The 288,358-nt window shown below is 42.8% G+C and overlaps 2 protein-coding genes across 3 annotated transcripts; one reads left to right on the top strand and one right to left on the bottom strand.

Annotated features, from left to right (window-relative positions):
- The first annotated feature begins 58,705 nt into the window (after positions 1-58,705).
- On the top strand, positions 58,706-223,440 carry rgs11 (regulator of G protein signaling 11). Of its 2 annotated transcripts, XM_080206663.1 has the most exons (19): positions 58,706-58,765; positions 59,283-59,379; positions 92,106-92,156; positions 113,158-113,264; positions 121,951-122,002; positions 128,719-128,777; positions 132,559-132,635; positions 141,888-141,969; positions 165,387-165,455; positions 182,427-182,450; positions 184,681-184,742; positions 189,694-189,807; positions 193,306-193,421; positions 195,307-195,394; positions 203,790-203,928; positions 209,231-209,313; positions 210,154-210,259; positions 211,850-212,013; positions 221,577-223,440. In XM_080206663.1, the coding sequence occupies exons 1-19, from the start codon at positions 58,706-58,708 to the stop codon at positions 221,704-221,706; spliced, it is 1,680 nt and encodes a 559-aa protein (XP_080062789.1). In that variant the 3' UTR covers positions 221,707-223,440. The 2 variants fall into 2 exon arrangements, with proteins under 2 accessions (XP_080062789.1, XP_080062790.1); XM_080206664.1 differs by lacking the exons at positions 209,231-209,313; positions 211,850-212,013; positions 221,577-223,440 and having other exon boundaries at positions 210,154-210,274.
- A 27,397-nt stretch (positions 223,441-250,837) lies between these two features.
- pgap6 (post-glycosylphosphatidylinositol attachment to proteins 6) lies at positions 250,838-287,521 on the bottom strand. Its single transcript, XM_080206662.1, has 13 exons — positions 287,300-287,521; positions 274,115-274,292; positions 273,582-273,789; positions 272,568-272,701; positions 272,213-272,481; positions 269,755-270,077; positions 267,637-267,733; positions 265,719-265,842; positions 261,628-261,770; positions 260,027-260,205; positions 258,158-258,304; positions 256,710-256,826; positions 250,838-254,903 (listed from the first exon to the last, which is right to left on the bottom strand). The coding sequence occupies exons 1-13, from the start codon at positions 287,364-287,366 to the stop codon at positions 254,607-254,609; spliced, it is 2,283 nt and encodes a 760-aa protein (XP_080062788.1). The 5' UTR covers positions 287,367-287,521; the 3' UTR covers positions 250,838-254,606.
- Positions 287,522-288,358: the final 837 nt, after the last annotated feature.

Below are 288,358 nucleotides of genomic sequence, written 5' to 3'. Positions count from 1 at the left end.
TTTTAATATAGAGGTATTAATTTTGGAACCTCAATTTACTCCCATAATCAACACCGACCCAATCAGTGTGGCAAAAACATTTTAAAAGGATGTTCAAATAAATGCAGAAACATTTGTAGTCAAGGAAGGTAAAAAGATGAACAGAGGAAACAGTGAAACTGCAGACTGAGGGGCAAAGTTCCTCCAGACAATTTCACCACCAAACCTTGATGTTACTCTTGGTGGGTGACAGCTGGAATATCCTTAGCTCCATTTTCCGGTTAATGGGGAAACTCAGCACACGCACGCTTTTTCTGTAACGGTTAGTCCTGCTTGAAAACAGCAACAATTGCCAATTTATCAAAGACATCTCGGCCTTTTGGCTAAGGTGAAGCGTTAGATCAAGTCCAGGAGGAGGTGCAATGCCTCACCCTATCAGCTTGGATCTGGTTTGATTGCACTCAAGGTGGGATGCAATGTCTTGTCTTCTCGGTTTGTCCCTCATGTGGGGAGCATGATTGGACTTCATTTGAATTGGCTATTTTGGTTAGAAATGAAGTACAGAAAGGTACCAATAAATAAAAATTACCTTAAAACTCCAGGCAAGTTGCTCCCTTCACTTCCCTCCCTGCCCATCTCTTCAAGCACAGCAGTGAGCCGAGCAGAGGACAGCCTCAGTTCACTCTCCCACTCTGCTCCACTGACTGACAGCTGAGGAATGCAACTTGAAGGAGATGATTACATGCCAGGCTTGGTTTTTTTCAAAGGTTCGCTTTGCAATGGTAATAGATTGTAAATTGGATCAGGTTTGATGCACGGCACCATCCACAATATTCGAGTGTTTTTCCTGAGGTAATTTATTTGCCCCAGTGCCAGTCTAAAACTGTGGGTTCAATTCCCAATCTTGAGACAGGGCGGGTACAATGCTAAGAGACTGCTGCACTGTTTTCCAGATAAGAGATGAAACCAAGACCCCTTCTCTGGTGGCGATTGTATAAGAACAAATGACATTGCTTGGGAAAGGAATGGGAGAAGGAGACCTTCTCCTGTCCTGGGAAATATTGATACATTGTCTAACATCACTAAAACAAAAAAAAGGCCGATATTTTACAACCTGACTTGGCTGAAGCTTGTAAAATCCCATCAGAGGCCAATGGAGAATTCTGTTCTGTGCTTCTTTTATCTGTGAGGCGGTAAAATTCCACCCATACTCTTGGATTTATTTCGCTGTTAGAATGACAGCAAGGCTCTCAACACTCACCATTCTTACGGAGAAAATCAGACAGAAACTTTGACCATCCTTAATCTGCACAAGTAAACAGAAAAAACAGAAAATTGTTTTTGGAGTTACCCTTCACCTTGTCACAGACAGGAGGGGAATGAATTAAAACTGCCCTGATTTCCCTGGTCTCTACCTGTCCATACACAAAAAGATGTTCTTATTCCAATTTGCCCTTTTTTGAAATGGTGGCATATTTTCCCCAACCCTTAAATTTGGAAATGTTCTAATCCTCTGTTAGTAATTTGCACAGCAAATTCAAAGTAAGATGAAAATTAAAAGATTATTCTATTTTTACATGCACACCACGTTGATGGGATTCTCTGATCAAGGATGTTATTAAACGAAAAAGAGTGCAGAACAGATTTACTAGGATGCTATCATCATAATTTTTTTTGCTTTTTTTTGCTATCTCTTTCTCTTAATCTCATCTTTCTTCCCCACCTTATTTTGCTTTCTGTATAATTTTATATTGAATTAATAGATATAACTAACAGGCTGAGATTTTCTTCTCCTGCTTTCATTGGGTGAGTTCGGCGATGGGAATAGAAAATCTCACAAGATGTTCAAACCATGTTTCACACCAATGTAAAATCATAATGGAATTGTTCCCACCACCCACCAGTGACGTAACAGAATTCCCAATATTCAATGGTGAAAACATCATTTCCATATACCAACATCTCATTCTCAGGCTTCTAAGCCTGAGTCATTCCTCTTCCCACACTCCCATAAGAAAGTCCATTCACATCGGCGTGATGGCAGACTCACGTTAACCATGTCTGGTCTCCCAAGGTGCGAACCTAATGGGCAGACTCCCTGAAGAGCTCCGCTGAATTCATTGCTCAGGGGGAGAGGGCCAGGCCCAAATATGGCCCTCTGGTGTCACCTGGACACTGTGACCTGGCACCATCCAGACACTGTGACCTGGCGCTGCCCAGACACTGCAACCTGGCACCACCCAGACACTGTCATCTGGCACCCCCCAGACACAGTCCTGTGGTGCCACCTGGACACTGCCACCTGGCACTATCACTTTTCCCAGTTTCTTTCAGCCTTTGCCGACATATGGGAAAATTCCTCCCACAGTTTAGGGTCTGCAAGTCTCAGTAAGGATTCCACTATCTGATTGGTTAGAGAGACATACTGTTATTTGCTCTGTGGACAGTGGAACCAGGTCCCAACTCACATTCGCGTTGAGGTTTGAATGAATGCTGCCGAGGTTTCCTCGCTATAGGCACTTCACCTGAACATTCCTTCTTGTTTAGAAATTGTAAAAACATACAAGTGGATTTAACTATATATCAAAGTACACCAAAAGAATGCAAACTCAAAAAATGCAAACATCCCCATTGAAGATCATCTGTGAATGTCATATATAACTTAGTTGTGAACAAAGGGTGGGATTTTCTGGACTTTCCTGCTGGCTGGATCTTCTGAAGGTGACCCCCTGTGGTGGGTTTCCCAGAGGTGGGGCATGAGAGCCACACAAAATGCCATAGACATCAGCGGGACCAGTCAATGCTGTCTGTGACCAATGGCGAACCAAATCCACTGCCAGAAAACACGCCACGGGAGAAGGTGGTGGTGGCGGGGGTGGAGGGGGGCTGGTGGGGTGGGGGGCAGAAAATCCCATCCAGAAAGTTTAATTTTTTTGAGAAATTGGGGATATGCATCCAAAGTACCACCCATGGTGATTAAATCTGCGATTAAAATTCAGAATCTCTTCCATCTCTTTAGTATTTATATTCACAGCAAAAAGCAATTTCCTCAGGCAGGCCTCCAAATTCAATAATCTGGAACTTATTACCTTTCGTGTGCTGTGACCAGCAAAACGTTTTGCAAGGTTAGCACGTCTTACTGGCATGTTTCGGATCAGAGATTGCCCACTAACAGAGGCAATAAAAAACTGTGGAGTGTTCCAACAGGGACAACACTGATTTACTTTCACATCGAACCTGAAAGTGAGGCTGCAGGCAGTCCACCACAGCAAGGGGTCTGGATTAAAAGGTAAGCCTGGAGTCTCAATGGATCCAGCCCTGGAGGCCCCAGCGAGGGGGTTTGAGGAAGATGCAGGGGTTTGGGGTTTAGAGACCAAGGATGGGAGGTAGGTTAAAGAGGTGGGAATGATTCCAATGGTCCCAGGGAAAAGGAGATTTCCCCATTTCCCTCAGCCTCTCACCCGGACACTAGCCCATACAGCTAAGGCTGCTGGGTTTCCTGACTTGCGTAGGCCTCTAGAATGAGGGGAGATCTCATTGAGACGTATAAGATGATGAATGGGATGGATAGGATAGAGGTGGAGAGACTCTTCCCGCTCAAAAAAGACAGTAGGACTAGGGGGCACAGCCTCAAGATAAAGGGGGGGGCAGTTTAGAACGGAGTTGAGGAGGAACTTCTTCACTCAAAGGGTGGTGAATCTCTGGAATTCTCTGCCCGTTGAAGTGGTGGAGGCTGCCTCGCTAAATATTTTTAAGACGCGGGTTGATGGGTTTTTGATAAGAGAGGGGATTAAGGGTTATGGGGAGAAAGCGGGAAAGTGGAACTGAGCAGCGACAGATCAGCCATGATCTTATTGAATGGCGGGTCAGGCTCGAAGGGCTAGATGGCCTACTCCTGCTCCTATTTCTTATGTTCTTATGTTCTTATGTTCTCTCCCTGCTGTGTGTATAATATCTGTGGTGGTTGGATGAGATCCTAATGCCATTAATTGGCTACTTAAAAGCTTCAGTGGCCTAAGGGCAGGCAGGCCACCTAAACAGCTCTGTCACCCCCTGCAAATCCTGCCGGTGGTGGAGTGTGTAATCCAGCCCATAGAAACAAGTAGCTAAGTAGATTAACTGGAGAAAAAAAATCAACAGTACTTTTAGTTATTTAAGTAGAAAATGGACTCACAGATCAAAATGGCCCTAATACTGCTGCTGGCAATGCGATTACTGGGGTGAGCAACACTCGAAGCATAATTGAAAAAAAATTAAAATTTGACCCACTCTGATAAAGTGCAGCTTCCTGAGGTACTGATGTGCAAACAAATTGAAATGTGATTGCCACTGTTAATAGAAATATAGAAAAATATAAGATTTGAGGGTAGTTAATGACGCAGTCAGTGTCCAGTGCAATTGCCTACTAAGATTGCTACTGTTGTAGATCTGGGGGAAGAAATTAAGATAACCAACAAGGAATGAATCACATGTGAAATGCAATCTAATAGAAGTTTGCACTTCTTGTGCATGAACTGTGGAAACCAGTTGCCCACTGAGCAGTAAAAATTACTAAAAAGATTGAGGAATACACCGCTGAGTTCCAGCTAACCCCATTTTCCATCCATTCTTCAACCTCCACGGCCTTTCAAACCAACATTCCCTCACAGACATTCATTTCCAAAGGGTACTGCATCATCTTCTCCTGCTGTGACAGGAAGTAGGGATTCACAATGTTGGGAAGAGATTGAAGGACAAGTCAGGATTATTGTGCAGGAAATAACGATTCCAAGGCAGATCGCAACAAAATGAGTTAAGAAGGAACGTGCATTGCAGTTTTCCTTTAAAGCTGTGCATAAGGGTATCTTTATCTGCACCCCTCTGAATCATGGGTTGAATAGAGTAAAAACTACTGTCAATTGCTTTGTCATATTTCTTCACCATTGTGTTGTCTTCTTGCAAATAGGTGTGGCTGAATATAAAAAGCAGCAGCAAACTTGGGGATAAGCATCCATTCTGAAAATGTAGAGGTTGAGCAAAGAATAAGTGGTCCAGATAATAAGGCAGACAAGAGATATTGTGAGAGCTGGCAAGTTTGGAGATGTGATGACAAGAAAAAGTTGGTAATTCAGTAAGGCCATGCATACCATAATAGCAAAAGGGCAAAATACTGTGGGTGCTGGAATCTGAAACAAAAACAGAAAATGCTGGAAAATCTCAGCAGGTCTGACAGCCTCTTTGGAGAGAGAATAGAGCCAACATTTCAAGTCTGGATGACCCTTCATCACAGCTGAATAGAGCCAATGTTTCGAATCTGGATGTCCCTTCATCAGAGCTGGACAATGGGTCATCCAGACTTGTAAGTTTGACTCTATTCTTCTCCAGAGATGCTGTCAGGCCTGCTGAGTTTCTCCAGCATGTTCTGTTTTCGTGTCACCATATGCAAGGTGGGATTTTTTAGCCGTGTTTGCCCCAAAACCGGAAAACTCCACCCAAGGGCAGCAGACCCTTGTATGGTCAGCTCCCTGCCTGGTACGATTCGCGTGGCAGACAGGACAGGCAAATTTCACGTGTCGGTTTGATGTATGTTCTCAAAGCATTAGTGTCCTTCCACCCAATCATTGACATATCTCCTCAACAGCCTCCAGAGAGAAGTCCAGCCTTCAGAGGCAATGATGTGTAGAGAAATCTTATTAACACCTCTTTACCTTCAGGAAAATCCTGCTGAATGGATGTACATTTAGGGAAACGACACTTGTGTGGTGCCTCCTCTTCCGTGTGCTCCTTCTCCTCTTTCTTTGATAGGAATATATCATTGAAAAATCCATGTCCCCAGTACTCTCTACACAGCTGATTAAACAGGGCAATAAAACTTCCAGAATAACAACTGATTAAAAGCTCAATGCAGGAAAAGTAAAGCAAATCTTCAACTCCAATAAACACATGTGCTTCTCGATGTTGGACCCACCTGTTCATACTATACAATTCGGATTGGATTTGGGTAAAGTACCAGAGTGTTATCCCAATTCAAATACACTGTGATGGGTTCCTTGAAGGTATCTAGGGAAACAATGTTATTACTGCAGGAAACTGTGGTGTTTTTTGTTTAACCAGGTGAGTTGAAGCAATAACTACTCCCATCACAATTTACTGATTGAATACATCCAATTTACTGAGTACAACATCCAATCCACTAGTTAATTTCCTTTGAAAGTGTGAAAATACTTTTGTTCAAGTTCTTCGAGTCTTTGAACATGACTAATCAGCCATCTTGGTTTCAGCACGCTGTGTTTGGTTTCGATACAGTAACTTTCCAAAAGTATCATTGGTAATCTTTGAATTCTGAAGATGAGTAAAACTAAAAATGAAGTTCTCAGTCTTCTTTGCAGCTGCAAAATGAGCTTCTTCATGGTGGCACAGTGGTTAACACTGCTGCCTCATAGAACCAGGGACTGATTCCAGCCTTGGGTGACTGTGTGGAGTTTGCGCATTCTCCCCATGTCTGCATGGGTTTCTTCCAGGTGCTCTGGGTTCCTCCCACTGTCCAAAGAATTGTGGGTTAGGTGGATTAGCCATGACAAATTTCTGGGGTTAGCAGGATGAGGTGGGGGAGAGGGTATGAGTAAGATACTCAAAGAGTGGGTGCAAACTCAATGGGCTGAATGGCTTCTTCTGCACTGTAGGGGTTCTATGATTCAATACGTACAGTAAATAGTCGAAAACTGTTTGTCTTGGTCTCCCATTGGATTGAACATCCCACTATATAAAATATTTTGTAAACTCAGCAACGCAAGGTTTGTGGAATCGGCAGGCGCTGAAAAGGAAACCACCATACTGTGCAGGTGAACTGGTTGACAAATTGCTGCAATTGTTGGATTGTACAATCTTTTATTGCCAATTTTCTTCTGGTTTTGCTTGTTTGCTCTGCCAAATGTATTGACTCCTGCTGGGCCCAGGTCCACAGATATGAGGCATTTTCTGCTACCTCACATCAGCGCTCAACTTTCGAACTTGTGAAACACAGAAATTGGAAATGGTATTGTTCCAGAATAGCTATTACAAGTTAAGGCCTAAATCAGGTCTGTGAGTGCCACTTCTTCCATAACATTTGTGAAATACTGAGGGGAATTGGGTCTAGTAATGAATGTACAGACTGCAAATTGTTGAATGTATGCAATTAAAGGAATATTTTGGCAAACCTGGTAACACAGATCATAACAATAATAAGAAGACAGATTATTACTTGAATGGTGTAAATTAAGAGAGGTGGATACTGAGCGAGACCTTCTTTGTGTATCAGTTGCTGAGAGTAAGCACGCAGGTACAGCAGGCAGTAAAGAAGATAAATGGTATGTTGACATTCACAGCGAGAGGATTTGAGTACAGCAATAGGGATGTTTTGCTGCAATTGTATAGAGCGTTGGTAAGGCCACACCTGGAATATTGCATGCAGTTTTGGTTTCCTTATCTGAGAAAGGACATCCTTGCTATTGAGGGAGTACAGCACAGGTATACTAGGCTGATCCCTGGGATGGCAGGAAATGAGGACAGACTAAGTCAATTAGGATTATATTCACTGCAGTTTAGAAGAGTGAGAAGGGATTTCATAGAAACTTATCAAATTCTAACATGGTTAGACAGGGTGCGTTCAGAAAGAATATTCCAGATGGTAGGGGAGTCCAAAACTAGGGGTCATAGTTTGAGTATCAGGGATAAACATTTTAGAACTGAGGTGAGGAGAAATTTCTTCACCCAGAGAGTGGTGAATGTGTGGAATTCACTACCACAGAATGCAGTTGAAGCCAAAACATGGTCTGATTTCAAGAAGAAAATAAATATATCTCTTGGGGCTAAAGAGATCAAGGGAAATGGGGAGTAGGGGAGAATCAGGATATTGAACTCAATGATCAGCCATGATCAAAGTGAATGATGGAGCAGGCTTGAAGGGCTGAATGGCCTACTCCTGCTTCCAGTTTCTATGAACTTTCATCTGTATATTAGGAATTCTGCCATTTATGCTAGAATTGCACTTTAAGGTTGGAAGGAAAAGGAGAGGTGATATGGAGTCTCTGCAACAGAGTATACCTGATGTCCTGTAAGTACCACAGAAAGCTGCTTGGGGGAGAAGCAAATCCAATAGCTATCAATCTCTCCATTTGGGCTCCAAGAGCCTGCAATTCACTAGATTAATTCTTCTATGTTGAAGGCACTCAGGATGCTAAATTCATCCGTCTTTGGGTTTGAGTGTGGAGGCTGTCTGTGCCTATTCAGATCAATATCAATAGAAGAGATGGGTGAGGCATTGAATGAATACTTTTCTTCAGTGTTCACTAAGGAGAGGGGCCATGTTTTTGAGGAGGAGTGCGTGATACAGGCTGATAGGATGGAGGAGGTAGATGTTCTGAGGGAAGATGTATTAGCAATTTTGAAAAACCTGAGGGTGGATAAGTCCCCTGGGCCAGATGGGATACATCCAAGGATGCTTTGGGAGGCAAGGGATGAGATTGCAGAGCCTCTTGCTTTGATCTTTGGGCCCTCACTGTCCACAGGGATAATGCCAGAGGACTGGAGAGTGGCAAATGTTGTTCATCTTTTCAAGAAAGGAAATAGGAATGACCCTGGTAATGATAGGCCGTTTAGTCTTACTTCGGTGGTCGGTAAGTTAGTGGAAAGAGTCCTGAGAGTTAGGATTTATAACCATTTGGAAAGATTCAGTTTTAATCCGGGATAGTCAGCATGATTTCGTGAGGGGTAAGTCCTGCCTCACAAATTTGATTGGATTCTTTGAGGAGGTAACTAAGTGTGTGGACGAAGGTAGAGCAGTTGATGTCATATACATGGATTTTAGTAAGGCATTTGATAAGGTTCCCCCATGGTAGGCTCATGAAGAAGATAAGGAGATGTGGAATAGAAGAAAATTTGGCCAATTGGATAAGTAACTGGCTGTATCATAGAAGACGGAGGGTTGTGGTGGAGGGAAAATTTTCAGACTGGAGGTCAGTTACCAGCAGTGTACCACAGGGATCAGGGCTGGCTCCTCTGCTATTTGTGATTTTTATCAATGACTTGGAAGAAGGGGCTGAAGGGTGGGTTAGTAAATTTGCTGACGACACCAAGATTGGTGGAGTAGTGGATGAGGTGGAGGGCTCTTGCAGGCTGCAAAGAGACATTGATGGGATGCAGAGCTGGGCAGAAAAGTAGCAGATAGAGCTTAACCCTGATAAGTGTGAGGTGATTCATTTTGGTAGGACAAACTTGAATGCAGATTACAGGGTCAACGGCAGGGTTCTGAGGAATGTGGAGGAACAGAGAGATCTTCAAGTTCATATCCACAGATCTCTGAAGGTTGCCACTCAGGTGGATAGAGCCGTGAAGAAGGCTTATAGTGTGTTAGTGTTTATTAACAGGGGAGTTGAGTTTAAGAGTCGTGGGGTTATGCTGCAACAAAAGCGGACGTTGGTGAGACCACATTTGGAATATTGTGTTCAGTTCTGGTCACCTCATTACAAGAAGGATGTGGAAGCATTGGAGAGAATGCAGAGGCGATTTACCAGGATGCTGCCTGGTTTGGAGGGTAGGTCGTATGAGGAAAGGTTGAGGGAGCTGGGACTTTTCTCTTTGGAGCGGAGGAGGATGAGAGGCGACTTAATAGATGTTTAAAAGATGATGAGAGGGATAGATACAGTGGACGTGCAGAGACTATTTCCTTGGGTGGATATAGCTGTTACTAGGGGGCATAACTATAAAGTTCATGGTGGGAGATATAGGAGGGATGTCCGAGGTAGATTCTTTACTCAGAGAGTGGTTAGGGTGTGGAATGCACTGCCTGCTGTGATAGCGGAGTCGGACACTTCAGGAACTTTCAAGCGGTTATTGGATAGACACATGGAGCACACCAGAATGATAGGGAGTGGGATAGCTTGATCTTGGGATTGGACATAGCTCGGCACAACATTGAGGGCTGAAGGGCCTGTACTGTGCTGTAATGTTCTATGTAATATGGATAAGGTATAAAATCCATCAACCTGCTTCATCTGAATCAGTGTGTCCCCAGCACTGCCCTCTCTCTTCCTCTTGATGCTGCCACTGAGCTCTGAATAAAGGAGGCCTAGCTTGTTGTGGGCCCCATGGCATCCTTCTCTTTCTGAAAGGCTGGGTACTCCTTAAAGGGAAGCTGCACAAAATGGTTGCTCAATGGAAATGTTTGCAAACTGGATTCCAGGATAAACAGGGATTCATAGCGACAGTGAGGTACTGGAGGCATTTGTGATGCAGGTAGCCAGAAGGGGAGATAACAGGGTCCTTGAGAATGATGGCGCAGGGGGATTGCAGGACACTTTGATGTGGGTGAAGGGACTGGCCAGAGAAGTCAAATTTAGACTCGTGGCTCTAGCAGCAGTTCCACAAGAGGTCAAGTGATGTTAAAGTTTAGAGTTTTTTATTAGTGTCACAAGTAGGCTTACATTCTCACTGCTTTGAAGTTACTGTGAAAATCCCCTAAACGCAACACTCTGGCAGCTGTTCGGGTACACTGAGGGAGAATTCAACATGGCCAATGACCTAACTAGCACATCTTTTGGATTGTGAGAGAAAACCGGAGTACCTGGAAGAAACCCACGCAGACACGGGGAGAACGTGCAGACGCCACACAGACAGTGACCCAAGCCAGCAATCGAACCTTGGTCCCTGCTAACCACTGTGCCATCGTAATGCCAATGCACCTTCACATGATACCCCGAACCACACCACCAATCTCTCATGCTGCTCAATGGTCCAAAGCCCCATCACTCATCCAGCAGCACTCCCTCACAGGATTCACACTAACATCCAGATAGTTCAGCTCAACCCTGCATACTTACCAATGTCGTTAGTCTCACTGACGCCTCTTATAACATCCATGCACTTCCATCAATTCAGCCCTGGTAGGCATACGACCCAATCACAGGCTACACAATAACTGACTCTCTCTTGCAGGAAAAGGTGATATGTAATAAAAGGAACTTGTCAGAGCTGAGAGGGGACACAGATAGCTGCATCTCTTTAGTCCAGAAGAGGGGATAGTTCTCTGTATGATAGTCTGGCTGGGAGAGGGCTGATAGCGTCCATTGTTCCTGAGAATGTTGAATACGGTGCCATCTTCCCACCTTATGCCCTCACTGGACTCCTAACACATGCTAATCCTGCTATCTAACACAATGAGCAAGCTGCAACAAGTGGGACCATACACATACCTTCCATCCCCAACTCCCCACTCCTCACAATAACCTTCCCCTGCAAAGCTTCTACTTTCAGACACTCAAAACTTGCTGCCTACCCAGCCACAGCAATCCCAGGAAGAGAAGAGAGAGCAGCAATACAGTACCCTGTTCCTTGTTCCTACACTGGCGGCCTCAGGCTCAGACATTGGCACTGCACTCACCTTGGAGGCTGGCTTACACTCAGCGCATGATAAGCCATCAGACACAAATCTCTACAGTCGGCCAGGGGGGATAGGATGGCTTGTTTGCTAGTCCACCAGAGGATGAGATGTCAGATAGGTAGTGCTGTAGAGGACTCAGGTGAGGATCATGATGGAGTGGCATACACAAGAACACTGATTGTACATGCGCCCTGAGCTTCTGGGTGCATCGTCTGGTTTGTCATACTGCCTCTTGCTACTGTTAAGGAGAAGGAGGTCAACTCCAACTTGGCAGAAGGCATGGCACAGAGCAACCCCTCTCCACAGCCTCTGTTAAATAATCCTGATGTGCAGCAGATCCATAGGCTCAGGCTTCATACCGGTTATAGCCCCTGGATGGACAGTCATCTCCCCATATTCCACCATTGTGAGTCTTCCAACACCAGTCTCTGGCAAATTTAGAAACTCACCAAAACATCTCCAAAAAGTGCTCCAGAATCCTTTCAAACACTTCCCAATAAAAAAAGCTAAAAATTGTTTGCTTGGCTGCAATCAGGATACTTGGCTTTTTAAAACATTACTCCAGAGTCCATCAGGCTTCTTCACACTCCTATTTTCAAATGTGAATAAAACAGATATCGTCAGTGCTTGTGATGTCCAAATTCTTAAATATAGGTATATTGTTAGCTATCTGCCAGCCTGCTGACACTACACCACTTTGCACCAAATTATTAAATTCATGTTTCGGGTATCCCTTTATAGATTAATTAAAATGCATGAATGCAATCTGTCCAGACCAGCAGTTTTATCTGCTTTGAGTTTGATTGGTGTATTTAATAACTCTCCTTTATTTTACTTTTAAATGCAGTTGTATCATTTCCAATCAATCCTTTTCTATCACACCCACCTGATCCATCTTCCCGTTAAATGTTGGGACAAATGTCGCCATTTTGTTATCCCTGCCTGTGATCTTGAGCTATCCTTCCACAAGTGGCCCCACTTCCATTCCCAAATTCCTTTATTATTGTGCCTGGAAAATATTGTATTGTTTTGCTTCATTTTCCCTCGATAATTTAATTGAGCTCGTCCTTGCATTTTTAACTGTTGTGTTGACTTTTGCCTAATCTCCTCACATCCTCCTTACTGTGCCTTCTCTCCTTTGTGATTACGTCTTTCCTTTCCTTCAATGATTCCCTTGCATCTTTATTCAGCCAATTTTTCTCATCAGTGGTTATATTCTTATTGTTTTTAACACACTATATTTTTTCCTGGATTCTGTTGAATATTGTTTTAAATGTTTCCCATGGCTGTCCTACATCATTATGTGTTGTTATTATTGTCCATTTTATTATCCCACATTCTATTTTGAGCCCTTCAAAGTTGACTTTTCTACAATCTATTACCCTGGTCTTTGATCTTATGGTCCTCTCAATTATTACCTTAAATGGTATGACTGTTGCCTAGAAGGTGATGATCATTAGTGCTAATGTCACTGGATAGAAGCCAGGCTAATGGTCTGGGGACACAGGTCCAAAGTTCACTACAACAGCAGGTGGAATTTAAATTCAATCAATAAAATCTGGAATATTGGAATAGTATTGCTAGACTATTAATCCAAAAACTCAGCTAACGTCCTGGGGACACCGGTCGCAGCATTGGTGGAATTTGGATTCAATAAAAAAATGTGGAACTAAGAATCTACTGATGACCATGAAACCGTTGACAACCGTTGAAACCCATCTGGTTCGCTAATGCCCTTTGGGGAAGGAAATCTGCCAACCTTACCTGGTCTGACTCCACTGCCACAGCAATGTGGTTGACTCTCAACTGCCCTCCAAGGGTAACTAGGGATGGGCAATAAACATTGGCCCAGCCAGTGATGCCCATGTCCCACGAATGAATAAAAAAAATTAAGTTAGTCACAGTAATGGTGACCATGAAATGGCCATCAATTGTTACAGAGACCCACCTAGTTCATTAATTTCCTTTCCCTCAACAAGGCCTCCTCCCTGTTTGTGCTACGATCCCCTTGGAGGCTGATAATTTTTAAAAATATACTTGAATTCACACTCAAAGGATCACAGCAAGATTTCACATTTTAGAGCTTTTACTGTAAAAACCAAACTAAATTCAATGTCAAGTAAACCTTACATAGTAGGCAACTAATAAAATAAACTACCGAAAAGACATTCCCCCTTAGCTTAACAAATCGAAAACTTGATACTGCACTTATATATTACACCACTCTCCCCTTGGCTTATACTCAAGCAGAACCACTAGGAGGTAACATGTTGCCTTTTATATTGAATTTAAAGAGACAGTTTAAACTGTAACCATCTTTATAATGTCTGGCATTCGGAACAACCAATTGTTCTGACTTGGACTACTATAATTACATTTTCTCTCTACTTTTCAAGTTCCTGTCTAGCCATCTCGTGCTATCCCTTAGTCCAACAACATACCCTTCGGGGGAGCAGAGATGCTGCCTACCTTCTCAATTATAGAATCTTCTACCATTACTACATTTCTATTCTGCTCTTTCAGCCAGCCATGGACAGCCACCTGAGCCACAATGCCACAGCCTGCAGTGTGGCTGCCCTCCCCCAGTGGTTCCCATTGTCCTCACGGGTAGAGAGCACATGGTAGCTGTTGGGCAGGATCAGTGGTTGTGGGACCTTTTTCTCAATCTCTCCTACCCGCCTCCCGAAGAGTTGAACCTGCTGCTTCTGCTTTCCTCACACTCCAGCTCAATGATTCTGAGAAAAAAGTAAGTGAAGGTAATGAAATTTCCTTCCAATGTCTTGCTTCTTGCAAACTCCCACACATCACAATCCTGATATATAGCCTATCCTGCCATCCCTAGACTTTTCTATCTGTTTTGTTTTTGCTATTTTGAATTAAAATTAAGGCAGCTCTTTAGTCTGTGACATTACTGTTGCAAATTTTGCTCTGAGTTTATTTTCTTTGCTGTCTCAATGACTGTGGGACGAAACCGGAGCACATTATGGAAACCCATACAGACACAGGGAGAATGTGCAGACTCAACACAGACGGTGACCTAAGTCTGGAGTCGAACCTGGGTCCCTGGAGCTGTGAGGCAACAGTGCTAACGACTGTGCCACCGACAATGTGAAAAAATTATGCTAATTTGATAGAAATTTAGGGCTTGCATGTCCCTCATGGACAAATTCTATCGGAAGGTACGTATGATTATAAAATAAATAAATAAATGTTAAAAATATTCCTTGCAAACAGCTCTCATCATGAAACACAGGCACATACATCACAAAACAAAACCATTCAGCCCACCATTTCTACCTCTGTTTCTTTGCTGGACTTCACTGCTCTACATTATAGAATCATAGAATCATATAGTGCACAGAGGCCTTTCAGCCCATTGAGCCTGCACTGACACATTACAAACACCTGAACCCCCATCTAATCCCACCTGCCAGCATTTGGCCCACAGCCCTGAATGTTATGATGTGCAAAGTATGTGCCTCTGGGTAAACACATTTTTCCTCACATCCCCCCTAAGCTTCCTGTCCCTCATCTTAAATCTATGTCCCCTTGTGACTGACCCTTCAACTAAGGGGAACAACTATCCCTTTATCCACTCTGTCCATGTCTCTCATAATCTTGTATACCTCGATCAGGTCGCCCCTCAGTCTTCTCTACTCCAAAGAAAACAACACAAGCCTACCCAACCTCTCTTTAGAAATTAAATGTTCCATCCCAGGCAACATCCTGATGAACCTCCTCTGCACCCCATCCAGTGCAATCATATCTTTCCTACAATGTGGCGGCTAGAACTGCACCACAGTACTCCAGCTGTGGCCTCACCAAAGTTCGATACAACTCCAACATGACTTCCCTACTTTTGTAATCTATGCCTCGATTAAAAAAGACAAGTGTTCCATATGCCTTTTTCATCACCCTACTAACTTGCCTTCCTGCTTTCAGAGATCTATGGTCAAACACGCCAAGGTCCTTAGTTCCACAGAACTTCTTAGTGTCCTACCATCCATTGAGTACTTTCTTATCAAGTTACTTCTTCCAAAGTGTACCACCTCACGCTTTTCAGGGTTAAATTCTATCTTCCACTTATCTGCTCACTTGTCTATTCTGTCTATATATTTTTGTAGCCCAAGACACTGCCCCACTGTTAACCACCTATCCAATCTTTGTGTCATCTGTAAACTTACTAATCCTACCCCCCCACATAGTCATGAATCTCATTTATATAAATGAAAAATAATAAGGGGCCCAACACAGACCCCTGTGGTGAGCCAATGGACACTGGCTTCCAGTCACTAAAGCAGCCTCCTGTCATCACCCTCTGTCTCCTACAACTGAGCCAATTTTGAATCCACTTTATTAAATTACCCTGTATCCCATGTGAATTTACCTTCTTTACAAGTCTCCCATGTGGCACCTTGTCAAAGGCTTTGCTGAAATCCATAAAAACAACATCAACTGCACTACCCTCATCCAGACAAAATATTAGATGTTTTAGGTCTCTGCCTAAACTAGTCATTGTAATAAAACATTCTATGCTCCAGTAATGCTCTTTGTAAATAAATTTCTCTTAACCTCTCTCCTTGTTCGCCTAGTGACATTATAAATTGATGGCTCCTTGTTACGGACTACTGAACAAAAGGAAATAATCTTTCCCGACATACTTTCTCAAAGCATTACATCATTCTATCTCCTCTTCACCTTCTCTGCTCCAGTGGTTCAAGTCACAGCCATAGTATCGTAACCTGCCTTTGCTCATCACTGACGCTGATGGCTTTCTTTCTGAATGTATTTCAGTCTAAAACAGTTTTTCCCATTGCATCGATATTTCCACTAACATAACTGAATGGAGGAAATTGCAACCCTAAGCGATTTGAATTATCGCGCATAAAGGTTTATTCTTGTTTTTCTTTGCAACACAGTTGGCCTACGTAAATCAAGTCTGGGCATAGGGGTCGGTGGGTGGGGAAGCGAGAGGTGGGGGGAGGGAATAATTCCTCTAGTTGTTTTCTAAGGAGAAGTTTTGAAGGAACATACACCTTATCAGTACCTCATTCAATAAGTTGAATTATTCAGTGATAAGTTCATTTTCCATTGAGTTTTCCATGTGCAAACAGCTTCCTCGGGATTATTTACCCGAAGTGATTACTTTGCACATTGAGTCTGTTAAATCTGCATTCTCGGAATGCAATTCAGTTCTAGCTGCTGAAGCATTAGATGCATTGAATGACTATACAATCAACATATTACTTGTACCTGGCAGCTGGAACGGACATGACCTTCTTGTATTTCCAACAAAACTTGTTCAGCTTAGGCCTGTGAATTTCACAACAGCAAAAGCTGTTGCAAACTATGGCTTAGAATTCAACAAGGTCTTGGCATTTATCACTGACAACACAATGTGTAAGTACAAGATGTCACACAATAGACGGATTAACAAAATGAATGACTATGGTGTCAGGGGTAGTGACAGTACTGATATCAAACTAGCAATGGGGCAGAGAGCAGAGAATAATGGTGAATAGTTGCTTTCACACTGGAGGGTGTACGTATACAGTGATTTCCATGGTTTTATTAGGACTACTGCTTTTTTTGATATATGTTAATGAGCCAGAATTGGGAGGAAGGATATAATTTCAAAGTTTGCAGATTGAAACTTTGAAATGCAGTAGGCATTGCGGACGGTAGTAACAGATTTCAAAGGCAATTTACCAAGGCCAATCCATCTAACCTGCACATCTTTAGAGTATAAGACAAACCGGAGCACCTGGAGGAAACCCATGCAGACACAGGGAGAATGTGCAATCTCCATACAGACAGTGACCCAAGCCAGGAATTGAACCCGGGCCCCTGGCACTGTGAGGCAGCAGTGCTATAGTCAGCTTGGTGAAATGGCAGGTGAAATTTGATGCAATAGATTTTAGGAAGAAAAGTAAATAGGGAAAGTCTGTTTCTAGTGGCAAGAAGGTTAGTAACCAGAGGATATTGGTTTAAATTGATTGTTAACGAATCAGAGGCAACAGGAGGAAACATTCCTTTAACACAGAGTTGTTCTGACCTTGAATATGCGAAATGAAAGGCTGATGGAAGCAGATTCAATCATGGCATTCAGAAGAAAATTGAATAAAAACTTGTGTGAAAGGAAACAGAGGGCAAGATCCGAGGGATGGGATTAATTGCATTGCTACACCAAAGTGCTTCCTTCTATATTATACTGTTTTATGATTCTGTGGATCAATTCTTGTCAAAAGAAGTATCACCACATCATATTCACTCTCCCTTTGGCTGTGAAATTAGTTATGACAATTCAGATTTATTCACATTTCATCGTAATAATTTCTTGTTTAAGGAAGATGCTGCCACATTTGGGAAATTATACATTTCAATTATTTACTGACAAACACAGGATTTTGGCAAGCTCTTTGTATCACGCACCAGTGGGCTTTTGAGAAATTAGGCTGTAACTGGTGTTTCCTCTCAGAGTGGATAACAGTAGTCTTGACATCCAACTGCGTCTGTCGGCTAAATTGGATTCAGTAGCAGGCAGGCTCACAAAACTGGTCTCAGGTGGGATACATTATACAGAATACCTAGGTACTGATCCAAACATTAGGAAATAGGGCTGGATTTGCCAGATACAATTTGCTGAGATAACATGTGAAGGTCCTTCTGTGGGAAATTGGATCAAACATCTCAACGGCAAAACAAGACATGGCTCAGAATCTGTTTTTTAAATAAGAAAGTGAATATTTCCATTATTATGTATTCTTAATGAATAAATTTGAACTCATTTGCTTGGCGTAACAAGAAGCAGAACATCAGATGCTAAATCCAAGTGCCTATTGCATTCTACCTGGTGTATTTTGACGACACAATGCTGGGACATCAAGAAGTTTGTGTTTTTGGAGTGGACACACATACTAAAGCTTCAAAAAACATGTGGCCAATTCCTTCCCCACCAGCACAATATCATTGCTGTGTCGACATAAAACTAGTGCATGTGGGAATGGCTGCCACACACAAAGTTATTGAAAGCAATAATGTATCGTGCAAAGTAACAAGGAACCACCATTTCTCAAGAATAGAGTCACTTATTATTGTACTTCCTTACTTTTTATTGGTTTTATAGATCACTTGACACCTTACAGTTGATTTTTACCATTTTGTTAAAATATCATAGAATAAAATCATAGAATCCCTACAGTACAGAAGAGCCCATTTGGCCCATTGAGTCTGCACCGACTCTCTGAAAGAGTATGTATTCCCTGCCCCAGCCCCGTAACTCCTCACATTTACCATGACTCATCCTGCGCATCTATGGACTGTGGGAGAAAACCGGAGCACCCGAAGGAAACTCATGCAGACACGGGGAGAATGTGCAAACTCCATGCAGATAGTCACCCAAGGCTGGAATCAAAGCCAGGTCCCTGGCATTGTGAGGCTGCAGTGCTAAATAATCACCTACTGTCAAGGGAGATGTCTGGAACCAGGTTTTCACCATGGGATGGAGACACATTTCAGAATTCCATATCCTCAGGGAACTAGAGGTTGAGAAGGAATTCTAGGAAGTGTAAGAAGAGATGAGTGTGCTTGCATCAAAGAGAATTCGTTAAATCTGTTTATCCCCAAGAATTTGAGTGTACGGGCACTGCCATTTACTTAGGCATGTTTCAGGACCTGTAACTTTACTTTCTTTTCATTCTTTTACTGAGTGTGAGTGTTGCTGGCTAGGCCAGCATTTATTGCCATCCCTAGCTGCCCTAGAGAAGATGGAGGTGAGCCATCCTCCAGAACTGTTGCAGGTCATGGACAGTAGATACACCCACAGCACTGTCAGGGACTTCCAGGGGTTTGACCTGGAAACAGTGAAGGAACGGTGGCAGTTTTGTTTCAAGTCAGGATGACGTGTGACTTGGAGGGGAACATGCAGGTGACGGTGTTCCCATGCACCTGCTGCCCTTTGCTCTGAGGTAGTGGAGGTCATGGGTTTGGAATATGTTGCCAAATGAGCCTGGAGAATTGCTGCAGTGCATCTAGTAGATGTTACACATTATACGTCAGTGCTGCAAGGAGTGGGTGCTTAAAGTGGTGAATGGGGTGCCAATCGGGCAGGCTGTTTTATCCATGATGGTATCAAGTTTCTCGAGTATTGTTGGAGCTGCACTCATCCAGGCAAGTCGAAAATATTTCATTACACTCCTGATTTGTGCCTTGTAGATGGTGGACAGGCTTTGGAGAGTCAGGTGTTGAGTTACTCACCGCAAAATTCCCAGCCTCTTGCCTGCTTTTGTAGTCACAGTATTTCTTTGGCAGATCCGGTCCAGTTTCTGGTCAACGGTAACCCTCAGAATGCAGATAGAGGAGGATTCAGCAATGATAAAGCCACTGAATGTTAAAGAGAGATGGTTAAATTGTCTCTCGTTGGAGATGATCATTGCTTGGCACTTGTGCAGCATGAATGTTATTTGATACTCACCAGCCCAGTGACAAATGTTGTTTATTTTTTCTGTTTACAAACATAAAAGTAGGCATAAAACTATATCATTGAGAGCATGATTGAGGTAATTGTTGCAGTGATAGTGAAAACTTCCACTGCCTGATATCTCTACGCAACTAGTTCTTGTTAAACTGCATTGGATGACCTCTTTCGGGTCATTTGGTCCACTGTTACATACATCAGGTCTGGGGTCAGCTTCCTCAGCCATGCCTATTCTTGCTCAACAGATCATCATGGGAGCAGGGAAGTTGTTTCAGTTATGTTATTGAACGTAACAACAGGTTGCTCTCTGGGTGACTTTCCAGCATGATAAATCCAGACAGAATGGACTTACAAATACTGGCCCCTACACTAGTACGAGTCATTCCCATGAGAGTCCCAAACTGTGCTTAAAATCCCTGTTAACTGAGGAACTGGGAGAGTGGGCTTTGTTACAAATGCCCATTAAGTTCAATTGAAAATAAATATGTATTCATGTATTGGTAAAGGGCAAGTTCATGACTGACTTCAAGAAAAAAAAACCTCACAGAAGAAATATTAATACCTAGAATAATCTGGTGTGGGGTACAGAAGGCAAAAACTTGAATTTTGATTTGATTTGATTTATTATTGTCCCCTGTATTATTATACAATGAAAAGTATTGTTTCTTGCGCGCTGTACAGACAATGCATATCATACATTGAGAAGGAAAAGAGAGGGTGTAGAATGTAGTGTTATGCTCATATCACCAAATCTGAAAGATATTGAATTAAAGCATTGTTAGAGAGTTTAAGAGAGTTAAAATAGAGCTTTAAAAACATAAAACAAGAGTAAAATTAGAGGGTATCTTTGGCACAGCATGTAAGAAGTTGCCACACTCTGGCGCCATCCTGAAATTTTGCAGTTATTAAAGAGGCAATTGGTTGCTATGATGGGGACAGGGGGAGGGAATGCAGCGTTCTATGGAGGAATGGACTAGATAGGCCAAATAGGCTTCTCATCTGTATGATCTTTTGTGATCACTTGCTGAAGAATAGTGTCCATAATTATGAATCAGCAGACAATAGTGACACTATTTTTCATACAAGTAACACTTCATAAATAAGTCTCAGTAGTCACACTTGAGATTTCTGTCCAATAATTAGATAATAAAAGCAGATTTTGGACTATGTAGATAGTCTTTGTAATCCAACAAGCACCGCTAATTAATGAATGTGAGGTGACGAGTGTTGGAAGACATTGATCTGATTTGCAATTAGTATACCCGAGAATTTTTTCCACATGTTCCCAGTTCATACTAGGAAACTTTGCTGGTGTTACAAAATATGAAATAAATGTTTAGTACTTCACTGTGGTTTGAAATATGAAGAGATTGGTTCTGACGTCTTTTCATGCTCCAGTGTTAGAACTGAATATTAATGGTGTTGCTATAGTAACACTGCTATAAAGTTTATTGTACCTTGTAGTGTCCATTTGAACAGTACTTTAAATTTACATTCAAATAAGCCAAGAAGTTGGTGCTGCCAAACTTGTAGCAAGCAGGTATGTAACAAAAGATGGTCAATGCACCTGCTACAAACATAATTTAAAAAAAACACAAACCCAGATGGCAGAACACAAATCTCAAGGGTTGAGATGATGCAACCTGCTCAGGGTACTCTGCCATAATCTACAATGCAAGGCAAATAACTTGTTTCATTGATCTGTCTTGTAATTCATTCTTAGCCATCATTATTAAAATTAATATTTAACAGTAGTACATGCAATGTAAAAATTCACCTCTGCATCAAACAAATTTTCGTCTCATTTCCATGCACTGCACTTTGATGGTATTGGATCTAAGATGTTATTATAAATCAAACATTTTAAAAATTAATCTTCCATCTCATCTTTGATTTTGCTTAACAGAGGAAAAGAAGGAATAACAGAGATTCAACGCAGATGGCAGGAATTTTAGTATTAAGTCAGATATGTCAGTGTTTACCATTTTCAAAAACAACACTTCAAATTTCGACAACACTGACTGCTGGCAGAAGATGAGATCAGACCCAAAAGGTACATGTATAAAAATGACAAGACCAACAGCTTGAAATATCAGCATCGAGCAATTGCAGAAATTGTTTCTTAGCTATGCTGTTGAGAAAGCAATTCTGGAATCTTCCTTTAAAAAGTTGCAAGCAGCAAAACCTTTTGCTTTTCTGCACTCAATTTGAACATTCACAGATATGTCCTTATGGTGAGGATAGGGCATGGACAGGAGGACAAATTGAGAGAGGTCCACGTATTAGGACTACACCAGTTTTCTTCCAAGGAGGAGGCAATGGCTTTGTGGTATTATCAATGGACTCTTAATTCAGAAACTCAGTTAATGTTTTGGGGACCCAGGTTCAAAACCCATCACACCAGATCGTGGAATTTTAATTCAAATAAAAAAAAATCTGAAATTAAGAATCTACTGATAACTATGAAACTATTGTTGATTGTCGGAAAAACCTATCTGGTTCACTAATGTCCTTTAGGGAAGGAAATCTGCCTGGTCGGGCCTACATGTGTCTCCAGAGCCACAGCAATGTAGTTGATTCTCAATTGCCCTTGGGCAACTAGGGATGGGCAATAAATGCTGGCCAGCGAGCAGCTCCTATGTCCCATAAAAAATTTTTTTAAAAAAAGCCCGTGAAGATATATTAGAATAGATCTGACTAAACAGGCAAGGGCTTGTGAACAAAGCAGTGAAGGAACTGTGTGTTCTTTCTTCCAATGTAGACTGTTAACTTCCTTCACACACACACAAAAAAAGGAAAGGCCACAAGAACACTTACACAGAACAATATCACAAAGTGCTTTTATTATACACATACATAATCACAACTGTTTTTTTAACCCCTCAGTACGTCTATGTTGTTCTTAGCTTTAGCCTGGTGATGTAACTGTGTTACTGAGCCAGTGGTGCTTGGCAGTGCTATAGTAATACGAGCCTCTTGGGAACGTGGTGGCCCTCATCATAGTGTTCCAGAAGGATTTTTCAGCAGCTTGTGTTCTAACAGTAGACAGATGGGCAGCCAAGTCCAGCATCCTGATGCCAACATTATTTTAAATTCTCCTCAGAACAAGGTTGGTGATGCATTTCTAATCCCCATCTCTATTTGCCTGAGAAGGTGGGCATTTTCCTTGCAAATATAATTTTGGATAAATTTAGAGTAACAGTTAATTGTGGTTGGCAATTTCTGAAATGTGTTCAGGAGAACTTCCTTGATTTTCTGTGTTCAAATAGGAGGAAGGCATTGCTGCATCTGATGCTGGAGAATGGGGAGGGCCAAGTGGACTAAGTGTCAATGGGGGAACATTTGGGTAGGCGGGATGGAGATTTGAGGTTACTATCAGTTCAGCCATAATCTTATTAAATGGTGAAGCAGGCTGAATGGGCTGAATGGCCTAATCCTGCTCCTTGTTTGTATGTTCATATACAAGAGCGTTAACGTATCATAAGACTTAGGTTGGGATTTTCCAGCCCCACCCACCATCAGGATCTTCCGGTCCTGCCGCATTCCTGCAAGCTCCAGCATCACATGAGCATATTTGCTTTCTGTGCCAAGCCTAGAATGGGGTGTGTGTTTGTGGGGGTTGCTTCATTTGGAACAGTATATTTAGCTGTTAACATTTATACAATATCATTTTTTTTTGTAATTGGTAAAAGTTATGCTAATATCCTTATTATATATTAACTGTGTTCTTAAATAAACCTTGTTTGATTAAGGCTTCCTAGTGGGACACTCCAATACCTGGGGTGAAACATCTTATACGCACCCATTCCAAATTCAAAGTGCAAAACTTTTGAGGCTGGCTTCACAAAACACCTTGGAATTTCTGACCTGGGACATAATACTTGCTCTGACTGTATAGGGTATTGCTGAGACTTCACCAAGAGGACCGCATACAGTTCTGGTCTCATTGCTTCAGGAGGCATTTACTTGCATTGGAGGCAGTTCAGTGAAGGTTCACTGGTTTGATTCCTGGGATGAAGGAGTTATCTCTGAGGAAGGATTGAGTGGATTAGAGTTTAGAAGAATGAGAGCTGATCACATTGAAACAGATAAGATTCTAAGGGGGGACCTGACAGAGTGGACACTGAACAGGGATCAAAATAATTGTTTTTTTAAAGTTTCTTTATTAGTGTCACAGGTAGGCTTATACTAACACTGCAATGAGGTTACTATGAAAATCCCCTAGTTGCCACACTCCGGCACCTGTTTGGGTACACAGAGGGGGAATTTAGCATGGCCGATGCACCTAACCAGCACGTCTTTCAGAGAGTGAGAGGAAACCGGAGCAAACCCATACAGACAACATGCAGACTCCATAAAGACAGTGAACCATGCCAAGAACTGAACCCAGGTCCCTGGTACTGTAAGATAGCAATGCTAACCACTGTGCCACCTTGCCACCCCACAATGAGATGGTTGAGAGTAAAAGCAGATCCTGTGGATTGTAAGAAAAAATGCAGTTGGCAGGAACTGTTACAACTTTTAGGAACTGTTAGACTAACAGAAAAGGCTGTGGGAGGAACAGCAGAATAATGGAAAGGGGACAGTAACAGAGGCATGGGACAACAGTGATAGAAATAAAACACAGGCACAGGGGATTCTGGTATATCCAGGGACCTTCACGTAGCTGGAGGAAATATGATGTTTTATTTATTGATATTTATAGAAGTTTACAGCATGGAAACAAGCCCTTTGGCCCAATTTGTCCATGCCTCCTTTTTTTTAAAGCCCCCAAGCCAATCCTAATTGCCTGCATTTGGCCCATATCCCTCTATACCCATCTTACCCATGTACTATCTAAATGTTTTTTAAAAGATAAAATTGTACCCGCCTTTACTACTACCTCTGGCAGCTTGTTTCAGACACTCATCAGGCCCTGTGTGAAAAAATTGCCCCTCTGGACACTTTTGTATCTCTCCCCTCTCACCTTGAACCTATGCCCTCTAGTTTTAGACTCCCCTACCTTTGGGAAAAGATATTGACTATCTAACTGATCTGTGCCCCTCACTATTTTATAGACCTCTATCAGATCACCCCTCAGCTTTCTATGCTCCAGAGAAAAAAGTCCCAGTCTATCCAGCCTCTCCTTATAACTCAATCCATCAAGTCCCGATGGCATCCTAGTTAATCTTTTCTGCACTCTTTCTAGTTTAATAATATCCTTTCTATAATAGGGTGACCAGAATTGCACACAGTATTCCAAGTGTGGCCTTACCAATGTCTTGTCTAACTTCAACAAGACATTCCAACTCCTGTATTCAATGTTCTGACTGATGAAACCAAGCATGCTGAAGGCCTTCTTCACCACCCTGTCCATCTGTGGCTCCACTTTCAAGGAGCTATGAACATGTACCCCAAGATCTCTTTGTTTGGTAACTCTCCCCAACACCCTACCATTAACTGAGTAAGTCCTGCCCTGGTTCAATCTACCAAAATGCATCACCTCGCATTTATCCAAATTAAATTCCATCTGCCACTTGTCAGCCCACTGGCCCAATTGATCAAGATTCTGTTGCAATTGGAGATTACGTTCTTCAATGTCGACTATGCCACCAATCTTAGTGTCATCTGCAAACTTATTAACCATGCCTCCTATATTCTCATCCAAATCATTAATATAAATGACAAATAACAGTGGACCCAGCACTGATCCCTGAGGCACACCGCTGGTCACAGGCCTCCAGTTTGAAAAACAACCCTTTTTAACAACCCTCTGGCTTCTGTCAAGAAGCCAACTTTGTATCTATTTAAATATCTCACCCTGGATCCCGTGAGATTTAATCTTATGCAACAACCTACCTTGCGGTACCTTGTCAAAGGCCTTGCTGAAGTCCCTCATCTACCTTCTTGGTTACTCCTTCAAAAAACTCAGTCTAATTTGTGAGACATGATTTTCCACTCACAAAGCCATGCTGACTGTCCCTAATTGGTCCTTGTGTCTCTAAATTCCTGTAGATCCTGTCTCTCAAAATGCTGAGGTCTTCTTTAATGTCCACATATTCACAAGGTACGGAGCCCCAATCCAACCACTTATGAAACCTCAATCTCAATCTCCTTACAGTCTTGACATGACCTTATTGAGAGATCAATGTGCAACATTAGTCCAGTAAAATCACATGCAGCAAACAGTGTTCTTTATTTTCCAAATTACACATGGTTAATGTTGTAAATGTATTCATCAGCTAAAATAGGTGTGTTTTTTTCTTTGTTTCTCGTTCCTGAACTGCCATTGTTACTTCATATCACATGGATTTAGTTCTATTAAGAAATTGCATTTGGAATCACTCTAGCATAAAGCCAATTTTCCATCAAGAAGCTTCTGAGTGTCTGATTCATTCTCCGAGTCCTACATTTTCCAATGGTTTGTTAAGGCAAGATTGACATAAAGTTTACAGGTACTCGGCACATCAGTAATCACAGCACCATCTAGTGGGTATTGATTAAAGTATTCAGATACCAGAATACTCTATGCCATTTAATGAAACAGTTTTTTTTCCACAAAAACAAAATTATGCAACTTTAGCACACCCGTTGTTTATAAGACAAATTAATATGAAGACTGGGTATAGGGCATTCAGCACTAAAATATGGACATCATACTATTGTGGGCGAGATTTACCAAATACTGGGGTTTCTTGCCCCACCACCCAAAGAGTTGGCAAGGACGCATTGTCCATGATCACAGGAACCCTGCAGACATTCAACAACTCATGGAATGTTAATTGGTTGTATTTTACAGCAAGAAGCTTAAATAAAACATCAAAAATGAATCATGTAATGGATTTTTAAATCTTTATTCATGGGATATGGGTGTTGCTGGCTAGGCCAGCATCAATTGCCCCTCCCTAATTGCCTGACCCTGAGAAGGTAGAGGTGAGCTGACACAGTCCATATGGTGTAGATACACCCACAGTGCTGTTGGGGAGGAGTTCCAGCAGTAGTGAAGTAAGAGTGATATATTTCCAAGGCCAGAAGATATGTAGCTTTTGGGAAATTTCCAGGTGGTGGTTCTCCCTTTCATCTGACATCCTTTTCCTTCCAGATGTTAGTAGTCGAGGGTTTGGACGGTGCTGCCTAAGCAGCTTTGGAGAGTTCCTGTACTGTACTTTGTAGGAGGCACACACTGCTGCCACTCCACGAGATGGTGGAGGGAGTAAATGTTTGTGGATGGAGTGCCAATCAAGCAGGCTACTTTGTCCCAGATAATGTCAAGCTTCTTGAGTATTGTTGGAGCTGCGCTCATCCAGGCAGGTAAGAATATTCCATTACATGACTGACTTGTACCTTGTGGTTGATGGACATTCTCTGGGGAGTTACTTGCCACAGGATTCCTAGCATCTGACCTATTTCTGAAGTCATAGAATTTAAATGGCTATCAAGCTCAGTTACTGGTCAATGGTAACTCCAGAATGATGATAGTGGTTATTGAAATTATATCTTTAATATAGGTACTGGCCTCAAACACCAGCAATTGGAAGACTCTGAAATTCAGTATGGAGTGCCATATCAGACTGCAGTTCAATGGCTAAGTAAGGGACAGTTTTTATCAATTCTGCAGAGAGATCCAACAGTTAATGGACCAACTACGAAAAGCTGATGCTGAACTGCAGGACAAGACCTTTCTTTAATGGTGAGCACTGTATACATTTGTTTATCAGCTATAATATTAAGTTTAAAGTTTATTAGTGTCGCAAGTAGGTTTACATTAACATTGCAATGAAGTTACTGTGAAATTCCCCTAGTCGTCACATTCTGGTGCTGTGACACTGAAGGAGAATTTAGCATTGCCAATGCACCTAACCAGCATGTCTTTTGGACTGTGGGAGGAAACTGGAGCACCCGGAGGAAACCCACGCAGACACAAGGAGAACATGCAGACTCTGCACAGACAGTGACCCAAGTCGGGAATCAAACCCAGGTCCCTGGTGCTGTGAGGCAGCAGTGCTAACCACTGCACCAATGAAACATCTCAAGGCATGGAATGCGCCCTGCAACCCGCCATATGTTGCACAGTGGCGGGAGGTGGCCCACCATGGCCGGCAGCGGGATCGTCTGATCCTGCCATCGTCAGCGGCCTTTCCTTTAGAATGCACCCTTCATTGCTGGGAAACTGCGCCATTGGCGGGACTGGAAAATCCCACCAGCGTGACCATCTGGATAATTCTGGCCAAGGAGTTTCACAGGAGTTTCATAGAACAAAACATCTGAGCTAATAAATGAACACAAGGAAGCAGGCAGGATGTTGATAATACTTGGTGTTAAGCTTTTGAGTTCAGTTGTGAGAGAAGCAACGTTCCTGAACTAACATTTTTTTCCCCTAAGTTGAAATGTCTCTGCAACACTGCAGCTGGTTCAGTGAACTGTCACCACAATGTAACACGTGAGCAAAGTTACTGAACTGGGGAAGGATTTTCAATAAAGATCTCTGACTGCAGATATCAGGAAGGAGAAATTGCAGTTTTCAGCACACCATTTCCTGTCAATATGCAGGTTGTACTTAAGGAGTTCCAAATGGGAGTTATTGGACTGCTGTGTGACATTCTGTGACTAGTTTTCCAATATCACAATAACCAAGCTTTTATCAATAGCTGACTGCAAATTATACCAAATCAAATTTTTTTTGCATCAAAAATTCATTCCATGTTTTGGATCATGTCCGTGTTTGAATAAGCTTTCTATGTTATGAATATCAACAAGTCCAATGTACCTTCTCAACATTGTGAGGTGAATGTGAACACAATGCTCAAGATAGCCTCAGTCCAGTGATTTACTCCAATGTTGATGCAAAAGCTCAAGGTGCCAAATAGAAGCTAGCATCAATAGCAATAAATGGAATCCAAACTTAAGTGACAATGTGCTTAATGTTTGTCCATTCCTATTTTTAAACTGTAGCTGAATGTGGTTGATGCCAATCACCAGATCAAGTCTATCATATAAATTACACTTCACCAACCTCTCTTTCCTTCACCTTTAGGAAAATAAGAAGTATCTCAGTTCAGGATGTGAGTACTGAGGAATGGAAACGGTTTTTACTGTTTAAAGACAGTGATATGATCATCCAGTGCCAAGTCAGGTACACATAGTTTAACAAAGGACATGGTTTCCACTACAATAATGAAGTAGTTTCTCTTGAATCTCAGGAAGCCTCTGCTTTCTGCTGTTTTGGTTGTGCACCAGCACTCACATTACTAGAAAGAGAGATAGTGGCATCATGGAAAGGGCTCACAATCCCGAGGGTTTGTTTTTAGCTAACGCTCTCAGAACGCGGCTTCAAATCTCACAACAGCAGTCATGGAATGTAAATTTAATTAACAAATCTGATGTATAAAGTAGGTCTCAGCAATAGCAGCTATCATAGATTGTTGTAAAGAAAACACTCTGATTCACAAATGTCCTTTAGGAAGGAAATCCATCTTCCTTTCTTAGCCTGGCCTACATGTGACTTCAGGTCCTTGTTAATGTGGTTGACATTTAATTGCCCTCTGAAACAGCCTAACAAGCCAATCAGTCCAATGGCAATTAGGGATGATGGGCAACAAGTGCTGGCTTTGCCAGTGACTCCCACATCCCAAGGGAAATAGTGTGAAAAGGTCCAGAGCAAAACAGTGTAATATTGTCAAAATGTGTGAAGTGGAAAATACCACATATGGAACAAAATTCTGAAAAGGCATTTATTATGCTTGCTCAATAATCAACTTAACTTGTCCAGTAGAGTCAAACAAGCATCTGGTTTACACAACTTCAGTGCAAAGTTAAACTGGTCAGAATGTTACACAACCTGATCTCATTGAATTCCCAGCTTAGGTTCAAAATGACTCAAAATAAGTGTTTGTCTGGTAGCTGCTAACAAGTGCAAGGTCTGGGTGACCTCAGGTTTATGTACGGGAGAATGAGGGAGGCAGGCTAGGAGTGCATTTGAATACAAATGATTAGAGCAGTCCTTCCCAAACCCCTTCACCCTGTGACCCTATCTTGAAGCTTGAAAATTGCCGTAACCCCAGAGTGAACGCGGGGGCGGGGTGGTGGTGGAAATAGGTTTAGAACTATGGGTGTAAGCAATTCATGGAACTGAAGAAGGGAGAGATTTGTGAGAGTGGGACCAGGGGTTGAGCGTAATGGGAAATGCTAAAACTGCAGGCTTCCTTTTCACAGGCTTTGTTTTGCAGTAGGAATCAGGCCAAAAGGCCCGTTAGGCCATGCTCAAAATTAGAAGAAACAAGGATCTCAAGGGGTCTCACAAACCCAAAACTGCACTGGAGGGTTGCAACTCACAGATAAGGGAGCCCCAGTCTTCAGATTAGCTTGATCTACACAACAGGTGCAGACCTATTTCAGTCTGGCTTTTCCCCATCAATTGTTTAATTGCAGTTGGGATCCAATGCTGTCAAGATCATTCGTGCATGAGTTCTGTGGGCACCTTACGTACTGTCTAAATTGAAAGCCAAAGAAAACATTTTAATTGCTTACAGTAGCAGTGAACAAAAAGGAACAATAAAGATGATCGGTGATAGGGCAGGAGTAATTAAGTGACAAAATGTTGATTGTACAGGAATGCATGAATGGGAATGGGACTTTTAAAGAAACAAATTATGAATGCAGAGTAGGTGCAAATCCACGGCTGAAATCTTGTGCCCTTCCTCTTGGTGAATTTAGTGGTGCGGGGATATCTAATCAAGTAAGGATGTGAATGCACTGGAAAGGGTTCAGAGGAGGTTCACCCGTATGGTGCCTGGGTGAATTTCAGCTATGGAGGGAGGCTGGCTAGATAGACGCTGACAAAGAATCTTCCAGGCATTTTCTGCCGTTGTTTCAGATTCCAGCATCCGCAGTAATATGCTTTTATCTGCCTAGCCTGGCTTTGTTTTCCTTTGGGCAGAGAAGGCTGAGGGGGCATCTGATTGAGGCGTACAAAATTATGAGGGACATAGATAGAGTAGATTGTAAGTTTTCCCCTTAGTAGCGGGGCCATACAATTGGGCAAGAATTAAAATGACAGGCTGCAGTCTAAAGACAGAGACAAACAGGCTGCAACCCTGATGAGTGAATAAACAGGATATGGGTCACATCCAGGATGAAAGGGACTGTATGGTCACACTGGGTTGTTTCATCTCCAGGATGAAAGAGACTTTCTGGTCACACTGGGTTATGTACCAGACATAAGGGCACCGTGAACCTTTATTTAGGAGGGAGGTATGTGACCTATGTGCCTCCAGCACCTACAGACATGGCCACTGGGGACACACTCAGAGATCGGTGTGGCAGCACCTGATTGGACTCTTACCGATCGGGGGATCAATTCCTGATCAATTGATTGGCAATGGCCAAAAGGGGCGTGAAACCCAACGGGGTATAAAGAGTGCCGCACAACCAGGAATCTCTCTCTCTCTGACTCCACGAACAAGCTACAACAATGGTGAACATTGCCAGCGACAACCGGCACGAGGAGAGCCACCACACCCGAGAAGGAAGGAAGGAAGGAAAACCAGAGCCAGAGTGCCAGACCAGACCAAAGGACCAGACTATGCAGACGACTACCAAGACCAACACACAGATAAAGGCCTGTCTGCTTGGGTACTTGCCAGTCACGCAAAGTTAAGTCAAGGTCTTGTATTGGACTTGAACTTTAGTATTTTCCTGTACGAAAGCTTATTGTTAGTTGGGTGGATGATTATTGATTGTATGGGTTAAAATAAATATTGATTGTACAAATAAGTTGTCCACTCGTAGTTATTTGTCCATCGTATAAGGGTTAAACGGCACGCAACAGTGGATATTTGGAATTCACTGCCTGAGAGGGTGGTAGAGATGTGAATCCTCATATCAGTTAAGAAGCATTCATTTCAGCACTTGACACACCATAGCATTCAAGGCTACCGTGCTGAAAAATGTGATTTGAATAGATAGATGCTTGATGGTTGGCACTGACATGATAGGCTGAAGGGCCTCCCTCTGTGTTGAGAAACTCTATGGGAGTGATATTATCGGGTCGTCACACAGGTTGATTGGGATGGCAAGACAGCAAGATCACGTGAGAGACGAAAAGTTGGTTTCATGCCCAGTTTCTCACCTCTTGCAATATGACTGGCCCTGTTAAGTTGGCATAATGAGGGCACGACACTAATTTAAATATTTATAAGTTAATTTCAAATTTTTTATTTCAAAAATATACTTTATTCATAAAAAACACTCTCAAATAAACCATTGCAAACTGACGTCTTAAAAATTACAGTGCAAAAAAAATCATTTTTACAGTCCTATACAATGCTTATTTACACATTACATTTCAAAACTTAATACATACATCAGATTTTATTGTGTGCTGTTATTTTTCAGTTTAGCACACAGTTACGCAGGCCGAGGGTGTTCTGTAGTTACTGAGCACTCGGTCTGCCTTGGTTGAAACGCTTTACACTGTGGTCTTTCCCCATTGTGCCTTTGCGGCCCAATGCTTGAGCACATCCCTCAGCATGCAGTCCTGGACCTTGGAATGTGCCAGCCTGCAACACTATAAGTTAATTTCAATATTATTAATGAGCACAGGATGCAATTATCCAGGCTCACTTACCTTAAAGGCCTCACCGGTAAGGATCATGTATGATCCCCCATCTACGTGGAACTGAGGTCATGGGGGCAAGGGTGGGCAGTGCCCATTGCAATCAGCTGTGGGAGAAGGTGAATGGGGCCAATGACCATCTGGGAGGGGAATCGGCAGCACCGATCACTCGGGGGGGTGGGGATGGTCACAATTGGCGGGGGCAATGATGGGGGGGGGGGGGGGGCGTAGGGTGCAATGTTTGGGTGAGTGACAATCTCCCAATCCGTGATGTACTGTTGCACACAGTGCTCTGCGAGATCAGGTCGCAGCACAAAAGTGCCCTCTAGCAGTCAGCAGCCAACTTCCTGGTGTGAATAGACTCCACCTAGTTCCCCTACTGGTAAGAATTTTTTTTAAATGCCATAAGATCTGGGAGTTTGCCCAAAAAACGGATGTGATTCTTTCCCGTTTTCACGCTTGTTCCGCAATTAGAATTTTTTTGGTTATGGCTATCCCAATTAAGTCCGTGGTGGGAATCCAAGAGATTCAGACTTACAACTGACACAATGATACTGTAAATCCAATGGCTTTTATGAGCAAGACAAAACTTACAAACAGCAATTTTAGACAACATACAGTTATCCCCCCTGGATAGTCAGTCTAGAGTCACAGCAGGTCAATCAAAAGTGATCTAACTCGGACCGATACTCCTTCAGCAAAAATACTCCCCTTGATGGTCTTGCTTGTCAATGGACACTGCTGATAAAGAGTCCTAATCTCCTTTTTATCCTTTTGCCACAGCAACTGTCCTCCTATTGATCCTTCTTAATTGGTTTCTAAGGTACACAATCAGCTCTTAATTGGTCCACATGAATCGCACTTTTATTCAAACTATCACGCATAACCGATTTTCCCTGTGCCTGTCGTTCTGAGTGTTAACCACAGGATGTCTGATGGTGAACTTCACGCTTGAGTTCAACCATTTCACAGGTAAGATCAGAGTTATATGTGTTAAAGGACATTTGAGAAAACACAATAGCAGAAAAGTCAGTTTCTCATCATAAGCCGCAACATTTGACATGTTGCAAGAATCATTAGCTTATTTCCATTGCACTTTTGCACTGATTTAAACTACATTTTAAGCATATTCTTACAAGAGTTATGCGGCAAAAACGTTTAGTTTATAAACCACTTGTCTTTCCCCAACAGAGAGGAAGCCAGTCAAATCAATGTATTAGTAACCTTTATTTCATATTAAATATTAATATTAATTTATTTTAATATGAAGGAATGGACTAAATTCTGGCTAATTCGTTGTAGCAAAAAGTCTGACAACACCAGGTTTTAGTCCAACCTATACTAAAACCTGGTGTTGTCAGACTTTTTACTGTGTTTACGCCAGTCCAACGCCGGCATACCCACATCATAATTCGTTGTAACCACTGGCAGAAATGGTGTGCTAATGTTTGCAAACTGCTGGCAGAGTTATCAGTACTTTGGATATGGATGCTGCACATCTGGATTCAGAAGATGCTACAGTCTCCTGGACACCAGATTCAGGCAGTGATCTGTAAACTGCCTTATTTTTGAGCTTCTTTGATGAGAAAAGTAATTAACATTATTGTTAATAATGTTAATCAGCAGCAACAAATCCAGCCTGACAATAACCGCTTTGCAGCAGGTTAGAATATTTTTGTTCTAATCTCTGGTCTCCGAGTTCGATTTGGTGCAGAACCCCTCCCTGCCACCACCCGCCCCCCGGTTTGATATCTATTCAGTGGTAATACACACTCATTTCATCCCTGCCAATGATGAAGCCACACAAGTGTCCATCTCTGCAGCAGAAGATCAGTTTAACAATGCATAATGCAGTCACCCTCATCATTTGCTTAAAGAATGAAAATAGTGAAATCAATAAATTGTTAACTTTTAAATTATTTTATACATTAGTTTGCAAATATTACATCTGGTTGGATGTCTAATTATCTAACAGGTAGTCAGAACTACAATTGAACCACTTGGAATCTTTGACACACTATCAGTACCTACCACTAGAGATGATCAAACGTAGTGGAACACTTGCACTTATATCAATTTCTTGATTTGGCACATGGAAACCATAATCATGGCTAAACCTTACAGCAGATCTTCAGCAGTTACTTTGTGGTCCCAGTGACTGATCAGTTAAGCAATGTCAAAGTGATAGTGACTTGTCGACAGAGTGGTGAAGAAGGCATTCAGCATGCTTGGTTTCATTGGTCAGAACATTGAATACAGGAGTTGGGACGTCTTTTTCAAGTTGTACAGGACATTGGTAAGGCCATACTTGGATTACTGTGTACAGTTCTAGTCACCCTTATTTAGAAAGGATATTATTAAACCAGAAAGAGTGCAGAAAAGATTTACTAGGATGCTATCGGTCTTGCTGGTTTGAGTTATAAAGAGAGGCTGGAGAGACTAGGACTTTTTTCTCTGGAGAGTAGGAGGCTTAAGGGTGATTTTATAGAGGTCTGTAAAATAATGAGGGGCAGAGATCAGCTAGATAATCAATATTTTTCCAAAAGGTAGGGGAGTCTAAAACTAGAGCGCATAGGTTTATGTTGAGAGGGGAGAGATAAAAAAGGGTCCAGCGGGGCAATTCTTTCACACAGAGGGTGGTGAGTGTTTGGAGCAAGCTGCCAGAGGTCGTAGTAGAGGCAGATACAATTTTGTCTTTTAAAAAGTGTTTAGACAGTTACATGGGTATGATGGGTATAGAAGGATATGGGCCAAATGTGGGCAATTGGGACCAGCTCAGGTGTTAAAAAAAGGGACAGCATGGGCAAGCTGGGTCAAAGGCCCTGTTTCCATGCTGTAAACCTCTATGACTCTTGTCTAATGGATATGTAAACTTCTTCCTGTATCAACAGGTGGTTCACTTTCTCCACTGTCCAACCTTTCACAAATCATCTTAATAACCAGTTTAATGGTATCATATCAAGTATATTTGTCCCTTACGTAACGAAGATAAATTGCTAAAGCATCCTCACGTTGAAAAATATGGTCAGGAATTTCCTAGACTCCTACTTCATCATTTTAATATTGATTGGGTAATGGAGGGTGATGAAAATCTCTCCCTGAGGTAATCAATGAGTTACCCAAATCATTTATTTCAAACTTGAATTTTTTTTTTGAAAAATTGGCCCATTTAAAATACTGCATAATGTAGAAAAATGTGTTTATTTTAATATTACAAATATATTTATACATACCAGGGATTGAGCTTTTGAGGCTGAGGCTGTGGCTGTTTGGGAATAGGTAGGGAGTGGGACGCCATGTGGAGGAGGTGAGGAAGTGTTAAACAAGACTTCATACACTGCAGCTTCTAATCAGAGAACTGCAACTGCGTAAGCTGCTGCCATATTCAAAAGCTAGATTTCATAGAACTTCTACAGTGCAGAAAGAGGCCATTTGGCCCATTGAGCCTGCGCTGACTCCCTGAGAGAGCATCCCATCCTGGCCCACCCACTGCCCCATTCCCACAACCCTGGGCAATGAACATGGCGAATTCCCCTGACCGACACATCGTGGGACATTAAGGGGCAAATTAGCACAGTCAATTCACCTAACCCGCACATTTTCAGACAGTGGGAGGAATCCTGAGCACCCAAAGGAAACCCACGCAGACACGGGAAGAACATGCAAACTCCACACAGACAGTGACCCCAAACCCAGACTTGAACCCAAGTCCCTGATGCTGTGAGGCAGCAGTGCTAATCACTGTGCCATTTTTGAGGCAGTGCTCCGTTCATATGCACCATGTTTATTCAAGAATATGTCATATTCTTATATGTCATATGTCAATATCAGCTTAAAAAGGAAATTAGGAGAGCCAGAAGGGTACATGAGAAGGCCTTGGTGGGTAAAATTAAGGAGAATCCCAAGGCGTTCTACAAATATGTGAAGAGTAAAAGGATGAGAAAAGAAGGGATAGGACCTATAAAAGGCAAAGGGGAAAAAGTCTGTGTGGAACCGGAAGAAATGGCAGAGGTGCTTAATGAGTACTTTGCCTCAGCATTCATGGTGGAAAGTGATCTGGGAGGTTGTACAACAGGTTTGCAGCAGACTGAAAAGATTGAGTATGTGGATATTAAGGAAGAGGATGTGTTGGAACTTTTAAATTCTATCAAGATGGATAAGTCGCTGGGACCAGATGAGATGTACCCCAGGTTACTGTGGGAGGTGAGGGAAGTGATTGCAGAGCCCCTGGCGATGATCTGTGCATCATCGATGGAGACGGGAGAGGTTCCAGAGGATTGGAGGATTGCGGATGTGGTTCCTATTTTCAAGAAAGGGAACAGGGATAGCCCGGGAAATTACCGACTGGTGAGTCTGACCTCAATGGTTGGTAAGTTGATGGAGAGGATTCTGAGGGACAAGATTTATGAGTATTTAGAGAAGTTTAGAATGATCAGGAATAGTCAGCATGGCTTTGTCAAGGGCAGGTCGTGCCTTACAAGCCTAGTTGAGTTCTTTGAAAATGTGACTGAACACATTGACGAAGGAAGAGCGGTGGACGTGGTTTACATGGACTTCAGCAAGGTGTTTCATAAGGTCCCCCATGCAAGACTTCTTGAGAAGGTGAGAGGGCATGGGATCCAAGGGGCTTTGGCCTTGTGGATCCAGAACTGGCTTGCCTGCAGAAGGCAGAGAGTGGTTGTGGATGGGTCTTTTTCTGCATGGAGGTCGGTCATCAGTGGACTGCCCCAGGGATCTGTTCTAGGACCCTTGCTGTTTGTCATTTTCATAAAGGACCTGGATGAGGAAGTGGAGGGATGGGTTAGTAAGTTCACCGATGATACGAAGGTTGGTGGTGTTGTGGATAGTCTGGAGGGATGTCAGAAGTTGCAACGTGACATAGATAGGATGCAAGACTGGGCGGAGAAGTGGCAGATGGACTTCAACACGGATAAATGTGTAGTGGTCCATTTTGGCAGGTCCAACGGGATGAAGGAGTACAATATCAAGGGTAGGAGTCTTAGCTAGGTTGAATAGCAGAAGGATCTTGGGGTCTGGGTCCATAGGACTCTTAAATCAGCCTCGCAGGTGAAGGATGTGGTCAAGAAGGTGTACGGTGTACTGGCCTTTATTAATCAAGGGATTGAGTTTAGGAGTCGGGAAATAATGCTGCAACTTTATTGGACCCTTGTCAGACCCCACTTGGAGTACTGTGTGTAGTTCTGGTTGCCTCACTACAGGAAGGATGTGGAAGCTATTGAGAGGTTGCAGAGGAGATTTACAAGGATGTTGCCTGGATTGGGAGGCATGCCTTATGAAGATAGGTTGAGGGAGCTGGGACTCTTCTCCCTGGAGAGACGAAGGTTGAGAGGCGACCTGATAGAGGTTTATAAAATGTCGAGAGAAACAGATAGGGTGGAATCTCGGAGGCTATTTCCCAGGGCTGAAATGGTCGCTACAAGAGGACACAGATTTAAGGTGCTGGGAAGCAAGTACAGAGGAGATGTTAGGGGTAAGTTTTTCACTCAGAGGGTGGTGAGTGAGTGGAATCGGCTGCCGTCGGTGGTGGTAGAGGCGAACTCGTTGGGGCCTTTTAAAAGACTTCTGGATGAGTGTATGGGATTTAATGGCATTGGAAGTTACAGATAGCTCTATGGCTTGGTAGGTATAGGTGTGATCGGTGCAACTTGTGGGCCGAAGGGCGTGTTTGTGCTGTAGTGTTCTATGTTCCATGTTCTATATTATATTAATAGTCTATCTCTAATTCCTTTGGCATCTTTGATCATGTTCTCACGTTCCTCATTACACATTGACTCACTCATCATTCCATCCTACCCTTTGGTTTTTAATTTCTTGTCCCTTCCAGATTCCTCTGGTAACTCAGGTGCAGCATCCAGCCAAACACAAGACTCTTCATTGTGGCCTGAAACTCAAGTCTACTGGATTCAGTAAAGTTGAGCAAACATCTACTGCCAGTGCTGGTTCAACAACCGCCATCAATATCTCCTCTCTCTCATTCTGTCTCCACATTTAATTACAACTCCAGAATCATCCTTGTTGGATTTAGAAAAACACTTTGAGGCAGCTTGATTTGAATATCTTAAAAGATGAAAGACTCAAATTGTGTAAATGTAAAGAAAAACGTGTGTGAGCACATAATTAAATTAGTTGGTGGGGACTTTGTCTCTTTGCTGTTGATCTTCAGAAGGCATTGTTTTTCCATACAATGAATGCTAATTCACTACAAACATTCAAAAGAAATTTGGGCAAATCTTGAGGAAGACAAAAAAAAGGGTAGGTGGCATGCAGGGTAATATATCTGATGGTAAATCGCTTCTCAGCCTTTTGACTAAGGTCAAGCATTGGATCAAGCCCAAGATGGGGTTCAATGCCTTATCTTGCCAGCTTAGATCTTGTTTATCTCTTTTGTGGGGACTATGAATTGGATTCAATTGGAATTTGAATTTGGTTTTTGGAGAAAGAAAGGAATGGATTTGGATTTGCCCGGTCCAATCTGAACATTGACTATGTAAAGACTTTGGGGTAAAAAATTAATTTCAAATTTTTAAATTATATAATGTGTAGTATTATGTGATACTTACAGTGCAGAAACCAACACAACAGGTCCATGTCTGTAATTATGCTTGATATGAGCTTCCTCTCATTCTTCATCATCGAGTGGAGACGGAATGATGGTGTGGTAGTAATGTCACCGGGCTAGTGCTCTGAGCAACATGAGCTCAAATCCCATCATGGCAGCATGGCACTTAAATACAATTCATAAATTTGGAATATAAAGCTAGAATCAGTCATTGCTATCCATGACAACTACCATTCATGGTCATTAAAAACTCCTTTCAGTTAAAATTTATTTATTCATTACATTAACACTGCAATGAAGTTACTGTGAAAATCCCCTGGTCGCCACACTCCAGCACCTGTTTGGGTACACTAAGGAGAATTTAGCATGGCCAACACACCTAACTTGCACATTTTTGGACTGTGGGAGGAAACCAGAGCAGCCGGAGGAAACCCACACAGACGCAGGGAGAATGTGCAATCTCCACATCAACAGTGACCCAAGCCAGGAATTGAACCCAGATCCCTGGCACTATGAGGCAGCAATGCTAACCACTCTGTCACTGTGCCCCCCGCCCTGGTTTCTGTGAGGGAAGAGCTGCCATCATTATCTGGTCTGGACTTCCCTGTATGTGAATCTTAACTGCCCTATGAATGGGCTTAGCAAGCCAATCAATTCAAGGGCAATTATGGATAGGGAACAATTGCTAGCCTTGTCAGTGGCACCCACATCCCATGAACAAATTTTAAAAAATAATTTGGTCCTAGGTTGTGGGTATCACTGGCATGGCCAGAATCTATTGTCCATTTCTAATTGCCCTTAAGAAAGTAGTGATGAACTGCCACATTGAGTTGCTACAGTCCACAAGGGGTGGAATCTTCCTGTCCCACCCATCACGGGAATGGCAGTGGGTGGGATAGGACCATGCAAAAGTCCATCAAACTCGGGCAGGATTTTCTGGTTTGGGGCAAGAGTGGTTGCAACATCCTGCCCATTGTGTAATTATACCCCCAATGTTGTTCGAAGGGGTGTTCCAGGATCTTAACCCAGCAACAGCGAAGGAACGGTAATTCAATTCCAAGTCAGAATGGGGAACTTGCAGGTGGTAGTTTTCCAAAGCAGCTGCTGTCCTTCTCCTTCCAGGTGGTGGGTTTCAAAGGAGTTTTCTAAGGAACCATGGTGAGTTGCTGATGTGCATCTTGTTGATGGCACACTTTGTTGTCAATGTGCATTGGTGTTGGAGGGAGTGAATGTAAGAACATAAGAACATAAGAAATAGGAGCAGGAGTAGGCCACCTAGCTCTTCGAGCCTGCCCCGCCATTCAATAAGATCGTGGTTGATCTGAAGTGGCTCAGTTCCACTTTCCCGCTTTCTCCCCATAACCCTTAATCCCCTTGTCTGCCAAAAACCTATCTACCTGTGACTTAAATATATTTAGCGAGGCAGCCTCCACCACTTCAATGGGCAGAGAATTCCAGAGATTCACCACCCTTTGAGTGAAGAAGTTCCTCCTCAACTCCGTTCTAAACTGCACCCCCCTTATCTTGAGGCTGTGCCCTCTAGTCCTGCTGTCCTTTCTGAGCGGGAAGAATCTCTCTACCTCTAACCTATCCATCCCTTTCATTATCTTATACGTCTCTATAAGATCCCCCCTCATCCTTCTAAACTCCAACAAGTACAGACCCAGTCTATTTAGTCTCTCTTCATAGTCCAACCCCCTCATCAAGGTGGTCCACTTTGGTAGGAAGAATGGTAGGAAGGACTATTACCTACGTGGCGAAAAACTGCAGCAGGCGACGGTGCAGAGGGACCTCGGGGTCCTTGTGCATGAGTCGCAAAAACCCAGCTTGCAGGTGCAGCAGGTGGTCAGGAAGGCGAATGGGATGCTGACCTTCATAGCGAGGGGGATTGAATATAAAAGTAGGGAGGTCTTGCTGCAGCTGTATAGGGCATTGGTGAGGCCGCAGCTGGAGTACTGTGTGCAGTTTTGGGCGCCGCACCTGCGCAAGGATATTTTGGCCCTGGAGGGAGTGCAGAGGAGGTTTACTAGGCTGATACCGGAGTTGAGGGGATTGAGCTATGAGGAGAGGCTGAATAAACTAGGCTTGTACTCGTTAGAGTTTAGAAGAATGAGGGGAGATCTCATTGAGACGTATAAGATGATGAATGGGATGGATAGGATAGAGGTGGAGAGACTCTTCCCGCTCAAAAAAGACAGTAGGACTAGGGGGCACAGCCTCAAGATAAAGGGGAGGCGGTTTAGAACGGAGTTGAGGAGGAACTTCTTCACTCAAAGGGTGGTGAATCTCTGGAATTCTCTGCCCGTTGAAGTGGTGGAGGCTGCCTCGCTAAATATTTTTAAGAAGCGGGTTGATGGGTTCTTGATAAGAGAGGGGATTAAGGGTTATGGGGAGAGGGCGGGAAAGTGGAACTGAGCCACAACAGATCGGCCATGATCTTATTGAATGGCGGGGCAGGCTCGAAGGGCTAGATGGCCTACTCCTGCTCCTATTTCTTATGTTCTTATGTTCTTATGTTCTTATCTCCGGTATCAGCCTAGTGAACCTTCTCTGCACTCCCTCCAAGGCCAAAATATCCTTGCGCAAATGCGGCGACCAAAACTGCACACAGTACTCCAGCTGCGGCCTCACCAATGCCCTGTACAGTTGCAGCAAGACCTCCCTACTTTTATATTCTATCCCCCTCACTATAAAGGCCAGCATCCCATTCGCCTTCTTGATCACCTGCTGCACCTGCCGACTGGGTTTTTGCGACTCATGCACAAGGACCCCCAGGTCCCTCTGCACCGTAGCATGCTGCAGCTTTTCGCTCTTTAAATAGTAATCCTTCCTACTATTATTCCTGCCAAAGTGGATAACCTCACACTTGCTAACATTATACTCCATCTGCCAGGTCCTCGCCCACTCGCTCAGCCTATCCAGATCACTCTGCAGACTTTCCACACCCTCTGCACAATTTGCTTTTCCACTTATCTTTGTGTCATCAGCAAATTTCATCACCCTACACTCAGCCCCCTCCTCCAGATCATCTATATAAATGGTAAATAGCTGAGGCCCCAGCACCGATCCCTGCAGCACTCCACTAGCCACCAACCGCCAATCAGAATAGCACCCATTGATACCAACTCTCTGCCTCCTATTAGACAACCAATCCTCTATCCACACTAACACCTTACGCCCAACTCCATGCACCCTAACCTTCTGAAGCAACCTTTTGTGTGGCACCTTATCAAACGCCTTTTGAAAATCGAGAAACACTACATCCACCGGTTCCCCTCTGTCTACTGCACTAGTCACATCCTCATAGAAATCCAATAAATTTGTCAAACACGACTTCCCTTTAACAAATCCGTGCTGCGTCTGCTCTATCAAACAATTCTTCTCTAGGTGCCTCGCTATTTCTTCTTTGATGACGGATTCAAGCATTTTTCCAACAACAGACGTTAAACTAACCAGCCTATAATTCCCTGCTTTTTGCCTGCTACCTTTTTTAAACAGCAGTGTGACATTAGCCGTTTTCCAATTTTCCGGCACTTCCCCGGAATCCAGCCAAGTTTGGTAAGTGGAATGTTGGAGGTGATGGATGGGATGCCAATCAAGCAGGCTGCTTTGTCCTGCATGGTGTTGAGCTTATTGGGTGTTATCAGAGCTGCACTCATCCAGAAAGGTGGAGAATGTTCCATTACACTCCTGACTCATGTCTTGGAGATGGCGGGCTTTGAGAGTAAGGTGGTAAGTTATTCAACGCAGCTCTTTGTTTGCGTCCTTCTCAGTATAATGGGGTAGATTTTTATCTTCACAACATGGCAAAAATCCAAAGAGCAAGACTGCCAGTTTATTTTCAGGCGCCCCTGATTTCCATTCTGTTACGGGTTGAAAGTCGAGTGGGTTTTCTGAAGGATGAATGTTCTGCTCTGCTCAGATTCCCATCCAAATGACGAAAATGAGAATTTACTCCACCATCTCCAAACCAGATCTTTGTTTTGAGTGTTGCCAGATCAGACTCCATCTTGCCTATGATTCAACTACATTCAACACAGCTGTCTTTCACTTTACAGATTTTTACTTTAGACTTTTCATACTGCCTCCTCCATGTCCTCTATTATAAAGAGGATAAGTCTCACTTAGTCTCTGCCATGCCTATAAAACCTGAAATTCCTCTCTGTTGATTCACATACACATTCTGTCTGCTTCTCCTAACTTCAAACCTAGTACCTCAGTTTCCCTTATTTTATTTAGCACATCTCAGGCCACCTCTCCTGTCACATCCCCTTCCTATTGCCAGACCCATATCCTCTTTCAATTCTCCCACTGAGTACTTTGATCCCACCATCCCTTTCTGAACCCATCACTATTTCTTTTCATTTTTAAATCCAGTTATTGTACCAATGCACTCCCTTTGTGAGCAGCAACCCGAGCACCCCATTCCTCTCTTTTGTAGTTCACATCCCATCCACTAAGGGCTAACCTCAGCAAATATTATTCAAACCCTGTTCACAAATAAACAGCCTGCAAATTAACAATCACCTTGTAGCTCTCTCTGTATTTCCCTCAGAAACATATGTTTATTCACAAATATGGCTCTTGCCATCTCAGCTTTATTGAAAATTATTGTACTGACGTTCTAACCGGAAGACTTTGGCTGAAACTTGGCTCATGGATGGAAAAGCCTTGCTCCCTTATCAAAGCTTCCTCATTTCCAACAGCAGCTTTTTGTTGCTTTCATTAATAAATCACAGCTCCCACTGGTACTCCTCTGAGCACCTTGCCTTGTCGCACTCTTCATGTCTCTCCGTTACAATCATTTCCTGCTGGCTCAATCCACATTGTAATGCAGCATTGGGATGTCCTTTCTCCTTTGTTCCCTCGCTGCTGTGATCACAGGAGATCCTACCTCTGTACTGGGAGGTCCTGGATTAAAGTCCCACTCTAGAATTTAGTGGCCTCAACCTACTAAAAACCCTTCCAATGCTCCCCACCATCTCCAAGGGGACGAGAGACTGTCAACACGTACCAACAAGATAAATTGTGATGATATATCCTTGCCAATTTCTCAACTTGTCCCCTCTCTGTGTTCTCACAGCCATGCCATCATCGCTCCCTCTATTTAAATTCTCTTCCCCGACACCTCCTTTGAATTTCCCTCACCTCTACTTTTCATTAGCTTTTGCCTCTAAAACCTTCACTCTTCTGCATTCTTGCTGTTACCTTGTTACCTTTGTTGCCTCATATAATTGAGTGTATCTACTGTATAATTAGTTTCAACAACATCAGATCTGGCCAGACTGCATCAAGTGCAATCATTCAGAAATGCAAAGGTGTATCTTTCTTCTTTTCTCCACCACTAAGAGTTGCTTTAACCCTGTTAGCCCTCAGTCTTCAATCCTCTTCACCAATTGGTTTCTGCACTGTAATGGCTCCATTATCATGAGACCCAAGCCCCCATAATGGGCCAATATGTTTGAATATGGACTTTCCTAATCCCATTTCTCTAACTTAATGTTTATACTTTTGAGTGTCCCAGATCAATTCTTCTTTTACAATATATTCCCTACAGAAAAGAGAGATTTTCAATTTACTTCCAAAGCAAAACGTTTCCCCTTTTGATTGGACGTATACTTTTGTCCATTCAGCCCTTACCAACATCAACATATACTGAATAGTTCAGGAAAAATATTGACTGGAATTCTCCACTCTCACACGCCCAACTACTGCTGCCAGTGAGAACAGAGAATTCAGCACTCAGCTAAATCTCCATTCACTGCAGTGGGACTGGAGAATCCAAGCCATGGGCAAGATTAGAGAAATCCGGTCATTGTCTTTTGACAAATAATCCTGTCAAGTGGTATGGGGAGGTGATGGCCTAATGGTATTATCACTGGACTATCAATCCAGAAACTCAGCTAATGTTCTGGGGATGTAGGTTTGAATCCTGCCATGGCAGGTGGTGGAATTTGTATCCAAAGGGAAAAACATATCTAGAATTAAGAATCTAATGATGACCATGAAATCATTGTCAGGAAAATCCCATCTGGGTCATTAATGTCCCTTTAGGGAAGGAAATCTGCTGACCTACACGTAACTGTAGAGCCACAGCAATGTGGTTGACTCTCAACTGCCCTCCAAGGGCAACTAGGGATGGTCAATAAATACTGGCCAGCCAGTGGCGCCCATGTCCCACGAATGAATAAAAGAAAAAAAAGCTGTCACATCTTATTTTCCAGCCATTAAGTTAAAACTTATTGGCAATATTGTTCCTTATGCATTCTTCATTTCCAGACCTTGCACAATGCTAGTGTTTCCACTGTGCGCTGAAGGATGTTGTTTTTCTTGGCATTTTCAGTTTCATCTATTTTGATCAGTCTCCAGAGATTCCATAATCATCCCTTCTTCCACCTGCTCCTTGTAAAGTCAGTTTTGTTTACCCAAATTGAAATTTCTCCTGTCTTTCAATGTTTCTCCCTGTGTATTGCAATAGTACCTGGATCCTAGGAAACAAATCCCACTGCTTCCCCTGGAATACCGTGAGGGAGTATCATCTCAATGCCACAGGGCGTGCTCAAGATAATCAGCCAAGGCGGGAGGTTGATAACTCTGGCAGCCTCTATTATTAAGGATTAATAATAACAACAACATTAGTTATGTAACGTTTCTTTTTGAACTACATCTGGTCAAAATATTGCTTCATAAAATCCTATAGTGCAGGAGGCCATTTGGCCCATCGAGCCTGCACCGACCACAATGCCACCTAGGCCCCATCCTCATAACCCCATGCATTACTCTAGCTAGTCCCCATGAGACTAAGGGGCAATTTAGCATGGCCAATCCACCTAATCCGCACATCTTTGGAGTGTGGGAGGAGACCGCAGCACTTGGAGGAAACCCACGCAGGCACAGGGAGAATGCACAAACTCTACGTAGACAGTAACCCAAGTCAGGAATTGAACCCAGGTCCCTGGCGCTGTGAGGCAGCAGTGCCACCGTGCCACCTGTTTCTTTCCAGTATATTCTGTGGTTGTGGCTTTAAAGGTAGCCCTGGAATAGAGTCTGTGCTTTAAGCGTGATTGGCAATACCGGTCCAAATGCATCAAAAACTGCATTCCTTTCCTGAAGTGCTTTCCCTTCTCTCCAAGTTTCTTTATCTGCAAAATTTGCCACTGTGCAGAATTTTAAAATGTATTGCTCTTTGTAGAGATAACTTTTCTTTAAAATAGTCTTTGCTACACTTAAGAATATCACAGAATCTTTACAGTGCACAAGGAAGCCATTTGGCCCATCAAGTCTGTACTGGCTCTCTGAAAGAGCATTTTACCCAGTTCCACTGCCATTCCTTATTCCCACAGTGTTGCACATTGTTTCTTTTCAGATAACAGTCCAAGTCCCTTTTGATTACCTCAGTGGAATCTGTCTCACCACCCTGTCAGGAAGTTCATTCCAGATTCCAACCACTCTGTGGCTGAATAAATTCTTCATCACATCACTTCTGTTTCTTTTGTCCATTATTTTGATTCTGTGCCCTCTAGTTTTTGAGCAGGAACATTTTCTCACTGTTTACGTCTCCAAACCCTCCATCAAACCCCCTCTCAGCCTTCTTTTCTCCAAAGGAAAATAACCTCATTGAAATCCTACAGTACAGAAAGAGGCCATTCAGCCCATCAAGTCTGCACTGACCACAATCCCACCCAGGCCCTAACCCCACATTTTTACCCACTAATTCCTCTAACCTACGGATCTCAGAACAATAAGGGGCAATTTTAGCATGGGCAATCAACCTAACCCGCACATCTTTGGACTATGGGAGGAAACTGGAGCACCCAGAGGAAACACACCCAGACACGAGGAGAATGTGCAAACTCCATATAGACTGTGACCCAAGCCGGGAATCGAACCCGGGTCCCTGGAGTTGTGAAGCAACAGTGCTAACCACTGTGCTACTGTGCCACCTGGTAGTTTCTCCAATCCATTCTCACAGCTACACTTGTTTTGCCTACAAGTATTTTTGTGAACTGCTTCTGTTCTCCAGTGCCTTCCATTCCTTCCTCAAGTAAGGTGCCCTTACTGGTTACTAGTAGTAAGTAACCTGGTAAAGCTTGATTAATACAGCTGAAAATTGGTTTATCACAATGTGTAGCCACAAGACTAGTGCCCAATGTTAATTCTATACCTGTGAGTAATCTGTTTTTAAATGCATGACTTTTAAAAGATGTGCAAAACTACTTTCGAGTCCAATTGGGACATAGTAGTCAATTCCTTAGTAAATTGTTAAAAAATATATTTACACCTTTTAAATGTAACTTTTGTGTCCTTCTACACTGTGTATAACCCTCTTGAATGTCTGTAAATAAACAGAATAGGTGAAAGGTGCCAGTGTGATGAATTGATTAATTCACTCTGAGAGTGTAGCCAGTTGAGTGAATGACGCACGATTCCATCATGATGTTTTACCACAAAAGATCAAAGAATTTGTTATAAGATGCTTTGTGTATTTTAGTAGGTCTCACGAAGAGACAGTCTTGAATATTTTAACAGTAAATGCTTATTAACTACTTGTAACCATATATAAACAGGGGCGGAATTCTGTGCCACCCCCTCCCTCTTGCTCTGTGGCAGGAAATGGTGCATCCGTTGGCCAGTGGTTTGACCAACAAGAAGCTTCTGGCACTTACAAAAAAGATGGACAAGCCAGCTTTGCAAAGAGAGAAGACAATTCAGAGTTAACAATATCTTTTCTGTTGGGGTTCATGGGAACTTGTGATTCCGTGTAATTGATGGCATAGCTTGTTTGGACATTTTCTACCTATTTAAGAAGGTTCAGGGCAACACAGGCTCAGAAAAGAAAAACATTTGTTATGGATGAAGTGCATGGTTGTAAAAATGCATTTGCTGCTGTACCTTAATGGTCCCAGAACTATGCCAATAATCAGAAGTCAGATTACTCTAGGCCCATACAGTGATGTGTCTGTAATTTGTAGACAGATCTCTCAGCCACAGTTTCTTGTGTGAGAGGATCCCTAAACTGGATCCTGTGTCCAGTTTCAGGTTTGTGAGGGGATCATTAACTCGAGATGTATATGCTCCAGAACAGAAGTCCTGACCTTTTACCTCTCCAGGGAAGCATGGTGTACTTGCTTAGATGTGATTTATCAATTCCGTGAATCACCTTGAGATCACCTGTGTATCTGGTTGTTTTAGCTTTGCATAACTTTCTAAAGTGCTGTATGCGGTTGTATTTAATATTGTGCCGAAACTGCTGTATTTTGTGCTCCATGCTATTGACATGGTCACCCACCCTCATGTGATCTATTTTTAAATGTATCCTTTCCTGAGATGTGGGCATTTATGTGAGTACTTATTGCAATCCCTAATTGCCCTTGAACTGAATGGCTTGCCCAGCCATTTCCGTCAACCACATTGGTGTAGGCCAGACCACGTGAAGACAGCAGATTTCCTTCCCTAAAAGCCATCAATGAACCACATGGATTTTTACAACAAACAATGATAGTTTCATAGTCTTCATTACTGAGACCAATTTTCAATTGCAAATTTTATTGATTGTATTTAAATTCCACGAACTATTGTACTAGGATTTGAACCCCTGTCCCCAGAACTTCCAACTGAGCTTCAGGATTACTAATCTGGTGACATTACCAATACACCAGTCTTTCCCTCAAAGGGATAGAGCATTGCTTCCCTTGGGATGGAGTATCCCTGCTCCACCGCTATTTTAAGTAAAAAGTCTGACAACATCAGCTTTTAGTCCAACCGATTTATTTGATAGTAAACTCACAAGCTTTTGGGTTAGTCCCTTCTTCAGGTGAATGGAGAGTTCTGGCCTCAGACAGAGCATATAAAGCACAGACAGTTTAGAGACTACTGATTAGAATGCGAATCTTTACACCTAACCTGTTCAAGTCCTAAAGTGGCCGACAATGTGTGTGGAAGGAGCACTGATCACAGGTTAAAGAGATGTGTATTGTCTCCATACAGTACAGTAAGTGAGGTTTTGCAGACGTATGCAGACGCTACGACAACGGATGAATGAACATTGCTCGACAATCACCAGGCAAGACTGTTCCCTTCCTGTTGGCGAACACTTCAGTGGTCACGGGCATTCAGCCTCTGACCTTCGGGTAAGCATTCTCCAAGGCAGCCTTCACGACACACGACAGCGCAGAGTCGCTGAACAGAGACTGATAGCCAAGTTCCGCACACATGAGGACAGTCTCAACAGGGATCTTGGGTTCATGTCGCACTATCTGTAACCCCCGTGACTTGCCTGGGTTTGCAAAACCTCACTTACTGTACTGTCTGGAGACAATACACATCTCTTTAACCTGTGATCAGTGCTCCTTCCACACACATTGTCAGCCACTTCAGGACTTGAACAGCAGGTTAGGTGTAAAGATTCGCATTCTAATCAGTAATCTGTAAACTGTCTGTGCTTTATATGCTCTGTCTGAGGCCAGACTCTCCATTCACCTGACAAAGAGGGAGTACCCTCGAAAGCTTGTGAGTTTACTATCAAATAAATCAGTTGGACTAAAACTTGGTGTTGTCAGACTTTTTACTGTGTTTACCCCAGTCCAACGTCGGCACATCCACATCACCACTGCTATTTTACCAGTGGGACAGTGGGGGTTGGTCTGAACCATGCCTTTGCCACTTAGGATGGATCTGTGCTGTAAACAGCTTTCAGACTGCCTGATGACCTGAATGACCTTTTCAAGGGTCAAATCTTCCTTAGCTTGAAGCATGTCTGAGAACACACTGACCGTCACTCTGACACTAATTCTGATTTCAGGTCACTGTGTTCACAGCCTTCAGCCATTCTGTGCAGCTCATTAATGGAGTCAACAGCTTCTCCTGGCTTTTGGTCACATTGATTAACCTTTCTTCTTTCAAGGATCTTTTTATTGCTCAGATTGAAATATGTGTCAATGATTCTAAAACTTTGTCAAATTTTGCTGAGGATTCATTGATTCCTTATCTATCTATTATATCATCTGCCACTATACCTATTGGATAAAGCTGTGCATTAACTTGATTAGATTATGGCCGGAACTCTGCCACCTCACCCACCCAGAATCGGTACGGTCTCATCCGAGGCTATTAAGTTCTGCCCTATATCTTGTTGTCTAGCAATTATACAACTAAAGAATCTCTCTCTCCAATGCAAAGGGAGGAAGACGCTGGTGGGTGTCGTCTATAGGCCCCCGAATAATGATCTGGAGGTGGGGCGGGCTGTTAATGCGCAAATAAGTGCAGCATGCAGGAATGGGATGGCCGTAGTTATGGGGGATTTCAATCTACATATAGATTGGTCGACCCATGTTGGACGCGGTGGGCTCGAGGAGGAGTTCTTGGAATGCTGCCGGGATAGTTTCCTAGAACAGTGTGTGTTGGAGCCGACAAGGGAGCGAGCTATCTTGGATCTGGTGTTATGTAATGAGGCGGGTAGAATTAGGGACCTTGCGGTGAAGGATCCTCTTGGGGAGAGTGACCATTGTATGGTGGAGTTTCTGGTGCAGATGGAGGAGGAGAAAGTGGGTTCCCGGACACACGTCCTTTGTTTGAACAGAGGGGAGTACGGTAGGATGAGAGAAGAATTGGCAAATGTGGACTGGGGGAGCGCGTTGGAAGGTAGGTCTGCTGAGGAGCAGTGGAGGATCTTTAAGGAGATCTTTCTTGGTGCTCAGCGGAAATTTATTCCGATGGTCAAAAAGGACCGTAGGAGGAGAGGTAATAAGCCATGGATAACGAAGGAGGTGAAGGAAAGTGTTAAATTAAAAGCGGAGGCGTTTGGAGTAGCTAAGAGTAGTGGGCGAGAAGAGGATTGGGAGAGGTTTAAATGTCAACAAAGATTGACAAAGAAGTTGATAAAGAAGGGCAGGATAAACTATGAAGCTGGGCTAGCGCTTAATATAAAAAAGGATAGCAAGAGTTTTTATAAATATATAAAAAGGAAGAGGCTGGCTAGGGTGAAAGTTGGTCCCTTAGAGGATGAGAGGGGGGACTTAGTGGTAGGGGATGGGGATATGGCGGAGGTCCTGAATAACTTTTTTGTTTCTGTCTTCACGGAGGAGGACGTGAATAATTTGCCGGGTGTTAGAGATGGGAAGATGGTAGGACTGGAGGGTCTTAATGACATTACTGTTACGAGAGAGGCGGTGCTCGACAGACTGGAGGGGCTGATTGTGGACAAGTCGCCAGGACCGGATGGAATGCATCCGAGGGTTCTGAAAGAAATGGCGGAGGTGTTAGTGGATGCCTTGGTGGTTATTTTCCAAACGTCGCTGGATTCCGGGGAAGTGCCGGAAGATTGGAAAACGGCTAATGTTACGCCGTTGTTTAAAAAGGGTGCCAGGCAAAAGGCAGGGAATTATAGGCTGGTTAGTTTAACGTCTGTTGTAGGTAAAGTGTTAGAATCCGTCATCAAGGAGGAAATAGCGAGGCACCTTGAGAGGAATTGCTTGATAGAGCAGACGCAGCACAGTTTCGTTAAAGGGAAGTTGTGTCTGACAAATTTACTGGAGTTCTATGAGGATGTGTCTAGGGCGGTGGATAGAGGAGAGCCGGTGGATGTGGTCTTTCTGGATTTTCAGAAGGCGTTTGACAAGGTACCTCACAAGAGGTTATTGCAGAAGGTCAGGGGACATGGAGTTGGGGGTAGGGTGTTAGCGTGGATAGAGGATTGGTTGTCAAATAGGAGGCAGAGAGTGGGGGTCAATGGGTGCTATTCGGATTGGCGGATGGTGACTAGTGGAGTGCCCCAGGGGTCGGTGCTGGGGCCTCAGCTATTTACTATTTATATAGATGATCTGGAGGAGGGAACCGAGTGTAGGGTGTCGAAATTTGCTGATGACACCAAGATTGGTGGAACGGCAAATTGTGCGGAGGGTGTGGAGAGTCTACAGAAGGATCTAGATAGGCTGGGCGAATGGGCCAGGAAATGGCAAATGGAATTTAATGTTGGCAAGTGCGAGGTGGTCCACTTTGCTAGGAATAATGGTAGGAAGGATTATTACTTACGTGGCGAAAAACTGCAGCAGGCGACGGTGCAGAGGGATCTTGGGGTCCTTGTACATGAGTCGCAAAAACCCAGCTTGCAGGTGCAGCAGGTGGTCAGGAAGGCGAATGGGATGCTGGCCTTCATAGCGAGGGGGATTGAATATAAAAGTAGGGAGGTCTTGCTGCGGCTGTATAGGGCATTGGTGAGGCCGCAGCTGGAGTACTGTGTGCAGTTTTGGTCGCCGTACTTACGCAAGGATATTTTGGCCTTGGAGGGAGTGCAGAGGAGGTTTATTACGCTGATACCGGAGTTGAGGGGGTTGAGCTATGAGGAGAGGCTGAATAAACTAGGCTTGTACTCGTTAGAGTTTAGAAGAATGAGGGGAGATCTCATTGAGACGTATAAGATGATGAATGGGATGGATAGGATAGAGGTGGAGAGACTCTTCCCGCTCAGAAAGGATAGTAGGACTGGGGGGCACAGCCTCAAGATAAAGGGGGGGCGGTTTAGAACGGAGTTGAGGAGGAACTTCTTCACGCAAAGGGTGGTGAATCTCTGGAATTCTCTGCCCGTTGAAGTGGTGGAGGTTACCTCACTCAATATTTTTAAGACGCGGGTTGATGGGTTTTTGATAAGAGAGGGGATTAAGGGTTATGGGGAGAGGGCGGGAATGTGGAACTGAGCCACGACAGATCAGCCATGATCTTATTGAATGGCGGGGCAGGCTCGAAGGGCTAGATGGCCTACTCCTGCTCTTATTTCTTATGTTCTTATGTTCCCAATTTTGTGACTGAACTGGGCTATGGATGGGTCCAAATTTGTCTGGTAAGATAAATTTTTGATCCAAGGTCACTTAAAATTAGAAGTATGTATAGCTATAGGAGTTGTCACAAAGAGGTCTTGCATAGTTTGCCTGTGATTATTATCAACTTGCAATTATATACATATAGACAGTATGAGGTCTAAGCCAGGAGCTTGCTGCTACACATATCTCTGTCCAGTACAGGGTTGCCCTCTAAACTCAGGTCATGTGTTCATATACATCACAGTGTGGGCAGTGCTGTAGCCAGTCCTATGTTAACCCATTCTATACCCAACCCTTATACAACAGAAACTCACTTTGCACATCACCTCTTTTGCTGAAGCTGCTCCAAGGTATTTGATATCCCCTTTCATACTAAGCAATCCACGTCCATGAAAAACCAATAACTTTCTAATGTATTCAGCTCTTTGGGAAGCTCTCTTGCATCCCTCAATGCAAAACTAGAGGATTTGATAAATAGTCGCCCTCTCATCTCTGACTTCTGTCCCTTCCCTCATTCCATTCTTTGTCATTCCATTTTTGAATCAACTTTATCAAAGAATCACAGAATGATTAGAGTACAGAAGGAAGCCATTCAGGATATTGTGTCCATGCAAGGGCACCTCACCTCATTGCACTCTTCCACCTTTACACCATAACCTGGCCATTTTTCCTCTGCAGGTAATTATCCAATTCTCTTTTGAAAACTGTGATTGAATCTGCATGGAAAAGATTTTCCTCAAGACTCCTTTATTTCTTTTGCCAAACACTTTCAATTGGTTTCCTTTGGAAAGCGATCCTTTCTTCAACAGGAACATTTGCTGCCTATCTATTCAGTTCAGATTCTTTGTAATTTTGAACACCTCTCCTGCCTCTGCTTTAGTGGTTTCAGTGTCACTATCCGTACTCCACCAGCATGGCCTGTTGAAGTGGTAATTCTGGTAATGAAAACTTGGAATTGAAAATAATCTAAAGTTCAAAAGATAAAGTTTACTTCATAGTGACACAAGTAGGCTTACATTAATGCTGCAATGAAGTTCCTGTAAAAATCCCTCTAGTCGCCACATTCTGGGTACACTGAGGGAGAATTTAGCATGGCCAATGCACCCAACCAGCATGACTTCCAGACTGTGGGAGGAAACCAGAGCACCCAGAGGAAACCCATCCAGGCATGGGGAGAATGTGCAGATTGCAGAGACAGTGACCTAAGCAGGGAATTGAACCTGGGTCCCTAGCACTATGAGGCAGCAGTTCTAACCACTGTGCCACACCATTTAAAGACAAATCTTAAAGATTTCAAGACTATTTTCTTTGCAAGAAGTCTCACAACATCAGGTTAAAGTCCAACAGGTTTATTTGGTAGCAAACGTGTTTTCTTTGCTATTCTTGACTATTTTCTTTGCCAGCTTGTTCTTGGGATTGTCCTTGGGAAGAAGGAGTTGTTACGCAGACATTGCAGTTGTGTAGATGACTACCTTGTGTTTTGTCATTGCCGGAGGGCTCCACGTACGTGTTTCTAACAGTGCAAAGGTAGTGAAGTAATGGATCTGAACAACATATGGCTACAAGTGAAAGATGACCCTTTGTTTATGAGAACATTTGTTAAGGAGCAACATGTTTATAAGAAGAGGAGGACCAATGATGGAGCATGGAGAGTCTCCTGAGGGCATGCGGGTGGTGGTGGAAGGCAACCTGGCCAGAGAGCAATAAAAGAAATACTCTGGTTACTATCAGATAGCTAACAATGAAACCAAGTGAGGCAGGTAGGTTGAATTGGACAATGGAAGGGAAAATTTTTAAGAGGGTGGCGAGATCATTTATGCCAAAGACTCAGTGGGTTAATACTGAGCTGTGGGAAATGCAGAAATGTATTGGGAAGGATTCAGTCAGGGAGATACAACAGAGATAGGCAAGGATCTGGGCGATGATAACTCATTTAAGGACTTGAAGAGTAAAGGAATATTAGAGATGGGCAGTACTTTGTAAGGACAGAACGATTGTGGTAGGGATTTTTAAGAAGGTTGTTTAAAAAGGGGAACAAAACAGAGTTTAAGATGAAGGGATGATTTATAATGTCAGCTTGGTAAAAAGCTAATCATTAGCTAGTTTTGCTCATTCTGCTCCTCAGCAGTGATGCTCTCCAGCATTACAGCCATGCCCTGTATCCATGTTTCTCAATGGAAGACAATTATGTATCTGTACTTAGTTCAGAATTTAGGCTGTATATAACAATAAAACTTCATTTCTATAGTGCTTTCATGTCCTCAGGATCTCTGAAAGCACATCACAGTCAATGAATTGATTGTGTAGCATAATCGCTGTAGGGAAGAATCTGACAACACTTCAAGTTCAGATAGTGCACCAACAGGAAGGGAAAGCCTGGGAAATAGTTTTGGTTGAACGCACTTCATTTTTAAGCACAAAATTGAACTTTATCAGAAATTTTATTAGTTTTTTTTAAAGAAGGCCGATTTTCTTGCTGACGTGCAGCCTGTATAGGTTTTTCACTGGTGTCAGTTTATGGGACTGCCCCTGTGAGGCCTTGCTGGCCTCCCAATATTGGCAAATCAGGAGGACTTCCCAGACTGCTTTGAAGTCCGTAAGATAATGAGAAAAATTACTTATACTAAGTATATCCACACAGAAAGACCCTGACCATCTGTTTTCCAAATCTAATGATTTAAATCAAAAAGGAGGCCGAGTGAGTTATAAGAAGAGTTTTTCTGATTTGCTGTTGTCCATTTATCACCTGGTAATTAAAGGCTATCATTATCCCTGAGGTCTTGAATTAACTTTCATCCTCTTTACTTTGTTCCATTGATTCAGTGATTATTGAGCTTTCCCCTCAAATTCCACTGTCCCCCCCGCCCCTCCAGTTTGATATCAACTGCACTCTAACCGCTTCCACCAGAATCCAAATCATTTCTGTCAACTCAAATTAATGGTGTCACAACGTCCACGCAGAGGCAAAATTCAGTACTTCTGCCTACACTGGCAAACCTTCTGTCTGAGTATTTGTTATTTTCTATTAAACGACCAGTTTCTTATTCTAAATCTCCACTGATTTGACCTTAACTCTTGGCGCCATTCAATTCTATCCCTGCTTCAGCTCATCTGAGCTCTTGTCACCATTAGGTTTGACTATTCCAACATACACCTGACAGCCTCCAACCCCTTTTGAAGTTGAGACCATTCAAAACTCTGCTGCCCACGTCCTAACTCATAATCATCCATCACCTCGGTACTGACTAACTTGCGGTGGCTCTTCATTAAGTAACACCTCTATTTTCAAATTCTCACCCTTGACTTCAAATCCCTCATGACGTTGCCCCCTCTCTATCTGTAATCTGCTCAACAATTGATACCCCTTTGAGCTTTGTCAATTTTGGCCTTTTGAACCATGAGTGGCCATGCCTTCTCTCTGCCTCGCTATCTCTCATTCCCGTCCAAAGTCACTCCTTAAAACCTAAGCCTTTCACCAAGCTTCTAGTCATCTGTCCCAATGTTTCCTTACATGACTCATCTAGTGACAAATTTTCATTGCTAACCCTCCTGTCAAGCACCTTGTGATATTTTCCTGTGTCACATGCTTGTTGTCATTGTTAGCAAAACTCTTAACTGTTAAGTTTGCTGTATCCATAAAACACTTCAGTGCCAAAGGAAAATTGGGCAGGGTGGATAACAGGCAGTCAGTTTGAGTGATAGAGTCATAGAGCTTTACAACACAGAATGAGGCCATTCAGCCCATCATGTGTGCAATGGCTATCAAGTGTCTACTAATCTAATCCCATTTTCCAGCATTTGGTCCATAGCCACAGCTGCCACTAGTTTCACACAGAAGTCACAGTTTGGGTTTGAGTCATTGCCTTTTCTGTAGTTTTCATCCTGTCTGATATGATTCTCACCAATTTTTACAGATGCACCATAGAAAGCATCCTATCCGGTTGTATCATAGCTTTGTATGGCTCTTGATCTGACCAATTCCGCAAAAAACTACAAAGCATTGTGAATGAAGCCCAGTTCATCAGGCAAACCAGCCTCCCATCCATTGACTCTGTCTACACTTCCCACTGCCTCAGAAAATCAGTCAGCATAATCAAGGACCCCATGCACCCCAGACATACTGTCTTCCATCCCCTTTTGTTGGGGAAAAGTTACAAAAATCTGAGATCACATACCGAACAGCTTCCTCCCTGCTGGCATCAGACTTTTGAATGGACCTAATTTATGTTAAGTTGCACAACACCAGGTTAAAGTCCAACAGGTTTATTTGGTAGCACAAGCTTTTTGGCTGTTCCTTCATTGCCTGATGAAGAAGTACTCCAAAAGCTCATGCTACCAAATAAATAAACAAATTTTGGTAGCAAAAGCCCCTAGCTTTTGGGGCACTGCTCTTTCATCAGGTGACATTTCACTCACATTGTCTGTGCCTTTAAGACTTGATTGCCTGTAAAGATTCACATTCCAACCATTATCTTGTAAATTGAGTTTGTGTCTTTATATGTCCTGTTTGTGAATACAAGTCCTCACTCACCTGATGAAGGAGCTTGAGACCCCAAAAGCTAGTGCTGCCAGATAGAACATAGAACATTACAGCGCAGAACAGGCCCTTCGGCCCACGATGTTGCGCCGACCAGTTAAAAAACAATGACCCACTAACCTAAACCAATCCTTTTTCGTCCATAAACCTATCCACAGATCTCTTAAACACCCCCAAACTAGGCGCATTTACAACTGCAGCAGGCAGGGCATTCCAATCCCTCACCACCCTCTGGGTAAAGAACCTACCCCTGACATCCGTTCTATAACTACCCCCCCTTAATTTAAAGCCATGCCCCCTCGTGCTAGCTTTCTCCATCCAAGGAAAAAGGCTATCACTGTCCACCCTATCTAAACCTCTAATCATCTTATATGTTTCAATAAGATCCCCTCTTAGCTGCCTTCTTTCCAGCAAAAACAACCCCAAATCCCTCAGTCTCTCCTCATAGGACCTCCCCTCCATACCAGGCAACATCCTGGTAAACCTCCTCTGCACCCTCTCTAAAGCCTCCACATCCTTCCTGTAATGTGGGGACCAGAACTGCACACAGTACTCCAAGTGCGGCCGCACCAGAGTTGTGTACAGTTGCAACATGATGCTGCGACTCCTAAATTCAATCCCCCTACCAATGAACGTCAAGACACCGTATGCCTTCTTAACAACCCTATCTACTTGATTCCCAACTTTCAGGGATCTATGTACACATACACCTAGATCCCTCTGTTCATCCACACTATTCAAAGTCCTCCCGTTAGCCCTATACTCAACACATCTGTCATTCCTACCAAAGTGAATTACCTCACACTTCTCCGCATTAAACTCCATCCGCCACCTCTCAGCCCAGCGCTGCAACCTGTCCAAGTCTTCCTGCAAACTATGACACCCTTCCTCACAATCTACCACACCTCCGACTTTGGTGTCATCAGCAAATTTACTAATCCACCCAACTATACCTTCATCCAGATCATTAATAAAAAATTACAAACAGCAGTGGCCCCAAAACAGATCCCTGAGGCACACCACTCGTAACGGAACTCCATGACGAATATTTACCATCAACCACCACCCTCTGTCTCCTATCTGCTAGCCAATTCCCGATCCAAAACCTGTTGGACTTTAACCTGGTGTTGTGAGACTTCTTGCTGTTCTATGATCAGGCCCGAGTGACACTTTGTGAGGCAAACTGGTCAGTCAGTGAGGGCTATAGGCGGGACTGCCGAGCGCTGTGCCAGGTATATCCCGGGTTGAATCAGAGGGAGCCGCTGCGGAGCAGGCAAGGGGGGGCGGGTGGGGGGAAGCAGAGTGGAGCTGATCCAGTCCCGCTTTACCATGACAATACACAGCGCTCGAATCCACACAGCCACAATACAAATGGCATGTCTGAACAAGGTAAGGGCTGGCGGAACAGGCTGGGGTGGACTTCTGAGGTTTGAGTAAGAAATGAAGGGACTTTCTGAGCAGCGGAGAGAGGGGAAAGGATAGTTTATAATAGATTCACATCAATAGGTCGGGAAATACATTTTCCAGTTACAGAACTTGGCGGGGTTGGGGGGGAGAAAGGCTTGGGTGAATTATATTTTATTTAATTACAATGGATCAGTAAAAGTTGTTTTAATGCAACATTCTAACAGTATTTCAGCGATATGGCGGGGGCGCAAAATAGTCGGTGGTTTAAAATTGGAGATTAGATCGGCGCTAATAAAGAAATCCCACAGAGCAAACAAGTTATTCTCAGATTTATGTGGCCGACTCTGTCCACGGAATTCATCCTATCTCACCGTGACTTGAGAGGACTGCTTGTGTAAGAAAATAACTAGTTACTTTGTAATATTGGCCCGAGGATAAAGGTGTATCGGATTTTGACTTTGCCTCTGATATGTGTATTTCTCTCTGTTGTTATTTGCAGATGGAGAAAGTGATACTGGCAATGCAAGATCCTGACATCGGCATTAAGATGAAATACCAAAAACTTCTCATTACTGCTATCCCCCACGCCGTGACTGGTAAGAACTTCTGCAAATACGACTTAAAACTGTGTGTGTTCATTAGCAAGTGCCGAAGCTCTGTGAAGAGGTGGTTTGCGTTACATCACCTTCCCCGAAGAATAATAAATACTCATAAGTGACTGGAACCGTTCCACAATCTAGATCCGCTCCGGGTTCTTGGTAGGGGTTCTCGCCTTCACCACGTTGAATGATTTACATTTATGTAGCGCCCTTCCAGCCAGTGAAGCACTTTTAGATGTAGGCACTGCTGTAATGTGGGAAACAGGTCCGCCGATTTGTTCACAGTAAACTCCCACAATCAGTAATGTGATAATAACCAGACAATCTCATTTTGTAATCATAGAATCCCTACAGTGCAGAAGGAGGTCATTCAGCCCATCAAGCTCGTATCACCAACAATCCCACCCAGGCCCCATTCCCATAACTCCATATATTTACCCTGCTAATCCCCCTGACACTAAGGGGCAATTTCTCAGCTAACCTAACACATCTTCGGACTGTGGGAGAAAATCGTAGCACTTGGAGGAAACCCACGCAGATACGGGGAGAATGTGCAAACTCCACACAGTGACCCAAGGCTAGGATTGAACCCAGGTCCCTGGAGCTATGAGGCAGCACTGTTCAGTTTAGCTAACCCTGAAAACAGCCACAGGGATTGTAATGCATGATTAACCAATGGCTAGAGATTAAAATGCAGGCAAACTTTGTGATGTCTGCACAATTTGCAAGATTTCTGTGTGTGGGAGTGGTCCCTGCACTCACCATTGGCTGCATGCTTTAGAAGGGACTCAATATCTTGAGTGTCTAGCACTACTAAAAGCTATCCTTCACCTCTTAAAGGGGACAAATGTTGTGGCTTCTGATGATATTGAGATCATTCTGAATATTGCACCATGGAAGGTTTAACACCTTCAGAACGTGTGATATGGTTTTCACAAGCTACACTGGAGTTCTTGACTGAAGGAGTAGAAACAAGGAGAGGTATTCTGTATGTTTACAAAGGTCTAGTAGACAATTGTTCAGAAGGCAGTGGCAAGTGATAGCAGTGGAGCTCAATGTCAGGACTGTAGTGCCAAGGAGTTGGATATGTTGAAAGAAGTTTAGTGATCTGATGTAAGTTGTCGAGGTCAGGAGTGCCGTAATGCCACAGCCTAACAACTGCAGTCTCATGCACTGCTAATTCCTGACAACCAAATCACTCATCCACCAACAATCTCTATCAATCTCGATTCAAATCTAACATCCATGCAGCACACCCTCATGCTCATAGAAATTAGAAGTAGGAGTAGTCCATTCAGCCTTTCGAGCCTATTTCACCATTCATTTTGATCATGGCTGATCATCAAATTCAATATCCTGGTCTCCCCTTCCTCCCATATCCTTTGATCCCTTTCACCCCAAGAGCTATATCTGATTTCTTCTTGAAATGACACAATGTTTTGGTCTCAACTACATTCAGTAGTAGTGAATTCTACACATTCACCACGCTTTGGATGAAGAAATTTCTTATCTCCTCAGTTCTAAAAGGTTTATCCCTCATCCTCAAACTATGACCCCTTGTTCTGGACTCCCCCACTATTGGGAATATTCTTTCTGAATCCTCCCTGTCTAACCCTGTTAGAATTTTATAAGTTTTGATGAGATCCCCTCTCACTCTTCTAAACTCCAGTGAACATAATCCGAACCAACTTAGTCTCTTCTCATATCACAGACCTGCCATCCCAGGAATCAGCCTGGTAAACTTTCGCTGTACTCCCTCTATAGCAAGGACATTCTCCCTCAGATAAGGACACCAAAACAGCACACAATATTCCAGGTGTGGCCTCACCAACGCCCTATACAATTGCAGTAAAACATCCCTATCCCTACACCCAAATCCTCTCGATATAAAGGCCAACATTCCATTTGTCTTTTTTACTGCAGGCCACATGACATAATCTGCACACAGAGACGGTTATTTAATCATGACAGCTACATCATCCAAATATTGCAAAGTTCATTCACACACATCCCTTCTTGTTGCAGGAGAAGGTAGCAACAACAGGAGGTAGCAGGAATTAAAGGGAGGGGGAAAGCCCCTAGGAGGAGAACTTGCTGGTCATTCTGGGTAGAGGCATTGCTGAGAGCCTTTCCCCCCCCCTCTCCTCCTCCCTCTTCCAGCCGGTTTTCCTGCTGTTAATCCTCTACTCATTCTGCCAGTCTTGTTCAATGGCAAGCAGAAAGCCTGCTAGGTCACCCATAACAGGGAAGAACTGATTTGCACTGATATCCCAAAAGGTGCTTCATTACCAGTTTGTACACCATTAACTTTAAATAGTTATTGAAAGGCACCCAAACTGGATATAATTCTAGCAGCAGCCAGAAGAAGAAATCAAGAAACCAGCTGCAAATAGTTGACAATACCTTTAAATAAGACTGGTGAAGTGCTCTACATGCTTTTGATTGTGTGATCAGCCATGCAGAGGGCATAGTGGTATAGAACTCCAAAATAGCAGCACATCCAAATGAGTATTATGATCTGCCTGCTCTGCATGCATTTAGTGTGCCCACACAAACCTTTTAACAAATAGTGTCCAGCACACTTCCTACCAGAAATAAGTGTCTGCATAAGGTATTCTAGTTTGGTACTTTCAGAGACTAGATAGCACTTAAAATGCCACAAACTCTAGCTTCCCTCCCTGGAAATCTCTACTCTATGTTTCAGCTCAAATCTTTGAAGAAGATCCTTAATGTTTCAGAGTGACAATTTTCCTTTCACCACAATCAGTGGCCTCTGTGCATGTCACTTGATAATCTTAAACTGTAGCCCGTACTTACTAACTAATAGATTATAGAATTATAGAATCTTACATTCAGCCTTACCTCCTCCTCTAACCAAAAGAAAAGTCACCAGTAGGACCACAAGCAAGGCGAAAGGTGAGTTGAGTTTTTTTATCTTTTTACCTGTATAAGGGCAGTATGGGAGCTAGGGCAGTGGTATGCTCCTCCTGCCAGAGGTGGGAAATTGAGAAGCAATCTAGACTCCCTGGCAACTTTATCTGCAGGAAGTGTATCCAGCTGCAGCTCCTCCCATTGTTCGGTTGGAGCAGCAGGTGGGTGCACTGTGGAGCATACCTAAGGCAGAGAGCCTGATAGACACTAGTCACAGAGAGGTTGTCACATCACAGGTTCAGTCCGGTGGATGGGTGACTACTAGGAGACAAAAGCAGGTAGTGCAGGAGTCTCCTGTGGCTATTCCCCTTTCAAACAGGTATACTGTTTGGGATACTGTTGAGGGGGATAGCCTGTCAGAAGAAGACACCAGCTTGTGGCACCGCAGCTGGTTCTACTGTAGAACAGGGTCAGGCAAAGTGCAAGTGAGCAGTAGTAATGGTTAGAGGCACAGACAGGCGTTTCTGTGGCTGCAACTGAGACTCCGGGATGATGTGTTGCTTACCTGGTACCAGGGTCAAGGACATCTCTGAAAGGTTGCAGGACATTCTTAAGGGGGAGGGTGAGCAGCCAGAAGTCGTTGTATATATTGGTACTAATGACATAAGTAGGAAAAGGGATGAGGTCCTGAAGTGTAAATGTAGAGAGTTAGGCAGAAGGCTAATGTGCAGGACATCGGAGGTAATAATTTCTACACTACCACCAGTGCCACATGCTAGTGAGAGTAGGAATGGGAAGATTAAGCAGATGAATGCTTGGCAGGAGAGCTGGTGCAGGGGGCAGGGATATAGATTTTTGGATCATTGGGATCTCTTCCAGGGAAGGGGTGACCTGTTCAAGAGGGAGGGTTACACCTGAACTGGAGGGGCACTAATATCCTGGCGGGGAGATTTTCTAGAGCCACTTGGGAGGGTTTAAAATAGTTTGGCGGGGGGGGGGTGGAACCCAAAGCAGTAGGGAGACAGAAGAGAAGCTTGAGGATAGCACTGAAATTAAAGAGAGCACATTAAGTAGTAAATGCAGTGTTAGTAATCCTAATACCAGACAGATCAGGCAAAAGCAAGACAGAGACAAAGGGAAGTCCAGATTAAAGTGCATTTATTTCAATGCAAGAGGCCTGACGGGAAAGACAGATGAACTCAGGGCATTGATGGGTACATTATAGGGATATTATAGCAATTACTGAAACATGGCTAAGGGAGGGTCAGGACTGACAGCTCAATGTTCCAGGGTACAGATGCTATAGGACAGATACAACAGGAGGTAAGAGGGGAGGGGGAGTTACACTTTTGATTAGGGAAAGCATCATGGCCGTACTGAGAGGGGATATATCCGAGGGTTTGGCCACTGAGTCTATATGGGTAGAACTGAGAAATGAAAAGGGGGAAATCACTTTGATAGGGTTGTACTATAGGCCCCCAAATAGTTAAGGGGAAATTGAGGAGCAGATATGTAAGGAGATTACAGATAGCTCCAAGAAAAATAGAGTGGTAATAGTAGGAGATTTTAACTTTTGCAACATTGACTGGGATAGCCATAGTATTAGCGGGTTGAATGGAGAGAAATTTGTTGAGTGTATTCAGGAGGAATTTCTCATTCAGTATGTGGATGGCCCGACTAGAGAGGGGCAAAACTTGACCACCTCTTGGGAAATAAGGAAGGGCAGGTGACGGAAGTATTAGTGAGGGATCGCTTTGGGACTAGTGACCATAATTCTATTAGTTTTAAGATAGCTATGGAGATGATAGGCCTGGCCCAAAAGTTGAAATTCTAAATTGGGGCGAGGTCTATTTTGATGGTATCAGGCAGGAACTTTCAACAGTTAATTGGGGGATTCTGTGGGAAGGCAAAGGGATGGCCGGTAAGTGGGAGGCTTTCAAAAGTGTGTTAACCAAGGTTCAGGATAAGCACATTCCTCTTAGAATGAAGGGCGAGGCTGGTAGAAATAGGAAACCCTGGATGATTCGGGATATTGAAGCCCTAGTCAAGAAAAAGGAAGAGGGAAATGACATGCATCAGCAGCTGGGATCAAGTGAATCCCTTGAAGAGTATAGGGGCGTAGGAGTAGAGTTAAGAGAGAAATCAGGAGGGCAAAAAGGGGACACAAGATTATTTTGGCAGATAAGGCAAAGGAGAATCCAAAGAGCTTCTACAAATACATAAAGGGCAAAAGAGTAACTAGGGAGAGAGTAGGGCCGCTTAAGAATCGACAAGGTCATCTATGTGAGGATCCACAAGAGATGGGTGAGATCCTAAATGAATATTTCTCATCAGTATTTACTGTTGAAGAAAGCGTGGATGTTAGGGAACTTGGGGAAATAAATAGAGATGTTTTGAGGAGTGTACGTATAACAGAGAAGGAGGTGCTGGGAGTCTTAAAGTGCATCAAGTTAAATGCCAAGGTTCCCAGGACCTGATGAAGTGTATCCCAGGATGTTGTGGGAGGTTAGAAAGGAAATTGTGGGTCCCCTAGCAGATATATTTGAATCTTTGATAGTCACGGGTAAGGTGCCTGAAGATTGGAGGGTGGCAAATGTGCTTTTGTTTAAAAAGGGCTGCAGGGAAAAGCCTGGGAACTACAGACTGGTGAGCCTCACATCTGTAGTGGCCAAGTTGTTAGAGGGTACTTTGAGACGTAGGATCTACAGGCATTTAGAGACGCGAGGACTGATTAGGTACAGTCAGCATTGTTTTGTGAGTGAAATCATGTCACACAAATTTGATTAAGTTTTTTGAAGAGGTAACCAAGAAGGTAGATGAAGGCAGTGCAGTTGATGTTGTCTATATGGACTTTAGCAAGGCCTTTGACAAGATACTGCATTGTAGGTTGTTGCATAAGGTTAAATCTTACGGGAGCCAGGGTGAGGTAGCTAAATGAATACAAAATTGGCTTAATGACAGAAGTCAGAGGGTGGTTGTTGAGGGTTTTTTTTCAAACTGGAGGCCTGTGACCAGCAGTGTGCCTCGGGGATTGGTTATTTGTCATTTATATTAATGATTTGGATGAGAATATAGGAGGCATCGTTAGTAAGTTTGTAGATGTCACCAAAATTGGTGGCATTATGGACAGTGAAGTAGGTTATCTAGGATTGCAATGGGGTCTTGATCAATTGGGCCAGTGGGCTGATGAATGGCAAATGGAGTTTAATTTAGATAAATGTAAGGTGATGCATTTTGGTAGATTGAACCAAGATAGGACTTACTCAGTTAATGGTAGGGCGTTAGGGAGAGTTATAGAACAAAGAGATCTAGGATTACATGTTCATAGTTCACTGAATGTGGAGTCACAGATGGACAGAGTAGTGAAGAAAGCATTCGGCATACTTGGTTTCATCGGTCAGAACATTGAATACAGGAGTTGGGACGTCTTGATGAAGTTGTACAAGACATTGGTAAGGCCACGCTTGGAATACTATGTACAGTTCTGGTCACCCTATTATAGAATGGATATTATTAATCTAGAAAGAGCGCAGAAAAGATTTACTGGGATGCTACTGGGACTTGATGGTTTGAGTTATAAGGAGAGGCTGGATAGACTGGGACATTTTTCCCTGGAGTGTAGAAGGCTGAGAGGTGATCTTATCGAGGTCTATAAATAATGAGGGGCACAGATCAGCTGGATAGTCAATATCTTTTCCCAAAGGTAGGGGAATCTAAAACTAGAGGGCATAGGTCTAAGGTGAGAGGGGAGAGATACAAAAGTGTCCAGAGGGGCAATTTTTTCACACAGAAGGTGGTGAGCATCTGTAACAAGCTGCCAGAGGTAGTAGTAGAGGCGGGTACAATTTTATCTTTTAAAAAGCATTTAGACAGTTACATGGGTAAGATGAGTATAGAGGGATATGGGCCAAATGCAAGCAACTGGGGCTATCTTAGAGGCTTAAGAGAAAAGGCGGCATGGACAAGTTGGGCCGAAGGGCCTCTTTCCATGCTGTAAGCCTCTATGAGCTCATCAAGTGCTCTGACCACAATCTCACCCAGGCCCTAAACCCCATGCATTTACACTAGCTAGTCCCTTGACAGTAAGGGGCAATTTAGTATAGCCAATCCACCTAACTTGCACATCTATGGACTGTGGGAGGGAACTGGAGCACCTGGAGGAAACCCACCCAAACAGGGGAGAATGTACAAACTCCACACAGACAGTGACCCAAGCCAGGAATCGAACCTGAGTCCCTGGCGCAGTGAGTCAGCAATGCTAACCACTGTGCAACCAGGCCGATTGAAACCCATTTCACTCAGAACTTTGTACCCACCAGAGGAGACTTTCATTGGGCTGATTTCAAGCTCAGTTTCTAAAGTTGAAAGGTCATGGTTAGTATCTAACTCAGACATCTTTTTTTCAATCATTTAACTTAAAATTACAGTAGCCCTCAAAAACTTTATACATGATGTTATGTAGATAGTAAACTATCATATCTGGGCAATAGATTTAGATTACATAGAGATGTAACTTGAGGAAAGCCATGTAATGTTCCTGTGGAGTCCAACTTTACTGCACAGTTCAGAAGTGCTAAATGGATCCAAGCCACATGGTGAAGTACAAAACGAGATGTGGAGATGCCAGCATTGGACTGGGGTAAACACATAAGAAGTCTCCAACACCAAGTTAAAGTCCAACAGATTTATTTGGTAGCAAAAACCACTAGCTTTCGGAGCTAGTGTTTATATGCCCTGTTTGTGAACTGAAATCCCACTCACCTGACAAAGGAGCAGAACCTGTTGGACTTTAACCTGGTGTTGTGAGACTTCTTACTGTTAAGTACAAAACTACATACAGATCCTTTTCATGATTGTAGATGTATCCGTAGAATGCAGCAATAATAAATGCAAAATACTGCTGATTCTGGAAATCATACAGAAAATGCTTGAAATGTTCAGCTGCTCTGGCAGCATCTGTGATCACAGTAAAAAGTCTGACAACACCAGGTTTAAGTCCAACCGATTTATTTGATAGTGAACTCACTAGCTTTCGAGGGGTTTCCCTCTTCTTCAGGTGACTGGAGAGTTCACTATCAAATAAATTGGTTGGACTTAAACCTGGTGTTGTCAGACTTTTTACTGTGTTTACCCCAGTCCAACGCCGGCATATCCACATCATGAGCATCTGTGATGACAGAAACAGGGGTAAAAGGCAAGATTTTCTAGCCATTCCCAGTGGATCTTCCATTCCTGCTGATGGTGACCCCTTTGCCATGGGTTCCCAGCAACAGAGGATGCAAACACCAGGAAACCCCATTGACAGCGGTGCGATGGGAAGATCCTAGTAGTGGCCAATGGTGGGCCACCTCCACTGCCAGAAAGCACACTGCAGCAGGAATGGAAAATCCCACGCAAAGTCTTGGGTCTAATATTGCACTTCATCAGAATCATATTAGACTTGAAAAATCAACTCTGTTTCTCTGTCCACAGATGCTGAGTTTATCCAGCATCTTTTGTTTAAATTGCAGCTTTACATGTCTCTGCCTCCTACTTACCAACATATTTAATAATTTAATACTCTGCATCTATTTATCCTTAATGTTAACAATATAATTAACATAGCATAAGAAGTAGCTTGAGGGTTGCAGAAACCAGTTTATTTGTACTATAATTCAGCCAGGAATGTGATACAGTCTTCACTGTGGAGGATACAAGTAATATCCCAGAAATAGCTGTAAATCAGGAAATGGAAGGGAGAGAGGAACTTGGGAAAATTACAATCACCAGGAATGTGGTACTTAGCAAATTGTTGGAGTTTTGTGAAAGGGAAATCATGTTTAAGCAATTTATTGGAGTTCTTTGAAGAAGTTATCCTGTGATGTGGTTAAAGGGGAACTAATGGATGTACTGGGGAAATGGTGGCGTAGTGGTATTGTCCCTGGACTGATAATCCAGAGACCCAGGATAATGCTCTGGGGACCTAGGTTTGAATCCCACCATGGCAGATGATGAAACTTAAATCCAATACAAAATCTGGAGTTAAAGGTCTAATGATGACGATTAAACCTTTGTCATAATAATCCAACTGGTTCACTAATGTCCTCTGCCTTCCTTACCTGGTCTGCCTACATGTGCCTTCAGACCCACAGCAATGTACAGGGCAGCACGATGGCACAGTGGTTAACACTGCTGCCTCTCAGCACCAGGGATCCAGGTTTAATTCCAGCCTCGATTGCTGTTTGTGTAGAATTTGCTTTTCCTCCCCATATCTGCATGGGTTTCCTCGGGCTCTGGTTTCTTCCCGCAATCCAAAGATGTGTGAATTAGGTTGATTGGCCATGCTAAATTGACCCTAGTGTCAGGGTGATTAGCAGGGTAAATGTGTGGGGTTACAGAGATAGGGCCTGGGTGGGATTGTGCTCTGTGCAGACTCAATGGACCAAGTGACATCCTGTTGTACTGTAGGGATTATGTGATTCTATAAACTCTTAAATATCCTCTGAAATAACCTAGCAAGCCACTCAGTTCAAGGGCAATAATAATGCTGGCCTTGTTAGCAATGCCCACATTCCATGAATGAATAAACAAAACTGTACTTAGATTTCCAGGGAACATGTTATAATGTGATTTGATTATTATGGAAAAGAAAAGCTTAAGGTGTGGTGAGTAACATGGATAGAAGATTGGCCAGCTAACAGGAAACAGAAGGTAGCTATAAATGGCACCTTTTCTGATTGGCAGGGTGTGACGATTTGGTGTGTCACAGGGATCAGTTCTGGGGCCTCAACTTTTTACAATATAGATAAATCACTTGGATGAAGTGAACAAAAGAGTGGTTGCTGAATTTGCTGATGCCACAAAAGTTGGTAGTAAAGTAAGTATGAAAAATATGTAAGGAGATTACAAAGGACAGAGATGGGTTGAATGGGCAAAGATCTGGTAAATGAAGAAAAATGTGAGCAAATGTGAAACTGTCTGTTTTGGCAGGAAGAATAAAAAAAAAGCATAATACCTAAATGATGAGAGATTGCAGAGCTCTGAACTTCAGAGGGATCAGGGTGTCCTAGTCCATGAATAAGAAAAGGCAAACATGTAGATAGACAAGTAATTAGGAAAGCTAATAGAATGTTATTGTTTATTGTGAAGGAAATTGAAAATAAAAGATGTGAGTTTATGTTTTAATTGTACAGGACAATTGGTGAGACCACCTCAGGGATACTGTGTACAATATTGGTCTCCTTATTTAAGAAAGGGTGTAGGTGCATTAGAAGCAGTTAACAGAAGGTTTCCTAGACTATTATCAGTATTGGGAGGATTGTCTTCCGAGAAAAGATTGGCTGGGATAGGCTTGTTTAGAAGAAAAAGAGGCAACTTGATTGAAACACATAAGATTCTGAGGTGTATTGGCAGCTTGGATGTGAAGAGGTACCTTCTCTTGTTGGACAATCTAGAACTTGGGCTCATTGTTTAAAAATCAGCGGTTGCCCATTTTAGACAAATGAGAATTTTTTTTCTCTCAGAGGGAGTGAGTTTTTGCAGTGGGAGCAGAATCTTTGAATGTTTTCAAGGCAGAAATGGATGGATGCTTGATAAACAAGTGGATGAAAGGTTATCAGGGATAGGCAGGAGGTTACAGCTAGATCACAATCATATTGAATGGTGGCAAGGCCGTATGGCCTACTCCTGCTCCTAACTGGTACGTTCATATAATGTTTCTGCAACACCATTTTCTACAACAACAAACCAGTGAAAGGGTTATTGCCAAGAATAAATGGACACTTGTGCGCTCCACTTAATGCTTCCTGTAATCATATATAATTAAATATTCTAGTTCAGGCAAATCCATTTTATATTTCAGGATATATAAAATCCACCCGAAACTGCTTTCATTCCCTTGTTTGGGAATCTTTTGTCCTCCACTTTTTCCTCCGCCCCATTAATTTCCAACAGTGACTCATGTTAGGGTGCAGTTCCACAAATGGTAGCATCCCACATGAGTATATATGCGTATTGTTTATGCATGAACCTGCACTGAATGTCAACAGACTGGAGGATAGGGAGGGGGAGGGGCAAGGTTGTCTCAACTAATCCTAATCCTCTCCTTCAATCAACAAGCAAATGCAAGCAGAGTCCAGAAGAACCATAATGGTCAGTGATAGCTACCAGGAACTTGCCTTTAATCTTCTGTTCCTCATTCTGAGGGTTCTGAGGCTATTTACAAAGGCCACTACCCCCACATGGGCTGAGGTTAATGCAACAAAGACTCGGATCAGGCCTGAACTTTCTTTGGTTATGAAAGCTCAGTGCATTTATCTAGTAAGTCACAGAAGGAGGAGACCTTTCAAACCATAAGGCTAAATAATGTTTAAAATTGTATGCCCTGGATTATTTTCCACCTAGCTTGTACTTAATGATACCAATGATTAAACACAGGGTGAAAGCATGATGGCAGTTTAATTTACCTTCATCAAAACATGGAAGAAACAGAAATAGAGTTAGTGGCTTAAAATAAATATTGCAGAATCACATCAATAATATAATTGTTTTAGTATTTTAACAATTTTTTACAGAATAGCCTTTTGTTTTAAATTGGAAGTAATATGCCTTCATGCATTATGGTCAACGGGCAGAATTTCATGGCGGCAACAGGAATATAAGGAAAAACTTTTTTCCTCAGACGGTGGTGACGGTCTGGAATGTGCTGCCTGGGATTGTGGTAGAGGTGGGTTGCCTCATATTCTTTGTAAAGTATTTGGATAAACACTTGGCACATCATAACATTCAGGGCTATGAGCCAAGTGCTGGCAGATGGGATTAAGTGTGAGTTCAGGTGTTTTGAATGTGTTGGTACAGAGTTGATGTGCCGTGTATGATCGATCTGCGCTGTATGATGCTATGACTCTAACATGGGTTAGAGAACCGATGGGAGCCCCTGTCACTTTTCCATGAAGGACTGATCTTATTCCAAGAAAATCAGGCACTGGCCTGGACAGTGTTGGGCTCTCCTACTGACTTAAACCCCCCGCATGGCGGATATCCTGCCCCCGAGAGGTGCTGGTCAATCAGAGGCTGGCAGCTCTGTAGTACTCGGCAGCACCCCTTAAAGGATGGCCACTCTTGGTAATGCACTGGGTGCCTGTATATCCAGAGGATCAGTGATTGGGATGGGATGGGGTTACTGGGGGTGGTGGGGCAGGGGGTGCCATTCATGTTGGGTTAGGGGGGCACCAGCTAGATGAGGACAGGGTTTGCTGGGCAGTCTCACAGGATAAGGAGTGCCGCTCCCTACCACAGGTTGAAAACCAGCAACGGTTACAGAACTAGGCTGCTAAGTGACCCATGAATGCTTTCCCACCCTGGACTTAATCAGAGGGAGGTGGGGAGGAAATGGAATGTCTGACACCTACCCACCCAACACATGGCTCCTTTTGGGAATGGCATTACTTGATATTCAGTTTTATTGGAAAAATTGATTAAGTTACAATGCTTCTAGAATCAGTGAAACAAATCTCTCCCCTCCACTCATTAAAACAGTCTTGGTGTTGCGTCGATGTGTCCATTGTGTGAGTCTTGACAGTAGACATCAGAAAGCTATTTGTCCAAGGGGATATTGCGGCCAAACCCAGCATTCAATCTTTTGTACTTCCCTACTTCCAGCAGGGGTCACTACATAGCCAATAGGAATAGGTTAGCACGGCACTTCCCTCCTTCACTCACCCAATGCCAATAAAACCACCCAAAATTCTCCAACCACGTTGTACACTGAGGTCAACCAACTCATATTAAGGATGTAATCTGAGGCCTTCATGGTATAAACATATGACTCAACTACTCATTAGATAAACTGAATAACTGTCAAAGAGCCTCAAGTGGGAAGGTGATGACCTAGTTGTATTATTGCTGGATTATTAATCCAGAAACTCAGCAAATGTTCTGGGGACGCAGGTTCGAATCCTGCCACAGTGGATGGTGGAATTTGAATTCAATAAAAAAATCTGGAATTAAGAATCTACTGATGACCATGAAGCCATTGTTAATTGTTGGAAAAACCCATTTGGTTCATTAATGTCCTTTAGGGAAGGAAATCTGCCTTCTTTACCTGGTTCTAACCTACATGTGACTCCAGATCCACAACAATGTGGTTGACTCTCAACTGTCCTCAGGCAATGAGAGATGGGCAATAAAAGCTAGCCAGCCAGTGGTGCCCATGTTCCACGAATGAATAGAAGAAAGTATTTACGTATGCCATATATAGACAAGACTTTGACTCTGACATCTGGTGCTCCATTTAATTGTTCAAAAAGTACAGTGAATATATAGGGGTGATCTTACAAACATCTGTTCTCAGATTGAAATGTTCCCACGTTTTCTGCTATTTAATGGAACTAACATGATTTCCCAATCTTCTTTGCAACATAAGGTTGTATGCCAAGAGGGCACAGAGGGCACACGGAAGTTTATGTGCAGTTTGCACTTTCTCCTCATGTCAGCGCAGGTTTCCGCCAGATGCTTCGGTTTCCTCCCACACTCCAAAGATGTGCGGGTTAGGTTGATTGACCATGCTAAATTGCCCCTTAGTGTCAGGGGGGTTATTGGGATGAGTACATGAGGTTAACGGAATAGGGCCTGGGTGGGATTGTTGTCGGTGCAGTCTCGATGGGCCAAATGGCCTCCTTCTGCACTGTAGGGATTCTATGATTTAGAAAATATATCCAATAGCCACCACCTTGCAGTGTGCTTGAATATATTTCATGCAGAACAAATTCTTGAAGTTGTGTCAGTTTAATTAAAAGTTCTTGCGTTAACAGGCTTGCTCATTCTGGTAAGCAACAGGTGAGACTTCAGAAAATTTGGAAATATTTATGCTAAACGTTTCCTCTTCAAGTCATAGAATCTCAGTTGGGATCTCTGAAGATTGATAATTAAGATGGGCTGAATGGCCTTCCTTGTCTGTAATTAACTTATGCTCCTGACAAACCACAAATCACTATACAGCATGGTGGCGTAGTGATTAGCACTGCTACCTCACAGTGCCAGGGACCTGGATTTGATTCCCGGCTTGGGTCTCTATGTGGAGTCTGCACATTCTTCCTGTAGATGCATGGATTTTCTCCAGGTGCTCCAGTTTCCTCACAGTCCAAAGATGAGCTGGTTAGTTGAACTGGCCATGCTAAATTCTCCCTCAGTGTACATGAACAGGCACTGGAGTGTATTGACTTGGGGATTTTCACCGTAACTTCATTGCAGTGTGAACGTAAGCCTTCTTGTGATTAATAAATAAACTTTAAATTAGAAAGAAAACTGTGCAGGTAAATATTTGTGTGTTTCATTAAAGTATGGAATAGAAAGAATTGGAGCAACATTCAAGCATGAGGAGGAAGGAAATATATTTTTATCTTCCTCACTTTTCACAATTCTCCTCAGGTCTTGACAATCCAAAACAAATCCCACTGTCGCGTGGGAATGCCTTTGTTTTGTATGATCTGCTATATCAATGTTTATCAATTCTGCTTTAAATAATACTTTCCCAGCTTTTGTATTTTTTTTAAACACTGGATATTTATCTCGCTCAACCTCATCAAACCCACATGCAAGAGAAACATGTGAACCTTGCAGTCTGATTTGCACCTTTTCTGTACACTGTCCAAATAGACAAAAGCAAAAGCCACCTCTTTCAACATAACTTTGACAACATCCTCTCCCTTGGACACATGCAAAGTATTCATTTAGTATTTCAGCCATGCCCTCTACCTCCATGTGTAGATCTCCTTTTAGATCCCTAATTGGTCTCAAATCCCCTGAATGACCCTCTCACTATTTATATCACTTTGGATTGCCTTTTATGTTAGATGACAGTCTTCTCTCATACTCTCTCTTTGCCTCCCTTTTTCACTTCCCCTTTCAACTTTCTATATTTATCCAGAATATCACTCATGTTATCAACCTGACATCTGTCAGATGCACCCTTTTTCTGCTTCATCTATATGCTATATACTAGCTGTACAGTAATACAATATTTACTGGAGTAGGTGAGACCCATAATAAAATTCATGATTTTTTTACTGTCCTGAGTTGTACAATTTCTGATATGTCACCACATGGATCAATTATTGGCAATTCAGCAATAGGAACAGAGCAACATGGGAATTAGGAGCAGAAGTAGGCAGTTCAATCCTTCGAGCCTGCTCTGCCATTCAATCAGATCATGTCTGACCTCTCCATGTCCCTTTCTGTTCCCCATATCACTTCAACTCATTTTTTATCAAAAATACATCTACTTCTTGAAACCAATTAATGATTCAGACTCAACCGCACTATGAGGCAGGTAGTTTCACAAATTCACCACCCTCTGCGAGAAGTCGTTCCTCTCATAAGAACATAAGAAATAGGAGCAGGAGTAGGCCAACTAGCCCTTCGAGCCTGCCCCGCCATTCAATAATATCATGGCTGATCTGTCTTGGCTCAGTTCCACATTCCCGCCCTCTCCCCATAACCCTTAATCCCCTCTCTTATCAAGAACCCATCAACCCGCGTCTTAAAAATATTTAGTGAGGTAGCCTCCACCACTTCAACGGGCAGAGAATTCCAGAGATTCATCACCCTTTGAGTGAAGAAGTTCCTCCTCAACTCCGTTCTAAACCGCCCCCCCTTTATCTTGAGGCTGTGCCCCCTAGTCCTACTATCCTTTCTGAGCGGGAAGAGTCTCTCCACCTCTATCCTATCCATCCCATTCATCATCTTATACGTCTCAATGAGATCTCCCCTCATTCTTCTAAACTCTAACAAGTACAAGCCTAATTTATTCAGCCTCTCCTCATAGCTCAACCCCCTCAACTCCAGCATCAGCCTAGTAAACCTCCTCTGCACTCCCTCCAAGGCCAAAATATCCTCGCGTAAGTACGGCGACCAAAACTGCACACAGTACGCCAGCTGCGGCCTCACCAATGCCCTATACAGCCGCAGCAAGACCTCCCTACTTTTATATTCAATCCCCCTTGCTATGAAGGCCAGCATCCCATTCGCCTTCCTGACCACCTGCTGCACCTGCAAGCTGGGTTTTTGCGACTCATGCACAAGGACCCCGAGGTCCCTCTGCACCGTCGCCTGCTGCAGTTTTTCTCCACGTAAGTAATAATCCTTCCTACCATTATTCCTACCAAAGTGGACCACCTCTCACTTGCCAACATTAAATTCCATCTGCCATTTCCTGGCCCATTCGCCCAGCCTATCTAGATCCTTCTGTAGACTCTCACCACCTTCCGCACAATTTGCCTTTCCACCAATTTTGGTGTCATCAGCAAATTTCGACACCCTACACTCGGTTCCCTCCTCCAGATCATCCAGATAAATGGTAAATAGCTGAGGCCCCAGCACCGACCCCTGGGGCACTCCACTAGCCACCAACCGCCAATCCAAATAGCACCCATTGACCCCCACTCTCTGCCTCCTATTTGACAACCAGTCCTCTATCCACACTAACACCCTACCCCCAACTCCATGCCCCCTTACCTTCTGCAATAACCTCTTGTGAGGTACCTTGTCAAACGCCTTCTGAAAATCAAGAAAGACCACATCCACCGGCTCTCCTCTATCCACCGCCCTAGACACATCCTCATAGAACTCCAGTAAATTTGTCAGACACGACTTCCCTTTAACGAAACCGTGCTGCGTCTGCTCTATCAAGCAATTCCCCTCAAGATGCCTCACTATTTCCTCCTTGATGACGGATTCTAACATTTTACCTACCACAGACGTTAAACTAACAGGCCTATAATTCCCCGCCTTTTGCCTGGCACCCTTCTTAAACAACGGCGTAACATTAGCCGTTTTCCAATCTTCCGGCACTTCCCCGGAATCCAGCGACGTCTGGAAAATAACCACCAAGGCATCCATTATCACCTCCGCCATTTCTTTCAGGACCCTTGGATGCATTCCATCCGGTCCTGGGGACTTGTCCACAATCAGTCCCTCCAGTCTGTCGAGCATTGCCTCTCTAGTAACAGCAATGTCATCGAGACCCTCCAGTCCTACCACCTTTCCATCTCTAACATCCGGCAAATTATTCACGCCCTCCTCCGTGAAGACCGAAACAAAAAAGTTATTCAAGACCTCAGCCATTTCCCCATCCCCTACCACTAAGTCCCCCTTCTCATCCTCTAAAGGACCAACTTTCACCCTAGCCAGCCTCTTCCTTTTTATATATTTGTAAAAACTCTTGCTATCCTTTTTTATATTAAGCGCTAGCCCAGCTTCATAGTTTCTCCTACCCTTCTTTATCAACTTCCTTGTCAATCTTTGTTGACATTTAAACCTCTCCCAATCCTCTTCTCGCCCACTACTCTTAGCTACTCTAAATGCCTCCACTTTTAATTTAACACTTTCCTTCACCTCCTTCGTTATCCACGGCTTATTACCTCTCCTCCTACAGTCCTTTTTGACCATCGGAATAAATTTCTGCTGAGTACCAAGAAAAATCTCGTTAAAGATCCTCCACTGCTCCTCACCACCTCTCAACCTGTACTTGTGACCTCTTAAATGGGACAGCATTGTCCACCACGGCCTGTAGTATTTCTCTAATAGTTGAGCAGAAATACACAGCTGCTTCTGCAGAAGCTGGTGCTCACTAGGGTGAGGACATTCTGTTTAGTTTTGCTTTGATGCTTGTTTCTTTAAATTAAGCCACAGTACATAACCAGATTTAAGAAAATAACACTTGGCTGTAGTTTGGATTGATGCCCCTTTGTTCAGTCAAAAAAACTGCAACATTTATTGGTCACAGGCCCGAGAAAGGAATAACTTAAAGTTTTCCATGTTGCCTGATGTGATCAGTTTGATCAAATGCTCAAAGTCAAAATTCAGGAACTCTCTTCTGAGGTGTTCTAAAATGTGATTGGAGTGAAGTCTGACACTGGATGTGGATATAAATTGTGCAATATAGGGTTTGGGGGAAGGGGAGGGCTCACACATTAAACACCTTTCCCGTTTATTGTTTGCAATGGTTACAAGGAGAGTACGTCTGGCTGAACCGATATCACTTTTTCAATATTATCCAAAATCATAATTCCTCCCTGTTGTGTTCGAGTTCAGGGATCAACCTGAAAATTCTGAGAGGAGAAACCAGAGGTTAAATAAAGCATAAAGAAACATTGCTTAAGTACAAAACTTATTCACAGAGTTTAGTTGAGAAGTACCTGGAAAAATGTCAATTCTATATAACTGTTACATCACTTATTAATATATTTGTTTGTTTTGTTACATAATTTTACTCAGTAGCTTTAAAATTCAAATAAGGTCTGATGATCTGATGCACTATTTACTCTTGAAGACTTGAGTTACATCTCTGTGAACAGGTCCAGTAGCTGAAAATAATTAACAGTCAGTGTTTTACTATTCCTTTCCTGAGTAGTGTTACTGAAAACATTACTTGATCTCGAAAAAAAAAATGATTCTTTCAAAGAGAGTTGTCTAATATACAACAAGCATTGATATAATCTAAAATAAGAACAGTAAAAACATTAATGCCTCTGTGCTAAAGCCATGACAGCAAGGGGTCACCTCCAGATGTTCCCAAGCAGTTAGTTGTAAAATATTTAGGAAGGATTAGGGAAAGAAAAAGGAGGTGGGTAGCTATACTAATTGCAGACATTGTAATGGCATCAAGAAAAAGGAACATAACTAACATTAAGATAGAAACAGCATTGATATAAAAGATAAGAAAGGATTCATCACACTAATAGGGTGTTCTACAAACCAGCTAAAAATGGAACAGAATTGGAAGATGAAATATGTGAGCAAATCTAAGAAACACTAAATTACATAGAAAAATTCCATGAAAAATCTCAAATAAACTGGCAAGAGGTAGAGAAAAGAGAATGATATTTTTACACTGTGTATGGGACTCCTTTGTGAACTAAAGTATAAAAAGCTCACCAGAACACTGGATGTAGTACTGGAAAATAGAGCAGATAAAATAAGAATCCATGGTGAAACATCTAGCAATCAAAACATGTTAAGATAAAGTTTGAAAAAGACTTAAATAAGTAATAGATAGGAGACAATAGTTTTAAGGGCTTTGGAATCTGGAAAAAATATTGACAAGTTAAGTGATAAAACAGCAGTGAAAAATGTTTAAAGTGGTAATTAGTAGAATTTGGGAGGAATATATTCAGATCAATAATAAAATTCAACAACAGTGAAACATTATAGGTGGATGAAGAGATATGATCACAACGAAAACCAAAGGAAAAGCAAGAAAACTTATAAAAGGTAAATCTGTCCATTACCCAACCTACCCCAGTCTGCATGGATTTCATCTGCACATACTAAAAGAAACAAAGCGAAGAGGTGACACAACTCCAGGGAATTTGAATTGTCATTAGTGCTAGAAACAATGAAGATAATTAGATCTTTATTTAAAAATAATAGCATCATAGAATGAGGTGGCACAGAAGGAAGCCATTCAGCCCATTGTGGTTGTCCAGACTGGTGGGGTTATCCAATTAGTTCCACAAATGGTTGTGATTTTGTGAGTAACCTGCTAAAGTTGAAATGCTATCGTTTTTAATTGCTTGTAGAGGAAGGATTTTTTTTAGCTGTATTTTGTGAAACATCAACAGTATTCACCACGTCTTGCTTTGGTATGATATTGTTTTCCAACTGAGCTAATAATAACTATGGGTGACTGTGTTCAAAGCCTTCAAAGTGCTGTAGCAGACCACATTTGGAACTGGCTCTTTTCCCATTGTCCTTCGATGCATTTGTCCCAAGCTCCTTTGAGAATTAAGGTTGAATCTGTTTTTAGGCATTACGTTCCAGCTGATAACACGCTCTGCAAGTAACAGGAAAACATCTGGGAGGGAATTCTCCTGTCCCACTCACCATGGAAATTGTTGTGGGGTGGCGGGGGGCGTGGTGGAGGTGGTGTGTGTGGACCACACTAAGGTCCAGTGACCTCAGGTGGGAGTCCCCAGTTTTGGGGCGAACACGGCTGGAGAATCCCAGCCCTGGAAACTGAAAATGTAAAAGAGAATGGTCACATGGATTCCAGATCATCTTCAACTAATCTTTCAACAAGTAACAGGAAGGCTAGTTAAAGTTAATCTAATATATGTAGTACAGAAAAGATTGTGACAGTGCTGTCCCCACCTCTGGGCTAGAAGCTTTAGGTTCAAGTCTCACTTCAGGACTTGATTGCCATGGAAACTGTGTCACAACTTGGCTTAAGTTGGCACTGCTATCTCGCAGTGCCAGGGACCCGGGTTCAATTCCGGCCTCGGATGAATGTCTGTGTGGACTTTGCATGTCCTTCCTGTGTCATCATGTTTTCTCCAGCTGCTCTGGTTTCCCCCACACTCCACAGATGTGCGGGTTAGGTTAATTGGCCATGTGAAATTGCTCCTCAATGTCAGGGGACAAGTGGGATAAATACTTGGAGTTACAGGCATAGGAACTGGATTGAGTATCAACCTGCAAAATCCCTCCATTGTACAAGTGGTAAGAACGGTAGAGACTCCTGATCAGCCATGTTTGATGTAGAGTGGTGCCCCTCGTGTTATAGACCTCTGGCAACAGACTAGTGACCTGTTCCAGGAAAAATTCCTGCTCTGGAAACAAATGAAAATCTGCTTTGAGCATCAGTCAGTGTGGGAAGTGAAACAACCACAACAACAATACACACCTATGGCGGGTGGTAAAAGTGGGAGTTTCCTGGTCAGCCATCAGCAGAAGGGAACTACAAACCCCTGCAGTATTTGCCAAGAATATCACAGAGGTCCATGGTTGCCAATGTGCTTCCAGGGCATGATGTCCAAAGAGAGGGAGAGTATATGTAACACAGTTAGGCTTTCATTCGGGCTGTGATAACATACTGCCTAGTATGCCTGTGACTAAGATCAAATCAAGTGGAAGTCAGGGGACAAGTAACAGAATGGATAGCACCCTGGTTACAAACAGAAATAGAGTGTAGAGGTTAAAGATATTTACTCTGACCCGACAGAAGGTAGAGGTGATGTTCCTTTAAAACCAGTACTGGGATCACTGTTCTCCAGATTTGAGGATGACTCTGAATTGAGTATAGTAAATACCCAGGAGAATTGCAACAAAATACAAACAAATATTAATGAACCTGTAGAATGGGTATCCAATTTTCAGGTGGTCTATTTATTTATTCATTAATGTGATGTGGGCATTGCTGACAAGGCCAGTATGTGTTACCCATCCCTTGATGCCCTTGAGAAGCTGATGGTGAGGCAATTCCTTCAAATGCTGCAGCCCATGTGGAGTAGGTACATCCACAGTGCTTTTAGGGAGGGAGTTCTAGGATTTTGACCCAGTGACACTGAAAGAAGAGTGTTATATTTCTCAGTCAGGGTGCTGTGTGGTTTGAGGGGAGCTTGTCGTTGGTGGTCTTCCCATGTGCCTGTTGCCCTTGATCTTCCAGATGGCAGATGTCAGAAGTGGGAGATGTTGCCAAAGAAGCTTGGCATGTGCTGTAGTGCATCATGTAGATGGTACTCACTGCTGTCACAATGTGCCATTGGTGGAGGGAATGAATGTTTAAGGTGGCAGACTGGGTGCCAATCAAACAGGCTGCCTTATCCTAGAAGGTGTCTAGCCTCTTGAGCGTTGATGGAGCAGCATTCATCCAGGGAAGTGAAAAATATTCCGTCACACTCCTGACTTGTGCCTTGTAGATGATGGACAGGCATTGGAGACTGGGGAGATGAGTTTTTTTTGCCACAAAATACCCAATTCCTACCCTTTTCTTGTAACCATATTGTTTATGTGACTGGTCTAGTTAACTTTCTGATCAATGGTGAATCCCAGAATATTGATGGGGGAGTTTTGACAATGCTAATTCCATTGAAAGTCAAGGTGAGATGATTAGAATTTCTATTGGAGATGGCATTGTCTGGCATTTGTTAGTTGCTACTTATCATGCTAAATTTGGATGTTGCCCAGGTCTTTCTGCATGTGGAATGGACGACATCATTATTTTGGTGGAAGGTTTAAGGAGGCCACCTTTTCCTTGGAAAAAAACGAGTCTAAATGAGATAAAAGAGCAGTGGGATGTAGGGTATTTATTTCTAAATCATTAAAAGTGGCAATGAGGGTTCACAAGACAATCAAAAATGCAAACCCAGAAGCCGGAGTTCATTTCTAGTGATTGAAAAGCAGAGAACGTGCACAGGAACTTGTGTCACCACATTTAGAGCACTGAGTACAATTCTGGTCTCAGTGCTACACAAAGGATAAGGAGGCTCTGGGGAAGGTGTAAAAAGGATGATACCAGAATTGACAGGTTATGGACAAGCAGGACTTTCTCATCCTGCCATTGGTAGGCATCATTGCAGGCAGGACGGGAAAGTTTAAGAGTGGCAGGAAGTCAGTTAGAAAAGAGCTGGAGTATGACTTCATTGATATTCAAAATTCTGAAGCGGGGAAAAGATGTTTTCATTGGTGATAATTCCACCCCCATGACAGAGGTAGGTGTCTCTTTAATCGAGCCTTGGTCTAATAGCATCACACAAACCCTGAAGCAATATTAAACAGGACTGGTCAGAAGTTTGGAAGCTATATTTGAAATGTCACTCACCTTTATGCACTTGCCGTTAGGAGCTATCTGCTATTCAATGCATTTGGAAGTCACTAATGGGTTTCCAATTTACTTCATTCCTTCATATCTACCTCATTAAACATTCATCTGCTTGCCATGGGTGATGAACTGCATTTGGACGAATGAGCAGTTGGAGAAAGAGGAGCAGCAGCAGCCAGGCTAAGCTGCAGATTAAACTCATCGAAGGCCTTCCCCACCGCACAAGGCCTGCAGGCCCTCAGCCAGTTTCTTGGATATTTCTGAGGAGCTGGGCAGTAGGAGGCCAAGCTTTGCCAAGGCAGCCAGTTGCTGGTCTGCTGAACTATTGGCTATCAAAAGTCGCCACCGTCCCTAACGTTTCCATCACAGGTTCTTTCCAGGTTGCTGCAGAGCACCACCGGCTGATACAGATTACCAGTGTTCTTCTTGCCAGGGCAAAACTAAATGCCTCCAGCAAAGATGTGAGAGCCCTGTGATTTACAGCAATGGTCACTTGCCTCACGCCCTGGTTTAATAGTCTGTACTCGGGTCAGTATTCGGGTACTAGGAAATGAGTCATCTGTTAATGTAATCAGGGACCTCTTCACTCCATCAATGTTCAACTGGTATGTGACTACCACATTACAATGCTGCAAAAATTTCATTCTGCATCCCTCACATTCAAGATTTTGGAGGATGACCGCCAGGGGACAAGAAAGTTGGAGGAGGCACAAGAAAAAGAGACAGCTTCAGACTGGGAACAATTATATGAAGATAGGAGATCACCAAAACACATTGGAGTTAGACAGGCCAGGAGCAGTTGATGGAACAACACTTCTGATCATCTTTTCAATCCTCTTATTTTAGGAATCAGCCAAAGCCCATTTGCATTAGCCGCCATTGTTTATGCTTCAGTGAAATAATAGTAGGAGGGATTAGAAATAATAGTAAGAAGGATTATTATTTAAAGGGTGAAAAGCTGCAGCATGCTACGGTGCAGAGGGATCTGGGGATCCTTGTGCACGAATCACAAAAACCCAGTCTGCAAGTGCAGCAGGTGATCAAGAAGGCAAATAGGATGCTGGCCTTTATAGCGAGGGGGATAGAATATAAAAGCAGGGAGGTCTTACTGCAATGTACAGGGTACTGGTGAGGCCGCAACTGGAGTACTGTGTGCAGTTTTGGTCCCCGCATTTGAGAAAGGATATATTGGCCTTGGAGGGAGTACAGAGAAGGTTCACCAGGCTGATACCGGAGATGAGGGGGTTAGCTTATGCGGAGAGATTGAACAGACTGAGCCTGTACTCGTTGGAGTTTAGAAGGCTGTGGGGGGATCTTATAGAGACATGTAACATAATGAAGGGGCTAGATAGGGTAGAGGTAGAGAGATTCTTCCTGTTTAGAAAGGATAGCAGGACTAGAGGGCACAGCCTCAAAATAAGGCGGGGGGGTGCCGTTTAGATCGGAGTTGAGGAGGAACTTCTTCACTCAAAGGGTGGTGAATCTCTGGAATTCTCTGCCCGTTGAAGTGGTGGAGGCTACCTCGCTGAATATATTTAAGACACGGGCAGATAGGTTTTTGATAGGCGAGGGGATTAAGGGTTATGGGGAGAAAGCGGGAAAGTGGAACTGAGCCACTTCAGATCAGCCATGACCTTATTGAATGGCGGGGCAGGCTCGAGGGGCTAGATGGCCTACTCCTGCTCCTATTTCTTATGTTCTTATGTGACTCCAGCTGAGTTGCTGGAAGGCTGCTGTTGCTCATGTGGGGATCCAGGAGGTATCCATGACATCTGGAGCCTCTGAAGACCTGGATGGATTCTCTCTGCTGCAGGGGCAGTCTGGACCTTCCAAATTTCTAGCAGTGCTTTTTCTCATTCATCTGTGGGACATGGGCATCGCCGGCTGTCCAGCATTTATCGCCCATCCCAAGTTGCCCTTGAGAAGGTGGTGGTGAGCTGTCTCCTTGAACCGCTGCAGTCCACATTCTGTGGGTTGCCCCACAATGCCGTTAAGGAGGGAATTCCAGGATTTTAACCCAATGACTGTGAAGGAATGGCGATATATTTCCAAATCAGTATGGTGAGTGTCTTGGAGGGGAACTTGCAGGTGGTGGTGTTCCCATGTAACTGCTGCTCTTGTCCTTCTAGATGGAAATGGCTATGGATTTAGAAGATGCTGTCTAAGTATCTTTGGTGAATTGCTGCCGTGCATCTTGTAGATAGTACACGCTACTGCTACTGAGCGTCAGTGGTGGAGGGATTGTATGTTTGTAGATGTGGTGCCAATCAAGTGGGCTGCTTCGTCCTGGATGGTGTGAAGCTTCTTGAGTGTTGTTGGAGCTGCACCCATCCAGGCAAGTGGGGAATATTCGATCACACTCCTGACTTGTGTCCTGTAGATGGTGGACAGGCTTTGGGGAGTCAAGAGGTGAGTTACTCGCTGCAGTATTCCTAGCCTCTGACCTGCTCTTGTAGCCACTGTCTTTATGTGGTGAGTCCAATTGAGTTTTTGGTCAATGGTAACTCCAAGGATACTGACAGTGGGGGATTCAGTATTGGTCACACCATTGAATGCCACAGAGCAGTGGTTGACATTGAGGGATTGGTGAGGAAGTAGACATGTTGCATCCTGAGCAAGAACAGTTCACTGCTTCCAATGTGCCCCTGTCATTACCATAGTGCTGCCTCTCAATGTTCCAATGACCAGGAAGAACAGACTGCAGATGTCTGAACTGCTGCCAGTCATGTGCTCCAGGCAGAGATAGTTCTCCCTTTACAAGGTGGACTCCTGCCTCTCTACAGCAGAGCAGAGCTTTGAATCCACTTAATCTGTGAAGGCTTTGGGATCAGGTCCCAGCTACAATATCCTCCAGATGGCCGCAACCCCCATAGTAGATTACAAAGTGATGATGCCATGTGAGACCATTCAGCCTGGGAGTGACAATCTAGCATGATGCTGAAACCTTGGCAGCACCTGATACAACCATGACCTGCTTTTGTGAAGCAAGCAGTTTGAACTCGCCATCTCTATCCTGATTGGCAGAGCATGGATTGAGCCTGCTCTTTGGCGAGCTCTGTCCTGGGCTGTCCCTGCCACCAGTTCTGACTGTTTTCACTACTGCTACATGTTTCACCACACGTAAAGCATTGTACCTCTCTCTCTCACTCACTGTTGCCCAATAGGAATTGTTCATTATCCAGGGACTGTGTTATTGTTTTAGCAACATCTGCTCATTCGAGTAAAGAAAACACCATCAATACAATTCAGGTTTGTGTTCTTCATGTTTATATTTACTGAATAAACATCTACAGTTCAGTGCTAAACACGGGCCAGGGTTTTCTGGCCTCCCTGTGGCGGAGGTGGCAACCAGCGGGATCTTCCAGTCCTGCCGAGCTCTGTGGTGCCTTGTATGGTTCACCATGGGGAACCCACCATGGGGAGTCACCTTCAGTGGGACCGAAAGATCTCACCGGCGGGAAGGGCTGGAATTCCCACCCATACATTCCTTCTCAGCAAAGTTAGAATTCTGGCGTGAATTGATTAGACACAGGACAGGTAGGAGGGCTTGAAAACAAGACTCAGCATTCGGGCAATTGTGAGTTACCTGGGTGGGGTCCCATGAGAGGCCAGGCTGTCAGGGCAGAGTGGAGGATTCAGGAATGGGCCGTATCTCATCTCATTCAGCTTGAAGGGCCTCACACTCAGGTGAGGATGACTGCAGTGTGATTGGAACTCACTCAGACAGCAGTGTGAGGACAAAGGGGAGAAGCTGCCGGACAGTCCCAAACTGATTGTCAGGGGTAAGGTAGATTTCAACGATTCCTGGAAGGTTGCTCAGTCTGGGAGTAACACGGTGCCCTGTAGGACGGTGCCGCACATGTCAAATGCTGGCTTCACATGATTCAGTTCTGCCACCCTGATCTCCCCATTAAATGGTGTGCAGCCAAGAAGTCCTGCCGTTTACTGGAGGCCAACCTTTAACCCTTTGCAAGCCAACGTCCCAGGCACTGACCCCAGCTGACATTCCCAAAAAGGCTGCAACATCACACAGTTAACATTGATGTGCCCCTTTATGCAAGGCGTGCTGGTGATGTTTATTATCATGCACTCCAATCGAGGTCATGGCAGATGCATCGGTGAGCCCCATATCAGGATACAAACACTGGTCACATGTAGTCACTTGACTGCCCGCTAGAGTTTCATCAAGTTTCTTTGGGGGGATCTTGGAAGCTGGGGAATTGCAGGTGCCTGGTGCCACTGAGACCCTGCTGGGTCCACGTGCTGCATTCTGCTGGAGTTGACAGAAGCTAATGTGAGATGCGGCTATTGTGTCCGAGAGGACGGTGTGAGGGATGGCATTGAGGCACCTACTGAGTGTGCTGCCATTGGGTGGTAGTCCCCAGGAATTCAGGAGTGAGAGCCTGGACTCTCTGACAACCTCTTGTAGCTCAGTGTGGCTCTTTCTTCTTTACAGTGCATGGTCTGGAGGATGATGGAGCCTGTCAGGTTGGCTATTCTAATTATTGCCAGAGAGCAGAAGCAGAGACACTGATGTGCCACGGCAGGATGAGCATCCTGCAGAGGGCGGAGGGGCTGGGCCTCTGGCTGCTCTGGGAGCAGCACCGCAGATGTATAAGTACCGGCCATGGGTATTCTGACATCAGTCATCGTACCTTCAAATGTCCGAGATTTGGTGCTGTAAAACGCTGCGTCTGCTCTGGGGAATGGTGGACTGTCAAGAGCTGGCACCACCTGGAATAGGGTTCACCCACTGTCTGTGACCCTTAAACTCACAGCCGCTCTGAATTTCTATGTGAGGCTGATTCTAAGGTAGGGCAGATGACCCGTGTGGCATCTCCCCGTCAGCCACACACACATGGGAGCTCACAGATGCCCTTTATGAGAGGGCTCATATGTATATCAACTTGGACCTGGACCAGGTGATCCAAAATGGTAGGGCCATGGGCTGCACCACCTTAGCAGGCTTGCTCCTGGTGCAAGGTCTGGTTGACAGCACCCATGTGGCACCATGCAGCATCACTCATGAACCTCAAGGGGTACAAGTTCCCCAATGTACAGCTTGCCTGTGACCACACAGTGCACTTCACGTATGTGTGCGTCCGTTTCCCGGGGACCGTCTATGACAGCTACATCTTGGGGGGCTCTCAGATCCCAACTGTCTTTGAGAGAGAGAGCAGGGCGGCTGGAGAGATGGCTCCTCAAGGACAAAGGGCACTTATTGAGGTGGTGACTGACAATGACAGTGCGGAGGCCACAAATACCAACGGAGGCTTGATACAATAAGGCTCACGCAACTATGTGTGTGTTGGTGAGCAGGTGATTGGGCCATTGAAGATGAGGTTCAGGTGCCTGGACCAGTGGTCGATAGTCCCCAGAGAGTCTCCTGTAGTCTGCTGTGCTGTCTACAGCTTGGTATTGCAGAGGGGAGACCACCTGCATCTGGAGATGGAGGAGCGCCATCTTGGATGAGGAGGACATGAAGGAGGGCGGTGAGGGTGACCACGCAGAGAAGGAGATGAGAGAACCCTGGACAATGTTCAGGGCCAGACTGGACCGACATGCTAAGGATGGCCTCGTTGTGTCCCACTTTGGGGATGAGCAGGACAAGTGAGTGAAGAATTCTCCCACCATGGGGACTCACATCTAACCAGTTACATGGTGCCTGCAGTATGCTCCATACTGCTGGCTCTGAGGTTATTGGCCTGTCTTTGTAGAAAAATGATGATGAGTTGTATTGAGGGCAGAGCAATGTTTCTCTCATCCTCAGTGATATGTCTGACTCCTGCCTGATGGAGAGCTTAACGCACCCTGCCACCAAATAGGCTTATCATAGGGCTCAGAAACATGGAATGTGCAGCGGCAACCACTACAGGCCCCATCCTGGTGTTCACATCCATCTTACAGCCGAGGTGGGCAGCCTGACAGTGCCTCGACAGCCCTTGCCCTTGTGATCACTAGAAAAGACAGCTGACATGAGAATTGTGCTCTTTGATGGAGGAGGACGAGAGGGTTCACTCTTTCATGGATTGGGACTGGGGAGTGAGTGGCATACCAACTCAGCGCTGCCTTACTGTATTGCTGTTGTGGGAGGGACATCGCACTGCCATTCTCACACTCCACAGGGTTGAGGTGCTGGGTGAGCACAGTGATTCCCCAAGCTTGGTGGCATAGACAGACAGGGTGGTCGCTCTGACTGCCGTGAACCTTCAGCTGTAAGCTGCTCTCAGTGAGTGACACAGAAGCCTGTCTGCTTAGTGACTGAGGGTGAGTATCTGCATTGGTGCCGGGTGTGGGTGACAGCTGTGACACCTCTTCAACAATGCCCCCACTTTGCCAGCGGTGCAGGCACACTGTTCCTCCTCCCCGAGGCCAGTTTGAGGGCTCACTCCTCAAATCACATGGGGTTCTGAGCTCAAGTATGACTCCCAATGTCTATGCTTGTTGTGGTTGAATTTGTCCTGTAATGACACAAATAGAAGGAGTGTGGGTGGCAGTGTTGACATTTAAGATGGTGATGAGGTGTGGCAGGAGTAGGTTTGGGGCTTGGGTGGGAGCTGGATTGTGAGCAGCACAGCAGCTACTGGGGAAACATGGTGGTTGTGGGAGGGAGGGAGGAGTTGGCAAAGGTCCAGGTGGCTGATTGAGAGAAAGGGCTGTGGGCGCGAGCAATGTCTGAATGTCTCGATAGAGAGACTGGGACTGGTTCACTTACCCTGGCTGAGCAAAGAAGGCCATTCATCTTCTTCTGACACTGCTGCCTCACCCATTTCTGAAGTGTGTTTGCACTGACCAGGGCTGTCTCTGCATCCCAGACGGGGATGGTGATGCTGCTGGAAGGCCCACTCCTAGAGCAGAGGTAGAGGGTGTCCCACCTCTGCTGCACTCCATCCAGCATCCTGGTGAGGGCCCCCTCTGAAAAACACCCTGCTCTGTTGGCTTCTTGGCTGCCATCTTCTGCAGTGGTTGTGGAACAAGTGCTGGGGAGCCATTTATAGCGGTCTTTCCACTGCTTGCAGCAGTTAAGTTATTGCAGGGTGGGCAGATCAGAGGGAACATGTAGCAAGTGTGGCATGACATTCAGGGACATAAAAATTATTACTAATGAAGCATAAGATTTGGTCCAAAAACATTGAAGCTGTCAGTGGGAAACACTCCGCTTTTTGCGTTGGAACCAACACTGCCATTTCTTAGTAAGGTTTTCCACCAACTCTTGAGTGCACAATTTTTATATTGTCACCAGATCTGATCCAAAATCCACTGCCAATTGAAAGCCCAGCCCAGCGTATCTTCTAGATTTTTGTCCCACAGTTGTGAGCAATAGCGTGACTTGTTCTTCAGAGTGATTACTGAGAGTGTAAATTTGCATGCCATGTGCCAGACATGTCCACCACCCATTCAGAAAACAATTGGATATTATTTGCCCTTCACCACAGCAAGTGTTGTCCAGGATGCTTGTTATTGGGTTGTTTTACCTGATTATTCAAACTGATTGAGTTGACCGCAATGACAGCTGCCTCCTCCATACAGTATTATTGGTGATTATATGTCCCGAAATCCAGTGTTTTGATCCATATTACATATAACTTTTGTCAAATAACCAATAAGCAGTAACCAATGAAGTAAAGCACTCACAAGAATGAAAAACCCACACAGAATCTGTTTTCATTGTACCTTTTGTTTTGCAGAAATGCACAATATGGTTACAGTACACATGCCTACACCATGTGAATATTATTTATTTTCTTAAATTTAACAGACCTTCAAAAACAGCTAGTATCAATAACGATAACCATACAATTACCAGATTGTTGTAAAAAAAACCTATCTGGCTCATTAATGTCCTTTAGGAAAAGAAATCTACTGTTCTTCCCCAGTGTGGTCTGTGTGTGATTCCAACCCTGCAACAATGGGGTTAACTCTCAGCTACCCTCTGAAATGCTCTAGCAAGTCACCAAATTGTATAGAAATGGACAATAGATGCAGAACATGTCTTCTGGACTCTTATCATTCAAAGGATAGACAGAAAAAGGACAAGATTTGTTTGGGGTTAAACTTGGGCCACCAAATGTCAATATTTAAGGGTGGAATTCTCCCATGGCTCCACCAGCAGGTTCAATGGTGGCCAAGGAAGGGAGGGGGGCATGGGAGAACTCAATGGGAGTCGAAAAATCAGTTCTGTCCCGACGCGACTTTCCCTCCAGAGCCTTCCACTGGTGCCCGCCATGGTCAACTGGGAAACCCACTGGAGACCAGCATGAAACTCATTTGCACCCGATTTTCTGTAATGCAAGTGGGAAAACACGTCTGTCCAAAACACATCTGGTACAAGATGTGTGCAGAAGCTGGGACTCACCAGAACAATGCCTGGGGTTACCTCTGGAGCAGAGGCCAACTGCAACTCTGGACACCAGGATACCACAGCTGTGGGTGGGGAGGGAGCATCTACAGTCAGACCTTTCAGATTCAGTGTCATCGAGCAAGTCCATCTTCTGGCCTCAGTGTGTTCCTGGAAACCCATCTTCTTTTTCAGGTGGTCCATCTTTTTCCTTTGACCTTGGGTCAGTGATGTTGGGCACCTTTTTTACTATGGCACCCAGAAATGATGGCAGGACACATACCAACATGTCCATCCTGCCATGGAATGTGGCACTGAACGCACAGATGCATAATTAATAAGGTTTGGGCCATGGTTTCCAATTGGTCTTTGCAGTAGGAAACACACTCTATTTCCAGTTCTGCCATTGGTCTTATTCCCAGATGGGAAAATTCCACCCTAAACAACCAACCTCTAATTTGTGGGATTCCGGAGTCAACAGCCTGGAGTCCTCCCAATGCTCGGTTTAGCCGGGCACTCAACAAATTGGCTGCATGAACCTATTGTCCCCTTAAGGTTAGGAGTTGTGCATTGGGTATAATCAGGAATTTTGCCTTGCGCACTGCGAGTGCCAACACCAGTCTGTGAGATTAGCATTGGAAAGTTGCCTGCTCTGCTAAATAATATTAATAACAGTTAAATAATGCTCAGGAATGGCAGTGTATGTAAAGCTGTGAATTTTAAAAAGCGCATTAAATAAAAAGTAAAGTGTATTAAAAATAATTGTAATTAAATGAACCGATCCAGAATATGTGGCATCATATCTATAAACTGTAGATGTAGGGGGCGATTCTCCCAGCCCGCTGCACTGATTTTGTAGAACAGCGGGACAGGAGACTCTAGCGGAGGTCACTTTGCAAGCTCCCCACTGGGTGTCTCAGCCTCCACGTGTCTCTGTCAGCTCGATTTCCAAAATCAATGTGGAGCTGAATGAATTATTCAAATAGGCATTTTAGTGTATTCAACTATCACTAGCGGGCCCAAGACTGAAGGCTCCAGTCCCACTAGCCTGTTCCCCCTCTCCCCTGTTCCCCAGAGGGTTGGTGAGGGGGTGGGGGGGAGGGTGCCACCTGGGGATTGACACCTTAGCAGTGTCAGCCTGGGCCCCCAGCACTGCTCTAGGGGCAAAGTGGCAATGCCAAGGGGGCATCCTGGCACTATCAACAGGGCATAGGCCAGTGCCAAGGGAGCGGTGCCTAATGGGAGCAGGGCCTTAAGGGGGAGGGGCCTGAAGGGGAGGGGCCCCTGGGGGAGGTGATCGATGGGCATGGGGGTTGCCGTGGGGGAGGTCAGGGCTATGGGGGAGGCAGTCAGGGCTGCAGTGGAGGGGATCAGGTGGATCGTGGGGGGCAGGGGGGCTGGTGGGATTAGGAGAGCAAGGCTGTTGGGGGGTGGGTGCAGGTTGAGGCTGGCCCAGGCATGTTTGTGGGGCCAGCGATCAGGCCATGGTGGGGAGGGTGGGGGTGGGGGATCGCACAGCCAGTGATGCTGAGTTCATGGGGTTGGCCAGTGATTGGGTTAGCCAGCAATCAGGAGGCCGGCAGTGTGGGGCCACTGCACGTGTGCCGATCTCGGCCCTAACAGATCAGCACATGTGCAGCGGCCTTGCTCAGTGCTATGCTGCTGGCCTCTCCAGCGGGAATAGGCCCCACTCACTGGTTTCCAAACTGATTTACGCTCGTGCACTCTGCAGTGCACAGAGTGTGGGAGATTCATTTTGAAAATCCTGCTGAAAAAATCAGTGGGATTTATTCCAGTTTTTACGTGAATTCGACACTTAGAATTCTTTTGGAAGAATCACCCCCATAATGTGTTAATAACTTGGGAGAATGAATCTGCTTTTTGGCATTTCTGAACATTTACTGTGAGAATATTTCATTCAGTTTATCTTTTTTCCAGGTTCTGATGTTGTTGAATGGCTTCTTCAAAACTTGTCTATATCTGAGGAAGGTAAGGGACGTTGCTTTTCTGAATCTGATTTTTGTTTTTGTAAGATTTAACAGGGATGTCCCAAGGCCGTTAAATGCAGGGAGTGGGAGGGGGGGTTTGTTTAACCAAATGTCCGCATGTTGTAGGGGAGGGATGACCCAACCGTTGAGTTATGAGTTGGGGGGGGAGGGGGCGGTGGGGCTGGGGGACAGCAGATATTGGGGGGAGGCTGGTGGTGGATGTGGGTGGGGTGCCTTTAAGGGGATGTGAGTCTCTGGAGTCAGCCTTGCCAGGTCTATCAGACCCCACTCCACGAGAACGACGGCTCAGAACGCACCCTCTTGCTTTTTTTTGGTACAAGACTTGGAATGAAAACCTGGCTCTGTCTCTGGAGAGAAACGCACCAGTTTTCAGTCGCAACCTGACACTTTTAGGATACTTCCGCCCTTATCTTTTCCAAAAAGCATAATTACCCAGCCGTATTTCTCTACAGTGTCAGGTAGTGGTTCTTTTTCATTGATGCAGTGCATAATACAGATAAACCAGTGCTCATTTTCTTTATTTATCCCCCTTTTATAATTACTAGTAACTTGTAATAGTGGGTGGGGTTCCACGGCTGTTCACTCCAGTTGGATTCTCCGCCCTCCCTGGCAGTGGCAGCGATGTGTGAACAGTGGGAGAATTCTGGCCATTGTCTATTGGCAAATTACATTCATGAATTTACTCAGATTTTGTTTCTGCTCGTTTGCAACTTTGCTGGAAGCAGTTCCCATGAAGTGATGGGCAGGAATTCTCCAGTCTCGCAGGCCCTGCTAACTGCTGCCAGCGAGAATGGAGAATTGAGTGCTCAGCCAAATCTGCATTCGAAGTAGCAGGACTGGAAAATCCCAATTGCAGTCGAGGTGGGAGAATCCAGCCCATGGTGTCAAAGCGACTGAGAGTCTGGATGCAATAATGGAAAAGATGACATGGTAGTAATGTTACTGGGCAAGGAATCAAGCTAATGCCCTGGGAACCATTTCAATCATGGATTCAAATCCCAGCATGGCAGCTGGTGAAGTTTAAATCCAATTAATTAATAAACCTGGAATTGAAAGCTAGTCTCTGTAATGGTAACTATGGAGCTGTCATTGATGCTCATTAAAAACCCATCTGGTACACAGATGTGCTTTTGGAAAGGATTTTTTTAAAAATCGTTCATGAGACATTGGTGTCACTGGCTGGCCAGCATTTATTGCCCATCTCTAGCTGCCCGAGGAGGGCAGTTGAGAGTCAACCACATTGCTGTGGCTTTGGAGTCACATGTAGGCCAGATCGGATAAGATCAGCAAATTTCCTTGCCTAAGGGACTTAAGCGACCCAGAGGGGTTTTTCTAACAATTGACAATGGTTTCATGGTCATCAGTAGATGCTTAATTCCAGATATTTTTAATTGAATTCAAATTCCACCATCTGCCATGATGGGATTCAAACCTGGCTCTCCAGAAGTTTCTGGATAATTTCTTTTTATTTCAAAACTATACTTTCTTCATAAATACTCTGAAATAAACCATTGCAGAAACGACATTTGCAATGATTACAAGCAATGCAAAAAAGAGTCATATTTACAGTACTTCACCGTGCTCAGTTCCAAGACATTCATTACAGTTCAGTTCTTCAACAAACTATATGCATTCATCACATTACACTGTGCACTGTTGTTTTTACAGATTAGCACACAGTTATGCAGTGCGAGGGTTTTTTACAGTTTCTGGCCCCTCAGCCTGCCTTGGCTGAAAGGCTTCTGGATTAATAATCTAGTGACACTACCTCTAGAGCAGCGGGTCCCGCAGCCTCCCTTTACCTGGTCTTGTCTATATGTAACTCCAAATCCACAGGAATGTGACTCTTAATTGCCCTCACCAATTGGAGATGGACAATAAATGCTGGCTTTGCCAGTGATGCCCACTTCCCATGGAAGAATAGATTTTCAAGTTTGCTAAATTCATCATGAAACAGGTTTAACAAAGCACACCACAGTTTGTCAAGCTGCTTTGAAGATTGCCTCTGCAGTAACTAGTGCCAGTTGTAATGTTGATAAGATTTTACAACAGAAAAACTTAAAGCCTGCCAATAATCAAAAATGTCTTATAAACCTCCCGCAGAAAGCTGGCAGTGGCTGCAACTGCGATAGAATGGTTTGGCTCCACTTGAATTGTATCCTTTCCCATTGTGTGGGCAATCGTATTAACTGGAGCAATCAATAATTTGGAGGCTGACAGAGTGAATTTTAGAGAATTAGTGTTTCTAGATTCTAGACCCTTGAACGTGTCTGGGGTTATTCACATGTAAGGGATGCTGGGAGGTATAATGGGCCAGATATTTCTGTATATATGTATATATAAAATATCGCAATGTGGGTTTACATGCCACTATTTTGTCAGCAAGATTTAGCCCAATATTTTTGACTTGATTTGATTTATTATTGTCACAAGTATTAGCATACATGAAATGTATTGTTTTTTGCACACTATACAAAAAAAGTACCATTCATAGAGAAGAAAATGAGAGAGTACAAAATGTAGTTTACAGTCATAGTGTAGAGAAAGATCAACTTAATACAAGGTAAGTCCATTCAAAAGCAGCAGGGAAGAAGCTGTTCTTGAGTAGGCTAGTGACCTTAAACTTTTGATTCTTTTACCCGATGGAAGAAGGTGGAAGAGAGAATATCTAGGGCGCGTGGGTTCCTTAATTATGCTGGCTGCTTTGTCGAGGCAGCGGGAAGTGTAGACAGAGTCAATGGATGGGAGGCCAGTTTGTGTGATGGACTGGGCTACATTCACGAACTTTTGTAGTTTCTTGCTGTCTTGGGCAGAGCAGGAGTCATACCAAGCTGTGACACAACCAGAAAGAACGCTTTCTATGGTGCATCTGTAAAAGTTGGAGAGAGTCATGGCTGACATGTCAAATTTCCTTAGTCTCCTGAAAAGGTAGAAGTGTTGTTTTTTTTAACTATAGCATTAGCATAGGAGGGACTAGGACAAGTTGTTAGTGATTTGGACACCTAAAAACGTGAAGCTCTCGACCCTTTCTACTTCATCCCCATTGACGTTGACTTGCTTACATAAGTGTGTACATTTAGTAAGTTTATTAGAGGAACAAAGCCATGTTTTATTTTAGTCAAATGGCAAAATTGCAGAAAAGTGTGTTATGAGAAGGAAGTGCACAGGTATTTTATTCATTTATGGGATAGGGGCATCGCTAAGCATTCATTTCCCACCCCTTATTGCCCTCGAGAAGGTGATAGTGAGCTGCCTCTTGAACAGCTGCACTCCATGTGGTTAGGGAGGAAGTTCCAGGATTTTGACCCAATGGTCCAACTGACCATTTATAAAGCAGCTCCAGCTACTAGACATGGAAAATTAGCCAAGATGTCCAGCATTTCAGCGGTTCAGCGAGCACATGAATGATGATGCAGTGGGATCGGATGTAGGTTATGATACAGGCTGGATGGCCAACAAGCATTTGGACAACACAGAGATGGTGAAGAAGCCTAGATAGGCATTGGAGAGGTAATGCTTGATATCATCAGTGTACACGAGGAACTCGATGTGTAGCCTACAGCTGATGACACCAAGCAGCAATATGTCGCTGAGAAATAGGAGGGGGCCCAGTCCAGATCCCTAGGAGTATCCAGCTGAACCAATGCTGGGGCTGGAGGTGAAATTATTGCTGGATATTCTCTCACTCAGAGTCGAAGAAGGTTAGAATAGTTCCACTCAGCTGGGTAAGGACTGGCAGGCCTTGGATCTCTGCCAAATGGTGCTTAGTTGTTTCTTTGTCACACTTGTCATTGATGTCTCATTGTAGACAATTACCTCTTTAAATACTGTGGGCCTTGTGTTAGAGAGTGGAAAGAATGATAAATGTTTCACTCCTCTTCAAACAAAATATACACTGAGACTATGAGGTGAGTTTCCAAGAGTCCTCTTACTCATTCACCATAACTTCTTGGAGGATCTACAGAAATTGCAGAAAAATGACAGTGAACTCCTGCAGAATATCATTTTTTTCTTTAACATCCAATTCTTTTCTCAATTTATCCTGTTTCTTCTGCCTGCCATTCTTTACCCTGTTCACTGTCTTCATCAATTTTCCCTTTCCCTTTGTTCATGCCGTCAACTCCTTGCTTGCAGTTTCGCTCCACAGACATTTACAAACCTCTGGTACTTCACCATGCTGAGTGTTATATTTACATGTGGCTTAGCTGCAAAGAAATTACAGCTGAGCATGGTTTTGTTTTTGCTGCAGGAGCCCTGATTGATTTCTCTCCTCCATTACACAGCAGCACTGAGGCCGACTGTGGCATCGCTATTCCTGCAGTGGCTGTAAAATGGCACCTCACTATAGGCCGGGGTTGAGATCCAGGTTCAGCTACTCTGCAGTAGAGCCACCTTATCATCAGTGTTAATTAGTGGCTGTGGCTCCTTTCCAGCACTCTCACGTAGAATCATAGGATCCCTACAGTACAGAAAGAGGCCATTCGGTCCATCGAGTCTTCCCTGATTTGCCAACAGAGCAACCCACTCGGGTCTTATCCCGTAACTCCATATATTAACCCTGCAAATCCCTCTAACCTACACATCTTTGGACTCTAAAGGGCAATTTAGCATGGTTGATCCACCTAACCCGCACGTCTTTGGACTGTAGGAGGAAACTGGAGCACCTGGAGGAAATCCACGCAAACACAGAGAGAATGTGCAAACTCCATCCAAGGCCAGAATTGAATCCTGTTCCTTGGTGCTGTGAGGTAGTAGTGCTAACCATTGTACCACCATGCCACTCCTTAACCACAATGCCACCATGCCACATCCTTGTCTCCTTTCTGCTGTCAATCGCCTGTCTGTAAAATCAGATATATAATTATCACGGGATGCTTTGCAACATACCTCAAAGAGAATTGGAGTACAACATAATACTGCAGTGGATTGAGTCCTCACCTTGGAAGACGTTGAGGAGTTACCACAAACATCAACAGGAGTAAGAGGTTGTTGCCTTGTTGCCATTAGCTGGTTGACTCATTTCTGAAGCTTCAGCTGTGTAGTGTCCTTTTTTTTTTCAAATAAAAGCGTAAGAATATAAGATATAAGAGCAACAGTAGGCAATTTAGTGCCTCATTCCTGCTAGAGCATTCAATAAAACCAAGGCCAATTTGATCATGGCTTTAACTCCACTTTCCTGCCTGACCTTGTAAACGTGACTCCCTCGTAAATCAAAAATCCTTCTAACTCAGCCTTGAATATATTCAATGACCCAGCCTCTAATGCTCTCTGGGATGGACAATTTCAAAGATTTAATGACCCTCTCTCTGAATGAAGAAATTCTTTCTCATACCTTTCTTACCAAAGAGGCCAGATATTTTGAAACTGTGTCACCTACTTCTAGCTTCCCCCAATATGCATTGTGTCAGCATTTAGTTTGTCAAGCCCCTCGCAATCTCATGTGTTACAATCAGGTGTTTCTGCACCATAGCAGATACCTGAGCTCTCAGCCAAGGGTACAAAATGAGGCTTGGCTGAGAGCCCAGAAATCCATTCGGCTGTTGAAATACCTGATCCCCAAGGAAACATTGTTTGATTGATAGTTATGGCTGTCTGATCTATGCAATCAATTTCACAATGTTTATTTACACAAGATAAAATGGTTTCAAGTGCTTGTGGTTTCAGCTATTGACACTTTAAAGGGACCAGGTGATTAACACTTTCATTGGCTTACAGTAAAAATGTTTTTTTCAAAGAAAGTGCAAATATATCAATGAAATACCTTTTTAAAAGGCTTCTTTTACACATCTTACTGTCTCTATTGGATTTTAACTGGGACAAAGCCTCAACACACCAAAGCGGTCTTTTAAATACCCAGCCTTGGCACCCGGAAGCCCATGTGGCTGCCTCTGAACCTCTTACTATGTTGGCTGACCTGCCTCCAGTCCACACTCTCATATCCTCTTCCCCCACACAGTGAAAATCCTAACCTTGCAGGTACTTTCTCCTAAGGCAAGTAGGTCAGGAATTTTCCCGACTCCTGCTATCCATTCCGAGACTGAAAATGAGGACCATGAGTCGCAAAGTCCCAGAAAGGTGTTCAAGGTGCCTGATTGTAAACAGTTGTGCTGTAAACTGTCTATTACTTCTCAGATAAAAGAGAGTTGTGGTTAAAGATAGCAAATTAAAAGTTCTACTCGAATGCAAGGTTAGACGCACATTGCCATGGAGAAGAGGACAGAGGAAGCCACTTTGGAGATCAGGCTATAGGCTTCCCCACAAATCAATGACTATCACAGATATGATGTGGAGATGCTGGCGTTGGACTGGGATAAGCACAATAAGAAGCCTCACAACACCAGGTTAAAGTCCAACAGGTTTATTTGGGAGCACAAGGCACAGGCCTATGGCTTTTGTTACCAAATAAACCTGTTGGACTTTAACCTGGTGTTGTGAAACTTCTTACTATCACAGATAGACAGCAGAGGTTTTGTGCAGTCTGCAGAGAGAAGAGGCTGCTTGACTTTGTGAGTTACCAAAACAAGAGGGAGACAATCTCCAGTTGAAAAGATGTATCCTACATCCAGCTAAAGATTCCAGGAGATTTCATTCTGGCATGGCCGTGGGAAGAAGAATCATTGGAGCAAGCTTTACTACCGGTGGTGGATTTAAGGAACTCTTCAAAAACTGAGGAAAGCATCTGGAGTTGGTCATAAAGTTACTACTTAGCAGATTGAAGATATGGGATTAACTGTGGACTGTTTTCTATGAGGACTGTAATTCTGCATAGCGAATGCTTTGGGTGATAAGTGTACAAGGAGAATGTTCCTCTCTGTAGGTTAAAGTATTAGCTGCCTAAAGAAATGAAAATGATGTTTGGTCAGTCAGTTGTTACAATAAAAGTTCTAAAATGTGAAATCTCATGTCATTCTTTTAGCTAATAACTAGAAGTTTGAATCTCTTTAAAAGCTATGTGTCCCTATGGAAATTGTATCATGTTTCAAAAAGATCATTACTCATTCATTTAACCTCCAGTAAGTAAAGGCTCAAACTGTTCACGGACTGCAGCAGTTCAAGAAGGCAGTTCATCACCATCTTCTCAAGGGCAACAAGGGATGGGCAATAAATGCTGGCCAGCCAGTGATGCCCATGTCCCACAAATGAATAATAAAGAAAAACTTGCTTCATAAGAGATTCCCTTCATTCCAGAAATCAACAAAATGAATTTTTTCCGGATTGCCTCCATTGCAATCCTTCTTAAATATGGAGACCAACACTGTACACAGTGTTCATTGTCTCACCAGTGCTGTAACTCACCCAGTTACAGCAAGACTTCTGCAACACAAATGAAACAAATATGATTATTTATGTAATAAAACAAAGTTGTTGCATTATGATGTTTCTGAATGGAGGGCCGTACAAGTGGCATTCTTCAGGGATCAGGACTGGGACCTGTGCTGTTTGAAATATATATAAATGATTTGGAGGAAAATGTAACTGGATTGATTAGTAAGTTTGTGGATGACACAAAGGTTGGTGGATTTGCAGACAGCGATGAGGACATCAGAAGATACAGCAGGATAGGGAGGTAGAGAGATTCTTCCTGCTCAGAAAGGACAGCAGGACTAGAGGGCACAGCCTCAAGATAAGGGGGAGCAGTTTAGAATGGAGTTGAGGAGGAACTTCTTCACTCAAAGGGTGGTGAATCTCTGGAATTCTCTGCCCGTTGAAGTGGTGGAGGCTACCTCGCTAAATATGTTTAAGACACGGGTAGGTAGATTTCTGATAGACAAGGGAATTAAGGGTTATGGGCAGAAAGCGGGAAAGTGGAACTGAGCCACTTCAGTTCAGCCATGATCTTGTTGAATGGCAGGGCAGGCTCAAGGGGCTAGATGGCCTACTCCTGCTCCTATTTCTTATGTTCTTATGTTCTAATAGGATATAGATTGGTTGGAGACTTGGACGGAGAGATGGCAGATGGAATTTAATCCAGACAAATGTAAGGTAATGCATTTGGAAGGTCTAATACAGATAGGAAATATACAGTAAATGACAGGACCCTTAAGAGTATTGATAGGCAGAGGGATCTGGGTGTACAGATACACAGGTCATTGAAAGTGGTAGTGCAGGTGGAGAAGTAGTCAGGAGAGCATCCAGCATGCTTGCTTTCATCGGCTAGGCATTGAGTTTAAAAATTGGCAAGTCGTGTTGCAGTTTTATAGAACCTTGGAATATAGCGTTCAATTCTAGTCGCCACACTACCAGAAGGATGTGGAGGCTTTGGAGAGGGTACAGAGTGTTGTCTGGTATGGAGGGCATCAGCTATGAGGAGAGATTGGAGAAACTTGGTTGGTTCCCGCTGGAACGATGGAAGTTGAGGGATGACCTGATAGAAGGCTATAAGATGATGAGAGGCATAAACAGAGTGGATAGTCAGAAGCTTTTTCCCAGGGTGGAAGAGTCAGTTGTGAGGGGGCACATGTTTAAAGTGTGAGGGGCAAGGTTTAAAGGAGATATCCAAGACAGATTTTTTACACAGAGGGTGGTGAGTGCCTGGAACTTGTTGCCGGGGAAGGTAGTAGAAGCAGATATGATAGTGACTTTCAGGGAGCGTCTTAACAAATACATGAATAGGATGGGAATGGAGGGATATGGTCCCCGGAAGGATAGGGGGATTTAATTAAGTTGGATGGCATGGTCGCAGCACGCTTGGAGGGCTGAAGGGCTTGTCCTTGTGCTGTAATTTTCTTTGTTCTTTGTTCTATTGTAAAGTGCCTCTGAAAATCTGTGAGCCAACCCAAAGTGAGCTATGAATACAATATCGGATGGTCATAAACTCCTGGAATTGGGATGACCTATGCTTCACATCCAGAATACCTTTATTTATGCATTTTTATTTATTAATGTCACAAGTAGGCTTATATTAACACTGCAATGAATTTACGATGAAAATCACATAGTCTCCAGAGTCCAGTGCATGTTCGGGTACACTGAGGGATCATTTTGCATGGCCAACGCACCTAACCGGCACATCTTTCAAACTGTGGGAGGAAACCCATGTAGACACAGGGAGAACATGTAGACTCCACACAGGCAGTGGCCTAAGCTGGGAATCGAACCCGGGTTCCTGACGTTGTGAGGCAGCAGTGCTAAAAGCTGCTGTTGTGTCGCGCATTATTCCTCTGACTGTAAGTTTCTTGTCACTTATCATCACTTTCTCAGAGATAGCAGGTGCCACAGAACTGGTATTTATAAAGTCTATTATTGTAACATCTGAACATGGTGTTAAATAGTGATACACGACCAGTACCTTTGGCCTTGTATGATGTTTGGAATCTTGTCTGAGGCCCTAAAAGCCTTCTCCATTTATAGAGCCACATGCATACTGATGTCACACTAAGTATTGATTTGTTTCTCTATGTGAACAATTATCCTAATAAGTCAAGCTGGCAACGTTTGAATATTTGATGGTATAACAGCAGTGAGTTAATCCTACAGGCAAACTGAGATTTAAATTCATCCTCCATTTACCTAGAGTATAGCAAATAGTCTGCCATCATTGGTGACCTGATTAGGCTGCTGGTTATAGAGTGGAGATTAACTATTCACTGTAACTGTATAAATATTACAGTTGGTACCTGGAGAAAATTCATCAGAAGTAAATGCTGGTGGTTTTCCGAATTTGCTTCAGTTGGATCAGGAATGGAACAGGAATCAAGGGAGCACACACTACTCCTCCCTGGGGAAGATTCATTAATGAGCAATGCTTTCTTTTCAGCAAAGGCGCTAATTAGAATTCCAGTCACCAAACTGGAGGGCCCTCCTGTCCCTTCCGACTCCACAAATAAATCAAGATAAATTTAAACTTATCCTTTGGTAGCTGCTTCTGGCCGCAGTCCAGTTCTTGCTGGGTAGGCATGGTGTGAAGCTCAGTGCTATTTGCAATTAGGCTTTTGGGCAAATATTTCAGTCAGGTCATGATGAGTTCAGGATATGAGTGGGGGTGGTCCTTCTCACCAGCTGTTGGAAAGCCTGCAGGGCCTGTTTCCAGTGTTTCCAAGACAGGGAGCTGGTCGAGGAGATTATAAGTGCCCACCTGCTGAATTTCCATTGGGCAGCTAGGATTAAATCGTTTCCCCCCTCCCCGCCTCCAACCAAGCTCAGAGGATGTTTATTTGAGTAAGATGAATTTGTAACCACTTTTTACAGATATGCTTTTGGAAAGGATTTTACAACACTTCCCACCCAGTGAGATATTATGGCCCAGCTGAGTAATCATAGAAACATAGAAAATCGAAGCAGGAATAGGCTATTTGGCCCTTCAAGCCTGCTCCGTTATTTATTTTGATCATGGCTGATCAACAAATTCAGTATCTTGATCCTGTCTTCCCACCATATCCCGCGATCCCTTTAGCCCCCTAAGCTATATCTAATTTCTTCCTGAAATCACAATGATTTGGCCTCAACTACATTCTGTGGTAGTGAATTCCACACATTCACCACTCTTCAGGTGAAGAAACTTCTCCTCTCCTCGATCCTAAAAGGTTTACCCCTTATCCTCAAACTCCAATTTATTGGACTTCTTTGAGGATGTAACAGATAGAGTTGAGCAAGGAGAACCAGCTGATGTGGTTTATTTAGACTTTCAGAAGGCTTTTGACAAGGTTTCACATAACATACTAATATCTAAAGTTAAAGCGCGTGGTATTGCAGATCATGTCTTGAGAAGGGTAGAAAGCTGATTAACAGGTAGAAAGCAAAGAGTTGGCATAAATGGATCTTTCTCTGAAATTTCAGGCAGTAACCAGTGCAGTACCTCAGGAATCTGGGCTAGGACCCTAACTGTTCACATTATATATTAATTATTTGGAAGAAAGAACTAAATGTCTTATCACCAAATTTGCAGATGATACAAAGTTGGGTGGGAGGGTGAGCTGTGAGGAGGATGCAGAGATGCTTCAGCGTGATTTGTACAGGCTGAGTGTGTGGACATATGCATGGCAGATGCAGTATAGTGTGGATAAATGTGAGGTTATCCACTTTGGTGGCAGTGAAAGGAAGACAGATTGTTACATGAATGGGTGTAAATTGAAAGAAATGGATACTCAGCAAGACCTTGGAATCCTTGTCCAACAGACTCTGAAACTAAGCGCGCAGGTGCAGCAGGCAATAAAGAAGGCAAATTATATGTTGGCCTTCATAGCAAGAGGATTTGAATATAGGATGTTTTGCTGCAATTGCAATGGGCATTGGTGAGGCCACACCTGGAGTATTGTCTGCAGTTTTGGTGTCCTTACCTGAGGAAGGATATCTTTGCTATAGAGGGAATACAGTGAAGGTTTACCACGCTGATTCCTGGGATGGCAGGTCTGTCATATGAGGAGCGACTAAGTCAGTTAGGATTATATTCACTGGAGTTTAGAAGAGTGAGAGGGGTTCTCATCGAAACTTAAAAAATTCTAACAGGGTTAGACAGGGTAGATTCAGAAAGAATGTTCCGATGGTGGAGGTATTCAGAATTAGGGGTCATAGAAACTAGAAGCAGGAGTAGGCCATTTGACCCTTTGTGCCTGCTCAGCTTTTCATTTTGATGATGGCTGATCATCAAAATCAATATCCTGATCCTGCCTTCCCCCCAAATGTCCCTTGATCCCTTTAGCCCCAAGAACAGTATCTATTTTTTTCTTGAAATCACACAACACTTTGTTAAACCCTGGCCAGCATTACCATTCTAAAGAAATTATCTTTGGGTGGAGTGGAGGTGGGGTGGAGGTGGATTGAAGAGAAATTTCCTGCAATTCCTTTTTCCACTTTATGAATTGAAATTCAGAACATCCATGTCCACAATCTTCCAAATGCTTTTTGGATAAAAGGAGGATTCCAACAGTCCAATAGATTGGAGGATTTCACTCTTCTGAAAAAGTGAGACAGATCAATCTGCCAATTACAGCCTCATGTCAGCACTAGGGAAATTTTTAGAGCCAATATTACTTGGGGGAAAAAATTGGAGTTTGGAAAATTATAGGCAAAGGAATGCAAGTCAGCCTGGAATTGTTAAGGGCCAATTGTGTTTGTCTAAATTGGTTATAATAATTGATTACGTAATGGAAAGAGTTGATGAGGGTCGTGCAGTTGGCTCAATGCGCCAAATGGCCTCTTTCTGCACTGTAGTGTTTCTATGATTCAGTTGAAGTCACAAACATGGATTTTCATAAGACATTTGACAAAGTACCACACCATATGCATGCCAGCAAAATGAAAGCCCTTGGAATTAAAGGGACAGTCATTATTCAGTATAAAATTAGCTAAGAAGGGAGAACATGCTGCTGAACAGACTGCAGGGATATAGACTGTGGATACTTCAAGAGATACTGCTCTTTCCAATATACATTAGTGACCTGAACCTTAGTAAAGCCAACAGATTGTCTTAATTTGCAGCTCAGACAGGATTCGGAAATGTAGCAAACACTAAGGAAGATAGAAACTGACTTCAGGAGGACCCAGTCAGACTGATGAAATGGGCAGACACATAGCTGATGAAATTGAGTGCAGTGAAATGTGAAGTGATACATCTTTGTCGGAAGGATGAGCCAAGACAATGGGCTGTAACTTCCGAGTTCCAGGGCAGTATAATTGGGGATGCCTCAAAGATGTGCTGGCAAACCTCGCCCAGAAGTTCCCAGGTAAAGTTTGCACTGCAATTGCACAGAAATTGCAAACTTCCTCTGGACAATTGCTCTGTGCTGGGAACCATCCGAAAATGTGATTTAAATTGCACACATTGGGTGGTTTCTGAGTGTTTTACGTAAGTGGTTACCCTGAAAGAAAATAGAACCACTTATAACCTCTGGCGACAAACTCAGACCCACAACAGCCCCAACCCCCCCCCCACAAGACTGCTCCAACTCCTCCCTTTCCTCCCTCCCCTTCCCCGCGCCCCCTGTGGTCACTCCATCTCCAGGAAGGCTGCACACTTCCATGGGATTTCACTGACATGATTTCACCCTCACTTGTCTCCCACCACTTGATTCCAACCTCCAAGGAACTCCTTCCCCATGGAACACCAACCCCCATCATGAGAACCGAAGAATCTTCAGTCTCCCATTGGGACTCCCTCCTGAGGCCTGACTCGGGACTTCCAGCAGTCGAAACCCCAAGGTCTGACCCCTACCCCTGCGGTCCGATGGCACTCCTCCGCCTGCCGATTCCACCCAAGGCTTGTTCCCTCCAATTCTTCATGAGGTTCGATCCTTCTGAGCCCCAATCTCCCAGAGGCTCAATTCAACCCCTCCACCACCAACCTCACCACCGAGACACAATCCCCCAAAATCTGCCTCTCCACCCACAAATCCTACTCACTTACTTTATCCAAATACTCTCTCCCTGGCCTACCAAGGACTTATAAATTTGTCTGGAACTTTAACTTACCTACTTTTTGGAGGAATAGAAACTAGAATCCCAATTTTACTATCGCATTGTGCCCACTTTCGGGCATGAAAACTTGATAAAGTCAGGCATGAAGTGAGTAGTGCGATCTGTGCCCACTTCCACGCCAGTTTCCCGTTTACCAAGGCCTGAAAATGGCTGCATTTAAATTGACTTAATGGGCTGCATGCTCAACCATACCGGCACTTCCCCCTTTACCACTGTGTCCACCCATCCAGAAATGGCGCAAAACAGACATGCTCCATAGAAGTCTGGTTTGGGCGCTCCAGTTAGTGAGAAGTTAAGTACCTAGTGTCTGATCGCTCTCTGTCCATGATCGGTTGCGGGGTGTCCACTGCTACTCTGCCTGAGATTGCTGAGGGGAACGGGTCCACTATCACTCTGCCTGTGATCAGTGGGAGTGAAAGGGGGTCCGCTGCCACTCTGACTGAGATTAGTGGAGTGAAAGGGGGTCCGCTGCCATTCTACTGTGATCAGTGGGAGTGAAAGGGGGTCCGCTGCCATTCTACTGTGATCAGTGGGAGTGAAAGGGGGTCCGCTGTCACTCTGAGATTAGTGGGAGTGAAAGGGGGTCCGCTGTCACTCTGCCTGTGATCAGTGGGAGTGAAAGGGGGTCCGCTGTCACTCTGCCTGTGATCAGTGGGAGTGAAAGGGGGTCCGCTGTCACTCTGCCTGTGATCAGTGGGAGTGAAAGGGGGTCCGCTGTCACTCTGCCTGTGATCAGTGGGAGTGAAAGGGGGTCCGCTGCCATTCTACCTGTGATCAGTGGGAGTGAAAGGGGGTCCGCTGTCACTCTGCCTGTGATCAGTGGGAGTGAAAGGGGGTCCGCTGCCATTCTGCCTGTGGTCAGTGGGAGTGAAAGGGGGTCCGCTGTCACTCTGCCTGTGGTCAGTGGGAGTGAAAGGGGGTCCGCTGTCACTCTGCCTGTGATCAGTGGGAGTGAAAGGGGGTCCGCTGCCATTCTGCCTGTGGTCAGTGGGAGTGAAAGGGGGTCCGCTGTCACTCTGCCTGTGATCAGTGGGAGTGAAAGGGGGTCCGCTGCCATTCTGCCTGTGGTCAGTGGGAGTGAAAGGGGGTCCGCTGTCACTCTGCCTGTGATCAGTGGGAGTGAAAGGGGGTCCGCTGTCACTCTGCCTGTGATCAGTGGGAGTGAAAGGGGGTCCGCTGCCATTCTGCCTGTGATCAGTGGGAGTGAAAGGGGGTCCGCTGTCACTCTGACTGTGATCAGTGGGAGTGAAAGGGGGTCCGCTGTCACTCTGCCTGTGATCAGTGGGAGTGAAAGGGGGTCCGCTGTCACTCTGCCTGTGATCAGTGGGGGTGAAAGGGGGTCCGCTGCCATTCTGCCTGTGATCAGTGGGGAGAAGTTGGGTCTGCTGCCACTCGTCTGTGATCGGTAGGGTGAGGGTGGAGGGACCTGCGATCGGTCTGGGTGGCAGAGGGGGGTGGAAGGATAAGGAGGTCAGGAATGTGGGTGGGGCAATGTCTGTGGGGGCTGGGGATAGCATTATCCAGTCTGGGAGCTATGTGGCGGGGAGCAGCATTCTGTTTTTTCTGCGCATGTGCAATTGGAGATGCCGATCGGAGCTGCAGGATTTTGGGTGGGTTAAGCCCCACCCACAGACTTGTGCAGTGCAATCCAGAATCGCTGATATTTATGCAGGCAGAGTGTGTATGGGGGGTGCCTGAGAATGGGTCTAAAAGTTGGATCTGAAACACTCCCAGTTCCAAGTCTGCCCAGCACTTAGAATCAAAATAGTAAAATAGGATCCAAAAGGTTTGATTTTAAAGGGAGCACATCGACATAGAAACCTAAGGATGTACAGAAACCTTTGAAATTGGCAGGACAAGTGGAGGGAGCTGCTTAAAGAAGCATGCGGGATCTTTGGCTTTATTAACAAAGGCCTGGCAAGTGAGAGCACGGTGGTACAGTGGTTAGCACTGCTGCCTCACAGCACCAGGGACCTGGGTTCAATTCCAGCCTCGGGTGACTGTGCATAGTTTGCACATTCTCCCCATGTCTGTGTGGGTTTCATCTAGATGCTCTTGTTTCCTCCCACACTCCAAAAATGTATGGTTTAGGTGCATTGGCCATGCTAAATTCCCCACTGATGGCCTGGGCTGGCTAGTTTAGAGGTTAGCTGTGTAAAAATGTGGGGTTACAGGGATAGAGCTTGGCTGGAATTGTAGTCAGTGCTGACCTGATGGGCTGAATGGTCTTCTGCACTGTAGGGTTTCTATGATTATCCTATAGCTATATGAAGTACTGGTTAATCTTCAGCTGGAGTAATGTGCTGAGTTGTGGACTCTGCACTTTATATCAAGATTTTAAATGGAGCGCAGAAGAGATTTACTGGAATGTTATCAGGGTTGAAGGACGTCATATGGGGAAACTGAGGTTGTTCTCCTTGGAGCAGAGCTGGTTAAGAAAAGATTAATACAGGTGTTCGGAATAAGGAGAATCTGTTTCCTGTAATAGAATGGTTGGTAACCAGGGAATGGAGATTAATGGCAAGGATTACAGATAACACGAGGAAAATTTCTGTGTTTACAAAGAATTGATCTGGAGTATGCTGCTGGAAAAGGGATGTGGGATGTGGTGGTTGTGGAGGAATGAAAGCAGGTTCAGTGATAACCTTCTAGAGCAAATTGGATTTCTACTTAAAAGGAAAATATTTGTCAGGGTGCAGGAAAAAAGCAGGAGAATTGAATAACTCTTTCAAAGGCCTGATGGGCCAAATGGTTTCCTTTAGTGCTGTATATTCTATGGACTGGATTTTACACTCCTCCACTGGGTGGGTTTGAACGTGGGGCAGCATGTGGTAAAATCCAGCAGTTAGTTTTCCAGCACGCACAGGCCTACCCTCGACCTGTCTGAAATTTTACTGAGGAATGGAGGGAATGCTCAGAGCCCTTATCTTGCTGGAGGAGGTCTGGCAACTTTGGTGCCACAGGGCGTTGTAGGGCAATGAGAGAGAGAGAGACCTCCATTGCATTCTCAAAGTCATTCCCCACTTTAACCCTCCCCTCTTTAATCCTCCCAGCTGGCCTTTTCAACCCAGTTCCCCACCTCCCTCACCCTTCTCACTGAGATTCCCTCAGTGTACCAGAGTGTGGTGATTAGGGGAAACTTCCTTGTGACACTAATAGATAAAGTAAACTATCCCCTCACCTATAACGGCAGTACCAACCTCTCCCAGTGGGGGGTGCCGGCGGCCCATATCCTTACACATTCTGATTGGTCCTCCTCCTACCCAGCCCATTCTCATAAGAACATAAGAACAAATATTCTCTGTCTTCAATTGGACAGAGCTCCTGGAAATGGCATGTTAACAGCTACTTGCAGGAAGATTGCACAGGCAGGTGGGATTCAGGCGCCAATGGGGCCAGGACCTGCACAGGATGCCTGATGTCAGAGCGCTGACATCCACAGGAAGTTCAGATCAAAGGCCTTCCTTTATAATACCTGCCTTTTCATCAAGAGCAATGACATTCAAATGGCTTTTCTGGGGAACTCTAAGGGATGATGTGGATGTGCCGGCGTTGGACTGGGGTAAACACAGTAAAAAGTCAGGTGGCATTCACCTGACGAAGAGGGAGTCCCCTCAAAAGCTTGTGAGTTTACTATCAAATAAATCGGTTGGACTGAAACCTGGTGTTGTCAGACTTTTTACTGTGTGAACTCTAAGGGGCCAGCGATTGCATCTGTCTCTGTTAAAGGAAATTTATATGTGGAGTCAGAGGACACAATCTCCCCACACTTCACACGGCTGCTTTTCTCTAGTGATGGAGAGGAAGGTTAGATGCAGTATTATCCAGGAAGTGAATTGGGAACATGGATTAGCATCAACCTTCCTGCTGGAATCACCCATTTTTTAGACATTTTATTGAAAAATATAGAAGAGAAAAATAAAATAGGAAGTGTGTCTGCCAACTATCTAATTTCCTCAACGATTAGGGAAGGAAAAGGTGAGTCATTCCATTCTTGTGGCTGATGAGCCTTGTGAACTGCCATGTTTTGGAGAAACAGTCATCCCTTGAGTTCCAATAATGAACACTGAGCAGCACTTTAATTAATAGCTCTGTTTCTGTGAGGAAATACTCATCAGACAGGCAGGCTTGGTCCCTCACTGAAGAATAACAGCACTGGGGCTCAGGTGACTTTTATAGCTCATCTGCCCAATTTGAGGAATTTGATACTATCAGAAAGCTCCCCGTACTGGTTTAAAACTGCTCTACAAAAATTCATCGCAATGCTATTACACGATATATACTGTGGAAAATAAAGAATCCACCATCTCAGCAGATTTTTTTTCCATATAGTTGTTAAAACAGCAGACAACTGGACTTCATGAACTTTAACCATCCAGTGTACATCAGGCAGTTATGAACAAGAACCGCACTGATATAAAACATGGAAACATTACAGATGTATCATTGCTGCTATTCCAGGCACAGACCCTAGCAGCAGAATATGCTATCAAGGGCTGGGAGATTTGAGGCAATATTTCACAGTGGAATCTGACAGAAACTGATTAAAATGTTCCAGTGTGCCGGAGTGTGGTAAAATCGGACATTTAATCTATCTCTATATATAACTTCCAACCCTAAAGGGAGTGGAAATTACTGGGCCAGAATTGATGTTTATTCTGTCATTATGCGCATTGGAGATTTCTATATTAATTGGAAGATATTTGACTGCGACAACTGGTTCTTAACGGTTCTACAGAAGTGATTAATTTTCCAGTGCAAACATCTTGAAAACTTCATTCCAACTCAAGGATGAAACATTTGCATCTTCAGCCAAAAGTGGATGATCCATCTCGGCCTTCTTCTGATGTCCCCAGCATCACAGCTGCCAGTCTTCAGCCAATTCGATTTACTCCGTGTGAAATTAAAAAAGGCTGGAGACACTGGGTATTGCAAAGGCTCTGGGCCCTCACAATATTCTGACAATAGAACAAAAGTTCTGTTGTCGGAATGAGTAACGCCCCTAGCTAAGCTGTTCCAGTACAGAAACAACATTGGCTTCCACCCGACAAGGCACGTCCTGTCCCCAAGAAACAGGGCAAATCTAACCCAGCCAACACCCACCCCAATCTCCTCTCAATCATCAGCAACGTGATGGAAGCTGTGGTCAACAGTGAGGCACTTACTCAGTAAAAACCTGCTCATTGACACTCAGTTTGGGTTCTGCCAGGACCACCCAGTTCCTGATATCATTGCAGACTTGTTCCAAACATGAACAAAAGAGATGAAGTCAAGAAGGGAGGTGAGTGTGACTGCACTTGGCATCAAGGCAGCATTTGACCGAGTGAGGCAGCAAGGAACCCTAGTGAAACAGAAAGCGATATGAATCAGGGGGAAGTGCCTTCACTGGTTGGAGTCATACATAGCATAAAAGAAAGTGGTAGTGGTTATTTGGAGACCAATCATCTCAGTCACACAACATCACTTCAATAGTTCCTCAGGGCAATGTACTAGACCCAACCATCTTCAATTGTTTCATTAGCAACTGTTCCTCTGTTATAGGGTCAGAGGCGGGGATGTTTGCTGATAATTGCAATGTGCAACACCATATACAACTCCTTAGATATTGAAAAACTCTGTATTCATATGCAGCAAGACCTGGACAATATTCAGGCATGGATTGCTAAGTGTGGAACGTCTTGAGATGCAATGGGTAGCACCCATGTCTCTGAACTAGTATCTCTGGATTTGAGTCCTATTGCAGGATGTGATGATTGAGGAAGTTGCATTCATAACGTGACCAAACTGACGTACTAGTAACATGTAAATCCTTCCAAAATGTCTATGGTAGGTGGTAAGAGCGAAAGGGTTTGTGGTCAGCCATGCTTGATACGGAGTGGCGTTCTCATGCTGTAAGCCCCTGGTGATGTGTTCCAGGAAAAGCTAAAGTTTATTTATTAGTCACAAGTTAGGCTTACATTAACACTGCAATGCAGTTACTGTGAAATTCCCGTAATCGCCACACTCCGGCACCTGTTCAATTCAATTCACCTAACCAGCATGTCTTTCAGACTGTGGGAGGAAACCAGAGCACCCAGAGGAAACCCACACAGTCATGGGGAGAATGTGCAAACTCCACACAGATGGTGACCCAAACCAGGAATTGAACCTGTGTCCCTGGCGTTGTGAGGCAGCAGTGCTAACCCACTGTGTCACTGTGCCACCCACTAACTACAAAAGCAGGCATAAGCCACATGCTTTGTCTGCCTCATGCATCATTAGATGTGGGAAGCTTCTAACCCTAAGTCAGATAAGTAACCCCCAAAACACACAAGATCTTACCATCTTCCCTTGACATTCAATAACATTATCATTGCTGAATTCACCACACTGTCAATATCCTGGGGTTCCTACTGACCCGACACTGAACTGCACCAGCTATATAAATACAGTGGCTACAAGAGTAGGTCAGAGACTGGAGATTCTGATATAACTCCCCTGCTGACTGCCTGGGGCCTGTCCACATCTACAGGGCACAAGTCAGGACTGTAATGGAATACTCTGCACTTGCCTGGATGAATGCAGCCCTAATAACACTCAAGAAGATCCACACAATCCAGGACAAACCAATCTCTTCTATACAGTTCTCCAGTCTGACTATCTAAAACCCAAACAAAGTTAAAATTGACCCCACTATTGTTTTGCTTTGAATGACATTTTCTGAGAACTTACGCTTCAGGTTCATGCTTTGGTTTAGTAAAAAACTTGCCTTTGCCCAACATAACTTTGTGTTCTGTTACATTCAGAAAGTTACACAGTGTTTACTTGTATAAAAAAAAAGAGATGTACTATTTTTCTCAGCAAATAAAAAGTCTTGCTGTCCTTAAAGAGATGAAATGGAAGTTAGTTAATTGTTAATTACAATTTGTGAAGCCTTCGCAAGGTAAATGCAGGATTCTTCACATCCAGCTGCTCAGAATCATATTGAAATATAGATAGTCTGATGCTCTTTCCTAAGGTAGAAAAATCAAGTACTAGGGGACATAGGCTTAAGGTACATGGGGGAAAAGTTTAGAAGAGATGTGCAAGGCATGTTTTTTACACAGAGGGTGGTGAATGCCTGGAACATGCTGCCCAGTGAGCTGGTGGGAGCAGGTATGATAGCAGCATTTAAAGGGCAACCAGACAAATACATGAATAAGATGGGAATGGGAGGATACGGTGCATTCGGTTTTAGTTTAGGCAGGCATCATGATCGGCGCAGGAGGGCCGAAGGGCCTGTTCCAGTGCTGCACTTTTCTTTGTTCTTTGTTAAAAGGCCACGACAATTGTGAAACTATAATTGAAGCCCAGAAATTAATTGTGCATAATGTTGTCATGTGCACCTTCACACATTCATATCAATTCATCTTTGAACTATTCTAACAAATATATTAATGCATTTCAAATAACCGAGACCTTGCCTCTGCTTAAACCACAACCAGTGGAGATTGATAACAATGCTCAATGGTTGTTTGGTAGTATTGTAATGAGTAATGGTTTCCCTCACCAATGACTTGTAATTAAGAAATGCTATTTCTCTGCTGCAGAATCCCTTCATCTTGGCAACTTAATAGTAAAGTATGGCTACATTTATCCACTGAAAGATTCAAAGAACCTCATCCTTCGGCCAGATGATTCTCCTTATCGATTTCAGGTAAGACCATGTGAAGCTGGTAAATTAACTTAAACTGTGCCATCATCTTTACCTGTTGGAGAATGAATGCCTGCTAATATATGTGAGGATGCTTTCTGCTTTCTACATATAAATCCTTTACTGTACAGTGATGTGATTAGCATTTTAAAATTGCAGCTTTAATCTGTCTTTATGTAAAATCCAGAGCTTCAACCTTCTTCACAGATATAAATATTTATCAAGTGTTCAGTTAAGTACTGACAAAATGTGATTCCTTTTAATATTCAGGATTTATTTCTCAGTTGCATCTGGTTCTATTAAGTTTCATTAAAGTTTATTTATTAGTGTCACAAGTAGACTTACATTAACACTGCAGTGAAGTTACTGTGAAAATCCCTCAGTTGCTGCACTCCAGCACGCTGAGGGAGAATTTAGCACGGCCAATGCACCTAAACAGCACATCTTTCGGACTGTGGGAGGAAACCAGAGCACCCGGAGGAAATCCACACAGACACAGAGAGAACATGCAGACTCCACAAAGACAGTGGCCCAAGCTGGGAATCGACCCTGGGTCCTTAGCACCGTGAGGCAGCAGTGCTAACCACTGTGCCACCGTACTGCCCTAGCAGAGTGAGCATGGAAATATAGATTGGACAGGTGATTTATGCACACTCCTTAGTCTAACCTGGGTGGGAAATGTATATGCCACCAATCTGCCTGTCCAGGTCTCCAGTACAGACATAGTGATCACAGTGACCAATTGTTCTATTCCCATTGCTTCTGATGTAGGCGACATGCCAACTTCATGCCAGCTATTAACTCAACCATGTGCATCCCAACACTTAGAACATTGAGTGGTTGGATGCGTCAGTCAGCAGATCAGATTTGTGCAAGACTGGCATCACTTAAAGCTAGAATGCATTATTAAAGGCAGCCTGCAACATTGAAATGAGAGCACATTGCACCTGGAGTAGGTGCTGGAACACATTGTGCGAGGCTGTCTGTGAAAGGAAGAGGATGGTGCAACAGGAAGATAGCAGACTGTAAGGTTTTGTGATGTGATCTATGTTCAGGGGCCTCGAGCTGCTCCAGACAAATTTTGCAGAGGCAGCCTGGCCAGATAGATATGAAAGTTAATGCCAGGAGTTTGGCCTTAAAAGAGCTGGATTAAGTGCTGCAAAAATATTCAGTGACCTGATATGAGTGGTCAAAGTCAGTGAATATATAGTCAAATGCCATAAACTACCAATTGAACCACCAGGTTCACACTGCTTCATGCTCCATCACTTGCCTACCAACAATCCAGAATTACAATTCATTCCAATCATAGTTTACTCTCATATACTTAGCACTGCTGTAACCCTCACACCTTGCATGCACTGTTAGCTTTTCAACCATGAAAACCACATTGCATCACATTCTTTAGCACACTTCCCTCTCCCTTGCAGGCCACGATGACGCAGAACCAGAAGCAACGGGAGCTAGCTGGTGGAGGCAAGGTGCTGCTACATCTCCTCACTCCAATGGAGGATGTGATAATTGCCATCATTGCAGCAGCCATTGCTAAGACTGTCACCACAGGGGAGGGTGGGTTGAAGCCATTGAAGGTGATGATGCCCTCAAACCTTATCCTCCTTCTCACATCCCACTTCTCCCAGTCACACAAATTCTTCTGATTTACCAGCTCCAGTCAGCACAAGCATGAACCTTTTGCTTTGCTTCCTCTTCCCTCATCACAGCCCTACCCTTGTGCCTTGCTCCTTTCAGATACACAACTCAGTCAGCCCAGACTGATGCCGCTCGTGTCGAGTAAGTGTAGTTTGAAGCTGAATGTGATAGGACTGCGCCTGCTAGAAGTCATCCTGCAAGGTCTTTGCCAGTGAATGTCAGCAACCTTCCACCTGCCATGCTGCAGCCACTGGAGTAACATTGGAGAGGAGCACTAGGATAGGCAAACATACTCGGAAACCAGGCACCAAGGAAATGCACCAGGCTGAATCATTGACCTTTGTACCCAATATGGAATGAGTCAATTTATAAATCTGTATGGAATGTTAATTTACTGATCAATTTCATTTCAACATTGTGGCCAAGTAAATGATGGGTAATACAAGACAGGTAGGTTACAGAAATGGCGATGAATGGGGTTGTGTTTACTGGGATCATTGTTGTATGAGTCAATCCTGGACAGCCAAGGAAGACAGGGATTGTGTTGGTGGACAGCTCCATTCCTTTTCTTCATCCTCTCTCCCCTCTAGCTCCTCCACCTCAGCTAGTCCAAGGACCATGTGCTGATGGTGGCAGTGATGTGCAATGTGCAGGAGACTAGGAAAAATCTTGGGACACATTCTGCCAGGTGTTGCAGTGTTCCTAAGTCTTGGTCCAGTCAGCAGAGACATTGTTCCAGGATCCCAGTGCTTTGTGCTGCCACATATAGTGCAATGGCGTGTCTTTCATTGTATGTACGCTGCCTATGTGTATGTAGCTGACAGCCCTTGTTACCCAGTAACCACCCAGACTGCTGCAGATGGTAGGCAGCATGGCTCCTGCCCAGCTACCAGTCTTTGATACACAATTGACTGCCTATGGTTACGTCTCAACTGAACATTGAGTTCATAGAATCCCTTTTGGTTGCTGTCCATCTTGGAGTTGATATGCAGAACCCACAAGAAGGCCTGCTTGCAGTCAGTGGTGCCCTGAACCATAGGAAAGCCTGAAATCCTCATGAAGTTCACTCCTACCACTCTCTCACTGATAAGAGAGAATGAAATGTATCCCATTCTCTTTGAATACAGAGCCTCAGGCAACCCCAGATCGTTAACCGGGAGATGTTGGAAATATTATCTGCTCCAACTTGGAAAGAGCCACCTTATTTAAAAAAAAATGCTGATCATATTCCCCATCATAGCCAAGGGCAATGCCACACACGCATCTGAGGTTTTAGCTGTGTCAGCAACACATGTCAGATTTCGAGAATGAGCTTTAATTAAGCAAAAATGATGATGTATTGTCCTTTGCTGAGGTTCAGGTAGGAGAATTATTAACCTGAATTATAACCCTGGGTGGATATGGTGAAGTGCCCTTCTCCCCACCTCCTCCTCCATCAGCATGTCCTGTTCTGTGTGACCTCTTTTCCTGCTCCCTTACCAAAGAATTAATAGGATTACCCCATGGCTGAGAGAAAGCAGTGTGCACAAATGGCTTGAAGTCAAAAGAAAGCCCTTCAGCACCGGCCACCGCACTTACTCTGGATTTCGGGTGGCACGGCGGCCTCGTGGTTAGCACTGCTGCTGCACAGCTGCAGGGACCTGAGTTCGATTCCCGGCTTAGGTCACTGTCTGTGTGGAGTTTGTACATTCTCCTCGTGTCTGCATGGGTTTCCTCCAGGTGCTCCGGTTTCCTCCCACAGTCCAAAGATATGCAGGTTAGGTTGATTGGCCATGCTAAAATTGCCCTTAGTGTCCTGAGATGCATAAGTTAGAGGGATTAGTGGGTAAATGTGTATGGATATGGGGGTAGGGCCTGGGTGGGATTGTGATCAGTGCCGACTCGATGGGCCAAATGGCCTCTTTCTGCATTCCAGGGTTTCTACGATTCTATGATTCAACAGCTTTAAAAGAACTCTCACAAAAAAAAACAAACATTTCTAATAATTGCAGCAACACCTATCAGAAATTAATCACCAACCAACTTGTAATTGATGATCTCTTTACGTAGCACTGGTGGTGTGGTTCTTCCTGTTGCTGTATATATGTTCAGTTGTGCATGTTTAGCAGACAGTATTGGCTGCAGTGCTGATCTCCACAATGTCAGTGCTGGCCTCAAATTGACAAATCACAATCTCCTCACTCTGCCATTTCCAGTACATGTCCCCTGCACAAAGAAATGCCTGGCACAACTGGCACCCTGGGTGTGCGTGCACATACTGCAGATACCATTACTTGGTGTGAGAACAGCGCTCGAGAAGCTGAAAAACATGGAGGTAAGGGGCCACATTTTGTGGCTTTGAGTGACCTGGTTTTTGTGGGGAGTCCAGGCAAACTAGCTGGATTCAGGCAGCCCAACCCATCAATACAAGAAGGATTCTGAGTCAGAGGAAAAACAGCAACAGGGAGGGACATTGTCAGACAAAGATTAAGGCGAGGGAAAAGAGAAGCACAATTTATTGCTGCTGAAGAGGCCAGGGAGAAGTTGCTAATGGGGCACTTCTGTGAACTGCTCAATCCATTTCCCTAAAACGTAACAAAGGTACCATTTATATTAACAACCTTGTTGCCTTTTTAATATTCTCTTGATACCATTAGTAGGGAGACTGTGGTGTAGTGGTATTGTCCCTTTACTGGTGATCCAGAGACCTAGGGCAAGATCCCGGGACCCAGGTTTGAATCCCACCACGGCAGATGGTAAAATTTGAATCCTAAATCTGGAATTAAAAGTTTCATAATGACCATTGTAGATTATCATAAAACCCATCAGGTTCACTAGGGAAGGGAACCTGCCATCCTTACCTGGTCTGACCTACATGTGACTCCAGACCCACAGCAACGTTAAAATTAAAGCTTATTTATTAGTGTCACAAGTAGGCTTACATTAACACTACGGTGAAGTTACTGTGAAAATCCCCTAGTTGCCACACTCTGGCCCCTGATCGGGTACACTGAGGTAGAATTTAGCCTGGTCAATACCAGCACATCTTTTGGATTGTGGGAGAAAACTGGAGCATCCGGAGGAAAGCCATGCAGACACGGTGAAAATGTGCAAACTCCACACAGACAGTGACCCAAGCCGGGAGCTGAACCCGGTTCCCTGGCGCTGTGAGGCAGCAGCGCTAACCACTCTGCCACTGAGCTGCCCCATGGCCGAATCTTCTGAAATGGAGGGCAGTGAGGCACAGGCAATAAATACTGGTCCAGCGACACCCACAGCCCATGAATGAATAAAAGAAAATGGGAGCATTGAAATCACTCACCCCACTTCAACAATATTTGAACAGTGCAGACTAGCATTGAAAATAAACAACAGATCAAAGTCCCAATAGCAATAAGAGTGATGAGTATTGTTCAAAACACAATACCACAGTGAATTGTTTCATTGCCTAAGTAATGATTCCATATTATTTCTTTAAAAGAACGTGTATTGACTCTAATACTCCCAAAAGTGGTTTCAGCAGGATCTCCTTCACCTTTCTGGTTCAGTATTATACTACCTTGTTTGTATCCACTAAACCATCACGGAAGCTTGTTTATTTGTGTTATTTTGGAATTAGCAGCAGTCTGCCTTTGCACGAAAATGCACTTCTCTGAGGAATAGCCACAGTGCAAAATCAGCACCAGCTCCTAGTGTCGCTCTTGAAAGGTGGAGCTCCCTGAGGGTGATGGCATTCCAAAACAAAGTGATTCCATTCAAGCAACTGTTTTGTGTTTCACTAGTTAAGAAAAGTGTTACATCACACTGTGGCAATATCAGCTAGGAGTTGCTTAAAAAAAAGCCCCAATTTGCAGAATACCTAAATATTTAATTTTCCTGGCTCGATTTAGTTGGAAGTCAATGGACTATAATCAGTGAAAGAAAAGCCCATACATGTGCACACAGTTCTGTTCACTATATCGAATGTCCTGTCTCAACCTCAGGATCTAACTGAGATACTGGGCAGGATTTTCCAGTCTCATTCGTGGCAGGACCCATTACGAGTGAGAATGGAATATTTGACGTTCCAGCCAAAACTCCACTCGCTTTCAGCAGTACCAAAAAATCACAGATGGAAAATTTTAACCATACTGTTTTAGATGTTTAGGTGCCAACTGTTGGCAAAATGGTGCATGGAACTGCAACAGTGCAGAAAGAGGCCATTTGGTCCATTGAGCCTACACCAACCGCTGACCCATCCACCCCATCACCCTATCCCCTTAGCCCATGCATTTACCATGGCTAAGCCATCTAACATACACATCTTTGGACACCAAGGGGCAATTTAGCAATGCTAATCCATGTTAGTATAGTGGTTAGTCTCCACCTGTCATGTAGGAGACCTGGGTTCAATTCCCTGACGGAGTGTAAGTTATTGAAGATGCACCATAGAAAACATCCTTTCTGGTGGTATCACAGTTTGGTATGGCTCCTACTCTGCCCAAGACCGCAAAGGGCTGTGAACGAAGCCCAGTCCCTCACACAAACCCGTCTCCCATCCATTGACTCTGCCTATACTTCCTGCTGCCTTAGAAAAGCAGCCAACATAATCAAAGACCCCATGCACCCTAGAAATGGTCTCTTCCACCTACTTCCATTGGGAAAATTATACAAAAGTCTGAGGACATGTACAACCGACTCAAGAACAACATCTTTCCTGCTGCCATCAAACTTTTGAATGGACCTATCTCTCATTAACTTGATCTTTCTCTAGCTATGACTTTATCACTACATTCTGCAGTCCCCCATTTCCTTCTCTGTGAACAGTATGCTTTGTCTGTATAGCGTGCAAGAAACAATACTTTTCACTGTGTACTAGTACATGTGACAATAATAAATCAAATCAAATCAAATCCACCTAACCTACACATCTTTGAACACCAAGGGGCAATTTAGCATGGCCAATCCACCTAAGCTGCTCATCAACTGCAACACCCAGAGGAAACCCACGCAGATACGGGGAGAACATGCAAATTCCACACAGTCACTCAAGGCTGGAATCGAACCCTGGTCCCTGGCGCTATGGGGCCACAGTGCCACCATGACGCCCTGTGCAGTTTTGATGTTTATAAAGATTGCATGATTAGTGTCTAAATTACTAACCAGAAACACTAAATGAGTAGTGCCTGCCACCAACTTGATAGTGAAATGAAACAGTATATTAAATTGCATTATGTGCTCCTGTCATCCTTTTATATGCATAGTAACTCACACTGTGCTATAATAATGCACTAAGATATCCTTTTTTTATTTTATTATTACAATGACCATGGATTTATTCCATACTTGCGTTAAAAAAATGAAATAGTGGGTGAGCAAGCCATTAGTTAGAAATATGGTTTACTGCCGGCAAGAAAACTAATAAATATTTTAATAACTGCGATAAGGTCCAATGGAATATGATCCAGTCATTTGGCTGTACTGAATTTGAGTATTGCTGAAAAAAAGACATGTCAGACTTGTTGTGTACCCATCAGGATAATTCACAAGGATACCAAATTGTAAAGAGGACAACAATTTATACGACATGAGAAGAAAGTGCTGATTGGTTGGCAAGTGGATTCTGATTGGTAGAGGCATAAAATTGTGGAGTTTGCACCAGTTAACTGTCAAGTTTGTTTAAATTCAAATCAGTATTCTGACAACATGTCAGAACAGGGCAGGACCCTCGGAAGCACTGAGGATCAGGAGGACCTTGGTGTGCTTGTATACCAGCCCCATAAGGTAGCAAAACAAGTGAATAAAGTGGTTAAGAAGGCAAATGGTAAACTTGCCTTTATTAGCAGAGGCATAAAATTCATGTGCAGGGAGGTTACGCCAGAAGTATATAAAAGGTTGGTTAGGCCACAGCTAGAATATTGTGTGCAAGTCTGGGATCCACATTATAGGAGGGAAGTGATAGCAATGGAAAGAGTGCAGAGGAGATTTACCAGGATGTTGTCTGGGCTGGAGAATTTTAATTATAAAAAGAGATTGGATAGACTGGGCTTGTTTTCCTTGGAGCAGAGGAGACATGACTGAGATGTATAAAATTAGGATGGGCTTAGAGTGGACAGGAAGAAACCTTTCCCCTTCGTGGATGGATCAATGACTGGGGGACATAGATTTAAGGTAAGATGCAGGAGGTTTAGAAGGCATGTGAGGAAAAACCTTTTCACCCAGAAGTTGGTGGGAGTCAGGAAATCACTGCCTAAAAGGGAGCTGGAAGCAGAAACCCTTATAACATTTAAGAAGTATTTAGATGTGCATTTGCTATGCCAAGGTATACAAGGCTATGGGCCAACTGCTGGAAACTGGGATTAGAATAGTTAAGTGGTTTGTCTTTGATTGGCCCAAACCCAATGGGCTGAAGGGTCTTTTTCTATAGTATATACCTCTACGATTCTATGACTCTGCACTGGAATTCTACCACCCCACCTGCCATGGAAGCGGAGTGGGTGAGGGGCGGGCAATGGAAATATCCACTGACCTCGGGATGGCAGTTTCCGGTCTCGCTGAGCAAGACTATAAATTCTTTTCTTTCAGCGGTATTGGAGTATAATCATATGTAAAGCAAGACAACAGTGCTTTGATGCTGCCTTCAGAGCTGCAGTATTTGTGTAATTTGATTACTTTGACTTACAATAGAGCAATATTCCTACATCTAAACCATTTATGCACTAATTAAGAGATAATAGTGTAATAGAAAACTGGTGCTAATTCACTTGTGCCCTGACTACTGTCACTGTAGACAGAAGATAAACCATTGTATATATCATTAAAACTCCACTCTATATGGATTTTTCTTTTTTTCAACCTATATTAAGGACTGTTACCCATGTTGAAGTTTTCAAGTACTGCATAACTAAACAGGTGATAAAATACCAAAGGTTATTGAGGACTGGTGTAGACAGTATCATGCAAAGCTGGCATTTGGGAGGAGACAAGGGATGGCGGAACGTGATAATACCCAACAGTGTAAACCCCGTGAGATTATTGCAAATGTCATTCTAAATAATCTCTTTCCTTTCCACCTTTCTAGACCCCTTACTTCTGGACTTCATATAAATGGCCTGCGAGAGAGCTTGATTACGGTAAGTGTGCATTCAATTTGCAATTGTATGTAATAGGATTACTTTTGAACTACGGTTAAAGCTTGTGTTTTCAGGTTAAGACCATAAGAAATAGGAACAGGAGTAGGTCATTTGGCCCCTCAAGCCTGCTCTGCCATTTCAATAGTTGATCCAACATTCCTCACTTTCCTGCCCTTTCCCCATAACTCTTGATTCCCTTACTGATCAAAACTGTATCGCAGTGTTAAATATACTCAAGGACTCTGCCCCCACAGCTCTCTGTGGCAAGCAGTTCCAAAGACTCACAGCCCTCTGAGAGAAGAAACTCCTCCTCATTTCAGTTTTAAATTGGTGACCCTTTATTCTGAGACACTGCCCTCTGGTCTGAGACTTCCATGAAGGGAAACATCCTCTCAATGTTTACCCTGTCAAGCCCCATAAGAATCCTATATGTCTTAATGAGATCACTTCTCATTCTTTTAAAGGAGGTACTTTGGAGAAGATAGGAACAGGAGTTGGCCATTCAGCCCTTCAAATCTGCTCTGCCATTCAATAAAATCATGGCTAATCTGGTTGTGGCCTCAACTTTCCTGTCTGTCCCCAGAGCCCTTGACTATCCAAAATCTATCCAAATCTTTCTTGAATAAATTCAACCAACCTCCACTGGCTTCTGGGGAAGAGATTCCTACATGCCAATGACCCGAGATGGAGAGACCGAGTAGGAAATGAAAGAACTTTGGGGGAAGGAAGTTTGAGGAGGCAAAGTAATTTTCAGTGACAAGGATTTAATGAGTGAAAAAGGAGCAGAGAAAGGACAGGAGAAATGGGCAGCTCTGGTTGAAACTGTAGGGCAGATTTTAGTGTCGCAATGACGAAGAATAATTTTTGGGGTGAAAATCGGAGTGATTCCCATCGGCCTCATTCCACAATCTGGGCCAGACCTTTTAGGCATTTTAGAAACTTTTTTCGCACCAGTGAAAAATACCATCCATGAGGTGCAAAGCGTCTGATTCCTCCAACCCAAGGGCCATCTGAGTTCTTCGACAGAAGGAAAGTGACGAGGAAGCTGGCTCCTCCATTTACATAGGGGGCTCTCACCCATCTGCTGGATGCCAAGGAGGAGAGGTGGGCAACAATAAACCCTCGGGCTGCCGGCCTTGGAGATAGTGGCAGCACTGGTCAGTGCCAGTAGCCAGACCAAGTGGACAGGGCTGTAATGCTGTGAGATGATGAATGACAGGGTAAGTGCTTCCTTCCTCCACTCTGAACTCCACCCTTCCATCAGTCCCAGAATATCATCTCGATCCCACATGCTGACACTTCGCAGGCCCCCGGCACCCCACCTTGCAACAGTTTTGTCACACCCCACCCTGCACTCCTCATCACAATCCCTCCCTGCTTAGGCACAGTGTCCACACATGCCAGGAATCATCGCTTCCTGACCCACCAGGCACAGGCTCACATTTGCCCCATTTGTGTTCCTGCAGGAGAATTCCACCCACAACGGCTGCGAGTGAAAGAAAAAGGGCAGCGGGATGCCTGAACTGAGGGCACTGACTCCTTACGAGGAGAGAGCCATCTGGGGAAGAGCAGGAGTGGGCCTGTGCTGAGGGTGAGGTGGGCCTGTGCTGAGGGTGAGGTGGGCCTGTGCTGAGGGTGAGGGGGGCCTGTGCTGAGGTGGGCCTGTGCTGAGGGTGAGGTGGGCCTGTGCTGAGGGTGAGGGGGGCCCATGTTGAGGGTGAGGAGGGTCTATCTGAGAGAAGTGATGAGCCTCTGCTCCTTCATCCAGGTGACCATTCTCAATTGAGTTCAGTGTAGTCCATACCCTTGACCAGGCCGTGCTCTAATATAGAACATAGAACATTACAGCGCAGAACAGGCCCTTTGGCCCACGATGTTGCGCCGACCAGTTAAAAAACAATGACCCTCTAACCTAAACCAATCCCATTTCATATATAAACCATATATCATCTTCCTTTCCTTCCAGGAACATTGCTTAAACAGCCTGGCCCACCCACCAGCAGTGTCCCACTGCCCACCCTCAATGTCACCTCAGAGGAGACCTCAGAGGAGGACACAGATGAAGCATCACAACCCTCACAAGCACCACCCACCATTGCAGAGGCACACACCTCTGTGAGCTCTCTTAGCAGGCAGGCTTGTGGGCCATTACCTGGTGAGCTCCACACAGCTTCTGACACAGCTTCTTTCACTCAGCCATTGTGGGTGGGATTCTCCTGCAGGAACACAAATGGGGCAAATGTGAGCCTGTGCCTGGTGGGTCAGGAAGCAATGATTCCTGGCATGTGTGGACTCTGTGGAGATAGAAATGTCCCAGGGATCAGACAGTTAGAGGGCTGCTGGATCCCAGGATAGAGGTGTGTCCCAGCCAAGTGCCGTGTTTCTGTTCATCCCTCAGCTGCTGGAGATACAAAGGCGGAGTTGGGAATACCAGATGGTGGGTCAGCAACACTCCTGCAACAACAAGGCCAAATGGAGGCATCCCACAGTAATGATTCAGGAGATGGTGCCAATCTGTGGCACCCAGGCCAACACCACAAGGGTGGGGTCTGCAGTGGAAAGACTGGAGCTCAAGGTAGATCCATGTTGAACTCTGAAGCGTGGCTCAGTTCCTGAAGACCATGGCTATGAGTTCAGACAGTAGTGACCCTCCAGGATTGACAGACCAATGGTGCTCATTCCGGCTGACCCCCGGTCCCATGGAGTAACCCAGGGGCTAGTGAGTACCCAGAGGGAGGAGGAATCTGCTGGAGCACAACCCGGGGCCTTCCACCCAGGACAGCCTGGGAATGAGCAGCCCATCTGAATCCCCCCTTCCTGAGACTGGCACAACTCGGGGCAGCGGGCTGAACAGGGTAATGTTGCAAAACCAGTGCCACCTGAAAGTAGGCCGGAGCCCTCCAAATCTCGACTCTCCAGAGGAATCCTGCCAAGGGCTTCTCAGGCAACAGGATGTAGAAGACAGCAGACTCCTCCTCTGATATGCATCCTGGGAACACAGCCAGACATAGTGGGAGGGTAAACAAATATAAGGAATTACTTGAGAAAGGATATAACTGGCATTGGAGAGGGTGCAGAGGAGATTCACTAGGTTGATTCCAGGATTCAGAGGCTTGACTTATGAGGACTGACTGAGTAGACTGAGGCTATACTCATTGGAATTCAGAAGAATGAGGGGAGATCTTCTGAAAATATAGATTATATAATATAGAAAATATAAGATTATGAAGGGAATAGATAAGATAGAAGCAGAGAAGTTGTGTCCAGTGGCAGGTGAAACTAGAACTAGGGGGCATAGCCTCAAAATAAGGGGAAGTAGATTTAGGACTGAGTTAAGGAGGAACTTCTTCACACAAAGGGTTGTGAATCTTTGGAATTCCTCCCTAGTGAAGTAGTTGAGGCTACCTCATTGAATGTTTTTAAGGCAAAGATAGATACATTTTTGCACAGTAAAGGAATTAGGGGTTATGGTGAGCGGGCAGATAAGTGGAGCTGAATCCACAAAAGGATTAGCCATGATCTTATTGAATGATGGAGCAGGCTCGAGTGGCCAGATGGCCTACTCCTGCTCCTAGTTCTTATGTTCTTATCTCCTCCCCCTGTCTGCTTCACTCCTCCATTAACCTCCCTAATACTGGGGGTTCCATTGGGAGGGATTTGTGCCCACTCATCCTGAATGGCCAGGGTCAATTGGATGTCTACATTGAGGGATAATGGTGGGTGGGAAGAAGTGATGAGCACGCAACATTAATCAAGCTAAGTGTCTGGTAATAGATTCAAACACGTGCAGATAAGGTTTGCACTCTTCCTGGGCATCATCGCAGAGAGCCTGAGAAGATTGCAATCAGGAATCTCACCAGCACAAATCTGCTCTTTGCCTTCTTACTAGTTTTAGTGGACGTGGTGGGATATGCACCCGCAGATAATGCGGCCGTTAAATCCCACCCACAGCTGTGGTACATAAGAACATAAGAAATAGGAGCAGGAGTAGGCCATCTAGCCCCTCGAGCCTGCCCCACCATTCAATAAGATCATAGCTGATCTGAAGTGGATCAGTTCCACTTTCCCGCTTTCTCCCCATAACCCTTAATTCCCTTGTCTGTCAAAAACCTATTTACCCGTGTCTTAAATATATTTAGCGAAGTGGCCTCCACCACTTCAACGGGCAGAGAATTCCAGAGATTCACCACCCTTTGAGTGGAGAAGTTCCTCCTCAACTCCGTTCTAAACTGGCCCCCCCCTTATCTTGAGGCTGTGCCCTCTAGTCCTGCTGTTCTTTCTGAGCAGGAAGAATCTCTCTACCTCTACCCTATCCATCCCTTTCATTATCTTATATGTCTCTATAAGATCCCCCCTCATCCTTCTAAACTCCAACAAGTACAGACCCAGTCTATTTAGTCTCTCTTCATAGTCCAACCCCCTCATCTCCGGTATCAGCCTAGTGAACCTCCTCTGCGCTCCCTCCAAGGCCAAAATATCCTTGCGCAAGTGCGGCGACCAAAACTGCACACAGTACTCCAGCTGCAGCCTCACCAATGCCCTGTACAGTTGCAGCAAGACCTCCCTGCTTTTATATTCTATCCCCCTTGCTATAAAGGCCAGCATACCATTCGCCTTCCTGACCACCTGCTGCACCTGCAGACTGGGTTTTTGCGACTCATGCACAAGGACCCCCAGGTCCCTCTGCACCGTAGCATGCTGCAGCTTTTCACCTTTTAAATAGTAATCCCTCCTACTATTATTCCTGCCAAAGTGGATAACCTCACACTTGCTAACATTGTACTCCATCTGCCAGGTCCTTGCCCACTCGCTCAGCCTATCCAGATCACTCTGCAGACTTTCCACACCCTCCGCACAATTTGCTTTTCCACTCATCTTTGTGTCATTAGCAAGTGTCATCAGTTGCATCATCAGTGGTGAGAGAATGTAGCAGCTGAATTAGAAACCATTTCAATATACGTTCTGAGAAATATCTATGATGGGATGGTGCAACTTTTTTTGATGTTCCAAGGTACAACACTAAATTGAACATGAAAAGCCGAGGTCCAGTCAATTTCTGAAACAAGTACTCTTATCATCTAGTATTTCTCAGGTAAAATAAGGAGGAGAAGTTTCCTGTTCTGCCTGCTGCGGGGATTGGAGCAGGCGAGGTCATGGAAAGGTCCATTGAGCTCGGGCTGGAATTTCCAGTTTCGGAGCGAGCGCGGCTGAAAAATCCTATCCGAGATATTTTTACATGTGAGAAATGTCTATTCAGTAGTTACCAGTTGAAGGGCTATCAGCTCATGGAAACAAGATCACTGCCAAGTCACACACTAATCTGTCATTTGGGTTAAATTCTGGATCTCCTCCCTCCTAACAGTAAGGTGGGAGCAGCTTCACCACACAGTCTTCAATGGATCAGGAAGGTAGCCCTCGACCTTCACAAGGGTAACTAGGGAAGCAAATTAAATGTCAGTCACTTCTCTGCCTTTTGGCTAAGATCAAGTTTTTGGATCAGTCCCAAAATGGAGGGCAATGAATTTTAGAATCCTACAGTGCAAAAGGAGGCCATTCGGCCCATTAAGTCTGCACCAACCACAATGCTACCCAGGCCTCATTAACCCATGCATTTACCCTAGCTAGTCTCCTGACACTGAGGGACAATTTAGTATGACCAATCTACCTAACCCGCACATCTTTGGACTGTGAGAGGAAACCAGAGCAAACCTACGCAGACACGGGGAGAACATGCAAACTCCACACAGTGACCCAAGCTGGGAATCGAACCTGGGTCCCTCGCGCTGTGAGGTAGCAGTGCTAACCATGGTGTCCCTGTGCTATGCCTAACCTTGTTATCTCACATCTTGTTTGTCTCTCTTGTGGAGAGCATGAATTGGATTTTGAATTTGTCTTTTGGAGCAAACAAGGAATGCATTTGGGTTTGCCCAGTCCACTCTGAGCATTGTCTTTGTAATTTAAGATGGAGTAAAAAAAATTTAAACACTAAATAAATGTCAGTCCTGCAAGTGTTGCAAAGCAACAAAATGTAATTGCCTTTTACCCCTGATTAAATTCAATCACAAAGTATACCTTAACACTGGGGTGGCACAGTGGCACAGTGATTAGCACTGCTGCCTCATAGCGCCAGGGACCCGGGTTTGATTCCTGGCTTGGGTCACTGTCTGTATGGAGTTTGCACATTCTCCTCGTGTCTGCGTGGATTTCCTCTGGGTGCTCCAGTTTCCTCCCATAGTCCAAAGATGTGAAGGTTAGGTGGATTGATCGTGATAAATTCTCCCTCAATGTACCTGAACATGTGCCGGAGTGTGGCAACTAGGAGATTTTCACAGTAACTTCAATACATGTTAATGTAAGCCTACTTGTGACACAAATAAATAAACCTTAAACAAGTTGCTCTGGAGATACATTTTAACAATTTCTTAAGTATATTTTAATAGAAAAATAATGTTTCCTAGCTCAGGTATTTGTGGAGCATTCCTATGTTAAACCCTGAACGTAATTCCTCATGCGATGTGATGTTCACACCTTTTCAAAGTTTTGGAAAGCCACACTTTACAGTGGGTTGTTATGGAAAAAGAGATCTATTGGGCAGATGTTGTGGTACATAATAGATCTTATATATTTATTTTTGTGGAACATGACATCAGTCAGGATGTAACGTCTGCAACTCTCAAAGCTGCCACATTATATCTTATGAATCTTTTGCTCTTTAGCCATTTATTTGGCGAAGAAGAACATAACAAGGCAGGGCGACTTGTTTGACTATGAAAAGGTAAGATAACTCTTTCTCTTAATTTGAATTTATGCAGTCATTTTTGTCTTTCACAAGTGCTCATGCCATTGGTATGTTTGGGGCGGTTATTGGAAATTACAATTTTATTAACTGTGCAACAAACTTCAAAAAGTGTGAAATAAATAGCTCACTTACAATTCAAGACAAATAAGCAAGTATTTAAATTGCTAATGGAAAATATGTCATTTAAAACATTGCTTCGACCCCGTTGTGTCTCATTGAAACACAAACACATCGAAGCAGCTGTGCTCTAAATTGGAATTTTGCAGGGAAAATGTGTACTGCCGACAGATGTTATCCTGAAATCAGGTCACTAAAATCAGAATGTATAACCACTGCGTTACTATTCCGCTGCCTTTGTCTAAAAGCCATTCTTTCCCGCTTTGGGCGTTGTTTGTTTCAGTCAGTCAGGCACATATAAACTGAAGGAAAAAGCTTTTTAAGCCTACAAGAGGGAGGAGTGGTTTCCCTTGAGCTCACCAGATACTGACTCTACTGCCACTTATTTTTAGGATTCTTTTTACACACCACCCCAAAGAGTACTGCACCGCAACCTCCTGGTTCAAGTATACCTCAGAGATCTGTTAGTGAATGCCCTTGATAAAACAGTCTATTGCTCACAGGTCTAGCCATTCAGATTTAATCTATTTGCAGCTGAACTGTCTTGTTGTGGCAGCTATGTTGGAGAACCAAGATCGTTTCACAAAGGTTAATGCATGTTTAATTGGATTTTGCTCTATCGTTGGCTAAGTTTGACTTTTTGATGAATAGTATTAGCAGATGGATATAAAAATAATAACTGATTTTAAAAATGGTGCACCCAACATGTGGAGGGGTGGGGGACAGGGTGGAGGGGGACACACCCACCACCTCCCCCGACATCAGACACATGATTGAAGAACATGTGGACCAATGTGAATCAGAAAAAGCTTTACCTCCCCCTGGCACTGAAACATACCATTTAATCTGGGCATCAAGCGGGACTAATCAATCAGCTCGCACTAACCTCATTACAATTACACTATATAACCATAGCAGGGAAATAATGGCCTAGTGGTATTATCACTAGACTATTAATCCAGAAACTCAGCTAATCCATAGATTCCCTACAGTACAGAAGGAGGCCATTCAGTCCGTCGGGTCTGCACTGACCACAATCCCACCCAGCCCAATTCCCGTAACCCCACATATTTACCCTGCTAACCCCCTGACACGAGGGTCAATTTTAGCCTGGCCAATCAACCAATCCTGAACATCTTTGGACTGTGGGAGGAAACCGGAGCACCTGGAGGAAACCCACACTGACACAGGGAGCATGTGCAGACTCCACACAGACAGTGACCTCAGATCTGAAATGAACTCGGGTCCCTGGCGCTGTGAGGCAGCATTGCTAACCACAGTGCCACCATGCCACCCATTATGTTTTGGGGACCTGAGTTCCAATCCCACCACAGCAGATAGTGGAATTTGAATCCAATAAAAAAAACTGGAATTAACAATGACCTTGAAACCATTGTTAATTGTAGGAAAAACTCATCAGGTTCACTAATGTCCCTTCAGGAAGGAAATCTGCTGTCCTTACCTGGTCTGGGCTACATGTGACTCCAGAGCCACAGCAATGTGGTTGACTCTCAACTGCCCTCTGAAATGGCCTAGTGAACCATTCAGTTAAAGGGCAACTAGGGATGGGCAATAAGATCCAGCCAGTCAGCAATGCCCGCGTCCCAAGAGTGAATATAAAAAAAATCCCAACACATTAAGTGCCACAAAGGACACCACATTAATCAACATGACCATGATTATGCAGTGTCATTTCCCCTCACTGCCTTCCCTCCTAATTAAGCCTAATTAATTTCCAGGAACCAAGACAAAATGACCTCTCCAACTCACACTCTCGCTCATGCAAGCACAGTCACACAAGCAATCTGGATATATCCCACAAACATTTTATAATTGGCAAATGGCAGTATTTTAATGATTACTTGTTACTGGGTTATCATCATTGCCCTGAATTATTATTAAATAATCATTAGATTTTTCTGCAATATATTGATAAGCCCATTAAAAGACACAAATATTCACAATTCACTGGAATTTACACCACAATCTAAATATTAAGTACTTGAGAAATGATGTAGTAAATGCCAAAGCAGCTGGCAAAGCAAAGAATTTCATAGTAATCACTTTATGTGCCATTTCTTTTAATTGATATGACTTCCCTTACCCCCGATAATGATTTTACTATTGTCCATCCCTGTTATTCCTACTGGAATGCATCCCCCTTCCCCCTGACCTTCACTTCCTCAAGTGTGAGGGGTATAAACATGAATGTACCCAGTGAAGAATTGGCTAGACATCCAACATCAGATCCTACATGGGGGTATAAAGCGCTATTGAGCCTTGCTCAGTGCTGCCAGAAATGCTGATAACACTATTATCCTGGAAAACTCTGAAGCACTTTCATAAACTCCTTTTCCCTGCCCCTTTCATCCACATCTCTAATGGCAAGTGCTGGGAGCTCATCACTGTCAAGTAGACATAGCAACATATTCAATAAATATCTGAACCACACTGCCCCTGAGTTGTCCTAATTTAGAGAGTCAACGTTGCTTTTTTGTTGCTAATTGAAGCTGGTGCTCTAGCTTTAGATGTTAGTTCAATATATAATAGCCATTAACGTATATCCTGTTTGTATAATGCAGGGCTTTTTTATATGTATATATTATATATATATCCATGTAACAGGCTAGGTCAGCATTTATTGCCTTTCAGAAGGTGGTGGGTGAATTGTTCTCTTGAACTGTTGCAGTGCATGTGATGTAGGAAGACCCACCATGCTGATAGGGAGTGAGCTCTACAATTTGGACCCAACAACAGTGAAGGAACAGCAATATATTTCCAAGTCAGGATGGTGTGGGACTTGGAGGGAAACTAGCAGGCAGCGGTGTTCCCACGCATCTGCTGCCCTTGCCGTTCTAGGTGGCAGATGTCGTGGCTTTGGAAGGCGAATGATTAAATGCCCAGAAATACCCAGGTCTTAATTATTACCTGAACAGAGTGATAAAGCTGCAGCTAATTAATGTAAATCTGAATTAATAGGGGCAATTTTCCAATGTGTATTGCTTGTCTGTTGTGTATCTGGGAAATTTGGGCACGTGGTACTTGTGTATGGTATGCGTCTGAATTTCCGATCTGAGCTCCCAGTGGGGCGGCTCAGTGTCAACAGCACAATGATGTAAAACTACCCTTCAGTAAATACAGTCGAATAATAAACTGTTAAAACAAAGTTTGGGGAAAATGCCAACTCCCAGAATTTCCCATTAATAAATTGAGCAACTATTTATTTCCCTGATTACCTATTTATTATGAAAGTTCTTTCAGTAATAAGAAGTCATTAAAAAGAAAATAGGTCATGCCGTCTTTTGTCAACTGTTTTATCACCTCCGGGGAGTACTCATCATTTTTTTTAAAAAACTGCACCTTAATCTGTGGAAACAAGCTGCAAACCTATCCTAAGCTCTCTACAGAAGGACGTGTTCATAATGTTGAGTAACCTCCTTTTGCATTCTAGTTGTAGAGTGTAATTGGGCACATGTTCACAGAGGATCACGCTGTTAGCTAGAACAGCACTATTTCATATATTTTGAAAGCAGTTCATTCAGGCAACATAACTGCATGTGCATCCTTAATTTCAAACTGGCTGTGATTTAGGGGGGAAAAAATGTTTTTAAATCCCTTTCAAAATGTTTAATTCCTACAGGACAGTTACAATTTACTACACAAGAGGATCAATCATTCTTGGGATTTTGTGGTAATGCAAGCCAGAGAACAGCTCAGGTTAGTTCGATGTTTCTATTTCTATCACTTTATTTGACATTTCCTATTCCTGTTTGCACTGTCCCTATAGTTCTGACTAATTATGTTTTTATTAGTTCAACCTACTTGTCTGGTTTTTGGATTGGTTTGGTGATAACCATTGGTGGAAAAGCTTAGAAATTGTATTTTATCAGGATAACAGTACACTGTCTTAATGCATACAAAAGAGTTTAACCTGAAATAGTTATAGATTGATTATACTACCAATGTAGATGTGTTTAGAATGCAGGTTTAGTATGTCATTGCTATGAATAATTAAGGAACATATGGTAATCCATCATACTATAAATAGATGTGGAACTATAGAAATGTAACTCAAAAACAAAATATTGCTTGTTTATATTAACCAATTACTTTGCCATGAATGGAATTATAAAGATGTAATCTATATTGTTATGGACTAAAGAAAAATATAAATTCCTTGTATAATTCCAGACATTTTAAAATTTATCATTGTGATATTTTCTTCATACTATATAGCACTGTGTATTTATGACTCTATTAATAAGCAAAAACTTATTCTTTTTTCTAATTGAGAATGAATTAATTTCAGTTGCAGCTTAAAGTTTTTAGAATTTATGGTGGTGTAAAGTGAAGGAGAGGAAAATATATTCAGATGCGGTTATGTTTTTACATTCCTATGCTCTCCTCAACTGTTCTCTGTCAAAAATCAGCAAATATTTTTTGCTTTGCTTCCGTATCTGGGGGAGGGCGGTTGGTCAGTGAGTGCGTAGACTGGAACAAAATTAAAAATCACACTGCAGGATTTTATTTGAAAAGCTCTGTCCGCTTTGGAGCATCGGTGTTAGTGATCCTAGCAAACAAGATTGCATTTAGTCAGCAAATCCTGTTTTCAAGGGGCGGGTGTGGTGGTGGGGGGTGCGGCAGCTAGTGGGTGGGAATCATTCTTAGGAGTTCTTAACATTGTTTCTCAAAACTAAACTGTAGATTTGTCTGCTGTGATATTGCTCCTGTTTAAATTATGATATTAATACAGAATCAGAAGTCAGACTCTTTTTTTCCTTACAAGCTAAATAAGAAATTTGTCACTGTGTCTTGTTTGCCAGACCTGGGTGGGACTTTGAATTGTTAAACTGTTTGTGTGCCTGAAATTAGAGACAATGGAATTACCAGTTCATAAATCAGAACGCTTGCTATTCTTACTGGGTGCGAGTAGTTTTGTGGGTAAATATTGCCACTTTGGAGACTCCTATGGTGTTGTGGGCTCAAATCTCAGTTAAAAGGAATATGATTCTTGCTACGTCTAGAAAAATATGATACAAAATGCAGGACAGGAGCACACATCTTGTAATGATATTGCTTGTCGGTATTTACTGATACAAGCTCAAATCCAAGAAATGCCTTGATATCGCAGAGGGATAGATACTTTTTTCCCGTTTTGTTGCTGTGCACTGTTATCAGCCTGCTTTTTTTTGCCAGTGGGATATGAGGGCAGAGTGACAGATGGCCGGATCCAGCCTGTGTACCACATGATTAGCATAGAAGTGAAATCAGCATTTATTTTGTTTGCTGATGAAGGCAATACACCAGCTTCAGCATCTTTATTTTTAATGGGCGGAATATGTTTTTTTTTAGTGGCTGTTGTTCTTTTTTAAAAAGTGCACAGCAGCTTAGTAACTACAAAAGTGGGACGCTGAGAAACAAAACCCCAAATTACTAAACTCCTATTTCTAGCTGCTCTGCTTTGGGGGAGGGGGGGGCGGAATTTAATGGAGGGTTTAATTCACCAGAAGCAAAATTTGGCAGAGGATATTTCAACATAATTAGATATCTCCTGAACTCGAAAAAAGGTGCAAAATAGTTTAATGGTGCAGTGAAAGCAAAGCAATATTGAAAGGATTGCTGCAAACTTTACAACAAGTCAGAAAAGATAAGGCAAAAAAACCAAGGTCCAAATCAAGCAGCCATGCAAGAACTCGCAAAAATAGACATGGGGGATAAATTGGACGCTCCCCAAAAACAAAAGCAGGAATTGTGATGCATACTTAATCCACAACCATTCAAGGCAATACAGGCAGCACGCCAACTTGGTACTTCCTGAATGATTTCCATATGCAGCCAGCGCTAACCACTTTGTTCATTGACTGCATGAATCACCAAATAATTCAAAATTGTGACTTGCAAGTGCCAGTTAAAGCTAGCCTGCACTACTTAAAGGCAGCATGTAACCCAAGCTGACATGACTGGCACAGAGGTTTATGGGTTGCACAGTGGTTAGCACTGCTACCTCACAGCACTAGGGACCTGGGTTTCATTCCAGCCTTGGGTCACTGTCTGTGTGGAGTTTGCACCTTCTCCCCCATGGGTTTCCTCCAGGCGCTCCGGTTTCCTCCCACAATCCAAAGATGTGCAGGTTAGGTGGATTGGCTATATAATTGTTCCTTCATGTCTAAAGCTGTGTTGGATGAATTGATGTGGAGATGCTGACGTTGGACTGGGGTAAACACAGTAAGAAGTCTAAACCTGGTGTTGTCAGACTTCTTACTTAGATGAATTGGCCATGGCACAGGACACGAGGTTACAGTGATGAGATGGAGGGGCAGGCCTGGGTGGATGCTCTATCGGAGAGTTGGTGCAGATTCGATGGGCTGAATGGTCTCTTTCTCTGAATCTATCAGCCGTCAGGCAGGGCATCGTGGTCGGAGTTGGGCCATCAGTTCCATGCAAGAAAGGATGGATTCCAAACTCTGCACAATTCTATGTCATGTCGGTGCTGGGTTCCTCCATGTTAATTGGCACTGTCTACACAAGACTTCCAGCCGGTCTCAAATGGGAGGCAAATTGTGGCCGGAGCTGGTGCTGGAAGTTGTACAGGAAGTGAATCCATTTGGATAATGAGTCTGTTGCTTTCCAATTGGCCGAGAAAGGAAGACTAGTTGGTCAACTAGTTGCAGGAGTGTGGGGTCAAGTCATGATGAAGCCTGGAATCCATTTAATCGTTGTTGACAACCCTGCCAACATGGTGAGTGATAAGTTAAAAGAACTCTCACGGCTGCTGACTGCATATTAGCCAACGGCAGAAATATTGAGCGAAAGTAACTTTGACAACCACAGGTGGCACTGTTTGGGGAAATGATCTTGAATGCAGTCATCCCGCTGGCACATTGGACCCACTGACTCTTTGATGCAGTTCATGCAAGGCTCTTCCTTGAGATTTCCATCCCATCTGCAGAGCCTGAAAATCCTTTGAGGCACTACATCATCTCCTCAAATTTTGTGAACAATCTCCTTTCCTCCAACCTGTAATGCTTCCTCTTGTTAATTTAAAATTGCCGGCAAGAAAATGCCCATTGAGAATCTGGTGCCCGCGCTCAGAATCTCAGACTATGAGCAAAAGGAGAAATTTCCCAGTGGTTTCAGAGACCCTCAGTCTCTCATTACTACCTTAGTCCCGGCAAAAGGCAAAATAAACTAGTTTTAAAGTTGTTCTGCATAATTTCTCATGACAATTTCTTCAGACAATGTGTTGCAATAAGTCTTAGCTCCCCACAATCTTAACTTACCTGAATTCACACAGCAGCCCACCAGGCATAGATTGGAGATCCAGGCATCCACTATGATGGACGGTGTGCAAGCGCGCATTTTGTCCCCAGAATGTATCATCTGTCATGTTGATACAAACCCCTGTATAGACGACTAGGTGTTGAGGGCTTTGTATGTTCAATTAACCCCTGTTCGCATCACCCTGTCCAAAATTCTTTGGACTGGATTTTACACGGTGTTGTGTTCCCCGACTCCCAAATGAAATGTCAGTTGGGTCCCACCCATGGAAAAGTGGCTGACTTGCTGTAAGGTTTGCATGAAGAAAGCAGCTGGCCAAGACAAATGTAGATCCGTTACAGGCAGTGTCAGGAGAATTCGTAATGGTGAATAGAGAAATGGTAGAAAATGATTACTTTGTGTCTGTTTTCATTAAGATATAGGAAGTCTCCCAGGTGGAGAGACACAAGGAACTAGGGAGAATGCGCAGTTGAAGAAAATTAGTATGAGTAAGAAGGTTGTATTGGAGAAGTTAATGGGGCTGAAAGTTGATAAAGTCCCCAGTACCTGATATTATGCATCCTGGAGTGTTCAAATCAGTTGCTATAGAGATGGTGAGTGCATTGGTGATCATCTTCCAAAATTCTATAGATTTTAGAATGGCTCCTGAAGATTGGAAGGTAGTCAATGTCATCCCAATATTTGAAAAGAGGGGGAAAGAGAAAACAGGGAATTACAAACTTGTTAGCCTTACATCAGTGGTAGGTAAAATGCTGGAATCTATTACAGAGGATATAATAAAGAGTTACTTGGATAATCATGATCTGATTGGACATTGCCAGTATGGATTTATGAATGAGAAATAATGTTTGATGAAGATATTATGAAGAAAATTGACAAAAGAGATTCAATGTTTGGACTTTCAGAAGACAAGAGCTTAATTAGCAAAACAAAAGCACATGGGTTAGGAGGCAACATATTGTCATGGATTAAGGATTGGCTAACAGACAGTGGTAGAGGAAAATGGTGCAAGCTTCCACCTGCCATGGGCACTATAGCATTGGGGGTGAGTTCAGGCCCTTAAGCGGCCATTAAATGGCCATTTAAGGATATGAGTAGACCCGAACGTGGGCCGCTTGCTGGATTTTATGAGCCCCCCCTTTCAAACATGCCAGAAGAGGACCATAAAAATCCAGGCCATTAGTGCCTGGCTGTAGCAAGTGCCTTTACTTGCCCCTTGTTATCCAAGCTTAGATATTCCTTAGATTCTGCTTCATTGCAAGAGGAGTTGAAAATGGAACAGAAAGCAGTAGAATTGTCACCACACCATAAGATGGAGGAAAGATTCTTGATGACATAGAAGGAAATTGATCTGCAAAGTTTTTGAAATGATGATTGTGACCTCCGACAAATGCAAACACTTTCCTTTCTATCAGCTGTGACTGCCGCCATGGGAGGATTTTCCGTACAGATGTGCAGTAAAATGCCCTCGACATGTAACCAATGATCTGACATGTCTTGTTAACAGCCGAATGTTGACAGAATATTTTTAAGGTAATACTAGGTAACTAATTCGCTGATGAAGAATATCCAGTGAATAGAGATTCTCAGAAAAGATTTGCCCAAGTTCCACATCTGAATTTTTCAAGGAAGTTCGATGCACAAGGAATTAGTGGTAAAATAGCAAAAAGATAAAGGTGCTGATAAATAGGAAGTGCACTGTTTGGACAATGGCCAGTGAAATTTCACTAGTACCTCACCTGGGTTCTATCATTGAATTGCATTGTACATTGGTAATATGGAGATGGATACTTTTGGTAATGATGGTGGGAATTTTACCATCCTGCCCGCCACGGGAATCAGAGCTGGCGAGGGGCAGGCCATGGAAATGTCCGTTGACCTCAGGTGGATTTTATGGTTCCAGGAAGAGCGAGGCCATAAAATCCCACACATTATGTTTGTAGATGACATCAGGCTCTGGGTTCAGGTGTCCAAATTAAGGGAGAGTGAACATTTTCAAATGACTGCAGATAAATTAGGACCAATATGATTGGGAATTTATGGACCAATACTTCATGGCTTCCTGACCTGCACTTTTGGTGGGCTGAGAATGTGTTGTAAAATTGGCTCTATTTAGTAAATAGGTCACAGAAACACAAACTGGATTTAAAGAAGAAAACTGTGATATCGCAGTGGAACATTTTATTTTTATTCATTCGTGGGACATGGATGTCAATGGCTAGCATTTATTACTCATCCCTAGTTTACTGAGGGCAGTTGAAAGTCAACCACGTTGCTGTGACTCTGGTGTCACATGCAGGCCAGACCAGATAAGGATAGCTGTTTTCCTTCTCTAAAAGACATTAGTGAAGCAGAAGGGTTTTTCCAACAATGGTTTCAAGGTTATCAGTAGATTTTAATTCCAAATATTGTTTATTGAATTCAAATTAAGTATGCAGGTGCAGCAGGTGGTAAAGAAGGCAAATGGCATGATGGCCTTCATTGTGAAAGGTTTCGAGTACAGGAGAGGGGTGTGTTGTTGCAATTGTACAGAACCTTGGTGAGGCCACATCAAGAGTATTGTGTGCAGTTTTGGTCTCCTTTTCTGAGGAAGGATGTTCTTGTTCTCGAGGGAGTGCAGCGAAGGTTTACCAGGCTGATTCCGGGGATGGTGGGACTGACATATGAGGAGAGATTGACTAGATTAGGATTGTTTTCACTGGAGTTTAAATGAATGAGGGGGGGAACTCATAGACACTTATAAAATTCTAACAGTACTAAACAGGGTAGATGCAGGGAGGACGTTCCCGATGGTGGGGGAGTCCAGAAGTAGGGGTCACAGTCTGAGGATTCAGGCTAGACCATTTAGGACGGAGGTGAGGAGACATCTCTTCACTGAAAGAGTGGGAATTCATTACCCACAGGAAGTAGTTGATGCCAAAACATTGAATGTATTCAAGAGGCGGCTGGATATAGCAGTTGGGGCAAATTGGAACAAAAATTATGGGGAAAAAGCAGGATTAGGTTATTGAGTTGGATGATCAGCCATGAGCCTAATGAATGGTGAAGCCAAACAGCCTCCTCTGCTCCAATCTTCTGTGTTTCTATGTAATTCCAGTAGCTGCCGCAGCAGGATTCAAACCCGAATCTCCTAGCTGAGTTTTTCTGGATTAATAGCTAGCGATAATACCACTAGGCCATTCCCAAACAAGCAAAGAAATGTAAAGCATTGTTGAACATATAGAAGAATGGGTCCGGTCATCAATGGATGGACCTGAGCCAATTAAAGTTCAGCTTACTTTGCAGTTTTTGTCTTTAGCACACTTAGATTTTTGGCCCAGAGGGCTACTATGCATTGTGAGTTACTGATGCTCTTGTATACTATTCAAATATTACTGAGGCTTTAGAAATGTGCTTTCTAGCTGCAAGTCACCAATAGAATGTTTACTGCTGTCAAGGTGGAGGTCACAGCAGACATTAGAAGACAGATCTTTCCTTCAAAACAGTCAGTTATCAGACCACATCATGTCTCTCCGCACTTGAGCTGTTTGAGAATAACCCAAAATAAAAGCAGGGATGGACCTTTTTTGGGGGGCTGGGGGTGTGTCTCAAGGCAGTATTTTTCTCTTATTTGCATCATGGCAAATTTTCAAGGATGATAATATTTTTCCCTCTCTCTTTCTCTCTGTGGTCCTGGGGTTCCCAAATGAAAGTGTCTGTAATGGTTCAGGCCAATACGCAGCCACTCATCTTCCTGCTGTTTGCTGCTTCCCCCAATCACCAGTTGCTCCTTTCCCACACTTGCTGCTAATAGGCTCACTGGTGAGATACAGTCATTCCTATTAGCAGCAAGGGTGGGAGAGGAACAACCAGTGATTGGAGGAGCAGCGAGCAGTAGGAAGGTGATTAGCAGTACACAAGTCTGAGTCCTGAGCATTAACACGACAATGATACGAGTGCAGCAGGTGTCGGCCAAAACACTGTCTGAGTGGGACAAGTGGCTGGACGGGGAGAAGAGAAGCTGTTAATTGAGTGAGTTTGGGGAGAGGGTTTGAGAAGGGGGCTTGCTGTGGGAGAGTCGGGTTGGGAAGAGAGGCTGCTGATTGAGTGATTATTTAATAGTATTGGTGGGTGTCATTAATGTGTCCCTCAACTTCAGGTGTTTTTGCTCCAACAAACAAGCTCACCCATCACAATAATGGAAAGTAAAGAATAATTCTAGACATATACTGACCTGTAATGTGTCATTACAATGATTTACAAAACATGTGGTCGGTGGGACAATGCGTTGATGAATAACTCGATCCCTCCGCCCTGTTTTGATGACCTGACCCATTCTTGTATATGTTTGTTTTTTTCACCCTGTAAGAATGTTTTTATGAAGTTTGAGTCCCAGGCTTTGCTGACATCCTGATAGGAAGTTGTCCCTTTGTTCACCCCATATCTGGTCAGCACATCATCTGCTATGCTCCCAACAGCATATAACAAAGTGCTAATTTTATCTTTGACATTGTGGTACCAGGTAAAACATCTTTGCCAATTTTCCCCTTATTCAGCCTGTCTGAGGCCCTTTATATTTTGAATCGACTCTGACAGGGGCAAGGTGGTAGCGATTTCTCACCATGGCTCAAGGTTGATTGTCCCTGGCTTGTTTGTCTTGCCAATCGCTGGATTGTCCTCAATATTTTGTTGTCTCTGGTGTGATTGCTGATTTGGCCTTCAAGCCCTTCACTTACTGCTCTGCACTATTGCTGGGTTTCACTTGAGGCTTTCCCTATTGTTCTCTGTTGTTTCTCTGTGGGTGTAGTCACTGGTGCCACCACCTGTTATTGTGCTGTATCTTGGGATTCTTCGGCTTCTTAATCTGTGAGGGATCCTGCTGGAAGCAGTGGTTTTTTGTTCAAAAACATTTACTTATATGATAAATATTTACAAAGGTTAAATAAGACCTGGAGCTACTCTCTGAGATTCTTCACGCTCATCTCCTCTCAGTGAGCAACATCACTGTGACATAACTCCTTCACACACACTCAGTAGGTATCATTAGAGTTAACCATTTACTCTCCAGAGGAGCCCAAGGAGAAGGAGCAGAGGGAGGAAGAGTAGGATTTGGAAAAGGGGGAAGGGGGAGAAGATCTGGAGTCAAGAGAGGAAACCAGGGTCAGTGGTGTTAGTGTTAGGGGAGTGGTGGGGACATTGGCATTGAGTTTTTTTGATACGTGGGATTGAGAAGAGCACTCCAACTCTACCTCCACAATGTAAACATGAAAAGCTGACTTTGTAAGGCGGAGGCAATCCCACCCACAGTTTGGTTTTACTGAGAACAGCTAGTGGCCATCTTCAGGGCAAACTATTCTTGGAGTGAGAGCCTCAGACAAGGAATTGGGATCCTTATTTTCATCAGCAAATAGTCTAATTCTATTCCAGTCATGGGATACTTTTCTTTCCTTTTCTAATCTACTGAAAGCCTGCTTCTTGCTTCCTGCTTTAGTGAATAGCAGAGATACATTTTGGGGGAAGCTTGATAATTACATGAAGGGGAAGATTAGATGACGAGGGTTAGGAGGAAGCTCAAGCAGAGTATAATGACTGGTACATGCGGGTTGGGCTGAATGGCCTGTTTCTGTGCTGTAAATGCTACATAGCCTATGTACTCTGATACAGCCAAATTGGTCAATTGATTCATTTCTCCTTTTCTATGTTGATGAACAGGGCAGCTAAGCAACGGAGAAAATCGGACCGTATTGTACTAGATTGCCAGGAGCAGGCCTATTGGTTCGTGAACAGACCTCCAGTAAGTCATATTACTTACTCGCAATTAAATCATTGTGAAGACCATTCCATTTATGATGGCAGGATTTCCCTCTCCCTTCGAGTCTCTACTTTGAACGTGTGTAGGTAGAGGCAGAGACATTGAGCTTGCTGATTGACCTGTTGCTGATTGAGAAATGTTTTTTTCCCCGTGGATTACAGCTGACGCTCCCACCTGCACTCAGAAGCTTGTTGTTTGGGTGGGAGTGTGGAAAATTGTACACATTTGCTAATCAATGTTCTTAGCATGCAGTGTTGCCGAGACAATGAAGACACAGTTGCCGGAATTTTACTGCCTTGCCTGCCCGAGGCTCGTAAGAGCCACCCAAGGTCAACAGGGAATACCATTCTACGAGCTTCACCTGCCTCGATTACAAGTCGGGTGTGCCGGTAGAATTTTGGCAAATATGTAGCCTTTGCCGTCAATCTGATCATCTCATTTAATCGTGCCCTGTATTTGGGTGGGTGCTGTTCATCTCTAGCTGAAATGACATCAGAAAACTGGAACAGATGTGGAAGTAGATAACGATCGAGCTAAAGGAGACCCTGCCCAACCTTTCCACTCTCGTATTATCATCCACAATCTGATAAGTCAAATCTTGGTTTTATTACTTGTAGTTCTGAGATTCCTTTTTGGAGTCCCTGATGCCATCTTTTTTTTCTGGAAAGATAGAAAGATTGCTTCAAATTTGAAAAGGTTTGAAGAGTATGCACACCCTCCAATTCAACCCTTCCCTCTCACTGTGGGAACAAATTTAGATTCTGTACATTCTCAATGCCCTGTGTTAACAAGATGCACTGAGCTCTGTAAGAATTCTCTCTGTAATTGCAAATAACCCATGTACCATAGGTATGTGAATATAACAAAAAGCTCCCCTCAAAAATTTGGAATACTGGGCTTATCACTTGGTGAAGGGTGACACGGTGGCACAGTGGTTAGCACTGCTGCCTCACAGCACCAAGGATCCGGGTTCAACTTCAGCCTCGGGTCACCATCTGTATGGAGTTTGCACATTCTCCCTGTGTCTGCGTGGGTTTCCTTCGGGTGCTCCCACACTCCGAAGATGTGCATGTGAGGCTGATTGACCAGCAGGGTAACTACGTGGGGTTACAAGGGTAGGGCCTGAGTGGGATTGCTTTCAGTGCAGGCTCGGAGGGCCGAATGGCGTTCTGCGCTATAGGGATTCTATGATTCTATGAAAGTTAAATCTTTGCCATTGATTAAATTTCGTTGATCCCTATAAATTTCAGTGTTGCTGTATTTAAATTTCACACACCTATTCCCCATTCAGTACTATAGTGTTTGAATTTACCCAGTGAACATGAACCGATCTGCAACTCTTAATCTGTCCGAAATGAGAAATGCATTGAATGTGGTAACTGTCTTTACCTGATGCCCGCACATAACAGATTTCTGCAGATTACCCCTGGAACTGCGGCCTTGAGAGTGAGCAATCTATCCATCACCAGTGTGATTATGTAATCAATGAATGAGTCTGGAGAGATAAAAACCGGCAGGTCACAGGCTGGTAACTAAGCCAATACTCATCCGATCGAACCTTGGTCCCAGTCAATATCCATGGTATATGTGTCATGGCACATGTTGAACCCGTGACAGAAACCAAATTTGCCACAATGATCAGCATCTCAATCTTACTACTGTAGGCAAGTGAGCAGAGGCCCACCTTGAGGACTGCTTCACATTGATCAGAACAATATTGACAAGGGCATCCTGAAGTAAGCACAGAAAATGCAGAATAAGTGTAGCAGGTCTGGCAGCATCTGTGGAGAGAGAACATTTCGAGTCCATATAACTCTTCTACAAAACGTAAGGCACCGTCTTGATCAGGCATGGTAGTTGGCATCTGGTGACCCAAGAAACAAGAGGAGAAAATACTATTAAAAAGGCATTGGTTTAGAGGTATATGTGGACTTTCCTAATCAGCTACACTGAGAGAGCACTGACTGAGCCCCAGGAAAGGTGATTCCAGCCACTTACATAGTTTCAGAAGGGGTTCTACTGGAATCCTCAAAAGATCACAGTCGGAGATTGGGAAAATCCCATGAATTTTCAAGGCCAGCATCTTGAAGAATTTTATCAGCACAAGAGATCTCAAAGTGGGTGAGCTGCGCATTACCAATGTAATTGCACAGATAACTGTCCAATTATATTATAATGAGGCAGTCTGTAGAACTTTATCAGGATGATTTTTTTAAAGTATATGTATGTATATATCCAGACTTTTCAAAATGTATTAGTTTATGAGCTTTGTGCCTTTTAAGAAGTTTAATTGTTCCGTTAATTCAAACATACAATAAATGAAGGGAAGCGAAACATGGACTGAGCAAAGAGATTGGAGCAATTGGTTTGTTTCCATCCCTGCAAATGTTATTTGAACTGCCATGATGTCCTGTGGAAATCCTGTTCTGTGGGAGGCATCACAGTTTAGTAACTCATTCCATTGCCTGTCGCAGAGCAGCTTATCTGAAGTGTCCATTCTGGGCGGGGAGGAGCTTCATCGTGGTTATAATTAGCTACATTATAGTTTCATTATCGAGGTTACTTAAAAATGAGCCATGAAATTCCATGGGATTTTCCCAATCTCCCATCATGATCTTTCTGGGATTCTAGTGGCAGCCCTGCAGACACTGTGACAGTGACTGGAATCAGTGTTTGTGCTGTTGCCAAGGTGATCTGCCAGTCAGTCACCTGCTGAAATGTGTGTGCCTGATCAGGAAAGCCCTCATGAGCTCCCAAACCAACATCTTTGCTTACACACCTTTCTGCACATCCATGGACATCTGCGTAGGCCCCAAGCAGGAATGCCTTTAAAAATTGTGCACATTTTCCAAATAAGTATTTTAGAGCTTTAAAAGGCTCTTCTTTTAACTTTTCTCTTTTTTTTTCTCATGCCTGCTCCCAAAACTGTGGGTATTTATATATTCACTGGATCTTTTATTCCAGTTATATTTATTTACTGTTGGCCCGTACTCCCATTATTGGGTTGGGCAGTGGGAATCTGGAAGCTTTCATGTTCAGAGAAAGCTGAGGAGTTTAATAGAGGGTCAGGCTGCCTGCCCTCTTCACTCTGTACCTGCAAAGATTGGTAAGAGAAGGGTAGGAAATTCTTTGCTTTGCCACAAACTATGCTCAGCGCTCCATAGAGAGCAACAGCAGCACATCCCAGTGATGTCTTGATGAAATTGTTGCCCAGTTCTTGTGTTCGGATGGTTTTTGAACAAACCACAATCTCAGCATTTTTCTGTGTCCATTCATGCGAGATTTGGGTGTTGCTGACTGGGCCAGCATTTATTGCCCATACCTGATTGCCCTTTGGAGTACATTCAAGAGTCAACCACATAGATGTGGGGTCTGGGGTCTGCCTGTAGGCCAGGCAATGTAAGGAGGCAGATTTCCTTCCTGAAAGGACGTTTGTGAATCAGGTGGGTTTTTAATGACAATCGACATTACACTTTTAATTCCAGATTCTTACTGAATTCGAATTTCATTGGCTGTGGTGAGATTCAAACCCAGGTCCCGATAGCATTATCCTGGGTCTCTAGGCTAGTGACAACACCAGCATACCACTGCCTCCCTATAGCATGTTGTGCTTGATGTCGTACTGCATGAGGGAATATGAGCAGCTTACATCTTTGACCATGTGCAGCAAGATGCCATTGACTATTTCTGTAATCTTAATCAGAAATGGACTGGAGATCTGTCTTCCTGGAATCTGTGTTTGATATACCATGTGCTTATAAGGATTTGTGCCTGTCCAGGGTTCGTAACGGTCAGTTTTGATGCAGCGCGTACACTAGTGCTAATCCATATGATGATACGGTGGGGTGGCACAGAGGGCAATCGTCTCCACAAGCCCTTCTTGCTGCAAAACTTCAACTGTCACCAACAATGAGGGTTATCTCCTGAGCTCTTCTGTCAAGTACCTATAGACTCATTCTTCTGCATCTAGTGTTCAATTTTGTTTTCCTGCCACATTCTAATAATCTGTCCCTTCAGCTTTGGCTTTGAAGCTCTCTGCAGATTTTCTGAAATTTTGCCCATTGTTACACTGGCCTTTAAATTTCTCTTTAAATTTCTCTTACACATAGGACTGGATTTTTGTAGAGTTGGAAAGGGTCCCTTGGCCAATGGATCATTAAAAATGGTTGGCAGAGTTCGTATGAGGAAGTCCCACCCCATTTCTGACAGATGGAAGGAAATGGGGACGGGGAGGTTACCACTTTCAGTAGAGGGAGATTGTCCTACGTGCACCTTCCAAAAACTGTATTCCCTCTTCGTGCCTTCCCTAGCCTCTAAAACCCAACCATCCTCATCCCCCCTTTGGATGACAATCACTCTCGACTGAACTCACTCTGACATCCATGCTACCTTCTTCCAGATTGGTTAGCAGCTCTCTAGGGTGGGCCTTCATTCCACTAAGGACTGGAAATCACACACTCAGCTTGTTAAGCCCACCCACAGAGTGATATTTCTGTGGCGAAGCCTTTATTAAAATTGTTCCTTCTACAACCAACTCTTCAGTTGGAAGGTAGAGTGGGATCTTGGGCGAACAGTATGTCCATTCCCCCCCAGCCCATAAAATTCAACCTATTATGTCATTATGAATGAATGGCTGAGTTTCAAAAACTACAGTTACCTCAGCAAGGGTTTCTGAATTCAGTTTGATTGGGTTTTAGGAGGCTTTTAAGTAATTAGCTGTCTTTGATGTTGAATGTGAATACAAGTTTGTTTATTTTATAAGAGATTTGAATGAGTTTCTTGAATGGGAGTTGCTTTCACTATCAAGTGTCTACAAATGACAGCTGAGTAGTGTACCTCAGTAGTGGAAATCAGATTATTAGAAGTTTATTTTCCACATGGCTCCTGAGGTCTGCCCATGCTGGATACTAGATGAGTGGTTATAGAGGTGACATAGGGTATGATGGACAATGGGAAGTAGGTTAGATATGAGCTGACATGATGGTAGCAGACAGGGTGAGGGCTAGAGGGCCTAACAGTGTCTAAAATAACTGTGAAGTTCCAGAGAACCAAGTGGACTTTCTAACCAGCCCACCTTGGCACTCACATATCATCAACATGGCTACCGAGGATCTACTTCCAGAGTTGGAGGCGCAGAAATTTCCTGACCCACGCTAACTACTTCAGTAGTGAAAATCCAGCCCATAAATTTTACTTACATCATCACTAGATCCTTCTGCACTTGTGTCGGGAGTTGCGAATAATTATACAAATGATCAGAGAATTAAATGCTATTTGCATTTGAGACTCATTACAAACTAAATTAGGACTGATTTATATCTGAAGGCAAAAAAATTGGCCTTTTGTCTAAAGTCTAGGAGGCAATTCTCCCATCCCACTGCACTAATTTATTAGGCGGGAGATTTCAGCGGGGCCGGATTAGTGCAATGCACACCTGCCCTGAGCGCCTCTCCCAATGCCAGATTTCTGGCACTGTCAACTCTGCACCAGAAATAGGTATTTGGTATGCGGTGGGGGGGGTGGGCGGAGTTTAATGTTATTTAAATGTGATTAATGGGCTTGGGACTGAAGTCTCTGGGCCCGCTAGCATCTCCCCCTCCCCTCATCCCCAACTCCCGCCAGAGTATTTCACTCCAGCAGAGCTTAGAATAACTCTTCACTTTCGGGGAGCTGGCGGCCCGACCCTGCTGGAGTGATGGGGGGACAATTGGGGGCCCCCCCCAAGAAGGTCAGACATGGGGGTGCCCTCTGGGCATTGGCACCCTGGCAATGCCAGCCTGGTTCCCCTGGCACTGCCCAAGGGGCACAGTGCACCTTGGCACTTCTCATCAAGCATGGGGCATTGCCAAGGGGGCAGGGCATATAGGGGTGGGTCTAGAGGGAGGGTTCTAATGGGGTGGTGTCTAGGTTTTAATGATAGTCATGCTGGTGGCCTCTGCAATGCACAGAGTGTGGGAGATTCTAGTGCAAACGCCCACTGAAAAAAAACAGGTTGATTTAGTCCAGTTTTCACACAAATTTGACACTTCTGATTTGGGAGAATCCCGGCCCAAGTGTCAGATCATGCCCAAGATCAGGTGCAATGTTTTTCCTTGTCAGCTTGGATGTTGCATGTCTCATGGAGACCATGCTTTGGATTCAATTTGAATTTGAATAGAATCATAGAATTCAAGGCTATGGGCCAAGTGCTGCTAGATGGGATTAGGTAGGAAGTCAGGTGTTTCTCACATGTTGGTGCAGACTAATGGGCTGCAAGGTAGCACAGTGGTCAGCACTGCTGCCTCACAGCGCCAGGGATCCGGGTTTGATTCCCGGCTTAGGTCACTGTCTGTGTGGAGTCTGCATGTTCTCCTTGTGTTTGTGTGGTTTTCCTCCAGATGCTCTGGTTTCCTCCCATAGTCTGAAAGATGTGCTGATCAGGTGCATTGACCCAAACAGGTGCTGGAATGTGGCGACTAGTGGAATTTCACAATAACTTAATTGCAGTGTTAATGTAAGCCTTACTTGTGACGAATAAAAAAACTTTACTCAATGGGCTGAAGGGTCTCTTCTGTACTGTATGATTCTATGGTTTTTGGAGCAAGCAAGGCAGTGGATTAAGGACTTGCCCTCTCTACGCATTGGCTTTGCAACTTTAACAATGGAGTAATTTTTTTAAAATCAGCCCCATTACCTTAACTGAATGAAGGGGAGGTTAATTTTTTTTAGATTAATCTAAAAGAAAGCTCCACTTTGCATGTCACATACATTGGTCAGGTCTCTGGTACCAAAGATATTTTCTTACATAAAACTCAGCATCTGTTGACCTTAACAGTTCAACTTCCAGAAACCAAGATGATACAAAGGAATAGTAAATATAGAAATCACCATGTTCTCAGATCAATATGGTTTCCTCCCTGGCTATTCACAGAGCTGAATAAAGGTACTGAGGGTCATGTCCTCATGTCTTTAATACAGTGCTACCTAGTTTCAGGCCAAAAAAATCTGAAAGCATTAAAACAGCTTTTATCCACAGCTAAATAGGTTACATTGCCCAATGGGTGGTAATGGATCAAGCGTCACCAGATTAACAGCCTGAATGCACTGGTAGAAAAACATAGAGCTGTCCCTGGAGGTAACAAAATAAGCTGCTTTCATGCTGAAAGCTAGAGCTTTTATTGACTGACAGAAAATATAAGTGATATATCCAGATAAATCTGCAACTTAGGCTCTGTTGTAGATAAATCTCTAATTTAGTGCAGTGGCTAAAACACTGCTGTTTCTATGCTTACTGAAAAAGGACAGATGGGCAAACTAACGTTTGTGTTGCGTTGTGCATTAGTAAATGACCATTCTCCGTTTTATTCCTTTCAAACATGTCAGATACATTGCCAATGTATTACAATAGTACATTTCATGCCTCATGAAGCCACGTACAAGAAACATACTTTGATTTGAATTGTAAGAGCTTTGTAAGCAGAAACTAGAGTGATAATGTACTATACAACAGCAATGCACGTGTTTCATAATTGTCACCGTGAATATTGACAGGATAATGGAATGTCACAGGTGGAAAGAGGCCATTCAGCCCATTGAACCCCTGCCAGTGGTTTTTTTCCTGAACTTTCACAGAATACATGGAAGTTATAAAATGGAAACTTTCAACCCAAGCACCCGGCATTTACCCTCCTTGCAAGCAAATAGTTCTAAGACATTTTATCCACACTATTCCCACATTTCTTCATCTCCTTGATTCTCTTATTTACCTATCCTATCTTGAACATTGGCATGCTTTCTTCCTCAACCATGGATCCTGGAAGTAAAATGCACAGCCTCACAATTTTCTGTGCAAAGATGTCTCTCTCGATCTCCGTTCAAAATCTTACAATTAACTCTTGTATTTTGGCCCATTGTTCAAGAGCCCTCGTGATTGCTTCGATTTACCCTGTCCTGTCCATTCACAATTTCAAGCACATTCAACCACTTACCCCACAGTCCACATTTTTCTCTCATAAAAAGACCCCACTTTTCAAGTCTTCATATTTTTACTTCCAAATATCTGGTAACATGTGAGTAAACCTGTGCTGTTGCCCTTCACATTTCAATGTCCTTCTATAGCGTGGACTCCAATACCACACATAGATCTGTAATTGAGGTCTGAATAAACTTTGAGACAGGCTTATCTTTATCTTCTGTTTTTCACATTCTACATCTCTTGTCATTAAAATCTAGAAATCTGTTGGCTTTATTATAGACTTATCAACCCGAGATGCTCTTTCATATCCTGTGGATCAGAATCCCAAGTCTCTTAACTCTTCTGCAGCACCGAATGTACATCCACTCATAGCAAAATTCCTGGGATTTGTCTTTTAGCAAAGTTTATCTCATGCTTACTGGCATTGAATGTCACTTTTCAACTCAATCCCCAGTTAACCAATGAATTGACAGTAACTCCTCGTTTGACATAATCTGTGAATCATAGAATCCCTACAGTGCAAAAGAGGCCATTCGGCCCATTGAATCTGCACTGACTCTCTGACAGATTATTTTACCCAGGTCCTCTCCTTGCCTTATTCCCCCTAATCCCATACATTTACCATGGCCAAACCATCTAACCTACACATTTTGGGACACTAAGGGACAAATTAACATTGTCAATCCATGGTAAAAGTGATGATTTTTTTGCCAATGTGTTCAGAACTTTTGTTTGGGTTCATATCCTGTCAACAAGATTCACTACTTGAAATGAAAATGAAAGCCAAATTCTTGCTCCTGTTCGCACTAGCAGACTCTTAGGGTCCCGCAGCCAACCTACCCCTGCGATGGGACCATAACATTCTGCCGCCAGCGAGCATGTGCCACCTCCCGCTGATGGAAACACACCACAGAGTGGGAGAAAAACCCCGCTCCAAAAGTGCTGGGAAAATTCCGTGGGTCTGGGAACTGTTAAAACAGTTATGAAGAAGAGTTGTATTGAACTTTAAACATTGTCAGGGATGTTCTGGCCCCATGGCACTGTGATTCGCTGGGATATTCGATGGCCCAGCCAAAGATCCATTGATTTTTGTCGGGATATGGCAATCCTAGGGGCGCGCGGGGCCAGAAAATATTGCCAGTTAACTCTGGTTCTCCTTCTTCAGATGCTGCCAGACCTGCTGGGTTTTTCTGCTTTTATTTCAGATCGCCAGCATCCGCAGTTTTTTGCTTTTGTTTAAAAATCACTACCTAATCTGGTTCAGAGCAAGTTGGTGATTTAAAATCAAGGAGTATTGAGGAATACTCCCCAACTTTTAAATGGTCACAGTGACCCACCAGGAGAGGCAATGGCCTTGTGGTATTAATTCAGAAGCTCAACTAATGTTCTGGGAACCTAGGTTCAAATCTCGCCATGGCAAATGTTGGAATTTGAGTTCAATAAAGAATATCTGGAATTAAGAATTTACTGATGACTATGAAACAATTGTTGGAAAAATCCATCTGGTTCACTAATGTCTTTTAGGGAAAGAAATCTGCCATTCTAACCTGGTCTGGCCCACATGTGACTCCAGAACCACAGCAATGTTGACCCTCAACTGCCCTCTGAAATTACCTAGCAAGCCAGTCAATTCAAGGGGGACTAGGGATGGGCAATAAATGCTGGCCAGCCATTGACGCCCATGTCCCACTAATGAATGCAAAATAGGAAACGGCAGCTGTAATATAATCAGATTCAATGTAAAAATAGAAAAAGGAAAATTAAGGACTGGGCTACTTGACTGGAATAGAGAAAATTGTAGCAATAAGCAAAAAGATTGGCTAGATTAAGCAGAAGGCAAATCACAAATCAGAAACTGGAAACCTTTAAACAAGAGGTGGAAAGAAATTAAATCAAATGCATTTCGGTAAGGGAGAATAAAAATACTCAAAGATGGGGATTCTGTCCAATTTGAAACTTACAGCCTGAATAAAAGGAAAACTAGGATAAATTCTGTATGAAAAAAGGAAAAATGCACTAAAACATGTTAAAAATTTCAGAGGTAAGAAAGACCATGAGTAAAAGTTATAAAAGAGCAATGAAACATTTTCGATAGACACTAAATCATAGAATCGATGCAGTGCAGAAGAGGCCAATCAGCCCATTGAGCCTGTATCGACTCTCTGACAGAACATCATTCCCAGTCCCTTTCCCCTCCCCTATCCTCACAACCCCACACATTCACCATATCTAATCCATCTCACCTACACATCTTGGGTCACTAAGGGGCCATTTAGCATGGCCAATCCACCTAACCTGCACACCTTTGGAGTGTGGGAACTCCCGGAGGAAACCTACACAGACACAGGGAAAATGTGCAAACTCCACACAAACAATCACCCAAGGTCGGAATTGCACCCAGGTCCCTGGAGCTGTGAGGCAGCAGTGCTAACCACTGTGCCACTGTGCTGCCCCATGATAGTAGAGAGAAGATGATCTAGGCATGGGTGGAGATAAAGAAAATGGCAGTGATTTTAAGTAAGTATTTTGTCTCTGTTTTGCCAGAGGAGGTGACTGTTGAAATTTTAACAACCAAAGGTGGTTATTATTAATGGAGGCAATTCAAAGGGAAATAGCAGTTGTTTAAACTGAAGATACACAAATTGCAGGGATGAATTATGTCAAAGGATCCCAGGGGGAAAAGGGCTGAAATAACAGAGCAAGTTTGTATAGAGAGCTGTAGAGTAACTGTCAATTATATATTTTTTACTTTTAAAAAGAAAGAAATTCACTGGGAATAAAAGGCCAAGCAGTTACTTTAAAATGACTACAGCGAACACAAAGGAAAATCTTACTAAGTCCTTTGAGAAATAGGAGCGAATCAAAGACAATCGTAGAACATGGATTTCTAAACAGAAGGATGTAGGTGTAAAATGTGGCTTACATAGATTTAGAAACAAACACTTGATAGAACATTTAAGTAACAGGTTAATTGCAAAGTTAGCACACATGCACACAGACATGCAGCTGTATAGATAAAGAAATGGTTGGAAGATGGAAATTTAAATGTTGGGCAAAACAGATTTTCAACAATTGAAAAGATTTGGTGAGTAGTAATGTATAGGAGTTTGGATTGGTGTCTCTGTCATTTGTTGCAGCATAAAAGGCCAGGACTTGTGATACAAGGACCGTTGTTGGAATTTACAGATGTTGCCAAATTGCATGAAGGACAGTGAATGTCTATATTGTGGTTTTCTGCCAGGAATGGAGAGGTAAAACTATTCTTATTTGATTCCACTGGAACAAGAAGATGGCTTGAGAGACATGATTAATGGTTATGAAAAGGTCACAGACTGTGTCTATCAGTTGACAAGATATGGAGATGCCAGCATTGGACTAGGGTGGGCACAGCAAGAAGCCTCACAATACCTGGTTAAAGTTCAACAGGTTTATTTGGAATCATGAGCTTTCGGAGCACTGCTCCTTCATTAGGTGAGTGGCTCATCTGATGAAGAAGCAGTGCTCCGAAAGCTCGTGATTCCAAATAAGCCCATTGGATTTTAACCTGGTGTTGTGAGACTTGGTACTATCAGTTGACAAAACTGCAAAACAACATCTTGCATTCATATAACACCTTTAACACAGTAAAATATTGTAAAGTTGCTTCACAGCAATATTCTCAGGTTTAAAAATTGATACCAAATCAAGTGATGATATATTAGGACTATTGACCAAAGTAGGTCTTATGGGGCATCTTAAAGGTAGGGAGTGATATAGAAAGGCAGTGAGTTCAGGGAAGGAATTCTACAACTCAGAGCTTCAGTCCAATGGCAGAGGAATTAAAATTGGAGATACACAAGAGGCCAGAATCGAAGAAGTGAAGATATCTCAAAAGTTTATCTGGCTGGAGGGAGCTACACAGATTTGGAGGGGTGCAGCCCTGGAGGGATTGGGAAATAAAGAGATTTAAATTTCAGTGCCAGGTTGATAGATGAACAGGATTGAGTGAGAGCAAGAGAGTTCTGGGTGAGTGCAAGCTTATGGAAGATGGGACGTTGGCTAGAAGAGGTAACAAGAAGTGAGGGTTTCAGCAGCAGATGAACTGAGGCAGAGATGGTTGATGCTATGGAAATGAAAGTGGCAGTATTGGTGAATTGTCGATGGTTCACTCTCTGCCTTAAATGCAAGGCTAAGGTTGTGGATGGTCTGCTTCAGGCACAGACAGTTCATAGAGAAGTGTGGAATCGATGGCTGAGGAGTGGCATTTGTGGCAGGGATTGAAAACCATGGATTGGGTTTTCACAATACTTAATTGGAGGAAACTTTTACTAATCGAGTATTATATCTTGGATAAGCAGTGCAGTGAATCTGAGATATTGGAGGGGCTGAGAGAATTGATGATGAGGAGATAGGTTCATCAGCCTGATGTTGTGGACTGGAAAATGCATTTTATGTTGTCTTGTGATGCTGGAAAGGTGGTAAACAATTAAAAAAAAAAGAGCTTGTCATATTGATGAATGAGGAGGTGTGGTTGAGTTACTGCTCATTCATTATTTCACCATGCAGATTCTGGACAGAAAGGAGCTGAAGGTTTTGAAAAAGATGCAGAAAAGATTTATAAGAATGATTCCGAGTTTAGTTATGTAAATAGATTGGTGAAACTGGGGCTATTTTCCTTGGAAAAGCAAAAACTGAGAGGAGATTTGTTAGTCATGTTCAAAAGCATGAGGGCTCTGGGAAGACAATGGCCAAGTGGTATTATCATGAAACTATTAATTCAAAAACTCAGCTAATGTTCTGGGAACCTGGGTTTGAATCCCACCATGGCAAATAGTGAAATTTGAATTCAGTAAAAATATCTGGAATTAAAAATCTACCGATGATCATGAAACTATTGCCATTGCTACCTGGTTCACTAATGTCCTTTAGGGAAGGAAATCTGTCATCCCTCCCTGGTCTGGTCTATATGTGACTCTAGAGCCACAGCAATGTGGTTGACTTTCAACTGCCCTCAGGCATTTAGGGATGGGCAATAAATGTTGGCCAGCCAGTGACACCCATGTCCCATGAATTAATAAAAAAACCATAAATAGAGAGGAGGTGTTCCCATAGGCAGACGGTCGAGGACCATAAGGTGATTAAGAAAAGAACCAGAGGGGACATGAGGAAAAACTTCTTTATGCAACAGGTTGTTTGGATCTTTAATGCACTACCTGAGCATGTAATGGGACAGGTTCAATTGCAGGTTTCAAAAGGGAATTGGATAATTATCTGAAGAGAGAAGATTTTTAGGGCTACAAGGCAGAGAGTGGGACAAGCTGAGTTTCTGTTGCAAAAAACAGACACAGAGACAATGGGCTGAATAGCTTCCTTCTGCGATTCTAGTACAGGTGCATTCAAGGATCTTGATAAACATATGAAGAAAATAGAAGCTGAAGATTACATGAATAGTGTGATCAAGAAGGGCAGGTGAAGAACATAAACACCAACATAGATGAGGTGGGCCAAATGGTCTATGCTGTGAATTCCATTCCATCTTGGAATACAAAGCTATTTCACATCCCCTACACAGGGAATTAATGTTCAGTAGGAAAATGCAGCAGGGCATTTTGGGGCTATTGATGCTGCTTTAGATTCCAGGGACTTTTGAGTTTCAAAGCCTGTTTATGAAGAAGCTGTGTGCAGACTGTTGTAAAGCATGTAATTGTTTTACAGTCAGATTGCTATACAGGAGGGTTAATGCTGCTATTGCTGCTGCATGTTGACTCACAGACATTCAGCAGGAGCACTTTGAGACTCAGGGCCCTGGTCGGACCTCCCTCTGTCATCTCTCAACCTCCCCAGGCTTTGGATTCACAGCTACACCGCGAGCTTCTGAAGTTCTGGTCAACTCTTAGCGTCCGGCCTGAACTCAAACTCCAGAAACTCGTAACCAAACTTGCCCTTGTGCCCCACATAATAACGCAGGCAGAAATCACTCGACATAGTCACTACTCCAGCCACCCCTGCGTCACACATCGCACAGTCCCATGTGTTTGCTGGAGGATTTCCGTCCAGTTCCTGTTATTACCATCAATGAGTCAAAGCCCCTGCTTGTGTCACTCCTGGAAACAATAGCTTCAATATTGGAAATGGTGAGGATTAAAATCAACACCAATGTTAATGACTGAAAATCCAGTCAGACAATTATTAGAGTAGATTCCACTGAGATCAGTAGAAAGAAAAATCAATTGAAGTGTATAATGGACAGCCAGTTAGCAGAATAAAGTTTACCATCCAGCCTTTAAATCGGGGATGTCAAAGATAAAGTAGGAGGTATTGGAAGTGGGATAAGGCTGGAATCAGAGTTACAGAAGTACCAATGACTTTTCCTAACTATTCATTTTCGGAATTGTTCTCATGTTCATTTTAAATTTCCCAGTTGGCTTCCAGAAGTTTATATCAAAGTGTATTTCTTGAGTGATGTAACTTCCTTAGCATCATTTTGTACTGTTGTCAGGAAAGAGAGATTTAAGCAGTTTGAGTTGACCCAAGAGCTATGGAGTTAAGGAGGGACGTCTAAATGTTGCAGGGAGTGTCGGTAACTATTTGTCATGGTCCCTACGAAACATGCAGAGAGGTGGATTACAGGATTAGCCATTAAAGCCTTTAAATAGCAAGTTCTGGAGCAGCACCATACCTCCAAAAATGTTTTTTCTCATATGACCTTCACTTATTTTGCCAATTCCTTTAAATCTGTGCCCTTTCATTCTCAATCCTTTCATTAGTGGAAACAGTTTCTCCCGATCTACTCTGTAGATCCCTCATGATTTTGCATCTCTTATCAAATACCCCCTCTCAGCCTTCTCTTCTCCAAGGAAAACAGTCCTAACTTTTCCAATCTGTCTTCATAAGTTCCTCATACTTGGAATCATTCTTGTCAATCGTTTCTGCACCTTCCATTCAATGCCTTCACATCCTTCCTAAAGTTCTGTGCCCAGAGCTAGATGCAATACTCTAGCTATTACTGAAACATGGCTAAGGAAGGGGCAGGACTGGCAGCTCAATGTTCCAGGCTACAGATGAGGTAGGAAAGATAGAACAGGAAATAAGAGAGGAGTTGCATTTTTGATTAGGGACAACATCACAACAGTACAGAGACGGGATAAATTTGAGGGTTTTCCCATTGAGCCTATTTGGGTAGAAGTGAAAAATAAAAAGGGGAGGATCACTTTGATAGGATTGTACTACAGGTCCCCAAATAGTCAGCAAGAAACTGAGAAGCAAATATGTAAGGAGATTCCAAGAAAAATAGGGTGGTAGTAGTAGGGGACTTTAACTTTCCCAACATTGACTGGGACAGCCATAGTATGAGGGGCTTGATTAGAGTGAAATTTGTTAAGTGTATTCAGGAGGAATTTCTCATTCAGTGTGTGAATGGCCTGACTGGAGAGAGGCAAAGCTTGACCTCCTCTTGGGAAATAAGGAAGGGCAGGTGACAAAAGTGTTATGGGTGATCACTTTGGGACCAGTGACCAATATTTCATTGTTTTAAGATAGCTATGGAGAATGATAGATCTGGCCCATGAGTTAAAATTCTAAATTAGGGCAAGGCCAATTTTGATGGTATCAGGCAAGAACTTTCAAAAGTTGACTGGGGGAGTCTGTTGACAGACAAAGGGACAGCTGGTAAGTGGAAGGCTTTCAGAAGTATGTTAACCAGGGTTCAGCGTAAGCACATTCCTCTTAGAGTGAAGGGCAAGGCTGGTAGAAGTAGGGAATCCTGGAAGCCTGGGTTATTGAGCCCTGGTCAAAAAGAGGAAGGAGGCATATGACATGCATAGACAGCGGATCCCTTGAAGAGTACAGAGAATGTCAGAGTAGAATTAAGAGAGAAATCAGGAAAGCAAAAAGGGACACAAGATTGCTTTGGCAGATAAGCAAAGGAGAATCCATAGAGCCTCTACAAATACATAAAAGGCAAAAGAGTAACAAGGGAGAGAGTAGGGCCGCTTAAAGCTCAACAAAGACATCTATGTGCGTAGCCATAAGAGATGGATGAGATCCTAAATGAATATTTCTCATCAGTATTTACTGCTGAGAAAGACATAGATGTTAGGGAACTTGGGGAAATAAATAGTGATGTCTTGAGGAGTGTGCATATTACAGAGAAGGAGATGCTGGAAGTCTTAAAGTGCATCAAGGCAGATAAATCCCCAGGACCTGATGAAGTGTACCCCAGGACACTGTGGGATGCGAGGGATGAATTTGCAGATCCTCTGGCAGAGATATTTGAATCATCGATAGTTGCAAGTGAGGTGCCTAAAGTTTGGAGAGTGGAAAATGTTATGCCTTTGTTTAAAAAGGGCTGCAAGAAAAAGGTGAGCCGAATGACTGTAGTGGGTAAATTGTCAGAAGATATTCTGAGAGACAGGATGGACAGACATTTCAAGACACAAGGACTGATTTGGGACCAAAAGAGAAAATGCTGGAAAATCTCAGCAGGTCTGACAGCATCTGTAGGAGAGAAAAGATCTGACATTGAGTCCAGATGACCCTTTGTCAAAGCTAAAAGGCATAGAACGTGGGAAATATTTATACTGCAGGATGAGAGAAAGAAAGATGAGTCATAGCCAAAGAAACCTGGGGAAAGGCTGCTAATGGCTGTCCATAGAGAGAATAAAGAGCAGAGAAACTGAAATCAGAGGGTAAACTGTGACAGATGAAGATGTGGGAGGAGGGGGTAGATTAGGTGGAAGAGAGGTAAAATTTAGAAAAAGGGGAAAAGAAGAAGGAAAGAGGAAGAAAAGGTAAGGAAAGTAGGAGAAAAGAGTGGGGGGGAGGTTAAGAAAAATGAAGAAAGACAATAAAGAAACAAAAGGTAGAAAACAGTTAAAAGAATTAAATAAAATGGAAATAAAGGGGTTGAGGGAGAGGGGTTAATCATCTGAAGTTATTGAATTCAATGTTGAGACCAGAAGGCTGTAAGTGCCTAGCCAGAAGATGAGATGCTGTTCCTCCAGTTTGAGCTTCACTGGAACGTTGCAGCAGGCCAAGGACAGACATGTGGGCATGGGAGCAAGATCATGTGTTAAAATGGCAGACAGAAGGTCAGGGTCCTGATTGCACACAGACCAAAGGTGCTCAACAAAGCGATCACCCAGTCTACGCATGGTCTCTCCAATATAGAGGAGACCACATTGGGAGCAGCTAATGCAATACACCAAACTGAAAGAGGTGCAAGTGAAATGCTGCTTAACCTGGAATGAATGTTTTGGATCTTGGATGGTGAGCATGGAAGAGGTAAAGGGGCAGGTGTTACACTTTCTGCGATTGCTGGGAAGGTGCCATTGTGATGTGTGAGGTATTAGGTATATGGGATAAATGCCATTTGGCCATTCACACCCTTTATTCTCTCTATGGATGGCTGTTAGCAGCCTTTCCCCTGGTTTCTGTGGCTATGACATCTTTCATTCCCTCACCCTGCAGTTTAGACATCGGATTATGCCACCAATCTTGGTGTCATCTGCAAACCATGCTTCCTAAATTTTTATCCAAATCATTAATATAAATGACAAATAACAGTGGAACAAGTACCAATCCCTGAGGTCACAGGCCTCCAATTTGAAAAACAACCTTCTACTTCTACCCTCTAACTTCTGTCATCAAGCCAATTTTATATTCATTTAGCTACCTTGCCCTGGATTCCATGAGATTTAACCGTATGCAACAACCTACCGTGCGGTACCCTGTCAAAGGCCTTGCTAAAGTCCATGTAGAAAACATTGACTGCACTGCCCTCATCTACCCTCTTGGTTACGCCTTCAAAAAACTCAATCAAATTCAGGAGATATGATTTTCTACTCACAAGCATTGCTGACTGTCCCTAATCAGTCGATAAAAGCAAATTACTGCAAATGCTGGAATCTAAAACCAAAACGAGATTGGTGGCATAGTGGATAATGAAGAAGATTATCTAGGATTGCAGTGGGATCTTGATCAATTGGGCCAGTGGGTTGACAAATGGCAGATGGAGTTTAATTTAGATAAATGCGAGGTGATGCATTTTGGTAGATCAAACCAGGGCAGGGCTTACTCAGTTAATGGTAGAATGTTGAGGAGAGCTATAGAATCAAGAGATCTAGTGGTACAGGTTCATAGCTCCTTGAAATTGGTGTTGTGCGTGGACAGGGTGGTGAAGAAGACAGTTGGCATGCTTCACTTCACTGGCCAGAACTTTGAATATTGGGATGCCTTGTTGAAGTTGTTTAAGATATTGGTAAACCCACACTTGGAATACTGCGTGCCGTTCTAATCACCCTATTATAGAAAGGATATTATTAAACTAGAAAGATTGCAGAAAAGATTTACTAGGATGCTACCAGGATTTGATGATTTGAGTTATAAAGAGAGGCTGGATAGATTGGGACGCTTTTCCTCTGGACCGTAGGGGACTTAGGGGTGATCTTATCGCAGTCTGTAAAATAAAAAGGGGCATAAATAAGGCAACATCTTTTCCCAAAGGTTGGGAAATCTAAAACTAGAGGGCAAAGGTTTAAGATGAGAGGGGGGAAAGAAAAGGGTCCAAAGGGGCAATTTTTTCACACAGAGTTCCTCCTCAGTGAGAAACAGAGTTCCTCCTCAGTGAGAAACAGAGTTCCTCCTCCGTGAGAAACAGAGTTCCTCCTCCGTGAGAAACAGAGTTCCTCCTCAGTGAGAAACAGAGTTCCTCCTCAGTGAGAAACAGAGTTCCTCCTCAGTGAGAAACAGAGTTCCTCCTCAGTGAGAAACAGAGTTCCTCCTCAGTGAGAAACAGAGTTCCTCCTCAGTGAGAAGCAGAGTTCCTCCTCAGTGAGAAACAGAGTTCGTCCTCAGTGAGAAACAGAGTTCGTCCTCAGTGAGAAACAGAGTTCGTCCTCAGTGAGAAACAGAGTTCCTCCTCAGTGAGAAACAGAGTTCCTCCTCAGTGAGAAACAGAGTTCCTCCTCAGTGAGAAACAGAGTTCCTCCTCAGTGAGAAACAGAGTTCGTCCTCAGTGAGAAACAGAGTTCCTCCTCAGTGAGAAACAGAGTTCCTCCTCAGTGAGAAACAGAGTTCCTCCTCAGTGAGAAACAGAGTTCCTCCTCAGTGAGAAACAGAGTTCCTCCTCAGTGAGAAACAGAGTTCCTCCTCAGTGAGAAACAGAGTTCCTCCTCAGTGAGAAACAGAGTTCCTCCTCAGTGAGAAACAGAGTTCCTCCTCAGTGAGAAACAGAGTTCCTCCTCCGTGAGAAACAGAGTTCCTCCTCCGTGAGAAACAGGGTTCCTCCTCCGTGAGAAACAGGGTTCCTCCTCCGTGAGAAACAGAGTTCCTCCTCAGTGAGAAACAGAGTTCCTCCTCAGTGAGAAACAGGGTTCCTCCTCAGTGAGAAACAGGGTTCCTCCTCAGTGAGAAACAGGGTTCCTCCTCAGTGAGAAACAGGGTTCCTCCTCAGTGAGAAACAGGGTTCCTCCTCAGTGAGAAACAGAGTTCCTCCTCAGTGAGAAACAGGGTTCCTCCTCAGTGAGAAACAGAGTTCCTCCTCAGTGAGAAGCAGGGTTCCTCCTCAGTGAGAAGCAGGGTTCCTCCTCAGTGAGAACATTTCCAAGACCGTAGCAGGACATAGACTGCATGGTTTTGATCATTCTCAAATAGGAGAGATATCACAATAATAGAAAAAGGGCATTGCGTAATCACTAGGTTATTATGAGGGATGGGAAGGCAGAATTAGGAAGGGGAACTCGAGAAGTTTTGACTTTATCACTAAAGCTGCAAGGAGTGTGTTCAGGGTGATGTAGTTCATCCTTGGTCACAATCTTGCCCTCCTGTGCAGGTACCAGCCCACTAAAGGAATACTATTTCCTATCTGTATTAGACCTTCCAAAATGCATTACCTCACATTTGTGTGGATTAAACTCCATCTGTCATCTCTCTGCCCAAGTCTCCAACTGATCTGCATCCTGCTGTATTCTCTGATGGTCCTCATCCTATCTGCAAATCCACCAACCTTTGCGTCGTCCGCAAACTTACTAATCAATCCAGTTACATTTTCCTCCAAATCATTTATATATATTACAAACAGCAAAGGTCCCATCACTGATCCCTGAGGAACACCACTTGTCACAGCCCTCTATTCAAAATGCACCCTTCCACTGCCACTGTCTTCTGTGACCAAGCCAGCTTTGTATCCATCTTGCCAGGTCATCTCTGATCCCATGCGATATCACCTTCTGCACCAGGCTGCCATGAAGGACCTTGTCAAGGGCCTTATTGAAGACCATGTAGACAACACCCACTGCTCTACCCTCAACAATCACCTTCATCACTTCCTCAAAAAACTTGGTCAAGTTTGTGAGAAACTGAGTTCCTCCTCAGTGAGAAAATTCCCAAGACCATAGCAAGACATAGACTGCGTGGATTTGATCATTCTCAAGTAGAAAAGATATCACAATAATAGAAAGAGAGCATTGCAGGTTCACCAAGTTAATATGAGGGACAGGAAGGCAGAATTAGGAAGAGGAACTTGAGAAGTTTTGACTTTTTCACTAAAGCTGCAAAGAGTGCGTTTAAAACCCAGATCCCCAATTGAAGATAGGACATACCAAAAAATAAAAGATGTAGGCAGGAATTCTTGGATCCTGCACACCCTGCTACCACTGTCAGCGAGAATGGAGAATTTGGCATTCAGCTAAATCTCCATTCACAACAATGAGACCAGGGAATCTCATCCGTGTGCAAGATCAGAGAATTCAGGCTGCTGTTTTCACACATAGATTCAAAGTCACACACTACAGGTTTATTGAAAGGAATGTTCGCTTGACAGGACGAAAAAAATGAAACGAAGGCAGAAGCCTGTGAGACACCCCAGTGACCCCATGATCAAGTCATGAGTATTTTGATAAGTGGAAAAATATAATTTCTTTTGTTGTAGCGTTTTGTTTGTTAATAACGGTATTAATGTTCAAATCAACTTCAAAACATTGTTCATGCTGCACACAGTTTCATATCCATCAGTCAGGTACCCCTGGCTCACACATTGATTCTGACCAATTCCCATCTCAATCCCATCATCTGTCCAAGTGCCTCACAAAACATTGAATGGATTATTCTTATAGAATAGAAGGGTAGAAGCTAAAACGTGGCAGAGAATAAGTTTAATCACGTTACATTCTCAAATATTGTAATAATATTGGCGGGGGGCAGGGACACCACTGGAGAATATGCATCATGTAGCAGATCTTAAATTAGTCTCTTAATTTGTACCTTGAACTACAGATCAATAAACCAGTGACCATGTAACACAGAGAATAATTTATATGGTAATAATTAATCCTTTCTGCGATTAAAAAAAATCTCATCTGGCCCAAAGCACCAATCAGTGATTGCATTCATTTAAGAGCCCCTGGGCCACATACGCTCATTAACCAAGAGCACACACTGTCGTAAGTCCGCCAAATGCCAGTTTACTCTCATCAAACACCCTTATTGGGCACCAGAGCGAAGGGTCGCACACATGGCTCACAGCTAGACAGTCTACACCTCGGGATTTACAATCCCAGTCTGGGTTAAACTGCAGGTTTAAAACCACCACTGACTGCTTCTATTGGGAGAACCTCCACTCGCTCAATAAGGAAACTTGTACTCCAGAAAGCCCACAGGGAGATCTCTCAATGATTCCCCCTATCTTTTATGGCCATCATAACATATACTTCTCATTCTAAGATATAGACCGGAATTCTACCACCCCGCCCGCCACGGGAATCAGAGCAGGCGAGGGGCAGACAATGCCATCTGCTGCCAATGTCAATGCGAATGCCAGTCTATATCAAGCTGCTGCCATCAGACTTTTGAATTGAACTACTGTATACCAAGTTGATCTTTTGCTACAGCCTAGCTATAACTGTAACACTACATTCTGCAGACACATCTTTTCTTCCCTACATACAGTTGGCTTTGTCTGTATAACCTCCAAGAAACAATACTTTTCACTTTATACTAATTCAAGTGACAATAATAAATCAAATCAGGATCAAATGGAAAGGCCTGTTGACCCCTGGCAGGAATTTCTGGTCTTGGGTCGAGTGAGACTGTAAAATCTTGTCTATAAGGTATTTGTGTTATGAAGTTGATTGTTATTTGAACATGGCTCATCTTTCACTTCCCTTTACCTGGTATGCTTTTTATTGACCTGACATTGAAACTGATTTAAGGACTATAGCGCCAAAGAGAGTCCCATTTATAATTAAATGTGAACAATATTGTTTCTTGACAATATGACAATTCATCCACCAGCCCAGTGTGTACAGATTGATGTATTAATTCTGCCCCATTTTGTACCTGGCATTCAGCAGCCAGTTTCTAATACAATATTGCCAACCATGACTTATTGTTTAGCAATACCTTTGCTTCGATTTAAAATCTAAAGTCAAACTGCTGTCCAGTTTTTCTGCAAAGGAAAGCTGGCTGGTCAGCTAAAACACTTTTGAAGTTCAGGCACAACATGCTGACATCTGGGGAACTTTGAGTCAAATTGTGGGAGGGGAGGGCAGCAACTCTACAAGCAATCACCTCGCAGTGAATTTCCCTGAATTAGCCAATAGGGCTTCGTTTCCGTCCAAGTAAGCATGTTGGGTGGGGTCTCAAAGCTGGAGGGCAAAAAGGTGACCCTCAAGGGTGGGGAGAGACTGCAGTCTGCCATTGCAGGTGAGAGAGAGAGAGAGAGAGATCCTCCATCCTGAGGCTCCCTCTCAGCGTGTTTAAATTTGTCCGCTAGGAGGCCTGCAGCCATAGCAGGAAGAACCTCGATGCCTGACCAGAATACATATCACCTGGCCTGCCATCAGGAGGTCTCCTCCAGGCAACTGGCCAGTCTCAGTATTTGGGTGGGGGGGTACTCAGGTCAATTGGAAGATGCCAGTCGTCCTCTGTAATCGACTGCAATTGGCCTATAACTTACCTGAATTGGTTGCCTGCCTCTTGCAAGCAGGTAGCCCTTTTATCCTTGCTCCCGTTGTTAGGGGAAGCTTCCCAGAGGAGGATGATATCACCAACTGGTGGCACAAAACTTTGTCCTTGTCTGCCTCTCTTCTCATCCTTATTTGGGGACATAATTTCAGCCCCAGTTGGGTTGCGGCTGACCAATAAACGGCTGTTGGATGAGATAGATTGCAAAGATAGAAAACTAAGCTTGATCAAAATGAAATTGAGAACTGATATTGGAGCTGAGGGACTGACAAAATGCATGCTTTCACATCTCAAAATAGTGGATTGCTACCACAAAGATTTTCCATTCTCGGATGTCAAACTTAAGTTCAGCTCATGATTTTGAACAGTTTTGCTTTTGTGGCTTTTACTGGTGTCCAATATCCCCCAGATAAATGTGCTACTATTTTGATATTGAAAGAACAATTGTGCTATCTACTGTTGAATTAACTTTGTTTTCTAAGGACAATTTTACATGTGTTTCCAGCCTGGAGCTGTAGATATCATGGAATCTGCCCCCCAAAAAAATAACATCCACACAACAAAAGTCAAATTGGTAAGTATCTCATCTTCTTCAATATTCTTCTAAATTAACATTGTACAATGGTGTTTAAAATTGCTGCAGGGTTTATCTAATTCTCTTTGTAAGTTACGAATGAATCTACTTCCAGATAGTGAATTCCAATCGTAACTTAATGTGTAAAAATATTTTCATCCCCCCTATTTCTTTTGTCAATCCGTGTATACTTTCCTTTAGTCACTCATAGTTATTCTTTACTCTAATTGAATCTTTCCTAATTTGAATACCTCTGTTCAATCTGCCTTTCATTTTTTACTCCAGAGAGAACCATCCTAGCTAGTCTTTGCTTAGAAATGAAGTTCCTTATCTGCAGTGAAGTCTAATAAATCTCCTCTTTACCCTCCATGAGTTCATTAAAAAAATCATCTCAGAGCTTCTCCATACATGCACCTTGATAAACACTTGCAATCCCAAATAATCTAGACAGGACTGTCAAGAGTGCAGCAAAAATATTTCAAAACAGAACATTCTCCCAATTCCTCGCACTCTCCTACAGCTCCTCTGTTATCATATGAGATACAGGAGGCCTCTCTTAGACTGTTGTCAATCACCACCTTGATAGCATGTGTTGAATTATTCTCTTGACTTGTACTCAGTCTACCAACAGTAGGAATGGAGTCAGATGCATTACATATAGTTTCTCGGTAAACTCTTTTTGTATGCAATCTTATCTTCGAATAAAGAAGCCACACTATTAGTTCCCCAATCCTTGTTGTGTGATTGGGACATTTATACGGATCATTATCCACCCGACTGGAGAACATACATTGTGATTCATAGCTTAAATTAATCTCTTCATTTGTACCTCAAACCATAGATCAGTAAAACATTGTCTATGTACCATTGGGAATAACTTACATGCTAATAATTAATCCCTTCATGTGACAAAAATCCTCATCTGGCCCCAATCTCCAATCAGCGATATCATTCATTTAAGAGGCATTAAACCAACAAAACAGGCTTGTTTTGGAACGTCACATGGTGGCAGCATAGTTTTTGAAGATTTGACTGAGAACGATACAAAACTCAACTCTTCATATGTTGCAGGAGAAAAGAACTAGGGTGACAATGAAACAGCTATAAGGCCTCACTGTGTTTCAGTGGTTCTCTATGAATCCTACATTCTGCACCTTCATTCTGGGACATTGTCACAGCTCACAGCCAACAGGCTCCAGGTCCTGGTATGATTGTTCAGTTTTGGGAGAGCTGGATCAGTGTAGGTCTATCAGCTGTAAATTTGAAACAGGGACATAAATTAAGACTGGTATTCTCTGACCATTCATACCAGTGGGATTCTCTGATCCTGCTGCAGTGAACGGAGATTTAGTTGTGCACCAAATTCTCCATCCTCGCTTATAGTGGTGCTGAGGCATGAATGGCTGGAGAATCCTGGCCTAAGTAGTTGACTTTGAAATGTTTAACTTTAAGCAGAACAAACAGACAGTAAAAGACTGGGCTGGGATAACAAATCCATCTGTTAACAGCTCCCAGCCAAAGGCACCTGGTTAAAAGAAGCCTTTTTCATTGTTTAGTTGTAATTCTGAAGCCTGAAGTTCATTATCCCACCTAAATCACTGCTTTCGGAGCACAACTTAAAGTTTAAACAGTTTAAAGTTTTAAAGTTTATTTATTAGTGTCACAAGTAGACTTACATTAACACTGCAATGAAGTTACTGTGAAAATCCCTTCGAGCTTAGAGTTAACCAAGAAAAAAACAAAAAACTTAGCAGTACCCCCTGCAGTCAAGCAGTTACTTATGACCATCTAAAACAGTGGCCACTTAGGGTGCTGTAACTCAGAGCTAAATTAACTTTAGAAGAGCTATCAAAAGTTCCCAATAGCATTAAAAATCCTACGAGAAGCTAAAAGAAATTACCACAGCGTTTCCAACACATAATTGGAAGGCAGCAGGTCTTCTATCTGAGTGAGGTTAATGTAACCTCTTGCATGCACCCAGAATTTGCCTAGCTTTGGACAATATATGTAAGGCACGTGGCAGCAGAGGAAACTGGAAGTGCCAATGCAGAAATCGACAGCTGGAACAGTGGTCCAACATCTTGTCTTGTCACACCCAAAAGCCAGACAGAGTTCCAAATGACCAAGAACGCATCAGGACAAGATTCATATAATACCTAACCAAGCTACACAGTCAGATGAAGAAGATAACCAATGCATCAACACGTAAAGTGAGCTGATCAGCATTCAATACAGTAAACATCAGAAAATGTATTTGCACAGTGGCACCAACAGAAACATTTGCCACTGTCCAGATAATACAGCCACAATGCAGGCCCAGCATAACCTGTATGCAAAACTGTATGCAAGCATCTTTCCACGTTTCACCCTGAAACCATACAAGTAGCAAGGGATTGTTCAACTAACCAATGCTGAACTCATTGTATGATATGGCTCAGAGATTCCATCCCTGGGAATGATTGAGTTACATCACTGCAAAAATTTACCCTGTTCACCCCAAATAGTTACATTGTGGACACCATGGGTCAAGTAATCTTAGGCCTAAGGGTTTGCAAGGACCATCCATGGTATCATCAAGACATCGATGAGGCCCACAAGCTACAAGAAGGATGATTGGAAACCCTGTGCTTATATGGGGAGAAGGTAATTCACTCTGCAACGCAGATCATCGGCCAACACGCCTTGTGCCACAATGTGAACTGAATATGCATACCCCTTCTGAATGTGCACACTTCATCGTACTGCAGAACCAGTGCTGAATTACTATTCAGCAGTCAACACTCCCCAGTCATCAGTCATTGGTACTCCCAGGAGTACAAGATACATTACTTGAAAAACAGTGAGGTGAGAGATACCCATGATTAGCATACAGGTAACAAATTACTCAACCTGAACATCAGACAGAAAGTTTGAGTACAACACTCAACACTTAGAATCCATCAGAAATCATCAATATTTACAGGACTGAGGTCGGATCACATACGAACATCAAATAGCATGACAATGAAATGAGACAAATGCCAACTCAAAGCAAATGCCACAGCCAAAAACACTGAGCAGTCCTGTTGCACACAGAATATAGCCAGAAATACACCACAAACAAAGCACCCCTAACAAGTATTCCAAAAATGTACAGGAATCTACAGCAAATATCACCATGAGGAAATCTGGTCAGATAAGCAATCCTCCACGTTTCAGAGATGTGTAAATTTACTGCATTGGGATATTTATTTATCAACCTGTTAATTCAGATACAAATTGGGTGGAATTCACCATTTTTGAGAGGCTATTGCCATTGGCATTTAGAATCAGCGCAGTGCAGAAGGAAGCCATTCAGTCCATCAAACCCACACTGACTCTCCGACAAAGTATTTTGCCCAGCCCACACCCTGCCTATCACTGTAACCCTACGCATTTACCCCCTAATCTCCTTAACCTGCACATCTTGGGACATTAAGTAGCCATTTACCAAGGCCAATCAACCTAACCTGCTCATCTTTGGACTGTGGGAGTAAACAGGAGCACCTGGAGGAAACTCACGCAGACATGGGGAAGCCATACAGACTCCATGCAGATAGTCACCCAAGGTCAGAATTGAACCTGGCACTGTGAGGCAGCAGGGTTAACCCCATGCTACTGTACCATTCACTTGGAACCTCATTAGTTATGCAAAACTCCTGGCAGGCCAGCAGCAGATTCCTCTGACCTCTGCCTTCCACACCTGTATCCACCTCCTTGCTCCTCTACTCCCTCCCATTCTTTCCACAGCCCTCCTTCCACATTATCTTCCCTTGTCTTTGTCTGGCCACACTCACCATCCCCCTCCACTCACACTCCACTGCCAGTTGAAGTGGGGACCTTTGATGTGGTAGCTGCATGAATCTCAAAGCACAGTGCTGTCCAGTTGGAAACTGGTGTGTGGAACAGGGCAGGAGGAGGCCCCTGTACTCCCCAACCCCAGGCACTGTACTGATCCGAGACACACATAGGAGGGTCCATGGGTCCTGCAACACAGTGCTGTCAGTGGAGACCAGCTTGACATGGAGATAGAGGGCAGGAAGCAGTCTGCCTTGGCATTAGGAACACTGCAACTCTATGGTAGAAAGGCTTTGTTGCTCTCATCCCAAAGTGTCTTCTAAACTGAGGTCCGTTTTGTGCAAACTACTCTTGATTAATTAACTAATTTCACAAGATTGGAAGGCCTGATAGGATGCTAATAGGCAACAGTTTTAATGAGCATTCATGAGGGGCAAATAGCATTCACACCACCAGCCAATGGGAAGACCAACTCATCAGCAACACGCCCTTGGGAGAATTGCAATGTGATTTTACGTTGGTAGGTTTCTGACTTATTGGCTCCCTCTCGTTCCTATGCTTCCTCCTGCCACAAAACACACACACAAGGGGATGAAAGAATTCTGCCCAATTTCTTTTTTGCTGTGGCATCATGTCAAAAGTTTGATTCTTAAAAGGTGAACACTTGGTTAGAAAAATGGGGACATTGTGATAAGAAGGACATGTATCTCTAAGGAGGCGAATCTTAAACTTGTCAATCACCACCAGCCCAGCAGGATGTGATGTATTAACCTCATGAATTGTATGTCCTCCATCTACAAGCAGCAGGAGCAGGTCTCAGATGTAATACACATCTCCCAGTTCATGTTCTTTCTATATAGTCTTATCATCAAATAAAGAACCTATGTTATTATATCACCAATCCTTGTCTTGTGATTGGTATATTTATATTGAAGAGAAGAACATAATATCATCCCAGTGAGTGCTCCTTAAGCCCATAACCTCCCAAGTCTCCTTGTTAAATCCAAGGTACCTACTGCCTTCCAGCCCAAACTTTCACTCAATCCTCTGTGTTTTTAATCTCCTCTATGTTCACCCATGCCCAATCAATGGCATGCATATTGGAATTTTTGCACATGTTCTCCCAATTCTCCACCCTATCTTAGGTAAAAACTATAATGAAGAGGGGTAAGCACCTATTTGAGCACCATCCCAAGAATTAACATTGATCCACCATCTCAAGAGATTAGAAGAACCCTTTGGAAGCCCTAACCCACGATCTTCAAGGTGCAGAATGCAGATATGTCCTTGGATTGGAAAAATGTCTTACTTAATAATATAATTGGTTATCCACTTTGGCAGGAATAATAGTAGGAGGGACTACTATTTAAAGGGCGAAAAGCTGCAGCATGCTACGGTGCAGAGGGACCTGGGGGTCCTTGTGCATGAGTCGCAAAAACCCAGTTTACAGGTGCAGCAGGTGATCAGGGAGGCAAATGGGATGCTGGTCTTTATAGTGAGGGGGATTGAATATAAAAGTAAGGAGGTCTTGCTGCAACTGTACAGGGCACTGGTGAGGCCGCAGCTGGAGTACTGTGTGCAGTTTTGGTCACCGCACTTGCGCAAGGATATTTTGGCCTTGGAGGGAGTGCAGAGGAGGTTCACTAGGCCGATACCGGAGTTGAGGGGGTTGAATTATGAGGAGAGGCTGAATAAACTGGGCTTGTACTCGTTGGAGTTTAGAAGGATGAGGGGGGATCTTATTGAGACGTATAAGATGATGAAGGGGATGGATAGGGTAGAGGTGGAGAGATTCTTCCCGCTCAGAAAGGACAGCAGGACTAGAGGGCACAGCCTCAAAATAAGGCGGGGGCGGTTTAGAACGGAGTTGAGGAGGAACTTCTCCACTCAAAGGGTGGTGAATCTCTGGAATTCTCTGCCCGTTGAAGTGGTGGAGGCTACCTCGCTGAATATATTTAAGATGTGGGTAGATAGGTTTTTGGTAGGCAAGGGGATTAAGGGTTATGGGGAGAAAGCGGGAAAGTGGAACTGAGCCACTTCAGATCAGCCATGATCTTATTGAATGGCGGGGCAGGCTCGAGGGGCTAGATGGCCTACTCTGGCTCCTATTTCTTATGTTCTTATGTAATTGAACTTTTTCCTTAGCAATCAGACATCAAATCTGACATAAATATCAAAAAGGTAACACTAGGATGGGAGTCTGTAGGGTATTCAGTCACACGGCTGGAGTTTTACCAGAGTGGACGAGGGGCAGACAATGGAAAGGTACATTGACTTTGGGCAGAATTTTATGGTTTCAGGACAAGCAAGGCTGTGAAATCCTGCCCACAAATCATGTGACCTCATGAGAGAAGCATAAAAATATGCTTCATCCCCTCACTGTTAAACCATTTATATTTTATCAGTGAGCAAGGTTAAAGGAGATCACATGTAATTAAAAGACTACTCCTGCTGGTATCTCTTTGCTGAGCCTAGAGTGAATGAAACAGCATGTTGATTATCTCAAATTTAATATTCACTTAAAAGTGGCCAACTTAACATCGCGTAGATCCTTCTTTTATTATCCCTCAAAAACAAAATCTCATAAGTTTATTTATTAGTCACAAATAAGATTACATTAACACTGCAATGAAATCACTGTGAAGTTCCTCTGTAGCCACAGTCCGATGCCTGTCCGAGTCAATACACCTAACGAACACATCTTTCAGAATGTGGAACGAAACCCAAACAGACACAGGGACAACGTACAAACTCCACACAGACAGTGACCCAAGACTCAAACCTGGGTCCCTGGCACTGTGAGGCAGCAGTGTTGGCCACTATGCCACCGTGCCATCCAGATTCATACAGCTGGGAGGCAGTAGTCAAAGAAATGTTCAAATCTTATCAGCGGCAATGTTGCCTGGGTCATCCCTATATATCTCTTAAAAATCCAAAATTAAAAAAAAACAATCTTTTTTTAAATAAATCTTAGAATTTAATTGTCGTGACGAAGGGTCATCTAGACTCGAAACGTTGGCTCTAATCTCTCCCCACAGATGCTGTCAAACCTGCTGAAGTATTCCAACATTTTCTGTTTTGATTGAAAATAATTCCTACTTTTCCAGAGGATCTTGAACCTGTTACCGTAAACATTTCTTTAACAGGCCACCAACTTCACAGATTAGACTATCATCTGAACACTCTTATCCTTCTGAGCCTCTTTTATTTTTATGTAAAGATTTATGGCCCATTACAACCAGTTTACCTCACATTTTTAAGTAAATCAGCCACTGTTTTGCAATGTTGCAGCACTGAAAATGAAATTGGAAATATTTTCATTACTTTCCATTTCCTATGCTTCGTGCTTTCTCCCTCACTTTGCTAACCATTAATAATGGTTTATTTTCCACATTTGGGAAGAGCAGCAATGGTTTATTTTTGATTCATGACCCACACACACACACAGCCCCCCACTCCCCTCCCCACCAGCCCCCAAAGACAGAGCCACTGGACAATTATTGTGAAGTCCTGCCAATAATGGAGGGATACAGTCAAATGTACTGAATCATAAAACAATCACCATAAATCATCAAAAAATATAAACTTGAACATTAAAGCAGATAATGACAACTCAATTTGTCACACAAAAATTCTCAAGAATTGCCAAAGTAAATGGAAGAAACTCAGATACCATTTTTTCAGCTTGCCCCTCTCTTTAGAAATCTTTCTCACTTGCCCTGCCTGCTGCATATATATTTTCTCCTCTCTTTGTCCCACTTACTTCATGGGGGGGAGATCTCTACATGGTCAGCCGTCATTGCCGAGCAGTGTCCACTGTAGAAATCACCGGAGGTTTATTTCTATTGACATCAATCACAATGTAATTCAGACGGTTTCTGTAACACACAGCCAATCTGCAACGTTAGTTTTGCAGCACCAGTGTAAAATTTACTCTTTGGGCCCTATTTTACCGTTTTGATTCTAAGTGCTGGGCGGACTTGAAACTGGGAGTATTTCAGATCTGCCTTTCAGACCTGTTCTCAGGTGCACTCTGCCTGAAAAACTATCAGCAATTCCGAATTGCACTGCACAAGCCTGTGGGTGGAGCTTAACACGCCAGAAATCCTGCAGCTCCGATCGGCGCATGCGCAGAAAAGGTAGAATGCTGCTCCCCTGCCACATCCCTCCCGGGCTGGATAATGCCTCTTCTTGAACCCCACAGACATTGCCCCACCCCCACAATATTACTGACTCCTTATCAACCACCACTCAGACCAATCACGGGCCCCTCCCCCATTTCCCTCACCAATCTCAGACAGAGTGGCAGCAGAGCCCCCCCTTTCCTCCCACTGATCACAGGAAGAGTGGCAGCGGACACCCCTTTCCCCGCACCAATCTCAGGCAGAGTGACAGTGAATCCCCCCTTCCACCCCACTGATCTCAGACAGAGTGGCAGCATATCCCCCCTTCCCCCACACCCCCACTGATCTCAGACAGAGTGGCAGCATATCCCCCTTCCCCCACACCCCCACTGATCTCAGACAGAGTGGCAGCATATCCCCCTTCCACCACACCCCCACTGATCTCAGGCAGAGTGACAGCATATCCCCCTTCCCCCACACCCCCACTGATCTCAGAGTGGCAGCATATCCCCCACTCCCCCACACCCCCACTGATCTCAGAGTGGCAGCATATCCCCCTTCCACCACACCCCCACTGATCTCAGACAGAGTGACAGCATATCCCCCTTCCCCCACACCCCCACTGATCTCAGACAGAGTGACAGCATATCCCCCTTCCCCCACACCCCCACTGATCTCAGACAGAGTGGCAGCATATCCCCCTTCCCCCACACCCCCACTGATCTCAGACAGAGTGACAGCATATCCCCCTTCCCCCACACCCCCACTGATCTCAGACAGAGTGACAGCATATCCCCCTTCCCCCACACCCCCACTGATCTCAGACAGAGTGACAGCATATCCCCCTTCCCCCACACCCCCACTGATCTCAGACAGAGTGACAGCATATCCCCCTTCCCCCACACCCCCACTGATCTCAGACAGAGTGGCAGCATATCCCCCTTCCCCCACACCCCCACTGATCTCAGACAGAGTGACAGCATATCCCCCTTCCCCCACACCCCCACTGATCTCAGACAGAGTGACAGCATATCCCCCTTCCCCCACACCCCCACTGATCTCAGGCAGAGTGGCAGCATATCCCCCTTCCCCCACACCCCCACTGATCTCAGACAGAGTGGCAGCATATCCCCCTTCCCCCACACCCCCACTGATCTCAGACAGAGTGGCAGCATATCCCCCTTCCCCCACACCCCCACTGATCTCAGACAGAGTGGCAGCATATCCCCCTTCCCCCACACCCCCACTGATCTCAGACAGAGTGGCAGCATATCCCCCTTCCCCCACACCCCCACTGATCTCAGACAGAGTGACAGCATATCCCCCACACCCCCACTGATCTCAGACAGAGTGACAGCATATCCCCCTTCCCCCACACCCCCACTGATCTCAGACAGAGTGGCAGCATATCCCCCTTCCCCCACACCCCCACTGATCTCAGACAGAGTGACAGCATATCCCCCTTCCCCCACACCCCCACTGATCTCAGACAGAGTGACAGCATATCCCCCTTCCCCCACACCCCCACTGATCTCAGACAGAGTGACAGCATATCCCCCTTCCCCCACACCCCCACTGATCTCAGACAGAGTGGCAGCATATCCCCCTTCCCCCACACCCCCACTGATCTCAGACAGAGTGGCAGCATATCCCCCTTCCCCCACACCCCCACTGATCTCAGACAGAGTGACAGCATATCCCCCTTCCCCCACACCCCCACTGATCTCAGACAGAGTGACAGCATATCCCCCTTCCCCCACACCCCCACTGATCTCAGACAGAGTGGCAGCATATCCCCCTTCCCCCACACCCCCACTGATCTCAGACAGAGTGGCAGCATATCCCCCTTCCCCCACACCCCCACTGATCTCAGACAGAGTGGCAGCATATCCCCCTTCCCCCACACCCCCACTGATCTCAGACAGAGTGACAGCATATCCCCCTTCCCCCACACCCCCACTGATCTCAGACAGAGTGGCAGCATATCCCCCTTCCCCCACACCCCCACTGATCTCAGACAGAGTGGCAGCATATCCCCCTTCCCCCACACCCCCACTGATCTCAGACAGAGTGACAGCATATCCCCCCTTCCCCCACACCCCCACTGATCTCAGACAGAGTGACAGCATATCCCCCTTCCCCCACACCCCCACTGATCTCAGACAGAGTGGCAGCATATCCCCCTTCCCCCACACCCCCACTGATCTCAGACAGAGTGGCAGCATATCCCCCTTCCCCCACACCCCCACTGATCTCAGACAGAGTGACAGCATATCCCCCCTTCCCCCACACCCCCACTGATCTCAGGCAGAGTGGCAGCATATCCCCCTTCCCCCACACCCCCACTGATCTCAGACAGAGTGGCAGCATATCCCCCTTCCCCCACACCCCCACTGATCTCAGACAGAGTGGCAGCATATCCCCCTTCCCCCACACCCCCACTGATCTCAGACAGAGTGGCAGCATATCCCCCTTCCCCCACACCCCCACTGATCTCAGACAGAGTGGCAGCATATCCCCCTTCCCCCACACCCCCACTGATCTCAGGCAGAGTGACAACAGACCCACCTTCTACCCCTCCCCCCCCAATCTCAAGCAGAGAGCCATTGGACACTAAGCACCTACTGCCTCACTAATAGGAGCGCCCAAATTGGACTTTTATGAGAGCATGTCTGTTTTGCGCTGATTCTGGATGGGCAAATGCGGTGGTAAAGAGGGAGGTGCTGATAAAGTTGGGCATACAACACATTAAGTCAACTTAAATACATGCAAATGCATTTAAATGGCCATTGCACCCATTTCGGGTGTGATCCTGATTGCAGCCATTTTAGGGTCTTGGTAAAGAGGGAACTGACGTGAGGTAGGCACTGATCGCATTACTCGCCTCACTTGACTTTACCAAGTTTTTGTGCCCGAAAATGGGTGCAACTTGATGGTAGAATCTTTGGACCTCAGAACTATCCTCCTGGCTGCTGAGTCTAGAATTCATCAATTACTACCCTCTTCTCTTCCCTGATTTTATTACTGTGGCCGAAACTTTCCAGCCGTTCATGCCAGCAAGATCTTCTGGTCCTGCCAACGGCACACCCCAACTATGGGTTTCACAGTGGGGAGGGACACATTCAATGAGAAACCCCATTGACAACAGTGGGTCAGACAATCCCTTCGCCAGTCAATGGTGGGCTGCCTCCCCCGCCCCAAAACACGCGGCGGCTTACATGGTAAATCTGCCCTGCTGCTTTTTGACTTTTGTCCTGCATTCCAAGAATTGTGCTATTGCACATTTGCGCTGGTCCATCACCCAGGATAGTGGAATTTGTATAAAATTCAACTGACAATGTAGCCCAAGTCTGACTATTCTGTAATACATTCTAATATCTGGAATAAAAACACAGCCAAAGATCGATATAAAATTATTACATTTTTCTAACTGTTGAACATTGTGAATAGTTAAGCCAGAAATAACTGTTTTGAAGGGGGAAGAAAGAAGTGTTTCAGTTAATCTCTATTTAATAATTTCTGATGTTTATTCGGTGAACTAATCTCATGAAAAGAATTAAAACAAGTTTAAAATCCAAATGGTTATAATTTATTGAAAATAACATTACATTATCTTGAAGAATTCTTGCTTTTTAAAATCTAGATTAATACTGCCTATAACTATTAGTTAGGACATATCAGAAAACTAAAATATTTTTCTTATTTTAAACTTCTGACAGCTAAACAGTGAAATATTTTTGTTTGTGGCCTTTATACTGCTGATAAAGTAACTTAAAGCAAACAGGTTTTAAACAGAACAAATTCTTCTGAACAATTTGGTTTTGATCAGTAAAGCAAAACATCTACCCTGAAACTTTACAATATGAATAAACATGATTAAAAATAATTTTTTGACTAGAAATAAAATGTTGACGACAGGTTCCATGTATTCAATTAATGTTAACCAATGTCTGGGTTTCACTTTGAAAATGTCTGCTGTTTTAAGTGTAACCAAAGTCTTTGCCAAATACACCATATGTTCAGCTGTGCTGAAAGGAAGTCAAGCCTCTTCGCATTTCATTCTATTCAACCAGCAGTACATTCCTTCCGGCAGTACATCCTGTTTAGAACTGCTGTGAACAGCTTGGACTCGAGAGTTGTATTGCATAACTTCCCACAGAATATACATTACATTTGTCCCAATAATGGTGCATTGTTTAATTAAGCTAATGGTTACCGATTGTAATTACGAGATTTTTCAACACGATGTGCCCTGAAGATCCATGGTAAGTCATGGAGGCCAAACTTGTATAGGTGCAGGGTCTTTTTTTGATAACATCGTGCCAATCTCAGCAGAATCAAATCATTTCTTGGATCAGCCCATCACACATCATTATCAATAGCCTGAGCTGGGAGTCGGAGTGGTAAACTATATAAAGGGTGGCGATTGATTCAAGGGAAGTATCTACCCAGCCAGTCAGAAATTCATACCATCTTTGCAAAGCTCAAAGGGTCTCTTCAACCTATTATCAAACCTTGCCCAAGATGAAGGGTGAGGGGGGCTAAGACGTTCCTGTCAAAATAAAGGAAAAGGAAATCCAATATGAGTCTTTAGACCCCTTTCTATGGTTCTATGGTTTGATGACTGCCAGAATCGTGGAAATGGTTGAAATACATGAGGTGGTTGGAGGAGAGTTGCCCTGTATACCATTTCATGGTGCAATCCTCTTATATTCAAATTGTCAGAGACCGAGAAAGAGACAGACATAGGTTTGAGTTGGCAATTGATCATTAATGCCATTGGTTGTGCCAAACCTAATGTTGCCAGTATGCTATCAACAGATAGTTTACATTTGATTCTTTGCTGACCCAATTCAGATAGTTTTCTGAAGTCATTGCTATTGTCATTGCAACAAAACTTGCAAATATTGTAGAATGATGATAAATGTGATTATTCTGGTCAGGCCTTCTTTCCTGTAGGGTCACTGAAAGCATGCCATAATGTAATTGGAATGCTTCTGATAATTGTTCAGCCAGTTGGGCATTCATGTATCTTAGTGATGCCATCAGTCCTGCTGTCCCAATTTCATTTTGTAAATTGGAACAACTGCATTCACTATCTGCCAAAGTGTGATCTGCCCGCCCATCTCTGTCCACAGATATAAGTGCGTAGACATTTGTAGATGGGCACAGAACGCAGTCATACAGCATACAGCAGGACCTAATTGGAATCACGTCTCTCCATGGTCCAAACATTGCAACAAGATTGATTTCCCATTGGCAGACCCACTGGTGCCAGTAATCCTTTTCATCAAACAGACTGAAAGGCTTGTTGAGAAATGCTTACAGAAAGAAAAATTTTAAAAAAGCGCCTCAAACTATTGAGGGAATTTTCCTACTGGTGTTTTCAAAGGATCACAGTATGCAATATAACCCCTAGGAATAATGAATGCTTATCATAGATGCATAGGATTTTCATATGGCATTAATCCAAGTGATTGCTGGAAATTGATGCAGGAAGTGTATTTATATAATTTCTACATCATTATAATATTATCAAACTATCATCGGAAATGTAAATTTTGCAGAAAAGGAGAACCGATACATTCAGGATCTCCTCCAGTTTATTCCATGTTATTAATTCCTGTTCCCTGGTTTATAGAACATATTAAATTTACCGACAGTATTTTGTATAACTGGAGAAAATGATTGCATTATTTTGTTTTTATCTCTTCTAATGATCAAACCCCCTGACTGGAATAAGCTACAGTAAGAAGTCTCACAACACCAGGTTAAAGTCCAACAGGTTTATTTAGTAGCACAAGCCACAAGCTTTCGGAGTGCTTCCCCTTCATCAGGTGAGTGGGATTTCTGTTCACAAACAGGGCATATAAAGACACAAACTCAATTTACAAAATAATGGTTGGAATGTGAGTCTTTACAGGTAATCAAGTCTTAAAGGTACAGTCAATGTGATTGGAGAGAGGGTTAAGCACAGGTTAAAGAGATGTGTATTATCTCCAGCCAAGTCACTTAGTGAGATTTTGCATGATGTGCTGGATCATCAACATGGATACCATCATCTCATGTGAGAACACTATCCACCAGGTACACGGTACATACACTTACAAATCGGCCAGCATTGTCTACCTGATACACTGCAGGAAAGGATGTCCTAAGGCATGGTACATTGGGGAGACCATGCACATGCCACAACAACGGATGAATGAATCACTAGAGAAGAGTGTTCTCTTTCTGTTGGGGAATACTTCAGCGGTCACAGGCATTCGACCTCTGATCTTCAGGTAAACATTCTCCAAGGTGGCCTTCATGACACACGACAGCGCAGGTCATTGAGCAGAGACTGATAGCCAAGTTCTGCACACATGAGGACGGCCACAACTGGGATCTTGGGTTCATGTCACAGTATCTGTAACTCCATGACTTGCCTCAGCCTGCAATATCTCACTAACTGTCCTGGCTGGAGACAATACATAACCCTCTCTCTACTCACAGTGTCTGTACCTTTAAGATTTGATTAACAGTAAAGATTCGCATTCCAACCATTACTTTTTAAATTGAGTTTGTGTTTATATATGCCCTGTTTGTGAACAGAGCTTCCACTCACCTGATGAAGGGACAGCACTCCGAAAGCTTGTGGCTTGTGCTACCAAATAAACCTGTTGGACTTTAACCTGGTGTTGTGAAACTTCTTACTGTGCTTACCCCAGTCCAACACCAGCATCTCCACATCATGGAATAAACTAGCCAGTGTGATCAGTAAGAAAGTTTTAAGTATACCTGAAAATCTTGCTTGTAACTAATCTCTGATTTTCATTCTTTTGCATCTTTTCCTGTCCAAGTAAGTACAGATGCAGTGTTAAACACACTACTGTTAATGCATAGTGACTGCTAAAGCTCTTAGGATTTCATAATCCAGGTCAAGTATCCTTTATCCGCAACCCCCAGGGCTGATGGTATTTCAAATTTCGGATACCTTTGTTTATCTATTAGTGTCACAAGTAGGCTTACATTAACACCGCAGTGAAGTTACTGTGAAAATTCCCTAGTCGCCACAATCCGGTGCCTGTTTGGGTACATTGAGGGAGAAATTAGCATGGCCAATGCACCTAACCAGCATGTCTTTCGGACTGTGAGAGGAAACCCACGCAGACATAGGGAGAACTTGCAAACTCCACATGGACAGTGACCCAAGCCGGGAAGTGAACCTAAGTCCCCGGTGCTGTGAGACAGTGGTACTAAACATCTGTGCCACCGTGCTGCATATAGTCCTAGGCCTACACACACTACAAGGCCAAAGCTGAAGCTAGCTATAGTCTGAAGAAAATAAAATGGTGAGAAAATTAAGATATACCACTGAATAATAAGTTCCCACTTGTGGCACCCATCTGTGATTGATGAGGTTCGCAAGGTAAACAGTGCTGATAAACCGGACTTCCCGTGCTAAAGTCCGGGTACAGTTCAGTGAGAGTTCATATCAGTTCAAGTTGTAGAACGCCCGCCCTAAGTTATGTCCATACAAAGTGTTCTTTGGGTGCATTCGGTTTTTGGGTTTACAGATAAAGGATACTCGATCTAAAGCAGAAAAGCTGCTTTGTAATAGAAAAGTAGCCATAGAGGGACAGCTAGATTTATTACAGCATGATTTGTTGAAGGTATGCCTGCATTTTAAAGAAACTGACACAGTTGCACATTACGAGAGATTCCATATTGGCTCCGGTTTGCAGTTTTTTTCCAAAGTCTATTAAAGTGTCGGTTTTGGAACCCGCCTATAAATTACCAGCAAATTGCTGAATTCGTATCAGTAACTTTTATTGATAAATCATTGAACTTTGTAAATTAGCATGATTGTCACATAAAGATGTACCATCTGCATTCTAGGATGAGAAATCAAGTATACAACGACTGTCACTTCTCTTCTGAATGTTTGAAATTAATAACTTTTTACAAATTTAGTGTAAGCATTTTACATGTGATGCTTCTAAATCTCCCCATCCCTCTCCTCAGCACTGAGGGAAAGCTGTCAAATGTTTCTTGATTCCTCTCTGCAGCAGAACAGGAGTTACTGGGTTGGGTTGCCTTATTTCTCCTTCTTCTGGGAGAATGGCCTGAATTTTCACTCCCAGGTCAGGCACCCAGAGTCGGGAAAATTCCCGAGAAAGTGCCAGTTGGAATTTTGTTCTGGCAGGGCAGATGTGCCCACAACCCCAGAGACAGTTGGAAAGCACCAGCAGAGGGGCTGCTGCGTGGAGAGGTGGGCTGGGTGAAAGGTTGGCTGTGAAAATCCAGAACTTTTTCCCAGCTGCAAAAAAAATTAAACAATAACAACCTTTTTCCCCTCATACACTCCCCATGTCTCATTCATGCCAACTTATGCCCCTATACAAATCCTTTAAGGGTTGCATGAATCATAGTTTGGACACTGGTGGAAACTGGATCTGACTGAAAGCAGTTGCATTTTAGCATATACAGCTGCCTCTTTGAACCATGGATGTGCCAAGTTTAACCTGACCCCATCCCTCTACGGGCCCCCCTCTGCCAGTGAAAATGGTGGGCACCGGCCAAGGGGGCAGAACTTCTTAAATCGTGTCCTTGCAAAGATTCAGACCATTGTCTTGGTTTGGAATCTCCCCATGATAGAAACATCTCAAATTAATTTATATGAAGCCCACAGTTCCAAAAATGACACAAACTCACTGGCAAACCTGAAGAGTTCAACTTGTGTCTGTGTTGGGAGAAGTAGACTATTTAAAAATCAAGGTGGCAACGCCAAAACAAAGCAATTCCTTTTTCCATGTGCTTTGCCTGTGACGTCCCCCTTGTTTACTATAGTGAGTGAGAAGTCGCAAGCTGCTGACCACAGAAGCAGAACGCACCAGGTTATTGGCATAGAGCATGGGGATAGTTTGAGCTATTAGTTCCGTATACTTTGAAGGGACAGTTGCAAATTTAATTCCATCAAATCAACTAACAACATTGGTGCATGGGTGAACTTGCTGTTGATAGTAAATGAACTTTTTTTTACAGAAAGAATAGTGAATTCTACAAAAGAGAGGTAAGAGAATAAAGACTTTTTTCAAAATGTCTGTAATGGGATTTCTAGTGCAGACAGCAATGATTCCAGTACAGTAATTTATTGCCATTGATTTAGCTAAGTAAGTGTTATTTGTGGTAAGTTCTTCCACATTCATGTTGGAGTACACCTAATGTAAAATGAAAAATGCTAACTTCCTGATTGCTCATCCATTAGAGTGATATGCATGACAAGGAGGTGAGGGTCAGAATTTTTACATATTGGAGTTAAGGTATTGTATAGTACAGTCACTCAAAACATATGGCCACCTCTTGGTAGGTTTTTGTTTCACCAGTGTACTGATGAGAATCCAGCAGGCAGAAACATTACAGAGCAATCAGCAGGCCCCAGCATTAGGCTCATTGCTAACAAGGAAAGGGAAGGAGGTGGACAGAGCAAGAATTGCTCATAAAACAGGGAAGACTACGGGAAATGATAAAGTGGCTTAAATCCGTGAAGAAGCCTTTTGAAGATGGTAGAATATTGATTTTTTGTGGAAGTATATGTGGTATTTCATGTGCTCATTTTTTTTAAAGTTTAGTAACAGAAAGAAATACCGTGCAGTTATGATGCAGGCTTTACATTTTGCCCTGAGGGAAATTGAGTCCTTTAGATTATTCCAGTTCTTTGGAACTTTTCCTATTAATGGACATTCTTAACTGTCAGATTTTATTCTATCTGAAAAGCCGATTATGTCATTGCAGTAGAAGGACCTGGCAAAAAGCACGTGACCAGAGTTAAAGCAGTCTAGGAATAGGTAGCAAGGTGTAAGGAGCAAGTATGGGGTCCACTCTCTACCCTTCACTATAAGTATGTCGAGAGTTCAATACTGTTAATAAAGAGTTTTGTAACTTCAACAAGACTGCTTCATAGCAGTACACAGCACAGGTTATGACAACAGAATAGATCAGTAATCGGTGTCAGGAGATTGAGTAAAAAATATTGACTTGTTTTGGAAGTGATCTATTTCCAGCCTCACAAATACTGTTTGCTGCAGTGATTGGACTTCTACTTTTGACCTGGAATAGAATCAGATTTGCTTTTTTATGTTATGTGTGCATGAGATTATTTTTATTCCCTGTGGTAATAGCCACATTTATCACTCCAAAACTTTCACTAAAATGCCATAGGTTTTTTTTTATATTAAAGACACCAGCCAGACTCTTCCATAAGAGGTGGATAGGCCTGAGAATTTGATGGGTTAGCTTCAGGCGCCTTCCCATCTCCACTGGCAGTAAATTCAGGCAGGAAGGCTCCTAGTTGACCTCTCCACCCCATCTCCATTTGAGTGCCTTAAGTGGCCAATTAATGACCACTCAAGAGCTTCTTCCCACCTCCACTGCAATCTTCCCCGCTCCAGGTAAGTCTGTCAACATGCAACCTGCATGACTGATGAAACTATGTGGGCTGCAGGTCAGCTGGAAGGAGGGTGTGAGTGTCCCGCAAACTGTGCTGATCTGTGCAGGGTTGGGCGCATGGGGCAGGGGTGCAGCCTCTGATAGCCACACCCCTGCCCTTGCTGCTGAATCCCATGGACATCTCTCTCTGCAACCCCTACCCCACGAGATACCCTGCCGTCCATGAGACACCCTCCTCCGTGGTGCTGCCAAGTGCAAGATGTGCCAGCCTCTGATTGGTGGGCTGGAAATTGTCTTCTGGGGTCCTAAATCTGGAGGATGGCCTCCTGCTGTCTATGCAACTGCCAGATGGGCAGAAGATATGGCAGTGAGCAAGACATCCACTGTGCCCACTATACAATTGGGAGCTGATCTTTCTCCTTAGCAAATAGCTGAATATTCCCTACCGTTTTTATTTTGTATTATGTTAGAGAGAAATTAAATTGTGAATCGCTAAAACTAATCTGTTCCAATGATGATTGGCATAGGACATAGCTTTGCATTAGATTTTCCCTATCATTTAGGGAAGGATTTCTGCATGGACTAGAGGACAACCTTTGGAATATTATCTAGTAAAAATGGCATTGCTTCTAAACTACATAGAAAGTTAAACATGATTTATGTTATTGATATTATCTTACAATAGCTGTAACTACTACAGCGTGCAACTCGTTACAAAATAAAATTTGAATGTGCAGAACAGATTTGTGTCTGAAATTTTGTGTTAACACATTCGATCTGCATGGAAATGAAAACCTAATTGAATGACTCGCTTTATTTTCTCTTCGCTGCGTCTCTCTCTTTTGGACAACAAGATTGAATATTACAAGAAAGCACTGACTAGATCTCGAGTCAAATCATCATTGTCCTTGGAAGGGTACGTTTGTTTTTTTCCATACAATGTATTATTACTCTAATGTTGTAATGTAGATATCTCCTCCAGCGTTTATTCTTTGCTTTTTCATCCTTGGTAATGTTCTTCCATTGTCAAGACATTCATCCCGTGTTTTCATCATGTTTGTGAGGAATTTCTGCGACCTCACCAGTGGTCACTCTCCATGTATCAGCCTTCACAGTGAATGTGTGTAGGCTATTCAATGGGGTATTAGAGCCAATACAGTCCTCTTCTGAAATTTGTATACACACTCTTTCACTAAGAACCTAGTGAATTGACAGCTCTGGCTCTCTGATCAATTTATTTCCACGAGAAAAGATGTTTCAAGTGCTTGCAATTTCTGCTATTGATATTTTAAATGGTCTGGATAATTGGCACTTTCTTTGGCCTGTAGTCAAAAGGGGGTTTTCAGTAAGTGGGACGTTATCAATGAGTAGCATTTTTAAAGCTTTTATGTTACACATTATATTGTCACCATAGGATTTATTGATTCTGTAGAGTGCCTAATGGGTGAATGGGCCTGGAAGTGCCATACCTTGGCAAGGAGGGGGTGGGGCATGAAGGAGCATGCCACTTTCAGGAGAGGAGGCACTGGACATCAATGAAATATCAACATGTCTGGTAAATGAACTAGACAGGTAGGGTCATCCCAAGTACCTGGTGACAGAATTAAATATCAGATCACAACACGGTATACAACACTGACCCGTGTGGACTTGATGTCAGCAGTTAGTGAAGATGATCATATAGATAATGGTCATTCAAAACACATTTGTGCATGCACTCATTTGTGCTTAATGCTTTATGCAGATGATAATTCTTGCCATGTTTGAAGACATAATTGTGCAGGCCTGCACCATCATGAGATTCTTCCAGTCCCTCTCTAAGCATGCATTGTGTGGCTGGAAAGGCTGCCAGTGCATCACACATTTTTTGGTGTTGCTAGAAGTTATCCTGTTCAGCAACAGTCCCTAAGGATCAGCATCTGCATTCAGTTGAACACTGCATTCAGTGTTTTGGAGCAACCTCCCGTCCCCAACGTGAATAGCAGTCGTGTGGGATCCGGGAATGCTATTTTCTCCAGAGGCACAAACTCACCACTGAATATAGACTGCTCTTGGCACATTCCTGGCCTTATCACTCAACGAACAGCAAATAAACTAATTGACCCATCAAGTTAACAATCGCTTTGCTTTATTTCTATTGGTTTTAGTCAACAAGTTGATTATCTCACTCTCAGCAATATCGACCGGAATTCAACACCGGCAGGAACCTCCAGTCCCCGGCGACAGTTTCCTGGCAGCATGAGTTGGAATCAATGGGAAATCCCATTGACGGTGGCAGGATTGGCTGCTGGCAAATGGCACGCTGCCTTCCACCGCAAGTAACATGCCATGGAGAGACTAGAGAATCGTGCCCATCATACCAGTTTGGAGACGATAGTCAGAATTCTCTGACCTCACCCGCGGCTGGGATTCTCCAGTCCCACTGCACTGAATGGACTTTTGGCTGAGTACCACATTCTTCATTCCTGCTAGCAGTGGTGTACATGACCAGAGATTTCTGGCTGATGATTTTACTATTAAAAGCAAAAGAATAAGCACCTTGTTGTAAGGACATCTAGAACATTTGTACAACACAATATACTTATTAGAAGCTATTTGCCTAAGAAAGCCAGGTCACTGAGGCATGGGAAATTGTACATCGTGGTGGCCTCAAATTATGTCTGAAAAGTACACAGCAAGGTTTTGGGTTATGCAATGTAGATCTAAGATCACTGATGTTTATAGACTGGGAGGCAACATTCTCCAAATACATTTGGATATTTGTGTTAAGCTGCATCTTCCCTCACTCAACATTAGAAGAAACAAGCAGTACACTTGTTGCACTTGGTGTTGTATGACTGGATGCAAATGAAATAAATCACACTGAATGAGAACAAAATTCCTACCTAACTATTCATTTTAACTTTCTCCCTCTCTTTCGGGATGTGCTCGAACCACAGGTGATCACAGCAACTGAGTCAGTCACCAATCCCAGCTCTTTGGGATAGGCCATTAAGCTCAGTTTGATCATTCAGTTGGTAATGCCTTACCTGTGTCTGATCTTTACTTATCTTGGTCTCATAAACTTCAATGTCCCTTATGAACAAGGACTGATCAATGTCAGTTTTGACATTTTCAATTTTCAACACCTCTTTGAGAGAGAGCGTTCGAGGACTCCATTGAGAAAAGGTACTCCCTGACATCACTACTGAACAGGTGAGTTGGTTAGCTCAGTTGGCTGGACACTGATTCATGATAGAAGAGCAATGCCAACAACATGGGTTCAATTCCCATACAGGCTGAGATTATTCATGAAGCCCTGCCTTCTCATCCACCCTGTGCCTGAGGTATGATGACCCTCAGGTTAAATCACCACCAGTCAGCTTCCCCCCTCAAATGGAGAAAGCAGCCCATGGTCATCTGGGACTATGGTGACTTTACCTTACCTTTATTGACCAGCCTGGTCCTGATTTTATTACGCCTGCTTGCAATGGACACACCAGCAGGAGAAATAGTTTTGCCCAATCAATTAAGCATCTCAGTTAAATCACCCCTTTTCATTCTCTACTCTAAGGGTACAAACCTAGCTCCTGCAACCTACCTTCCCAGCCCATTTGTCATTCTGACTGAGTTGTCCAAGGCAGTTAGATTTTTTTAAAGATATATGTTGTAAAGTGTTACTGTTGAGCTCAGCATTTACATAGAATTCCAACAGTGCAGAAGGAGGTCATTCAGCCCGCCCAGGTAACCGCACATATTTACCCTGCTAATCTCCTTGACACTGAGGGGCAACTTAACATGGCCAATCCACCTAACCCACACACCTTTGGACTGTGGGAGGAAACCGGAGCACCTGGAGGAAACCCACACAGACATGGGGAGAACGTGCAAACTCCACACAGACAGTGGCCCAAGCCAGGCATTGAACGCGGGTTCCTGGCAGTGTGAGTAGCAGTTCTAACCACTGTGCCACCATGCCGTTCATGGTGTTAAGGTGTTAAATTCCCTGTCAATGGAAAATTCCTTTGTCAGAGTATTAAATTCCCAAGAAAGCAGAGCTGATCATCCATCTGAATGAACATTCTAGTGTTGTCCGCATGCATTGCTGCCGTGATAACATCATTCATTTAAGCTCAGTGGGGTCATTAATGAGTCAGGCTGGTGGATTCTCTGGTGAACTGGGGGGCTGTTGGTAGGGGTGACTAAAACCAGCGCTAAGTTGAGTTTTTTTAACAGAAGGCTGCTGCGAGGGCAGTCAGGTTCTGTTAAAGGAGAAGCCAGGTGCATCTTTGCTGAAGTGAAGAGGATGAAAGTGCTGGATAATGATTTGAAAATACCTGTGGAGAATTTCCATGGAATAACCCCAATTTCCTGCTGCAACTTTGGTCAAAAACCCAGGGGAATAACCGAAATTACGATTTCCAACCCTCTGCTGAATTTGTGACAGGAAGTGAGGAGGCTGCACCACTCCCCTTCCTACCACCCCCTCCTCGGATATCCTATCTCATCCTATCTCATTTTGATTAAGTCACGTAAGGCAAGGAGAAAATGTGATGTTTTCATTTTATTCATGCTGTCACTAAAACTACCTCATTTCGCCTCCATAATTTTGCCCTTGTCTGAGCTGTTCTGCTGCAGAAACCCTCATTGATGGTTTCACTATCTCTAAACTTGACTATGCCAAAGATCTCCTGGCTGGTCTCCCACATTCTACCCTCGGTAAGTCGGAAAACTCAGCTGCCTTATCTTAATTCGTACTGAGTCCCATTCTCCGATCGCTCTGTCCTCATTAGCCAACATTTTCTCTCTGTCAAGCAACATGTTAATTTTAAAATTGCTTTCAAATCTCCCCCCCCCCGCCCCCACAGCCTTGCCCCTCCCTACCTCGATAAACTCATCCAGCCATACCTCCTCATGAGGGATCTGTGCTCTTCTAATTCTGCCCTCTTGGGCATCCCAAATGTCATTGTTCCAACCATTGGTGCCTTCAGTTGCCAAGGCTGAATTCTGAAATTGTCTCCCTAAACCACTCAACTTCTACCTCGCCTTTGAGGATATTCCTTAAAACCTACCTCTTCCACCAAGCTTTTGGTCACCTGATCTACTATCTCCTCTTTAGTGGCGCACTTTGTTTCATATCATTCCTTGGGATGTTTTATTACATTAAAGGGGTTACAGGGGTTATTAAAGGGGTAAATTGTTGTTGATACATTGTGTTGATTGAGTAAAGATGATAATCACTCAGTATTTCCACAAACTGTGAAATGGAAGTAAATTTGAGATGCATATCAAGTTTTGCCTCACTTGTTTGCTTGTTCCACCTTTGAAGACACTGGGGAAGGTGTGTTTGAAGGCGGTGGAACCCAATGGAATTGTTACTAGATTTCAGGTAGTTCAAGTGGGAAGTCAGTGAATCAGCTCCTATAAAAATTGAATTTCACAGTTTTAAACATTCCGCCCTATAATTAACATATAGACACTGGAGGTGGAGCAATATATACAGTGTAACCCCTTAGAACCAAATTCAGATTCTGTACATTTAACGCTTACTCTGCTAAGTAAACTTCCTCAGTGAAATAAGTCTGTTAACCCAGTTTCTAGTAGACGTGAGTCCACAGCACAAAACTGATCATAAATTGTCACTACATTGGTGACCTGACACAAAAAGGTAAAGATGGTTGGGGTGAGAAATAAAAATATTACAGTGCTATATTGTAGTTGGAAACACTCTTCTATGACTAATTCAGCCTTAAATGCACACTGCCATTAGGCAATATCTTCAGGCATTTATTTTGAAAAATGCCATCTCCTTTTGGCTGCTTTGGTCTAAAGATATCTGATAAATACCTGTGAGTATGACCTGTGGAAGTCTACCTTTCTCTTTGCAGATTTGTGAAGCACTGTGAACAATATCTTCCACATGACCCTATTGTGTCTGGCTGTCTTCCCGGCAACCCTTGGATTACAAGTGGCACTTTGTTCTGGACAATGAATGCTGACTTGTAAGTGTTGAAAGTTTCATTGTAAGTAACCAGTTCAGAGCAGAAGAGTAATTGGGATAATTTGGTAATAGTGCGGACTCTGAATATCCTTTCTTCTACCAGGTTCTTGTCATGCTATTATGGCTGGTTACGCGTCTCCAACCACTGCCTTATTCAGAGAGACAAATATGCCATGCAATGATTTTTGTTGTTCTAATGTTATCAGCTGAGATAGATCAACTACCCAATGTCAGAGACAATAAAAAGAAACATATCTCTGAAAGATCCGTCCCCCCCACCGCGCCCTCCCAAAAATCAGGGACTAAAACCTAGCTCCTGGACTTAACCAATTGATAATGGAGACATATTAGTATTGGTTATCTACTCCTGCACCCAGGAGACTGGGTAGCCACGAGAGGTTTAGATTCTGTACTCTTCAGTATTACCATGTAGAAATAGTATTAAATATCTTGGATTCAGTATCAACGTACTTTTTCTTAGCTTATAGCATTTTCCTAAAGTGCCCATCTGTGATCGCACCATGGTTCAGGATGCTGTTTCTCCCTATGTACTCAGACCTGTATAATTAGCCCAACAGAATTCTATTACAACCATGCAATAAAAACTCAGTTCAACCAAGGGGCTAGGATTTATCACCAATTATAGAATGATACAGTGTGGAAAGAGGCTATTCTACTCATCGTGCCTGTGCCAGCTCTTTGAAAGAACTAATTAATCTGTCCAATTTTCCTGCCCTTTTATCGCACAAGTATTTCCTTTTCCGCTATTTATCCAATTCCTTCCTTGAAGTTATTTTGGAATCTGCTGCCATCACCCTTTCAACCACTGCAGATGTGAACATTTCTCCTCATTTTATTTCTGGTCTTTGGCCAATTGCCCTAAATCAGTGTCCCCAGGTTATCAGCCCTTCTATCACTGGAAACAACTTCTCTTATTTACTTAGTGAAAAACTTCATGATTTTGAATTACTCTGGTAAACCTTCTCTTAACCTTCCCCGCTCCAAGGAGAAAAATCCCAGCTTCTCTGGTCTCCCTGTATAACTGAGGTCCTGCTTCTTTGGCACAATCCTAATAAATTTCCTCTGTACCCTCTCTGAGAGTCTGACATCCTTCCTAAAGTGTTATGTCCCAAAGTGGAAATAAAACTCCGACAGATTCCTAACCAATGATTGATAAAGGTTTAGCATAATTTCTTTGCTTTTGTCCTCTATGTCTCTGTTTATTGACTCAAGGATCCTGTATGCTTTGTAAATAACCTCTCAGCCTAACCGGTCACTTTCAGAGGTTTGTGTATATTCAGCACCAGATCAGACCTAAATGTTCTGGATTTCGCAGAATCGTTATGGTGCAGAAGGAGGCCATTTGGTCCATTGTGTTTGCACCAGCTCTCCAACTGAATATTATGACTTAGTGCCATTCTCCTGCCTTTGCCCCGTACCCTTGCACATTGTTTTTACTCAAATAATCATCTCATGCCTTTTTAATGCCTCAATTGAACCTGTTTCTACCACGCTTCCAGGCAGTGCATCCCAGGCCCCAGCCACTCGCTGTGTAAAAAACATTTTTCTCATGTTGCATTTGCTCCTTTTGCAAATCACTGTGCTCTCTCATTCTCGATTCTTTTACAAGCTGGGGCAACTTCTCCCTATTTACACTGTCCAGCCCCCAAATGATTTTGAGCACTTCTGTCAAATTTCCTCTTAGCCTCCTCCTCTCCAAGGAGAGAAAGATCCAAGGAGGCTTTTATAAGCTGGTAACTGGAGACAGATATGGTATAAGGCAATCTCTAAAGCAGTCTTTGACACAGTTGTTAGTGGTACCAGGATTATCCACATCAGGAACTTGCTGATATAATAATCCACCTAGCACAGTCAGTGCTGTAGAGAAAATAACAGATCATTGCCTGTTAGAATCATCCTCACACCAACATATCCATTATTCATCCCTCCTGTTCCTGTACAGGTATGTTAGGGGGACTAGCTAAGGCATGGGGTTATGAGGATAGAGTCTAGGTGGGATTGTGGTCAGTGCAGATTTGATGGACAATGGCCTCCTTCTGCACTGTAGGATTCTATGATTCTATAACAGCAGGAGAAATTGAGCTGGGATGGTTTCAAGAAATGGGTGACTTGATGACATCACCAGCCCTACGCAAGAATGGCAAGTTCAGACTATGACTCAGAGATTCTACACAACAGGACATCTGCAATGGCACAAAGGAAGGGGAGGAGGATAATGGTATTAAGAATGCAACAAAATAGATGATGGCGAGTCAGTGGCCCATTTAATAAGCTGCCCAATTTGCCTGTTGCATTGGTTTAAATGGAAAAGAAAATTGGTGGAATATAAAAGAGGCTGACAAGACCAAGGCCACCTGGTTACTTGAGAACACATCACGTTAGACCATTAGACAATGCTGTGTGAAAGATCATCCGAACATTACGGGAATGCACCGGTCAAACCTATCTTCATCTTCGTAAAATCCGCTACTATTTGTTGACAAACTAATCTCACATGAGCAGATCCAAATATATTGGATTTAAAATAGCCAAGAATATTGCTGAAGCATTTGATTTTAACTTTATGACTAAATAATATGTATCCATAGAGACTAGTCTGGATAACAACATTTTGGGAGAGATTGTCTCACCTCCCAGCCATCAGCGGGAGGTGAGAATTCCCATTGATTTCACCCCATGCCAACGGGAAACCCACGGGTGGGGGTGAGGTACCAGCAGAACGAGAGAATCCTGCCGGTGTGAACAACCGGAGAATTCTGGATCATGCAGGTTCAGTTGGAGGTTAGGAAGGCAAATTCAATGTCAGCATTCATTTCCAGAGGGCTAGAATACAAGAGCAGGGATGTACTGTGGAGGTCGTATAAAGCTCTGGTCAGAGTCCATTTGGAATATTGTGAGCAGTTTTGGGCCCCATACATAAGGAAGGATGTGTTGGTCTTGGAGGGCGACCAGAGGAGGTTCACAGGAATGATCCCTGGCATGAAGGGTTTGTCACATGAGGAGCAATTGAGGAGTCTGGGTCTACACTCGATGGAGTTTAGAAGGATAAGAGGGGGATTTAATTGGAGCTTACAGAATACTGAGAGACCTAGACAGAGTGAATGTGGAGAGGATGTTTCCACTAATAAGAATGACTGGAATTCAAGGGCACAATCTCAGAGTGAAGGGACGATCCTTTTAAACTGAGATGAGGAGGAATTTCTTCAGCCAGAGGGTGGTGAATCTGTGGAACTCATTGCCGCAGAAGGCTGTGGAGACCAGGTCATTGAGTGTTTTTAAGTCAGAAATAGATAGGTTGTTGATTAATATGGGGATCAAGGATGACGGAGAGAAGGCAGGAGAATGGGAATGAGAATCATACCAACCATGATTGAATGGCAGAGCAGATTTGATGGTCCGAATGGACTAATCCTGCTCCTATATTTTATGGTCTATTAATAAACTGAGTTAATAATTATAGATTTCTTGCTGTAAACAGAGTGACAATCCCGACAAGGTTACGTGTCGAACGTTGGGCATTCAATTTTGGTGAACTGCTCCATGATCCCCTTGGTCGACAACAATTTAGATTCTTCCTAGAAAGGGAGTTCAGTGGTAAGGACAACTAAATCAAATCAATATAATCTTTTCAATACTTAAAATATACTGATTTTAGAACTATCCTATCATTTTGTTTAATAATTTATCACTTATTTTATTAACTTTTATCGTTTGATCATTTATTTAATTAGCTTTTTTTCCATCCCCCATTTCAATCTCCTTCATCCTCTTGCTGCAAGGAGATGAGTAAGACCTGGCCTGTGGCTTCATGGAGGTGCAATGTTCTGGTGAATGGGCAGTGCAGTGCACAGAGGGAGGAGACACAATCCAAAGCCGGGGCTTTCCAGCCCTGCTGCGTGGGTTGCAACAGGCCAGCCAAAAGTCCAATGACTTTCGGCAAGACTGGAAAATCCCGCTGGCGGGAGTCTCTCCTCCAAGTTGGAATGTAGTATTTCCTGGCTGATACTTCTTTCCACAATTGATAGCATCCCCCCCGTCTGCCTGTGTGGGACAGTTATGACAGTCAGTCCAGCGTCTATAAGCTCCGCTCCAGATTTCTGTGACGTATTCCTTTATCTTAACCAATTGTCACCATGGTTGACATGTGAGCCCGAGCTGCCTTGAAGCATAATAACATTTATTTTTTGCTCACTGATTCATCTTGTCTGAATCTTGTGGGCATCATTAATCTCATCATTATTCATCCTTAGCACCAACTTAATGTTTCCTACCATGATAGAAATTAAAGCATCTAAATTTGTTAAAAACTCATTTTGTGGGAAGTGAGAGTCGCTGAATTCACCATCATTTATTTCCATCCCTGACTGCCCTTGAGAAGGTGGTGGTGAGCTGTCTCGAATCACTGCAAACCATGTGGTGGAGCTACACCCACAGTGCTGTTAGGAAGTGAGTTCCAGGATTCTGACCCAACAACAGCGAAGGAACAGAAATACATTCCAAGTCAGGATAACGAGAGGCTTGGAGTTTTAAGTTTATTTGTTATTGTCACAAGTAGGCTTACGTTTACGTTCCAATGAAGTTACTGTGAAAATGTCAAAGTCACCACACTCTGGCTCCTGTTCAGGTACACTGAGGGAGAATTTAGCATGGTCAACACACTAACCAGCATGTCTTTCTGACTGTGGGAGGAAACTGGAGCACCCGGAGGAAACCCACACTGACACAGGGAGAAATTGCAACTCCTCACAGACAGTGACCCAAGCGGGGAATTGAACCCGGATCCCTGATTCTGAGGGGCAACAGTGCTAACCATTGTGCCACCCTGGAGGGGTACTTCCAGGTGGTGCCGGTCAGGATCATACAATTGATTTGATGAAAAGTGCAGTGGTGTGCTGACTGATTGTGACTTTGCTGAGTTGGTATACCAGCTCTGCAAGAATCCACAGGTTAAACATCTGTACCATGCACCAGACAGACTGAGGGCCCAACACTCTAGGATGCCTTAGAGGCCCTCCAGCTTACCTCGCTAGCTATAACTGTGGCTCCCCTCAACAATGGTGGCCTTATTGCTATTTTTAATTTTAAATGAGTTAAAGTCACCCAGAGGACCTCTCAAGATAGAGGTACCCTCTCTCCCTCTGCCTCAGCTGTAATTACAGGTTGCAGCTCCTTTTGTGCTGGAGAACTTCCTGTGGACACTTCAGCTTTGAGAACTGTCTACAGTCCATAATTAGATGGTGATTCTACTCTCTGGCCACAACTTGACCATTTGATGTAAAATCACTGTCAGTGACTGTTTCTAACACAGTTAGAAACTTCTATTTGACTCCAGACACAAAACCCAAAATCTTGCCCAATATCATGTTTGCTGAATGGTAGAGGTAAGCAAGAGAATCGAGAATTCATTATTTAAATAAACAGTGGCTGTAAGAAATAAACACTGATATCCATAATAATTATTATGTATTTCAAACACTAGCTGAGAATCTAAGTTTCTGGGAGGCCTGTGAAGATGTACAGTACGGAGAGCAATCAAAAGTTGAAGAAAAAGTAGAGGGCATCTTTGAGTAAGTTTATCACATTTTACATAAATCTGCAAAGAACTGTATTATGTTTTGTAAATACTTTCAATCTGTAATAGTAATAGTGGCCGCGATTCTCCCAAAAGCACTAAATTGGCAGGAAAACTGATCTAAATCTCAACTGTTTTGTCAGTTCAGCTTCTCACCTGAATCTCCGCACTCTGAACACTACGAGGTCCCAACTGTAAATCTCTTAAAAACCCAGGGGGCGTGGGGCCTATTCACGCTGGAGTCTGACACTTCTGGAACTCTGTGCATGTGCAGTGGCTCCAATCTGTCAGTCTCCCCATTTACTGGCCAGCTCGATCACAAGGACCCCCGCAGTGCTGCCCCTCCAGCCCTCCCAGAGCCCGATCGTGGCCCCACAACAACTTCCAGCCAGCCCTGACCCTCCCCCATCCAGGAGCACCCTGATGTCCAGCCCAGCCCCCCCAGCAATGGTGGTCCCCCAAACCTCCTCACCCCAGCAGAGTACCCCCCACCAACTGACCCCCACGCCCCGGGATCAGACCCACCTCTCCGGGAGGCAGGCCACCCCCCCATCCCAACCACTGGCCTCCCTCCATCCCAGACTGATCCCAATGCAGGGTGGCAGCAGGACCACCCACCTCCGCCAATCGCCCCTTGGCCCTGCCCACAATAGGCCCCGCCCCCTTGGCAGTCTGATGTTCGGTGGCCAGACCAAGGTGCTGCCTGGCCATGGGCATTTTGCCCCTTGGGCAGTGCTGGGGGCACAAGCTGGCACTGCCAGGGTGCCCATGTCGAGAGGACACCACTCCTGATTGCCCCCCGCCCCCCCTTCAGTCCAGTGGGGTCTCCCACTAGCTCCCTGAATGTGGGGAGCTAGTCTGATCCCCGCAGGAATGAAGTGCTCCTGGTGGGGTGGGCGATTCAATCGGGACCGGTAAGTTCCCGATAATGACATTTAAAAGACATTTAAAACACATTCAAATGACTTACCTGCCTTTCTGCCAGTTTCCAGTGTGGTCTGACCGGTGACTATTCACCGGCTCTGGGAGGTGCACATGCATTCCCAGCACAAGTCCTGGAACAAGGCTGACAACGCGCATCTCCTACCCCGACCCGCCGGAAAAGCTGTGGGTCGGGATGGGAGAAGTGCAGCCAGTTTCTCTATCCATTTCTTCATCTTCCATGCAAACCCATGCCCCTCTACACAACTCCATCACTTCTTACAGCCCCTATGCCAACATATGTGAGCCCATGCCCCACACCCACCATTTTTGCATTAACATCCTTCATGTGAACTCACCCAGTATCTCTCATGGGCAGACCTCAGGAGTTATGCTGTGTTGAAATTAAATCAAGTCCCTCGTATCTAATACAGACTTCACTGTGTATAAAAACTAACACGCATGAATAAAAGGCCATTCAATTCATTTAAAGCTTTTCAAGTACTTAATTTCATATTTAAAAAATGATATGCGTAACACCACATCAAAGACAGGTAAACTGACAGGTATAACTGTTAGGAGCTGTCAATCACTGTGAAGTTACAGGCCCTCACTGTGATAATCATAAATTGTGGAAGTAGTCAAGCAGTAGTGATAACCCTTGGGCTTATGTCAACAAACAGCTATTGAAATTGTAAGCACTGATTCTTTTTGACTGAAAGATGCAGCAGGCTGTTCTTAACACAAAATTTAAAGGGTAGGGCATTTAAATAACTTGAAATCTTGACAGTTCCACGGATCATATCTTTTTTTACACATTTATGTCCATTCTAAAAGATCCCTAAAGGCTAACAGGCCTCTCTAAAAAGATACCTGACCTCTGCAAAGAACACCAGTAGGTTAGACCATTTCCACAAATTTGTAGGTCCCGCGAGTTGTGTTCAGAAATCTTGGTAATAAAAAATTATTCTAAGTGCAGGCTGCTGCACTTTTAAACATGCCAGTGCCTCCATGAACTGCACACGTATGATTATGTCCTGCCGTCATTGCTGGATCCAAGGGCAGGACTTCCAGATTAGAGATTCCAGTGCATTTTTCTCCAAGTGGTGGAATCCAAAAAGGCACACCATATGTTTTTGATTTGAACCTAAGTAAAATCCCTTCTGAGGTCAAACAGACCTTTCTATGGATGCACCCTTCCCCCGCTCCGATTCCCATGGCGGACAGGATGGTAAAATTCCAGCCCCTGCAGCTCTCAGTGTTGGTGAAGGTCTCAGCTTTCATCACAATTGGGACCACAAGATCCAGCCCATATTTGTCCCATCCAACATGACTCTGACACACCGGAACAGGGTTCCCCAAACTGTCAGTGTTCATCCTAAGTTGGGTCTCGGGCTGAGTAATTCGGGGCGTGAGTGCCAAGATGGCAATAGCGGCTGTGGAGCAGCTAGCCAGATTTTACAGCCCTGAGTTTGGCTGTGAGACCCCTTTAACTGCACAAAGCGGGTCCAGTTTAATGAAATGAGCTGCGAGGTCCAATAGCAACAGCAAAGCCAGCAGGTTTGGTACATCTCTGTGTGCGTGTACCCCTAATGCTTGAACTCCCTAACTCATGTCTCCCCACCTCAATCAGCTACTCTATGTAGCCCATCACTTCCAATCATATCTACACACCCAATCCCACCCCAGTCCAGCCAACAACTCTTTCGCTCCAAGCCCCATTCACCCCTGCCCTCTCTGGCTCATCCAAATGTGAAATATTAAAATAGGGCAATTTTTGGGAGCCATGCATTAGAGATAGAGCCTACCAATAGAACAGGAAAGGTACCAGCGGAGAATTAAGACTGAGCCAACAGCGAGAGAGAGTGAAAGACAGAGAGAGAGATCATCCTGATTCTACTTGCATAGGTCTCCTGGATTCTGTGGGACAGGTTCCTGAGCTGGGCATGGAATTTTGCAGTAACACTGATTACCTCCCAGGCTTTCAGTGTAATTTGTTCCAACGTTTTTTGCAACTGCAACCCAGCCAGACGCACAGAAAGGAAGTTTTGAGGTCTTCCAGTTGGACAGACTGCCCCAACATATTAAGCCTGAAAAACTAGTTTCTGTTGTAAATTTCACAAAGCAGACCCAGAAGGTTATGACTGGCAAAGGGACGATGATTAAAGCAAAGGGAAAAGGATTTGAAAAGGAGGAGCCCAGTTTGCCAGCTGGCCCCATTCACAGTGCTGCATGTTGGCCTCAGCAGTAAAAATCTAAATATTTGGGTCACACACAGATGGGGCAGAGTCAGTCCAATTCTTACAGTAACATCCGGACAAAGTTTGAATTTAATGGTATGAATTCCATGATCTTGTAACAATGACATAATTGCTTAGTGTTCTTTGAAGGTGGCAGGAAATCCATAGGCACAAACATTTGTTATGGTCCCTTTTTAGCAAGATCACCTCATTGAATAAATTGCATGTCAAGGATCCTCGCCATTAATGCAAATGAATCTCATTGTAGCCATTTAGGGATTGTGATTAATGTTGTAAGGGCCCTGCTAACAATGGGTGAGATTTCAACCCCTCCCCCCCACGCAGCATGTTTTGCAATGGTGGGTTCTTCCATTCCTGCCGCTGGCAATGCTTTTCCTGTGGTTCACACTCTCTGCTACCCAGGGGTTCCCTGTCTCCATCAGTGGAACTGGAAGGTCCCACTGGCAGGAACGGCTGGCAAATTTCAACTCATGTAGTTTGTGATCTAACATAGAACTCAACCTTGGCTGGCCAGGAAAGGGAACAATGCTGAGCCTTAAGGTTCATGTCCCACTCCAGAGCTTGGGCACAAAAATCAAAGCTGACAGTTCAGTGCAGTGCTGGGGGAAATGCTGCACTGTTGTTGTTTCTGTGCTTCAGGTGATACATTAAGTTTAGGCCCCATCTATCTGCTCACATTTGTCATGAACCATGCTTATGTTATCTACGAGAGTGCCCCAACTTGAAATACCGGTTCATTGTGGTGTATAGTTTTGTTTTTGGAATGGCGTTAGGAGTCACGTGAAACCCCAGTGAAAATAAACAGTCCAGTCATCGTTTCACAATTATTAAAGACTATTTATTGAATTAAACAAATACACATGAATAGGACTGCAATAGTCTAAGACAATTAAGTGTATAGGTCATTAAACACGCACAGTTTATGTAGAAATTACTCTTTGTTCCAAATATATCTATGATCCGTAAATTCCTTAAGAGTTCCTCCTTCCCAAACAAAAGTTAAATAAATCTATATTTCAAATTCCACACAATACAGCAGAGAATCAAATCTGTCTTTTCCTGGTCCAACAAAGATACTTAAACGGCCTTTATGAAGGCTTCTGCACTATTTTGGCTCTTGGACTTAGATGTGGGCCTAATTTCTTGGCTGTAAATTGTGGACTGGCCTTTCAGGCTGTTAGATGTAATCTGACCTCCCTGCTCCTGAGTGTTTTGGCAATCACACTATTTGATTCTTCATTCTGTGTATTTGGCTGTCTGTATCTTTCAAATTCCTTGACTCTAGAAATGATCATATGTATATCTCCACTGATCTCAGTCATCTCGATATGCTATTTCCTACTGATAGGGTGATTTACACTTGGTTCTGTCTAGATGCCTGATAATCTAATTTCTAGGAAAGTCACATCTCCTTATACCTTTTGAATGCTGAATATTGCTGTCACTGGACAGATTTCTACCTGTTGCTGTGTATCCTATCATGCCTTGTTAAATTCTTGTTACTGCTGTTACTAGGCAGATCGATGATATGTTGATGTAATAGATCCCATGACACCATTTTGAAGAAGAACAGGAAAGTTATCTCTAGTGCCCAGGCCAATATTCATGCCTCAATCAACGTCACAAAAACAGATTATCTGGTCAGCATCACATTGCTATTTATGGGAATTTGCAAATTAGTTGCTGCATTTCCTGCATTACAACAGTGACAACACTTCAATAGTGCTCCAAGACGTCTATAAAAACACCATATAAATGCAAGTCTTTTTTTACCTCAGAACCTTCCACTCCCAGCAGCATTGGCAATCGTGGCGGCAGGTGGTGGGGGAGTTGTGGGGGGAGGCGGGGGGTGGGGGTGGGGGGGGGGGGGTGCTTAATTTGGCGTGAATGCAAAAATTAGTTTCCCACCAGAGGAAATTTGTTTGGAATTCTGTCTGCCATAACAACCACCCCCAAAGTTCCCCAATTTTGCTAATCTAGGCGATACCTCTCGATTTGTCACCGTCCGGCTGGGATACCCTAAGTTGTTACAAACCAAGGGGAGGAGGGATGATGAGCTCCATTTTTATTCAGCTCCCTCCCCACCCCCTCTGCTGGAAGCAACAAGGTTTAATCTAACAATGTTCCCTTCCACGTGGATATCTTTTCCAGTCCTAATACTTACGTTTCAAAAGGAGCCAATTTAATCAGGCTTTCTTGAGTTAATGATTGGGTGAGTTTATTAATAAGTAAAAGGTTAAGAATATACGTGGTAAAACAAATGCATATCCATTCATACAGATTGGAAATGAAAATTGAGTCCAGTGGTAAGTAAACATAAATAAAAGGGTACACTGAACAGTTCTTGACTTGTAAGGAGTAGCTGATGACGCATGTGGTTGTCAGAGTTTGATTTCAGTAGCATTGACTTTGGTAGGTGAATAGTTGTCTCCTTGATTCCAGTGTACTGTGTTTTGACAGAGAAATTTCAGTTCAATGTCTAGCTGCAATCTTTTTGCTGACTGGACTGACCTCCTCAGTCAGAGCAGGAGATACATGCAAAAAAATGGATATTTCGTAAGGGCACTGCCAGCTGCTTCTGTTACTGTATCACACACCTTTAGTGTAAAAACCTGCACATACTTACCCTCACGGAGCACACACAGCTAGACACTGGGGTAGCTCTCTCAGCTACTTTTTAATCCCTTCTTTGTACATTCCATGTGGAAAATGGAATCTACTGGCCCATCTAGCATTAGAGGTCAATCAGAGGCCATTATTAGGTCCCTTTGTCTTTGCCAGAGATAGTAATCAGTGTCTGGATGGTGGTGGACGTAGAAGCAGGGAGGGGGTTTCATTATCCCTTAGAGAAAGCAGCATTTCCAGTACATTCTCACCCCACCTTGGGGTTTGGTTCCATTTTAAAAAGTAAAACTCAGCTCTTTTTCAAAGTTCAATATTTCAGGCGTCATTCTATATTTTTTCCCTATCCCCATGATATCCCAACTTCTACAGGGATTTTAAGGTCGGTCAATGCCTCTGCTAAGCAATGTGGGAGACTTCATTTGCATTCATTAGCATCGCATGAAAGGGCCAACTCACTAGAATCACACTCCCCTCCAAATTAGGTGCCCCACCAGCAGATAGTAGGAAGATTCTGTTTTACCACCATATATGTGGCGTCTATCTGGTGAGCTTCACTTCATTCATGATTTGGAGGTCAGCAGATTTCCTCCCACCTCCATTCACACCAACATTGAAATATAGCAGGTGCCTGTAGCAGAAGCTGCCCCAAGCCTGGGCACAGGAGGCACGACCAGACAGGACAGATATGACTTGGCTGTGTTATAGTATTGTGTCTCATTGAAGAGGTCTTGAGACTTGTATATTTAAACTTGAACCATTTATTGGTAGACTTTAACTATTTATAGATCAATGGGTATGGATATGAATTGAGATGTTCCAGGTGGGTAAGCTGCTTGCTGTCAGAGTTCTCTCTAGACTATAATGTGCTCTGTGCCTTTGCTTTTCCAAGGAAGTGGTAGCTCACACTGGTACCTTGTTCATGAGGAACTAATGCTGCAAGGACTTGGAGGGCATCCCATGCTGGTTGTTTTGAAGGTGACCGTCCCATTGAAATTTTGCCAGCAAGTCCTTTCAGGGGTCTGCTAGGGACCCTCTCAATTGATGACACACATTCATAGGAGAGGTGACACATGCCTTTCTAAAAAGCTCACCATTACGTCCAGTTCTTGACAGAAGCCAGACTACCAGAACTGTTGGATTTGCAGCAAACTTCAGTTTCCTGCAAGTGCAGGGCCCCATCCACTGCATACATGTGGCATGAGAGCTGTCTGGCAGCAGCCAATGAGACTCATCAGTTGAAAAGGATTTCACTCTCTTGTGATCACAGCGAGCAGATCCTGCATGTTTATGCCTGGTACTCAGGGAACGCTCACCGACCTTACACCTTGGCACATTTGCATGTGCCACAGACATTTGAGGGAACTCTGTGTTCTCAGCGCTGGCTCCTGGGGGACAAGGGATACCCCCAGAAGATGTGGCTTATGATGTCTGTTCACCATCCACATAGTGCTGCTAAGAGAGATACAATGATGCACATTCTGCTGCAGATCGAGTAAATTTTGGACTCCTGAATATTTTGGACCAGGCAGGCAGGGCTCTCCATTACAGGAGAGTGTCCTGCACTATCATTGTTTGCACAACCCTGCCCAGCCTTGTGCTGCAAAGAGGAGGATGTGTTGCTGGAGCCATACCAGGCAATGATATATCCAGAAAGGATGCTTTCTATGGTGCATCTGTAAAAATTGGTGAGAGCTGTTGTGGACAAGCCAAATTTCCTTAGCTTCTTGAGAAAGTAGAGGCTCTCTTAACTGTAGTGTCGGCATGGGGGACCAGGACATATTGTTGGTGATCTGAACATCTAGAAACCTGCAGCCCTCAACCATTCTACTTGTAGTTCTAGAATACAACTGAGGACAGGAGCTCAGCAGTATGTACCACCATTCTCTGAAATGGCTTCCTGAGCCTACAGCACATCACACTCAAACAGTTTTACTTTAAAGAGTCCCACATCAGCTAAGGGAATCATGCCCTGAACCACTGTTATAGATTTGCCCTATTAGTGGTCAATTGATTCACTGAAACATAAGGCAGTAGGAAAGAAGAAGCATATCAGGGACGGTAAAACCTGTGAAGGGCTACCCTCTATCCCTCATGGTTTACTCTGCTTAGCTGCAGCCATGATTAGTAGAGATCTAGTGCTGCAAACAGTGTTCATCATGTTCCACTTGATGAAGGCCACGTGCAACTGGACATATGGGCATACCCGTGCAGAAGGAATCTTGGTCCAAGAGGAATGTCTCAGTTACAGCACTAATGAAGCAGTAAAGCAAAAATGTCACATTTTTCTGGCTCAGAAATGCCAATTACAGAGCATATGGTGCCATATGCCTCTGTGCCCCTTTTCACAGTCTGTCTGAGAGTTAGATATTTCCACTTCCAAGATCCAATGTGCAGAATATATACTACAGTGAACAAAAAGCACGTGAATTCCATTGACAAGTACATTTATCTCACCGCCTAAGATACTGTGGACAAACAGGCTTTCTCAGGACATCCTGTCTTACTGAAAGTTAGCTCCTGACTCTCAGAATGTTGACCCCTTGATTTCTATTATTATTTACCCAAGATTTGTATTACTTGCAGACAGTTTCTGGCAGCAGGGGCCAGCAAATGGGTGAACATTGATAGTAAAACAATGGAAAAGACCCTCGACGGATTACAAATTCCTCATCGCTATGTCTTTGAAGACGCACAAATGCATATTTATTTCCTAATGAAAAAGGTAAGTGCATTTATAATACATCTGAGTTTTTTATATGAATATAAGCCCATAAGACATGGGAGCAGAATTAGGCCATTCAGCCCATTGAGTCTGTTCCACCATTCAATCATGGCTGACATATTTCTCAATCCCATTCTCCTGCCTTTTCCGCATAAGCTTTGATCCTTACCAATCAAGAAGCTATCTATCTCTGTCTTAAAAAAATTGGCCTCCACAGCCTTCTGTGGCAATGAATTCCATCGATTCACCACCCCCTGACTGAAGAAATTCTTCCTCATTACAGTGCTAAAGAGTCGTCTCTTTACTCTGAGGCTGTGTCCTTGGATCCTAGTCTCTCCTACTAATGGAAATATCTTCCCCATGTCCACTCTATCCAGGCTTTTCAGTATTCTGTGAGTTTCAATGAGATCGCTCCCTCATCCTTCTAAACTCCATCGAGTGCACACCCAGAGTCCTCAAACACTCCTCATATGTCAAGCTTTTAGGCATTTCAGTATTCTATAAGTTTCAATGAGATCCCTTCCCATGATCCTTATAAACTCCATCGGGTACAGACCCACGATCCTCAAACGCTCCTCATATGTCAAGCTTTTCATTCCCGGGAATGTAATATATTGATATATTGTACATATGTGTGCATGCTTGCGTGTTCCTATCTTGTATCCTGTAGATGGTAGTAAACCTTTGAAGAACAGGAGGTAAGTTCCTTGTTGCAGAATTGACACCCTCTGATCCGCTCTTGTGGCCGTAGTATTTATGTGGTTGATCTAATTCAGTTTCTTGGGAAAAGAAAATGACAGAAAAGGGGCTTTCATTATTTTGTAAAGCACAAAACTGCTTAACAAATGTTTCATATTCTTTTGACACCCATGACAGGAACTTGACAATTATTGCTTTATATTTTTAACAAAGTGATGCCACACAATCTCATCTCCAGCAACCCAGTTGCATTAAGCATCCATTGTTGGATGGGAAGCTTCATGATAGTATTATTTTAAATAAATATAATAAAGCATTGTGTAGCTGTTTTCAATTTCAAAGAAATTATTCACAAACTCGCTCATTCAGAGGGCAAAATGTTACAATAGCAGTGTACCAAGAACGGTAAATTTTGTATAAAAATCTGGTTAATTCCACTTGCTCACTGCAATGAATCCCATTGACGCATTTGCTAAAAACATTAATCTTTGCCACAGAGAGTAAGGGCTTTAAATACAAAATATTTGTGTGGAATTTGAAATGGCAATGTTAATTTAGAAATTGTCAGCATAAAGGATTAAGAACTGACATAAAAGCAATCATAAAATTAGGCATGTGGCTTAGTTCTTCAGTCGCTGACCATTGACCGTTCTAATCCATATCGCTGGCAGTGAGAGACAGATTTTTAAGACCTACAGTGCAGAATGGGCAAAGGATTAATTAAGAATATTGATGTTGCAATGATTGTTGGTAGAGGGGAATGAACTAATACTGCATTTGAACATCGTGTTAGGTAACGATTTCTTGCCATCCCTAAAACTCAAGTGTTGGGAATTGAGACATTGTCTGCAGCATCGAGAGTTCCCTATGATGCATTGGGATTTTGTAACAGTCAGGAATATACAGCAGGCAGCTGCTTTGGTTCTGCTGCATGCACAGCCCAACTGGGATTTCATTCAGTACTCCTCACTGGCACTGGATGTAAATTTAAAGCAGAAACACAGGCCAAAGCTGCTGGCGATGTCTGATCGCTCAAAAGTTGCAGAACCTGGATTCTAGATCCCAACACGGGGCAAGCCCAGATTGGGCTGCTGGGACCCGGTTCTGGGATTCCCACATTTTTAAGACGCGGGTTGATGGGTTTTTGATAAGAGAGGGGATTAAGGGTTATGGGGAGAGGGCGGGAATGTGGAACTGAGCAGCGACAGATCAGCCATGATCTTATTGAATGGGGGGGCAGGCTCGAAGGGCTAGTTGGCCTACTCCTGCTCCTATTTCTTATGTTCTTATGTTCTTATGTGATATTTTGAAGGAAGAGGATAAGACATGGAGGGCATATGAGGGGATATGGGAGCTGGGACTATGGAGGGGATGAGAGAATGTGGGAATGTTGGTGGTAGGGATATAGCTGGCTATGGGGGTACGGTGCGAGGGAGGGTGGGTGGGAGGATGAGGGGCAATTATTAGGTTGCCTAATGCTTATTTACAGAAATTGGATTGATGTCCATGCAAATAGAGGTGGGTCTTTTAACCTTGCTGCTTCGGGATCCAGCTATCTCTATTCACCGTATCCCAACCTATCCTGTGAATCTGCTGATGGTCCTGTGACCACCAGAATAAATCATGCAGGTCAAAGGTCAGAATAGAACCATGCAGGTCAAAAGTCAGAATAGAATCATGCAGGTCAAAGGTGAGGCCCTGACAGCTCCCAGGTGCATTTATTTTGTGCAATCATTGTTTGAAAGGCAAGGTAGTATGCAACAATGGCACCATATAGAAGCTAGCATTGGCACTTAGTAGAGTTTGTATTAGTGGTTGGCATACTGGTCTAGCAAACCTGTGTTCAAAACTCACAGTGCCAGGGACCCGGGTTCAATTCCCAGCTTGGGTGATTGTGTGGAGTCTGCACGTTCTCCATTTATCTGCGTGGGTTTCCTCACAGTGCTCCAGTTTCCTCCCACATTCTGAAAAATGTGCTGGTTAGGTGCATTGGCCATGTTAAATTCTCCCTCAATGTACCCAAACAAGCACTGGAGTGTGGCAATTAGGGGATTTTCACAATAACTTCATTGCAGTGTTAATGTAAGCCTACTTGTGACACAAATCAATAAATTTGAACAATAAGCCAATTCACTTATAGTGGTAACAAAACAGAAAAACGCTGGAAAATCTCAACAGGTCTGACAGCAGGTCTGTGGGGAGAAAATAAAGTCAATGTTTTGGGTCTAGATGACCTTTTGTCAGATTCCAGCATCCACATATATTTTGCTTTTTACTTACAGTGATTCCCAATTAAAGTTGGTAAGTCAGGAACAAGCATGAGGTTATAAAACCATTTGCATTCTGATATTTTACTTAGGACAATTTAAACTTAAATTATTTTGGCAGGAATTTACCAACATACTTTAGACATTTCTTTTTAAGCAGTCCATGAAATTTCTACCCAAGTTCAAGTCTGCACAGAGACTTCTTCAAAGCAGTTTCATCATAAGACCATAAGATGTCGGAGCAGAAGTAGACCATTCAGCCCATTGCATCTGCTCCACTAGTCATTGAGATAGTGACTGATCAGCTGTGATAACCGTCAACTCCACTTTCCTGGCTCATCCCCTTGATTCACGAACTGATTAACAGTCTGTCTATCAAATATATCAAGGAAGTTTTGAACTGAAGCTCAAGTGTTAACAAAATCTAATTTACTTTGGTTTAAAAACTTCAGGGGAATTTTAATTTGGATTGTTAATTTTTCCGGACTATCTCTGTGAGATGTCAGGCAGCTACCACCGTTTGAAGATGTGTTTTTTAACAGGATAAAAAGGGAATGTCACTCTGTCATGGGGCGATCAGTCCCACAATTGTGGACGTCAAGCTTTGTCTAGCCAACATCACACTAACCATTAGAGTACACCCACTGAGCTCTCTAACATCAATGGTTAACTAGGTTGGTGGTACTCAGCAGGAAGAGACTGTTCAAAAAATAAGCTTGCAGTGATATTTAATTTTACATAAATTAAGTAAAAGAGAATGCTAAAATAATTATTGGCATTGTAACAAGCTAACAAAATACGATCCTTGACCAAGAAACTGACCCTACCTCAGTTCTAATCATAGTTGAAGTTGCATTTCCTGTAATTTTTCTACATGAATTTTTCCTTTACCAGCAATTGGAGATTTAATACCAGTACCAGTGACATAAGCTAGCATGGAATCATAGAATCCCTACAGTGCAGAAGAAGGTCATTCAGCCCATCATGTCTGCATGACTGTCCGACGGAGCATCATAACAAGACCCACCTCCTGCCCTATCCCTCTAAACCCCACATATATCCCACCAAACCTCCAACCTACATATCTAGGGCAGAACTGAGCTAGTTTTAACCTATTAGGGACAGGTTTGGGAGAGGTGTTAAAAATCCAGAAAATCAGTTTTAAAAATCAGATTCCCACCTCAAATCTATCTGTAAGCTTCACTGCTACTCAGCTTTTCAACTGTATTTCTGGAGCTTTAGAAAGGCTGGCAGCTACATCCAGAGAAGGATTTGATACACCAACAGCTAGGTGTCTTTGCACCTAATTCCTGGATCTGACACTCAGCCTGAGAAAGTCCAGCAATGAGGAAACCTCTGCACTCTTGCACCCTATCCCCAGGCCTCCAGTCCCAACTGAAGGAGAGGCCCCTGGTCTCCTTCCTCAGACCCTTGACTTCCCCCAACAATGTCTTCCTACATCACCAACATAATCGAGAATTGCATGCTGGTTCGCACTGCTGCCTCACAGCGCCAGGGACACAGGTTTGATTCCAGCTTTGAGTGATTGTACCTGTGGAGTTTGCACATTCTCCCCATGTCTGTGTGGGTTTCCTCCAGGTGCTCCGGCTTCTTCTCACAGTCCAAAGATGTGCAGGTTAGTTGCATTGGCCATGCTAAATTGCTCCTTAGACATAGAAGTCCTGCAGTGCGGAGAGGCATTTGGCATATTGAGCCTGCACTGAAAAGAATCCCACCCAGGCACTATTCTGGTAATTTACTTTACTAGTCCCCCCTGACCCTAAGGGGCAATTTAGCTTCAGGCTGGAATTGAACCCAGGGCCCTGGCTTTGTGATGCAGCAGTGCTAACCTCTGCGCCACTGTGCTGCCCTAGATATGTAGGTTGGAGGTTTGGTGGCATATATGCATGGGTTTATATGGATAGGGCAGAAGGTGGGTCTGGTTACAATGCTCCGTCAGACAGTCATGCAGACGTGATGGGCTGAATGACCTTCTTCTGCACTGCAGGGATTCTATGGTTCCATGATAGCTTACGTCACTGGTACTGATATTAAATCTCCAATTGCTGGTAAAGGAAAAATTCATGTAGAAAAATTACAGAAAATGCAGCTGCAACCATGATTAGAACTGAGCTATCCTTTAAGGCCATTTTCAACCTAGTAGTTAAAAAGATGAAGCAACTGTTCCAGTATTTCAATCTGGCTGTAACCATCCTTCAAAAAGTTTAATGTTAAGAAGGCAGATATGGCTTGTTTGCTACAGAAGGAAGGGATACTTGTGCATGTTAATAACTCACTGAAGTTATACTGATTTCCTGTTTATATCATTACTCCAGGACTCTTATCCACGTTACTTAAAGTCAGATATGTACAAGAATATTTTAGCAAGATCCGTTGTTCCTCAGGAAACCAAGAAATGGTATGTTAGCGTATACATCATGTGGGGGAGTATTTGGGATATAATGTTAATCTGCTAAAGGTAGCATCAATAAGCAGTTTTGCTTTAATTTCAACCAACCTTCAGAAAGAATGACATTTTATGATGTATCTAGATAAAGTTAGCAAGTTCCATAATCCTGTACCTTTTCAAAAACAAAATCAGAAGGCATAAATAACTGTCTATATAAAATAACATCTATTTATATAAAGGGAAGTAAAATAAAAGGTTAGGGTAGTGAAAAGGAATGAAAAATATTATTTAAATTTAAGGGCGGCATGGTGGCATAGTGGTTAGCATTGCTACTTCACAGCATCAGGGACCCAGGTTCAATTCTCTGCTTGGGTCACTGTCTGTGTGGAGTCTGCGTGGGTTTCCTCCGAGTGCTCCAGCTTCCTCCCACAGTTGAAAGATGGCTGGTTAGCTGCATTGGCCATGCTACATTCTCTTTCGGTGTACCTGAACAGGTGCCGGAGTGTGACGACGAGGGGATTTTCCCACTAACTCCATTGCAGTGTTAATGTAAGCCTACTTGTGACACTAATAAATAAACCTTAAAAAAAATCTTTTGGGTAAATATTTCTCACATCATGTACAGTTCTTGCAAAATTATAATTTATAGTCTGATTATCGAAGTCTGGAAAATATGATTGCATGCATTATTTTAATCTTATATTAAACTACAAGAAATAGATGCAGTATTTTCAGTTAAATCTTCTCTGTTACTGATTAGCAAAGAGAAAAATGCACCATGACCTGTTTAACTGCTCAAACCACTGTGTTTTTATTTGAACGGTAATTTTTGCATCCGTTTTTGTCTAGTATGATTCCATTCTTGCGGTGGTACCGTAACTCCAGCCAAAGCTCTGCACAGATGTTTTACCCAAAGGATGGAGATGGAAAAGGAAAGGACACAACGGTTTCACAGGTTCAAAACTAAACATGGCATACTAACAGCAGTAGCTTTCCTTTACCCAGCCAGAATTTTATATCCCACACTTGCCCTGGAATCAAGTGTAGACAATGAAAAGTTTCACTGCTGACTTTACATGGCAATTTTGTAAGTGACACCTCTTTTTTGGGGAAGTGAAAATTTGGTTTTTTGTTGAAAACCAACTGAGCTAAATTTTCCTGTATGCTATTTTTGAATAACCCAGGAATTTGGAGCAAAAATTGTAGATTGCTGTATCCCTCAAAATTGCTTTCAGCTACCCTTTATTCCGGGATAACAGTATACTATTGAAATCTATCTGGAGTATTAAATCACCTGCCACTAACATTTCTTGACTGTTAAATTCTACCTGAAAAGTATAAGATTAAACTCTGCATGTTATAGATGAATGTATATGTAACGTGTGCTAAGCTACAGGAGGATGGGGGCTGATGATAATTCCTGATGTGTGCAAGTTCCTTGTCTCAGCTGCCAAGATTGGGGAAAGTGCTTCATAGCGTTTCATAGGGAGGAAAGAAATCAGAGGGTCAATCATCAGCAATAGCTGTCAGACACCTCCCTGCCAGACATTAGAAATAGAAGTGGATGAAAAATTACCCCCAGCCTAGTTTCTTAGTTGGGGTGGTGCATTCCAAATGGAAACTGGTAAGAGAGGCATTAGCATTGCTGCCTCACAGCCTTAGGGACCCAGGTTCGATTCCTGGCTTGGGTCACTGACTGTGCAGAGTCTCCCTGTGTCTGCCTGGGTTTCCTCTGGATGCTCCGGTTTCCTCCCACAGTCCAAAAGACATGCCAGTTAGGTGCATTAGCCGTGCTAAATTCAGTGTGCCTGAACAGGCGCAGGAGTGTAACGACTAGGGGATTTTCACAGTAACTTAATTGCAGTATTAATGTAAGCCTACTTGTGATACTAATAAAATAAACTAAAAGAATAAAGCAAAAACCAACTAGCGGTATATGTTTCAAGAATTACACGCACAACAGCATAACCCACTGATGTTGAGGAATTTATCCAGCTTTATCTCAATAAACTGGCTTTCTCACATTGACCTCTTTGAACTGGGAAGATTCATCACTGTTAATCATCCTACAATTTATTGATGATGTCCACCCTACTTAACCAATTCAAAATCTGATGAAATGATCCTTGATGTCTATTATTCATCTTAAGGCAATATGCATAAGACAGTCATGTTATAAAACCATATTTGTGTTTTTAGCCATACCCTTCATTTTAAATATTTTGTGTTCTACAGTACTAATTCTCATATAAAGTGTTTTACTGAAATAAATGTACTTTAAGACAGCTTGGTGTTTTTTTTCTCATTTATAAAATCACAAATTTATATCTGCATGACACCTTCACTGCAGAACAAATGAGTTTTTTTTTAAATATAGAATGCTTTTTCCAAAAACTATATCTTGTTAAGTATTGCAGTTTAACCAGTCATAGGCATGTAAAAAAGTTTTTCCTCTCCATTAGTAGTGACAATTTAGTGTTTACAGTAGCTTCTTATTACATTGCTGTACCTCAAAATACTTTTCCTTTTTCTTCTGTCCCTACAGCTATGTCGATTCTCCCACCCTATGGCAGGAGTGTTCACTGGACCAAATATCCCAATTCATTCCGAGGATGCACCTTCCTGGTCCCAATCCAGCCTTCCCTCATTTTGCCCTGGAATCCTCCCTGCTGCAACTTCCCCCTCCTGTAGCTGCGTGGACCCCAAGAGGTTCTCTGTTTGTTCCTCAGTTCCATTGTCAGCATGTGATAAGAATAATACTGTGTTATGCTTTAATTCTTCCAAGTTCAAATCTAGTTAATGCAAGGGTAGAACCATGGCATTCCCAAGACCTGATAAAGTAAGTCATTTTCTTTACAATCAGTGTATTATTTTTACATACAGCGTATTGAATAGATACATCGACGATGCACTAGAACTGAGGAAGTATCACCATTAATCTAAACAGTAACCTAACAGTAAAATGGTTGGCTCAGTGGTTAGCACTGCTGCCTCACAGCGCCAGGGACCTAGATTCGATTCTGACCTTGGGTGGAGTTTGCACATTCTCCCTGTGTCTGCATGCATTTCCTTCAGATGCTTTGGTTTCCCCCCACAGTCCAAAGATGCAGGTTAGGCTGATTGGCCATGGTAAATTGATCCTTAGAGTGGGGTTATGGGGATTGGGTCTGGCTAGGATTGTTGTTGGTCTCGGCTGAATGACCTCCTTTTGCACTGTAGGGATTCTATGGTCAGGATCCATTATTTTCAGTATTTTGGCAAATTTCAGGTATTCACTAGCTTAGAAAATTTTTGGCCAAGGGATTTTAAAATAAAGTTGTGCATTTTTTGTATGCTGTTACTAGGTGTAATGATTGCAGTTAGGAAGAAAGAATCCTCGAGACAGTAATAATAGTGTTAATAAATAGTTACTTAGTCCCAAGAATGTACTTTGAATGTTCAAGATAGCATTTGATTATCTTGCAATTTATATTCTCAGTATTCTAAACTTTCTTCATGTTAGGGAGAGGCAGTGGCATGGTGGCATTATTGCTGACTAATAAAGAAGAGACTCAGGGTAATGCTCTGGGGACCCACGTTCAAATCCCACCTCAGCAGCAAATGAAATTTGAACTTAATGAAAATCTGGAATTAAAAATCTAGTAATGACTATGAAACCATTGTCAATTGTCATAAAAATCCATCTTTCAGGGAATGAAATATATCATCCTTACAAGGTCAGGCCTAAATGTGACTCCAAAGTCACATTACAATGAAGCGTGTATGAAACGTTTGCCTTTAATACTTAGCACATTTTTGGTTTCATACACTAATATATTGTTATATGTTTATCCATATATATTTATGTACAATATATACACACACGTATCAACAGTAGAACTTAAAATAAAAATTCCAAGTGGAAAGAATAATTGCAGAAGCATATTTCAGTAAGAAACTCATCATACACTATAGGCCAGAATTTAGTGTTGAAGTCACTAGCTGTTCAGTAGACTTTCCTTTGTGTGGTTTCTCCACTGTAATTTGCTGTTAGTGGGGGATCAAAATGGTGCTGAACCTTGTGTACAGGGCATCTGAACCTCTGTGGACAACTGTGTGTCTCCTTAACCAATCTCACTGAAGAATTGTAAATACCTGGCACAGAGTCTGAACCAAGACCTTCAAGTTCGCCAAACGAACTCCGTGTCAAACAGGTACAGAAAGCAAAATGGAGAGCCAGAATGAAAAACTGAATTATGGGAGAGAGAAAGGAGATGGAAAGAAAAAGTAATAAACGATGTAGCATTTTTTACAATTCTCCACCAATATTTAAAAGTTGAAGGAATGAGACTCCACATTTGTAAAAGTGAATTTTATTTTCTGGTATTGTTCCTTGGCAGTAATTCTACATCATACAATACCTTTGAATGAGGAGCCAGACAGTGAGTTACCATTTCCATCCAGTTTACGGAGAAGTAGAACATCTTGGGCAGCAACTTCAAGATATTTTTGCATTGAACAGTACTGTTCTGTGCTTGCCAGCATTTACTGTCAGCTTTGCACACAAATAGCAGTGAGGCTCATTGGCCTCACCATTATCGCTTTATTGTAAATTCTGATCCTGTCACATTTGATTGTTCAACAATCAGGAATTTGATTTAATGCTCTTAAAACAATAAAAATTCTGAAAATGATTTGGATCTATTTGGATTCAGGCATATAGAATAAATGGAATAATCTATAAAGCACAGGGAAATATCCAGAATATTCAGCTCTAAACCAACACCTCCACTACATTCAGAAACTTCTGTTCATGTCCTTCATAGGCTTTTTTCCTGTACTTTATGGGATATCTACATCTAGACTTCCAAGAGGTACCATTTTCTTGCCATTCATTTTTGTAAGAGTTAAGGTAAATCCTAGTACTGAATTAGGGACGGTGGCACAGTGGTTAGCACTGCTGCCGCACAGTGCCAGGGCCCCGGGTTCAATCCTAACCTTGGGTGACTGTGTGGAGTTTGCACATTCTCTTCATGTCAGCATGGGTTTCCTCTGGGTGTTCTAGTTTCCTCCCACACTCCAAAGTGTGCTGGTTAGGTTGATTGGTGCTAAATTGACCCTTAGTGTCAGGGGGTTATCAGGGAAAAGCCATGGCATTATGGTGATAGGGCTTGGATGGGATTGTTGTTGGTGCAGACCCAATGACCTCCTTCTCCACTGTAGGGATTCTATGAATCTAGGTTTAGCCATCATGCTCAGGGGCAGTTATCATCACTATAAAGATAATAGCTATTAATGTATATGTCTGTAAACCCAAAAGGACATTTTCAACGACTGATTCTTACAGGAGGTGACACATTGGAATACAGGTGAGTCAATGTCATTTTTTAAGCACTAATTTACCATTAATGGAAGGTAATTTATACATGATGCAAGGTTCAAACTAACAGATATCTTTTAGGGCAAAGTAATGCAAAACTTCCACCACTGCAATGGTTACAGGAAATGAACTTACTGCTGAATTAGGCAAACTACTGTTTGATCAGCAACTTCCCGAATAAAAACTGGATTAATATTTGGCAGCAGCCAGTGAAGCAATGTAATATGTTATCAGTCCAGTCACAACCATGTTGCAAACTGCTAAAGTGGATTGCGCCAAGATTGGTTTTTAACAAATGCTCTTACATTAAAAAATATAACTTAGCATTGGAAAAACACACTGAAAATTAATGTTCATCGGTCTTGCTAAATGCAATAGAAACTAGAAGCAGGAGTAGGCCATTCAGCCCTTCAAGCATGCTCAGTCTTTCATTTTGATCACGGCTGATCATCAAGTTCAATATCCTGATCCTGTTTTCCCCCTCATATTCCTTGATCCTTTTAGCTCCAAGAGCTACATCTAATTTCTTCTTGAAATCAGACAAGATTTTGGCCTCAACTACTTTCATTGGTAGTGAATTCCATACATTCACCACCCTCTGGGTGAAAAAATTTCTCCTCACCTCAGTTCTAAAAGGCTTACCCCTTATCCTCAAATTATGAGCCCTAGCTCTGGATCGCCCGCTATTGGGAACATTCTTTCTGAATCTATCCTGTTTCATCTTGTTAGAATTTTATAAGTTTCTGTGAAATCTCCTCTCATTCTTCTAGACTCCAGTGACTATCATCCTAACTGATTTAGTCTCTCCTCATATGACAGAGCTGCCATCCTAGGAATCAGCCTGGTAAACCTTACTAGTACTCCCTCTATAGAAAGAGCATCTTTCCTCAGGTAAGGAAACTGCACACAATACTCCAGGTGTGGCCTCACCAATACCCTATACAAATGCAGCAAAACATCCCAATCTCTATTTTCATATCCTCATGCTATGACAACATACCATTTGCTTTCTTTACTTTCTGTTGTACCTTACATTCAGTGACTGATGCACGAAGACACTAAGATCTCATTGAGCATCCACCTCTCTCAATTTACACCCATTCAAGTAATAGTCTGTCTTCCTATTATTGCTACCAATAACCTCACATTTATCAACATTATACTGCATTTGCCATGCAGATGCCCTCACATTCAGCCTGTCCAAATCGTGCTGAAGCATCTCTGCATCCTCCTCACAGCTTACCCTCCCACCCAACTTTGTATCATCTCCAAATTTGAAATAATACATTCAGCTTCCTCTTCCAAATCATTAATATATAATGTGGACAGTTGGGATCTTAGCACAGAACCCTGCGGAACCCCATTAGTCACTGACTGCCAATGAGAAAAAGACCCATTTATGCCAACTCTTTGCTTCCTATCTGCTAACCAGCTTTCTATCCCTCTCAAGACATTACCTGTCTCTCATGTGCTTTAACTTTATATAGTAGCCTGTTATGTGAGACCTTGCCAAAAGTCTTCTGAAAGTCTTAATAAACCATATCCACTGGCTCTTCTCAGTCAACTCTACTAGTTACATCCTCAAAGAGTTCCAATACATTCATCAAGCATGATTTCCCTTTTGTAAATCCATGCTGACTTTGATTACACCACTGCCTTCCAAATGCTGCATTATGAAATCCTTGATAATGGACTCTACAACTTCCCCAGTACTCACTGATCTCACTGGTATTTCCCCTTTTACTCTCTACCTCCCTTTTTGAATAGCGGGTTTATATTAGCTACCCTCCAATCTGTAAGAACCAGTCCAGAGTCCAAAGAATTTTGGACCGCCAATGGATCTACTATTTCCAAGGCCACTTCCTTAAGTACTCTGGGATAAAGATTGTCAGAACCTAGAGATTTATCCATCTCCAATCCCATCAATTTCCTCAAAACCATTTCTCTACCATTGCTGATTTCCTTCAGCTCCTCACTAAGACATGTTTCTCTCAGAGCTTCCAGTACATTATCCATACTTCCTTTGTGACTGAAGTCAAGTATGAATTTAATTCCTCGGCCATTTTTTTTTACTATTAGTTAAGATCAAGTCTGTTAAATCCAGCTCAGAACGTTGCTAAAGAAAGGACTATTTCAATGTGCTTTGTTATGTTGTCCCATGCATCCGTCAGTAATGTTATTTACATGTTGAAGCTGATAGTATGTGTTTCAAAACTAGGTTATTACACCTAGATAATCACTTTTTTCTCCAGGTAAACTTCTCTTAGGTCTGAGTCATATCCTCAAAGGCCACAAAAAATCTGGAATGTCCTTTGAGCGGTTGAACAGGATTTCAGTTCTATGGCGTGCAGTACACGATGGTGTGGATTTGACTAAGCTGATTCATTTAAATTTTTAAATTCCCTCAACAACATTGAAGGAGCAGGGCAACTGGGATTTCCTGATTTTCATGTTTATTTGCTCTACGTGTGGTCACTGGAAGTTGTTGTCCAATCTGGATATATAAAACAAAGCCTTTCCATTGTTTTAACAACCAAATATCAAAGAATTGATGGGATTTAAGATTGGACATTTTCAATGCATCATCAAATTGCATTTGAATATAGCAATGAAATCTGTGGAGCTGAGCTAAATAATAGTCAGCAGACCTAGTAATGATTGTGGAGAGAGAAACAGAATTAAAAGGGTAAGCAGGGAGCTGGAGTCGTGGGTGTAGAGTGGGAGGGAGGGGGTGGTGCCATTTAACCAGGCAGAAAGGTGTGGGACGGAGAGTCTTCCTAACTCCCCATTATTAAATCAGGATGAGGAAAATCAAGCTTGGCCTTCCTGTGCCTAAACCAATTGAGGCCTTTGAGTGGCAAATTAAGGGCCATTTGAGGGCCTCATCCCACCACCACTGGCATTCTTTGGCTGGCAGATGGTAAAGGGGAGCAGGGTTAACCCCACATGAACAAACCGTCAGGTCTGAGGGCCTATCTATGGGCTGGTGGGATCCCTGTGTCCACCACAAGGCCGCACCAGTGGCAAGAGCTGCTTCTGCCACAGACCCTCCAGATCAATCCCCCTACCCATCACCAGGACATATCTGACTGTCCTCAGCAAAGCTGTCCCACATATCTCTTCTCCAAGGATCCCATGGCACTTGCTTGTCCCAGGTCTTCTGCAGCACCATTGCTGCTGTGTCTGAAATGCTGCCAGCCTCTAATCTGCTGACATCTCTCATTCTGAAGACCCGAGGAATCCTGATGGCAAGCAGGTAAGTGCCTGATTAGAGTCCAACCCCATCAGGGTTCCCAGAAATGGTCAGCTTGCCACCGGCTCTCCAACCAGCAGGTGGGGCCACTGAGGCTCTGAGATTCAGCCCAGTGTTTCAGGTCAATGACCTTCCGTCAGACAGGGGCGGGGTGAGGGGAGAATAGAGCTGTGACAGGTTTCAAACAAGGACGGGGGGACTGGGAAAGGAGGGGAGGAGCAAATAACCAAAGGAAAGGTCTGCGTTGGGTGGAAGACAGGAAGAGATTAAAACGAGAAAAGGGATGATGGTGCTGGATAAAAGGAGATGAATATTCTGCACCCTCTCCTTTCCTTCTCCCCTATGTATTCTATGAATGGTATGCTTTGACTGTAAAGTGGATAAGAAACAATACTTTCACTGTATCCCAATACAAGTGACAATAAATCAAATCAAAGATGGGACAAGTAAAGAAACAAAAGCTGGGTGTAGAGAAGGTGTAACAGAATTACAAACCCTCAGCCACTGTCTGAAAACATGAGAAAGAGAGGTTATGATCTGAAATTGTTGAACTCAGTGTTGAGTCCAGGAGGCTGGAAAGTGCTTGGTTGCAAAATGAGGTGCTGTTCGCCAAGCTTACTTTGAGCTTGGGTCAGTGTCGGGAGACCAGGAACAGGGAGGTCAGAGTGGCAATGGGGCGCAGAATTCAAAAGACGGGTTATTCGGGGTCACGCTCAGGCTGGACGCAGGTTCGCATAAGGCAGTCACCCAGTCTGTGCCTGGCTGCCCACCACCCCCGCCACAACACTTCCCCCGCACCCCCCCCCACCCCACCCCAGAATAAAAGAGGCAGCATGCTGAGCAGCGAATACACAGTAATTAGGCACAGTAATAACTGCGCAGTTAGTCCTTCACCAATGCCACTGAACTACAAATGCTAAGGCAGTTGTGATGATTTCTTCATTTTACAGCAGTCAGAAGTTCAATCATTCTGTGAAGAGTCAGTTAAAGTGGACGAACTGCCACTTGTGGTCTACTTATTGCAGACGTGGACTCCATGGGCAAGAGGGAAAGCGTATTATAATGAGATATATGCTGCAGTCGGCCAATCTCATTTGGAAACTAGGGAAGGGAGGTTTAGATCTGGAGTGATTAGGGAACATGCAGCATCACAGCCTGTGCAGGCGGTGCCCAATATTTCTGCAACTGTCCTGGCTGGAGACACCTCTTTAACCTGTGCTTCACCCTCTCTCCACTCACATTGTCTGTACCTTTAAGACTTGATCCAAAATATTCCTGTAACCAGCTGTGTCTGAACTGACGCCAGCCTACACAGCCGGAGCAGGAATACCACCCAATTACAGGAGGTGAGCCAGATGATACATCTGCTCAAACAGACAGAGCGACAAGACAGTTTCTCATAAAAAACACACAATGAGACATTGGTGCAAGTAGTCAAAGCCGTGGTCAAACAATATCTGGAGTAGGGGAAGGAAGTGAGATAGATGACTGCTGCTTGCCAATGGCCACATTCAGGTCATTGGGTAAATTCTCTACTCTGGGTTTGTAGATCCTCTTCGATTGTAGTGATGTTGAGAAAGCGGCTGCCTGGGCCTGTGCATTATGTTGCGCTACTTTACACACTTCTGCATTGTCTGTGCAGTTCCGGAAATTTCCTTTCTGTTAACCACTCCTTCAGTGCACCAGGTCTACCAGGAAGTAACTGGGGGGAAGGGGGGGATTAGGATATTGAATTTGATGATCAATCATGATCAAAATGAATGGCATTGCAGGCTCGAAGGGCCGAATGGCCTACTTCTATTTCTAGGTTCTATGTTTCTGTATAATGAGCTTTATGATTACAGATTAACCATGTACAAATTGCCAATTCTCACCTACCAATCAGTGCATTAAAGAAACAATCATCTAATAAAAATCAAATACCGAAAAATGTTTTAAATGAATCAGCATCAATGAATAATGTGGGATTTTCGTGTAGATATGGAAGAGGTTCACATTACAGCCTGTTCTGTTGTCTCGCTGAATTGAAACACTAAGAAATGTTGGTATCTATAGTTTCTCACATTTGTAAGTTAAAAGGAACTTGGATTTAATTTTATCTGCCATCTCAGGACAGGAAGTTTTGTACAGAGTCCTGAACTCTGCCCCTTTTGGAATCAGGAAAAGCCAGCTCTGTATAGGAAATAGTCGTTCTATTTGTTTTTCCCCGGAGTGGCCAATCTGAGGACAGAGTCACTGTCCAATTAAGGAGAGGGGGACAGGTTCTCAAAGCTGGAGGACCAGTTGGAGGCCTTCCAGTCTGAAGCTGTGATGGCAGGTAAGTGAGGGAGACACAGGTATCCCAAAACAGAAGCGACATCTGTCCAACTCCTTAAAATCAAATATGAAAAATGGCTGCTGTAGTGTCCAGGCAGGCAGGAACCAGGGTCTCTCTAAGCCTTGCTGGAGAGCTGGCCCTTTGGCCTGCCACTGGTAGGCCTCCTTCAGTTGACCTTGAGACTCTTAACAAGGCAAGTTGGCTACCCACCGCTTGCAGGCGGCTAACCCTGTCACCCATCCACCGCATCCCTTCTCCATCAAAACAGCCTTAAGTGGACTGGGTAACAAGCATGTTGGTTAGCAATGCTGTTTTAAATAGCTAACAATCAAGCCTTGAAGCTGCATATATATGTATCTGGTGAGGAAGACTAAAAACTCCTGCTGAAGCTGAAAACATAAAGCAAATGGGCTCATCATTCACGTTTAGATGGTTTGATGATTTGGTTGAGAGGTCGGGTTAGCTGACTCAGCAGCAGGTTCTAGGACATTTTGTTGTTTTTGATTGCAACGTTTAGCTTGCCATACACCATAATAATTAATACATTTGACAATATTCAGTGCTTCATGCCATGGACTAATGTCCCTGCAGTGATGTAAATGAACACCTAATCAACAATTAAAACTCAGGTGATGGACATGGAGTTCAATGTTTCCTTCAACAGTAAGAAGTCTCACACCACCAGGTTAACGTCCAACAGGTTTATTTGGAATAACGAGCTTTCGGAGCACTGCTCCTTCATCAGGTGAGACTTCTTACTGTGCCCACCCCCATCCAATGCCAGCATCTCCACATCATGGTTCTTCAATAGTGTGCAAGTGGTTCACCGCACCTGCCTACAGAAGACTGGAGCAGAAGGTAGGTTACTTACGAGATCATATATTTCTGTAGCCAGAAGTGGCAAAAGGAGTCAGTGATGCTTGAGATGGAGCAATTATATTGTGCTGATTAGTGATCCTGCAAGTAAACTGTAAGGTTTTAGCAGTGCGTGTCTATGATAAATTCATTGCAGGGAAATGTTCCTGGCCTCTGTAGGCGTTAGTGGCATCCGATGTGTCCTTGAACTAATAAGACCACAAAACATGAGAAATGCAGGAATGAGGCAATATGCAACATAGTTATCGGCACTTGGTTATGTAGCATCTAACACACAACATAGATTTTTGGGCAAGAGAGTCATTTGCTGGACATTGAATAGAAACGATATTATCTACAATTGGAAAATATTGAGTAGAGGCGAGTTTCCTCACATTAGCTCACGAAATGTAATCATCAAACGCAAATCTCTAATTCTTCGATGATTGAAATGCTAGATAATAACATTCTGTCACTGCTTTTCCTAGTGTCTCTCTGACTGCAGATGAGGTCGACCCAGAAACTCAAGATTGCGTAAATTTGGAAGATACAAGAATGTCAGAGAACAAGGAGGCTGAATCTGAAGAGGATGAGTTTGGATGGACAACAAGATGTTAGAAACAAAGACTAGACTATAGAAGAAGAGTTTTTTTTTCTTTTTTTATTGTGAAGTGCCTTTATTTATATTTAAGAAAATGCACTTTATAGATTTGCTTTAGAGTATGTTCCACACAGCTTCAGCATTGCCCTTAACTCAATCATTTTAATAATTTTATATCAAATATTTGAAATATTAGCTGTATACACACTTAATTACTTTCCTTGTCTTATAGTTTCATAGCTATTGTTTGTTTAGTTTATCAAAGTTTGGTATTAACAAATTGTCAACTTATGAACTAAAATGTACCTTTATTTTAACATTCACCTGCTTTACTGTGATTGGCTCTCAAATGTCCAAAAATGTCCTTACCTGGTCTGGCCTACATGTGACTCCAGAGCCACAGCAACATGGCTGACTCAACCACCCTCCAAGAGCAACTAGGAATAGACAATAAATGCTGGTCAGCCAGCGAAGCCCATATCCCATGAACAAATAAAAAAACTCCCTTTTTCTTAATATTAGGCACAACAAGTCTGAGGGGGTGAAGAGGTGTTCTCAGTGTAACTCAATCATACATGTGCCCCTTTCAAACTGATTTACAGTTAATGGCACATTCCGTGCAGCTGTCTCCCAAATAATAGGTTAAATTTAGCTTGTAGGATTCTTGAAGGAAACATGTTTGGATCAGAAGATCAAGTTACTCGACTGATAGTTTGTCAAAAGGAAGTAGAACGAATTTGCTTTTATCAAGAATCTCAACATTTTCTTGAGAGGTTTGAAAACACTTTGCAAACAGTTACTCACAAAATGCAGTCACTGTTATGTGGTCACTTGCATCCGAAGTGATCATTTAATAGCTGTTGGAATGTTAGAGCACTGGGAGAAGTTCTTGCCCTTCTTGAACTATTCGAATAGTAATGCTGATCCAAATGATGGTCCTTCTGTCAAAACACCAACATGTCAGCACTGTGCAAAAGTGTCTCAATTGCAGGCTGAAAGTCAGCAGCAAGGTCTCAATCCAACAACCTTCCGATTCTGAGGTAAGTGTTATCAACAGAGTCAAGCCGATAGTTAAGAAGACAGATAACAGATTGCTATTAACTCCATTGATTGAAGTCCTGTCCTCATTAAGGGGGTTAATCAATTGGAGTCAGATTCAGGAGAAGGCCTCATTCTTTAATTAGTATACTGCTAAACTTAGTAAATCACTGCAAATTGAATTCTGACTTTTTTAAGTACAAGAGAACAAAAACAGATATTGGCTGGAAATCTTTCTACTACAGATGAACCTAGTTTATCTGCCCTAGATTAGTTGCCCAAACTACATGTTAGTTCATTAAGGTAGCACGTAAGTGATCTGTGGTCATTTACTACATCAACCCACCTTACATCAAGGCAATATTTTCTCTTGCTTTTGTCGCTGACAATGAAATAATCTGCATTCTCTTTTTAGCTTGTACAAGTTAAAGGGCTTGAGCAATATTGTGTTCAGTTACTAGGTTCTGCTATCCTGAATACTTTTTGGTTCTTTCGTAATTACTCATAACACTTTCACAAAAAAGGAGACTAACTCAAATAAGATGATTCACACAATATCAACAAAAATCCTGGGGCATGGAACTGGTCTCGATAGTGCGTAATGGTCAATGGACAGTCGATACGCCATTTTATACTCCATCCCTACATATTCTCCACTGATTCCATGGGATATCAAATGAACTGCTGCTCACCTTTTGTTTTGTCCTGCGGGTAATGTTGAAAAATAGCCAAAAACTTGCTTAGAAGTACTGTAATAAAATGTGTATATATATCAAAGAAATTTTTGATCTATTAAATATTTTGCATCAAAATATTAAGCATGGCTAACTAAGGGACTTCAGAAATATTAGGAAGAAGCTACCCATGACATTGTAGAACAAACACTAATTATTAATTACGCAGACTGTAATTGATAAGCTATCCTCAAGCCCATCTGTTATCCACAGCAATGACTCTTTGTTATTATCTAAAATAGCCTAAAAAGATTTCAGCAAACCATTGCAAAACAATCTTAACAAGAGTAAATTGGAACTGACCTCCCAACATCAGTCCTTGTACCATACATGACAATAGCACACCTGGCTCAGTTGACACTGCAAACTCCTCCTCACCAACATCAGGAGACTTGTACTAAATTTGGGAGAGCTAGCCCACTGACTAGTCAAGGAATAGCCCAATGTAGTCATATGGAAACAATTTCAGATAAAGGCCATCACTGTGCTTATCAGGCTGGCAGAACACACGCACCAGAGGTGTTGGCACAATGGCATATGCCCAGGTCTTCCACTGCCAATAGCAATGAATGGTGAGAGACTATTGCTGGATGCAACAGTACAGCAAGTTCCAGGGAGCCCATTTATACTTGAATCTGGTGATCCACAGGAAATGTATCTATGGGTGTCCACAGTGATGCCATGGGAACCAGGCCACCTGTAAACTTGGGTTGTTTGCCCTACATTTCCACTTTCTCTACCCTGATTTACTAAGGGCTGCGCATTGCAAACGTAAATTCTTTTCAGGAACACAGCCTTAATCAGGAGGAATATGAAAGCATTCCAGCAAATTAAAATTCAGCCTTTTAACAGAGCTCCAGATAAATTAAAAGTAACACTTCAAATGGATTTCCTCTCAAGTTGGCAAGCCTGCAAAGCCCTGCAGTCCTGCCACATCTAGTTGTGAATGCCGGTGGACAATTAACACTACCCAAATATCCCCACCCTCCATGATGGCGGAGCCCAACACATCAATGCAAAAAATTAGTTGGAAGCATTTGCAATCATTGTCAACCAGAAGTGCTGAATGGATGATCCTCAGGACCCCAGCATCATAGTTGCCAGTCTTCAGCCAATTTGATTCACTCCACATAACATCACAGAATAGCTCCGGATACTGCAAAGGCAATTGGCCTTGATGCTATTCCAGCAATTATACGTGTGCTCCTGAATTTGTCCCAACCTTAGCCAAGCTCTTCCAGTGCAGCTAGAACACTGGCACCTACCCAACAATGTGGAAAATTGCCCAACCAAGTCCTTTCCACAAAAAGCAATACAATCCAAACTGACCAATTACCACCCTATCAGTCTGCTCTTGAGAGTATTGTTGACACTGCTTTCAAGCAGCATTTACAGAGCAATAGCTTTCTCACTGATCCTCAGTTTGGATTCTGCCAGGGCCATTTGGCTTCTGACCGCATTAATGGCTCAGTCCAAACATGGACAAAAGAGCTGGACTCAAAGGGTGAGCTGAGACTAACTGCCCTTGACATTAAGACAACATTTCACCAAATACAACATCAAGGCACCCCAGCAAAATTGAAGTCAAGTAAGTTCAAGGAGAAAACTCTTAAGCTGACTAGGGTCATCCCCAGCACAAAGAAATCAAGGCAATCAGCAGAATCAGCATGGTGTATGAAAGTGAAATCATGTTTTAACAATTTATTGGAGTGCCCTAGTGCAGGTATCACAAAAGGCAAGTGAGTATACAGATGCAGCAAGTAATTAGGAAAGCTATTGGCTCTTATCATTTATTGTGAGGGGAATTGATTACAGAAATAGGGAGGTTATGCTTCAGTTGTATAAGGCAGTAATGAGACCACATATGGAGCATTGTGTACAGGATTAGTCTCCCTAGTCAAGGAAAGATGTAAATATGTTACAATCAGTTTAGAGAAGGTTTACCAGCCTATTACCAATTAAGAGTATAGAAATGCAGAGGGACTTGGGAGTGCAAGTGCACAAGTCTCTGAAGGTGGCAACCCAGGTGGAGAAGGTTGCGAAGAAAGCTTATGGAATGCTAGCCTTTATAGGAAGGGGTATAGAGTATAAGAGCTGCTGTCTAATGCTTCAGTTGTACAGAATGTTGGTTAGGCCGCATTTAGAGTACTGCGTCCAGTTCTGGTCACCTTACTACCGGAAGGACGTGGAGACCCTGGAGAGAGTGCAGAGGAGGTTTACCAGGATGCTGCCTGGTATGGAAGGACTGGGATATGAGGAAAGATTGGGTAAACTGGGGCTTTTCTCCTTAGAAAGACGGAGATTAAGGGGGGATATGATAGAGTTAAAATAATGAAAGTATAAAATAATGAAAGGTATAGATAGAGTCAACAGTGGCAGGCTTTTTCCCAGATTGGAGACAAATATCACAAGAGGTCACGATCTAAGAGTGAGGGGGGAGAAGTATAATATGGATACTAGAGGAAGGTTTTTCACACAGACGGTCGTGGGGGTATGGAATGCGCTACCAAGTAAGGTGGTTGAGGCAGGCACGCTGGACTTGTTTAAGGTTTACTTAGATAGGCACGAGTGACACAGGGATGGAGGGTTATAGGCGACAGTTTTAAAAAGGGTCAGAGCCTCGGGATGATACTGGAAATGTAATACTACATGTTAATGTTTTGTCTCTTTTAATCCGCAGGTATGTCGGTCCACCTTGTTGTCAAACGAGGGGCATGCACACGGGTCGTGCGTGGGCTGCTCTTGGATGTTTCGAGAGTGGCCTAGTACTTCACGTCGTGTGGTGTGCTTAAAACTGGACCAGCAGATGGGCACCACAACAGCTCAGTGACTATCACTGCTAGCTGTGCAGATACATGGATTTGGGGCTGTGTCTGTGGGAGTTTGCGCATTCTCCCTGTGGTTGCGTGGGTTTCCTCCGGGTGCTCTGGTTTCCTCCCACACCCCAAAGATGTGCTTTTAGGCTGATTGGTGTACCAAATTGACCCTACACTATTCTCCCCTGAATCTGATTACAATAGGGGAACCATTAGCATACACACGGGGCAAGGTAGGTGTAGGAAAATGCTTTGTTAAGACGGCAGCGCGGGCTCATTGGGCCGAAGGGCCTGTTTCCCGTGCTGGGTTGTTCTTTGCTCTTTGTTCTTTGTACCAGGAACAGGCAGGTTGTCTCATGAGGAAAGATTGGAGAGGTTAGGTTTATATTCACTAGAGTTTAAAAGAGTAAAAGCAACTTGATCAAAGCCTTTAAGATACTGAAGGTATTGACAGAGTGGATGTGGAGAAGATGTTTCCTCTTGTTGGAGAATCTAGAACTAGGGGCTCATTGTTTAAAAATAAGGGGGTTGCTCATTTAAGACAGATGAAGAGATATTTTTCTCTCAGAGGGTTATGGCATAGTGGTTAGCACTGCTGTCAGACAGTGCCAGGGACCTGAGTTCAATTCCTGCCTTGGGTCACTGTCTGTGTGGAGTTTGCACATTCTTCCTGTGTTGGTACCGCTGGGTGTTCCAGTTTCCTGCCACGGTCCAAAGATGTGTGGGTTATGTGGATTGGTTATGTTAAATTGCCCCTTAGTTTTAGGGGGACTAGCTAGAGTAAAATGAATGGTATTATAGGGATAGGGCCTGGGTGGAATCATGGTTGGTGCAGACCCAATGGGTCAAATGGCCTCTTCCTGTACAGTAGGATTCTATGGAACTCTCTTCCTCAAAAGACAGGAGAAAGCAAAGTCTTTGAATATTTTTAAGGTACAGCTTGATGAATTTCTGATTAGTAAGAAGGTGGAAGGTTATTGGGGTAGACTGGAATGTGAAGTTGAGGTTAGTCAGTAATGGCAACACCCCCATTTTTTTAAACCGCAATAAAATGTACTTTAAAATCATTCAATGTTCAGACATTTGGCCATTCTTTGTATTAATCGGTTAGTCCAAGATTATCCAGTAGGTGGCAGTAAGAGATTATTTGATAAGTTAGTTGCCTCACCTATATTTTAACCAGATATATTTCTGCTTCAGAAGGAGGTCAAGGTTTATAATTCATATATAAATGGATTAATCTAATTGTAGTTCATGAATTGTGGACATCACAGTGATGCTAATAAGCTTACATGGAGATTCCCTGCATAACAATGCCTTATGAGTAATTAAAATATTCATTTTAAACTGGAACAAAATTAACTTGGTTATTTATCCAAACAATTTTTACAAGTATCCCTAGATCAGCCCAGTCGAAGATTCAAATTCGAAAAAGAATTCAAAGACTGGGTTGCTGCTTATTGTTTGCAACACATTGTTCAAAATCATTTTTAAAAAATTAAAGTCGTCAATTATATAAATTCAGCTGGATATGAAAATACTGGCACTCTGCGCAGTTCCTGCAAAGCATTCCTTCATAGAGATAAAGAAGTTACTTATTCCATCGAGTCCATTGGAAGTTTTAGCTCCTGAGATAGATTGAGAAGAATTATAGGCAACAAATGTGCGGAGACTTCCACTACAATTACAATGTAAAGACCAACATTAGGTCTAAAGTCTGGAGCAGTGATGGTGTTGCAGTAGTGTCACTGCATCAGTCATTCAAGAGACCCACACGTGATGCTCTGACACCATGGGTTCAAATCCATCAGAGGAATTTAAATTTAACTCATTGTAATAATTTTGGAATTGACAGCTAGTCTCAGTACATCAAATTATCATTACTGTCATCAGGTTCACTAATGTCCTTTAAGGGAGAAAATATGCCATAGAGTCATAGAGGTTTACAGTATGGTAATAGGCTCTTTGGCCCAAGTTGTCCATGCCGTCTTTTTTTAATCACTAAGCTAGTCCCAACTGCCCGCGTTTGGCCCATATCCCTCTATACCCATCTTCTCCATGTAACTATCTAAATGCTTTTTAAAAGATAAAATTGTACCAGCCTCTACTACTACCTCTGGCAGCTTGTTCCAGACACTCACCACCCTCTGTGTGAAATAATTGTCCCTCTGGACCCCTTTGTATCGCTCTCCTCTCACTTTAAACCTATGCCCTCTAGTTTTAGACTCCCTTGCCTTTGGGAAAAGATGTTGACTATCTACCTTATCTATGCCCTCATTATTTTATAGACCACTATAAGGTCGTCCCTAAGCCTCCTATGCTTCGGAGAAAAAAGTCCCAGTCTATCCAGCCTCTCCATATAACTCAAACCATCAAGTCTCGGTAGCATCCTAGTAAATCTTTTTTGCACTCTTTCTAGTTTAATAATATCCTTTCCATCATAGGGTGACCAGGATTGCACACAAGTGTGGCCTTACCAATGCCTTCAATGTTCTGGCCAATGAAACCAAGCATGCTGAAAGCCTTCTCCTCCACTCTGTCCACCTGTGACTCAATTTTCAAGGAGCTGTGAACTTGTACCTCTAGTTTTCTTTGTTCCATAACTCTTCCCAATGCCCAACCATTAACTCAGTAGGTGCTGCATTCGTTCGATCTACCAAACTGCATCACCTTGCAATCATCTAAATTAAACTCCGTGTTTACCTGCCATGGCCTGCCTGTTCCAGAGGGATAGGAACAAATTCTGCCTTTGCCATGGCATTCATACACTTGCCATGTATGAATTTTAAGAAGTGCACAATATCAATTATTACAGACTTTAATCACCAAGATGGTTTGAACAGCCAATCAGATCAATTCAAAGATATTTAGCAGAAGGATATTTACTTGTTGTAAAACATTAATTCAGGCAAGCGATGTTTTTAAATGATGTGAATGTCATTGGCTAGGCCGGTATTTATTGCCCACCCCTAATTGCCCTTGAGTGGTGCTGAGTTGCCCTCTTGAACTGCTGCAGTCCATGTGGTGTAGGTACACCCACCATGCTGTTAGAAAGGAAGTTCTGGGATTTTGACTGAGCGATAGTGAAGCAATGACAATACATTTCCACTCAGGATGGTGAGTGACCTGGAGGAGAACTTGCAGGTGGTGGTGTCACCAGGTATTTGTTGCCCTTGTTATTTTGAGGTGGTGGAGATCATGGCCAGAGGTGGGAAAGCCGGTGGGGGCGGGGAATCCAGCAGGAATAGTCCTGTGTTGTGGCTTGATCAGGTTGACAGCTCATTTTAGGTGTAGTTGGTGCCATTCCTGGCACACTCTCCACCATTCCTTATTAAGTGTGACACAATGGCCGTGTCTCTGAGCCCATGTTCGCCACATGTGCAAAAGGCAACCTGTACTCAAAATATCACCCAAGTTGGAAAACAAGAATCTCACTGGCAAGACCTCATTTCTTGATTTTCTCTCCTCATTAATGAGGGGGGCGGCGGGTGGTGTGATTTCCCCAGTGCTTGTTAGGTAGGCTGCCCCCGTTGGGTTGTTAGGTAGAGGGTGGGATTGGGGGAAAGGTTGATCAGGTTTTCATGTGGGGTTGGGTTCCCTGATTCCATGGGGAGTGCGGAGGGGATGGTGTTTTAACGCAGGTCGGGGTGCCCTTTTCAAAGCCAGTGTTGAGGGCTCTATCAGGCCTCACCCTCGCCAGCCTGACAGTGAAATCCAGGTTCCCCCAGACTTTCTGTGCGCAGAGTGCCAAAGAATTTGGAGAAAAATCTCAGCCATGCAAAGGAGAGCTACACATGGGCTTTCTCATCCTAGTCAGCTGTCTGTGCACAAAGTGCAAAATTCCTCCCAATATCTAATCTGGCTTCTCGCAGCAGTGAGTTGTGTTTATGTATTGAAAACTGACTTGGTAGGATTTCTAAAATGTTACAATCATGCTCATTTCAGAAGAACACAACACTGAGGTTCCGTGTACCCCACTAAGTTATATTTTAAATACAAAAACCTCCTCCACATTGCATATCAGGGAGGTTTTGCTGTGGAGATCCTGACACACATCAGCAACATGTATCAGAAAATTGCACTCATCCACAGCAGAAAATCTCCCCAATATTGGTGTGGAAACCAAAAAAGGATTATCTTACATTACAACTGACTCTTTACTGAAAGCAAAGATCTCATGACACCACATCCAAAATGGAGCAGAAAGAGGAAAAGAAAATTATATATTCTACATTGTCATTGTAAAACTGTAATTAAATATTATATTCATCCACCTACTGTGTCCTTAATGTCTTAAATATGCTGCAACTCTTCATATTCACTCTCGCTCATCTGGACACACCTGACAATACAGCAAAGGAAATGGGAGACACAAGAATTGGAAGAATGTAGGGTTCCTGGAGGAGATTAGGACTGACGGAAGTCATCAAAATAGGGAGAGTTGAGGCCCTGCAGTAGTTTCTAACAAGGTGATGAGCCAAGGGCACAAGGATAGGTGTGAGTTAGAATACAGGCAACAAGGCTGTTAGGTGAATTTAGGTGGGCTAATGGCCTAGTGGTATTATCGCTGGACTATTAATCCAGAAACTCAGCTAATCTTCTGGAGACCTGGGTTCGAATCCTGCCACGGCAGATGATGGAATTTGAATTCAATAAAAACATCTGGAATTAAGAATCTACTGATAACCATTGTTGGAAAAACCCATCTGGTTCATGAATGTCCTTTAGGGAAGGAAATCTGCTATACTTACTTACCTGGTCTGAGCTACATGTGACTCCAGAGCCACAGCAATGTGGTTGACTCTCAACTGCCCTCTGAAATGGCCCAGCTAGCCACCGATTTTAAGGGCGATTAGGGATGGGCAATAAATGTCAGCTGGACAGCGACACCCATATCCCACTAATGAATAAAAATAAGTTTACAAAGTGTGATATTTATGTTGGACGTAGGGGTGGGGGGAGCATTGGAATAGTCAGATCTGAAGGTTTTGAAAGTTTCAATAGCAGGGAGACTGATGTCAGGTCAGATACAAGCAATATTTCAGAGGTGGAAGCAGGTATTCTTTGTGATGGAGAGGGTTTGTTGTTAGAACCTTAACTCCAATCACCTATACATAAGAAAATGTATTTATAAAACATACACTCAAAATGTTGGAGAAAAGACCAAATACAATTTCCTGCAAGTAACAGAATGAAAGGGAGTGACAGTGATGTACTAAATTCCCTGTGATGTATCTGCACATCATTTTATGCAATATTTACGTTCACGCCCAGAGGAAGAATCACTCCTGTTAACCCCAGGTCTCCCTCCAGCAGATGTCACAGCTATGTGGCGACCTACTTTGTGGAGTCATGTTATTGAAGAGGGTCTTCATAGCGTCATAAAATCCTTGCCATGCGGAAAGAGGCCATTCAGCCCATCGAGTCTCCACTGACCACAATCCCACCCAGGCCCTATTCCCGTAATCCTACATATTTACCCTATTAATTCCCATGACACTCAGGTCAACTTAGCATAGCCAATAAACCTAACTCCCACATCTTTGGACTGTGGAAGGAAACTGTAGCACTTGGAAGAAACCCACACAGACATGGGGAGAATGTGCAAACTCCACACAGCGATCCAAAGCTGGAATTGAACCTGGGCTCCTGGCACTATGAGGCAGCAGTGCTAACCATTGTGCCACCGTGATATGCTCAAGGAGTGCAGCCTGAATCTTTGAGCATGGGGCAAGGACAGCCAAAGAGATGTAACTATTAGAATTGTTACTAATTAATCAAAATAGTAACTAATAACGTTCTTCCTGCAAATCAGGAACCCTCAAAGGAATTCCAGTTATGACCTAGAAAAATAGCAGTGGAATGGGACTCACTGTGTAAAAGGAAATTCTCATCTCCTCTCTGATTCTTTTGCAAATTATCTTAAATCCCTGACCTCTGGTTTCCGAGCCCCCGGAAAGTGGAAATGGTTTCTCTCTATTTGCTTGGTTGCAATCGTCCATCAGTTTGAACATTTCTGTTAGGTCTTCCCTAAACATTTTGGGTAGAAAACTCATCTCTCATCTCTCTACAGAACTGAAGCCCTTCAGCCACAGCATCTTTCTAATCAATACGTGGATAAGCTGATAAGCTGAAGTAAATGGAATGGGAGAAAACATTTTTTTTTGGAGATCATGAATACCAGTAAAAATCAATTGGGCTGAGTGGCCGGTGCCTGTGTTATAAATTGTATCTAGGTCTATGTAAATCTCCTCTGCACCCTCTTCTAGCCTTTTTCATCCTTCCCAGAGTGTGATACACAAAACAAAGAAACATAGAAGCTAGGAAGAGGCCATTTGGCCCTTCGAGCCTGCTCCACCATTCATCATGATCATGGCTGATCGTCCAACTCAATAGCCTAATCCTGCTCTCTCCCCACACCTTTGATCCCATTTGCCCCAAGTGCTATATCCAGCTGCCTCTTGAATGTATTCAATGTTTTGGCACTAGGAACAACACTACAGCTAAGGCCTAACCTCTAATTTAATACCAGTTTGCTTTGTACTCTGTCTCAGAAGCCAAGGATCCCACACACTTTCTCTAAAACCCTATCTACTTGTCCTACCACTTCCAAAGAAGTTTAAACCTAAAAATTAAAAATGTAAACAAGCGAAAATATAATTTCCCTTCAAAATATTAAAGCGATACCTTAAAAAAGACCCCCCCACCCCCAATGAGGCTGTCCAGGGTGTTGACGAGAGCACTACTGACACCAAAATAGTGAGATCAAACTGTTACAGACAGGGAGGGGATTCATTTAAGTAGCGTTAATATCTCCCCTCACCACCTACCTGTAAACAGAAAGGGGTTTTTTCTTATTTTTTAATTTCGTCCTTTCCAAGTGCTGGCATAATTTTCCCAACCCTTCAATCCTGGAGCGATCCAATCCTCTACTAATAACCTTACAGCAAACTCAAGAGAAGGGGCAATCACACTGGGTCACCACTCTCTGGTCTCCACACCAACCTCTTTGCTGACCATTAAGAGCCCTCATAATCCATCATCTTCCTCACAGACATCCAAAGCAACTACCCACCTCTCAACCAGGTGGCGCAGTGGTATTGTCATTGGCCTACTAAGCTAGAGTCTTAGGGTAAAGCTCTGGGGACTTGGATTTGAATCCCATTATAGTAGATGGTAAAATTTCAGTCGAATTAGAAGTCTAATGAGGACCATAACACCAGCATCGACTGTTGTAAAAACCCAGCTGGTTCACTAATCACAAATGCCTTTAGGGAAGGAAATATGTCATCTTTACCTGGTCTGGCCTGCATATGACCCCTGACCCACAGCAACGTGGTCGACTCTTAAATGGTCTAGCAAGCCACTCAGTGAAAGATCCTTGAACACCCTCCCCAACAGCACCATTTTGGTAGGTGATAGGGGAGGTAAAAGATTGGCACACCTTACTCACTGTTTGCTGTACGTTGAGACAAAAACTGTTAGAATTTTCAGGATGGTGCGCCTACACCACATGGACTGCAGTGATTCAGGAAGGTGACTCAAGAGCAATTAGGGATGGGCAATAAAGAAATGGCCACATACCATGAATGAATAAAAACAATCGCCCCATTCCCACCACGATCCCCCTTATTGACTTCTTCCAAAAACTCCAAGTCATACCATCCTCCTCAAAGACTGTCACTTCTATTCCCCATTCCTATCATGTCTGGTATTACCAACAAATCCTTGCACAATCTCTTTAAAAATCAAATGATGGAGACGTGTACAAAATTGATTAAGAAGAGCAAAAAAATTAAACTAAAACAGAACATTGAATGAAAAGACAATGAAGAAAGATAGGAGAGACTTTCTCTGGGGCGTAGGAGGCTGAGTGGTGATCTTATAAAAGTCTATAAAATAATGAAGGGCACAAATGAGCTAGGTAATCAATATCTTTTCTCAAAAGCAGGGGAGTCCAAAACGGCATAGGTTTAAGGTGAGAGGGGAGAGATACAGAAGTATCCAGAGGAGCAATTTTTTCACACAGAAGGCAGTGAGCGTCTGGAACAAGCTGCCAGAGGTCGTAGTGAAGGCGGATACGATTTTATTTTTTTAAAAAACATTTAGACAGTTACAAAAGAAAGATGGGTATAGAGGGATATGGGCCAAATGCGGGCAATTGGGATTAGCTGAGGTGTTTAAAAAATGGGTGGCATGGACAAGTTGGGCTGAAGGGCCTGTTTCCATGCTGTAAATCTCTATGACTCTATGACTCCAGGCAGGACTCAAGCATTCTAATTTTCGGTCAACCTTTTGTTTGTACATATTTCAGCTCTACAGAGAGAAAAAAATCCACATATGAATGATCTTCTTCGCAGCATTTGTACATCCCAAAGATAGGGGAGTCTAAAACTAGGGGTTTAAGGTGAGAGGGGAGAGGTACTAAAGAGTCCAGAAGGGCAATTTTTTCCCAGAGAAGGTGGTGAGTGTCTGGAACAAGCTGCCAGATGTAGTAGTAGAGGCGGGTACAATTTTGTCTTTTGAGAAGCATTTAGACAGTTACATGAGTAGGATGGATATAGAGGGATAGGGGCCAAACACGGCTAAGTGGGACTAGTTTAGGGGTTAAAAAAAGGGCAGCACAGGCCGAAGGGCCTGTTTCCATGCTGTAAACTTCTTTGACCTCTCTGACTCTATCCTAAAGAACTTTACAGCCAGTAATGTACTTTCATACATTTCCATAGTCATACAGTTATATTATTCCTTTAAAAAGTTATTGCTGTTATACCTGTTATTTCAAGTTAAGAGATTGAGTTAAAATAATAAATCGAGCGAAATAGTTATGCAATGTTGCCCTCAGCAAGTAATTCCCCATCTTTCACAATCTACCTTTACAACTAGTTTGTCAACACATCAGCAGCAAACTTAGCAACAGCTGCTAACAATGAGGACAAATAGCTTTAGTCCATTACTCTCTATAGAGATATAAAAGCACAGAATGTACACAATGGAAAACAGAAAAAAAATACTATTGTTACCATTCATAATTGAAGGGATTAGAGTTCATTCCTAGTTTCTGGAAGTTCCATTTCTGCATGAAATGGTCTCAAAATACAACACCAAATATCCCACAGAGGCATTTTCATGAAGTGTACTCTTTTAGAGTTTCTCCTTTGTGAAGCCAGCAATTTATATAAAAATAGCATTGCAATATCAGAATACATAAGTGAAGGGATTTGAGTAATGTTTTCTTCTTGTAGTATTTGCTCCAGATCAGGAGTGTTCTTGTCAAACAAGATTAACAGGGTTCTTGATCTTGTCTAACATCTTTCCTGCAAGTCTGCTGTCAGCCCCGTGACTGCCTCTCATACCAGACTCAGGTTCCCCTGGACCTCACCTTCAGCCTCATCAGCCTCCATATTCAACGAGTCATTTTCCACCATCTCCAGCACGATGCCACCAAAAACACACCCACCCCTCTCTTCCCCATTGCACCCTGAAAGGATGATTCCCTCTGGCCTATTTCTCAATCATTCCAACCTCTCCTCCCCTTCCCATGGCACCTTCCTACGTAAAACAGAAGATGTAACACCTGTCCTATCACCTCCTCTCTTCTCATGGTCCAAGGCCCCAAACATTCCTTCCAGGTGAGGCAGCATTTGTACTCCTTTCAACTTAGTATGCAGTATTCACTGCTCACAACATCACCTCCTCTACACTGGGAAGACCAACCGCTGATTGGGTAGACGCCTTGCAGAACACCTCCCTTGTCCACAAGCACCACCCTGAGCTTCTGGTGGCCTGTCATTTTAGTTCTCCACCTTGCTTTCACACTGACATCCCTGCCCTTGGCTTGCTGTATCAAACCTTGAGTCGAACCAACTTAAAATCCTGCTTGCAGTTCTGGCCCCCAAGTTATAAGAATACAGAAACACTGGGGAGGGTGCAGAAACCATTAAAAGGATAATATCAGATATATATGGTATACAATTTAGGTAAGGATTGACAAGCTGGGTCAAAATTAAAGCAAAGCACTCACTGCGGACTCTGACGAAGGATCATCCAGACTTGAAACATTGACTCTATTCTCTCTCCACAGATGGGTCAGACCTGCTGAGATTTTCCAGCATTTTCTGATTTTGACAAGCTGGGTCTCTCTTCTCTTGAAAAAAAATTGAGGGGTGACCTCATGGAAGCCTTTGGAATTCTGAGAAGTTTTGAGAGGTTGGATCCAGAGGAAATTGTTTCCTCTTGTAGGTAAGAGCATAACTAGAGACCATCATCATAGGATAGTCACCAAGAAATCCAGTACAGAATTCAAAAGGAACTTCTTTATCCAAAGAGTGGTGAGAATGTGGAACTAACTAACGCAGGGCTTTTGGCCGCCTGCCTTAATACCTCATGCACATTAAACTTTGACTGGCAATGCTCCTGTGAAGTAGCTTGGAATATTTTATTATGTTAAAGGCAATATATAAATATAAGTTCTGAAGTATTGTGATCTAACCAGAGGATCTAAAAGGAACCGCAGTAGGCCTCGGCAGAGATCATTCTGAGTTTTGTGTCATTTCCCATCCTATGGGTTAGAAAGGACAAAGTACTCTTCCTTGCTCCATAGAACAACTGCCAGCTGCTGTCTACTCCCATTTGGACAATTGAGTTTTCCTTCGCAAATATCTTGGATTCTAAATCTCGGCTACTTCACAACAAAAGTTACTGGTTTCCATGGTAACATTATGCTATCGGCCAGTAAGCTTCCAGTAGATGTTATAAATTTATTGGCCTAATCTGACAAATAAGTGTCAGACTAGGCCGATAATAGGTAGATTAATACAGAAATGAAGAACTCAACTGTAATCATGTCTTTATTTGCAAATTTAGGATTTGTAAATTTGAGTGAAATATTATAAATTCTTCAAAATCCAAGGTTCTCCCAAGTTTGTTCAGAACAATGTTCTCCATCAGTGTGTTCCCAGTCCAGTGAGGAAGGAGGCATTACTGGATCTGCTTCTGGGAAATGGGGTGGATTGTGTCATTAGGGGAACATTTCGGAGACAGTGATCACAATACCACGTGGTTTAGGTTGGTTATAGAAGAGGACAAGAGAAATCCAGAGCAGAAATAATCAATTGAGAGAGAACCAGTTTCAATTGCGTGAGAACAGGTCTGGCCCAGGTAAAATTGGAATAAAAGACTCGTAGACATAACCATAATGAAGTATTGCCCTATATTTAAACAGGAGATGGTTTCGGTACAGTTAAGGTTACATACTGGAAAGAGGAGATAGAGAAAAACTATTCCCTTTGGATAAAAATTTGAGAGCTAAAGGACTCCAGATGAGTAGCAGGAGGACCAAAGGTGAAATGAGGAAAAGATTTTCATGCAGCCTGTGTTTAGGATTTGGGATGCACTGCCTGAGAGTGTGGTGGAGGCAGATTCAGTTGTGGTTTTCAACTGGAGAATTACCTGAAAAGCAAAATTTGCAGGGTTATGGGGTAAAGATAGGAGAGAGAAACTAGCTGAACTCTTCTTGGAGACCAATAACAAGGACATGACAGACTAATAGGTTATCTTCCACTTTGCAATCACTCTGATTCTTTCCTTTCGCGTAAGTCCTTATGTATAACCTCACAAATCTTTCCAGAAATGAACAAAGAAAATAATTGGTAAGACACCACCAGATGAAAATCCTTAAACAACTTTATTTCACATCAATTAAAACATATACAGAATAACAGAACCAAGTGTAACTTGACGTTGCACAATCCAAAATTAAAAATGCACTGCACTTTTCCATGTCAATGAATCATTTTGTTCAATTTAATCTTCTGGTAAATCTTGCAGTTTTCTGTTTCAAAGCCTGTCAGTATTTCTGTCCCTATTTTTATTTCATAAACAGATTAAATGACACACATCAACCCTTGCTGAATGGCAAGGGTGAATGGTCCAATATAGCTAATGGAAAGTTGGTTCTTCTCTCAGTTGTGCTGGGATACAAAGGCTTTGAAATTGTGTTACAATCATATAAAGCTCGAGTTAGACTTCATTTAGGGCAGCACGGTAGCACAGCGGTTAACACTGCTGCTTCACAGCGCCAGGGACCCTGGCTCGATTCCCAGCTTGGATCAGTCTGTGTAGAGTTTACACATCCTCCCTGTGTCTGTGTGGGTTTCTTCCAGATGTTCCAGTTTCCTCCCACGTTCTGAAAGACGTCCTGATTAGGTGCATTGGCCTGAACAGGCGCTGGACTGTGGCGACTAGGGGAATTTCACAGTAATTTCATTGCAGTGTTAATGTAAGCCTTATTTGTGACTAATAAATAAACTTTAAGAATCATGTTCAGGTCTGGATAACACATCAGGGAGGAGGACATATTGGCTTTGGATAATTGTGGTGCTTAAAATGAATAAACAATGTGATGGGGCAGAAATAAACTACTTCTTCTGGTCTATAACATTAAAATTAGAGTGAAGCCATTCGGGGAGACTTTTCAGGGACCACCCCTTCACATCCTTTGTGACTATGACAAAAGTCAACTTTCCCTCCTCAAGCTTCCTGCATTGACATTGTTGACCATAGCTCCTTTCTCCAATGTCTCACCAGCATCATGTAGGAGGGTGGGACTGCTTTCACCTGGTTCCATTATTATCTAACCATAACTGGAGAATCACCAGCAAAGGTTCAGCTCCTTGCTCCCACGTTGTTAGCTCTACCTGTAGATCAATCTGTTCTCATCTACAAGCTGCCCCTTGGCAACATAATTTGAAAGCTTGGCGAAGTTTTCACAGGTACACTAATTAACTAAGCTCTGTTTCACTTAGCTATCTCTCTCAATTCCTCGACTGTTGCTAATTTATCAGATGTCTAACATTGGATAAGCAGATAGCTTTTACAACTGGATGTTGTCTAGTATTGAATAGTGAAACCAATGCTTACGGCCCCTGCTCCAAACTTTTCCAGTTACCAACTCCATCTTCTTAGCTGGCAACAGTGATAATAAGCTAGTCGGTTCAGCATCTTGGTGCTGCACTTGAGCCAGAACTGAGATTCAGACCTTATATTCACACAAAGGCCAAACGATCTCCTTATCCACTGTGACAACACTGTGATACTGCATAACGGCTGATATTTGTAATAACAGTGTATGAAAATAGCTGTGCTTCACCAGAGTATGGGTGGTTTTTAGTTGTGTGCACCATTTTAGATACGAATCTTTTTGTTACTCCAAAATCATCTTGAATCAGTTTAGAGAGTAGCATTAACCTCCCTGTCAACCAGAAATTGGTACGTTACATAATAAGGGGCATGGGGAAGAAACGAAAAGCATTTAACTAAAACTACCAAACATTCAAACTTAGATCTTTACTGACGTGAGTAAATGTATATGATGGAATGCATACTTTCTGATTTTCTGACAGCATTTTGCTGTTCTTCTACAATGCAACATTTATTTATTGTAAAGCTATATTGTAACATTTCCCTCTTCGGTAAGTATTGATGCCTTGTTTCCTGGGAAACGATTCCATGACTGCCAGTCACTCTCCTCCAAACTGCTGCCAAAGCGACAACTGTTCAACATGTTGATCTTGGACTGTGGGCATTGGCATACTATTCAATCCTTAAGCTGCCTTAAATAAGCTCAAGGCTGTCACCACCTGATGTCTTTACTTATCCACTTCCAGCAGAGATCACTAAACGATCATTAACAGAGTTGGCGATTAATCTGGGACCATTGATGCCAATTGTAAGGTTCCCACTACTGTCCATGAATCAGACTTAGGATTCTTCTCTTCCACACAGCTCGAATACTCAGTATGTTGACCAGCTGGCGACTTATGGATGCTAGGCTATTATTCAGGTAATTACCAATTGCTATGAAGACATAAAAATGGAAATTATCAGAGCTATAAAGAAATTGTGTGTTCCTCCTCATGCAAAACAAGTAACTGCATTTTGTTATGTTAATATTTAAGAATACGTTTTTGGCATTTATACTTCATATATGTGGACGCTGCCTGATCATTAAATTATTTCCTTTCATAATTTGTCTCTTTTTATATCAATAATTAATTGTCAATGCAATGACGTAAGGTTTGCCATGTGAAGAGCTTTTTTAACACTACTTAAATATTGTTGAATTTTGTAGTTTTTTTTATTCATTTGTGGGACATGGACATTGCTGGCTGGCCAGCATTTATTGCCCATCCCTAGCTGCCCGGGGCTGTTAAAAGTTAACCATATTGCTGTGGCTCTGGAGTTACATGTAGGTCAGACCAGGTAAGGACAGCAGATTTCCTTTTCTAAAGGACATTAGATGCGTGCAGCTATATTGAGGGGAACACATTGTTTGGCATTTTTGAATTTTACCTATCAGCAATGTCATAGAGGTTTACAGCATGGAAACAGGCACTTTGGCCCAGTTTTTACCACTAAGCTAGTCCCAATTGCCCATGAGAGAATTTTTAATATTCAACAGTTGGTTGGCTTACCCGAACTGAGCATTAAGTCCCCTCGAACCTCTCTCTCATATATACATATAATTAAAAATATTATTATATACATGTATTTCTCTTGCTCCAAAAACAATTTTAAATACAATAGGGTTATTTTTTGCTATTTCCCCCCTCCAAACACTTTCCCTTCCTGTCACCTATCATGCCATCTTTAATTTCATTTGAGCGCATTGCTTTCCTCTCCCTGGCCAATCTCTGTGAGCAGCACAGTGGCACTGCTGCCTCACAACACCAGGGGCCTGGGTTCAATTCCTAGCTTGGGTCAATGTCTGTGTGGAGTTTGCACCTTCTCCCTATGTATGCGTTGGTTTCCTCCACATGCTCCAATTTCCTCCCACAATCCAAAAGACATGCTGATTAGGTGCATTGGCCATGCTAAATTCTCCCTCAGTGTACCTGAACAGTGCCAGAGTGTAGCAGCTAGGGGATTTTCACAGTAACTTCATTGCAGTGCTAATGTAAGCCTACTTGTGGCACTAATGAGTAAACTTTAAACTTTATTCCATCACTAATCCTCAGTCTTGTTATTCCCCCACCCTTGTTTAAGGTTTGAATTCCCATCACATAAACCAGGTCAGGTGGTTGAGGTTGCAGTAGGTGAACATGTGGCTAACAGTGACCACAACTCTGTCTACTTTAGGATATTAATGGAAAAAGATGAGTGCTGTCCTAAGGGGAGGGTGCTAAATTGGGGGAAGGCTAGCTACAGCCGGATTAGGCAGGAACTTAGGGATACAGACTGGGATAGGCTGTTTGAGGGCAAGTCTACGTTTGGCGTGTGGGAGTCTTTCACGGGAAAACTGAAATGGCTGCAGGAAAGACATGTGCCGGTTAAGAGGAAGGATGGGAAAGGTAGGGTTAGAGAGCCGTGGATTACTAGGGATATTGAGGACTTGGTCAGGAAGAAACGAGAGGCGTACATTAGGTCTAAGCAACTAGGAACGGAGAGAGTATTGGAGGAATACAGAGAGAGTAGGAGGGAGTTCAAACGGGGAGTTAGAAGGGCAAAAAGGGGGCATGAAATGGCTTTGGCAGACAGGCTTAAGGTAAATCCAAAGGCATTTTACTCCTCTAACCAAAATCGGTCCTCTCAGGGACTGAGGAGGGGAACTGTGCTTAGAGTCCGAGGGAATGGGGGAGATCCTGAATGAATACTTTGCGTCGCTATTCATGAAGGAGAGGGGCTTGATGTCTGGTACTGTCTTGGAGGGAGCTGTAGACCAGTTGAAGGAACTATCCATTACAAGGGAGAAAGTGTTAGGGCTTTTAGGTAGCATTAAAACTGATAAATCTCCGGGGCCTGATGGCATTTATCCTAGGCTGCTTAGGGAGGCGAGAGATGAAATTGCTGGGCCTCTGACGCAAATCTTTGTCTCTTCTTTGGACACAGGTGAGGTCCCAGAGAACTGGAGGATAGCGAACGTGGTACCGTTGTTTAAAAAGGGTAGGAGGGATAACCCTGGTAACTATAGGTGGGTGAGTTTGACATCAGTGGTAGGCAAGTTGATGGAGAGGATTCTTAGGGATAGGATGTATGAACACTTAGAGCGTTGCGATCTGATTAGGGATATGCAGCATGGCTTTGTTAAGGGGAAGTCTTGCCTTACGATTCTGATAGAATTTTTTGAGGAGATGACAAAAATGGTCGACGAAGGACGAGCCGTTGATGTCGTCTATATGGATTTCACTAAGGCGTTTGACAAAGTCCCTCATGGTAGGCTGGTTGAAAAGGTTAAGGCTCATGGAATACAAGGACAGGTATCTAGATGGATTGATAACTGGCTTGGTAATAGGAGACAGAGAGTAGTAGTGGAAGGGTCCTTTTCTAGCTGGAGGTCTGTCACTAGTGGTGTGCCTCAGGGCTCAGTACTGGCACCTCTTCTGTTTGTAATATACATAAATGACTTGGAAGAGGGAGTAAGTGGTGTGATCAGCAAATTTGCAGATGACACTAAGATGGCTGGATTGGCGGACAGTGAGGAGCAGTGTCAGGCAATACAGCGGGATATAGATAGGCTGGTATATTGGGCAGATAAATGGCAGATGGAATTTAATCCTGATAAATGTGAGGTGATGCATTTTGGGAGAAATAATGTAGAGGGGAGTTATATGATAAAGGGTAGACCTATAAAGAGTATAGAAACGCAGTGGGACCTGGGGATGCAAGTGCACAAGTCTTTGAAGGTGGCAGTGCAAGTGGAGAAGGTTGTGAAGAAAGCTTATGGTATGTTAGCCTTTATAGGAAGGGGTATAGAGTACAAAAGCTGGAGTCTAATGTTGCAGTTGTATAGAACGTTGGTTAGGCCGCATTTGGAGTACTGCATCCAGTTCTGGTCGCCTTACTACCGGAAAGGCATGGAGACCCTGGAGAGAGTGCAGAGGAGGTTTACCAGGATGCTGCCTGGTATGGAAGGACTGGGTTATGAGGAAAGATTGGGCAAATTAGGGCTGTTTTCCCTTGAAAGACGGCAACTGAGGGGAGATCTAATAGAGGTATATAAGATTATGAAGGGTATAGATAAAGTAAACAGTGGTAAGCTTTTTCCTAGATTGGAATCGGACATTACGAGGGGCCACGGGCTTGGGGTGGGGGGACATATAATTTGGATGTTAGAGGGAGGTTTTTCACACAGAGGGTAGTGGGGGTATGGAATGCTCTGCCAAGCAAGGTGGTGGAGGCAAGCACGCTGGAGTTGTTTAAGAGTTACTTAGAGAGGCACATGAGCGGGATGGAGATGGAGGGAAATAGGAGACTGTTTTAAACAAGGTTCAGGAGCCTTGGGACATCCCTGGGAATCAATTGATTCCTATGGACCTTCCAACATATTTTCTGGCTCACTCGTTTTACTTTTGAGCCTCTGGGGATTCCCTTAAATGTTTGTATAAGGATGTGCATGGTATTGATGTTTTTCTCTTTTAATCCACAGGTGCTTTGGTCCGCCTTGTTGTCCAACAAGGGGCATACACGCGATGGGTCGTACGAGGGCTGCTCTTGGATGTTTCGAGAGTAGCCTAGTACTTCACGTCGTTAGTGTACACTTAAACTGGACCAAATGCTGGGCAACACAACAGCTCAGTGACTATCACTGTTTGCTGTGCAGATACATGGATTTGGGCCAGTGTCTGCGGCAGTTTGCGCATTCTCCCCGTGCTTGCGTGGGTTTTCTCCGGGTACTCCGGTTTCCTCCCACACCCCAAAGATATGCTGTTAGGCTGACTGGTGTAACAAATTGTCCCTAAATTAGTCGTCCCTCAATGTGGAATGCCATAAGCATAGACAAGGGTCATGGGTGGAGGGGGGAACTCAATGTTAAAATGGCAGCGCGGGCTCATTGGGCCAAAGGGCCTGTTTCCCGTGCTGTGTAGTTCTTTGAGTTACTGCCTCACTGCACTGCATCCAAGCCCTGCCTCTTTATGAGCAGAAACCTCAAAAGCTTTATCTTTCTAATTTACTTACCTTGGAGATAACCTTGTCAACTTGCTTCCTATCTGGCTCAACCCACTTATCATTGCCCCTTTGACAATGCCAGCAATTGACCAACATTGCATTTCTGTCCATAATCTCCTTGCTCTGGGTGACAGCATTACATTTTTCCCCTTCCTCTCCATCTAGCTATACTGTCGCCCATCTTCTCCAGCCAAGCAGCCATGGTGATGGTGGTCTCAATAATTTCTTTCCTATATTACAATGACCAAACCTCAAAGGTATTTCTCATGCAAGGCATGAGGGACATTCTTGGTTTATTGAAAGTGTTATATAAGTGCATCTTTCTTTATAGTTTCAACTTTATAGCACACTCAGCTTCTTTTCTTTTTTTCATCATTTTGAACCTTCTTTAAAATCCTTGTAATTTATTATTGAAAGGATCATCCACTGTTTCTTGAAGTCCAGGACTGAGGGATTTAAGTCGGTGATCCTGACCTAAGCAAGAACAATCAAAGATGCCAAGAGAGTGTACCGGACCAAGCTCGAGTCCCAGGCTAGCCACACAAACACCCACCGATTATGGCAAGGTCAACACAATGTAACAGGCTACAATGAAAAGTTGTGTGGAATTGCCAGCAACAATGCACCACTCCCCAGTGAACTCAATGCATTAATGCCCGTTTTGAGCTAGAGGTCAGCAAGAAGGTGTCATCTGCCCCAGAAACCTCAGTCGAACCAGTATCCAAGGTCACCATTGCAGATGCCAGATTGGCCTTCCTGAAAGTTAACCCTCAGAAAGTGACTGGCCCCAAGGGTTACCGGGACAAGCACTCAGATCCTGCACAGACCACTTGGCAGGGATATTCACAGACACCTTTAACCTCTGCTTACTCTGATGAGGTCTCTACCTGCTTCAAGACAACCATCATCCCTGTACCAAAGAAAAGCCAGGCCACATGCTTAATGGCTCTCGTCCAATGGCTCTGACATCCATCATTGTGAAGTGCTTCGAAAGGTTAATCATGGCACATACCAACTCCGGTCTCCCAGGTTGCCGGGATCCACTACAGTTCGTCTATTGCCATAATAGTTCCACAGCAGACGCCATCTCCGTGGCCACAAACCCAACCCTGGAACACCTGGATAGCAAGGACATTTATGTCAGACTCCAATTTACTGACTACAGCTCAGCCTTCAACATCATTATCTTAACAAACTCCACTTCCAAACTCTGTGGCCGAGGACTTGGCTCTTGCCTGTGCAATTCAATCCTAGACTAACCTATAAACCACAATCAGTAAGGATAAGTAACAACACCTCCTTCATAATTATCCTCAGCACTGCTGCCCCACAAGGCTGTGTCCTCAGCTCCTTACTATACTTCTAATACACCTATGACTGTGTGGTCAAATTACCCTCCAACTCCATTTTCAAATTTGCTGATTACACCACCAAAGTGGGTCAGATCTCAAGCAATGAAGGGACAGGGTACAGGAATGAGATAGAGAATCTGGTGAAAGGGTGCGATGACAATAATCTCTCCCTCGATGTCAGTAAAATGAAGGAGATAATCACTGGGGGCAAGTCTACCATCCCACTGTGCTAATTTTTTAGCACAGCGGGCCTGGAGATTCAAGTGATACCCAATGCATGGGATCAGCGCTGGGGGTCCCATCCCAATAGCATCGCCCAACACCGGATTTCCAGCAGCGTCAGGTTAGATCCGTGGTTTGGAGCTAGGGGAAGGGTGATCGAGGTGGGCTGTGGGGGGAGGGAAGGGCTGGCCCAGCTACGCTAAGGGGGAACCAGCGATTGGGCTATTTGGGGTGGGGGGATGGGTCAGTAAGCCAGCAATAGAGGTCGCGGAGCTGGCCAGCAATTGGGAAGCTGGCAGACAGGGGCCACTGTGCAAACGCCGATCTCGACACTGACAGATCGGCACATGCACAGTGGCCCTCCCTGTGCTATGCTGCCAGTCTCTCCAGCGGCAATAGGTCCCACCCACTGATTTTTAATTCAATATTCAGGCTTGTGCACTCTGTAGTGGGAGATTCAGAGATAGATAGGTTCTTGATTAGTAAGGGAATCAGGGGTATGGGGAAAAGGCAGTAGAATGGGGATGAGAAAAATATCAGCCATGATTGAATGGCTGAGCAGACCCAATGCGCCGAGTGGCCTAATTCTGCTCCTATGTCTTACGGTTATTCATTTCGAAACTCCCACTGTGAAAACCAGCATGATTTACTCCAGTTTTCACGCAAATTTGACACGTCAAATTTTTTTGGGAGAATCCCAGCCATCAACTTCAGGAAACATAGTGGAGAACATGACCCTATCTACATCAATGGTGATGAAGTGGAATTGGTCGAAAGCTTCAAGTTTCTAGGTGTTCAGGTCACTAACAACCTGTCCTGGTCCCTCCACCCCAACGCTATAGTTAAGCAAGTCCCCCAGCTTCCTACTTTGTCAGGAATCTAAGGAAATTCAGCATGTCTGCTATGACTCTCATCAGTTTTTATAGACATACAACCAGAAAGAATGTTTTCCACGGTATCACAGCTTGGTATGGCTCCTGCTCTGACCAAGACTGCAAGAAATTACAAAGGGTAGTTGGGCAGCAAGATTGATACAGGTTTGGAGGGCCAAAGGACTCATTCCTGTGCTGTAATTTTCTTTGTTCTTTGGGTTATGAATGAAGCCCAGTTTATCACATCCATTGACTCTGTCTACACTTCCCACTGCTTTGGCAAAGCAGTTAGCATAATCAAGGACCCCACTACCCTGGGAGCATCCCTTTTGTTGGGAAAAAGGTACAAAAGTCTGAGAACGTGTACCGACCAACTCAAGAACAGCTTCTTCTCTGCTGCCATCTGACTCTTGAATGGACCTATTATATATTAAGCTGATGCTTCTCTGCTCCCTGTGACTGTAATACTACATTCTGCATCCTCTCCTATCCTTCTCCCCTCTGCACTCTATAAATGGTATGTTTTTGTCTGAATAGCTCACAAGAAACAATTTTCACTGCATTCCCCTGCACGTGTCAAGAATACATTAAATTAATGCATCTGCTCAACAGTTCCCTCAGCTCCACTTTTGTGCCCAGAAAAATATTTATTCTTTCCCATCCAGATCATTCCCATCTTTGCTTCAAGTTCAAACTGGCCAGCAACTCACTTCAGCCATTCAGGCAGACATCAAAAGCTATCCGGTTTCATTCTCTTCTGCCAGAACTTTCTGGGTGGAGGGACCAGGATCAACCTTGAAAGGAAAGGTAATGGACTGGCTTCTCTTTTCCCACTAGCAACCCAACTCATGAACATTTCTGGTACCAAATGATCTACTCCCATGTGGTATATAATTGGTAACTTACTAATGATGTCACAGTTGACGAAGTCTCTATAAGCCATGATGTCTGGGGCTTGGAATGGTATTTACTTCTGTACCAAGTTGAATGAGTCCCGGTGCAACGCAGTCCCAAAGCTCTAGTAGTGTCTTTACATTCATGTCAATTATATGAAATTTTAAATTTCCCTGTGTGCAAGGGAGGATTGTGACACCTTCAGTATGGATTATCTGTCCACCATAAGCCACAAGATGTCTGGGTGTATGGATATGGTGCTGAATATGAGTCTATTTCCCATAACATCTGATTGAATAATACATTATCCTTTGTTCCAGACTCAATCTTAGCTTTAATGTCTGGTGTTACTGCTAATTAGGTTAAAGGTTGTAAAGATCACACTCTTCCCTGCGACGAGACAATGTACTGACACTACTAGCCCTGAAAAATTGAATAACTTCCATGTTGCTGATGGCAGAGGACTGTTGCGGCTTGGCTTTGCAGAACTTGGCAAAGTGATTCTATTTCCTTCATCTTTCACCATACACAAAATAAGCTGTTATGTTCAGTGGGTATTGCTGCTGCAGTTACTCCTGAGCACCCCCTATAAGACATAGGAGCAGAATTAGGCCATTCTGCCCATCGAGTCTACTCCACCATTCAATCATGGCTGATATTTTTCTCATCCCCATTCTCCTACCTTTTCCCCATAATCCCTGACCCCCTTATTAATCAAGAACCTATCTACCTTTGTCTCAAAGACACTCAATGACCTGGCCTTTCCAGCCTTCTGCGGCAAAGAGTTCCACAGATTCACCACTCTCTGGCTGAAGAAATCCCTCCTCATCTCAGTTCCACACCTGAAATCTCTGCTTATTCACTTAACATGATGTGGAGGTGCTGACATTGGACTGGGGTAAACACAGTAACAAGTCTCACAACACCAGGTTAAAGACCAACAGGTTCATTAGGTAGCAAAAGCCACTAGCTTTTGGAGCACTGCCTCTTCGTCAAGTAAGCGCAAGTTTGTGTCTTTATATGCCCTGTTTGTGAACAGAACTCCCATTTACCTGACGAACAGGCAGTGCTCCTAAGGCTAGTGGCCTTTGCTACCAAATAAACCTGTTGGACTTTAACCTGGTGTTGTGAGGCTTCTTACTGTATTCGTTTAACATACCGATTAAGATGACCGCTTGTAACATTGAGTCTTCTTGCAACAGCTGGTTGCGGACTAAATTTCTATATATTCCACAAACCACTCAATTCCTGATTAGATTTTCAGTGAGAGTTCTGAATGCACATTTCTTTGCCAATATTTTTAGCGAGGCTATGAAAGGTTGTATTGACTCATCTGCTATTCGATTTGTTGAATTGAACGCATCTATCAAGGATTTTTTTTAAACAGGGAGACAGATGTTTTCTAAATGTTTCAGGATTAGCACAGGGTCCACTTTTACCTTCTCTGTCTGGAAAACAAATGACTTGAATTTTTCAACAACCTCAACGCCCATAGAATCTAATAGCTTGTACCTTTTTCGACCGAATACAGCCTATTTACTGTGGTAGAGTATTCACCACAGTACGTACACCACTGCTTCTGGAACTTCTCCCAGCTCTCCACAATATTTTCAAAGGCAAGTTGGTGGATGCAGCAAAGTCATGGTGCCATACTGCCAACTCCCAAATCACCAGCAAGCATTTCTGAGAAAGGTAGTTTATTCCTGAGTTCAATAACTATATACAACACTTACGCTCTACCCACACTCCGGGGAACAACTCCCGCACTCCTACCGTGTGATCTCCTTTGTAGCCGCATCATCACATTCTCACATGACACTCCACCTAGTCACCACTCATTATGTCCTTCATCATTTAAGTGATTTCATCCATTATCACCAAGGTTACTCCACCCTTTCTGCATTTTTCCCATTTGACTTTATAATCTTATATATCTATTTCATTTCCTGTCCAAGTTAAATTTGTACTTGAATTTGAATGCAATTCATTCAATATATTCCTTATGATCCATGTATTTCCATAAACATTTATTGTGTCTCTGCACCTTAGCTTGTTCTTCTGTTCTAATGCTTTACTCATTACTTATTTCTCTCTCCTATTTTAATTATATCTTGTACTTTTCCCTTTGTCTGCGGTGCCAAAAGCACAATTTCTGACTTCTGTATTGTTCTCTCCCTTTCAGTTGTTTTCAAACTATTCTCTTCTATCTTTTCCACCCAAACCCTCCACACCATTTACTAGTTTAAAATCTTTGTGAACACCCTATTTATCCTTTCCAGTAGGGCCTTGATTGCAGCCTGGTCCAGGTAGAACCTGTTCCAACAGTACAGTTCTTTCCTGTCCCAGTACTGGTGTCAGTGACTAATGAAACTCTGCTTCCCTACACTACTCCTTCAGTCACATTTTCACCTCTTTAATCGTCTTATAAGATTGGATTTGCAACAGATTTGGATAATAATCCAAAGATTATAACCGTCGAGTTCCAGTTATTTTATTTAGCTCCTAGTTCCTTGTAGTCTCTCCTGATCACTCTGTGTGTTGGGCCCAACATTGATTATGATGACGCGATCCTCCATTCCTACTCCAATATGCTTTTAAGAAGGTTCAAGATATCACTTACCCTGAAACCAGGTAGACATTGTATGTGAGACTCAACACTGCAATCAGATTTTCCAAAATTGATGGGAAATAGAAGCATTGCATTGGCAACCATAAGCTTTCAAACAATGTGTTAAATAAGTGGTCCTGGCAGCCAGTTCAAATTATGACACTTTTTGAAGAGCGAAGTCTTCTCCCAGTACCCTGGCTAGCACTGATCTCTTAACCACCCTCACTAAAACAGAAGACCTGATCATGTGCACTAACTGAAATACTACAGAGTAGTGACTGCACCTAAAGCACTTTGGGAAATCCTGAGGGTATGACCCGATATTATAGAAGCAAAAATAAATAAATGTCTTCTAATAACTGCATATCAATCTGTTAAACTTTCATGTTTTAACTTTTCAGTATATTCCCCACAATAAAGCAACTCAATTGTAATCATCTGAATACTTCCTTTCTTAGAGAGGATATCTCCCCTTCCCCCTCCCCCGAGAGCTGCTCCTGTCCTTCCCTGCTCCTACCTGGTAATCCTACCTGCTATTCCTATGACCTTCTGCTTGAAAGTTGCCTTGTCAACTGTTCTAGCTACTAATCCACCTCAAAACAAGAGCATATTTAAAACAATAATTTTAGTACAGGCATCAGTTAAAATAATCATATTACGAAGTTTCAAAATAAGATTTATTATTAGCTGGCATTTCATATTATCAATTGCATGATACAAAGCTCCCATCATTAAACTATGCCCATGCACAATTATAAATTTAAATAAATTACTGCAAATATAAATTTCCATTAAAGGCAACCTAAGTGTGTACAGCAAAATATGCATCACATTTATCTTTATGTAACAAAATATATAATGTGTTGTATATCAGAATAAATTAAAACAGCTTGATAAGAAACCTTTCCCACCCATAATTTGTAGTACGTAGAATCTTTACCATTATATACATACAAAATGCCATTGGACACAGAAAACATATGACCTCCATTGATTTCTCTTTAAAAGCTGTGTTCTTCTTCATGCTTTATAAAAAGTAACATCTTCGGCAATCCTGGTTCTATACACTATTCATAATTCTTATAACATATTGGTCTTGCGTTAATTCTAAAAAGATCAACTATAATAATTGCTGAAATGAAACCAATATAAAAACCACAGTAAAACTCAACATTTCAAGTTTCTTTTTTAAAATGATGTTCTATTCATTCTGTGAATCAAAACTATTGTGTAAGGTGAAGTACTATAAATGTTACTTAGAAGCTGGCCATTAAAACTGAAGTTTGAAGAGTGGTTCAGGATAGAAAGGTGAGCTAACATGAACTGTGCTGCAGGAAAAAAGAAGTTGATGAAAAGGATTGTGTTGTGTACCTGACAACATAATTAATATGCAGCTATTAGATGACAATTTGGACTTTATTGACTTAATTAAATATTATAAACTGAATATTTTTAAGGACAACCATTATTGCAGCATATTTCACTATTACTTACTGAATAGAAAAGGGCTCAAGATGAAGGTAAATTTGTCAGGAATTGGAAACTTTTTCAATAAACAGCAAGATTTAAAATGAGACAGTAATTGAAGAAATGCACTGCGCATTTTTTTAAAAAGTTGTATGGCATTTTGAAGAACAGACAGCATTTTCCACTGCTAAGTGGGAGAATGGTACCAAAGAAAGGTTTTATTTATGGAGATGAAGGCCAACAACTTAAACAGATAGACACTAACATTGAGTGCAATAGTAGTAAAGGGGGAAAAATAATTTCAATATTGCTGTTAGAAAAAAATGATGTGGTTATACTGAAGAACTGGCAATAATCCTACCAAGATTATTTTCAATATTTTGTTTCAGTGTTTATGTATTTCAAAGTAGAAAATGATCTTACCTTGAGCATCCTTTCTTCCAACTCTATCCCTATAAAGTTTTCATTTGCTAAATTGGCATTTGGAAAGGGAACTCTAGAATGGTGCAGATCAAAACAATTCTCTTACAGAACGCTCACTCAGTGACAATTGTACCTTGGGGTCAAATAAATTTTCTTCATGTATTATACACTTAAAAGATAAAAATCCCAGACACACAAAATGACCTGAGAACTATTATTAAAAAAAAAAGTTTTCCAGCAGCAGTCTTAGATTCCAGCCCTTCAAGGAATTGTCAAAAAGTCACCCTGGATATTTTGGTGACAAGCCTTTAGTAAGAGTTATTGTAATGATATGTAAGCATACACACTTAACTCTCAGACAACAGGATTGGATTTCTCCAATTGTCTATTAATTACAATCTTGTTTGTCTTTAATACTCAATTATGAGCAACATTTGAATATGGAATACACACTAACTGACATTGGTGAAGTTGATGGTAGTTCTCTAATTAAAATAAGCATGAGTCAGTTGTTTGAGGTTCTTTTTAACGTTGACAATCTATTGTGGTCAAAAACCGAAGTGTTTCTTGAAAATTCCTCACATTTGCAGTTATGCTCTGTCCAAGAAAGTTCTGCATGATTTTTTAAAAATTGTTCTGTTACTTTTATCATGCAGATTTCATGTGCTGTTTCCATCAAAAATTTAAAAATATATAATATTTGCAATTTAACTCATTCCTCCCCCTTCACATCTGTAGTTTTCTCCCACCTGTGCTGCTTAGGTTACTTATTTCATAGACATCATCAACTGCCTGATAACTCTGCAAAGTGACTGTATTACATATAAACACATAAGCAAAAATATTATGATTCTGGAACTTTGAAATAACAGGTGATTGACCTGAAACCCTATTGTTTCTCTCCCTATAGATGCTGCTCTACCTGACAAGTATTCTCATTTTTTCTAATCAAAAAAGCTAATTCCAATCGCAGTGACCACGAGGGACAAGCCAGAGCCAAGTTGACAAGACATTGCATCCCATCTTGGGCTCAACCAAACGAGATCCAAGCTGACAGGATGAGGCATTGCATTGCAGTCCCTCCGGACTTGATGTAACCCTTCGTCTTAGCCAAAAGGCTGAGATGGCTTTGAATCAGGTAAAGCCTTGGTTTAACCTTATTGACTACCCTGATCCTTTATTCTACCCTAGTTTAGGCAAACCACAATTGTAGGCGTCAGCACACCCCATATGCAATGCACTATCACGTGGTTTCACCCCTATTAGGCAAATACTTAGGACTACACACCAAATGTATCAGAAGTACTTAAGCCTTGCTCCATCAATCCTCATCAACAACATAAACACTTTTCAGGGACAATGAAACATGGAGGTCAATTATGGCAGTTCAGCTCACTCAATACACATCAGCAATCTACCCTGGAACATTCCTGATGTTTGTTCCTAAGCCTTACTACAGACAACATTTAGCCAGAGAGCCAACAGAAAAAAAAATCCATGCAAATTAGCTTCAATTGTATCAGGTCTTATCTAGCCCTAACTGATGGGCTAGATTGAAGAACGAACCACCACCAAGATTGACAATTAATCCAAAAGCATCACTGTTATTAGCTCACTTATTAATTAGTAAAATAAACAACTGGCTATAACTTGAATGCAGTTGTCCTTTAAACTGCCAATTAACTTTTCAGAACACATCTATTCTTGTTACGAAACAAAATAATTTTTTCAGATTGGCCACCAAGTTGAGCCAAAGGGGCAAAAGGAAGACACACACCCCCTTATTTACAAACTAGCTGCCATAAAGCAGGTAGATTAGAAAGTGCCAGCCACTTTGAGAAGCCAGGAGGAAAAACCTATGCAAGGTGGGTGGGATGATCACAGCTTTGGGGCTAGATGGTTAGTTGGGGGCAGTGATATGTATAAGTGATCAAGAAGGATCAGTGGGGTGGGAGGGTAACTATTATTACCCAGTGGTTTTAATGCTTCAAGCTTTTCCTGTGTAACTACTCCTATAACAGTCAAAATTATCCAAAATCTCCAACTTAAATCGGATCATCGGATGGTTCCCAGTGCAGGGTCACCGCTCATCGGAAGACTGAGTTTCCCAGGCAATTCCTGTACAATCCTAGCATAGAGACCTGTGAGAATGTCCCAAGGTGCATCATGCGGGGTCGCTCCGGGGTACAAGCCACTGGAGATTGGGCCTAAAACTAAAATCAAGTTAGACATTTGTATAGCTCATAAGCATTGTAGATCAATTAAGTGCATCAATTACTTTTAAAAAGAATGAATGCCCATTCATTTCATTTATAAAAATCTGTGCACATCCTTCAGAAAAGAAAGTCTCAGTTAACACGGTACAAGTAAGTGGCTGTCATTTTTACAGAGATGTTCAAAATATATTTTATGATTTCTATTTCATTTATCACTGCTTTTAAAGCATAATAGCTGAAAACAATTCAAGAATACATTCCTCTGAGATATATACTTATATAAAAATAATCTGTTAACTCAGATTAAGTAAACCTAGCTGAAGTGGTTCAATTCAACAAACAATGTATAAATCCTCTTTTACATCAGAGCAAAGCTGGTATCCACATGTAAATTTCTGTGAACAGACCCACGGGCTTATACGTTTTTTACCTGGTGGTAACAAAAAAACCACACTTCCAGCTACAAGAATATGCCAAATGCTGTGTGTGTAATAATAGTTCTCCTTTGTTTCCAGGAATCCATAAATGACGATAGCAATTAATGCTGCACTTATTCCTGGCAATAAGAAAAACACCCAACGCTTCCAAGTTGGAGGATAGCAGTGTCGACGTTTCACGCCACGAGACACCTGAAAGAACAACAGAAAAAATTACTTTGCCTGTTCCCTCACTGGTAACTGCCCAATTTTAAAATGAGAAAGCTGCAGAAGTGCTTGGGATCTTGCCTCAGGTTGCAAAACTCATACCCAGAATCTATCAGCACTGCACAGACCCAATACTGCCAGAAGTTAAATGGTAGCTCTGACCCTTCTGCTTCCCTCAAGGATTCGAAGACTAAATTTCTCATTACAATGTAAAGATGCAAAAATATGAAATGACTTTTAAACAACAGAAACGACAGGCCTTTCACAGTGAGCCTTTATTATACTAAAATATTCCAAAGTGCTTTAGAGAACAAAAACAGTTACTAAAGCAAATGAGGAAAAATTAGAAGTTCCTTCCAAAAGCAGAGTGCATGTTTTAAGAGTACATACAATGGAATTATGGTTCTATACCATTATAGGCCAGCAAGAGAAGGAGTAATTGGAATGTGCAAAACACAATACAAGAAGCTGAATGTGATAAAAGCTGATGTTTATGGCTTTGTAGGATATGGGAAACTGGGCAAGAGCACAGAACTCGAAGGTGTCAAGGAAATTGAAGGTTTCAGCAATTAATGGGCTGAAGTAGTAGCAGACCAGCAACATTACAAACGTAATGGCTCTTTATGGTCAGAAACTCAATTCAAAGTGGAACAGGTGATCAAAATTAATCTGTTTCTGCTTAAGGCGGCAGCCTGGGAGAGGGGTGGTGGATGTGGGGAAGGCAGAGTTTCATTTGAGTTCCAGATGGATAGTTTCAATCTTTTCAGAACATTATGGGTCATGACTGAATTTCAGACAAGTCGTCTGACAGCAAAGAAGAAATGCAGGAGTCAAGGCAGGTAGTAAGATGTAAAACCTGGCATCAATCAACATGAAAACTGATCCCATGATTTTCTAAATACTCCCTTGCCTCAATTTTTAGCTTGTCTTCAAGAAAATTACTTCATTATGTTCATTTCCTTTATAGCTAATACATTTACTCCCTCAAGAGCCAAATATGAATGCATCTAGCACACAAGTGACTTGACCAGACTAAGTATCTGTCTCACCTGTCAAATCCATCTACTGCACTGATACAAAGAAATGATCCAAAATGGACTTGGAATCAAGGTGATGACAGTAGAGATATCTCAAAGGAAAAACAATGGGGAGACTGTAGAATAGGAGAGATTAAGTGAGAATAGGGCATTAATTTAAGAGGAGAGATTCAAGAGAATTTGAGATGGAGATCATAATCTTTGAGGATGTGGAATCTGACACTCGGAACCTGAGAGGGCAAGATATTTTGGGACAAAATCTGTAATGGGATGGCAGACAACGGTTTGAAAATGGAGAGATAAGGGAAGTGAAACAGAGTGAAGCATTTAAAGGAACACAAGGTGCCAAGGAAATGGGAGAAGATGCCAACACGTGAGTGAGTCAGGACAAGGGCCATCCCTTTAGGATACAGCTTGGTCAGAGCTGGCAGTGAAAAGTATAGGCTGGAAGAGGGTTTTTAGTAAAGGGAAAGGTGTAATCACCCAGGAGCCAAGTTTTATAGCTAAGCTATCAATAATGAGAATCTAGAGTAAGGTCATGGGAAAGGATTAGTTGGGATAGCTTGGTTTGTAAGTTAGAAAACATTTTGGAAAGAAATGGCAGTGGGACAGTGAATATTCACCCACTGACGGAGCTTAGGTACAATAGTTTATACTAGGGTTGATGGTATGAACTTCTCTTTAGCTAAGTTAAAAAAGATAGAGAGAGATTTTGATCAAAGTACAAGTTAAAACAAGTTAAATGTGAACTTACCCATGCAATTATCATGATGCATAGGGCAACAAGGCACGGACCCACTAAGTTCCAAAGACCACGGCGGTCTAATTGCATTGACATGGCAATCAACAAGGAGCCAAGAACAAAAAATACCTTCAATAATGCAAAGAAGAAAAATGTATTGTAAATGTATCATTTCTACAATAAAATGTCTAAGTCTAATTGATATTAATGTTAGTTGTTAATTCAATCCCAAGCCACTTGAAGTATGAAGCTAGGCCACTAGTACTTTTCTTGATAGGTTTATTCAAAATGCAGCATGACAATGGTCTACTTCCTACTTACCAACCCAGTGTTCCAGAAAACTCTCTTTATAAATGCTCCAAGTACTTAATTAAATAATATCCTTCACCAGTGTATCTTAACAATATAATTAATATATCATTAACCCTAACCTAAACCATTGATCCAGTTTCAAAAGAATTCCAGTATCAAGACTTTTTTCTTTGCCCCAGCTTATCCTTGCAGTTTTAAGTACGTTGCAGCTAGTATCTCAGGATAAGTGATATTAAATATTTCAGTAAGTGTTTATGGGAGTTAGATGGAGCTACCCAAAATAGGATCTGGGCTAAGTATTTTCACACCTTTTGCCTTATGCTTCTTTAATCTCTCTGAAGGCAGATTGAGAATGTACTTGGTGAGATGTGGCCAGATACAAGTAAGCAAGTAAGGTAAAGATACAGGGCAGTAGTTAAATCAGACTAATGAATTTCAATTGACATAAACTATCAATGCATAATTATACAAAAAAGACATGTTTCCCCTCATCCACCTCAAAATCAATGGGTTGCTTTACTTGACTTAAACTACATAGCTTCTAGGTAAACTTTTGATCCAAGGAAAGTTCTCAACTTAGGAAAAAAAAACAACAGTTATCACATCCTCCTAGTCCATAGGTGTACAGGCTAGGTGGATTGACCATGCTAAATTGCCCATTAGTGTCCCAGGATGTGTAGGTTAGGAGGATTAGCAGGGTAAATACATGGGGTTACAGGGATAGGGCCTGGGTGGGATGCTCTGTTGGAGAGTCAGTGCAGACTTGATGGGCCGGATGACCTCCTTCTGCACTATAGGAATTTTATGATTCTATTTCAAAAACTAACACTTGTTCTAATTCCTCTACTTGTTCATGATCAGAAATGAAGTACTGCCAGATCCTTCAGGTGAGCAGCTCCAACAATGTACGAGTAGTTTATTAGTTACCAATACAAGCTTAACAAACTTTTCATTAGTCAAAGTCCATGGGAAAACAATCCCACTTATTAGCGCTTTAAATTCTTACGTGGTCAGAGATTCTTAAAAACAGATCAAAAGCACTACACTTTAAAATATTAACAGTAACTTGACATTCAAGATATTTCTATGGAGAAATGGTCAAAAAAATCCCAAAACAATCCATACGAAAAGGAATTGCTAATACTTACATATTTAAGGACAGATTTTAACCTCGCCATACACAGAATTGTAACCCATACAGATACAACTGAGCCAAGGAAATCACAGTACTGAAGTGTATCATATTCCATAATGCACATGACAGCAATTCCTGGTTGATCACATGCATGATAAAACTGTAAGGAATAATTTTTTATATGGTCACTTAATTGCTGATTAATATTTGCTAGACTAAAAATATACTTTAAATGGCAGTTTCTCCACAGTATTTTTTATTTTCATGTAATATAGAACTCAGGTACAACTTTGTTGACATGGTCCTACACTGTAAATCCAGAGTTACATGTTCAAATTCTACCAAGTGGCTAAATTTGGTAGTTTCTAGGCTAGTAATAAAAAATGACCATGGGAGCTGGTACACTGTCATAGAAAAATCGCACTGATTCATCAATGAATGGAACCAAATGTTTCTACCTGGTCTGACTCTTCCTGCCTAATATATAAAAATGCCAGGCAAGATCGAGTAGTCCACTGAGCTGCAATGCTCAGTGCATCACAATCCAGACATTCCCCATACTATAGAGTTCCCAAATCTATTTTGATGTATTCCTGGGCTTTCTCCCTATTCTTTCGTTGTTTAAACCTGTCAGAATTTGTAACTTTACCAGCTCTGGTCGGGGCACCAGTATGAAACGTTCACAGATACTGCCTGACCTGCTGAGTATTCCCAGCACTTTCTGTTCATACAAGAGATTTCCAGCACCCACAGTATTTTGTCTTCACATTAATTACATCCTCCCGCACAGGCACAGAAAACGCTCTTCGATTTAAATGCCAATATTACAAATCTTTAATATTTCATTAACTTTGCATGTATAGTCACACTTTTTGAATTCAGTGCAGCCTCATTAACAGAAGACAAAAAGAGTTTACAACAGCCTGTGAACTTAGCTGAAGGGGAAGATCATGCCACTTCATACCTGACTCTTTTTCGCATCTGATATTAGGAAATAAGTATGATTTAAAATTACATTTTTAAAATTGAAAATTGAGATTTAAATCAGAAACTCAGTTATTTAATGCCACTACTTAATGGGATCAATTACATAAATGTTGTAACTGCAAGAGGTCAAAGGCTGTGTGTTCTGCAACAAGTAACACTTCCTGACTTCTCAAAATCTTAGCAACATCGACACAGCTTAAGTTGGGAGTACGATGGAATACTCTCCATTTGCCTGGATGAATGCAGCTCCAGCAATACTCAAAAAACTTGACATTATCCAGGACAAAGCAGCCCACTTGACTGGCACCCCATTCACTGCCTTAATCAATCACTCCCTCTGTTCACTAATGCACTATCTACAAGATGTCCGTTTCAGCAGTTCACTTGATGAAACCATCTAAACTAGTGATCTTGACCAACTAGCAGAACAAGGACAGCAGACGCATGAGAACAACACTGCAAAATTCCGTCCAAGTCGTACACTACTTTGACTTGAAAATGAGCTACTGTTTCTTTATCCTCACTGGGTCAAAGACCTGGATAGTTAACAGCACTTGGGTTTAACTACACCAGACTACAGTTCAAAACAGCGGTTTACCACGTTCTCAAGGACAATTAGGGATGGACAGTAAATGTTTGCCTTGCTTGTGATGCCCACATTCCATGAGCAATTAGAAAAAATATTGGGATAATATATTTATTGATGGGTACTATTTTTACAAAGGGCAAGTATCAGAAGCTGGTTACCAGAGGCAATGTCTCATTTCCCTAGGAATGGCTTACTATAACCTTATCACAATAAAGACAACATTTAAATCAATCATATTGAATATGTTCATCAAATGGAGATTAACATGTTATTAACAGTGAAGTACTCTAGTGCTCTTCAGTTTACCGTTGAGAAAAACATGGTGAAGAGGTACACAGAAGCCTCTACAAAGTAATAGCGATGAACAGCAATCACAATCGGTGGGATGAACATGAGATTACTCAAGGTTAACAACAATGTTGCCAGCAATTGCTTTCCATATGACTGGGCATTGGTATCATCTGTACAGCTCCATCCATTCCAGCCTAAGAAATTTACAAATGAGAAAAGTCAGGGGCAATGCACTAACAAAGTATCTATAGATAGACAAGTGTTTTTAAAACAATTTAAAACAATACAAAAATTATAACTTCATATGAAGTTTCATAATTATAATATACATGACACACCAGAGCCATTTAAAAGTATTGCATCGCCATTCACTGTTATAGATTTAAATCTAATCTCAATAGCTACTTAGGCCTAATTGTCACTGGTCAGTTACAATAGTAATAATTTCTACATTATTAATGAAATATGCATTATATATGATTTGGTGTATATAATATGGAGAGATAAACAGAAAGCTTCTTTACAGGGTTACTGGTGAGCAACACTAGCAAATAGGTATAGTGCTGTAGCTTCTTGTTGCTGTGCTAAAACTACTTTAACTATCTGCAAAATCCATGCAGTGGCAATGATTTTAAATGAAATGCAACACTGGAATTTGAATTCAAACTTCTAGTTAAGAATTCAATATTATCACTGGAGCTACATATAGCTCTCCCTTCCCCATCCAATCTCTCCATCAAAGTTTCACTTTCCCTAACAGTTGAAGCATAATCAAAGCAGGATCGAGCACACACTCAGTTTTTTTTTCAGAAGAGAATGAGATGCAAAACAATGAAAAATTTTGCACTGGTAAAAATGGTGACTTCTCCAATTATATCCTGTATCGCCATGAACAAACTCTATATCTCTTGAGAAAATAGAGTGAAGAGTCAACTACGATAAGAGAACTTATTGGTAGGGTTAACATTTTACTAGTTCGAAATATTTTGTTTCTATATCTTGGACAGGAAGCTTCATGGTCAATGTCTCTTTAAAATAAGGTGCAGTGGTGTCACAAAACCTGTAGCCTCATGGCCAAGGCCATGCCACATTTCAGATCTTGACAGATGTTGGGTCAGGCAGTTCAGACCAACATGAATCAGGTGAGGTCAAGGGTTGCTCAGAATGCAAGAATATGTCAACACACAAGCTGCAAAGTGGATAACTAGTCTGGTACCACACCATACCAATGCACCACAGTCAAATTATCCAGGTGAGTTAGTTTTTAAAAATGTTACTCAATTAAAATTGATGCTAGGCACATTCTGAGAATGCCTAGTTTTCAGATAAATCTTGTTTTTGGAAGGCAGATGTGAGATGCTGTGCTACACGAATCTAGAGTCCTTTAATATCAAGTTATAAGCCAATTATAAACTAAGATTCTAATACATAGAACAAAAATGGAATACAAGTTGGAGTGCAACTTTAAAATAAACATTTAATAATGGAACATACAACCTCACTTCTGAAGTCTATAGAAAGAGCAAGTTGGCCATGAAACTGCTACTCCAACTTGATTGCAGCTTTTAACTGCAAGATCAGCAACACACTCCCACCTCGTGTACAGTCAGACCTACCTGCTTTGCAAACACATGCAGCATAGAGATATCCATGAGTCTGAAGAAGTCTGCACTCTCCATATACACCACAATCCCCAATGCAGGGGCTTAAAACAGTTGATACAATTACCCGAGCAGTAACCTTCCCACAGGTTTGATTGCTGAAAGACAGGAAAACTGATTAATGTTTTCATTTACTACTGATAGTACAAAAATTATTTTTCAATGATAATATTTTAGAAAGAGGAGTCGAGGAGAACAGCAAGAATCATGTTGCAGTACCAAACAGGATTATTAAAATATGAAATTTAATACAGGATCGGTGGCGTCCCAGTTTGTGAGCACCAAAACGAGGGTTCTGAAAGAAATGGCGGAGGTGATAGTGGATGCCTTGGTGGTTATTTTCCAAACGTCGCTGGATTCCGGGGAAGTGCCGGAAGATTGGAAAACGGCTAATGTTACGCCGTTGTTTAAGGGTGGCAGGCAAAAGGCAGGGAATTATAGGCCGGTTAGTTTAACATCTGTTGTAGGTAAAATGTTAGAATCTGTCATCAAGGAGGAAATAGTGAGACATCTTGAGGGGAATTGCTTGATAGAGCAGACGCAGCATGGTTTCATTAAGGGGAAGTCGGGTCTGACAAATTTATTGGAGTTCTATGAGGATGTGTCTAGGGCGGTGGGTAGAGGAGAGCCGGTGGATGTGGTCTTTCTTGATTTTCAGAAGGCGTTTGACAAGGTACCTCAAGAGGTTATTGCAGAAGGTAAGGGGGCATGGAGTTGGGGGTAGGGTGTTAGCGTGGATAGAGGATTGGTCATCAAATAGGAGGCAGAGAGTGGGGGTTAATGGGTGCTATTCGGATTGGCGGTTGGTGGCTAGTGGAGTGCCCCAGGGGTCAGTGCTGGGGCCTCAGCTATTTACCATTTATATAGATGATGTGGAGGAGGGAACCGAGTGTATGGTGTCAAAATTTGCTGATGACACCAAGATTGGTGGAACGGCAAATTGCACGGAGGGTGTGGAGAGTCTGCAGAAGGATCTAGATAGGCTGGGCAAATGGGCCAGGAACTGGCAAATGGAATTTAATGTTGGCAAGTGCGAGGTGGTCCACTTTGGTAGGAATAATGGTAGGAAGGACTATTACTTACGTGGAGAAAAACTGCAGCAGGCGACGGTGCAGAGGGACCTCGGGGTCCTTGTGCATGAGTCGCAAAAACCCAGCCTGCAGGTGCAGCAGGTGGTCAGGAAGGCGAATGGGATGCTGGCCTTCATAGCGAGGGGGATTGAATATAAAAGTAGGGAGGTCTTGCTGCAGCTGTATAGGGCATTGGTGAGGCCGCAGCTGGAGTACTGTGTGCAGTTTTGGTCGCTGCACTTAGGCAAGGATATTTTGGCCTTGGAGGGAGTGCAGAGGAGGTTTACTAGGCTGATACCGGAGTTGAGGGGGTTGAATTATGAGGAGAGGCTGAATAAACTAGGTTTGTACTCGTTAGAGTTTAGAAGAATGAGGGGAGATCTCATTGAGACGTATAAGATGATGAATGGGATGGATAGGATAGAGGTGGACAGACTCTTCCCGCTCAGAAAGAACAGTAGGACCAGGGGGCACAGCCTCAAGATAAAGGGGGGGCGGTTTAGAATGGAGTTGAGGAGGAACTTCTTCACTCAAAGGGTGGTGAATCTCTGGAATTCTCTGCCTGTTGAAGTGGTGGAGGCTACCTCGCTAAATATTTTTAAGACGCGGGTTGATGGGTTTTTGATAAGCGAGGGGATTAAGGGTTATGGGGAGAGGGCGGGAATGTGGAACTGAGCCACGACAGATCAGCCATGATCTTATTAAATGGCGGGGCAGGCTCGAGGGGCTAGATGGCCTACTCCTGCTCCTATTTCTTATGTTCTTAAGTCCCAGAATCGTCCATTTTCTCTCAACTCCTCCAGCTACCAACCTGCATCGTGATATTCTTTGCTTACTAGTCTGAAAAATGTAGTTCACGTGCCTCAGCATTTTTAAGGCCCAATTTAGATGTCCTTCAAGCATTTCTCAAATGTAAAAATGCAAGTCTCTCCTCATAATTTTAAGGGTCCATTGAAAACAGAAGTGCTTTCTTTGTGTTTTGGCTACCTGTTGCATTTCAACCAATCCCACCACAACAGATTTACGATTTATTTATTTGATTTATTACCTCTGGGATGAAGCAGTTCACAAACTTGACGGCCACACAGATCAGTGACTACATTTTAAAAGTAACTCATTCAATTAAGCGATTTAAAGTCTCAGGACACAAGGGGCCCTGACAAATGTACATCTATTTTTTGATTAAACCGTTGACAGAACATTACATTGAATAGGCATGAGGTATATGGTTGAGAAAACCTCACAACTAACACAAGAATTAGTAGTAGGTCATTCAGCCTCTGCAACCTGCTTTACTATAAGATCATTGTTAATCTAATTGTGGCCTCAACTCCACTTTCCTGTCTGCTCCCCTTTAAACTTGACTCCCCTTATTACTCAAAAGTCTAAATCAAACTTAAACATATTCAATGACCTTGCCTCCAATGCTGTCTGGGGAAGAAAATTCCACAGATTAATGACTCTCAGACGAAAGAAATTTTCATCTTAGTCTTAAATGGGAGACCTTAATTTTTAAATAATAGCCCTTGGTTCTAGATTCCCTGACAAAGTAAAGAATCCTCTCAGCATGTACCCTCTCAAAGCCCCCTCAGAATCTTATCTGTTTCAATAAGATCACCTCTCATTTTGCTAGACTCCAGTGGGTATAGGTCCAACTTGCTCAACCTTTCCTCCTCAGATAACCCTTTCATCCCAGGATGAAAGTTGCCTTAGTTTTCTCTGAACTGCTTCGAATGTAACTAAAGGAAGGAGATCAAAACTGTATATGATGCGTGCTCATTAAAGCCCTATATGTCTGTAGCAACACTTATTTTTATACTCAATTTGCTTGTAATAAATGTCAGCCTTTCATTTGCCTCCCTGATTACTTACTGTACTTGCATACAATCTTTTAGTGAATCAAGTACCAGTTCACCCAGATTCCCTTCTGCAGTCCCTCTCCATTTAAATAATATTCTGCTTTTCTAAACCTTTAACTAAAGTGGACAAGTCCACATTTTCCCAAATCGTATGCATTCTACCAAATTTTTGCCCACTCACTTAACCTATGTAAAACCCTTTGTAGACTGTATGTCCCCTTGACAACTTACTTTGACATCTAGTTATCTTGGTGTCACCAAATAATTCTGCTTCTAAATATTTACTGGGAAATAACCATTCATTGCATGCTTCAAATATTTTATACATATTCAAATTAACTTCAATTTGTCACTCCTCTGTCTTATTACAATGCCAGCCTGTGCCAGAAGGTGCACAGGATTGACACTTCAGTGCAACAACCGCAGGGGACTAACACCTCAGTGCAATACTGCACTGTTAGAGGTACCATTTTTTTGGATGAATCTTTTAAACAGAAGCCCTATCAATCCTCCAAGGTGGGCATTTAATATCCCATAGGACAAAGAGTCTTTACTCAAAAGTCGATGATTGGGCCCATCAGGTCCATGCTGACTCGCTGCAGAGCAATCCCAGTCAATCTCACTCCTGTGCTCTTTCTTCTCTGCCCACCAAATTTATTTTCATTAAATGCTCTTCAACTTCTTTTTGAAATTATTAATCATCCCCACTTCCATTATTCTCTCAAGGTCATTACCACTAAGAGCAGGGGAGTTATTCTGGTCAACACTCAGTTATCATTCAATGCCACCAAAAGCAGATTATCTGGTAAATTTATTTCATTGATCCTTGCAGTCCTGTTGCTGTGTGAAAAAAGCAGGCACACTTCTCTACATCATAACAGCAATTACACTTCAAAAGTTCTTGTAAAGCTCTTTGGGACATCCTCAAGTCTACAGAGAAACTATACAAAATAAATGTTGAGTTTTATTACCCTATGGTGACAGGAACCTTATACATTTTTGGACAAAATTATTCAACCCACCTTTGAAACAAACATACACATCATTCGAATACTGTATTGCAATGCAAGGCAATATGATTTTAAATGTATTATTTCATTAGTAACAATGGTCTCACCCTTTCTTATTGAGGCATAGGATTTGCAAGGTGAGGTACCAACGGTCATTTTCTGGGTAAGGAACATGGAGAGTGCTTGATAATGTTGAAGAATTCATTTTAAGCAGGTATCCCGAAGACAAAGCTTTGAAAAGTAAAACATACATTAAAAAGCATAAAAACAGAATGTGAAAAAAGGCAGTCTTAAATATATAAGTTTAAACAATAATGAAAAAAAAATCGCAGGATGGGCCAATTGAATTTTGTCTTAAAAATTATATTTTTTTCCTCCCAAAAAATTCTTCCTCATCTGTTTGATCTTCACAGCAACAAGTATCAATACACAAAAGTAATGCATGAGCTGGAACCCTGTAGATTGAATGTATTAAACTAGCTTAGTGCACTGCCGTAATAAAACACTCAGCAGTCTGAGGGATTCTTTCGATATTTTACGAAAATATCCAAACTGTTTCAGGTAGTCATCTGTTTGAACAGACTTGTCTCTACTTTTGCATAGGAATACAACAGAAAGTAGCAAGAAATTAGGAAAAACCAAGTACACAAAGATATTAAAATGAGTCAGATAGAAGTTTCATTCTCTTCGGGATTCTTTAAAGCTGATTTTGCAAAGAGCTACTAAAAAACTGTCCAATTTAAAATTTAATTTATATTGCCTTTCCACACATGTATTGGCTTTCCATATTCAAACAGTGAATTGAAATTATCGTTCTGGCTTTTTGAAATATATATCCAGTTCGAGATCCTGCTATTCTGAAAAGATTCCAGAATCTGAGTTCTCAGATTAACAGCCACCAACCCATCGAAAGGAGCTCTCTATGTAAATTCTGTAATCCAACTGCAATCTGCATTATTGGGATTCTAAGATTCCATGAGTCTTATTATGAGCACCAGACAGAGAGCTTGGAGAGTATATTCCCCTGAACTGAACTTCAGTGATATGTTCCACCTGCAGAATGTAAAAACTAAGCTAAAACAGGCCCAAGATAATTGCTTCAACCCAATCATAAATGCTGGCTATCATAAATACAAAATACTGTGAATGCTGGAAAACTGAAATAAAACTCGTCTAGACTGGAAATAGTCATCACCTCAAGCAGCATCTATAGAGAGAAAGAGTTAATGCTTCAAAGTCAATGATCTTTCATCAGAGCTGTAAGAAAGTTAAAAAGCATAGCAGATTTTAAGCTAGTACAAAGACTAAAAAGGTGCGTGTGGATAAGATCCATAGAGGGGAAGAAGAAAGGTAAAGCCTGTTACAGGCAGGAGACATGAAATGACAAAACAGATGATGGCACGAGCAAAGAGATACAGCAATGGGACAAGTAAAGAAGTGAAAGGTTGGTTTAGAGGAAGTATGAATGACAATAGCAGAATCATTACTAACATCTGTTGCCAAAAAAAAAGGGTAAGGCGGTTATGACCTGAAATTATGGAACACTTTGTGGTGAGGCTGGGAGACTATAAAGTAGTCCCTGGCTTTACCTCCCTGAGGACAGCACTCAATTGAATCCACATTGGGTGTATCTGATGTGGCCACCTGTTCTGGAAATGAAAGATGAGGGACAGCCCAGTTAAAGTTTATTTATTAGTCACAAGTAGGCTTACATTAACACTGCAATGAAGTTATTGTGAAAATCCCCTAGTCGCCACACTCCGGCACCTGTTCAGGTATACTGAGGGAGAACTTAGCATGGTCAATCCACATGACCAGCATGGGATTTTATAAATGAAATACAACAATAAAAGGACCCAACTCAAAGCAGATTGCTAGAATTTTCACACAGCTTTACTTATTCTTTTAGGTTGATTTTTAATGAAAGTCAAATGCACAGTAAAATTACTACAAATTTAAAAATGAAGTATGAAAGTGCATTGGATAATTTCCAGAATTTCACTGCATTTGTGAACTAACGTGTACCTTCTCTGCAGTTTACGGAATTGACATTCAGGGACATCACAGGAGACCCAGCACTTAAACAGGCAAACACGGTTGCATTTTCATTGGATAATGAAGTCTAAAAGATTGAAAACAAATTTCTTACTCATCCCTCAATAACAAGCCATTTATTTCTTTACAGAACAAAAGAATAACACAGCTGGAAATATGTCCTGGTACAGAACAAGGCCAATCTCAAAAAATAGATATCAGCCACAATGTATGGAGGAGCGCAGTCAAAGGATGTTACTGATATATATAATTATTCAAAGCCAGGCAAGGAAAATCAGATCATTACTTCAAAGTTTGCTGAGGAAAGTACCAGAGGACATAAATAGGGATGAGTAAAAAAAATAAATTGAGAACAGATGGAAAACTTCTTTACATGAAACCTCTCAACTAACAAGGTAGTTAACAACATTGAGATTACGCAAACAGTAATTAAATGCTGTCAAAGAGCAAGTTTATTTGAAAACTAAGCTTCAATGGGTCAAATGGTGTTTAAGGAATTCTGATTTTTTTCCTAACACAACCAAAATGTTATTTCACATACTATTAATTTGGTACTAATTTTTCTGAAAGGGTCAGCTTCCAATTTTAATTTTGTACACTGGAAAGATTTAAAAAGTATTGCATTTTCATCCCAGTATCAACTCTTAACTGATCTACAGTTGAGCAGTTGTTAAAACTTGTGGTCAGATAATACACATTTTTAATTACTAGCTTTTTCTCCAGCATAAAGCAAAGAACTCTGGATGCTGGAAATCTAAAATAGAGATAGAAATACAAATGCTGGTACTGATGAAGGTTCGGAATCCAAAACTTGCTCTTCATCTCCAAGATACTGCCTGACCTGATGCATGTGCCAAACATTTTTTGTTTCATTTCTGACTTCTAGCACTCAGTTTGTGAAATTATCAATGATTCAAATATCAATTTTCAATCTCAACAAAATATAAAACACGGTGTGGATTTATAAGATGTTTTGAAAAAGTGCAAGACATCACAATTGAAATGCTACAAAATGTAAGTTTAAGCCCTAATTCATCCAAACTGTAAAGGTGATGTATGTGACATCAAGTAAACAGACTACAAAAACTAGTCAAATATTGCTCAAGGGAAGAAATGGGTAAAAGTTTTATACAACCATTTAGAATAGTAAACCAACAGTTAACTGAAACCAATGGGCCAAGTTGCTAAAAGTGCAAGGTGATAATATTGTAGTGAGACAAAGAAAGTATCGGGTAGCTGAGTGAGTAAGGCAATGAACTGCGCATCACCTTAACTAATCAGACTCAAATTGTGAAAGTAACAGCACAAGGACTGAGAAAGTGGTAAATTAGACTGGGTGAATTTAATGTCAAATCGGTTGCAAAAAGATAAATAGTGGGAGGGAAAGAACAATTAGAGTGAGAGAGAAATAGAAACTAAAGAAAATCTTTAAAATCTTAAGTAACAATTAAAAGCAAAAGAAATGAGATTCCACACTTGTAAGAGTTCTGTTTAGTGCCAGAGAGGGTGACAATTATGTACTTAATTACTTAGATTGAAACTGACTATTTTCCGTGGCAAGTTTAGTTCGTAAATATCATGCAAATAATCAACTTCACGAGGTTCAATGCAGTTTACTGAGGCAGACAGCAAGATGTAGATTTTTTGCAAAGCCAACGGCACAATGGTGCAACTTGACATGCACCTTTTAAATATTTCTGCATAACTGCATACATCTGGTCTCACATCTGAAATTATTGCACAGTTTTACATACAAATAATAGTGCCATTAGCAGCCATGTTAGCTTGACTTTAAATTGTGGCTCAATAAATGTCTCTCTCCCATCCCTCCATTTCCTGTGCTAAGGATCATCTAACTTTTAAAGAAATAAGTTACATAATTTCTCACATGCTCTATAGCGAGACATATATAGTAGAAGTTTCCAAAATTCAGGGCAACCAAAGAAAATAGTAGAATCTAACCATTAAAAAGCATTGATCCAAATGCATCAACCAATCCAAAATCAAAGTTTCAGCTAAATTAGCCTGATACAATGCCTCAAGGATGTAATCCAGGGACGATACCTCACAATAAATATAAAACTATACCTTATTTAACTGTAAATTCAACATGATGGTTCCGCCATTGTCCCTTCCTGTATTCAAGTTCAGCAGAAGAATTATCGGGTATTCAGAGGTGACTGGTACATCTGGTCCATTCAAAACATAAAATCTCACAGAAACAACATCCACAGCTTCTCGAAGGACAGGTTGATCACGAAAACATGATTTGCCACTGTTATTTAGTTCAGTTATATTTGGTTTTTTGTATACTCCCAACATATCCAGGTTTCTCATGGCTGTACCATTGCTTGACAGAGTGAAATTATTAAACATAGCAAGTAGGGATCCAGCATCGACCGATATGCATACTGCAAGAGACAAAACATTCAAAAGCTTCTACTCAACTGTCTTTGGAAAATACAGTCAATATTACCCAGAGGAATATTGCAGACACTACATTTATAACAATTACATCTAGTTTGTTTTGAAAAATTAAACTGCAAAAAAAAAAGCTCGTTACATGGACCATAAGAAGACAGGCCACAACTAATTAATCTGCAGTTAGTTCAACAATAATGGAATGCAAAACCAAAGTGAGGATTAATTGGGTTATTAAAAGATGAATTATCAATTCCTCACGTGCAATTAGGTTATTGGTAGGTGCTCAAACTTTATTTTAACAAATGATAGTAAGGAGGAACAATGGTGCTCAATTGGGCAAGAACAGATATTCTACCACAGTTCCGAAACATGTTGTATCATTGCAGATTGTACTCAATGATGTCTAAATAGTTCCTCACAAAGACACAAAATTAAATAATAGGAAGAATTATTTTCAGCCCCACCCTATCCCGGTCACAAATCCCATAACCCTGCTAATGATTCCATCAGTTTCCCAGGCATTCCCTCAGACTGAACTAATTATTGGCATCCTACTGAGCATGCTTTTCCTAAAAAAAATCTATTTTCACAACTTTTCACAGTAAATGCAGAAGCAACCCACCATTGGCCAGTGGCAGGATTTTCTGGTCCTGCCACTGTCAACAGGGTTTCCCGTTGAATGTACCCCTCACCACCATGGAGAGGGAGCGCCATCGGCTGGATCGGAAGATGCCGCCAGTGTGAACAACCAGAATTCATCCATCTCCAGCTTTACAGTCTTACGATTGTTCCACCCAGATTCAACGATTCCAATGCTCTTTTTTATCCTCACTTCCATCATCATTCTTTGTACAGTTCAGTGCATCTGATAAAGTGGTCCCATTCACCAAGTCTTTCTCACTAATAACTCTTAAATGCTTCTAATTTAATGCTCATGTCCTTATTTTCAGGTTGCACTTCTTTTGTATCTCCAAGAAGCCCAACAGACTTCCAAAGGCTCCCCCAAAACACAGAATGATTAATTTCACTGATTTTGGCATTTCTTCCCCCAGCCTTGTCATTGTTGGGTGGACTTCCAGCCACTTTAACACCCTCTGACTTCCCAAAGTCTGTCCACAATCCAAAAGGCAAAAGCCTCGAGTATGGTGGAACACTCTCCCTTTGTCTGGATAAGTGCAGCTTCAATAACTCAAGGAGCTGAAAAACATCCAGGATGAAGCAACCTACTTGACTGGCACTATAATATTTATTTCCTCCACCACCCAACAAACAGTGGTAGCAGTGCGTACCAGCTACAAGATGCACTGCAGCAGCTCATCAAGCTCCTTCAACAACATCTTCCAAACCTGTGACCTCTACCACCTAGATGCATGGGAACATCAGCAGCTGCATGCTTCCCTTCAAGCAACACACCTTATCAACTTAGAAGATGCTTTTCCTTCACTGTAGCTGGGTCAAAATCCTGGAACTCCTTCCCTATCAGTACAGCAGGTGTACCTACACCACATGGACTTGTAGCAGTTCAAGAAGGTAGCTCATGATCATCTTAAGGGCAATTACGGATGGCAATAAATGCTGGCCTCACCACTGATGCCCACATTCCAAGAGAAAATATTTAACTTCAGCCTCAGTCTCTGGAATTCCCTCCCCTTACACTTTAACATACCCACCCCCAGTCCACCGTAAAACCCAATTCTCATTCAAGGTTTTGTTCACTGCCTAGCTTTCCATCCTTTGGTTAGGCACATTTTATTTCTCCCAAGAAATCTGAAATATCTACATTAAAGGTGCAGTTATGTAATACAATATACAGTTATTGCGGACTAGGTGATGCAGTGGGTTTGATACTTGTGTTTCACATCTGTATATTTTAAATCCAGTGAAAACTTGCTGGCTGCAAAAGTCCTGACTGAAATGCAGTTAGACAGTCTCAGTGCACAGTAGGCAATCACCTTTTAAGGTTGGATTGAGCACAGCAGATTGTTGTGCCAGAGTGATAAAGCTTCAATTTAGATTTATTATGTAATATATTAATTGGAAGTGCAGACAAAAAGGTGCTCAATTTTCTATTATTAACATTCAGCACCTCATCAACACAGAATTGTTTAAAAACTGAACACACCTGTTAAATAAGCTTCAATTTCAAAAGAGATGATCCCGTCAGTGTTGCTACTTTCAACAGTGAGAAGCAACCATTTCATCCATGGCGGAGAATCCAGTATTTTTCTGCATACTATACTTTCACTGCAATTTACAATCTTCAAGTGGGAGTTAGGTAATGCATTTGATCCCATTAAAAGGAGAACAGGACAAGGCTCCACTGGCCGGTCGTTGACAGCACAGTTTTTAAGATGAATGACCATTTCCACAGTGTGTTCAGGAACAAAAATTCTGAGGAAAACCAAAGCAGATTTTGTAAGTGTGTACAACTTAATACATTTTAAATAGTCATCCTAAGGATTCTAACTTGGACTTACTTCAAGTGTGAAACCTGATTAATGGGAGAAAGAATCAGCTTAAATGAAGTATTTGGTTCAAGAACAGGCACATTAATCAATCGCTGAACAAGCATCTGAGGCTGAAATATGTAGGAGCACCGAGACGAGAAGCCCTGCGAGAAAAATCAAATGCATATATCTGTTATCTGACGTCTTTGCATATCAATAATTATGTGCATTTTAACAGCTTCACAGTGTAGTAATAGGCTACTGAACTGGTGATTCTAAATCCGAGACTAATAATCTAGAGGGTATGGATTCAAAGAAAAGGAAATGTTATTGACCACGAAGCTGTCAGATTTCTTGTAAAGAAGAAACCTTGCCAGTCTGGCCTTGTTGTAATTCTAGTGCCCCACCAATGTGGTTGACCCTTAACTGCCTTCCAAAATGGACAAGCAAACCACTATCACATTTTCAGCACAACTAAGGATGGGTATTAGATGCAAGATCTGCCAGAGTTGTCTAAACGGGTGGAAAAAAAACGTCAATAACATTTTCTATCTTCCCAGTGTCAGCATCATTTTTTTTAAATAAAACTAGAAAAAATTGTTGTGCAGGGTCAGCAGATATATTTTGGTGCTAGAAAAGTTAGACAAGTGCTCAGTTTCAAACATGAAATGTTAATGTTACAAAGCAATGGCAAAAAAAAGAGTGAAAAGTTATACTGCGTAAGTTTAGGCCATTGCTGAAGAAATGTGTTGTGGCGAATCAATGTGTCACAACTGCAATCCTCAAAGTCAGAAGAGTGCTCAGTCACTATGAGCATATGTCATTAGCTACAAGAAGAAAGGGAAGAAAAACACAAATTTTAATGCCAAATCTCAATGCAAAAAGAAATCATTTTAGAAGTGTCAGTGAGGAATCCACAAGCAATGATGCCTAAAATATTTTTAAAGTAATGCAAGGAAGCGCATCATTCAAAGAGTTAATTTTAACACAAAGATTTTCAGACAAGAGTTCTCCAACACTTAGCATAACATTTGTATACTATACCTTTACTTCAATTTTACCATCATCTTTTGGTAGGTGTGCAGCTATAAACCAGTCACCCGAAACAGGGTTGGAAATATTTAAAAAAGTATTAGTCTGGGCTGTGGACATCAGTGGGATAGTGAGGTTGAACGAAGGAAGAACAACTGTGTTTGTTCCAAACTTGGTTTCTAACGGATTGATTACTGGAGGGGCGCCTGCTCGAAAATGGCTGTTGAAAAATTGGAGAGTAAATCAGATCAAAAGAGTCATGCAAGATATAACAAGAGATTATCTGTATTTGCCTACACCCTTTGACTACAGAGCATAATTTTTTAAAAATATATTAAGCTATATAGACAATGTAATGATTCAGAAATTTCTAGGCTGTTGCCTCAAATTTGTGACCTATGGCAATAGCTAAATAAGCATATCATGAATTGCTTTCCGAATTTGCTATTTGAATTTTTTGATTATACTTAATGATTGCTGAGCAATTCGGGGTTCCATTTAAAATAAATGGAAGTTCAAATCCAAGTTCATAAAAGTCCACATACACAGTGACGTTAGTATTTTGGCACTCTGGTCCCTTTCCTTTCGAGGCTTGCAAAATCCACCTCAACAGCACGGTATTCTCTGGCACTCGGAAGACAAACAGACGTGCATTTCCATACCAGCTGTACAAGGAAAGTTTCTGAGGAGTCTGAGCATAATATTCAGATACGTAGTTTGGACCTGATAAAACAAAGTAAATATATTATACATAGGTAATTACAATTTCAAATATATAGATACACAAAACAGTCTTAAATAAAGGGTTTTTCAGCAAGAGAAAGGTAAGATAACTGGAAGGAAAAACCTTTTGTTTCTTCATAATTTAGAGCAAAGGGTTTGAGGATTTTCCAGAAATCAGGACTATAAACTGAATGGCAAAGCGGCAGATTTGAAGCTGGTCTGAATCAAATATGGATAACTGGGGTAAAATCACTAATACATCTGACTGGTTGATTCAAAAGCTGGAAAGGAGAAGAGGATATCTGAAAGAGTTAATGAGAAAATTATGGTAGCAATGAGTGGAAAATCTTAAACACTTGCAAAATGTAGCTTTCAGAAATGATCACAAAGTAAATAGCTAAGAGGGAAATAAATACACAAATAGGGTACAGTAAATCCAGCATAAGTCGCAGCTTGTGAAAGGGGTTTGGGGAAGAGGAAATGTAGTTAGTCACTGGAAACATTCTAAAGGTTAAAAACACATTTTCAGACAGCCTCAAGCTTTACTTTCAGCTTCAGAACTTCACCAATCTTGGAATAGACTGCAAACTATACACTGAATTCCAGAAGATCATGCCACAATGTAGCTATAGAGTTGTTTGCAGTAAGTCCAGTATCAGAAGGACCAGAGTTGGGAATGCTTTGAATCTTTTCTCAATTTTTTTTAAAGATATTGTAAAACCAATATTTTACCCCTCATGGTGTGAACACAGCATGTGCATAATTAAATAGATGTCTTGGTAGGGAAATAGGTACTTCATACCATCAAAACAGATAGCATTTATTAACACCACAACACTAAGGGAGAGCACTTCATGCAGTTGCAGTATTGACAGCCTATACAGCAACATTCTGCCAAGATGAATTTTGAAAGTACAGGAATATAAACTGAAGGTACCTCCCTTATTCTTTAAACTTAAAAATAGGAAGCAAAAGTAGGAGCATTAGGAGAAATAAGAGTACAGTGGGATTAGATTTTAAAGTAAATGATTAAGTAAGAATTTAAAGATCGATAACAAATCTATCTTGGAACAAATTCATTTTGAAACAAATTCAGTTTGACCTTGGAACTGGTACTGGCAAATAGAGATCTCAACCCTGCCCCAGACTGTCAATTTAGAATACTATTATGAGTTTGTAAAATTCAAAATGTACTTTGAATAAATTATGCTAAGAAAAAAAATCTACCGCCCAAAATGGGGCTTGAAACCACAATGTTGAGATGAAGAGCATCATTATCCACCAACTGAATTAGGTCTACACAGAAACTCCCAGCACAGCGTTTTTCAAACTTGTTTCCCAACTTATAATACTTTACGCCCTCCATGGTTAGAGAAATTAATTATTTGCCATTTAGATATCTTTATGCATTTGTTTGGTGCTCAAACTGGTAAAAGCAACTGTTTTGTTTTCATTATCGTTATCAAATCTGGAACTCAGAACTTCAGAGATTACACGGTAATACGTAATTGTGCAGTTGAGGTGTGAGAAGAACCAAATTTCAACCAAAATACTGAACAAATCAGATGTAAAAATAGTGTAATACCTAGCAGCTGACATTCGATTTGTAGTTAGAGGTTCAGTATTAAGCTGGCTCGGGAATAAAATGGCACACACCTATCAGCTTGGTGGCAAAACCTGTGCCGCAACGCGGGCCAAGCATGCGTTATGAAGTTTTTACAGTCAATGAATACTATTGGTGTGTGTTTACATTATATTTTTGAGAAGACAGGAGCTAATCTGAATACAAAAATCCCAAAACAGCATAACTAATGATGGCCAGATGATAAATTCTTGTGATTTTGCTGAGGGATAAGTATTCAAAATAGTTTCACAAAGTATTTTATGCCCACCCCTTGCATCTGAAATGAGGGAAGTCTCCTCTGACAGTGCAGCATTCCCTCAGCATTGCATGAGATTAACAACCTTCAAATTGTGCTCAAGTTTTGAAACAGAGCTTCTAGGCACAATCCACTAGCTCAGAAGAATGCTGTCCCTGGTCCATGGCCCACCTCCAAGTTCCCCTCCAAATAGCACACACTCATCTTGACTTAGATCAAGGGAACCACAGAAAAGTTATGACACAGGGGGAGGACGTTCAGCCCATCAAATTTCCAGGAATACTATTGCTGAAAGCATTGAGGGAATACTTTCACCTCTTGGACTGCAATTGTACAAAACGGTGGCAATTATCAATGAGCAATATTTTCTCACCTTATCGACATTACTCATACTAAAATAATGGCGTTTGTCTTTAATCGTTCATCCTAAAAGTAAAAATCAACATTTCCCACCAAGCAAATGCAAAATCTCAAGGATGAATCTGAATCTGCTCAAATCAATGCTTCTTGAAATAATTAGGGAGTGCATCTCTCAGATTAACCAAATTCACGTATCCAGCCACTGTCTATGCCAGTGTTGTGAAAATTCTTCCAGGTCAACAAGAGCAAGAACTTCCAACATTATTATATAAAGTATAGGTATTTTGTTCTGCCCATCTCCTTGGGAGAGAGAGAGAAAATTAATCAAAGAGTAATCAAATGGTGAATGCATCCATTTGATCCAGGGTGGTTTGATAAATAAGTAGAGGATTATGACAAAAGCTGATTATTCTAGGAATTATATATTCTAAGTACACAATTTCAGGCCCAAACAACTACCCGTGTTGCTTAGTGTGCTCAGTGAAGCAATTAAGTAAATAAATGGTTTTATTCATCCAAAAGTACATAATAAAACAAACGCCTAGTAGACAAAACCCTATATCACTGCTCAACAATAAATCTGAGCTTCAGATTTCAAAGATGCAAATTTCAGAGTTCCTTATTATTTCAGTTTAATTAGATTCATAACTCAAGAAAGATACAACTTTCAATTTTTAAAAAGGTAGTGGCATTGCCACTGGTCTAGTAAACCAGGTAATGCTCTAGGGACCTGGGTTTAAATCCCACCACAACAGATGGTGAAATTTGAATTTAATAAAAATATGGAATTAAAAGTCTAATGATGACCATGAAACCATTGTCAATTGTTGTAAAAACTCATCTGGTTCACTGATGCCATTTAGGAAAGGAAATCTACCACCTTTACCTGGTCTGGCCTACACGTGACTCCAAACCCACAGCAATATGGTTGACTCTTAAATACCCTCTGAAATGGCATCACAAGCCATTCAGTTCAAGGACAATAGGGATGGGAAATAAATGGAGGCCTAGCTAGTAACACCCACATCCCTCAGAACAAATTTAATAATGGGCTATCTAAACAATTAACAAAAGCAAGGGAGAAACTAAAAACATATCTTAACATTTAGAAATTTAGTCAAGCTGTATGAAACTTTTAGCATTATTAAATTAAATACCAAAGCAATTAGGAATCTAGGTTTTCATTCTGGTTAAATAGTAATCTTACTAGTGAGAGAAATTCCTTTGCCTGATCTGAGCATTAGTGTGCAACATCTCCAATATTGTGCTTGAGGGACTGAGACTTTACCCTGTATATTTCTTTATAAAATATATAGAGAAATGTTCATTGCTATTGCTAAAAATTTCAAACTGAAGACCTAAAATGACTGAATCTATATCTGTGACTCTGAACAAAAGAATTGACCTGGCAGTATCGAGGAAACTCGCCTGTTATCACTGAAGAACCACTAACAATCCCCCTGTGGGCTGAGAGCTACACAAAGACCATCTTCATTTCATAATCCAGGCTGGCCAACAGAGTCTGCTCGTCCGTCAAGACAAATGGCCCTGCAACCTTCCTTTTAATTCTTAATGGTTGAGATATTTAACAATCACGGAGACCCAGGCAAGGGATTACACATCCTTCGTCAAAGAGGGTGGAGAGGTGGGAGTCATGTGACACAAGCTTCTGGAACCAGTAATATCACCTTGCTGAACTGCAAAGTCTCGGTGTGTTTTTGTTCCAGAAATCTGATGATGAGCCTCACAGGCAGAGAGCTCTGGTACAGGTTGGACACCTACACTGCTTCTGCTGGAAATTCTGCCCACAAGACTAATTCATCTCTGCAGGTCTATTCTCATCATGTGAAGTCAAAATCACTGAAAAGACGAATTCTATAATGTTGGTTTTTCAGCCCACCAACCTCCATAAAGGAATTTCTGTCTCAGTGGCCTTTGACTCTGGAAGACACATGAACTAATTTTCTGTGTGGTAGCTCCACTGTATTCTTCTTTTCTCTATCCTTCTCTTTTACTGCATGAATGCAAAGGTGGTGATGATGCAAACCTCCAAATTTTGAGATGTGCAAAACATCCCATCTCTTGAGTTTGCAGTGGGGTCATTAATAGAAAATTGCATCACATCAAAAATAAGGGGTTGGGGAATATGCACTGCTTATAAAGAGGGAAATAAAATCAAACCACCTTTCCATTTACGGATGGGTGGTGAGAGGAGAAATTAGTGCTGTTTAAATTAACTCCTCATTATGTCTGTAACAGCAAACACATAAAACATATGAACTCGAGGAGCTGCTGCTAGCCACCTGGTAGCATCATGTAGCAATTGCAAACCAACACAAAATGGGGCAATCACATCCACCAGTATTACCAAACATTGTTGCTTGCAACCCCAATTCATATAAACTGTACCACTGAAAACAGCTGACTCATTACGCAGACAAATCAGTTGCACTTCCTGAACTGTTTTTGTGGAGCATGAAACCATTGCCAGTATGAATTACCACATTCAAAAACAGTTCACCAACTCACTGAGCAAAATGAGATTTAATGACATTTTAAAATAAAGAACTCACTTTTAACGTTGTAATCAAGTCTAAAGGTTGACAGTACAAGCTTCAGTGTCCATATCACTGGATTACACCTTAGTAATGAACTATCCTTGTGTGGTTCTGGTTCCTGCACTTTCAAACAGCCTACATGATATCAAGATATCTTTTGTTCTTTTATTCCCTCAACCCATTTCCCTGCACTTGTTTGAAACCCAATGCATCTTAATGTTTCTGATGAAGGGCCACAGTTCTGAAATATTAACTCTGTTTCTCTCTCCACAGATACCACCTGACCATGGAGCATATTTCAACTTTCCTGTTTAGCTTCCTATACCCTCAATCCTTTCCAGTGCTCGCAAGTCCTGCTGTTTTAAAAACCCTTTCCTTCCATGCTTTGTCACCTCTTCACGAAATTGCCGTTTTCCACCTCACGCAACGTCCACCATTTTTGTCATTTACTGGGCAAAACATGCTGACAACTTCCTGTGTAACAGCAACTATATACTCTTGAATAAAACAAAAAAAACAGTAAATTAAGTAAAAATGACAGGGGATAACAAACGGTGGGGCACTGTAATTAATACAAAACGTCAAGGGAAAACTAACTAAACCAAAACGTAATTCCCTCGGGTGTTGATGAACCCAGTCCGAGGCACTCACCAATCCTGGAAGACCTGAAGAGTACTAGTGGACACGATGTGCTCCCTCTGCAAGGCCCATTGGCCTTGAACATAGCTGTAATAGAGGGGCAGAGAGTCGAGTGAAATAACTCTTTCAGCTGCCCACTACTGGAAATCTCCATATAAATGCAAGCTACTGATGGCTCTTACATGCACTACGAACACTTTTAACAAATTGTATTATGTCCTAAACCACAAATAGCTAATTTTGTTCAATAAATAGTTTCAGAAATTTAAAGGTCAGTTACCCCAAGTACACACAATGCATGAACTTCAAAGCAAGTACTCAAATAACGCTCTTAAAACAGAAAACACTGAATTGATCTTTCTCCCTCAAGCACTATCCAAACACACAATGCAGACCATCCCACTGACATAATGGTAAATATCCCGTATTTTGTACTGAAAATGTACTCATAAGAGCACAAAATAAATTCAGAACTAAACTAATTTGAATCCTATGCAATACCTTCACAAACTAAAATTCCTGACCAAGAATTAGCCTTAGCATTGCCTAATAGAACGCCCCCACAGGAAGAGACAGAAGGCTTGGGTTGTTTTCAATTAGGCTACGTGATCTCTCAAGGGACAGGCTAAATTAAACACTGCTGCACCCAAGTAGCAAACAGCTATGTTCAAGGCAATTCTTTTACATCTGCTAGGAAAAGATCAAAGTGAAAATGCTCAAAATAAATCATACATCAGGCATTACCATTGTATAATACTGCTGTACTTATGAAACAGTGTATGCTCCAACTCATCAGCAGAACTCTACCATTACACAGCAAGGCTTGTCAGATTATGAATAACGTCATCCATCACTGGCAGCACTTATCAAATTCTGCAGTCAACACAGTTCAAATTATTTTCATGAATTATTTATCCCAAGCATTTATCCTCTGTATATTCACTGTGCTCGAATTATTCTTTAACTTTCATACCTCACCAGCTCAGTAATTCAAAGTCATGAAAAATACAAAAGATATCAATGAGCTGCCATATAATACGTGACAGTTAAGAAATACAAAGTGATACATTTTTGGATGATTTTGATGAATATCCGATATATAAATGGTATAATTTTTTTAAAGGGAAGAGATAGACTCAGAGTTACACATCTCCAAATCCGTGAAGGCCCCAGGACAAGACAATACAGTTGTTATTTGGGATCTTTGGCTTTATAAATTGAAGCAAAGGTACAGAAGACACAGACATGACAGACATATATAAATCATTTGTTGGGCCACAGCTGAAGAATTGTGTCCAACTATGACCGTTACATTTCAGGGAGGATGTCAGGCCACTGGAGAGGATGCAGAAGAGATTCAGAAAAGAGATGCCCTTTCAAGGAAGGGGCTTCTCAGTTACACAGGAAGTTCAGTGAAACTGGGGTTGTTCTCCTTAGGTCAAAGAAGATTGGAAGAGAATTAGAGGGTGCCTTTAATTGCAACAGGGGTTGAGTACAGGATTAAAGAAGCCTTGCAGCATTTGTACATAGCATTGGCGAGACCGCAGACTGTATTGGACTCCTTACCTAAGGGTGCACCTATCATAGAGGGAGTAGAAGCAGAGAAACAAAGAAAATAAGAGCAGCTGTAAGCCATTCAGACCTTTGAGCCTGCTCCAGTATTCATTATGATTATGGCTGGTCATCCAACGCAGCAACTTGTTTTCCCACTTTCCCCCAAACCCTCTGATTCTTTTAACCCCAAGAGCTATATGTAACTCCTTCTTCAAAACAAACATTGCTTTGGCCTCAACTGTTTTCTGTGGCAGAAAATTCCACAGGCTCACCACTCTCGAGGTGAAGAAATTTCCCCTCATCTCAGTTCTAAATGGTCTACCCCATGACCCCTGGTTCTGGACTCTCTCGCCATATCCTTCCTGCATCCACCTTGTGTAGTCTTGTTTGAATTAATAAGTTTCTGAAATCCCCCTTCATTCTTCTAAACGCCAGCAAATATAATCCCACTGACTCAATCCCTCCCCATCCCAGGAATCAGTCTGGTAAATTTTCACTGCACTCCCTCTATGGCAAGAGCATCCTTCCTCAAATAACAAGATTAAAAATGCACACAATATTCCAGGTGTGGTCTCACCAAGGCTCTGTATAACTGCATGACAGTTGTGGTCACCCCCATGGCCCTGCATGACATCCCTGCTCCTTGAATTCCTATGCTATGAAGGCCATCCTCAGTGTGCCAGCAGACAGTGCCTTCCTCACTACCTGCTGCATCAGCATGCTTACCTTCAGCAAGCAACTGGTATACAAGGACACGCAGGTCTCAATGCACATTCCCCTCTCTCAATCCATAGTCATTCAGATAATAATCTGCCTTCCTATTTTTGCTACCAAAGTGGATATTCTCACATTTATCCACATTAAACTGCATCTGCTATTCATCTGTCCACTCACTCAACTTGCCCAAATCACATTGGAGCATCTTCCTCACAACTCAACCCGCCCCTATCCAGCTATGTGTTGAGACCCCAACTGTTCACATTATATATTAATGCTTTGGAAGCGGGAACTGAATGTATTAATTCCAAATTTGCAGATGATACGAAGTTGGGTGGGAGGGTGAGCTGTGAGGAGGATGCAGAGATGCTTGTGTGGGGGCATATGCATGGCAATAGCAGTATAATGTGGATAAGTGACGTTATCCACTTTAGTAGCAATAATAGGTGTAAATTGAGAGATGTGGATACTCCACGAGATCCTGGAGTCCTCATGCATCAGTCACTGAAAATAAACATGCAGGTACAGCAGGCAGTAAAGGCAGCAAATGGTATGTAAGCATTCACAATGAGAAAATATGAGTATAGGGATAGGGATGTTTTGCTGCAATTGTGTAGGGTGCTGGTGATGTTAAGTGTGCAGTTTTGGTGTTCTTATCTGAGGAAGGATGTCCTTGCTATAGAGGGAGTACAGCGAAGGTTTACAAGGCTGATTTCTGGGGTGGCAGGCCTGTTTTATGAGGAGAGACTAAGTTGGTTGGAATTATATTCACTGGAGTTTAGAAGAGTGAAAGGGTGTCTCATAGAAACTTATAAAATTCTAACAGGGTTAGTCAGGATAGATTCAGAAACAATATTCCCAATGGTGGAGGAGTCCAAAACTAGGGATCACAGTTTGAGGATAAGGGATAAACCTTTTAGAACTGAGATGAAAAGAAATTTCTTCACCCAGAGGGTGGTGAATGTGTGGAATTCACTACCACAGAAGGTAGTTGAGGCCAAAACCTTGTCTAATTTCAAGAAATTAGATATAGCCCTTGGAGTTAAAGGACATGGGATATGGTGGTGTGGAATCAGGATATTGAATTGCCAAGATCAAAATGAATGGCAGAGCAGGCTCAAAGGGCCAAATGGCCTACTCCTGCTTCCAGTTTCTATGTGTTACCTGCAATTTGGAGATAAATACATTTAGACCCCTCATCTAAATCATTAATATATATTGTGAATAACTGCGCTCCTAGTACTGATTCCTGTGTTGCCCCTCGAGTCACTGGCTGCCACTTGGAAAAGTCCCATTTATTCCTACTCTTTGTTTCTTGTCTGCCAACTAGTTTTCTATCCATCCCAATACACTTTTCCCAATCCCATGCACTTTAATTTTACATACCAGTCTCTTATTTGGGACCTGGTCAAAAGAGTGCAACAAGGATTCACCAAACTGATCCCAATGACAGAATTGTCTAATTAAGAGACTAGGGAGAATGGGCCAATATTCTATATAGTTTAGAAGAGAGAGAGATTATTGCATTGCTGCATTACAAAATTCTTACAGGGCTCAACAGATGCAGGAAGGATGTCTCCCCTATCTGGGATCCCAGGATAAGAGGTAGGTCTTTTAGGAATTTTTTCACTCAGAGGATGGTGAATTCTTTGAATTCTCCACTCAAGGGAGGCTCAGTCAGAGTATATTCAAGACAGAGATCGACAGATGTCTGGATATTAAAGATATCAAGGGATATGATAGCACTGAACAAAGATACCTAAGTTGGTCAGCCATATTCCAGCTGAAGGGCAGAGCAGGTTTGAGGAGCTGAACGGCCGACTCCTCCTCCTATTTCTGTCCTATACACAGTCATGTTCTGTGACTTTCTCCAATATCTGGCCATTCATATCATCCATGCTATTCTTTAATTTGTCCTTCACTCCATGTTCTGATTATTTCATTGTGTTTTCAGTCATGTCTAGTAACTCTTTCTCCCATGTGATTGGTTCAAAATCTTATTTCACCAGAATCTTGATCCCAGACTGCACCATCAGTAAGATTTCTTCTGTAGTTTCACACGAACATCATGTTTTCCTAACTGCAGAACTCTTCCTTTGATGTTTGTACTTTCCTGCCGTGCAGGTTATGGGCCCTGAAGATGAATCAGTCATCATCAGATGTTGAACATATTTAAACAGCTCAACAAATAGAGAAATGGATTCATATAGATTACTTGTGAAAACCTGCTTTTCAATTTAGTTCCCAACTCCTGGTGCACAGTCAGCAGTGCTTCTCTATTTTTTAAGTCTGATCTGGATCAACCTCCATCCTTTTCCAGTGTTGAGATGTCCCTTACCTTGGCAGCACACCATTTGAGGATCCCCACTGTTCACTGCAAATAAAGCCATCTATCCACCCCAACCCCCACAGTCTGTTCTGATCTGGAATACACTGCCTGAAAGGGTGATGGAAACAGATTCAAGTATAACTTTCAAAAGAAAATGAGACTCAAAATAGAAAAAAAATGTATTTTTTATTCATTCATGAGATATGAGCATTGCTGGCTTGACAGCATTTATTGCCCGTTGCTTGTTGCCCAAGGATAATTGAGAGTCAACCACATTGCTGTGGCTCTGGAGTCACATGTAGGTCAGACCAGGTAAAGATGGCAGATTTCCTTCCCTAAAGGACCTTAGTGAACCAAATGGATTTTTCTGACAATGGGCAATAGTTTCATGGTCATCAGTAGTTTCTTAATTCCAGACATTCTTAATTGAATCCAAATTCCACCATCTGCCATGTCGGGATTCAAACCCAGGTCCCCACAAACATGAGCCAAGTTTCTGTATTAATAATCTAGTGATAATACCCCTAGGCCATCACCTCCCCACTGGGGAAAAGGAGAGTGGGAGAAATTGGACTACTCTTGCAAAGACCTGCAACACTCAGTCACGTGCTAACTATGTGATTTAATGAATCCATTTTTTGTACATTATGTTGTACATCCCCGTATCAACATTGTACATTACAATCACTTTTAAAAAGTAATGCCCTATACTAGTCATGTGCTATAAAATAACGAACTATTTAAAATAGCAAAACATCCCAAAGAACTTCACAGAGGCAAAATCAAACATAAATTTGGAAAAGAAATGAACATCGGATCCTGCGACCAAACACTTGGTTAAAGTAGTCAGTTTTAAGGAAACTTAAGAGGAGCAGTGGCATGCCAGAGATTTGAGAAGGACATTACTGAGCTTAGGGCCCAGGTGGCTGAAGGCTGGATCACCAATGGAAGGCCAAGAAAGTAAAATATATAAGCCAGAGTTAGAGAAATGCATATTCAGCAGGTTATAAGATTGAAGAAGATTTCAATGATAGAGAGGGGCATGATATGCTGAAATTTGAACATTCGGAAGAGAATATTAAAAGCAAAGCACCAGTAGCCAGCAGGCACAAGGATGACATCCAAACATGACTTGACATGAATTGGTGCAAGGACAGCAACATTTTCAATGGGTTTCGAGAGGGTGGAAGATGGGAAGCAGGTCAGATAACATGAGCATGGAGGTAACAGTCTGGGTGAGAGTTTCAACAGCAGATAGGCTCAGGCAGGAAATATTACTGGTGACATTGCTGAAGTTGTGGGGCAATCTTTGTGATGGAGAGGAAATGTTCAACTCAGAAAAACAGGATATCAAAATTTCCAATAATCTGATTCAACCAAATGATAGTGGTGAGGGACTGGAACAAAGTTTCTGGTGAATGGCAATGGCAAAATACTGCAGATACTGGAAATCTAAAATAAAAACAGAAAATACTGGAAACGTTCAGTAGGCCACTTACCAGCTGTAGAGAGAAAAGAGTTGTCATTTCCGGTCAATAATCATTCATCACGAACTCTGATGACAGTTATGATGAAAAACCATTAATCTGAAATGTCAACTCTGTTACCTTTATCACACATGCACCTGACTTACTGAATATTTTCAGCACCTTCCAATTTTATTCCAAAAACAATGACTTTGCTCTTCCCTACGTTTAACTGGAAGATATTTCAGCTCATCCAGGACAGCCTGTTGGACAAGCAGTCTGGGAACACAAAGGCATTGGATGGTTATAGAGTCTGGGGAGGTAAGTGTTGAAATGGGGAAAGGCAGTCACACCAGCTGGACAACAGAGAAGATGCTGGAGGAACATGGTATCAAAAATTGCAGACTGGTCCAGAGTGATGAGGAAAGAGATTGTTACATGGTCATAGAGGACGTGTATTTGATAGTGAGGTTTCAGTGCTGTGGGCAGGTAGAACCCAGATTGGACAGGATGGAAGATGGAATTGCAGTAAAGGTTGGGAAGCAACAGTCAAGGTCTGCAAAAGAACAGAAGGTTCAAACAAGTTCAATGATTCAGATCTGTTTTTCATCCAGGGCATCTAATCAGTGGTAACCCCTATGTGGAAAATGGTAACTTGCCCCCAGTAGTGAGCATTCATTAGAAAAACATTACAATTAAACTGTTTTAAACACTGAGTAAAATAAGTACAATAAGAAGTCTCACAACATCAGGTTAAAGTCCAACATGTTTATTTGAAATCATGAGCTTTCAGAGCACTGCCCCTTCATTAGGTGAGTCACCCGAGGAAGCAGTGCTCCAAAAACTCATGATTCTAAATAAACCTTTTGGACCTTAACCTGGTGTTGTGTGACTTCTTACTGTGCCCACCCCAGTCCAACACCCCTCTCTCCACATCATAAAATAAGTATACGTAAACCATAAGTGCAAATGTGCATTCAAGTTTTTCTAAAACTTTGCAGTTATCTATAGCTAAACTGCAACTGATGCTTAAGCTGTAGTGTGGTCTGACGTTGTACATAAATAACAAGACAGTCAGCATAAGGGGGCAGGAATCACCATATCCCACAAATGAATAAAATAAATCTAATCAACCTTAAAATAATAACTGTCAGTTACCAGAGATATCTAGTTAGGGAGCTAGCTAAAAGCACTGGGATGGTTACGGATTTCCATTTCACAAAGTGTCTCCATAAAGGGGAGTTATATTTCAGTGGAGTCAGAGGAGAGTGATTGTTATTGCAGGAAGTAGAGTATCAACATAGGTTTACAGATCTGGCCTGGCACTCTCGGGCCGGCCTGGTCATTTGCAGCAGGAAAGGCTGCCTGCCCACTAATACCCAAGCGACAGTGGCCGAGCCCAGTGGCCAGAGAGAGCCGGGCACTGGGGTTCTAACCGCGGCTTGTCTACTGAAGGTCGGCGGCTCCGGCTCTGGCTGCGGCTCCGTCCCCACCCCGGCCTTACCAGCGGCTCGAACCCAACCGCACTCCAGCGCAAGGAGCAGGAGGTTCAGGAGACAAGCCAGCACCATTGCTGTCGGACTGTCACTCCGAGGAAGAGGGAGTGAGGGAGGCCCGGCTTCACCACATCATCTACTCCACCTTCCACCGATCAGCTCCCTCAGTGTCGCAGCCAGCAGCTCACCGCCTCCTCTTCCGACCTGATTCCCCTCCCTCATCCCCTCGCTAGCGGCTCCCTGACGTCACCGGGACCTGGCGTCACCGCGCCGCGGGGTGTGTGACATCAGGTGAGTGCACGTCACCGCGGAGTCGGGTCTGACGTCACTGTGGCATGACGTCATGGGAGTATTAGGTCACCAGGAGAGCATGGGGGAATTGTGTCACTGTGCAGCTAGGTATGATGCCACGTGGGGATATTACGTAAGAACATAAGAAATAGGAGCAGGAGTAGGCCATCTAGCCCTTCGAGCCTGTCCCGCCATTCAATAAGATCATGGCTGATCTGAAGTGGCTCAGTTCCACTTTCCCGCCTTCTCCCCATAACCCTTAATCCCCTTGCCTATCAAAAACCTATCAACCCGCGTCTTAAATATATTTAGCGAGGCAGCCTCCATCACTTTCAGAGATTCACCACCCTTTGAGTGAAGAAGTTCCTCCTCAACTCTGTTCTAAACCGCCCCCCCCCTCCTTATCTTGAGGCTGTGCCCCCTAGTCCTACTCTCCTTTCTGAGCGGGAAGAGTCTCTCCACCTCTATCCTATCCATCCCATTCATCATCTTATACGTCTCAATGAGATCTCCCCTCATTCTTCTAAACTCTAACGAGTACCTTGTTTATTCAGCCTCTCCTCATAGTTCAACCCCCTCAACTCCAGTATCAGCCTAGTAAACCTCCTCTGCACTCCCTCCAAGGCCAAAATATCCTTGCGTAAGTGCGGCGACCAAAACTGCACTCAGTACTCCAGCTGCGGCCTCACCAGTGCCCTGTACAGTTGCAGCAAGACCTCCCTACTTTTATATTCAATCCCCCTCGCTATGAAGGCCAGCATCCCATTCGCCTTCCT

Source organism: Carcharhinus amblyrhynchos, chromosome 18, assembly GCF_965287045.1.
Source record: "Carcharhinus amblyrhynchos chromosome 18, sCarAmb.v2.hapA, whole genome shotgun sequence".
In the NCBI taxonomy this organism is placed as follows: domain Eukaryota; kingdom Metazoa; phylum Chordata; class Chondrichthyes; order Carcharhiniformes; family Carcharhinidae; genus Carcharhinus; species Carcharhinus amblyrhynchos.
The sequence above is the reverse complement of the archived record's forward strand: the minus strand, read 5'-3'. Positions and strand labels throughout refer to the sequence as shown.

What these genes read in the sequence shown, in the direction of transcription:
- pgap6 (XM_080206662.1), bottom strand. Translation starts at nt 287,366, where the DNA reads ATGGTGCTGGCTTGTCTCCTGAACCTCCTGCTCCTTGCGCTGGAGTGC. An exon ending in CAAAATACTAACGTCACTGT is followed by an intron (nt 273,790 to 274,114) that starts GTATGTGGACTT and finishes ATTTTTCAACAG; the next exon opens with CCATTTTCGAGCAGGCGCCC. An exon ending in TTCCGTAAACTGCAGAGAAG is followed by an intron (nt 265,843 to 267,636) that starts GTACACGTTAGT and finishes TACTTTTCAAAG; the next exon opens with CTTTGTCTTCGGGATACCTG.
- rgs11 (XM_080206663.1), top strand. Translation starts at nt 58,706, where the DNA reads ATGACAATACACAGCGCTCGAATCCACACAGCCACAATACAAATGGCA. An exon ending in CAAGCCAGAGAACAGCTCAG is followed by an intron (nt 132,636 to 141,887) that starts GTTAGTTCGATG and finishes GTTGATGAACAG; the next exon opens with GGCAGCTAAGCAACGGAGAA. An exon ending in AAAGTAGAGGGCATCTTTGA is followed by an intron (nt 195,395 to 203,789) that starts GTAAGTTTATCA and finishes TATTACTTGCAG; the next exon opens with ACAGTTTCTGGCAGCAGGGG.